A 288358-nucleotide genomic window follows, 5' to 3' on the forward strand; every position below is an offset into this window, starting at 1 on the left:
TTTAAACAAAAAGGATCAACTACAGTGGAACTCCAGGTAAAATGTTGATTCCAGCCCAACAAATTTTGATAATTTCAGAAGAACAGTAGTTGTTTACGTCAGCCAGGCAAAAAGGCTGGTGATTTGACTCCCAGGTAAGGCAGAGGGGTTTTTTTTAACCAACAGCACACAAACATGTACCTCAGTTGTAGGAAGCTTCTGGAGATAATTCGAGACCCAGCTGGATTAATGACAGCCTCACCAAAACAAAACCAAAAACATCCCACAAGCATAGTGGGGAAACTTATGCAACGGAGCAGACAGTGAGTGTGGGAACATGCTGCAAAGTTTGAAGTGTCACATCCAGCTACCCTCTAATCTGACTTAAAACAAAACAACCCCCCAAAACCACTGAAAGTGACAGGTTCATTCCAGATGAAGCCTATGTACTAAGTGAATACTTTGCCTCATTTTTCACTAGGTTAACTGTATTAGAAAAGGGGGGAAGGGTAAGGTGGCTAGTAGGAAAAAAAATCTGGAAATGGGAGATAGAAAAGTGTGGAAAATGGAAAAAAGGAAGTGGGAAAACGGAAGCTGTGTAAATCCTCACCTGTGAGAAAGCTAAATTCAAACACTGAGTGTTCTCACGGTGTGGAAGCACATGATCTCTGTTACAGCAGCCTGTAAAAACTGGCACATGAAACACATCATAGCAGGTATTTTCAGTACCTCTACTGAGCTGACAGAGAGAGGGAAGGCAATGTGTATTCAAAGTAATAATCTTTTAAACTCTACGAAATGGCAGAAAGAAGGATGGGAGAAGTTATCTGTTCACTCTAAAGCCTGCTACTATGATCTGGATAGTAGAAGGCTTCAGGAAAAAAAATTTCAAGACGAGAATGAAAATGGGAAATAGAATTAGATGCTGATGTGATGCAGATGTGCCCAAGACAGATCATACCACACTAAACTGATACCTCTTTTTGAAATAATACTTTGCTAGACAAAATATGCAGTAGATCTCACCTGCTCTGACTTCAGCAAAGCATTTCATACAGTAGCACATGTGAAATTGTTAGCTAAGCTGGAGAAGAAAATTGGGAGGAAAAATACGCTATTAACTATCAAAAGAGGAGGTGACAAGTTGGGCTGGTAGGGGATGTATAAGACTTCAGGGAGGAATTAGTGGAGTTTTTCAAGGATCTGACGTGGAACTAATCTTACCAAATGGCATTTATTATCAGATTTAAGAAAAATGTACATTTGTACAAGCAATTCTCAGAAGTCACTAAGGGTGAGGCTAAAGTAGCAGTTTTTTCCAGATCGATAGTGTTCCTTTGAAACAAATCTCCAAGTTGGCCTCGCGTACCACACTTCACTTGATGTCAAAGAGCAATCTCATAGCACACACTGGACTCCTTTCAGAAGAAAATAAATGGGGAGATGTCCTCCAGGAGCATATAACATGTTCCAGTTGCCAGTGGATGTTCAGTCCAACAGGCCCAGGTGGGAGCTAGTCAAGTAAACCCTCTGAAATGCAATCAGTATGGACAACAGGTCCTTGGCACCAAGCACAGACCTACTCCTGTTGGGCTGAACTGACTGCCCGTATAGCCTGAGTAGGTAAGTATTATCGATACAGAAGAGATCAGAAGGAAAACTGAATTCTCTTAATGGGCTGGAATGAAATGGAATTTAATACTAAAAGTGAAAAAACATGTAATTAGAGGCCAAAACAAATACAGTATTGCCTACAAAGTAGGAACTCATTCTCAGAACAAAAATGTCTAAGTGCTAAACCTGTTGCACAGTGAATCACAGGATAACTGAGCAACTAGTGTGATGAATTTCTTTAAAAATATTAAAAACAAACCCCCAGAAATATCAATATATTTACAATAGATATCAGGTTATTCCTGGTATATTTTTTTAATAGGAGAGCAGTTGGCTGTTGCAATGAAATTAAAGTGCTGATAAGAATTTCAAACCAACAAGGGAAATACATTTATTGGCAACTCATAATTAATCTGCAGTAGTTTGCAAAAACAGTATTAGTAACTGAAGGGCTTAGTGGGATTCAGAAATTGATTAGATGTTTCTGTGAATGTCATCCTGAATAATTACACTACCTGGAATAAAAACTGGTAAGGGACAACAATGGTTTTATGATTCTTCCTATGGACAACTCACAGTGATTGTAAATGACTCTCCTCTAAAGCATTATCTACCTGAACTAGAATCAAGACAACAGATTAGACATACTGCTTTTTGTTTAATACAGTGGGTTCTTATACTTCAATTTCAACAAACTATTCTAAAATAAAAGTATTGTAACTATCAGATTTCCATTCTTTACAAGACTCAGGATGTACTTCTGCCAACTGTCATTCAGACAAGTAATACTGTTAAAAACTGGGCTTTGCTGAATGCATAAAATACTCCAGTGAGGTTAATTTGAAATGCTGAGTCCTAAAATACAAAACAACTCAATATTGCCATACGTAGACTATTGATGAAAGAGTTAATAAATGTGACCTGAAAGTTAAACGTTGATAACTGTGATCAACGCAATTAATTTGCTCCTGAGTTTAATTTGAAAAGGTTTAAACAAAGGGCACGAACTTGCCCTTAGGTAGCTAAATCATACTAACTGAAGCACTCGTACATTATAACAGACCATTTATTCCATTTGCATTCTCATATATACATGCACAGTCTTGCTAAAAGATTTCTACTTGTTCATCATAATGCCACATTTGATCGGAAAATTAACAAAAAAAGAAGGTAGTGCTGGGAAGATAAGGGCAGAAGTTCCTAGAAAGGGTTAGAAAAAGACTCATAGAAAGAAAGAACTTAAGAGCACAAGACTAAAGCAATCCAGGAATTCTACAAGCTGCCTGAAAAGCTTTTCAGAGACAAAACTGCTGCTGTAGGTTAAAACTATTTCCCAAATTTCACTCAGCAGAAACTAAAGGACTAGTAATGCTGCATTTTAAGGGTAAAAGTAAAATCAGCTCTAGGTCTGTGAAAGGCACTCCGATACGGTTGCAAAAAGAATTATTTAGCTGTCTAATATATGAGGTGGGACAGATGCAGATGCCTACCTCCAAAACTGGCAGCCTCAAAAATTCTGCTCAGTTACAACATTAAATTTCACTTTCTTTCAAAACCAGACTGGTGGTGCCCCATCGCCTTTCCATCCTTTCCACAGCCCAAGCATTAGAGCAGCCACCAGGATGGTAACACCATGCCAAAGTCCTTTTGCTGCTGAGAAAACCCATGCCAACACCTTCCCATCTATTAAGCCATAGGCAATTGAGCAGCTGGAGCATTTGCCAGCCCCTCCTGCTGAAGGCTGCGCTGCTCTGTGTGGAAGGATTAGGTTCATTGGCTCACAGGGAGAGTAAACTGGGCTCCGCAGGTGAGTAGTTAAAATATCAACCTGGCAAGAATCCAGTCCCTCTTTCAAGGATTTTATCCAGCGACCATTTCCTGTAAAATATAGAAGCAATCCTGGAAGAGACAACGTAACCCAGCATTTCTGCTCTATCACTGTAGTCATGCCCTTTCTTTCCTGATGAAACTTGCCCAATAAATGAGCAGAATGAAACAGCTTTGCCCAGGAGGGAGGGATAGACCTTAACATCAGTCTAATCCCTAGGGAGTGATTAAGCTGCTTACCTGAGATGTAGCAAAGGGGTTTTTTTTAATAGTCTTAGGCAGAGGAAGGAGCAAACCCATTGCTTGCACGATCTAAATTATTTCTTTTTGGAGTTATTACATACAAAGGATGCAGTACCGTAACATTTCCGCTGGCTAGATGCAAGGTTTAGCTTCTTATTCCATAAAAAGGCTTGTGGTGCAGCTATACAATTATTTTCTCTGATGACAAAACTAGATTAAAACTTCCTGTCTTTGGCTTTTTTTTCACCCTGCAGTTGTACCAGAGCAACTCACTGTGGGGCTGCACAGAGCATCAATAATGGAAATGAAATTTAAAAAAAAAAAGTCTGTGAACTGAATCAGCAACAGATTGAATATGGTATTTATGCCCTAAAGATACAATTTAAGACATGCTCTTGTCTTCACCAGTTCCTGACTTGCCAACTGTACATGGCTCCCATTTTAGCCACTATAAGGTTCCTAACTCTTCCCATGTATTGCAAAGGGTTCAGACACCTTTGCCCTCCTGCAGTTTCTGATTTCTATGTATGAAGACCAGTGTTCAGGCCTTTTGACTGTCTGCAAGTTTTCCTGACTTGAGCTTGAGTTGGAACTACCAAAGGAATATGGAAGGATGAAAGGCCCTACATTACCCTCGAGGGAGGGGATCCTTTCCCTCTACATGGTGCTGGTGAGGCCACACCTGGAGTGCTGGGTCCGGTTCTGGGATCCTCAGTACAAGAGAGACGTGGACGTACTGGAGACAGTCCTGTGAAGGGCCACAAAGATGATGAAGGGACTGGAGCATCTCTCCTACAAGGAATGGCTACGAGAGCTGGGACTGTTTAGCCCAGAGAAGAAAAGGCTCAGGAGGATCTTATCAATGTGTATAAATACCTAAAGAAGGATGCAAAAAAGGGAGCCAGTCACTGGTGCCGAGTGACAGGACAAGAGGAAACAGGCACAAACAAGAAACACAGGAGGGTCCCCTAAACATCAGATAACAAACACTCTTTTACTGTGAGGGTGACCAAGCACTGGCACAGGTTGTCCAGGGAGGTTGTGGGGTCTCCCTCCTTGGGGTTATTCAGAAACTGTCTGGACACAGTCCTGGGCAACCAGCTTTAGGTGGCCCTGCCTGAGCAGGGGGGTTGGACAAGATGACCTCCAGAGGTCCCTTCCAACTTCAACCAACCTGTGATTATCCGAATGAAATATTCCATTTTTGAGTAATTTGGGAATATTTTTGTAGCTGGTCTGTCAACCACGTAGTTTCTTCGTAAGGTGCTATTTTGATTTCTTGCTTTAAGTGAGTAGCTTTACCTTGGTCTCCCAAGTGGGTAATTTTTTCTAAAGTGAGTACATTTTTCTGTACCAGGTATCTATGTAAAAATCAAAAGCTCGTACCCTGCTATACCAAAGGATCAATATTCCCACATATGATGGTACCCAAAAAACAGTCTTTTAAGCTATGATTTAATGTAGCTATTAAGGAAATAAAAGCCTACATAATTCATGTCTTTAATAGTATTTTCCATTTTTACAAAAATACTTACTGCCAAACTAAAAAGAACAGGATGTTCTTTTTATACAAAATTTCCTTATATCAAAACCACTTTGAATACATTTCACATTACATGGGAAAAAAAAATATTTAGCCTTTATATGTGTAGGGATGTCATTGAAATAAATGTCACAGCCAAATATCCAGTGGCAGGCTAATATATTAAGCACAATGTTATATACAATGTTATGATACCTAATTATACTTTGATATAGAAGATTTGAGATTATAGAGGAAAAACAGGTCTTACAACGGATATATATAGATAGACATTTTATTTTATTTCAAAAAATAGCAAATGTCTTAAGAACACAAACCAGAAAGTTATTAAAAGCTTCATAGCAAAATATTTAGCCAACTCTGTTACAATATATAGGCTTGAGGTTCTAACAGTTAACACTATGCCTCAATTCACTGAGCAAGTAATGCTCCCGATACATAAACATTGCGCAGTTGAAATATGGAGCCAAATATTAACAAAAAGAGAGGGTATTTTTATCTTTAATCTTTCATAATCAAAGTAATCGAAGAACAACAACATTTTAACAGGTTTGATTCTTTTTGGGAAAAGCCATTAAAAATAATTCCTGAGTATTTAGGTTAAGTGAATATATCAAAAATGACCAATTGATACCAACATCCTGTTAGGTAAGCCTTGCAGCTTGAAGTGGCATTCTCTAGCATGGCTGTCATGGCAGGATCATGGCCTAAATACCTTAATGAAATACATGAAAACCTTCTGGTATGCACATTCAAATTCTCATTTTCTTTAGCAATGGCCTACAACTGTCAACTGTGAAGCTTGCTTTGCTGAGAAAAACATTGTTTTAAATGTCACTTCCTTTTGCAAAATCTTGTAATGCAAATTGCCACAGCTAAGCCTCCAGTGAACCATCACAGCAATAATTATGTGAAATATATAAATCAAAATTTAGGTAAGGGGCTTTCATACTATGTTAGTATACATATTGAATTGTATGCTTTGTATCAGTATTTTGAGATCTACTTATTTTGCTTCCTGTTATTGTAATGAGAGGCAATATATGCATTTTCCACTACTCTCTTCAGATGCATGTCACAATATCATCTTATTATACAACATGTTTCTAAATTCCTGTTGGCATTCATCACATTCCTATGATTTTCATTGAATCTGTATATTTTGATTTTAAAACTGCTGCCAATCGAAGTGGTTTAGAGAACTAATCCCAGAAGAATTTTCAGATTTCTTACTTTAGATAAGTTTTCCCAGAATTACAGGATTAAATTACAATGGCTGTAGAAAGATTATTGTACAAAGCATAGTTAGTAATTCACAACACTGGTATTCAGCTTGACCAATTACAATGAATTCACAAAAATGGTCTTAATTATACCCACTCTTTTCTATCCACCCACCCCAATATGTAAACGAGTTTCTCACAATGACAATGGCAAGACTGCAGTTACCCAGATGTACTATATGTGAAAGACAACACCTAGGATAAAGGCCTGGATTTGACAATTCCAGTATGTGCTCCTGCTCACTTCCCATTCTAGACCGCAAGCACCATTTTTAGATTCTTGCAGTCATTAAATAAACAGAACTTACAGGTAAATGGAGCTTTTTTCCTAATGCAGGCTTCTGGAGTCAAACTGATAAAAAGTAACATGCTTATACAGAACAAAAGAAATAATAACTTGGGAAAAACTGGAATCAGTCGTACCAAAACTCTCTGAGCAATGATAATTTACAGTATTGCAGCTGCATGTTACTAAGACAAAAAACTCTTGGCATTACAAAAATGAAGATCTCTGTTCACACAAGCCAATTTTAATGGGCTATTAAGCATTTGGTTAAAAACAGGCTTGTACTAGTCTCACAGAAAAGGAAACACTTGTCAAAATGTTTTTTTTTAAAAAATACTGTATGACATCTTCTAAATTGCAATTTAAATATTAAAATCTTGTTTCAGAAGTTCCTCGCTTCAGGTTGTTACTCAAAAACTCATCATGTTCAAAACTCAAATTATTATGAGATCTTGATATCATAAGAAGCTTTTCCTTATTAGTAAAGTCTTTCTTGACTGCTGCTTGTGGCACAAGTAACCTATCCATCGGGTCCTCTTTGTTTTCTAGTTTCATATATCCTTTACTGTTGCTCCGATCCAGTCTGGGCCAGCTGGGGTGTTTCCTTTGTTCAGCTTGGACAGTGAGTGTAGATGGACCCCTGTCCAAGTCCAGGGACTTTGAGTGTGAAGACAGAAGATGCAAAGATGTGTTGGACCCAAACTGTTTCCTGGCAGAACCAGGGGATAAAAGCTTTCCTGTGCTTGGTCCAAGAGTCATAGAAGATTTGAACTGGTCAGATGGAGTGTCCACAAATGAATTGTGTCGTGGCAGCATGGTAGCGGCTGGTCTGTAGGATTCATTGGTATCAGTTAGTGGAATGGCCAGAGAATCCATCGACAGATTTCTAGATCGACTCCTAGTGATCTCCGAGTCCTCAGTTATGTTATCTATACTGGGCTCATCAATAACACAGTTATTCAGTTTAATCACTGGCAGTGTGAAAGCACTAATGGAAGATGATACAATGGATTTTGTTTCACACTTTATAGAGCTAGTGTTTTTGTCATCTGAAGCCTTACTGGAGTGAGGGTAAAGTCCAAAGACTGAACCAGATTGCTCAGTCAGCAGAGATGGCAGGAGGCTACCAGTGGTCCTATCTTCATTTAGGGTAATCTCATCTTCTTCAGCAGAACTATCCATTCTAAAATTACTCTTGAAGCCAGAGAAAGGCGCAACTGTGTTTGCAGCCAGCCGTGATGCACACGAGCTCCCGCTGTGCCTGAGTTCTCCTTCCCCCAACAAGCCAGTGAAGGCAGCACTCAGCTGCTTTTGTTCCTTGATCCTCAGGGTGTGGATGTCTATTACAGTGGAGTATATGTCTCTCATGTGTATGATTTTTGTTTCCTTGTCACGATTTTCATGCAGAATGGCATTTGCGCAAATAAAAATGAAGATTCCAATGCCCATAGTAAAAGGGCCCAGCATCTTCATCTTATCTGAGTGCATGTGCTGTTCAAAGAAACGAAGTAAAATGCTTCCTTGGCTTCTCAGGACCTGGGTTTCATTTACAGCTAGATTATCTTCAGATCCTAAAAGCTGTTCCTTTTGGGGCCAGTATCCAAGGATGGCCATTGCAATTCCCAAGAATGCGATAAGCACTCCCAAAACAAGGAAGAATCCTGATGGAGAATAGAGACGGATTTTGCCCCTGACAATTACTACATCTGCCCTGGGCCGGCGTCTAACTGGTTTCTTCTCCTCAGAAACTGGTGCTGTGGCAAGATTTACATGTTGCTGAGATCTGGCAGAGTCTTGCCTTTTTAAGGCAGCCAGTCCTGTTATGACTCCTCCGGTTGCTATCATAGTTCTATATCGTGCCCTGGGGGAAAAAAAGAAAAAGAAAAGCAGAAGTATTGAGGAAAGCAAAGGTTTTGTCTGCAAATATGAATAGCACTTTGTTAATCTGTAGATATTTCTTGATAATCAAAATATTCATGACTTTAAAAAAGCTACTATATCTTAATCCAGTTACAACATAGTAGCAGTTTTGAGATTCACATGGCATCTTAAAAAAAAATTTCAAAAGTCTTTTATCACTGTAAATATAAGTAATAAATCTTCCATCAGTGATACTGAGAGTAGCAGAAAGTTAGTGCCCTTAGTGGTGATACATCAGGATTAAAGATGAAAATATTCAGAAGTCTTAATAGATGATTTATCCCTGGACTGGTGTGCAGCAAAGTCAGTAATATGCTATTGCCTTGTATGGGTTTTAGATCATTTTAGCACTTTAGCTAGTAGTTCTTTCAAAAACTTCTATGACACACAATGACTATGAATACAGATCATTCTACGTATCCCCTTTAAGAGATCTTTCCTTCTAGATTTCAGCATATATTAATACATATTTATTCCATCATTTAAAGAAGCTTTTATTAAGCCTGTTCAGATCACCTGAGTCTCAACTGCAGAATAATTTTTGCTTTTCCTAATAAAGCTGATCCTCTTTTATGCATATCTAGATTTTTTCCTCCCCTTATTGGTTCCTTATGGACTACAAATCAAGTAGCTCAGTTCAGTTTACCAGATAATAAATCTTCATAAATTTCAAGTTCATAAATTCAAAGCTTCGTTTTATGAGGAATTTTTTTCATTTTAGACTTAACTTTCATACCTGGCTGTCTATTACATGAGAAACATTAACCAGCATGGGTTTAAAAAGAGAAAGCCATGCTTGGTAGTTTTTTATGAGTAACAAATGAAACAACACAGTTCAGAATAATTGTATTTTATTTTACAAGGCATCTTACAATCAGACTCAAAAATAGTTTCTGAGCTTAATTAATGAGTATTAGAATGAACACTAGATAATATTATAAAGAAAAATTAAGATACTGTAAGTCAGGTATGAAAAAATTATGTTCTCTTTGGTGGCTCAGAGATAAAGAAAGGCTGACAGCCTGTTGCAGAGGAAAAGGCTCTGTGTCAAAGCTGGGGATGGTTTAACAAGCAGACAAAGATAAAGTTGGACTGGGTGAATAATGTGAGAGACTGGAAAGCAGAGGCAAAGCAAAATGGTGACTGCTTGCAATTTACAGGCAGTAATTTTCATCAGATCTCTTAAAATATTTATGTTTTTTAAAAAATCTTAGCAGTGCACCCATGAAATAAAAAGATTAGACCTGTCATGGTATGAGAAACAAACAGACAGACTCTACATTTGGACGCTATCATAGATTTCCAATACTGCAAGCAGGTGTCACATAAGCATATCTACAAACAGAAATTGGTCCAACCCCCCAATTATGAACTTGATTATGAAAGTAATAGGGAATTTGAGATAGGTGGCCAGGTGGAAGGACTAATCCAGAAAAAAAATTTATCCAGTGTTCATTATTATCTGCTCAGCAGCAATTCAGATGACAAACAGAAAGAGTAGCAACCTGAACTCCATCATTATTAGAGGACAAAGCGCTGCTTCTCTCTCTGTGAGAAACCTTTTCTTTATGAAGGAAAGACCTGAAAAAAGGCCTAGGGTGCTAAGTATACAGCATTTTCTGAGTTTCTGAAAGAGAAATTCATAGCATTATTCCAAAAATCTCAGAAATTTCACTTGTAGTGTCAGATTTTATGTTCCTAATCTCGATGGAAATACTCACCCTTTGCAATTCACTTCCATTTTTATGCTATCTGGGCAATTTCAATAGTTCAATGCCAATTAATTTCTTGACTACTTCTTGAAAAGCCATTTTTTAAAATGTAACAATTTAAAAATCCCCCAAAGTAAGTTATTTGACATTGACAGTCTTTAAAAATTAAAACAAAACTTTCTCATATGCCTATGTGTTTAACGGTTTCTGCCAAAACAAAAGATCATTATTCTGTAAAATGTTTTGAATCTCTAGACAGAAATAAATAGGACTTATCTGTTATAAAAGCTGTTGTATTTTGTCATGACTCAATTTAATGTAATTAGTTTTCTCTGTGAAATAAATTAAGAGAATTATGGCATATCTTTACTAAAATGAATAATCATTTAGCTATAATCTAGTTTGTTCCATTATTCTTTTCCAGATCCCAGACCTTTGGGGGGGACAAGGAGTTTCCATATTCATGTAGCATTTTACAGGCACACATCAGCCCACTCTGTCCATTCTCAGGGCTGCCAAGGAACTGCACAGGTATGGCAAGTTAGTGCTAAATCCACACTCTACCTGTTGACAGGATTCGCTGTTTTGTGTACTGTACTGTGCTTATCACAGCTACCTGGATTGCACCCAAGGGTGAATGGAGTAAGCTCACATCTGCTTGCTAAATATTTTAAACATAACTTTAGCAAGAGCTCCTTTCTAATTCTGAAAAGTAGAGCCAATAAAAACATTTTTAAAAATTACATATTGGGGTGTTTTCCTATAGAAAGTTCTCATTTGCAAATTTTGCAAAAATTGCAGGAAAACCACATCTCAATTTCATTATTAATTGGTCTCCGGTGACTTGAAGGACAGACAAAAATTGAGATCTCTTAAAGTGAAAGTGAGAAAGCGAGATCTCTCAAGCTACATGGCTGGCTCCCTCCCAGCATTTCAGAGGAACATACTGTTCTTCCATTCACTTTACCTGCATCAGAACTTGGGTGCAGGCGAGAGAAAGTCTGGCTGCAACAAGATACAAACATATTTTATACATAGAAAGAGTCTCTTCCCTATTTCTTGAGTTCACATCGACATTATTAAATCTTCTTTCATGGAAAAAAAAACTCAACCAGGTTTCTAAATAATAATTTGTAATAAGACACAGTGTTGGTAAGGCTTATAAGCTACTTAACAGTTGAGTTTTGATCTCTTCTACATCTAATAAAATCAATGGTATTAACAGACATATTGGTATGAGATTATTTCACTTCATACTGACAGCTTTTCAGAAACCAATTACAATGAAATGATTATTAAAATTGAAATCTTTTTCAAAAAATATTATATTTAGAATAAAGTGACATTGTAGATACCTATGATTTATTCTGCAAGTCTGTTTAGTTCCACCACTTAACAGCCATAATGAGTGCCAGTGATAAATGCTGCTTCTGTTATTTAACTTAGTACAGTGGTTACATTTAGTTTTACCCTGAAGTCTGAATTCAAACTTCTGAACAAGCAAAGACTTGGAAGACTTTGACTCAGAGGTAAATAAAGATTATGCTAAGAGCTCAGACAGCATCTCTTTGGTGGCACTATGAATGACACAGGCTGGCTCTAAAACGAATCGAATAATGGTAAAATGGATGTGGAATACAGAACAAAAAGAAAGGGACAGGCCTATAACTCATTTTATAAAACACAACCATCTTGCTGATACAAAAGCACCACAGCTGCCAAGCTCCTTTTGAAGAACAAACGCTGAGCAACTCTCTAACCTTGCAGCTGTTCTATTTGTTTCATCTTCAATGAGAATGTTAGGTCCAAAGGCCTGGACAGCTTAGGGTTTTAGTCTTGAAAGAAGCAGTGGCCCAGATTTACCTCTACATTTAGCTTCGCTCTGCATTGTGCTGTTGTAACAGAGTGGCCCTCACACCAGCCCTGTCAGACACTCAAAGATCACCCAAGAAAAGCCTGGGTAGAGGTCCTGTAAAGCAGCTCCTGCTCGCTCTCGCTCTCACTCTCTCTCTGCATTGTTTGCACAGAGAAGAATGACTCAGGCTCTTGACACTTCAGTTCTAACCTCTTCGATGGCCATTAGCAAGATGTACTTCGCCTTTCATCCAGGCTGTAGGCTAAGCCCAGTCCTCTGCGTCTGGCATGCTTTCTAGGAGACGCCTTAAAAAAACCCAGCACCAAATGGAGTAACAGATTGTTATGTGCCCCCTTAGCATGAAGAAAGGACGGACCCCTCAGCAGATACTCCTGGTAGCTATCTCAGGTGACAGTAGACTTACTAGGGCCTGCAAGGAGCCATGTGGCAAGGACAGAGAAATGGAGACGAAGGGAATGATGTGGCTAACTATGGTGGGTTCACCCAAGCCACTCTATCACTCCCCCTCCTCAGCTGGACAGGGGAAAGAAAATACAATGAAAGACTCATGGGTCGAGCTAAGGACAGGGAGAGATCATTCACCAATTATCGTCACAGGCAAAACAGACTCGACTTGGGAAAAATTAATTTAATTTATTGCCAATCAAATCAGAGTAGGGTAATGAGAAATAAACCCAACTCTTAAAATACCTTCCCCCACCCCTCCCTTCTTCCCGGGCTTAACTTTACTCCCGAGTTCTCTACCTCCTCCCTGCCTCCAGCTGCGCAGGGGGACGGGGAATGGGGGTTATGGTCAGTTCATCACATTGTCTCTGCCGCTCCTTCCTCCTCAGGGAGAGGACTCCTCACACTCTTCCCCTGCTCTAGCATGGGGTCCCTCCCACAGGAGACAGTCCTCCAAAAACTTCTCCAGCATGAGTCCTTCCCACAGGCTACAGTTCTTCACAAACTGCTCCAGCGTGGGTCCTTTCCACGGGGTGCAGTCCTTCAGCAGCAGACTGCTCCAGCGTGGGTCCCCCACAGGGTCACAAGTCCTGCCAGCAAACCTACTCCAGCGTGGGCTCCTCTCTCCACAGGTCCTGCCAGTAGCCTGCAGGGTAAACCCCTGCTCCAGGGTTTACGACAGGGTCACAGCCTCCTTTGGGCATCCAACTGCTCCGGCGTGGGATCCTCCACAGGCTGCAGGTGGATGTATGCTCCATTGTGGACCTCCATGTGCTGCACAGGGACAGACTACCTCACCATGGTCTTCACCAGGGGCTGCAAGGGAGTATCTGCTCCAGTGCCTGGAGCACCTCCTCCCCCTCCTTTTTCACTGACCTTGGTGTCTGTAGAGTTGTTTCTCTCACATATTCTCACTCCTCTCTCTCCAGCTGCTGTTGCTGTTGCGCAGTAACTTTTCCCCTTTCTTCAATACGTTATCACAGAGGCGCTACCACCATTGCCAATTGGCTCAGCTTTGGCCAGCAGCAGATTTGTCTTGGAGCCGTCTGGCACTGGCTCTATTGGGCACAAGGGAAGCTTCTAGCAGCTTCTCACAGAAGCCACCCATGTACACCCCCCACCACCACCACCAAAACCTTGTCACGCAAACCCAGTAATACCTGCAAAAGTATGGGTGGGTAAGGAGCCATGAGAGGGGATGCAGCTCATCTAAGAAGAGAATACCAGAGCCAGAGGAATAAATTCATGCAGGAAAGGTTTGCAGATGTGATGCAAAATGGGTAATGATAAAAGAAGTGTCACCCTGGGAGGTGGAGTGACACCTGCTTTTTCCTTACATTACACTGGCTACCCAAGCCACAGCTGCCAGAGAGGCTGGAAGGGATTCTCTTTTATCACCGTTCCATATGGGGAAAGGTTGCTCAGATGCTCAAGGAAAGGCTGTCATAGAAGAAACTTAAGAAAGAGGTTAAAAACAGTTTTCACAAAACAGTTTGTTGTGAGCAACCACTAGACTTGCCTTCACCAAGCAAAGAATGAAATATTTTCCTAACCAAGTCAGGAGGTCAAACAACTCAAATCAGCAAAGAAACAGTAGATTCACTCTGTGATACAAAGGTAAGGCATAGGTAAATTATCATAGACAAACTGTGATTTAGCACAGGTGGACGAGGATCCCTCTTTTCTACCAGTACATCAGACTATCACTGATGATCAGACAGAAATATGGTGCATTTATGCTGCTAGCATTACCCATATCTGATTTTGCCAGCCTAGAGAAAGGAAGGCAGGCAGGAGGCAGGTGACTTGGGAATACAGCTGAAGAGCACAGAGCAACTTGAACAGCCTGGACACCTCCACAGGGAGGGATGGCAGATAAGAGGAGTGACTCAGAGTCCTTTTGAAGCTAGGAATTGTCTACACAAGTAATACCCAGTTATCCTTTGGAAGCTAAGCAAATGATAAAATGGGTGGGATAGGATTTCATGGGATTTGAGCCCAGTTGACTCACTGATTGATTATCCCAGATATAAGAGATGTGTCAACTGCAAGTACCTATTACAGACTGCACATTTCTGTTTCAACAGCAACTGAGGCAAGAGATGCTATTTAGACAATGGCTCTAATGCCAGGCAGCCTAGGAAAATCTGAAAGATGTGTGTGCAAGAGCACAGATTCAATGGAAGGAATTGACTTCATAGCATGTTCTAGTGGCTCCAACTAACTTCTCCTGGTTCCACAAACTATAAACTATTTATTTCTCTTTTTTACCTAAGAGGCCGCCACCTTAATACCCCTCTTTCCTCCCTAATGATTATCATCACCTTAACTGTACTGCTGTCAACTAACTTATTTTTAGAGATGCTCTATCAAAAATCTAATTAATCTCTCAGCAATTGTTCTCAACTTGTAGTAAGCTTTAAAGCTTGGGGCTTCTATTTTATATGCCTGAAAGCTTATCTAATTTTTTCAACTATTTTGGTACTATAAAAGTTATTACTTCTACCTGTAACTTAGTCTTTTGAATACATACCTAGTCATTTGAATACATACCTAGTCATTTGAATTATATTGAGATCTTACATTTAATTTTAAATGTATATGAGCAGCAAAGATGGGAAGCAAACTAAAGGGTACTAGAATTGTATTTCTTTAATATTATTTGCTTTATTCCAGATACATTTCAGTGCCCCTTACCACTTATAGTCCTTCTTGTTTGCATAAATATTTCTTTTTTTTCTCATTTACTTTTTGAAAAATGTTTGAAACTTAATTATGTGAAATTATCAGAACTGTACATGCTATTTCCCTGTAGTTTATCTTTATGTAAAACTTTCTGAAAAGTACAGTTCTCCTGTTTCAGCAAAGAATTAAACGTCACTCCAGTAAGAAGTAGTGTGTGACAGAACTTGATTTATATTACCATAGCATTTCCTATCTTACTATTTCAGCTGATTAGGAAATTTATTTCCCATTAGTACTTGATTTGTTATCATTTAAGTGACTCAATTTCAAATTCTAACAAGAGGACAAATGTTAACATCAAGGAAAGTTTCTTTTACCTTTGATAAACCTAGAGTCCTAGAAATGAAGGAAGTATGTGAGAGACTGTTTACTCATAAAATATTTCTCATAATCAAGAATGCAAATGATGAAGTAATAAGAGTAACTGGTAACATAACTGGGTAAACAAACCAATATTAAGCTGTATTTAACATATTTATAATTTTTTCCTGATGTACAATATATACATATAGATGTTATCTATGCATAAAGGTTGTCATCTGGTACAACCTGGTTTATTCCAAAGGTGAAAATATGCAACTTTATAGGCCCAAAGGGATTAATCATTCCGGTCGAGATAATACAGCAATAGCCAAACAGAAAGTAGTTCCACAAGAAGCAGAAAAAATAATCTAAAATTACATTTTTATTTAGCAGTTTAACAAGCAGCCCCCTCCGAGTGCCTAGCACACCAATGGGACTACCTTATGATGCATCACTCTCCTGATATCCATTCCTCAAAAAATGACCTGATTGAACAGATTAAAAAAGAAAAGCAAGCAGGCAAAAGACATCTTTTGTATTCATGATTATGGGGCATTTTAAGTGTAATTTAATTGACAATAGGCGAGAAGAAAGCACGTGAAATGTGGTATTAAAAATCTTCATAACCTCAGCTGGGATTTTAACGTCATGCTAGCAAAAGCCAAGGATAGGAAATTGCATGCCTATTTAAAAAATTAAAGCTTTGAAACTTCCAGCTGAAACAAACCCTTTGGGTTCAAATTCCCTTTAATGGTGCCTCTTTTAGGCTGTAAAGGGATAAGCTTAGGTACTAATCATGTCCTTTTAACCTCCTGGTTGCCAGTCAGATTATGGAAGCAGGCCAAATCATGCAAGCAGTTTCACAACATAAAAAGCAAAAGGCAAACTGCACATGGGTCAGGCAACACAAGAGCACCAGGGTGTCCAAATGGCAGCAGCAGGCAGAAGGTCCATTGCAGAGATTAAAAACTGAGGTTCCCTGGATATTAGTAGACCATGCAGCTGTATCAAATGGTCTGTATTGGCTTTACAATAATACCACGTTAACTAGTAAAATCTTTGCACTCATAAGTGGAAAGTAAAGACTTGGTATTAAGGACACATCAAAATCTGTTGGGAAATTTGAAGTCCGACAGTGATCCATTTATTTAAAAAATCTAGATCTGGCACTGGTTTTCAAATCTGTACTGTACTGGTCCAAGCAAGACCACAGGGGTCCAGCAGTTATCTCTGCAGAATCTGTGAAAGGTAACTAGGCATGGCACATCAGAAATTTCTTTAAAAAACTTAAAATTTTTACTGCTTTAAGGAATCCAGGGGGTCCACAAATTGTGAAGGACAGAAAACCACTGATTTGGAGTGGATCTAGATGGACTGAATACACATTGGGAACAAAAGAGAAGCAGCTCATTGTTCTACTATAAAGAGTTGGATACTGAAACAAACTAAGAAGGGAAAATGAATTTTAAAAAAACAAATCCAGACTTTAATGAGAGTTATGAGATCTCATTTTTATACACATTTCTATAACTATACGGTGTCACGCTGGTTTGAAACACATACAAAGAGGTACCTTTACATTGTACAAAGGGGCACAGTTCCCTTTTATCAAAGTGACTTTGATGCAACTTTCAGACGTGGCAAATAGTTGAAGGAGCCACACTGAATCCATACTGATTATATCAAACCTCCATTTGGACTCACATTCATCCTATTTCATCAGCAAGCCTGGGTCATGGCATTCGCTACCCTGACCTTTATGACTGTTAAAGCAGGACTCTCTCAGCTAGGAAAGTCCAAGTATGACTGTGAGTAACCCAACTTCCTAATCTAGGCTTCCTCGAGCTGTTACGCTAAGTGTCTGCATAATGACTCAGTGGAAAGCTTATAAAATTACCTCAATTCACAAAAATGACAATAAAAAAATCTTTAACCCTCTACTATTATTTGGAGGGGGGAAAAATAAAACCCCAATCAAAAAAAAAGCAAAACAAACCCCACCAAATTAGTCTTACAAAATTATACTTCATTACTATTAAATGAACCTTTCAACTGGACAAGGAACAGAACTTAGTTACAAAGATACAACTGATCAATACCCAGACTTTCACAGCTAATCAGTTTGTGTCCACAGTAACGCAAGCCTCTCCCTCCTTTAGAAAGCACATGGAAATGAGCTTGAAGAGCGTCATTTTATTTTTAAAACAAAATTTTGGGACATACTGTCTAAGACAGCTGACTCTGCAGGTCAGAGCCCTGGTTCATGTACACAATGTGGATACAGGATCATATGATCATTGGATAATCCAAGCTAAGCGGGAGCTCAGGAGATCTTTAGTCCAACCTCCTGCTCACAGCAGGGCCAGCTGCATGGTCAGACCAGGTTGCTCCGGGCTGTGTCCAGTCTGGTCTGGAAACATGCCCAGGACAGAGCCGGCACAAGCTCGCTGGGCAGTCTGCGCCACTGCCCCACGGGGAGAAAGTTCCTCCCTATATCCAGTCTGAACCTCTCCTGTTGCAACTTGTGTCTGTTGTCTCATGTCCTAATACCATGTGGCACTGTGAAGAGAGCCTGGCTCTGTCTTCTTGATCACCACCCTGTAGGTACTGGGGGACTGTTGCTAGGTCCTCCCAGAGCCACCTCTTCCCCAGGGCTGAACCAGCCCCACTTGCTCAGTCTGTTCACAGGGCAAGAGCTTCAGCCCCCAACCTCCCTGGGGGCCCCACACTGAACTTGCTCCAGTCTGCCAATGTCTTTCTTCACATTTTATTAACGTGAAATTCCGTTTTTGAAATCACCTGGGATTTTATTTGGCTCTAAACTAACTTGAAATAATCAACCAGTAACTACGAAATTTGAACTAAAAATTACAAACTCTGAAATACTGATAAATATAATTGTAAGCTAAGTGAGGATGCCTGTTACCCAGACTCGGGAATGCCATGACTGCATTCTTTAAATTACACCAATCAAAAATCCCTTTTGAATATCTTCATCACATACAGTATCTGCTATATACATCAATTATTTCAACTATTATGACAAGGTCAAAAGTAAGGTGAACACCCAGCAATACTGCACAAAGATGAATGCCTGAGCTGCTTATCCTCTTTGCTATTATTTCTTCTTCAGCCTGATCCTTTCAGTGGGTCATATATTGTAATTCTGTGCAAAATCAGCAACATTCAATGTTGGCAGCATTACACAGAGCTCGTTAGCTCACAAAGCACAGAGCACACATCAAAGAGAGAAAGAAGAAACCTGAGTTTCTATATTTTGCTTTCAAGACACTGCTCTATGACTTGGCCTAGATTTGGTCTACAAGCTTTTTTGCCTGGCCCAGTTGCACTCACTTTTAAATTTGTTCCGTTCTCCACTACATCTACTGGCACACTGCGGTAAATCAGGCATGAGTCTACAGAAGTTCATAGATTTTACCAACATAGAACTCGCATTAACGTGAGGTTGGCACCAGGTCTCTTATGTCTAGAACAGCTTCCCAGTCATCATACACTGAACCAAACATACTCTCAGGCCACAAAACACCTCTCTCATGCAGCGTAAACCCACCTGCCCCCACCACCATCATGTGTGATGTCCCGAATTCCCAGCTGTCCTGCTTTCTATAGCGGTGCCAGCTTAGCTCAGGTCCTAGATGACAGACTAAAGAAACACAAGCTCTCAGGCACTGGATGTATTTGTTTGCGGAATACCTACTGTAATCTCTGTAGTCACTGTATTAAATTCTCAATAAATTGAGAGCTGTAACTTGTTTTCAGAAGTGTGCACCAATAATTTCTTTACTCATGCACGTAAGTTTTCACTTCTTATGCACAGACACATCACATCCTCTTCCAAAATAAATTAAAGAAATACAACAAAAAGCAAGAAGGAGCTAAAAAAAGACTGGGGAAACAAAAATAGGAAGAAGCTTTATAAGATTTGAAGAAAATATGTTTAAAAGGTAATTGACTAATAAAGTTTTTTCATTTTTTTCCTAGAAAAAAAATAGAATACACACACAGGAAAATAAAAGCTTTACTTTCGCTTTTATTTGCTTGCATTCTCCAGTTTGTCTGAGTTTTTTCTACTAAAAAAGAGCTAGGGTTTTTTTAGCCTACATTGAGTAAGGTGATAACTGTCCTCCATGACTAAAGTGGCAAAATCTGTTTCTAAGCTATTTTAGCGCTTTAGTTTGTGTAAATTCATTTCCTAGTGAAAATCAGTACTACAAATGGAGGCAGATATTGGCTGTTTAGCCAAATATTCATAATTATTTTAGACACATTTGTCCATTCACATTATTAGTGGTCATATTCAGTAATTAGAAAAGATCCTGGGTTATCTATGTTTACAAGTGAAATAAGTAGACTATTTTAAATCTTTATGCCATGCATTCTATCTGCTTTCAGTATAAACAGAAAGTAAAGCTTTTTATTGAAAATAATCACCTTCTGAGCACAATCTAATTTAAAATGTGTAAAAGAAGCATGTGGATCTTTATGCATTTACTCTAGTTTGCTTTTTTTTTAGTTTTTATCTTTTAGACACTACAAAGAATAAAAAGAAGGAGCTTCTTTTAGAAGTAAGACAGTGAAAACTGTGAGATAATATTATAGCCCAGCAACCCTAGAACTGAAATCCAAAATGCACAGAACTAACAGGAATTCTGAAGCAAGCTCACACAATGCAGATCATTGATCAGCTATCAACCACAAGTCATGAAACAAATTTTACAAAGGTCTCTACATGTTTCTGAAAGACTGAATGTGTAAAAGCGGAGTAAAAGGTAGGTTCTCTGTCATCTGCTGCAAAGGAAAGGCATGACTAAACACTCCAGGGCTCAGTGTGCCAGATAAATTCAGTTTCCTAATAAAAACCAAACATAAAACAAGATCAAAAATGTGAGGAAATATCTTCATTTACAAGCACTAGGATTGCTGGTTCTTCAGTTCTCATGCACAAAAATTCAAATAAATCAGTGGCAGGCACTTGGTGTGGAGGTATGTAAGCACAAACAATGCTGGAGTGCTTTGGCTGCCGTTTACACTCACATCACCTAGCTTAACTAGCAGTCTGTTACTTGATTTACTCAGAGGCAAAATCTCCAGCCTAGACACACGCTTAATGTAGGCAGTGACCAGCTGTCATGAGACCAAACAAATGTCCTTATCTGTATTACATGCTCAGTTAATCATGTTAATTAGCAGGTTCTAACAACGGTAATTTCCCACTGTATACACATCCAATGATTGTAAGATCAAATAATACCAGGAACAAAATGAAGTAGGTATTTCAAAGAAGGCTTAAGTAATATACATGTTAGATATGAAATCAAATCTAGTTGGTCCACAACTAAGATGTCTGAGCAAAGCTTTCCCTCTGACCTAGAAAATACTCTTGTTCTATAAAACGTACAAGCTCAAAGGAGTAGGAGTTGGCATCCTCTGTTTACTGACAGAGACCTAGGACCAATTTTTCAAACACACTCAAATAATGCAAGAGCTTAACTCTGAAAAGTACTTAGGTATCTACACTGTGTAGCTGTATTTTAAAATCTCAGTGCATGACAGAGGTACAAAAAAGATGTTAAGTGCCCAACTTAGTAGAACTTAAGCACCTAGGACCAAAAAGTAACTGTGAGAGCCACAAACTTAACACTCCTATCTATCCATTAACCCTGGCAGCATAGTTTTAAATTAGTGGCCAAGACACTTGCCTGGAAAGTGGGGGGTCCTGGGTGCCAGGCCCCTCCACCAGCAGGAGACTTTTTTCCGTGTCATTAGAAAAGTCCACACAAGGGGTCTTTGGAAGAACAACTGGAATTTGGGTTCCCTCAGTGCCCCAGACACAAGATGAGAGTGTTTATATGGCCAACAGGAACAGCTGCTTCACCACAGCTGTGGTCCTATGCTAACATTATGCTCATTTAGTCTGCCATTGCCTTCTGAAATCTTCTTTGACGACTATGATCTAACGAACACTAAAAAAACATGGGTCAGCATTAGGATGCCTTTTACACTGAAGATCTTTGTGCGAGTTAACTTACCCTGCCAAGAAGCAAGAGAAATCAGCCCCTCCTAAGGTCTCTGTTGCCATAACTAGCAAGGTCACAGTATCTGAGCTGTCACATTTAAAGACAGTTCCAGCATCTCTACACTAACTTCCAGTGACTCAGGGGTGCAGATGGACTCTCAGATAGTTACAATATAATTATATTCATCCACACGGGCAGAAAAATCAGTGTATGAGGTTTAGGTTATTCTATGTTGGCAAACCAATTAGGCCATCGTTATATCATAGCTATTATTAGGACATTAATAACGGAATGAAAATTTTCTTGCATCTCAGGAATCCCACAAAAATAAGCAAACTCATTAGTGTGATGCTATTCCAAATACGTCAACAATAGTTTCAGATGTTAGATACAAAAAAGGGATAGTCAAGCACTATTTCATAGAGAATGGAAAGCATAGTTTAAAAATACTTTTGGTATCCCACGTAGTCAATCTTTTTTGTCCATGGATGTCACAGAAATTAATTACTATTAAATTAACAGTAAAACTCAACCATGTCTTCAGCTGCAGAGTAGAGTGATCTAGCCAGGCATCCACATGGGGGCATCAGTAGAACCTGTAAACATCCACACTGCTACTCAGCTTGTTGACTGGTAAACACAAGTTACAAAGTACACCTAAGAGCAGCAGTTTCAAGACACAAATTAATATTTCACATGTACAAAACAATAGAAATGTCACTATGAAGGCTTAAGATCATTCCCATTACATAAATTACCCTTCAAAAACAATTTCTTCTGTACTTTTAATCAACCCCATTATCACTTGTGTTATAATAACCACTCTCTTTGTGCTCTAACACCCCAAATTAAGGATACTGCAACAGGAAGAACCCACTATGAGTAGTGAGATGCTAAGAGAAAGACATGCTGAAATACTGTGGATCACATTTATGGAATTGTATCTTACGCTCTGGTAGCAGAATTCACATATACAGATACGTGATTTGCTTAGTAAATCTCTTTTTTCTTTTACCATGAACAATCTGTGAACAGCATTGTGGGTTAAAACCAAACAATTCCTTGGTAGTACAGAAAGTAAGGCCAGTTAAATAGAGCAGAAGAACTGCCACCTCCTTGCTTCTACGTGCTTCCAGAATGCCCAGGTGTTGTTCACACAGGGGACTTCACATCTACCACAAAATTTTCTTTCATGACCCTTAAAAGGTCTGCCTCCCTCACCTCAGACATCTACACTCCATCCTGTTGCCCTACATTTCAAATATACACAGCTTTTCCATGGGACCAAGGCCTCTGAAATACGGCAGAGTTGCTGTTACTTCCTTTTGGATCTATGAATCAGCATATGCCTGTCCTCTATTTTGCAGAAAACCAGCTCCATCCAGTTGTTCCAGTTAAGACTGAGTCCCTAAGAGAGAGTTTGTGGAACAGTAGGCTGCCAGGCCTGATAAAAATGAGAATATTCCTAATACATGAGGAATGATAAATGGTACTGCTAGCTAAAACATGGTGCCCTAGTTAAAGACCTTTTAATGGATGGATTGCCAATAGCATGCTAGCTTACCTAGTGTGTTGCGCAATTTCAATGCCCTCCATTCATAAAGTCTATACATCTGTGTTTTAACATACTTGAGCTACCCTGTGTAATTTGAAACATCTCAGCTGACCCATATGATCAGGACAGAAGTTCAACACTGACTGATACTAGGTAACATTTTAATTTTAGCAGGACATATCAACTTTTATCAGCAATTATTATAGGTTGCAATTTATTCACAAACGACTTGCAGTATTTATTTTTAGCTCCTCAAGGTCCTCAATTACATTGCTACTGCTACATCACCTTATGCTACTAATATTTTACTTACTTTTCTTTAGCCTGGATGTGGTCACTGTTAATTACAAAGATAAATATCAGTTTATTTTAATGAATATCCTCCTGACTTACACAAAGCCAGCACACTGTTCAGAATCAAGCACTTACAAGTAAGGCACTTTTAAACTAAAATGAATACATGACTGAAGTTATTTGAAGTACCGTGTTAAAAATTGTTGCTTGATCTGTGATGCAAATAACAGACAGCATAAAAAACTAAGATATTATTTCAATGAGGAGTTCAAAGTCAAGAAGACAGAAAATAGAGTCAAGTTTTTCCAGTTAGTGTAAAATTTATATTTATGTCATGTCTTTATAGTCTTCTCAGCTCATCACAGAGCATTTGTACGTATCAGTCAGTCTGGTATGTCTAAATCTTTAGCCCAATTTCTGAATGCATTGCTGAGGAGAAAAGAAACTAAAGGTCAGTAAAACTCAGCAGACTACCAAGTACCAACAGATACAGTATGGGTTACTTTTTTTCTTTTAAGAAACTACTGCAAAATTACCAGCTATGTGTAAGAAAAGCAGGATGAAGAAATGGGGAGAGAGAAATAAGTTGAAAATGTAGTTACAGGTTGAGTAGCAGGAAGCTGCCAGCAGTCCGCCATAAAGTTTTCAGTTCAGAGTGTAGGGGAAAGAGTGAAATACAATGTCATCAGTTAATTATTTTTTCAGTAGAAGGCTAGCAATGTGTTACCAAATTACTTGAAATAGATTTATTTAGACAGCTAAAGCAACAAGCAAAAACAAAATGAAAATTATCTACACATAATTGAAAGTATTCACTAAAATTCATAGAAAATGTACAGAATACTTGTTAACAAATGTTTATTTATGATTCCTCTTTTCTCACAGTTCTGTTTAAAGGTCACCGTTCAATGCTTGTTCTTCCCAGTGGAAAGACAGCAGCAATGCCAATGTAAGTATGGAGTAAGAGGCAACAGATATTAAAATAGAACAGACATTAGGGAACAGTTGGGACTATCCAGATTAATGCAGTTAACACCAACCAGAGCACGCCTGAAGTGTAACCAGTCTCTAGTTTTGCAAGATACTGTCCTAACAGGTCAATTCCGAAGATGGGTACTAAGTTAGCTCTTTCACTTCCTTGTGGAAGCCTTGAGGGCTCTGATTCTGCAGAAAAGGCACCTCCTAGAAAACCATGGGTAAAGTAAATGGGTTAGAGAGCTGGATTAGTATATATATACACAAGTGCAAGTTCATTATGGGACTAAAATGTGAATAAAGTAATTACCACTTGTTCAAGGCAATGAAAGTACTGCAGCAATGCAACAGTAAGGCAGATACATGAGAAAGTAAAAGGGCAACTGTTATTTTTTCTAAAAATGTGCCCAAGAATTAGCAGAGCAAATACTGGAAGGAAACAGTTCTGTACAACATGAACTGAGCTTGACATTTGAAATAGTGGCTGATAGAACTGCAAACATTGAGGACCACCCAGAGAGAATAAAGAAGTAGAGGAGCGTGCAGAGAGATGAACCAGATCATGCAACTATGTGCAAACAGCCTGGAATGTCAGAGATAGAATGTAATTTAACCAATGCAAATGCCAAAAAAATGAAGATAACAGATGAGAACACACAAGGAGGCAAGGAAAAATCAAATCAACAAAGAGACCTACGCAAGCAATGAAAAAACTTGACAGATGAGAATGAAACCAAAAGGGAAGGTAAAAGAAGCATCTGGTTATGAGAACTGTTCGATTTGTAGGAAATGTGTAGGGTCTGTGGGAGTTAACTAGTCAGATACACTTGCAACTGCTGGCAGATTTGGAAGCTGATCATGTCCTCCAGGTTCAGCTGGAGGATAAGATTTCACAGAACAAGAACCTCCTTTTCCTTTCATATCGCACTGTTGGTTTTCCTCTACAGAAAGGATTAACCTCACCTGCTCAGAGGCTGAAATGACCATTTCACAGGTGCTTTATTTAAGGCTTCTCATTTACTCTTCAGTTTTCCTTATCCTAGAGCATCACTAAGACACCAACAAGAAACAAGAAAACTTGCTATCCTCATAGAAGTCATGGACTGCCCTGTGCTGATTCAGTATAGCCACCATCAGAGAGAGAAGTACACAGTACCGTGAGCAGCTCATAAGCACCAAAGCCTCAGCCACTTATGCCAGCTGGCTCCCTTGGAAACATGCCTGAATTGCCCTGGTACATGCATGTGGCCTCTCACGCTGCCTTGACATCTCAGGGTGTGGTTCTAAGTGGCACATCCCAACTGAGAGCATTCCGAATTCCAGCCAACTCTGATGCCTCTGTCTTTCAAATAGCTGTGAATTTGAGAAAAGGTTTAACGCAAGCCTTCTGCAATTTTTCACAGCTGAGTTGCTGAGTGCGTGAAAGAATGGGACAGAACAGAGGGCACTCGCAACATCTCTGCTCTAGTCCTCACAAGCTAAATTCAGAAGAGAAAGATCCAAAGATAAGATGCCTACTACATAATTAGAAACATAATTTCTGTACTATCAGAAAATAGGATAGTTGGTATTTTTGTTGTTGTTCTTGTTGGCAAATTTCTTTTTGTTGTAATGTTTTATTCAGAATCTTTGAAGGACTTCTGCCCAGCTGCAGATTACAACCATGAATATCCCCAGCATTTCAGATTGGCTGAAAGCTGTGTTTTCACTTGGACAGTCCACCTCCATATAGTTCCAAGTCACATTTTCCAAGCCATGGAGAGATGCTTGTATAGTAGGCCTCTATTACTTGCTTACTGATAACACGTGGCAGCCTTTCTGTGCCACTTACACAGAAAGAGCCTCCCATATACCTAGGAATAGTCAGTGACAATACTGAACCGGATGGTTTCCCAAGGGCTGTTACTACATGCTTTTGCCATAACAGGAGCACAACAGTCAGCTCATCACTACCAGACATGCTGAAAGCAGGGACACAGCATTAGGATCTTAGCGCTCAGTATTTGTCTGCTTTATTTAAGCTGACTGAAATCTGCAAACAGAAACCCAGCTGTGCACTCTTTTCCTAACTTTTCAGTTCATAATCCATAAGTAGATCCACAAATCTAGCCTGAAAACTCCACATCTGAGAAGCAAAAATATGACCCATTTTACAGGAAGCTTGTGTGTGCACTATATGGAGCTAGGGCAGAATCTTAGCTGATTGTGAAACAAGGAAAACCCAGATGAGTCAGCCTGCTTTGGGACCAGTGGGACAGATTCCTAAATAATCCCTAAATTAGCCTGGCAGGAATTATCACTTCTCCAGCTCATAGGTCTTACCAAACAAGACTCCCTTGCATGCAGTCTACATGCAGAACCTTTCTTGATGAAATATTCTTGCTTATACTAAAATCATTACAGAAATATTAGTAAAGAGTGCAAGTGTTAATGACATCATCATCCCCTGGTGCCATAAATATCATCCCATGTGATCCTGCTCACAGAGGAGCAGCATAAGTAAGGAGATTCTAATTTTCTTTCCATCTGAGGTATGATATGCATCATGCCATTCCTAAAACAGGAACATGGTGTCACTTAAACTGCTTTCAGAAGGGCTGGGACATTCATGTCATTCTCAAAGCCTCAAGTCCTGCAAGCTCTGAGAGGCAGCCAAAAGTTGAGATACCAATGTGCCATCTTTTTCTAGCTTGGAAACTCACAATCCATGCATGATGCAGCACCCTACTCCTCCCCTATTCTGTCCTATTCTACTGTTATACTCATGAATAAGCATAGTGACACCTGTCCTTGGAAAGTGTCATACAGTCCTAACTGTATTACACCACCGTGTAGTACTTGTTCTGAAAAAGCATTACGGAAGAACAATGATGAAGTGCAGTACAGCCAACAGACTATTTCTATGAAACCTTAAATTTTCCAGCACTTCCTGATTATCTTCTGATTTGAGTTGTGTGACCCAGCTGAGCATTAACATTGATTTTTGAATTTAATTACAGACACTCTGGCTTGGAGAGCTGTGACATGCTGAAATTCAATTGTATTGGGCTTGTCCTGGCCTCCTCCTAATACACACTGTGCTGATAAATCCAATCCTGTTCTGATTTTCTGCAGTGCAGGCTACATTTATCCGTTCCCATTCCTTCACAATGAATGCTGTCCACCATTTGCATCCTGATTCAGGACTGATTAACCATATGCCCCACATCAGCTTCTTGTACTTCCCTGAAAGCATTATCACAGAAACCTATTGCTTTAAAAAGAACAGGGGCAGTAAGAACAAGACAAAGGAAGGGCAGATAGGAACTCAACATGTGGTTTGGGGAGGGATTTACAGATTTAGGTTTGTATCGTTTGCAATAGGCATATATTATTCATTACATCTTTATTCATCTACATCTTTATTCCTGTCCTGTCCTTTTGACAGCACATGTGGTTGTATTACAGCTCAGTTTTTAAGAACCTTTATTTCACTGATAACGTAAGTAGATTACATCCACCCAGTGCTAACTCTTGAGGACTGATGCTAGCCATGGGATAATGACAAATGCTTGTTTACTGGCTCATGGAAGGGGTAAGAGATGCTGTTTCAAGCTAAGAAGTCCTGATTCATGTTTCTTACCTATAAAATCATAAACAGATCCCAGCATACTGGAACGTACTCTTAGTCAATATCACAATAAAGTTATGTTCCAGGATGTTTGGAATATAGCTATAAAAATTATGTCATCAGGACATTATCACCAGTAGAATTTAAAACAGTTTAAAAAGTTTAATATCCATTTCCTCTTCATGGAGCAATGAATGCATAAGAAAGCTTATGGCAAAATTTTAAAGAGTGATCCAGAACCTCTTTTGTAAGTTACCTGGGAATCTTCATTCAAAATGGAAATTGAGTTCACAAATTACTTAAAAGTTTTTTACACTTGTACCCTTAGGGTCTGAACCTGCAATTATGGAAAGGTTTAGCTTTAAGCCATTTGAGCATTAGAGCTTCCCAGGTTCCATCTGTTAACTAGGCCATGGCTCTCTTGCTCTGACCCTACAACACCCTCTTCAAATTCCTATTTACTAAGCACCAAGTAATTAAGTTGGAACTGTTTCCCTTGATAGCTATTCCTTCCTCATTCCTGCCCTATTCTCCACATAGATCAACCTTGAATTGTGTTTTAAGACTTCAGGCAAGTTTCAGCTGATGAATTCACACCTTGCTGTCTGTAGAGCTTTAATGTCTAACGTCTCTGTTAATGGGAAAAGGAGGAAAACCATTTTAAACAAGAATACACAGACCATATTGTTTGCTTCCCTAATGTGTTTATGAGGTGATGCCTGTCATTATTTTGGGACGAAATCTTTGCATTTTTCACACCCTATTTCAGCAGTCCAGTCTGCTTGGGGTTTTGAATTGCACACAAAAAGAAGATTTAAAATACGTTAAGCAATGCCCAAATTCAGTAATTCCTCCTTTAAATTGTAGTAGGCTTTATATAGCAACAAAATATAGGATGTGTGTTTGTGTGTATAAAAAAACCCCTGTCAATTCAGAGGGCGTTAGCAAAATTACTATCAGAGATTTACCAGTCTTTTGCTGAAAGGACCTTTCTAATTACAGTTGTTCAATTTTTCTTCTTAAAAACATGCTTCCTTGTAGTGCACAGCCCACCTGTGAACTTCTGAAGAGTTCTCATGTAGAAAATTACAGGGGAGGGGGGAAAAGAGTAATATCATAAATGTACATGGAAAACATTATTTATTATAAAATATTACTATGACATATGGGCAGCAGCAATAGTTTCTTCAAAAGCTTTCTGTCAGTTGAGTATTTAACCTGGGGACTTAGCATGAACATTATTAACATGCTTAGTAACAAGAATGCTGAAATACATGTAAATTCAAAATTGTGCATCTTTCTATTGTTGTACGAATGATTACACAAGGGTTACATTACTGAATATACCACACATTCAAATCTGATTTGTTTACACAAACAGAAAATAAACATATTAACAGAATAAACAAATTATATAAGGCTTTGTTTATTTTTCCCTATAGGGGCTGCCTTGCTGAAACATTGAAACTGGCCCCTAGACACAGTCTTTGTAAGAATCACTTCACATTTTACATTTAATATTCAACTGCTCAGTCAACATTAATTGCGTTCTTTCTCCACACAAAATTAAAAAGAAACCCATGCTTTGTACCATGTCAACTAGAGCACTTTAACATTCAGAATAACTTCCACAAATACAACCTCTTGCCAATTAGGTGAAAATGTTTCCTTGAATATTTCTTAAACACTCTCTCTTCAATGCTGTCCTTAAAGCCAAACTAAAATCTAAGGAGAAACCAAACACTTTAGTCCCTTTACCAATGGCAAAGATACCACCAGATATGGTTTAAAAAATACAAGACTGGAAAAGATGTCTGGTTCATTACTTTACAATCAAAACCCATTATAATCTCTTTCAATAAATACACAGCCCCCATTTTAAAAGTGAAGTATTTGTTCCCACCCTCCCACTGGGATTGCTTCACCCCCATGTCTAGAAATATTCCTCTCACTTTCAGCTTCATTTTATTCCTCGATTAGGCTCATTTTATGCTTATTTGGTTTTGTGCCACATATTCTGAGACAGTTGAAGTCAACTACATTTTCGAGTTAAGCTGCATCTCTGCTGTTGAAACAACCCATTGTTATTTCTTTCTCTAATGAAAGAATTTGTTACAGTACCTTCAGAACTCCCAGCAGTATTAAGTAGGACATATTCATCACTTTTAACATTCTCAGAGCACTTGTTTGATCCACCAATACGTTTAAATGTATGCTAAACTTTAGGAATATGAATATTGCGGCTGACCTTGACAGCAGTACAAGTGTGCTTCACAGTTTTGAAGCTAAAATGCTCTATGCATTGATAGGTTGAAGCAATATGCCCCAAAAGTTGCAAACTGAGGCCAAGGGAGCAGAAGATCAGGATCTGACGTAGCCAATACAAAGAACAGGCACAAGAGCAGATGCAGTGAGGACAAGCTTGTGCATCAAGAAAGAATAACCTAGGGTAAAACATTTTGGGGGTTTGCTGTTCACTTTTAACATAGTAACTCCTGTTTCTTTAAGATCATACCAATTAAGACTACTTTAACAATCTATACCATATTCACATATGATACATTTGATGAATTAGAAATTAAAGAAGAAAAAAGTACTCTAGCTGACTGAGGGTTTCTTTTTGTAATGTACCTAAAATGTTTCAAATGAAGCTCTTTTTAAGCTTTAGTCTATTACAAGGAATAAATGTAAAAATATTTGTGAAACATCGTCATATATTACAGATTGAAAAATGCCCTATTCTACAGCGCAGACCCCAAGTATTACACTCTATTTGCGCACTCATGCAATACAAAGCAAATATCCAAGTATCGTGCTGTCTCTTCCTTCTCCCGCTTTCCCAGATTCTAAACCTAGGCTTCCCTCCTTCTGAAATAATCATAGTAATGGGAGCAAAAGGTGGTCTGTAGCCTTTGGTGCCATCAACCGCTGCGAAGAAACATGGAAACTGAACTGAAGTTCTGACAAATAAATGCAGGATCAAACACTCAGTGCTGCAAGGTGGTGGATGTTTCCCAGATGCACAAACTGGGGTTACGTCCTAACACCTTCCTGTTCCTGCAGTTTTTTTCTGAGCTGTAATCCCACTGAGGTCTTTATGTAAAAGATTCACACAGAGATGCTGAGGAGCTCACGTAAGTAAGTGCTGCTGGATCAGGGTGGTTCTTCCAGATGGGCTGTAGGCTTTAAGATTTCTACAGGTTCAGCATTGTTATTGTCTTTTGACTTACTAGCTTTTCAGAAGGATCTACAGTTGACTCTTTTACTGATAGGTGACTTTAATCCATATAAAGACATTTGGGCAAATCCCTGTTATTGATCCTGCAACATACAGTTGAAGAAGGGCTACATTTTTGATACTTTTTTCCCTTTGCTTGCTTCTCGGTTGTTTGAGGTTTTGATTATTCATTTTTTTCCCAAGCTGCTCTGTGTTTTCCTCATTGTCACCTCAATTGATTTTCTTGAATTATTCTGAACTAACATGTTTGACAACTGTGAAGAAAAAATGCAAAAAAAAAAAAAAATCGATTGTTTTTCCCAGATCCTGAAGACGTTGTTACCCAGCTAACGTAAGTTGGATGGAGAATATACTGATGTCTTCAGCGAACGCTGAAGTGCTTGCAGTCTTTGTCTAACCCTAAAAGGCCGATTCCTTAGTAACAGAGAATATGCAACATTTTATGTTCCAGACTAACAGTTGATAATAACGTGATGAAAACATATATATCCACTGTCTAAAAAGACTTTTAAAATCTGGCTTCAGAACTATTATCCAGTTATAATAGTGAAAGCAGGCAGTAGTAGCTACCCAACTTTATTACAATGCAGACAGAATCTTGATCATTTCCCTAAACTTTATTTGTAAAAAACATTCTGGTGAATCATGGCAGTGGAGCACCTAACCTGGTATCTTCCCTCTGTCTGGTAACACATGCAAGAAGCCCTGTGTTGCCAGTTGCAAGACATACCAACCACAGAAAACAAATTTCTCCCTCGTTACCTTCATTATAACAAAAAGATACTTTGTTTTAATTTTCATTATTATTGCCTAAAACACTGTCAGCAAATATTTATCTTTTGAAGCTTACAAAGCTTTTGATTTCAAATATGCAATGTGAAGTCTTGTTTCCTTTGATTAGTTTCTTTTATATGTTGAATGCAGTCTGGATCTCATGTAGATGAAGAGGAAACACCCCCATTCATTATACTCATTGATTTATACACCTTCACCTTGTCTTCCATCATATGTCCCTTACCCGAGGTCCAACACTTTCAGTCTAGTTTCTTCCCAGAATTTTGTCCTTTATGAGAACAGTTCTCCTACTGCCACTCTAAATCCCGCTTCTCATAGTCTTCTATAGTCTTCTCATAGTCTTCCACTCCCAGCTGCCATCCATCAGCATGAATGAAGAGTAGCTGAAGATGTACATGTTAGACTGTAAACTCTATGGGGCAGACACGCTGAATGTGATTCTTTGTTGTCTTCCAAGCTGTGCAGGAGTTCACACCTATGCACACCAGGTTGTGTACAACGCTACCACTCAAATGTGGCAGGGCATCCCTTCCCACTTTGCAATCCCTCAAGTCGATAGCAAAAACCTAAGTCAATTAAATTTTGAATCATTTTTAATTAACAGGTGATTTTTAACTGTTTTCTGTTGCTAGAAATATTTCAGAAATTAAAGCAAATGCTCAGAATGAAGTTTGCTTTGACAGTAATTAATGAAATCCTTTGAAAATATATAAAGCAAAACTTTCATTTCAGTTCTAGTCATTGGACAAAAGTGGCCTCTTTGGAACCATCCTGACAGACACTCACAAAATTGTGAGATCAGATTGTGTACTATACTCCTCAGGGGAACATTATCAAAACAAAGATAAACTTGCAGCCAGTGAGACTTAGATGGACTGTTTATACTAAGGATAAACACAGATGTTTTCTTCAGTCACTGCCTGAATCCAGGCACCCCAGATTAAAAAAAATTAAATTCTCCTATCATTGTAGACAAAATACAGATAAAGAACCTACTGTGTACTCTTGTAAACCAAATATCATACACTTAAGAGAATATCTGTTGCACAATAACAGTGAATTTAATTACTTTGTTTCAACAGTGAATTTAATTATTTTGTTTATCTGTGAACATTTATGCGAAGATATATATCTTCGCATTTGCATCTTGACATGACTAATGAAAGTTCAGCGTTTTGTCTGCAACTAATTCGTTTTCACTTAATACGGCAATGACTGATTAATTTCATTTTCTGGTGTGGAGGACATCCTGTAACGCAGTCAATGTTGCTTCAGAACCTTTGAACTTAATTATCTCCAAATAGAAGGCAGAGTAATAGATACAATTTTTCTCTCTCTTTTTGTCTTACTTTATCTCTGAAACTACCTGCTGTGTATCAGAAGATTTTTCAAAGATTTATGGTTAAGCAAATGCTACTCTTATTGGTGCCCAGTTCCCAACAGTAACTTTGCATTAGTAAGGCAAGTAAAATTTGATCTGGAAATGTCTGTTAGGATTATGCTTAGTATATTTTACTCAAACTAGGTTAGAAAAAAAAAAAAATCATCTACAATTAGAGGCCTGGTCCTACTTTTCTAAGTGCATATAAAATTATGATTGGCTTTTATGGAAGTTTTGAATGTGCAAGGAATACAAAATATCAAAGGATATTAAGTTGCTCCTCTAACACTAAACAGGATTATGAATACCAAATAACTACACTGTGGTCAAGAGACACTGGTGATGAGATCTCTTGAATTTTGAGAACACAGATTTACAAATGTGCCCACTCAATGTAGAACAAAGTTAGGTATTTTAGTTCCATTTCTAATTGTTTTAAACAGCTTTCAGAGTCTTCTCACATCATTGCCAAAGTGTTTTTCCATTCCACATTTGCAGAATGGAATCTTGAATTCTGAGACGTTATTGAACAATAATAAATCAGGTATGATGGCGGAGTCACAAGAATCAAGATGGCCATGACACTACTGGGTGAAATCCTAATTATTAACATCAGTTGCAAAATTTGCATTGACTTAAACAAAGATAGACCTTCACTTGTGAGTTAGTTTATTTTGTGGATATTCTGAAGCATTCTGTTCACACAATCATAATTTGGAAGCTACACAAATGTAGGCAACAGCACACAGGAAATGAAAAAATGTAGCATGCAAGAATGAAATTTTTCTAACAGTGCTAATTTTTCCAAAACAAAATATAATTATTTCTAGAGCATATTCAGTAACATATGTGCCAACCCAGCATTCTGAATTTTTAGTTGCCCAGATGCTGGGAAATCTTAGGCCCAGTACTCCTGCAGTGATCCTAAAAATGGAATGATATGGAAAATTGTTTGGACATGAACATAAATAGCTTTTAGCTTTCTTAGCAAAATCCTAACCAAGCAAAACTAGTTCTGGGTCAAACAACAGGTTTTTTTCTGTGTGTCATTACCAGTTTAAAAATAGTTCTTTCTAGGGTGAGCTTTGACTAAAAACATCCTTTTGAGAGGAATGAAGAGGTTTCACCTTCAAAACACTCAAAAAATATTTTGGCTGTTTCAACTTTTGTTTTCAATTGTTATTATTTTAAGCCAAAACCACCTGCTGAATGTAGTATGGATGCCCATACAGGGTTTGGTTTTTTTTAATCTAAACTGCATTTTTGGCAAACAGATTTAATTAGCAGAAACACTCTTCTGATATACATGTAGCGTATCCTCAATTTTAGCTCCATTGCATTTCAAAGTTTTGACAACGATTAAATAAAAAAGATGATGAAAAGAAACTTTACAGCAGCTCTTCTTTCATATTATTGTCAACACTGAGTTGGAGTGAAATGTTTCGCACGTAAAAGTGATTTTTTTAACCAAAATATTGCATGTACAGAATGAGTCATATTATAAATCACACAACTTCTGTCAAAAGAAAGAAACACTTCGCATAGAACTGACATTCATCTGGATAAAAAAAAAATTATCTGTTTTTATGAAATGTGATTTTGATCCTCGCAAATCATGCTGCTCGTAAGAAACTTTTATATAATACGCACACCATTTTCAGATTCATGTATTACCAGCTGTCACAGACTGCAGCCAGGCTTGCCCCCTGAGGTTTTCTAAATTTTTGTCTTTGCTATGGAACATCCTACAAGCTTGCCAAGAGCTGGAAAGTTGCTGCCCAAATACAGTAGATTTATTAGAAGAGCTGAAGAAGTTTATGGCAATGACCAGTTATCTTCCCTTAATGTATCCCATTGTTCTGTCACTGAAAGCTACTCTTGGTTGCCAAAATTTTTACATATTCCTGTTTGCTGGGTTTTATGAAGAATGGAGTTTTAAACAGTAGATGCAGAGCTACTTTAAATCAGGAAGCTCCACCAAATAGATATTCTCTAAGGGTGACTGACTTTCTGAACCTTATTTTCACTACAGTTTTTTGTCAGACAACATACTACTTATCCTAGATAGAAGCTCAGTCAGGAAAACTTCCTTGCAGGATATTAATCTCATTTGTGGCAGCCCTGTTGCATCTTCCTCTCTACCAGGCAAATGACTGCACGTATCCACAGAAGCTCCGATTGCTGCCTGGGGACTTCAGAGCAGCATTCATCAAACTTTCATTGAAGTGTCCCCATTATCCCCTTTTTTGGGCTCCCAGACTGGCATCATATGTGGGAAGATAAGCAAAGAAGTAGAACAGATGGTGGCAACAGATGCCATCTCTCAACACAGGTGAAAGGTCATGGTTAAATTCACAATCCCACAACTCCCATCTTTCCCTCAGCAACCCGCACCCTACATATTGTCACAAATACCATTTGGCACTGGCAGTAGTCCTCTGTACCCACTCCAGCTGTAACTGCTAACTTCCGTGCAGTCCCATTTCCCAACTTTGACACTGGTTATAATATTCAGCTTCATGATTACCTTCAACATTAAAATTACTTCTATTCAATTTGCATAAAATATCATGTGTGTAACTGCATATAGTTGGTATTGGATAAATATTAACACATAAAATACCATTTAGAATTGAGGTATTATTCACTGGTAAGGCCCCTATATGACCTCCAACTGAATGCCCTAGCAAAATTACTGTAATCTTTGGTGCAGGATCAGCCTATAAGTTGCCAGAAATCAATACTGCAAGGTATTGAGCACTCTGGCTCTAAGTGCTCTGAAATCAAATTTTAGCCTGAGACATATCATCAGGAGAGGAAGTTGGTTACACCACATCCTCAGACCTACGCAGGAATCTTCCAACTCAGAACAAGGCCAATGCCTTGATGAGGTCTTGAGTCCACACTTAAGATTTAAATACAGCTAATAAAAACAAACTTTAAATACTTTATACTGCTTGCTTTACTTGTTGCAGTAACAATTGAGATCAACTAGAAAAAGGACATGTTTTAGCTTTTCTTAATTTTGTGGATTTTGTGTATTTGCCAATATTTTTTGTATATCAAGTTTCTCTATTTCTCATGTGGTCATTTAGACTTTCCTTTGTAAGAGGTTTTTACATGGCAATATAGAAAACAGAAAATAAAAAGTGTTAATGTTTTCAGGAGCACTCAGAAGTCCAGCTTTTGAAACTTACATTAGGTACTGATTTCTAATGCATGTTGTCTCCTTTAATATTCTTTAATACACAGATAATACATATTTAAGCTAGAAGCACTTTAGAATTATTTGCACTGGTCCTAACACCCAGCCATAAAACTGGCAATGGAAAATAAAATCTGTATGTCTTCCAGGGAAAGACTTCAAGATAACTGCATGATGCCGTGAGCCAAAAGGCAAATACCAAATTCCAGTTTCCAGAGCCAAAAAGCCTAGGAAAGACTAAAAGCAAAGAAAAGGGCAAGCGTCAGCACCTGAAATTCAGCTAGCAAAACATTCATATTCTACGTCAGTGATTTTCAAACTTCTGATGTTTGTAGACTCCTAAAAAATTCCCATTGCAACTTCCTGTAGAATTAATATGTGTGGACTTTTTTCCCTCAGTCATCTTCCATAAGTGTTAGAAGTTGTTCACAGACCCATGCCCTTCCACTCTCCATGGAGTCCAAAGATCACATGCTGAAAGCCACAATTAAAAATTCAGCAGCCAAATGAACCGCCTTTTAAAAATAAAAATAGTTACAATTTTAGAACACAGGTTTGTGAGGAAAAATTACAGGGAAAAAACCTAAAACAAAACACAAACATAAAATTTCTTTTTTGTATGTCAGAAAGATTCCATAGAGGTGTCCGGATATTGTAGCAAACTTAACTTTCTAACTTCTCAAGGCCAAATCCTATTGTCCTCATCCCACAGTAAGTTCAGATCTCCAAATCTCTTAGGGCCTTAATGGACTGCCACTGAAAGTCAATGGCCAAGTCTCACGTCAACTAACTTCCTGATGGCAAACCTGGGCACTGATCAAATCTCTCTCCATGCCTTTTATGTCTCCACCAAGCAACTGCTTATATCTTCATGGCAAAGTGTTATTTTAACAGCCAGATGCCTTAAACAGGTACACTTCTGCTATGAAGCAGATCTTCCACGCAGACGGGTCTAGGTCCTCCATGCTGACTCTGACTGAATTGTGTGCTCCCTACACTCCCTGCAAGGAAACCCTTGGCAGTTTCCAAGACAGTTGATTTCCTTCAGCCAGAAGATGTTTCATACACATGTAAATGTGGGGAGTGCTCTGACAAATAAAGTAAGATCTCTGCAATATAAGTATACCTGATCAGAAGAAATGAAAAGAAGAAATTAGAAGAAACAAAAAGCCTAGTATGCAACTTTTACTCATAGGAAGAAAGCATCCATGCATTAGCCTTGGATTAGCCCTAAAAAATAGGAAAAAAAATATATAATGTCTGTCTCTAAAAAGATTAGTTTTCCTGTTGTTCATGGAACTTTTGAAACATATAAATATACAGTTACTTTTGCACAAATGTTCACAATGGTCACTTATTATTCAATTCATCTGTGTTAGTAATTAAGCCATCATAACTGATATATCATTTTCAAGTCTCAGAATTCAGCATTCCACTCCGCAAATGCAGAATGGAAAAACACTTAGGCAACAAAGTAAAAAGTCCCTGAATGCTGTTTTTCAAAGTAGTAACATCTGAAGATGAATTCAAATACAGAACATCTGCCGCCCTGTTGTCATAAAAATCCACAGCTGCATTACAGGCCACATACGTTCTCTCAGGATATCTGCTGAGATGGGGGGAAAAGAACCCTCACCCAACAGAGGAAGATGGGCTAAAAAACTTCCCCCTGTAATAAAGGTATTAATACAGATATGGCATCAACATAGAGCTGAAATTCGGCCATATTCTTGAACACAGGTTAGAGATTTACTGCCTATAGTTGCAGCCATTCTTGCCACAATCAGTACTTTGCTGGCTGGGGCTAGATTCTGTTGCTGTGACTCATCTGGTATGCCACAGGAGAAATCCTGCTGTGATCTACAGTCTGTTCAATATAGCAGTATTACAGTAGCTCACAGAAAATCACTCTGGGGCCCTTACAGATGCCAATTAGTATCTTACTTCTCCTATTACAAACAATTCAAGTGGAACTGACTGGTGCTATTCATTTGTGTAAGATTCTATTCACTGTTGGTACAGATGCAAGAGCTGGGCCTTTACATTTCTTAAGAAAAATGAATTTTCTAACATAGTATAATGCAGATTATACTTGCAGATTATAAAATCCTTGAGGAGGCTTAAGAACAGGTCATACAACTAGTACATTTCTAATGTCTCCTTTTAATGCCTTTTGGTGCTTCTGTAGATGAAGGCATCTCCTTACTCCACTTCCAGTCCTAAACTTTCCTCTGTGCCACCTTCTCATTAGGACCTGCCAACATCTCCCTCCTTCCTCAGGTAGGATCTGACTCCCTCTCACTCTCACCAACGATCCCCCAAATCATATCACCAGGCTTCCTTGCTCTCTCCTTGTGGGACAGCTAGGGCTCTACACACTTCCCCTTTTCCCATAACTCTCTCTGTACTTGGGTCTGTTCTAGTTCTCTCCATCCTATCTGCACTACTTAATTTCCTCATGTACTTTATTCAACCTTCCTCATTTTTTGCCTATTTAGGATATGAACCATTCAGGATGTCAATTTTACTGGAAGAACTATAAGATCTGAGATAGAGATCTGTCATGCCAGAAATGCTAGGAGCTGGCACCAACCAGCTCTTTGACCTACTGTAATGTTTCCCACACTCTGATTTGTGCACGATGGGCAAGTAGAGATCCAGAAAACAGAGCAAAAACATTTTAAAAACCCCAAATTTAAGAAGATAAAACTCTAATGAAGATTAAGAAACTCCTAGATAGGGTATGTTCACAACACTACTAGAGCAGTGACTGGAGCTCTTATCAACAAAGCTGGGCCAGCTTCAGCTCAGTGGGGTTGGGTGTTGCTACCAGGGGAGGTGCCCTGATGCATGAAGTCCAGCGGATTAAATGCTTTGCCCTGCTGCATCCAACCCCAGAACTTCTCAGCTCAGTCTTGCAGTGCCCTTCAGGGCCAAAGTTACTGCAAGTTGCAATGGAATATACGAACGCTCCGTTAATCTTCATTAGTGATTCATGCTAATATGCTAAAATATGAATTGTTCACAACTGAGGAGTTGTCATGTGTTCACACCTACTGCTTGGCAATGAAGGAGGCCTTTGATAAGCACGGGGATGGACAGTTGCAGGAGTAACATCTTAAACCACCACAACTAAACCTGCCCCTGAACTGGGGTCAGAGGTCAGAAGCACTGTCTAACTGGACAGATGCCTGCACAGCCTTTAGGTATGCTGAGTACAGGTTACCGAGCTCAAGTTGTCACCCTTACCAATGCAAAAGCCTGTTTGTGTAAGGGCATGTGGAAGATGAGAGTATCTGCTTTATTAACTTTTTCCAATCCAGGACCTTTTCAATACAAAAGGGGTTAATAACCAAAGAGAGAAGCGATAAACAAAAGCACACAGTCACAAACTGATAGACAAAGGATAAACATAGACAATGCCAAAGACCTCCAGTTACTAATTGATGGGCCATTAAGAAACTAACAAGGCATACATGGGCTGTGCCAATCCTCACTCAATCCTCAAGGTGAACTAGCCAGTGAGTAGCAGGTTCTAGGATCTGGCAGGGGTTCAGGTGGGCAGAGGGTTCAGGCTGGTATTTGGGGGGACCCATGAGTATGGGGTGCCTGTGGGACAAGTGTGTGAGTGCATATGTCTGTTTCCAGCAAGCACTGAGCTGGACCAGCTGGCGAGTGGGGGGCCCATGGGATGGGTAAGGGGGCCTGGGATCCGGGCAGGGGTGCTGGGCAAATAGAGAGGCCACACCGGTGCTTGAGGGATCCACGAAAGTGTGTGTGCTTTCACTAGTGAACATCAGTCCTCACCAGCCAAAGAGGAGGAAGGGGATTCGGCTGGTATGTCACTCCTGGAAGCATTACACGTGGCTGCTGTTGAAGGTAGTGCCTTGCCTACGGCAGTCTGTGTAGCCAGCTGTGCATACGTCCCTCTCTGTGTGTGCGTCTCTGGGGTACACGCTCAGCCTTGCTACTAGTTGAACCTGTAAATTGGAAAGCAGCAGCCATGTCCATCGGTCTGGGATGGAGACCTCTGGGTTTCAGGTCACCTCGGGCTGGGCTCCAGCAGCCGCATAGGAGGAATTGCCAGGCTCTGGAGCTGCTGGAGGCAGTGGCTGTTTATAACATCCCTTAACTGTTTGCTTAAAGCTGATGTATAGATGCCTTCAATCCTATAGTCATATCAACATTTCTTAAGCAACAGCAAGGTCTTCTTTACATGCCCTGTACTACAACCTCCCTTTGAAAAAAAAATTTAATCAATGCGATAGGTCTTAGCTCACTGTTCCTGGAAGAACATTGAGGATTTTGGAATAGAATACAAAAGCAATCCATCTTATCCATCCCAGCAGAAAGAGAGCAGTAAGTAAAGGTATTCCATAAAGATAAAGACAGGCCCACACTTTGTTTAGAAATCTAGTTATAGGACTGTTATATGCATTAATCTTTAGTTGAGAAAAAAGTTTAGTGAGGAGGAGGTATGGAAGCCAGCAAATTCTAGGGTTAACTTTCTTCTCCAGATTTTCTGTCTATCCTTCACCTATATTTCCCCATGCTCTGCATAATTTTCAAGTCATTTGTCTTATCAATTAGATATCTGAATGCCCACATATGTGCTTTGAAAGCGCGTAACAAGACAAAAAGTTAAATCTTAAGTTCAAGCAACAGGAGGTTGCCATCAGTTTAAACGGGATCAGAAATGTTATATGGGATTCAGAATTATTTTTTTTCTTCTCAGTAATTCTTGATGTGCGCCTTGCTGCCTTTTCAAAATAATTGCTACTATCATTTATTATTTATATGCTTAGGAGTCTTTAGAGGCTGTCCATCTCAAATCTTAAGAGATCAATCTTGTTATATGCTTCAGCATTAAACTAGCTTATTAAACAATATGATGATAATTACTGTGGAACTTAAAAACACTGATCTTTTCATAACCCTAAAAAGTAAAATACTCATTTTAATGTACTCACAGGAATTATGGGAAATTAAATTATTATTTCTATAGTGACAAAAGTATGCTTTATGTTTACAGATTTAGCACAAACTTCCAAAGAGAGCCTGATCTGTAAACATCTGCTTACATGCACTAACTTTCTTCTTCATTTTAAGGTCACAAAACTATTACAGTAAATTCTTCAGAGTTATTGCACCTTGTATGCAAAATAACATTATGATCTCACAAGTTGGACATGGAATTTGTTCAAGAAGAAAATGCCTTTAGCGCACCTCGGTCCTGGAATTCCCTCCATTAAAATCAGTGTGATTTTTTCATGTGACTAACGGCTGCTAGAACTGGCAAGAATTTGTAGAGCTGAGGCCAGAGTACTACAGCTTTTCATTTTGCTGTTTGGCAGTGTGGAAAAATTCTGCCATTCCACAGAAACTGGCAGATCTAATCATATGTGTAATTTCATATGGTTTTGCTTACCAACGAAACACAGAAGCTGTATGATTTTTCTAAGCTTGTATTTTAGTTTATTTGCAGGATTGACACTTTGACCAATCAGAATGAATCAACAAGAGACACATGGCCAAGAAGTTGAAAAACTATTTTTAAAAGTAGTCTGCTGCAAGTCCAAAACCTTCCATTTTTAACTTATGAAAACAGTTCAGCAGTTAAGTTGTTAGCAGCAGGTCATACACCGTAACAACAGCACCTATGAGCTTCTTCACCAACCACAACCTTTCAGCACCACACACTATAAAAATAAAATACAGTAGTCCATGTCTCAAAGATAAGTATTTGTTTCTTACAGCTTAAATGCATTAATTTTCCTCACCTCTTTATAGTTTTTGTTTTCCTAATAAGTTCAATTAAAAAAAAAAAATGATGTCCCCACTGCCTTTACCTCATCTAACCCTGGTGACTGCAGAGAACAAGCCTCTTCCCTCCTCAAGGCACATCTATGTACATGCTTCCACCAAATGTAATATCACTGTAGCTCCCCTGAACTCCCCCTAGATTTTCACTTTCTACTACAGCACATCAACTATCCTGAGAAGTTCTTCCTCATTTTAAAATTAGTTAAAAGGTGCATTTGGCAATATTTTTTCATGTTTAGCAAGCTGGCTGCAGTTAAATATGGTATGACCACAGAGAAGAATATTTTCTCTGAATATCTTTTTAATCTAGGCTTGTCATATGCTTCTGTACACTAAAAGCCTTACTTTGGCTTGCTCCCAGCCTTCTCTTGAAACAAAGCCTGGTCTCTCTTTGCTAGATTATTTGTTGGTATGTTAGCATGCATACACATTCAGATCCTAGAAACAGGGCTGGTTAGTTCCTTGCTTCTACAGAGGAACCAGGAAAACTCATGTGCGAGTTTTTATCAAAGTCACTCTAAAATGCTATTAGAATGATATTCTGACATTTCTAGGGAACACCTCCCATTGCCTCATCCTCTTTCAGAAACAATTTCTGTTTCTGAATGGCCATAAAGGCCCATCCAAAGCAACCTTAAGACAAGACAAACACTAAAGTCCACTACATGTGTGCAGTATAAAGTAGACCACATGAAAAAAAAAAAAATGACCAACTAAAAGGAGATTACATTAAAGGCAGTATAAGAACTTCATGAAAATACTAGCTCAGTTTGGATTCTTACTGTTCTCCTTAGCTCCCCTTGCTTCTCTTTGTCTTTTATTTCATGACTCACTCATTTGTCCCAAGACCTTAAGAATTCCACACAGCACAGCACTGGAGAGATTGGTTGGTAAAGATAATTCATAACCATTAGTACCTTTAAATTGTAAAGAAGCTATACTGAATTAATGTATGCAATAAGAAGGCAGAAATATAGCTTTTACAGAAGTGGAAATAAAATATATAGAAATCATAGAATAGAATCACAGAATCATTTAGTTTGGAAAAGACCTTTAAGATCACCAAGCCCAACTGTTAACCTAACACTGCTAAGTCCACCACTAAACCATGTCCCTAACCACCTCATCCACACCTCTTTTAAATACCTCGAGGGATGGTGACTCAACCACCTCCCTGGGCAGCCTGTTCCAATGTCTGACAACCCTTTCAGTGAAGAAATTTTTCCTAATATCTAATCTAAACCTCCCCTGGTGCAACTTGAGGCCATTTCTCCTTGTTCTGTTGCTAGTCACTTGGGAGAAGAGACCAACACCCACCTCTCTGCAACCTCCTTTCAGGTAACTGTAGAGAGCAATAAGGTCTCCCCTCAGCCTCCTCTTCTCCAGGCTGAACAACCCCAGTTCCCTCAGCCGCTCCTCATAAGACTTGTGCTCCAGACCCCCCACCAGCTTTTTTGCCCTTCTCTGGACACACTCCAGCACCTCAATGTCCTTCTTGTAGTGAGGGGCCCAAAACTGAACACAGCATTGGAGGTGCGGCCTCACCAGTGCCAAGTACAGGGGCACGACCACCTCCCTACTCCTGCTGGCTATACAGTTTCTGGTACAAGCCAGGATGCCTTTGGCCTTCTGGGCCACCTGGGCACACTGCTGGCTCATCTTCAGCCGGCTGTCAATCAACACCCCCAGGTCCTTTTCTGCGGGGGAGCTTTCCAGCCACTCGTCCCCAAGCCTGTAGCATTGCATGCGGTTGTTGTGGCCAAAGTGCAGGACCCGGCACTTGGCCTTGTTGAACCTCATACAATTGGTCTGGGCCCATGGATCCAGCCTGCCCAGATCCCTCTGCAGAGCCTTCCTACCCTCGAGCAGATCAATGCTCCTGCCCAAATTGGTGTCATCTGCAAACTTGCTGAGGGTGCACTTGATCCCCTCATGCAGATCATCAATAAAGATAATAAAGAAGACCAGCCCCAATACTGAGCCCTGGGGAACACCACTTGTGACAGGCTGCCACCTGGATTTAACTCCATTCACCACAACCCTTTGGTTGTGGCCATCCAGCCAGTTTTTTATCCAGCAAAGAGTGCGCCCATCCAAGCCATGAGCAGTCAGTTTCTCCAGAGGAATGCTCTAGGAAATGGTGTCAAAGGCTCTACTAAAATCTAGGTAGACTATATCCATACGCTTTCCCTCATCCACTAAGCGGGTCACTTTGTTATAGAAGGAGATCAGGTTAGTCAAGCAGGACCTGCCTTTCATAAACCCATGCTGACTGGGTCTGATCACCTGGTTGTCCTGTACATGCCACGTGATCGCACTCAAGATGATCTGGCACCAAGGTCAGGCTGACAGGCCTGTAGTTCCCCGGATCCTCCTTCTGGCCCTTCTTGAAGATGGGCGTCACATTTGCTAACCTCCACTCCACTGGGACCTCCCCGGTTAGCCAGGACTCTCCAGATGAAGAGCTTTTGCAGTTAAAGTCAAACTGAGCATAATGAAATCTCCCATAGTTCACTGAAAAAAAATGCATCCAGAGTATGACTCGCCTTCCTTTCCCTGAGCATTATAATGAAGAAACGGTTATGAAAGTATGTCATTCTTCAGAAATTGTCTTCTTCCTGCTGGTATTTTTCAAGATTGTCCACCAAAAATATCGTGCTTCCTCAGTATTTTTCTTGTACCTCACCCTGCACTGACACCTTTGCTTCACTGGAAAGATGAAATTTAGAACTAACTAGATAGCTGTAGATTTAAATTATTTTCAAGTATTGTGCTTTAAAAGATAATCTGAGCCTGCAATTTATAATGCTTAAAACTGCACCGGTCATTTAACTATGTGCTGGGTATGAGAATGAAACATGATGGCTTGACAGTATCTGGTCCAGCAGTTCCAGCTGATTCTGCCATGGACCACAAGAAATTATTAAATGACCATTCTCAGTGGCCCTTCCTGTTTGAATTTCTGTGACTCAAGATGATATTTTGCATCATTGCAAAGGAAATGGTTTCCTTTTCCAAAGTTCATTTAAAGTGCTCCCAGGTTAACCAGTTGCCTGGTTATTTTCTTTGTAAATTCTTACTTGTAATTTGGCCAGAAATTAATAGCTTAGAGCTTTTATGGAACAGGACAGTCCTGCATCCGATGCTTTTTATGAAAATTTCACCAAAACCCGGTTGCTTGACTTCTAGATGAGACTGGGGAGAAATACACAGCAATAGTTATATTAATATTCTTAACTGCTTATTTGAAAATCTGCAATTCCTTATATGCATATAAATTATATGCAGACTGTTGGTATAATATAACTGGGACATCAGTTCTGTGATAACAATTTTTGTTCAGACTCTGCAATAACATGAAAGAACAGGATACACACACAAAAGAAGAAGAATAATCTGTACTGCCCAAAATTGTAAAATACAATTTGAAGAAAAAAAAATAGATCACAAAACATTTCTTTATACAATACAGATTCTGCAGACAAACACATATGTTCTCCATTATTAACCAACCCACCTAAATAAGAATGGGGATAATTTTGAATATTTCACATAAAATTCTGTCAACCTCCCTCATACAAATGATTTTTCTTCTAACAAAAGGTGTGTCAGAAAAAGAACTGTTCAATTGTATTGAGTTATGAATCTGAACAATAACAAAGTTCGCTCATGTTAAATCATGAAAATCAGACTTCAGGCCCGACTGTATGCTCTTTGCAAATACAAAGATTTTGGTGAGAGTTTTGGTTAGCAAAGGGAATTTTAGAATGAACAAATCATTCATGCTATTTAATTATGCATATGAAATTCTGGTCTCACTGAAATTAACAGGGAAACTCTCAATTATTCTTTGAGAACCCCACATCATGTGTTGCTTTGTGCCATGAATGAATATGAAGTGAGAGATATTACCTACACTTTGGTCTAACCTTGCAAACATACAAGCAACACAGTAATTCTCCTTCTCAGTACTATCAGCAGGTACTAGCTGCAAACTTTTTCAACTGGTTCATTAACCCATAAACATGCCAAACCAGTTTCTTCACAAACACTGTGGCTTGTACTTTTTACATTCTTTGTTAAAATAGCCAAGGCATTATTTTGCTTATGAAAGTATGTATTTCTCCTTAAACTAAGTATTTATTTGAGATAGTATTTGCATGAGATACTAGAGAGATTAAGCATGTTTAAAAATAATACTTCATTCATCGTTATCCAGAACACGTTGTCATCTAATTTGTTTCTGTTTGGGAAAAACTGGCATGTCTAACCTTTCTTCTCCCAAGTCTACCAATGGGAGCAATCCAACACCTCACCAAGAACAAAACACAAATGTCATAATGCCGCCCTTCCAACAAAATGATCCGTTCTCATCAGTGCCTTGGACAGAATCTCCAAATACCACACCTGAGGCTCACCAGGAGACAAAGCTAACCACAGCTCAGCCAACAGAAGCTGCCTGTAAGAAGCAGAGGCAGGAGGAAAGGCAGTCTCTTATGGTAATGTTTCCTCCTTTTGGGTGCCCTACGAGGCACAGAGATATATCAAGGGTGCTAGCCAGCTCGGGGGGCGGGGCAATTTTCCAGGGAAGGAAAGAGCCTCCTCGCTGACTGGCCTGCATATGCCATTCTCCCCTCCAGAGCAAACTTCCCATCTAGCCCTATAGCTAGTGGACTTCATCTCCACAGTCAGTAAGGGTGTCTACAAATTCCTCCACAGCTGGAATGGTTCCAGCTATATATATCTGTCCAACTATGTGGCCCTGAAGTGCGCAGACTCATTCTTACACACATTCAAAGCAAAACCACTAATTCGTAAATCACAGAACTATAGAATAATTTAGGTTAGAAGATACCTCCACCACTAACTCCAAAGGTAGATCAGGTATGCAAATTCACATTTATTTTCCTATAAACAGCAAAGGAAGACAAAAGACAACTGTTATTTCAACTTAGAAACAGTTCAGAAAGTGCTGAAATGACCTAGTTGTGTGTGCCATATGAGACACATGATTCAAGTCTTTGTTCAAGCCATCAGGAATATTACCAAATTGCTTGTATGCAGTATTGTACTTTAAACCATGCTTCTGACAACTCGGAGCGTGACAACTGCTCCTGAACTCACAGGATTTGTGTAAACTACCTGGTCCTACATGGAGACATCTGGACCAGCTCATCTGGGGCACACATGTAATAGCCATCCCACGTCTGGTGCCCGTATTAGCTCAGGCATCACCACAGGGTGCTGAATTTTGTTAGGCAGGGTTACCAATACCAACCCTACTTTTGCCACACGCAAATAATGCATTAAAGGCCCAGTGTGTCTGCAGAATTTTACTCCTACTTAGACATGTTTTTTCCATTCACTACACTGAGCATGTGCAATCTAAATTTTATCCAAGGACTTGCATGCTGGAGAACCACATCCAATCTCTCCAACAACTATTTATCAATACAGCTGGAGAGAGTTGCTTAAAATAAACATCTAAGCCATTATGTTTGTCTAAATAACGAGCTTACATTATACATTTCAAACTAATAGCTTTGATGGAATTTAAATCCCTCTAGAGAAAAGCACTATTTAGCCACAAACATACAACTGTTCCACCAAAAAAATATATATATTCATGGATATTTTAGGCCAGAAAAGATCATTGTCATCTGCAAGCTGCATACATAACCAAGGAAATTCACCTCTGATTTCTGTATCAAGCCCATAACTTCTCCTTGAGTTAGATATTTCAGATAGTCTTGATTTTAAGAGAGACAACGCAGCTCTTGGAAGGTACTTTAAGAATTAATTCTTCTCACTGTCAGAAATGTTTGCAATTTCAATTGTTATTTTATTTTCAGTTTCAATATTTCGTATTTCCAATACATTTTGGTGCATTAAGATGCCTTCTACCATTAATGATTCTGCTTAGGCACCAACATTCACAGAGCTCTTTTCACTCAGGGTATATAATATTGATTTGATTTTGCATAGCACCTTTCATTGAAATATCTCAAAAAACCCTCATGAGTATTTATGAATGTTAAGTCTCCTATAGAAATACCCCCATTTTGCACATAGGCAAACCGAAGGAAAAAACACTAAAGATTATATACTCCAAAGGGATGAATATAACACAGGAACAATGTGCCTATGCATTTCTGGGAAGGCGGGCTCAGGCAAGCTCTCCAAAGTCACAGACTACCTCTGGCAAAGCCAAGAACAAAACCCTCATCGTCAGGTTCTTACACCTGTACTTCTATAGCAAGATCGTTACAATTTGAATATGTTATTTCTAGATACTGCTGCACTTAAAACAGCTCAGAAATGCACTACAAATTTAATATTGATGTTTCAATTACATTAGTGGTACAAACTGTCCAGCACGGGAATGCAACAGTTTTTACACTGCTTAAGCAACTGGCTGTTCTTACCCTATTTCATACAACGAAACACTTTAAGCCTAATGAATCGCAAACACCAATATTCACAGCAAGCCCAAATTCACCTTGGCAGCTGCTGATACTCTGACCTATGGCACAGACAATGAAGGCCTCAGCCTAGCGGTTTAGTCCCCAGTGACACTGTGTCAATGGAAGCGTGCACACTCAGTCGCTTCTTTTCACATCTGAACCTGGGAGGAAGGTCTTTTTCTGGATCAATGAACACTACTGAGTAGATGAAAGAACTTAATAGATTTTCTCCAAAATCTATCAGATTGTATAGCTATCAGAGTGTATTCTGAGAGTAGCCTTATTAGGCACAGACCTCTTACTCTCACAGCCTTATGTCATACGAAGCAGCAGGTCAGATCATAGTAAGGGGCAGAAAATTACAGTGTTTCCCATCCCAGCAGATGGAATTGCAGAACCAGAAGAAAGTAAATTCTCAGTGCATTTATACAACCTTTCCTACAACTCCAATCTTACTGCTCAAGCACACTGGGACATAAAGGTTACTGAGATTTTACTACTGTTTTTGAAGTGAGGCGTATGGGCTTCCATGAATGGCCAGCTTTTTGCAGAATGAACATCTGACCTCCGGAGATTTACTGGCCTCAAAGTCTTTTGTATCTGTGTTAAGGCATTTCTAAAAGTTCTTTAAAAAGTGTTTCTCCTGGACTGGAAGAAACATCTTCCCCATTATGTTTCCATTAAGAGTTTGAATACCACTAATAAGAAAACTGAATATCTATTCCATATCTTGATTAACTTAATTAACCTACCATATGCTTTCATAACATTCTATTATAATCAAAGAAATTAGATGGAAAAAATCTCTCCTACTTCCAAAGCTCACTCTACTCAGGCATGTTAGATATCATGTAGAAATTTAGAAGACAGACATTTTAAAATCCAGCCGATACAAGCATATGTTTAGGGATGTTAAAACAAAAACAAAAATACCACCTTAACATGACTTAGATAAACTAGAAAGCCTTCTTTGCAGAAAGTACATTTTGGAAGGCTTTGGGGATTTCCAGGATGGCAGCTTATTAGCTGAAACTGATTGTCATGGCTTTGAACTACAACCCTTCTAGCTCCTGAGAGCTGTTTTGGCTTGCTTGTGTAATAAAGGCATGATTCACAGAAAACATCTTTGACATTTTTGGGCCATGTAAGAACCAGCACTAGGTCCATGACTAGCTAACATACTGAATGTAATCCTAACCTTGTTGAAATACATAGGAATTCTGCCTTTGATTTCAAATGGTCAGGATCTCACCACACTACTGGTAGTGCAACAGTAAGCAAACAAGAGTAATTCAATCTTTTTACAGTGTTCTTGAGATCGCAGCAGGAAAAGACAATTGTTGACTTGCATCATCCAATTCTCAGTCTGTAATATCTATCCCTCCGCCAGTTTGTGACATACATTAAAACTTCCATTAAACTCAAGGATTTACATTGATGTAAAATGTGAGGAACGATAGCAGAGAATCCAAATTCTTATGCCTTTGCTGACCTGTGTAGTTTATACAACTCTAGAAATTAACTTTGCAGGAGTCATTCAGTGGTCGAGCATGCAATTCCTGGCTGTGTGCACCCTAGATAAAAGCAAGTCTAAATACCATTTGCTTCCCAAAGCATTTGCTGCTCCGATGTACAAAAAAAAGCAAAAAGGGAGACGTGAAGCAAAGGAGGAGAGGATGGATCTCCTACGATATAAATAAAGAGAGGAGAAAGCATTGCAGGGACACAGAAAACCTGAAGGATTTAAAGGACTATTTCAGAGAGGAACAGAGGAAGTCAGCTGTTACCAAACCTTTCACATAACATCACGTCGATGAGATTCTCACATGTTGTAATACACTCTGGTATCTTCTCTGTATCTATACAATACATGGGTGGCTTGGATTCACGTCATGAAGTAGGGCTATAGCATTAAGGTGCTACTACTGCTATTCTTTGAAGCACACAATAAAACTAAGGCCTACAAGCCTCCACATGAGGCAAATCCACTACCTGATTTTTTTTTTTTTTCCACAAAAAGAGCAGAAATAGTTCCATAAACTCCCCACTTGCCTCCCAAGATTATATATATACACACACACACACACATATATATATGGAAGAGACAGGTTTGCTTGAGAAAAACAGAAATTACTATCAGATCAGCCAGAAGAGACATAGTAGATTCAGATAAACATTCAAATAATGCAATACTGGCTTGGCTAGATAGCCATGCTTTGTTCATGCTCCCTCTTCATGAACTATCCAGACAGAATGGAGAGAGTTGCTGCGCTATAAATAAGCAGAGTCTGTCTCAGTAAAAACAAACAAAACCCATGCTGAGAATGAGCAATAAAAAAGTTTGACAATAAAGTATCCTGAAAACTAAAACACAAGCCAAATATAAAATTATTAACACAAGCCATTCATCAGCTTCAATGTTATCATTCTCCCAAAGCCATGGCATGAAGTCGTATAATCTTTTGGCTTTTGATGAACTCCAGAATGGTTTCTCTGGCTGTTTTTCAGATCTCTGCTGTGGCTCATATTTTCTGTTTTTACAGTTTGATTATTATGACTGGTAGTTCTTCTGAAAAATCTGTGTAAAGCAAGTTATACTCAGCAACAGTCATCCTCTAGCTTTTGCACAGAATGAACTCGTTTAATCACAGCCACACGGTTTTACACGTGATGTATGTGAAAGTGATTTTAAATGCTTTTGAAACCATTTCTATTGTTTTGACCAAATCTCAAATTCTGCTTTTTCCAGGAAAACCACACTGCGTCTAAACCAGTAAGAAATGTATAAAGTAGGATCTGTAGACATCTTCTGTCTCATTCATCTCATTGATGTTTCCAACTGAGAAGATAATTTCCTATCAAGATGGGATTTTAGGCACAGGAATTGTAGAAAACGGCCCAGCACCTTAACTTCAAGGTCTATGTGATTACATGCTCAAAATCTCAGCTTTTGAAAACAAACTGCCTCAAGATCTTGAAGAAAAATCTTGAAAATCTGAACTTAGCACTCATCTTAACAACCTTTGTGAATACGCCTTCCTCCTCTGTCTACCTTCCATATTGTGAACAAGTATATGTAGGCTGGAGCTTGTCTGGAACATACCCCCAGGACACACTATCCATAGCACATCACCAAGTACATCACAGTCTACAAGGCAGAAGTATGGTCAAAAGGTGGACAAGAAGCCATACAAACATGCATATGACCATGCTGAGGGCAATCTTTCAGTGCAATGCAGTTGTTGCTATAGCAGCTTTTAAGTTGAGTGTTTGCAAAGAGTTCAAAAGCCTCAAACTTCTGGAGAACAGTAGGCACAAAAGCAGATCAAACCCCTTTTCCAGGGCCCTTTTACTGCTCTGTGTCAAAGTCTCTGGTGTCACTGCCGAAGACCTAAGTGTTACCCCTACCATGACTTTTCTCTTCTAAATTGCTAACCATGGCAAATGCCAACACCTGGCCTCATCATTCCTTGTGGATTTACTGCAAGACAAGAAGGAAAACAGTGTTATGATATTAATAATTCACGTACTTCTAGTCACACTACATGATAAGACCCACTTCTCATACTTCCAGTTATTCAGATAAGAGTCTCCCTCCTACTTGCCTAAGACGTTGTTTGCAAAAATATAGTCTTGCCCTTATAGAATAATCAATGTCTGTGGTTGCTGCTATACTACTGACCTATCTTACTCTCTATCTACATTCTGCCTTCATAATATCATTATATTAAATCCCGCAGTTGTCAAGGAGTGAACTGTGTTTGCCCACAATTTTTTAAGAAAGTGTAATAAACTGTGTCAGAGTTTCTGTGAGTTTTCTGTACAGCACAGAGCTACTGAATGTGTGCAGCTGAATCAAATGCAGGCAGTTAGGCACAACACAACAGTAAGATTATTAATATAAAGCAATAGAAGAATCCACGCAATAAATATTACCCAGACCTTCAAGCACCAGGTCTAACCTAAGAAGCCCCAAGCCCCTACATACTAGAAGAGTTTCAGCCGCATGTTCTTGGGAATATGGGTATTCCCAGACACAGTCTCATTGTTGAAGGGCAACATCGTCAACTAATTCCAGAGCAAATGACTCATCAGAAAAAACTTCCAATCCAAATTTCCATAATATCAGCACCCTCTCCAAGGACCATCTCTGCTCCAGACTGGTTTAACCAGCCTCTCTCTCCCTCCCCATCTGACTTCATAGCTTGCTGTACTGGACCTTCCTTCTTTTCTTTTTCCTCCTCATTTTCCCCAGTAGATGTTTCTTCAACTGTAAAGTGAGAATAGCTAGATTAGGAAAGAAAGCTTGGAACTGAATTATGAAGTCCATCTCTTCAGCCACAAGGTTTAACAAAAGCATATTTAACCTGAGGGTGACTGGCTTCTCAAGGGGTATTAAGCAATGTGCTAGGCCTATTTCCAAAGCACCCAGTATTCTGGGTTGAAAATTACCTCCTAAGCTCAAACCTGAAAAGCATGGATGACAACCCTTATTCAAAATGAAACTGTGTCTAGTAACAATTAAAATACTCTGTAGAGAAAGATTTTTCTCTGAGAGTAGGTCTAAACTCTGGAAGGAAGGACTGCAGAAACTAAGGATCTCACAGACCATTTTCTGCTCCAGGTTCTCCCTTTGGACTTTGCCGTCCCTAACACAGGGTAAATACCTAGTAACATGCACACTGACAAAAATGGTCATAAAACCAAAGATTAAGTATTCTTAAAAATCTTTGGAGAAAGTAGGAAAAACAGTGAACTTCACATGTCATGAAGTCATGTCACAAAGCACAATAATAATGTTTTTGTATGCTATGAAGGTAGCACAAGAATACATTAGTAAAATTATCTAGAAAACATTAACAGAAAGCTATACTACTTCATCTGGGCCCAGCCTCTCATAGTCTAATTCTGACTCTGTGATAATCTTACCTCTTTTACAGGAATTATATAATGTATACAACGCCACCTAGTCATAATCTTCAAATTCCACAGCAAAAAACCCCCATCTAACTGAATGAAAAAATTCACAACATTAAGAACCACAGTCTCAGCTATAACCTATTTTCCATTACCATTTCAACTCTACAGCCAGTAGGACAATGAAAAATTATAAACTGGAGTTTTGCAAAACACGACATTGCTTGTCCTTAACCAGTAAATGCTTCTGTATGCAATTTCATTGGTATGCATATTGTTTGCAAGTTTGGACTGGAAAACAGTGACTTGTGTCTTTTTAATATAATATGGCCTATTGAATTATGTTCCAGCAACATATGTAGGACCTTGCAGATATTCCACCACAGGCACCAGTAAATGAGGCCATGTCCTACGAGAATAAAATTGAATTAGAAAAAGAATGGCAATAAATTCAGAATAGGCATCTGCAAAGTAATTTGAAAAGAAATTTCTTCCTGGTAAAACGCAAAGCAAATACTTTGTAGGGGTCATAAGAAGAGTTTGAGGAAAGCACTTTGGCACTGAATTAATGCAACGTGATTCTACTGCTCTAAAGTCTATAAACTGTATTAATAGCCAAGCCATTACTTCAGGAAGAATCTGTTAGGCCTCTGGATGTTTATTATTAATACTTGCTAGCCATTTTTGTACCAGGCTATTATTACCAGGCCAATAATTGTGGCATTAAGGAACCGTCAGCTAGAGATTTATTTTGTGTGCAAGTTTGTGCTTGTTTGGTAAATCTCTAGCAATCCATTTGGGAGTATGGTGTCCCATCCTGTTCCACCAGTTCCACATATTTTGTGTATCTGAACATAATGTTCCAAATTCCAGTTTCCATAATACCAAAGTTACTACTGTGATAGCAAACTGACATCAGATTTCTTTTAATGTAGCTAAAGCAGACAGTGGCCTCCAAAGATAACTTTTAATATCCTATTTCTATTTCAAATCTATGTATATTAGGATCATTGTAGTAAGATTGTTTGGGCTGAGATGGAAAAAGATTTTAACAAGTCATGGATCTAGTGTCCAGTACCGGCTCCTGTGCCCAGGCAGTGGGACTCCACCCTGTCTCCTTCATGCTACCAGAAGGATGCCGGCAGCATTTGTGGCCAAGGTCAGCTAGCACCCTCTCAGGCATTTAGCTATTTCAGTCCAGAAGCTCCTACGAACCAGGAAGTTTGCATGTGACCATTTCCAAGACAGTTTAATGCTTGCACATAGCCAGACCACTCCAGCCGGCCTCATGACCAGAGAACAGGCCTTTGCCTTATTAGTTTCCTAACACAAACATAGCAAAAACATATCAGAAGGAAAAATCTGTGTGAGTCTGGTGGCTAAGGATTCACTTGATAATTAAAATAGTGTTTATCCACCATTTTGAATGAAGGCCCCATTGTGCTCACTAGTTTTCTGTGAGACAATGACAGATTACACAGATTGCATGGTGGTAACTTTTGGGTTCAGAGTATTAGTCTGTTTGCAAATGGAAACAACAGTTCACCTAACTTGCAAATAGGTCAAAATGCAGTTTCTGTCTTTGTAAACAAACTATACTCCATAGCTCCCTTTCCTTTCACATGTCTGAACTGATTTGCTTACAGTGTATCTTCTATAAGAAGTGTTTAACATCCTTTTTGTAGAGCATCGTACTTTGATACACAAAGACAATAATTTAAAATGCATCTTAGGGAGACAAGAATTAATCTCTTCATTTTCTGGAGTCAAAAGATGGGAATGCTTCAAAAATGAAACACCACCATATCTTTTAGCCTTACTATTTTATTCATTATTTATTTCCATTTATAACACTGAATGTAGCATCATTTGTCTTTAAAAATGCAACTTACTATATCTCATCCTTTTTCTGCCTTCATTTTTTTTTTCTTTCTTCAATATTTCTCTTTTGTCATTTGCTCTTTTTTCCCCACGTTCCCTTCTCCCCTGCTTTCTTCCTTGTTCCTTTTTGCCTGTTATCTGTCATTTAACTTCTCTTTCCTACAGAAATATAGTCATACCACAAGTGAAACAAGCCAACTGTTAAATACACAGTAATTTATAGCAAGAAGTACACACCTGCCAAGTCTCAGACACTGTATTGGGTTTATTGCAGTTGACCTCCAACAACCCTACCATGACATCCACATCTCCAGACCAGCATAGTTGCACGGTGCATCCCTTTCTCTGGGTCCAGCGAGCTGCCTCTATCTTATATGCCAAGTGTGCCTAGCACAAGATCATGCAAGAGAGAAGCTACAGCAGCTAAGTTGTGTACACCTTGCATGCTCCAAGGAACACTTCCTTAGGAAAGCTTTTTTGCTGCAGCAAAATGCTGCCCCAAGACACAATGCTGCTCTCATCCCTCTTCATGAAGGAGTAAGTTAAATGTACATCTCATTACAGCGTCAGTACATGCCAAATTTCATATTTCAACAAGAGAAATAAATAGCATCCATGCAGAGAGAGGAGCATATCTAAAAATAATAGGTAATGGGATCAAGTTGATTGCTAGGCTAGAACATGCTTCCTTGACAATCCTGCCAACTTGTATGATGAACAGCAAGTGCTACCAATACAACGTAATCCTTGATTATGAGTTTTCCAGTACACAGGAAAATGGTTTAATATCCTAACAAGTCTGAGAGCTATTCATGTATCTGTAGTTTCCCCACACACTGAATCCTAACAAATCATAAGCAGGAGCTTTTCAGTAATGGCAAACAAAAACTGAATAACTGCAACTGGTTTTAATTACAACATACCTTTTCGTATATTTTAATATAAAGGAAATATGTGATATGCCTTTGTTACTTCAAATTACACAAAGGAGAAAGAAAACTCCAGTCTTTGAGCTGCAATTTTACACATGCAACTAGGTGGATGGACAAGTTATGGTACGAGTAATGGCACTTTTTTTAATTTAATACATAGCAAAATGTAAGTGATAAAATTAATTAGATACAAACTTGTTCTTCAACAATAGGCAACTGATTACAGATAAGCAAAGCCATTTATTCAGACTCATTCAGATGGAGAATGTGAAAAAAAAATGCAAATTCTATTACTGTTCCACTATCACAGCAAATTCAATAGAGTAAGTGAAGCTTTTCAACTGTCTCCTAATTAATCTGCTTTGATGGTAGTTTAAACTGACAAAAGTTAAAATTACTTTTGGAATTCCACCCTTTATTGGAAAAAAGTAGCGTGACTATCATTGGAAAGCTCTAGAAAGCTTGCTTTGATTTCATATCCACACTCTGAGCTAATGCTACAGATCCCAGGATAGGTCAGGCATCAAAGCACAAACGTCTACTACTTTCAAGTTAAAGAATTAAGTGCCAGTAACAAATTGCCAGGACTCATAGGCTGTTAGCACCCAACTGTATCAATGCTTCGTTGAAAATGTCCTTCCTGTTTTACATCCAGAGTGAATTATGGAAATATGCAGCTTCAACAGGCTTAAATTTTAGCACTTTTTATTGATGGGTTTTAAAACCATAGCATGGGATGCTTGGTCCAACTGCCTTTGTGAAACAGCAAAGAAAAAATGAATTCATATAAAAAGAGATTTTGCTCTTCCTCTCTAGTTCTTTGTCTTTAAACTAGTTGCTATGAAAAGCAACCTACACTGTATTTTACATCTCTTGTGATTTTTAAAGTCTGTTTGGTTAGCGTATGTATCTGAAGTTATTTTGTTGAAGCAACAAAATCCTAGTTTCTCTGATTCAGTAAGAGTTTCATCATCTAGCTCAGTGGGGTAGAACTGAAGAACAATGTAGACAAATATGTCCTTTGTTTTTACTTATTTTAATTGGAGGAAAATGGTCATGCTTCCAACGAAAGGAACAATTGACTAAAATTCCAGGGAGGATATAAATAATGAGAAGTTGATATAAATGGACACAAGAGAGTAAAGTGACAACTGTCTTACAGTCCTCATAAGACTTTTCAGAGACTTTACACACAAGAAGGTAGTTTATAGCTTCATCTTCAACAAGTCTTTTTTGGTACTACCTTTCCTGAAATCTCTGCTACATCATTACATCTCACTGACGATGTTCCTCAGATGTCCAGTTTTGGTTAGGTGGCCCTCCACCTCCCTGTTGCTCTTTTTTATGTACTGAAACACAGAGAAAAAAGAACAGTAACATTTCCCAACATGAAATACAGAAGAACAGAGGAGACAACTGAGGAAAATCATCCTTCTTTCTCAGGTCTTCTGGCCACTGAATTATTTTCAAAAAAAACCACCAAGTGCTCTTTGTAATATTTCTGTCACTAAAAGACCAAAATAAGAACACTGAGTGATACAAACATGCTCTGCTACCGCTGCAGATAAAAGGTTTCAAGTAGCTCTGTACTACAGAATATCCATTTCATTTGGCCAGCTGTGCAAAAAAAGAAAAGCTTGCTTTTTTAAGAAAAGGCACCTAGGCTAAATCATAAAGCTTAAAATCACTGATGCTGTAATAAAGTTCTGGAAGGAAAATGTCATTTCATTTATACTAAGATACCAGTATAAACTGAGTATTTCAGTACTAAGTTCAGTCATCAGGTCCACTTGAGCTGCTCCTGGCAAGATTCACCTATATGAAACGCAGTTACATATACACCCGGTACTGAATTGTGTTATGTGGAAATGGTTAATGGTGGAATAAAGTAACGACTTCTTGCTGTACAGTTAGACTGAAGTCCCAAAACGGAAGTTTAGAACAGTCCTTATTCTTACAAATTCCACAAAAGGTGAACACCCAGCAGCTAGTAAAACTAGCGGGGTAGGATAACAGCTGTGCAAAACATCTGTTCAGTAGCTTAATTCACTGATGATGTCAGCATTTCACCTTTCCATGCAATCGACAGTCCACTTAAGAACCTAATTACCCAGAGATTGTATGGGTGATGTGTAACCCAGTAAAGAAGAAAATCAGAAACTTTTCCTTACAGTATTTTTATGTTACAACTAAAGTACTAATTAAACCTAAAGCACTACCTCAAGCACTGACTGCAATTTCCTTTTATTTCTAGTGGGCTTGGAGAATGTACACAGCTCTCTGTTTTAAAATATGTATCAAACTTCTCTAAGAAGATTTCTGGTTCTTAAACTATTGATTAGTATTTTTGAGTAACTCAAAAGCAGTTACCAGTTAGCAGCACAGGAAGTAATACAAAGATTCTGCTGGTAAATGGGCATCGAGAATCGACCTCCCTAAATCCTGATAGTAAGGTCATATTTGGGATGTCTTCCCACACCCATCATACTGCAGCATCAGAAGTCTTAACGACAAGGTTTTCAGAGAACAGATTCAAGTCCTCTTAAAGGCTTTTATGTAGAACTGTAGTACAAACATTATCTAATAGGACATTCTACCTGGTCTTCAGCTGCCTTTCTAGAAGTGTTTGGGTTCTCCTTAGACACTATCTGCCAGCCTCCTACAGAGGTCTGAAACACCTTAGGATGTCTAAACTGGCACAAGATGCCTATGTTTTCACAAATTAATCCTAGTTTTAGTCTATAGTCTTGTACACGAGAAAACTATTCACAATTACCCCTTTGTTCCAGTATCATGAGATCAAACACATGTAGACTAAAAGTAATTGATCTGTTTATAAAGCATAATGGCACCAAATCAAATGCAGGCATCATCACTAGCTAGGATACCAAGTTTCTCTTATTTCCACTACATTCTTTACCACTATCATAGACAAGACTGACAGCATTCTTCTGTAAAAAAATAAATAGGAAACTATTCATGACAGCAACATTTAGGTTTCATATTTTTTATATCATAACTTTGTCTGGTTTCAGTAATTTTAGTGGGAGTTTTCACTGATTTTCAGCATTTCAGATTTTTGGCTCCTAAAATATACTGAAGAAGGCACAAGAAGTAGCAGTCTCTTCCTGCTGTTCCGTACATATATTTTACTCCTTAACCAACTTTCACTTTTCATTTCCCCCTTTTGCCCCCAGAGGTATGAGTCAATCAAGAACATACAACCTGTGAGATGTGGCCGATACAAGCCCTTGTGTATAGCACAGACATTCTATGTCATATGCCCAGCATTCAAGGAAATGGAAACGGAACACATTGAAAGAGGGCTTGGTCCAGGAAAGGTCCAGCAATGCAGTTAAGCCAGTGAACAGTCTCACTGAAGTTACTGGACCTATTACTATGTGCAATGAACTCGCACCATAGGTGGTCATTAGGGATGGAGGTTGGAATTACTTACCTGCCTGAGGGTCAGCATACATTTCAGTGCTTTGTTGGAGCAGGGCTTGCTCAGCCCATACTTCACAAGATTAAATTCAGACAGACCACCTTTTATAATCTGATTACAGAGCTTCCATAAAGATGAAGCTCTATTCCAAGTCCAGCGAGGTTGCATTGGACAAAACCATTTCTATACATGGAATAAAATAATTCTAGTATGCTGAACTCTTGCACCAATATTCCTTTTCCAACTTTCATTTGGATCATTGTTGAAGTCCAACAAAGGACCAACAAATAAAGTATGTTTCTATGCCAACAGAATATAAATTGTATATTATTTTCCAAATTACTATTACCACGTATCTTTTTCCATGAGGGAGTTATTCTGTGCTCAGGACAAAAATCTAAATGTAACTCCTGTTTCAAATTACTAAACATTGTCTTATAATTATCTTCTAACAAGTATTTTGCTAGAAGTACATTTACTGGCAACATGAGAAGTACATTGAAATGTTCCAAACTTTAAAGACCCTTTGGCTTCATTATCAAGTCATTTAAGTTACATTCAATGGCAATATAATTTTCTGTTTTAAATGGGCTTCCCCCCCCCCCCACTTTCTACAAAGCAGCACAGAAACAACTAAAGGAAAAATGCACTGTTTCCTTCTACCTGGACACTTACTTGGTTTCCATCGCATATATTGGAAGCACCATCTACTTACAGAAAAGTAACAGAATAGTTGCTAATGTATTGATCTAGAACCAGGGTAAGCCAGAGAAGACAAAACCTTTTCTGACACATTTTTATTGAACAATATAGTCCTCATGTTTTAAAAGCATTATGAAGTGCAAGTCCACTACATTGCTACAGGTTATTTTGTAGTCCATGTTACACAGAATGCTACGCTAAAGGAATACTTTTGTCTGAATACTTTTGCCTTTAAACAGTAAAACCCGTTTTATTTTTCCATAACCGTTGCATAAAATAGACTAGCGGTGGTTAATGACAATTAGTCTTAAGTGTCAAGTAGATAGAGCTATTGCAATTCCAGATCTGCAGAACAGCTGCACACGTATTGAATTCAAGCGCAAGCACTAAACAATGGTTATGTTAGTAAGATGTGAGGAGTATCTACCATGCACCCAAGCTGTTTGCAGTACTTTTGTTTCGAAATCTACCTCACTAGTAAGCTTATGTCTACCCGATGAGCGATTTATTTAGCAGTAAGTTACGTTGGCACGCAAGGGAATAGGGCAACCCCCCTGTAGTCCCCATCTGCCTCTCATCCTTCCAGATAACCAGCACACCACCATTTTTCCCCTCAAACAAAGCTTAAGGAAAACCCAACTTCTGTGAAAATAAAGGAAACTTGCCGAGGGCAGAGCGGCGAGGGGGGCGAAACCCGGGGGCAGCCGCTCGGCAGGGCAGGGCAAGGCTCCCGACCGGGGGGGCAGGCGATGGCAGCACGTAAAGTACTTCGGACCGACAGCAGACAAAAGAGGGTGTGTAAGCAGCTGCACGGAGCGCGGCAGCCGCCGGCACGCCAGCCCGCTCCGCTCGGGAGGCAGAAAGTCCATCTCTGGCAGGGGAAAATCCACCCACCCTTCCCCGCTCCCACCCTGCCCCTCGCCGCCGAGGGCAAGGGCGCGTTTCCCCGTCCCCCCCGCCGCCGCCGGCAGGAACGGCCACGGCTCGGCCCCGCCGCTCCCCGGGAGGGGTACCGGCTGCGGGCGGGCTGAAGTTTCGGGGCGAAGGGGAGACCCCCGCCCCACGCAGCCCCCCTGCCCCGCCGCTTACCTGTGGGGAGGTGCGGCGTGTCCGCCGCCCTCACGACGCAGCGAGCTGCGGGGCTGCGCGGCGCCCGGAGGACATGGGGCTTCTCCGGTGAGGCGGCGGCTGGCTCAGGGAGTGACAGGGCGGCGGCTCCCCTCGCCCTTCCCCGGCATCGTCCTCGGCGAGACGCGGGCGGGGGGAGGCATGGCGAGCAGGCAGGGAGCGGGGCCGGGGCGGTCACTGCCGGCCGGAGGAGGACGCCCGCCGACCGGGAGCTGCGCGCCCCCCCGCCACCGCACGGCCAGCCGGAGGCGGCCTCCCCCTGCTCGCCCCGCGGCGACGGGCGGGTGCCATAGCAGCGGGCTCCGCGGGCCGCCGGGAGCTGCGGAGGGGGAACGGCCGTCAGGCAGCCGCCGAGGGGGGCGTGGGCGGGCGGCGGCTCCGCGGCGCAAAACTTTCCCGGCTCCTCAGCGAGGTGGCGGGGGGCCGCTCGCCTCCAGCGCCGCCCCGGGGTGGACCCCCGCTCTCACGGCCGCCCCACCCGTTCCCCTTAGCGTCGCCGGGGCTCGGCGGCCCCGCGCGCGGCCCCCGCCGCCCGCCCGCGGCAAAGTTTCACTCCGAAACCTCCCGGCTGCGGCCCCGTCTCCATGGAAACGGCCCCCCCATTTCCCGCCGGTCCCCACGGGACGCGGCTGAGAGGAGGCGGCGGGCGTCAGCCGGACCCCTGAGGGGCCAGGCGGGCGCTAGGCAGGTCTAGCCGCCGGCGGCGGCCGGGACCGGGAGCCTCACGACGGGACGGCGGCCGCGGGAAGGAGCAGGCGGAGCCGCGGGACGGGGACGCGGCTCCTTCCCTGCCTCCCGCCAGCCGGGGAAGTTGCCCCTCTCCCCGGGGGAGAGCGCCGGGAGCCGCGTCCCCCCCACCAGGACCAGCCGCCCGGAGCTCCTCCTCCGCAGGACCTCCCCGCGCCGCTCTGCCGCCGGCCGCCCCGGAGCAGCGGATTTGTAGGGCGCCCGGTTCCGCCCCGGCGGGCTGAGGGGCCGCGGCCGCGAGGGAGGAGTCACCGGCGGGATGGCCGGGGGGAGTCGGCGAGGGAGGGGAGCGCGGGCCTGCCGGTGCCGGTGCCGGTGCCGGTGCCGGTGCCGGTGCCGGTGCCGTTGGGAGGACTCGCGGCCCAGGGGCGGCCTTTCCCCGCCCTCCCTTCCCCCGTGTGAAAGCCGGACGGGAGCCGTGGGAGCGCGGAGTGATTCACCGAAATGTGGGGGTTTTTTACCTCAGAGGCAATTACACTTTTATGATTCAGTTCTTCTTTTTTTCGCTTATTTTGGGGTTTTTTTTTGTGGCCGCCCGCCCACCCCTCGTGTCCAGCCAGGGACGGCGGAGTTGAGCTACCTGCTGCGTGCACCTTCCAGTCAGGCGAGGTAATCCAGCAGATGGGCTTGGGAGGGCGCGGAGACTCCAGCCTGCATGGGAGCTCGAACATGTCTTTCGGGGGAAAACAAAAATCTGCACTTGTTCTGAGTTGGTAGCTGGTTTTATTTCTTTTTCAAAAACTGTTCGTACTTCAACGTTGCCATTGCCTTTTATGTGACTTACCATAATTCTACCTAATACATCTCCCAAAAAGAGAGAAAAATGCTGAACTTGGCATAAGCATATCTAAATTTATCTCAGGTAGTGCTCTCCTCAAGACAGGTAGTGACTTAGGAGCTTCCATCCACCCTACAATAGGACTTCAAATCATAAGTGCGTACAGTTTCTTTGTGGTTGTAGAGTGTGTTGTCAGTTCTCAGTGTACACTTTATAATGATTATACTCCTGCCTGATGGCTGCAGTGGCTTCCACATTAAATATATCCTCCATTATCACCTTATTCTAGCAAGGAGACACACAAGCCAGCAACTCTGGACTAGCAAAGAGAAGAGGAGCAACATTCCTCAGAAGTTTGAAACATTGCATTTCCAGCTGTTCAGCCTGTTTTGATTTAAGGAGCGAAGAATCACTTTCAAGTGTCAGATTTCTGTCTGTTAATTCAGGTATTACTAGATCTGTAATTTGGTTTGTGCATGACATAACATATATTTGATGTCAGCTAGCGAGAAGACACGTCTGCAGGCAGTTGTGTACTTCAGAGACCTCAAATTCTGTAAGACCCAGCAGTGAATCACAGAGAGAATGAATAAAAGGATTATATATGCCCACCAAATCCCTTTTAGATGCAATGTCTCTACAAGTAAAAATTTAGAAATTTTCCCTAGAATTTATGGAAAATGTCACTGTGGAAGAGTTATGGAAACTTCACCCTCCTGTTCTGTCAGTAGATGATGAAGTGTGGACCAAGGGTGTGATGTGAACCAGCACTGGTTTCGGCTCCGCTCTTGTATTCTCTCTGGAAAGGCTGGGGCTTGTAAATCTACAAGGAAAATGATCTGTTCAGTTTTTGCTAGTGACCTCTGTTTTCCCTCCAACACTGGATAAGGTACAGTATCACCATATCTTTCTTCTCTATTCATATTTTCATGCCATAAGATGCTTCTCAGATACCTTTTGTCCTTTTGGAAGTGCTGGCATTTAAAATAAATGATAGAATCATAGAATGGTTTGGCTTGGAAGGGACCTTAAAGATCATCTAGTTCCAAGCCCCCTGCCATGGGCAGGGATACCTTCCACTAGACCAGGTTGCTCAAAGTCCCATCCCACTTGGCCTTGAACACTTCCAGGGTTGGGGCATCCACAACTTCTCTGGGCAACCTGTTCCAATCCAGTGCCTCACCACCCTCATAGTGAAGAATTGCTTCCTAAATTTAATCCAAATCTACCTTCTTTCAGTTTAAAGCCATTACCCCTTTTCCTATCTTCAGATGATTTATGCTCTCAAACAGCCCCCGCAAAAAAAAGTCCTAGGCAGGTGACACTGAGAGCCGGTGTGGTTTTGGGGACAGAGTGAATAGGTTGGAGGACTAATTCCAGTAGTGCTCCTGGGTGAGAAGCATCTCTGAAACAGACTTCCTGTTGGTTTTGCTTTATGTGCAAAACCCACACTGCCACTGAACCACAAGATTGTTGTTTTTACACACAGTCCATAAGTTATATGTAGGAAAATGTGACAATCAATTTAAATCATTGTGAGCATCATGTTTTGTGGGAAATTGCTGTAGATTATAGTACAAGAGCTGCCCACCCTAGTGGCAGACATTTGGGAGCTGTGTCTTGCAAGCAGATGATATTCGGCTTTGCTTCTTATGTTTGTTGCCTGGGTTCTTCTAAAATTCTATCAGTGCATTCTTAATGAGGGGTAGTGCCTGCTTCTTTTCCTACTTACAACAGTTTTATACTGATCTTAAGACCATTGGTTTAAGGAATTTACTCCTGATCTGCAATAGAAAAGAAAGAAGAGAATAGGACCCTGGGGCTCTTCAAATCTCAGTCATCTGCACATCTCTGGAGAGTCAGCCAATGTCAAGACCAATATTCCAGGCTTTAAAAGTCAACACTGATATTGTAATGGCCAGTAAAACAAACATTTTAATGCATTAATTATGAAGGTGGTTGCTTCTGAGATTATAGCAAGAATCAGTAATTAGCCACATGAGTGAGATCCTCCCTTTTAAGTGAGATCCTCCCTTTTAATTTATTTAAAGGCATGGAATACTTTTATTTGAAAGTTGGGGTGTTAGCAGTATTATACTAGTTTCCCTTCCAACCTACACCTTTCAGTTCATAGTATGAAAAGTCATTCATTTGCAGTAATAAGCAAGGCAGTGGGTGGATTAAACTCTAAGCATATCTTCTATAAATTTAATGCAATTAAAGAGAAGGCTGGCATTTTTTTTTCCTCACCTTTGGACAGGAACTTTTTCTAAGATCCAGACTCATTTCTATTTTGACTTTGGCTAGAATTTGGCTAGAATTTGTGACACTTAACTGTGCTGTGCAATAGGGAAATAAACGTGAAATACACTGATTTTGGAACATAAATGAAATTGAAGGTTGAAAGAATCCCCACTAGAGGTGAAAAGCTGTAGTCAGGTCAGGACCATTACAGTGAGAATAAACCACACCGTAAGTTTTTATTTTTGCTAAGACTTAATGTGAATAGTACTGTGAATCAGTTATCTTACATAGCTTACTTTCCACATTATATTAAACTAAAAAATTAGCCTAAAGCTGTTATCCCTTTAATTCATATTAAGACATAAAATAAATCTTCATCATTTGTTCATACTGATTTGTTCATACTCAATTTTTTTACAGTGTAATCAGTGAGCATTTGGTCTCTATAAGCAATGAATAAGGGTATCAAGAGTTCCTTGGTGATAATAAATGTGTTAGTCAATAAATAATAACCATATAACTGCAAAATATGTCTAGATCTCTGGCTTAATGGCTGATTTCTGCCCCTAAAAGTCCAAAATCTAAGATCTTTATTCTGTACATGAGAAAGTGCTTAAGCAAAGACCTAAATAGTGTCTAAATATTAAATCACAAGCCTGTTACATGTAATCAAGAGCTACAAGCTAGTAACCAAAATTCAGTCATAAAGGATCTGAATCATCCCAATGTTTTCCAGCAGGAAATGGAGTTAACAGTGTAGATATTTCTATAATATCCTTCTAGAGCACACAAAATGGCCTTGTATGCTTTACTCTATTTTCCCTTAAACTGAGACAGTGAAATTATTATTAGAGAGGAATGATGCCACAAAGGCTGTTGTTTTAACTTGTGACTCTATCACAGCCTCCCACTGTCTGTCTCTTCAAACAAAAGCAACCTTTCCTCACCATCAGAGGTCTAGAAGAGGTGTCTTTACCTCCTTTTCTTATACCATGCTATACTGATAGGTCAGCTCCTAGGCCTTTATGCCAGCACCCATTAGCCAACTGCCAAGATGTTTAACAAGCAAGCAATTCTTTTTTCTGTGGTGCCTTGCACACTAGTCCTACCAGAAGCTCATCGTAAGTATCAGCAGAGCTACTTCACTGGCCTTCTTATAACACCGGTGTGTAACTCCTTTCTATATTGCCTAGAAAAATCTTGAAGGTGGCTAGGCTACTGCAGTGCCAAAACCACTGACTCTCAGGCTGACGAGTTCAATTCCTCGTACTCGTCTGTTACACACTGTCTTTACTCAGCTGGAAGCTTTTCATGGCAGATAGCATCTTTTTGGTTTGCATCTGTACACCACTAAGAGAAATCAGTGGGATCCTGTTCAGCAGAATTATGGTGCAAATATTTGGTAACATCAACGTAAGCCAAGAAACACGGGGCCAAGAAAGTGTCAGAATTGTATAAAAGGATCCTGGCGTGTGTTACTATTTATCTTAACAATAGTTAAACAGCATGGAATACTATGTAATTTAACATTTACTGGCTTGAGCTTTACCTTGAACAGTTTCTGAAGCTAGTGAGAACACAGATAGAAATGTCTGCTTCCAAATCATGCGTGAGCTGTCAACAATACTTAAAATGGTGATTTAACTTGATCCTTTCATACTTTCCTACAGTCTAACTTTTTAAAAAAGAATAGACACTCAGCTCTCCAAGAATGATGAAAATGTATATATATTATAAATAAACCTTTGAAAATCATGTGTTGGTAGTTTCTGTAAACAGAAAGTCAACTTCTCTCTGCTCAGCATTGAGAGTATGTATGGCTTTTTGTATATAAAGAATTTGCTGGAATATCTATTATTTTGTTAACAGCAGAAGTATGAAACAAGTGTTTGAGTTTAGTAGGTTTTAATCTGTCTTGAAGTGGTTTAAGAAATCAGGCTTTCTTAAATGTGTTCCACTGGTGTAAGAAAATTTTATTATGACTTTATTTGAAATGTTTGTCTGAAGAAAGTGTTATTGTATATTATGAAGACCTGGATATGTTGGAATGTATAATGTTGATATCTAATAAAAACCACAGAAATCCTCACCTAGAAATAGAATCATTATCTATTATGCACATGTAGGTGAAGAGACTCTGAACAATACACTGAATAAAGGAAGTTAAACACATATGAACTGGAACTCTTGTTTAATGCATAGGATAGTGAAGAAAAAATTCTTCCAGAAGGGTGTAGGTTTTTCTTTTCAGTTTACTATTTAAGTCAGTGCAGTTTAAGAGCTTTCGCCTATGTCTGGGAGACTTTCTTGAGCTGTCATCTTTAAATAGCAGCTTCATCTTGAAAGGAAGATGGAGAGTAATATGTAGCTTTTATGTCCATTGTAGCAGAAGCCCTCAATAAATAAAGTACTAGTGCAATAATTTTTTAAAATTAACAAATATGTAGAAAATGTAATCTTTTCTCAGATTACTGAATTGTTTGCAGCAGATGCTTTTTCTTCTCTGGATGTAAGGTTTCCTGATACTCCATCACGAATCAAAAACCATAGCTCTTCTGTTTGGGCTGTTTCAAGACAGGTGGGCGGGATGCTGGAACTGCAGGTAGCATATTTCCTTGTCTGTATAAGGACTTGTCGCTCCATTTTAAATGCCAGCAGTAGTGCCAGCAAAAGAGACAATGGCTTATAGAACTGCCATCTTTTCATCATCTATTTCCAGGAAGATAACAAAAGCAACATACTGTGTGATTTAATGTGCTAGTTTCGTAACAAGCTTCCCATGCAAGTGCTGTCATGAGCAGCAGTCATACTATCTCTGTATAAAATTCCACTGGGGACTCACAGGAAATTAGGAGCAAGTGAAGCAGAACTATCTTTGAGAAAAGTATTGTTGCTCTTCTGAATGAAAATCTAAATAATGGAAAAAATATAATTTCTTCACAATTTTGAATGGTGTCACTGAAGTATATTATATGTCACATTGTAATTATCTGTGATCATTTCAGTTGTGGTGATAGCGAGTTCAGACTTCATGCCATTCCATGCCATCTCAAATTCTTCTCACTATCATTGTGGGAAAAAAACTACAAAGCACTAGATGACTTTCATTTGAATACTTATATCCCTACCGAAATGCATCATTAAGGAAAGTATCAATTATTCCTTCTTTTGCCTACTTACGTAGAAAAAAAGCCATGTCTATGTAATAAATTCAATCTTATTCATTATGTAAAACATGTAATTAATTACCTACAAGTGCTACCAATGAGCTTCCTAAATATTGTTTCTAGACAAAAAAGAAACTAGAACTGAACAATAGCTTGTTTCATTAAGAAAGCATAAGGGTGTTAAAAGCTTCCTGTGATGTGACCAGATATGCATGTTTTGCTAAAGCATGAATTTTACAAAGTGACAGGTGCCTCAAAGAAAGTGCACGTCTCCCATAGTCAGCATTTTATCCACCATAATCACATGCCATTACTGCCTATCCTTGATTACAGAGCTAGATCTTAATGCTGAAATTATAGGAAATACTTTGTAAAAAATTTGATGGGAAAATAGCTAAAACATCTTCAGCATAGAAAACTGGCACAAAATCATCTTTATAGATTCCCGTTATGCTTCAAGATTGTCAGGGTGGGTTTTTAGGATGCCACGTGATAGTGGAGCGCTGGAACATTTTCTAGAGGAAAAAAAATGCGTTTGCATTAAGTCTAGTCTGATGTTGTGAGGGTATTCCTGTGTGATGTGATTATGCAAGTCCCCCGAATAACCAAGTCCCGCTGAGAGTCTAGACAGAAGTTGGCTTTTATTCAAATAGTTTAAGAAGGTGCACAAAATCTTAAGCATCAGGTCTTCATGGAAATGTACTGTAAAATGTCAGTCATCATTTCTGAGCTTTATGAAAAATAGATTGTGATTTGTTCTGTTACTTTTTATGCCTGTTTCTGAAAGGCAAATGCTGAGTAATTCTGTAACAAAGACTACCAAATGTGGCAATTAAAGCAGACTAATTGATGACATCAGGAAATTAACATTTACTATGAGAATAATTATGAAAATGGTATTTATGCCTAATCCAACATTTTGGTTCCAACACAACACAAATCTATCGTCTGTGTTACCTGGTATTTCAAGGACTTAACCCTGTATAAAAGATTGGTCCCTGTAGATTTTGTCTCAGCAGTCCTCTTGTCATCCAGTTTTAGCCACCCAGTCTCTTTTTTTTTTTAATTCCAGTGAAGATTTAACAACGGACCGACAGTTTACTGCTTAAATCCTGAGGTAGATTTTTGGAGAAGAGGGATTACTCTGGTTTTGGGTTTTACATTTCAGTGGTGTTAGAAGCTAGAGTATGGAGTCAGAGAGCAATGTTTGATTCAAACTGAGGGAATAGGGTAAAACTAACAGTAAAGACGGTAGAATTAAGGGAATGATCCCGTTTCTGTTGAAATTGACAGCAATACTCCCTTTAAATTCAGTACCCCAAATATTTCTCTTACTGAAGTGTGGCTTGAGCCTCCTCAAGATGCAGAGTATTCTGCCACTATAAAGTAAAACATTTCAAGACATATTTAACTTTAAACATGAATAATGCAACTGAAAAACCCATATATTGCTGTTGGACAGTGTTCTCAGTGTTCTGCTAAACTGATTCAGTGACGATTATGGGGTCTTTGTGCTACAAAAATAATAAGATTGGAGTCTTAATTCATATTAGAGTTTTACTAAAATACGGGTATCAGATAAAAATAACCATTTTGCAATATTCAGAATTCAGTTTAGCTCAGCAGTGAGGTCTTCAGGTATTCTGCCTGTCCTCTTCAGGAGGTGCTCTGAACCCATGGAGAAATATCCTAAGCCCTGAGGGAAAGAAGACAGAGTGACTTCATGCCTTTTTCATTGGGATCTGCATGAGAAATATTTCTGTACTCGCATGCCCCATCAATAGGTGTATGGTAATATGTTGCAATAACTTACGTTTTCTTTCAAGCTTCTTAGAAAATGTTTTGCGTTTTTCTCTGATATGGAACTTCTACTTATAAATAGTGACTTTTTAATACATACATACATACATACATACACATGTATCTATAAATTATAAATACTGCTTGAAAAAAATGCATTATATCCAGGTTTCCCTCCTTCCACAGAAATCTTGCCGTTCTTAGGGATTTAAGTTTTCCCACGAGAACCAAGTAAGACATACTAGGAGATACATTACTTTTAGAGGACTGTATACGGAAGCAAATAAAACTGAAAGATATATTCTAGCTAAAAAATTTAAATGGAGAGAAACCCTTGAAATTTTTAGCCTTTTTTAAAAGTGCATTCTATTGCCTGTCATTTTTGTAGTCATGAGTGAGAAGCCTATAAACAACACTTTCATTTCTGAACCAGTAACCCATAACACAGCAGATTCTCAGCATAGTTTGTATGAGGAAATTGTCTCAGAAGGGACTGTGGAGGTAGCTACTATGCTAGAATGTAACAGGAAAAATGGAGGGATAGAGCAAACCTCTGTACAAAGATGCCGTTGAAGGATTTTACTTATATTTTTAATGGTCTCTGTTCTGCTTAAAGAATTCTAAATGCCTGTTAGGGATGATTTAGATACGAACATGTATTCTGTTGCCTATTTCCAGTAAATTATTGAGAAAAGATGCTTAAGAGGGCAATGCAGAAAAATAACAGTGGAGCCATTCATTAATGTTTAAAATTTCCATTATTAATAATTGTATAACAATCTTATCAATCTACCATTCAGTGTATTTTATCACAGTATTGTCTCAAATCTCATTTATGAATGGGTTATAATTGAATAGTTATTTATGAATATTAGATTTGCTTAAATGGTAATTAACATAGAAGCTTGATAAAGGGGAGTCTGCTATTCATTATTTCCATACATCTCCCAGGATTTATTATGTCAAAATCCTAAGTACAGGGGAATTATTTTCAGAGAAGTATTGATACCTTCACTGAAGTGCTAAAGATGGAAAGGGATCATGTCAAAACATATTAACCTGATGCTAGGAGAAAAATGCTTCAGAAGAACTGTTATTTTAAAGATATTTTTAAGCAATTTTCCAAACGTATTTAAGTTAAAGGAGATACTCTGGAACAAAATGCTCTGCAGAATGAGCTTGACTACCTTAGCATATTGCTAATTGCTTCATCACATCTGCCGACAAGCACACAGCAGGCTGGATGGAGCCTCCGTTGATGAAGTTTGCCAAAATATCAATTCATTCTTTGTGTTGAAATGAAGCACAAGGAACTTTGTCTGTATATGTTTGTTTATTTTACTGTCTCTTCTGAAAATATCTTTTTTCCTCACAGCTTGACCAAAGCTGGATAACATCTTCCTCAGGAGAGCAGTTCTGTTACAGTTATTTATACATAACCAGACAGTTTATTATGTACCCATCTGCACCGAAATTCTCATTGACTTTAGTGTGAATTTAGTGCACCGGATGGTAGAGGGAGGTACTGCCTAGTACTTACTTTCATTTTATCTGTCAATGAAAGCCATCATGTAAATGACGTTCTCCTTCTGGTATTTTTTCCACCCCAAGAAAACTACGAATGTTAACCTTGGTCTCCCAGTTACATTCCAGCATGAATATTTACTCTTTTTTTTCATTTAAATTCTGTCTGCAGTTTCCAATTGTCAACAGCACTCCTGTTCTCACCAATAGCTGTTAAATATCATGGCTGTACACTGCTCACTGAAACATGAGAGCCTCCATTTTTCATTTAGTCATCAGCCGTGTTTCAGGTCTACAGTTTATTTACCGTGGGATCTGAAGCATCTTACTACTCCCATAAAGCTTCTCCCATCGAGGGAAGCTTAAATCTGTATCTTTAGTGGAAAAATTGCTTCTGATTTGCAATAAATTTTAAAACCTGTTCTGTTACTAACTTTGCTGGTAACCAGTTTAATTCAACTAAAATCCTCTTAGCTGTATGTGATGTCTTTAAAAGCACTTGACAACGCTGAGATCAGTGCCAGGCGTGCTGACCAGGCACGATTCATATTGTTTCCTAATTTGGTGTATTTCCCTATAAGGTTAGACTGTGATCTTCTGGAGTCAAGGACTGTCATGGATGGAAGAACATGGTCGAGTATGATTTCATGAGTATGCTTTCATGTGCATTGCCACAGCCTCAGTCTCCCTACTTTTGGACTTGCAGTCTCATGACAGAGGAAGGAAAGGGTTCAAGCGTGCTGGCTCAGCCCAGACAGGAAGGGTATCGCCATGTTTTTAATGAGAAACCACTAAGAAGAGTTGTTGAGGCAGGAGACAGTGGGAATTTCTGCTCTGGGACATCTAGACTTCAGCCCATTATCAGGGGGAGAGCAGGAGAGGGGACTGGAGGAATCAGAGAAAGGCCACGGGTCTGAAGGACTGCACAGGAGTGACTCCATGTCCTGGGGCTGAACTGACCGTGTGAGAGGCTGAGACTAAGCATGTAGGCTCCAACAAGCAGGCTTTGTACCTGCAGTGTCCAGATATATTCACATGACTCCTGTGGAGCTGTTGTCCCATTTCTTTCCCTGCTGAGCTTAGTTTCCAGCTGTGGGTGAGGCCTCATCCAGAGGCAGTGACTGGCTTCGGGGGGACACAGGGTGAAGTGGGGGTTACAGTGACAAACAGCCCCAAGGCTGACCTTGCTCTAGAGTTAAGTCATGGCTGGCTAGCTGAGGGAGTGACTCTAAACTGAGTTGAGAAGTGGTCACACGGCAGACAGCACCTCTGGGACACTAGAACTGATGACAAGGATGACCTTTTTGCTCTGGTTTTGTAGGACACCCACCAGCAGCACAGAGGATCCTGCTCTGTGGCAGGAGCTCATGGGTGTAATATTGTTACTGGAAGTAAGCACTGATTTTACCTACTAGTAAAAGTGACAGGCAGCTTTGCCTGATGTATTCATGTGGCCATTTACTACCAGTTTGGAGAGTAATATCCCGTATCGGAATTCCTCAGGACCATGTAGAGTAATGAACTTTCATTATCAAGATATAGGAGTTTAGTAGTCCAAATGTAAGTTCTTCACACGTGCTATTAATTAGAGAGGTTTGGGTTGAAAATGAGCATTCTGGCGTAAAAGACAATGAAAAGGCAATGCTTAAAAATGCAGGTGCTAGACATAAAAATATTACAAAAGGAATGGCATCAGATGCAGCGGAGTGGTGTTTCTCCTCAGTTGTTCATAGTAGCCATTTGTTGCACAATAGGGAACAATGAGAGTTGTTAGAAGTTTGCTGGTATAGGATATATCCCAATTTTATGAAGTGCTTTCAAAGTGCATCAGAGTAAAAATTACTACGTAAATATAGGAACTCATTTAAGTAAGGGCAATGAGCCTCCCATGGCATTCTCAGTGCAAATTTTAGATAAGAAATGGCTGTGTGGTGCAGAAAAGGGATTCACGGGAGCACAAGCTCCACAGAAGAGTTGCTCAGCAGCCTGTACAGCATAATGCCACAAACAACAGACACTTGATGTGCCACGACCCTCAGTCTTACTGAGTCTCCAACACCAGTGCAAAATACTGCCATTCCAGTTGGAACCTGCTCTTACCACCAATGTTTCTGATAAAAAATTTTGGAAAAAATAGCAAAGCTATTCTTTACAGATGTCTTTTTCAGGCTCATGATGTGTTGAGAAGGGATGTTAGAAAAACTGGCAAACTACCTACCTTTAGTCCTGTAATGATGCATATGAACTCTACATATTTGTGAATTCTGGAAATAGGAAAGCCTTTTGATGAAAGACATTCTGGAAGACATTTAAAACAATGGACACCTTTAAACAGCTCTGATTTGTTCACCTGTGGAGAAATCTGAAGTCTTATCTCCATAAAATGAAAATAACACAGCCAGATCCAGTCTCAGGGCACATGTGCATAGAAAAGCTGTTGCGAAACAAGGTAGGGCATGAATTTAAATTTCATTTGCCATTTTACAGGCAGTCTCTACATAGATAAATGTCTTTGGATTTAGGACCTCCATAGCATTCAGTTTAATCCTCTTCTAAAGGACGGATATTCTGACTTCACTGTAGTGGGTCAACATGTAGCGCTACTGCAAAATATGTATTGATTACAGTGTCCCTTTTCAGTGGTGCCCAGTGACAGGACCAGAGGCAATGGGCACAAACTGAAATGCAGGAGGGTCCCTCTGAACATCAGGAAACACTTTTTTACTGTGAGCGTCATGGAGCACTTGCATGGCTTGCCCAGGGAGGTTGTGGAGTCTCCGTCCTTGGAGATACTCAAAAATATTGTCTTGGACAATGGCTCTAGGTGGCCCTTGCTTGAGCAGGGGGGTTGACCTCTGCAGGTCACTTCCAACCTCAGCCGTTCTATGATTCTACAGTTATGACTTTTAGAAAATTTTGGTTTACTCATTGCAGGACGATTTATCAGGTGGCAGCAGGGTAGAACTAAATTTTGTCCACATTACAGAGCAAGGCTGATGCTTTTTTTAACTTAGATATTAGCTAACGCTTTTCATCTCAAGTTAGCAAGCCAGAGTTTATCCTTTGCAAAAGCTAGGGAAAAGCATTGAAGGTAAACTGAACATAATTTTGATTTGTTTTCCTACAGGCTAGCTTACGCACATTTTTTATCAATTTAAGTTAATTGCAAATACTTAGAATGGGTGCACCAAGTTCCCTAAGTGATCACATTATATATCAATATATAATGTGTTTGTAACAATGCAGCTGCAGCCACCTTACTGGTACACCCATTTGACTTTCCATTGGTTTGTGAGCTTAAATATCATATTAATCATAATAAGATATTAAATATCTTCTGTTTTCTCTGCCCTTACTGTTTTCTCAGGTTCCTTCAGAACCTGTACACCACTTTCACTGTGTGATAGCTGGGCTTATTGCAGATGTGTGTATTTTTAAGAATGGTTATGAAATACTATCCAGCACTTTCCACACCACTGATGATTTTGCAGCAACTTCATCAGGAAAATTCTAACATTCCATTAAATATACTTTACAAACGTTTAAGTACAGCTTCCAAACGCAATGGCTTTGCATATAACAATACAGAACCTAACACATGATCAAGTACCTTTATTTCTACAAACAACTTCCTTGACTTCAGAAATATTACTTGAATTGTGTCACGTTGCCAGGATCACAACCCTACGTTTGAAGTACACGTCAAATATTAACATGTGTTTATACTGTTAAATGCCTCATTGATTTCCTACCCTGTCCACTCTTTTCTAAAGAAACACCTGGTAGTTTCCTCGTGAATGTTTGAATTAATTACTCTGTTTTTTCCTAATCTTTGGGATTTCTAAATTGCAGATTGATTGAAGTCAAACCTGTAATACTTTACCTATAACTGAATATCTCATAAAATCAAATCTCACTTCAAATACTCTTGTCCAGTGAATTGTTTTTCATTGGTCTCCAAATCATATAAGTAATTTAAACAGGGATTTGTCTTTGATTCACTTTTTGAGTTTGACTGCTTTCTACTGAAACTGAAATTCTCTTGTGTTTAACAGGAAAGCAGAATAATATATTCTCCTGCTCTCAATACTTATTAGCAGATTGTTCTTGGTTTTCAGTTTGTTTGTATTTTAAAGTTCAGCAATTGTACGTAGAATTATTTTTAAAACCTTCAGCTTATAGCCAAGGAAAGAAGGCAAAGAATGAAATAGCTTAATATTGTTATTTATGGCTATTGTGCAGTGGTAATCAATGATGTATATTTCAACTAATGGGATGATAAATGCGTAAAGGAGACAGGAAAGTTAATAGCAGAAAAATAAATTTATCATTTCCAAACAGATGTTTACTGAAAGAAAAATATCTGCTTTTCTTCAAATAGATGACATTTTGCAGAGCTGCACATTCAGAGCTTGAAAGCAGGTGTGAATGTGTTTAATGTTTCTTAATCCAAATTGTTTATACAGTTTTAGAGCTTTACCTTTTGGCAGGCCTTTTGCAAGGTGGATGGCGTGCAGTTACACTGCTTTCACAATAGCTGATAGAGGAATCTTCTCCCTTCTCCATGGCAAAAGACCTCACTATGGTTCCTATCTAGTTTTCAGTGCACTCGTGGTTTGGCTGCCTTGAAGCACACTTGGGTTTGACGCCTGGCGTGATAGGGAGTGGGCTGAGTGCACCACTAGCCCTGTCCTGATCCCTGTTACCCTTGCTGGAAAGGAAACGTCAGTTCCATGGCTAAAATACTGACGTCTCAGAATATCGGCTTGTGGTATACAGAAGGCAAGGCGGTGTCTAAGTCCTGATGACAGAGAAGAGACTCAAAGAAGCTAGAGAAACTTCATGCCAGCGCAGCAGCAAGACTTTCACGCACTTCAGTGAGAGTATCATCAAGGCTTGAAATTTTGATAGCTGATCCTCTAGTCCATGCTCAGGAAAAAATGTTGAAGATGATAGTATCAATTTTCCCCACAAAAACTGAATAGAACAAATGAATAGATGTTTATTTATCATGCACTGACATGTACAGTTTATCAAAATAAATACACGTATTTAGGTGTTATATTTTATCTTTGCTCTACTGGGCCTCAGAAATTATGATTCTAGTTAGTAGGCTGTGTTACACTTAATTTGAATTAAAGTTACTAGAGTTTCTCTGAATACAATATTTTCTGTTACTCCTATCCCCTGAAATACATACAAGCACTATAAAAATACAAAATCTGTTCCATTTCATTATAAACAGCAACATCTACAGCATATTGCACATAATTTCTGAGCCATAGGTCTTCTGCTTGCCAAAAATCTAAAAGCATGCGTCAATCCTGATTGAACACAACTGTAAATTTCATCAGGGGATGATGCTGAGATCCTAAACAGCAAGACCACAGCTCAAGCAGTTTGTGAATGGTAGCCAATCCCTGTGATTAAATACCAGGACTGGAATTTAGCTCAAGACTGTGTAGCTATCTGTCATCCACCACACTTGTTCCTTTCCTAGGGGAAAAAAGGTTGCCAAAGGCACAAGAAACAACCCTGAACTACACTGCAAAGTTACCTCAGAAAAAGTGGTAAGAAAAAACGCTCGACTTAGCAGGGCAGGGATTAGTCCTGAAGTTTGGAATATAAAGTAACTGATCTCGCAGTCATTAGTGAGGGGAAATTAGACAGACAAAGAAAAGGTTGCCTGACTAAATACTGCACGGCTGGGTTCCCGATGAGTTGGCAGCAGCGGTGTTGCAAACACACATTAAACTGAACTGGCTGAGAGCAGCATTGTAGAACAGAGATTATTGGATAATTACGTTGATTTGTACCAGGAAAGAGCTTGCTTACAGAACATTTTAGTAAATCATCATTATCCATTCTGAATTTATGAATGTCGATTGTAAGGTGTGTACAGAGGTGAGAAGGACCAATCAGTTCATCTTTGAAGTTGAGAAGACAATTATTTCAGTCCATTTACCAATGTATTTTCATACCCATTTTCCCTGCTGAGAAGGTTTTAACCTAGTTTTTCCTCTAAAGAGAAGAAAAAATAGCTGTCATTTACAGTAAAACCATGAAATCAGAGAGGATCTTGCAACCAGATAATATCCATTTTCAGTCTCATACCCAACCAGGTGACTTCAGCTACAAGTTCACAGCATCACCTAGCTTGGAAAATGGTCAGCCACAGAGGTAAGCTTCCTTCTCTGCTCACTTTGTTCTTCCGTTTGGCACCATGCTGTTTGCCCTCTACCCCGTTCTGGAGAGCCCAGGCAGTGATTATATTTCCTGAGGTACGATGTTGACTAAATTTCTCCCTTGGTTAGGGCCAACTCAGGTTACTTCTAATACCTTTTAACAGCTGAATATTACCTTTTTTTTTTTTTTAACCATTCTGAAGCTGCAATTCAGATTCCACCTGCTATAGGCTTGATTAAAAGCTACGGTGGAACCCTTTTTTAGGAATTTCATTTTTTCTGTTTTGTTCTGGATCTTTACCACACCATAATACATGTACATCATTTATCTCAGATACAGAGCACAGCCTTAAATTAATACATGTTCTGAAAGAATGTCATATTACAACAATTTTATTTTACTAATATTAGCTTTCTAATCTGTTCTTTTTCTATCTGTTTTCATACCCAGCTTGGCCAAAAAGTACCTAAAACATACATGGAATATGAGGTAGATTTTTCAGAAAATTACTAACTATGCTGCCACCTAGTGAATCTGTACTGTTTCTGATAATACTTTTGTTCATAAAGAGATTTAGCTCCTTTTTTTGAGGGCAGAAAAAGCTTTGTTTTAAGAACTGTTTCAATAAAATAAGAGGTTAGAAATATATAAAATGCATTACAATTTTCTTTTAAATTTCGTTTAAAATAGCCAGATACAACTATTGTAAAATGCTCGTGCTTTGAGCTTGGGGACTGTTGTTAATCATTAAATGTCCTTTTCTTGTAGGATCATCCTACAGAATTCCAAAAAATCATAATCCAGAAGTCTAAGGCCACTGTATATGTAAGCATCTGTTTTCAATCTTTGTGTTCTCTCTAATGGTTAAAACGTCACCGTTCTACTGACCGTCCTGTGTTTGTTCCTACACAACTAAAATCAATGCACTTGCCATTTACTTTAACTGAACTGGGTTCTTCTGTAGCTGCAAGATTTAATCCATATGTTTGCCAAACTGTTTTAATAGAAATCATCTGCCCAACAAGCATATCAGCCCCTGTTTGCAAACAATTTTTAAGGAAGAAGGACTGCTTGGATTTCGTCTGAGAAAATCACACATTCAGCAGGCTTGAAATTTGTTTTAATCTGCTGTGCATCTTAGTGCAGGAAAATGCTGAGTAAAATGATTATTACTGGGAAACAACAGCAGCTGATCCACAGTGAAATCAATTCTTGCTGACAGTAATTAGCATTCCATAAGGAAATCCACAGCATAACCCCTTGTCATCTAACATTTTAGTCTTTCCCAGATAAGTGAGTAATTGCATAGCAGCTGTGCAATCTTAATGCCCTCTTCAAATCCTAGAAATATGCCCTGAAACTCCTCATCCTATACACTTATTGTCCCTACACCATATCAAAATAAGCCTAGAAAAATAAAGACAATTGATTGGTCATAGGACGGTATAATATACATTTGTTTCAGGGCCAATTTTCTTGTTTCCAGCCTGCAGTTAGGGTTGCCTCTTGTTTGCTCTGTCTCCAGAAAATTGTGTTCCACTTTTGCAAAGGGGACTCTGCTCTGGACGCTGAAGCTGGAGCTGACGTGTTCTGGAAGAGTCTCACACCAGGCTGTTGCACAGTCTGGTAGTCCCACCACCCTCAGATTGAAGATGGTCTAAATCCAGGTCACCTGTTTCCTAGATGAGTCATTGCACAATGTCGATCTCTGTTTTTCATTTAATAAAGGACAATCAGAACGAACAAGGAATAGGCTGAGCGGGTCTAAAATGCTGGGAGGTTAATCCAAATCTGGATGTCATTGACCTCATAACCCTAGTAGAGTTCAGGTGTGTAGCTCCCCAGACCAAGTTTCATCAAAGCATACACCAGCACAGACATATCTGTGGCTCACAATAAAAGCATTTCATGTTGGGGTTACATATATAATCTGTAAGTATTGTAAGGCTGATTTTAAGCATGTCTACAGTAAGTTAGCACTCAGGAACAGGGGAGTGTAAGACAGCCTGAGATTTAACAGTCTGAAGCCTGCATAAGATTGGAGTTTATATGAAATTTTGATTGAGAGAAGCTGATCCAATACTTTTCAGCCCCTCTGTTTTATTTCCTAAGTAAGTAAATTATCACCGTACTAATGTAAGTGCTTCCATATAACTGGAGATGTTTGTTTAGTCTTAGGGCTGTGTTATACACAGGCAGCCCTACTGGACCCAACTCTGAGTGCTTAAAACTTTCCATTAGGGCCAGACTTTTAGGGAAGCAGACTATTTTGGGTGCTGAAGTTTCTGGAATATTTGTCTGGCAGCAGTGATAGCAGGAGTTAGGCTAAATGGTCAGCCTTGCTTTGGGTTGACCATAGCAGTGGTACAGCTCAGTGGCAAACGTCATCAGCTGCAAAAGCACATGTTCAGGGTTGCCAAATCCAGAAGCCCAACAGCAGTGAGGCTGCCGTGGCTCTGTGCCCCCAGGGCTGACCAGTAGCACATGTCCCCAACAGGCACTGGCATACATGTCCCCAGTAGGTGCATACACACACGAACACAACACATATATGCATAAATACACTGCCAGCCACACAGATCAACACAGAAACCACAGCACAAGCACCAACGGCCTTATCCTGTTGCCCTCTCTGGCTGATATGGATGTTGGTCTGCTAGTGGGAAATACATATGTATATATGCAGCTGGGATCCCTCTGGTAGCTGGGCTTAGGCACAGTCCACCCAGTACCTGGCCTTGGATCCCCAGTCTCCCCAGCGGCTGGCACCTGTGCATGGGACCCACTTACACACACCAGCACACAGGCACACACCCAGCACAGACACATGTTGTGGATGCCTCCAATAACTGAGCTTAGATGGTGAGTCACACACCCAGTCATGCACCCAAATCGTTGCTCTCCCTGTTTGTCTCAGGCACACGGACACAGACACCCACACCCCGCTCTGGCTCCCAAGCCACTTGCCCTGCTGGCACCCAGACACACGGCCCTGTGACCCACGGTCCCACTCCAGCTGCTGGCACTTAGACTCCCATATGCACACACACAGAGGAAAATAACTAGAAATGGAGGTGAATGAGAAGCCGCTTCAGGCTGCGTTGATGAGGTGCAGGGCATGGCCAGACAATGCACCTCTATCTCACTAAGCCTGAAGAGCATTTGATTTTCCGGATCAGATGTAAAATGGAGATCTTGAGCACTTGTAGCCTTTAAAGTACTTTGTAGTTATTTTTCATCTTATCTCTGTTACAAAAGTATCTGGTATTAAGAAATATTGAAGAAAGGCTCTTGTGAACAAAGGCTGCTCTTTTCTATTCAAGGTAGCTAAAAACAGGAATAGGAGAATGAGCAATTCTAATGTAGTTTGTCAAACATTTGGAAAACTTCAGTACATAATGTAAGCTCTTCTAGACCTACCTCTTTCCAATAGGCAATTATCTGCTTTTATTTCTGGTAAATCAGTACCAGAAGGCAGTTTGTAATCCTAAATGTAGGATTATATGACAACCTGTGAACCAAAGGCATGGTTTATAATAATCCCATACAGTATTACATTTATTTCCCACTTTAGAACTACTTTTGTACTTCAAAAAGCTATTAATTAGCAGCAATAGTCAAGCAGAAAGCCTAAGCTATGCCACATTCACTGATACCTCAGTTGACTATGAGTTACTTCAGAATGCATCCACAGTAATGTTATTTTATTAACAGTAATGTCTTACACAGATATTTTCCCTGAGATACAGTTCTGAAGATGCGTAACTCCTAAGGATAGTGCGCACTTGGCCACACTATCACTGTTTCCTTGAAATATATATAGTGATATATATAATGATCTTGCTCTAACAGTATCAAGCCACATTGCTGCATAAAGCTGGTGTCTTTTTTTTAATCTTCCAAAAATATGTTCAAATGGCATCTTAAAAATAAGAGCGCCTCCAGAATCAGGGGCAACATTTGGGCAACACTTGGCAGCCCAACAGCAGAAGCAGATGACTGCTGGAGGTACTGCAAAGTATAAAGTCCTGAAGGAAGATGAGTCTTGTCTGGGTGAGATGTTTGGATTGGCAGTGGTGGAGTTTCAGTGAGGACTGGATGGAGAATCTGGTACAGCAGAGCGATATGTTTGTCACCCTGAAGGTGCCAATCATATAATTACCTAATGAGGTAATTTAGGTCATGTTTGTGCTGGTTCCTTTAAAGGAATGAAAAGGGAGAATGGTCAGTCCTGTGAGATCACTTTCTCGGTCAGTCAGACCTCACAGAAGCCCTTCTATGCTGAAAATGCACAGAGGAGGCTGAAGGGCAGATAAACCAAGGCGGAAAGAAGGCTGCTCCTTCTCTGGTGAAAGCATGTAACTGAATCCAAGCCGTATTACTATTTCTAGAAAGTGTTGCCAGGGTCCCTAAAAGCAACTTTTGCCAGGCATGCCTGGTAATGTAGGTCCAGTGCTACTATTCTGAGAGAAAGAAGAGGGAGAAGGTCTGCGGGCCATACAGCTGAGGGACATACCATTGCAAGTTTTCGCCTGATTACACTTGAGAGATGGAAAGACATGGCAGAAATCAGCATTGGTATAGCGGCTCAGATGTGGCATCATCTAAGTGAAATTTCTGGGTAGGAGGATCTGTAGTTAGCAAAACTTACATGAGTAAGAGCTGTTCAGTGCCACATCAGATGGAGCCACAGAAGGCAGGGGATCGGTTTCAGAGGAAAAAATGGGGGAGCATTACATGTTTTCCAGAAGGTTCTCAGACTATTCACGCTTTTCACAAATCACATTTCTTCATTCCCTAACCGTGAACCTTTCTGCCCAGTCTCCTTGGACATTGCACACTTGGAGCAACATGGTCATGGTGCCTCTCTGCTCTTCTCCTCCTCAGCCTTAAGAATCCTCAGCCACTTCTGTGCTATCCAATCTTTTAGTAGCTCACCAAATTGTCCTCTTTTTACACTCCGCTCCTACCATTTGTCAGGTGCTGGATGCCTGATAAGGGTCATCACAAAGGACGTGCAGGGAGGTGGGAGGGAGAAGCATTTAGCAGCTACATTTTTATACCTCTGCGGGTAGTCCTTATGTCAGAAGAGATGTCACTGATGAAGAATCAGAACAAATGCCTATTTCGAAAGGCCTGAAGGGAGCACAGCAAGGTACACACTGACATCATTCACGAGCATGATCCCACCTGGCATCCTTTGGGTTGGAAAGGCCAGAGCTACCTACTCTGAAATGAAAAACATAACGACTCTCCTGATGCTGGAGCTACAACAGAGTACTTTTATGCACCCAGGTTGCATTTTGTACCCCCTGCAGACATGCACAAAGTTTGCAGTGACATGAATGGAGTTACAACAACTTTGGAAATTCTTAGAGGATGCGGTGACCTGAGCCTGTCACCTTACCAATGCCTTATTATTTGCGCATGCTTAGGCATTCAATAAGCAGAACACTGGAATTGATGAGTTTTGTATGAGACACCACTGCCCCCCACATACACACAAAGCCATGCAGCTGTCCTGCTGAAACGCTATGCTTTTGTGCTACGAAACCTTAAAGGCCTCTCACCATACTACTCCACAGAGCTTTACAATGTACTCTATAACTTTCTATGCAGTCTTTAAAGAGCATTGACCAAGTTTTGAGATAAATACAGTCATCATCATAATTCAAAGCCTGCACTGTACATGGGGCAGGCAGGAAGAAGAGGTCACTGTTGTTAGTACAAAACAACCATACATCTAGCTCCCCATAAGCAAGAATAAGTGTAGAACAAGGAAGAAATGGTTTCTGTCTGGTGACCTAGTTAAGTACAGAAGATCTTTAAATGCACAGGCAGGAATGATCCCTCCCTAACATAAGCAGTATTCTAGTTCTGAGTAAAAAAGACTCCATGTCTATCACAAAAAGTTGAACAAAATATTTATAATGAAAACCAAATCTGACCAGATTCCCATCCCCAAAAGAAGGAATCTCATCCAGAAATCTGGCAGACCAAGGAGTCTTGTCTGTAATCGTCTTGGAGAGCTTTGCATAACAAGGAGGCTCTGGTTTGTAAGTGACTGTTTCCAGACTCCATGCTGATCCTGGCATCCTCTCCATACTGCAGTATCTCAGTACCCTTTTGCAAACCACAGGCAGGCAGAAGTGTCTGGCAAATAAAGCCTAGTCCAGCCCCACATACTAATAAACAAACAGCAACTAGTGCTGGAGGGCCACTTTTTTTTTTCTTTTCTTTTTTCTTTTCTTTTTTTCTCTTCATTCTCTGTGCTGGATTTTTTCCTGTGGTCCCACGTTGCAGGGCAGACACGACTTTGCTAAGCAAACACTGCAGTGTCAGCTTTGGAAGGACCATTGCTATGAATTTTGTTCAAAAGAACAAATCATCCCCTCTTCCCAAAAGGCAAGGAGGCCAAAGGTGTATTGCTCTATATAAGCCACATTTTGAGGGTGATGTACCCCCAATTTTAGAGTGCTTTCAACTGCAGAGAAAGCTTTTCAGCAGGAGATGGTATCTAGTCAGTCCCAGGACAGCAGAAGCCACATGGGTAGAGTAACCAGCCAGTCATGTGAGGCTGCAAGGCTGGAATATTGCCAAAACAGCAGGCACTGCAAATGAGCATAGTGCATATGAATTTAATGTGCTGTGAAGTTGACATTCCTTCAGACAAAGGTCACAAAGGTCTGTGCTTCCTTACCAGACGCTCTGAAATGGGTCATACGAGCAGTGAGCAGAATTGGCGCTCAGTACAAGCAAGGACACTGTTCCAGATCTGTTTAAACTGGTCTAATCCCAGACTAGCGTGGTCCTCCCTTCCCTGCGTCACTGCTACCAGCAGGAGCAACGGGAACAAAAACATCCATGCATCGATCAGTATAGGCTACCATAGCTTGAACAGTCTCATGTGAATGTGTCCTGCAAAGAAAGTTGTGGGTTCTATTATTGATTTTTTTTTTCCTCCATAATTTATTAATTTGGACAGTTTTATTTTGTGCAAGTTGCTTGCAGCTATTGACCAATAATGGTACAGTGTACTTAAACAGGATTATGATCACTGCTGTTAGTCCTCATAAGTCGGTCAAGTTCAAGTTGGAAGAGGTGTCCTTAAACATCATCACCACACTTTAAAAGCCATTTAAGCTTAACAGTGCCACAGAATTAGAGGGTTCAAATTATCGAAAATATTTTTAAGGTCATACTGATCAGAAAGCTTGTAAGAACTAGATCCAGTATCTTGGGTTTTGTTTTTTAACAAAAAGATTTTATTCTTGATATGTGTTATGATTTTCACTGCTCCTCCTGTGATATCCAATTGTAAAGTGATCATACTCTATGAGATCAAAAGTCTACAGCACTAACTTCTGCTCTGCCCAGAAGAATTTAACTTCATGGGTTAAAGAACATTTAAACCATGAAAACTGATTAAAAAAAAATCAACGCCTTAGATTCTAATGATCTTTCCTCATCTATTTTGCTAAAAAATATGTTAATGCCAATATGTTAAATAGCAGAAATTGCTTCCAAGATGTGAGACTAGAGGATATCTTTCACTGGTTAATATTTTGTAACTGTTTTTGAGAGTTTGAACAAGAGTTTGGTAATAAATGCAGCAAAACCTGATAATAAAGCTTAGAAGAATGATAAATTGCCTATGAAACCAAGTGGTAAATTTAGAAACCTTTTTGTAATAAAATGTCTGTAAAAGTGGAATAGTTATGGTTGTCACCAGCAAAATAAAGTGTTTTACAACGACAAAGAAAAGAAGGTAGGTGCTTTTGGTTTAAGCACCTACCCTTCTAATATCTCCATACCAGCTGGGTTTGGCTTGAAAAAGTACACTATATGCAAGCTGAAACATCAAGGCTTAAAACAACTTACCATCTGAATATTTTTGCTTTAAATTTAGTAATGAATTTCTTAATATGCCTGTGTTGAGAGAACCAACACCAACATCAACTACACTACCAGCAGGGGAAAAAAAAGAAAAAAAAAAAAAAGCAGAGATTTCTAGGCAATTTATAACTTTGCCAGTGCAGGCATTTTGTTATTGAGACAGAAAAGGCACATCTCAAATATCAAGACTACAACCCTGTCAAATTTCAGATCATCTTCTTTTAATGTCTACTTCTTTGCAAGCACTTCAACAAGCGCCCCAGGGAAGCGGTCCTGTCCCCAAGCTTTCGGTGTCCAAGAAGCATTTGGACAACACTGTGAGATATATGGCTTAACTTTTAGGTTGCCCTGTGTGGAGTCAGGATTGGACTTGATGATCCTCGTGGGTCCCTCCCAACTCAGGATATTCTGTGATTCTATGATTCAAGTTTATTTTCTGAAGTAGCCATCAGGGGCTTACAAAGGATTTGGGGGGGGGGGGGGGTGCTTGAAATAAATTTAATCCCTCAGATGATTTTAACATAAGGAATATTTGGGGGTAGATATTATATGTGTACAATTTTTTCCAGATATAGAAGTACTGGAAAAGGTTTGTGAAATGTTACTTAAATATGCTATCCTTGGGCTGAAGGTGAATCACAATTTCTGATAAACTAGTAACTCAAAGCTGTAAAAACCCAGGAGCATTAGGAAGTCTGAGCTAGTAACGAATTGTTTTGACTGCAGTTGATGTCTTAGTATGCATATAAATAAATAAATGAATAATAGCAGCCCACTGAGACTATAGCAAAAACAGTTAATGCATAATTTTGCATGGAATTAGGAAAATGACAGTCATAGAAAGGGTAACTGGCAAGTGTCCTGCATTAGCAAGTTGACACATGGCTTAGTTATTTTCTTTTATCAGTCTACTGGACTAGTTCCCATGACCCCCATGTATGTTAAGAATAAGCGTAACTAAAACTATTGCTTTATGTATAGCTTTAACTATAGCTACTGATACAGCTATCAAACTAATCTCTGTTCTTTCAAGCAACATCTTACATTCCTTTTACTGGAGGAGCATAACTTAAAAGGAAGCTCTGCTCTGAGAATATTTAACACATCTGTATTTTAAAAGTTATGTCTTCTCTCTCTCTCTACTTACCCAGTGACATAATTATCAGGGCACCAGATACAGTTTATGCCACTGAAAGATTAGATTTGCTCTGATGCAGATTATTTTAGTGTGGGTTGAACTTTTCAAACAAAAGTAAGGGAGAAAATCTATCCCCACGGAAATGCTGTTATCAACTGCCATGATTTCACACCGAGGTGAACCAATTCACCTCCGCTTCAAGGTGTTACACACTTAATCCCTAGACAAATTATTGTGGCATGAAATGCCTAGTTCTGAGAGAGACATCCAGGTTCCCTATACAGTGAACATACCATGTTTGGTATCAAATGAGGGGATCTGCATAGACTGCTGTCAGCAAATTAAAACCAGCAGCTTCATACTGCTCCTGGCCAAACTGGGCTAGCCTGACCAGAACATCCCTTCAAGCAGTTTACCTGTTCCTGGCCCTGGGAACTGTCCCAGTCTGTCTTATAGCAGAGTCTTCCTTTCTCTTCTCTTCCTCCAGATCAATGGCATCTAAATGTACTTCTTTAGAAGTGTCTTGGGGTCCTAGGCAAGCGTCTGCAAGGCAGAAACCACCAATTTTGCATAGCAACTATCAGCAGCAGAGCCACAGACAAGATGCCTTGAGACCAAAGTTGCAAGTATAGGCAAGACTGATGCCATTTTATTCCTCATCAGCTACAATATGCAATCGCTACTGGCTCAGACCAAGCAGCTGAAACCAGCCTGGCCCTTTCTGAGCAGGCACTGAGCCTGCAGTCAGGCTGCAGGAGCCCATAGTCTAGGAATAGTGAGGAGCCAAACCAGAGTGACAGGAATACAAGCTGTTCCACACGGTGCATGAGACATGGACGTAGGGACAGTCTCAGGGTCTTGCTTAATACAGCAATGTGGACATAGTCTTACCTGTGCCATGGAGACTACATGGTTTTATTTCAGTGTTGCCACACTAGAGTCCAAAGTCTCAGCTGTAATCAAAAATAGCTCATGATAGTATTTTATGAAGTAAGAACCGCCGGCTACGCACAGTACAGGGGCTAGCACAACACTTCCAGTCCTTTGCTCCCTTCTCTAAGACAGTTTTGTCTGAAACTGGCATAGCAGAGCACAGCTTCATCGCTTGCTTCAACAAGACCTGAATGTGAAACATTTTTGCTACTCGACAGTGGCAATGACATGGGAAATTTCACCAGAGCAATTACACACTGTATTTTAAACAATATTTATAAAATAAGGCTGGCTTTCTGCCAGGAGAGGATCCAGCAGGCAGCTACAAGAAGGTAGCTTTTTTTCTTGCCTAGAAGTCCATGGAACCCAGCAGTTTATTCTTGCTGTTTCTTTCAAAAGACGTAAGCGTGCCCTTCAACCCTACAGTATCAGAGCTGGAGGAAAATAGCTGACAAGAATTCACTGTCAGTAAAAACTGCAGTAAACCCCCTGTTTTGTTACCACCTGCTTATGTTGAATAAGGCTGTTAGCTCCAACAGTGTTCTATGATACTTTGTATTATGCTGAAATTCTATAGAATTTGATCTCTATTTGGTCAAAACCGACAATACATGTAAGATATGCTTGGCACAAAGGAGCACTTTAACATTCTTGGCTATAAAGCAACTTTTAAAAACAGTTTGTTCTGCATTGTTCTCGTAGTTTTTGAACATTTGGAGTTGTTGCTTTTGTTCTTGTTGTCCCCAGCCACGAGCATTTCATTTGTGCTATTTCAGCCCATGTGCTAGGGTCAAATTTCACGTTCTCACTCACCCAAAACTTCCTTTGGCTTCAATTCTTCTACTTTATCCTTCCAAACAGGGAACAATAGCCAGTTATTTCCAAAACCTCCTACTGTAAATAAGATTGTATAGCAACATTACATACACACACACAAACACAGGCGGCTGGAGGGACTTTCAGGGGTCTCTTTTCTGAAATTTGCTGTCTGTGCAGCAAAGAAGGTTGAGGTGGTTTTGAAACAGTTTATAGCTCAGTGTTTTAAAGTAATGCAGAATTAGCTGTGGCTTGCTTTCATAATTCACTACCCTAGCAGGGACATGCATTATAGAAATACTGATGAAAAGCTGTTAATCAATTTGGAGCAGTTTGGTGTAATTCTTTAATGTCAAGAGATGATACTAAGAGTCAAAACTGGGAATGTAGCTAATTTTTTCTTCTCAGTATAACTGGATTTGCAGACAGCTTTGCAAAACATAGTTGATCATATACCTTGCATCTTTACAAACATTTATAAAAACAACAGAATAAGTGTGATGGAATTATTGCTGTATGGTAGCATTTGAAACTTCATTTAGCAGTCCCTGTGCTACCTTTTGATGGCTTTCATTACATTTTTAATTACAGAAGTAATAACAGTCAGCATTGATTATTTTTAGCCCTTTAAGACATGGCTGAGTTTTAGATACTTCATAAACTTTAAGGCTGTAAAGATACATTCAACCATCTAATCTTAACATCTGTATATCATTGGCAATTAAGAACATGGACAACTCTTAGCTGATGTAGGACAAGGCAATGTGAAGGGCAAAGCAACCCTGAGGTTGTCAGATTTTTCAATTTAAAAAAAAAGAGGATACAAATAATTGTCAGGACCCATGTTTGAGGGTGCTTGTGGAGCTTTGCTTTCCCTACCATCTCCCCTCTCTGCACCAGGCAGCAGGAAGAAAGCGCTGCTGAGTTCTCTCCAAGTACACCCAGGACCCCAGAGCACAGGCTGGAGGGCGTACCATGGCACTTGTGGGTTGTACCAAATGAAGAGCAACCCACCTCCATCTTCTGCAGAGACGCATACACGCTTTTTACAGCCATGGAGAACCTGTCCTGTGCTATGCTGTGCTCTAGACACAGCCTCGCACGGTGCTGGACCGGCATGAGCTATGACAGAACATCTGAGCTCCAGCACTACAGCACCCCAGACCTCATGCTGTAGCAGGAGGAGGACTCAAGATTTTGAGGGTGTTATTAAAGAACCTAAACTCCCAACTATACTTAGGCAAGAAGATATGAAAAAAGGAACATCTGTCTGCACTTATAAGGAATACAGGATTTGCAAGTGTAATGTGAGAAATTCCAAATACCAGCAGTCTGAAATAATTCAAGTTGCCTAGTAATGCTGATTTCCCCCGTCACCCCTCATCTATTGCTAAAGATTATCTCATCCACATCAAAATGGTAATGAAACCTGTCTGCCCACTGGAGTCCAACAACTTAAGTAAGCTAACAAAGAGGATTTAAGCCCTGACTTTATATTAAAGTGGCCATGAATGCATTCTCTTCCAATTGACTGTTTGAGACTGGGAAATAATGAGCTGTCAAGCAGCAGTAAGACACCACCAAAGCACTGACTTCCTAAGTGACTGCCCCAGCCATTTCTGCCGCAAACATGTAAATGGAGCCCCACGGACTCACGTCAAGCTTAAAGACTGAATCTGTTCAACACTGAATTTGGATCTGATGAACACTCAGTTTTCAGAAGACTGAGCCTGAGCAAACAGCAGCAGCAATATCACCCTCAAAAAAATGGAGAAACCACGATACCAGCCATTGCCCAGGACTCCAGGAGCAATAAGGCATGGATGAGATGAAATGTCTGGAGGATCCCAGAAGCAAGCCATCCCCTAATCTGCAGGAAGTCCTGCTTTCCTTCATTCTCCCCTTAGCAGACATTCCTACCAGTATGATTTGTAAGAACTGCTGCAAATATGGAGATCAGTGTGACTCTAAAGATGATTCTCCCACTTGGATTCTCCCACTTGGCATCTAAAGTTTTGGTCAGAGTCATTGTGAAAAACGGCTGTGGTAATCTAAGGTATCATGCCTACCGTGCCGGTGATTACCTACTGCATAGCTAAACTGGCATCTAGGAGTACCCAAACAGCTTGGTTTTAACAGCTTTCCAGGTGAGGCTTCACATCAGGGCAGCTCTTTCCAAAATGACTGTTTGTCTACATCCTTATTTAAATCAGGCACTAGTTCAATGGATATTTTAAGCCAACACTGTTACCAAAATAACAAAGTCTTCCCCCATAAACCCCTGGTAGCCCATTGCCATCTTTGCACCACCACCTCCCTTTCATCAGCACAAGTATTCGTACGACTGTACAATGAACTGGACAGGGGACCAGATACGACAGAGAGCTAACCAACTTCTCAGTTTTCTCTGGTGTTGGTCCCCTTATCTGGCTTATATGGCCACAGAGCATTTGTGCTGGCAGGAGGGATGGGGGCAGTGTGGGCAGGAAAATAAGGAGGTAGAAGAGGGGACAGGGACAGCTTCTTTCAGTGTCAGTGGCTTGTTTCTCAACAGCACCCCCAATGCTTACATCAACTGAGCAACAGAGCACCCAGAAGGGAGCTGCCAGGCAAAGGGACTGCATAGGTCTTTTTCTTCAATACAACAATAAGAAAAAGGAAGAAGAGAATTTTATTTTTTTAATGACATGAATTAGCATGAAGTTTTGGACCAAAAACCATATTCATCTCTGACAGTTTTTTTGATTCTATACTACGCATGATTTCCACATCACAGTTTATCTCATAAATGCCCAGTTTTAAGTAGTCACCTAGGCTGTATGACAGCTACATTATTAACATCTTACAATATATCCCTGAATAGTAATATACCTAGTAATAGATATGGTGAAACATAAGAGTAACAAATCCCAAGCAGTTTACTTACATAAAGTTAACACAGTATTTTTAATTAGATCTTGGGTGTTCAGGGAAATGGTTATTATGGTCTTCCATTCAAAAAGGAAAACAAAGTAATTGTAATAGGTTTTCTTGCATTCTGATCACAATGCTATGATTTTATGGTGTCCATAAATACTTATTTGAGTATGTATGCCTATCCTTGTACTACTGCATCCATAAAAGCTTACTAATAAATCTCTGTGAGAGTAAGCTGTCTGTGCTCTCTTTTGGTATGATCCCAAGGATGATGCAAATGAGAAAACAGTGACTGGGAATAGCAATACAACAATATTGTTATGTATTTATGGAAAGAAAAATTATTTCAAATTGGAATTTTCCTGGTATTTGTCAGAGAAAGATGAAATGCAGAATATGGCAACATTGACCGTCTGTCACAGAAGTATCCCTGTGCCATTTGCTGGGTAGAAAAGTGCCTTCATGCCTGGTTTTGTTAAAGCCAGCCAATGTGACTTTGGGGGGGGGGGGGGGGAAGATCTTGGCATAATGCTTATCCTTGAATGCTGAACCATGTATACCAAAGTATGTTTTATTTTATTTGGCCAGTGTGTATAACTAAATGCATATAACTTGCAATGTGTGTAGCTGTTTGGAATATGCATTTGCTTAAAATTATTAGCATTTTAACAGTGAAATGATGTTTTGACATTAGCACTCTACTTGAGACACATGCAGAAGAATTTCACACCTCTTTTGGTGTCATATTGCTTCAGTCTGACTGTCTGCAATGCAAACAAGACCTACAGTCAGAAAAGATTTATTTATAAAATGCGTAGGTTTAGGAGTCACAGAATGAGTGAACAAAGCTAAATCAGTGAACCCTTACATTTTCCCATATACACTATAACCGCCTGAGACTGACTCACAAAGCTGATTACTTTTACCTGTTTTGGAAAACAAGTTTGACTTTATTAATTCAACATACAAGCATAACACGAACATTATGTGGCTGTTTTGAATGCACTATATCTACCTGTCTTCTGCCTGGAGTGAGGTGTTTACTTTCCCTTGAGATCCTCATCCCTGGCCCCTCTCCTGAGGAAGGCATTTAAGATGAGGTCAGGGCTTTTATGACACCCCCTCCCCTCCAAACGACTATCCCACCCCAGACTGTAATGGTTGACAGCTTGAAGGTGTAAAGCATATTCCCAAATCCCTGCTCAGCCTAATCCGAAGCAGGGATTTAAGAGTAGTTTTCATGTATCCTATGTGCTAACCCAGAGGCTTTAGGGCAACTCAAAGTGACCCTCTCAAACTGAAAAGTTCCTTTTTACATAAATCATTCAGAAGTCCTGAAAAGTGTAGATGACAGCAATCAACTGGCATGTGAGCTCACTGATTGATAGACTGTCTAAGGATACAGTCTCAATCTACTCTTAGACTGGGAAATTTACACCATTGTCACTAGAACAAATGGTTATACATACATAGGTCCTTATGTGCTTGGGGTTTGTTTGATTTTTTTCAAGGCATCATAAATTAGCATAGCTGAAAAACAGGCAAAAAGCAGGGTGAAGTCCTCTGAAGTGGGCTTGTGAATTCTTTTACTTATGTCATGGTTACACTATCATAACAAAAACAGCAATGAGAGTTTACAGACGTTCAAAATCCCTACTTGCCTATTTCCATCTTGCAGGTAGAGATTATTGATTATCTTTCCATGGGTGGTTTCACCTCAAATTCTTGTATCATCAGATGTGTTTACATGACTTCTTCAACTGGATGTGATAAGGAGACAGTAACTCACAGGCAGTGGGCAGTAATGACCACTTTGGTATGGTGATATTCTTAACTGTAAGGCTGAAAAAATGGGCAATGTATGCCCTAATCATCAATTAAGTAAAGAAATGCAATCAATCACATCTATTTTGGATCAGTAATGCATTACTTAGTTCATCCTTTTGAACACGCTGTACATAAAGAGTTTGAGCCAAATTAGTTAAACTGCTGCTTCTAGTGTATAAAATAGGCCTGTGAGACAGGCTGGGGTTTTTTTTTGCCATCTAGCTCAATCATACCCACCTCACCTGGCTTCATATGCCAACACAATTCCTTAAAACAAAAATCTGTGACTGACTGGATCCATCATTATGAATTAATAGTACAAAACAAAAAATGTGCATCATGAAATGTGTTAAAACTTAATTATTCATCATCGTCTCCATACTCGTGTGATGGATAAACTGGAGGAGGAGTGCTGTCAGCAGTTAGTAACTATATAGTTCAGCAATCCTCAGTCATGCTAAAATAGCAATCCAGAAGTGCTAGGTGGTGATGTGCGTTGCTTAGCAGCGGTACTCCGCTCTTTGACTCGGTGACTCCTAAAAGAAATTGGTATCTCTTATCAGGGAGGTGCATGACTCCTCCTGCCCAGGGGTGTCCTGCCCAGCTTGCTGGGGGAGGAAGGAAGGGCTAGTGCAGGAGACATGACCTGCACCCCCAGCCACCCCACAGCTGTCTGTCTTCAGCATAAGCCAAACAAAAACCAGAGATGTCTATGCCTGAGCTAGTCACAGAATCACAGAATCACAGAATCAGTACGATTGGAAAAGACCTGTAAGATCATCGAGTCCAACCTGGAAAAAAACAAAACAAAACAAAACAAAAAAACCACAAAACCCACGCCACACAACAACAACAAGCCACAACCCACCCAACACCACACAGCACCATGTCCATCAAGCTACATCCCACAATGCCACATCCACACGCTCCTTGAATACCTCCAGGGAGGGTGACTCTACCACCTCCCTGGGCAGCCTATTCCAATGTTTCACTAGTCAGACCTGGGTCCTATGCTTTAAACACATTCAGTTGCTTTACTCTTTCGAAATACCAAAGGCTGTCTGAGGCATGTGGCTGTGCCTGATGACAGCACCTTTCACAGAGTCTAGCAAAGACCCTTCTCAGCGAGAGGTCAAATCCTGACTTTGGGCATGATTGAGTCACTGTTTGAAAAAATCTTGTGTTGATGTAAGACTTGTTTAAAAGAGATGCCTAATTGTTTGTTGCCCTCCCTGTGAATCTGGAAGGACAGTGCAAGTAGGAAGTAGGAAGGACAGTTCTGAGGGCCAAATCCTACACATTTTTTTCCACTTTAAAATGTATACCAACTGTACGGGTGTGTTGCTTCACTATTTAAACATGGCTGAAAAGATCTTGCTTTGAGTGCAGAGCGTAATACAGAATAAGAACAATTAAAGCATGTAAACAAAATTCAAGTGATATATTTTATAGCATCTCTTGTGTATTGAATGTGTAAGTGCTGTGTAGATCACTTACTTGCTGGGAAAACCATGTAAATGCCATGTATCACATGGTTCCGCATGGGAACCTCAACTTATGTCATAGATCAGCTACACAGACTCACTTAAGGATATGCATCACTTTCTAGATGTTACTCAGGCTAAAAAGTTTCTGTATCCATCCCTCAGGAACAACAGAGAGCAGCTTTGTCAAACATTAGCACCTTTGAGGATATGCCAACTGAACCACTTATAAATCCCCAACAACCCTTTTTCATGAGAATAGACTTGGTAAGCCCTTATTTTCAGCTACCCTTAACCATTTTTTGTAAGGTCACTTTGGCTGTCTGCTGGTTCAGTTCTCTTAACTGATTTATCATTCTAAATCAAGAGTGGAGCAAGCAAATAATAGAACTTTGCACCCATCCTTCTCAGTAATTAATGGATTAGCCTCATTATTATGCTTATTCTACATCTTATTATCATGAGTCACCAGGAAAGCTTGAATGGGCTTTGAATGGGAGGAAGAGTAACCTTGCAAGAAGCAGAGCCAGTATAAGTCAAGTAAAATGATTTGAGGGAAAGGAGATGGGTTCATTTCTCCCTTTTTTTTTTTTAAGTGGAATAGTTGCTACTCACAGTTTGGATTTCTGGGTTAACTTTACAAATCAATGCTCCATTAAGATAGAAATCTTCATAGTTATAATGCATTGTTTATCTCTACACTTGCTAGATGAATCTAGGGATACAGTTCCACCACCTACTTTCACCCAATTGGCCAGGGAGTTGGTTAAAGGCACCGATCCATCAAAACCCTACCCATACCAAAAAAAATGTGTTTTCAGCTTAGCCTGAACTGCTGAATGCATGATCACATGTACGGCTGCAAAGAAGAGGGCGGGATTATGTCTGCTGGGATTTAGGCTACTGTGGAATTGCACTGCAGGGCTTAAGAGCTAGAGGTCTTTGCACTGCTCAGTGACAGGAGCTGGAGTCCTTTGCTAAGCCAACAGTGACACGAGGTGTCATGAGAGGTGGGCCCGTGCCTCATGAAGTTCTACAAGGCCAAGTGCAAGGTCCTGCACGTGGGTCGGGGCAATCCCAAGCACAAATAGAGGCTGGGCAGAGAATGGATTGAGAGCAGCCCTCAGGAAAAGGACTTGGGAGTACTGGTCCATGATAAGCTCAACATGAGCCGGCAATGTGCACTTGCAGCCCAGAAAGCCATCCGTATCCTGGGCTGCATCAAAAGAAACGTGACCAGCAGGTTGAGGGAGGTGGTGATTCTCCCTTTCTACTCTGCTCTTGTGAGATTCTGCCTGGAAAACTGCATTCAGCTCTGTGGTCTCCAACATAAGAAGAACATGGACCTGTTGGAGCGAGTCCAGAGGAGGGTCATGAAGATGATCAGAGGGCTGGAGCACCTCTCCTATGAGGACAGGCTGAGGGAGTTGGGGTTGTTCAGCCTGGAGAAGAGAAGGCTCCAGGGAGACCTTACAGCAGCCTTCCAGTACCTGAAGGGGGCCTACAAGAAAGCTGGAGAGGGACTTATTACAAGGGCATGTAGTGATAGGATAAGGGGTAATGGATTTAAGATGAAAGAGGGTAGATTTAGATTAGCTATTAGGAAGAAATTCTTCATCACGAAGGTGGTGAGGCAATGGAACAGGTTGCCCAGAGAAGTTGTGTATGCCCCACTCCTGAAAGTGTTCAAGGCCAGGTTGGATGGGGCGTTGAGCAACCTGGTCTAGTGGAAGGTGTCCCTGCCCATGGCATGGGGGGTTGGATCTAGATGATCTTTGAGGTCCCTTCCAACCCAAACCATTCTATGATTCTATGGTTCTATGATCAAAAGTACTGATGGTCTTGGTAAGAAATTTGTACTTCTGTTCTGGGAAAAAAAAGAAAAGTCAGTGTGATATCATTTACAGGAAGAAATTATTACTTTTTTTTCTTAGTTTTCTGAAGCAGTCCCTGTGTTGCACTGAAGACCTTCAGGCCGATTGCTTTCCTTGTGGTTTATGAGATTTCAGTACTGTGATTCATGAATTTTTAACCTTTACTTGATCTTTTTTTCCTGTTCTCAATATCCAGTAACCTTGTATTTTTAATTTGACACAGTTTTCTTAAAGTTGAATATAAAAAGGTTTGATTTTACAGGGGCTTAATTTCCAGAAGTTGTGTTCTTAAAAAATAAAGCAATTTTTTTGTATAGCTAAATGTGTTATTTCATGGCTTGTGCACTGTTGCCAGTTATAGCAAGGACAGAGTCTCATCTGTATAAGTATTAAATCACCTTAAAACACAGTCAAATTAACTTTCTTTTATTCCTTTCAAATTACCAAATAACTTGTACAGCTGTAACAGAGCGGAGAACTTGGTACTTGGGTTGAATCTTGTTGCTGAAGTGGGACAGCTCATTTTTCCAGTAGGACTGTAGATAGTACGGATGAAAATATTTTTAAGGTTCATATAGTAAAAACCTGGATACTGGAAACTGCATATTTAATCATAAGCAAATGTATTAAGGAAAGAATTTATTTTTTATAATATTTCTCAGAGTTAATTCCTGCAGCAGAGGAATTTGTCTGCTTGATAAACCCAATAGATGGACATGTTCCTCTTGATATTCCCCTTAACTCTGATCAAAGATAAGAAGAACTGTCAGGCTTGTTCCTCTTCATCTACAGCTGAGTAATGGTTGTGCATGTTTTCTTCCTAAATCTTCTTAGATAGCCTTACTCTTAGGTGATACGGGTTTTCTCTTGCACCTGCTGTATATTTGTATGTCTCCTGATCTTGCAGCTGCATATGCCTTACTCTACAATAGCATGGAAATGAGTACTAAAAAGTGTACTTTGAGATTTGCTCCTACATCAGTATTTGAATTTTCTTTCCCTCCCCTCACGTTGCTTCATTTGGCCATTTCTGTGAGCGTCCAGTTCAATGCTTCATGCTAGCGTGTGCCTGATAAATGTCAGCAATAAGTTGTTGGCATTTTCTTGGGGAAGGGAGGCAGAGGTGCTCTCTTGGAGTATTTCCCTATAAATTATTGAAAAGGTTTGTGGGCAACTGATGCTCTTTTCATGATAACTCAGCACTGGATCCAAGATGACATATTGTGCCTTCTATAAAGTTGCTTGAATATATTTTCAATTATTTTAAAAATAGGTTGGTAGTAAGTGGAAAGAAAAAAATAAAGTCTCTGTAATGCATACAAAGTTAAAAACAAAATATGATAGCATCAAAAAAATGCACACAGGATACTTTGCTTGTATCTTTGGTATGCATCAATTCCTACTCATCACACTTGCAACTTTGAGACCTGGCCCTATACAAAATGCACCACATAGCTGTGATGTATAGATGTACATGCATCACATTCCTCACTCTTACACTAAAATGTACTAAAATTAACCTCAATTCTGACCCCAGTGACATCCACGTAGAGGTCTGTTAAAGGCTGATGTCTTTGCAGTCTGTGATACCATGGACTCTGGCTCACAAGTCAACGTGTAAAGTAGGTATAATAACTCACTTTTCCTGTCTGAAATGTTTTGACATATAGGTTTATTCATTTAGAAGTGTCATTTCAAGTTGATCATAGCTCATTATACCATCTCACAAAACAAGCTGCATGGTAAACTAGTGCACGTGCAATATGGATCTTCTGCCAGCACAGGTGTGCTGGTCAGGAACCTCATCTCTCGCTATTGTTTAACCAACTACATCGACAGAAATCTGTACCATAGATAGGTCTCTAGCTTGATCTGATTAAAACCCAAGATTTTCATCCTTTGGTCTTGAAGGATTTTACAGTACAAGCAAGTGCTGTCCTGATTCATCGTAAGGAAAACTAATTTTCATTAATTTCATGACTTAATTTCGTTAACCAGGGCTGCTTAAGTCCTACTGATAGACATTCACCCTGGGTGTTTGAAGATATGGGTCCTAGTGATTTGCTTTATTAGCAAACAGGGATCACTCACACTTTGAACTGTCTGAACTTGACTTGAAGTTATTCTGTAAATGGCTAAAATACTGTCTATCTTTAAAATGTTGCCACTGTTGGTTTTTTGTTGTTCTGACTTTTAAGAGTTTATTGAAGAATATAAATATACACGTGTTTTACCACACTGAGTAGGGGGAACCCTTCACTGGATAGTCTTTTGATGCTGCTGTAATAAATAGAATTATTAATGAAGACAAATATCAGCATCCTTGCTCAGTCTTTCTCGTTGCCTCCACAATGATGCTAGAAGACTAGTGTGCTCTTTTCCTATCTGTCTCCTTTATCTATAGTAAATGCAAGTAAGTGAAATCACTTTTGTGAAGCATTTCAAAGTATTTTTGTGTGGTGACCCTTAATACAGATAATCTGATTTTTTTAGACCAGCCTCTAAACTGTCATCACTTCCTTCCCCCTGAAGTGTACAGCCTGCATTTCCATGTGCAAAAGGGCGTTTTGCTGTAGAGTCAGCCACACAGGGCTAAATGTGCGCGTTGTTGTGCAGGGCTGTGGTTCGTTTGACACTTTTTGAAACGTTGGTATCTGCATGTCTGTGTTAGCAGGACTGTTCTAGGATGCTAGTCTTCTTATAGGATGAAGCAGTGACCTTTCCACCATTTTAATGTATCTCTCTACTTTTACAGTGCTTGGTTGATACGGCAAGTATCTTTCTGCTTTGCATTTGGTTTTTATCTTTCAAGTTTTTGGAGCCTTTTTTTTTGCCGTACTCTTTGCAAGGAAGTAAGAAGTGTGACAGGAAGGTGTGATTTTTAATTTACACCAGAGTTCTCAACAAATAATGACTTTTCACACCCTGTTATTGCTGCTTAGCCTGGGGGAGGAGTTGTATGGCTACTGTTGTCATATCAAATTAAATCCACTCATGTAATTCAGAAAGACATTCTTCTTAAACTTAACCCTTTTAAGCTGTTGAAGTCTACTGGCACAAGAGCATAAGCTGAAGTGCATCTATTTTGGGGGTCTCTGTTGTTGGAAGGATGAAAATGGAAATGTTTTTATTCAAGGATGGTGCGTAGTTTTTTGTAATGCAGTGGACCAGATTCTGATGACGTTTGTGTGGATGAATCCTCATTTCAGCCTGGAGTTCACTGCAGGCTCAGGGTATGTGCGTGGATGTATTTTAAGCAAGGAAACGTTTGGCCAACGACGCCAGACACTTGCATTCTCACCTGAAAAATGTGCTTGAGTAATATCCTCTAATGCTGTTTGCTGTGGATTGCAAGCGTAGTCACGGAGTACTTAGTGCTCCTTTATGTAGTAGAGCTAAAACACACTAATAAGAAAATCACCCTTGGAGAGAGTTTTCAGTTGTCGAGGCGTTGGCAGAGCAGGACAAGCTTTGTCTTCACAAGGAATCTTCTCTTGAGGAGGTTGCTGTTGGTTTCGGTATGCGATGTACCCCCCTCGCGATTCAAGCCAGCCCTTCAGGGAAGGAGCACATGCTACGTGCTGGATTGATTCACCGGGGGGTTGGGGTCGGGGTCCGCACCCCACCGGCTCCTGGGGAGCGCTCCCCGCGCTCCTCCTTCCCAGGGAGGGCTGGAGCCTGAAGGATGGGACTAGCCAGCAACAGGGGGAGTAGTCCCCTCCCCTCCGTTTTCCAGGAGCTTTATTGCCCCTAATTGTTGGTAACTGAGGCTTAAGTGTTTGCTTGAGTACCTGCGTGGTGGTGCAGAGAGGGTTAAGGTGCTTGATTTACTATAAACATGTATGTGACAGACTCTTATCTGATGGTGGGGTTTTTTTTCTTTCTGTAAAATGTCAGCTATTTCCCGATGAGCGTGGTGGTGGCGAATTTCACACCTTTTTTCTTCTCTGTGTGGAAACCTGGGTGTTAATGGTACTGGAGCAGGTCGTGTTTTATAAGGAATGAGGCTGTCTCTTAGAGCAGAGAGAAAGCAGGGAAGGGAGAGGAGGTGAAGGAAGGGATCCAAGGAAACTGCCACTTGCAACAGGCATTAGTTGAATTATTTTGCACTATTTTTATTCATAGTATGTAAATGTAACATTGTTTGCTCAGTCCATTTTTCTCCTATGAAATGTTGGAGTTTGGTTTAGAGTTCAGCATAAAAATAATCCTCTCTTCTTGTTTCACAGTGAAATTTAGCATTGCACCACCTGAAGATGGAAAATTGGTCGGTTGATCAAGTCTGCAACTGGTTGAGACAAAGAAATTTAGGAGAACTAGTTCCTAAGTTTCGTGGTAAGCATTTTTGTTGTTTGTGGGGGGTTTATTTAGTATTTCTTTCTATGCCTTTAATTGGCACTACCTCCCTTGTTTTGGGGCATGTACATATATGCTAACTTCAGACTTTTATAGAAATTTATTAGGGTGAGAACTGACATAGATCTGATAAATCAAATAAGTGTGCAGCTTTATTAGGAATTCTTTGAGAAATGCTTGGGGATGAGATTAAGCCTGTATATAAATAGATACACCTTCTCAAATCAGAGCTGGCAGTTTAAAAGGCTTGACAGGGCCTATTTTATATTGTATAAATCTTTTGAAATAATGCAACTGTAGTGTGTAAGTGTTTTCTATCTGAGTATATAAACACTCTACAAAAGAGTGCATGAGAAACTGTTATGTGAACAGGCTATTTGTGTGCTCTCTTAAAAAGCTTGCTTACCTTCATTAATGGAGTAACAGCCTGGTGCGGTCTAAGCAAGGCCTGATTTAAAGCATTAAAATAGTCAGCTCTCTGCTTCTGTATGTTTCAGACTTGGCTTTTTGTGAGAGGAAGGTATCTGGCCAGTGACTAGGACTCCTGGCACTGCTTAGGAAAGGACAGTAGCTAAAACATCATCTTTTTAGCAGTTGAAGAAGACTGTCAGCAGTAGAAAGCATCCTTGCCTTTGAGCTGTCCTCCATCATCGTGTTTTTAGGTATATAGAATGTAACTGTAAATATAAAGTTATTTTGCAGTAATTCTTTAATCCCCTTCAATCTGCAGAAGAAGAAGTAAGTGGAGCAGCTCTTCTGGCTCTTAATGATCGTATGGTGCAGCAGCTGGTGAAGAAGATTGGGCACCAGGCAGTGCTGATGGACCTGATTAATAAATACCAGCAACAAAAAAACGGGCTAGAATCCCTTACCTACTGTTGTGAAAAAGCTTCTCCAAAATTCCCAGAAGTAGCCAGTGGGTGAGTTTGTACATGGCACAGAAAATGTCAGTCTGGGTATAGCTGTATTCTTTTCATAGAGTTTTAAAACTGGCATTTACTAGCTCTACAGCTGTAAGTTGTAACAGGTTTTTATACTCCGGATATCTGAAATGCACAATAAGGTTATTACCTTGTGGTTTTAAACAGGGCATCAACCTTCCTGAACAAGATCATTAATTAATTTAAACTGCTCTTTTAGGACCTAGTTTTCATTTGGATGAAGCATCGTCAAACTTTCACTATAGCTAAAATTTTCTGTATTTGTGATATTAAGCTTTTGAAGCACTTACTTTTAAATGTTTGCAAGCCTTGGAGTAAAATCATGATTTAGCCAGAGATAGTGTTTGTGTCACAGGTGTGTTTAAATTCAGTCTCTCAAAGGAAGCTCTGAATTTGATCTAGGTGTAAGCATTTAATAATCCCGCTGTGTGGAACTGGATAGACTTTTAGAAGACAAATCCCACAGAGGTTGTCTTCACTGAGCACGTTCTGGCTCTTGGTTGAGAAGTGTTTCTTTTTTTGTTTGTGGTTTCTTTTGAGGGGGCAGAGGTAGGTTGTTTGTAGTTTTTTGGGTTGGGTGTTTTGATGTGGATTGGTTGGGGGTTTTTGGGTTGGTTGGTTGGTTCTCCCCCACCCCTCCCCTCCATTCTGATCTATGGTAAGTCTTGCAGGATTATTTTTTCTGGGTGTCTTAGCTGAGGAGAGACATCCTGGGCTCTCAGAGTGGTCTCTTCTAAGCCCAAGAATTCTGATAGTAGAGAATGGCTTGCCATGGATGCAAAATGCTCTTTTTTGAAGGAAAGGACTCTAGCACTAAGCCTGCATTAGTACACAGAAGTAACCCAGTAGGAGTAGATCTGTAGAGCATTCTCTGTAGCATTTGCCTTCATCCGAAAGGAGTTCAGGTTGTGCACTCTGAGATGACTCCACAGTGCAAACCAAAGCATGGTAAACGGTGATGATTGGGTTATTTCCAACCAAATTGCACTCATGAACAGAACTAAATGGCTCATGTAGATACATCCTCTTGTCCTTGTGGAAGTATTTATGAAACCCCTTGGGTAAATGGTCCTGCATCATTGGAGGGAAGGGGGGGTGCAGGAAGAAAACAATGTCACCACATGTATGATTTATCACAGACCTCAAGTATGAAATGACAGCCAGTTTTGGTTCTCTGCACCAGGGTCCTGCCTCACTTGATTTATAGGAAGGTCCCTCTTTGGAGGTAGAGCAGGTGTCTGCTGTGAAGAAGACTACTGTATGTTGGCCCTGTACTTCATCCAAAGTTCCCTGTGTACTTCTCAAGTCCTGCAAGTCAGGCCTTGCTGTTTCACAAAGAACGTGCAGTTGCAGTAGTGCGAGGGCACAGCTTTTCTGTGAAGTTAGGCAGACTCCAAAAAAAAAATCAAATGCTCGAAATCCCAAGTATTAGTGAATATAATTTACCTTAACCTTTCCCTACGTAGTCTTCTTGCCTGGAAAATAAGATGCTGGTATTCGTCTTTTTACAGGGAAGTTAGGTAAATAAGCTGCTGTTTCTGAAACACTTCCTGTGTCGGAGTCAAGAACCACAGAATAAAACTCAAGCACATTTAAGAAATGCATTCAGTCATGTGTTTTAGGATGAGTAAAAAAACAAGATATTCTATGCAGTTTGGGGTATAGAATGATGAAAAGCTTCTGCAGTAAAAAGTTTTTTATTGTAAAACTAAAAGCTGTATCCTCATATGCAGATTGCTGTAACTGTCACTTCTTAAATCTGAAGAGCTTGTCTTAGTGATGTAATTTGAAAATATTTTGTCAGTTTGGTACATCTTGAAGAAAGTCCTCTAACAATAATTTCTGTTGACCTAATTCGGAGACTCATGAGTAGAATAAAGTGTATGAGACTCTTCTGAAGTAATGTAATAAAATTATTTTCTTTGTAAGCTACTTTGACACAGAGGAACAGAATATGTGACAAAACCAAAAATTTGTAGATCCACAATATATGTGAAGTGAACTCATGTTTCCTCTGTTGCTCAGTGATGTTAGGCTGAATTGCAGTCTTGGTTGCATGAGAAAGTCACTGCTCTAAGGTTCACTGTTAGTAGCATCCGTAGCTGTGTGGTCCTACAGTGGCACGGGACAAACTGAGTCTGTGTGTTTCTAGCCATTCTCCTGTGGTGCTTGAGCCCAGGTGAAAACCAACCAACTTTTCTGTTTTGCAGAATTATTTCTCAGCGAGGCCAGTTCCCAGAACTAACTCAGCCTGCCAGTACCAGGGCTAGGGCGGAGATAGCTTTACTCAGGGCAGGGGAGAAAGCAGCACCATAGCCATCTCCTGGGTCAGCTGAAACTGCCGTGGCACTTCCAAGAGTTGTCAGCAGTATTTCCGTGTTGTATTTCTCGCATGAATGCTCTCCCCAGTGCTTGTTGATGCACACCTGGCTGGCCATCTCTTTATCCTGGTGTCCTTAGCACATCTTTTAACTGTGTGTGAATTGTACTCAGCTCACCTCTCTGCTCAGTACAGAAATAAAGTAATTGGTTGGACATGGAGTTTTGAGTGTGGTAGGTGAGCACTTTCCGTGTGGAAGTAATGGACTTGTGAAAGGACACCAAATGTGACTTACATCTCCAGCAGTTTGGATTAGGACACAGAAATAGCATCCTGTGTCTGTCACTGGCAAGGTGGAAGCGTCAGGGTCATGCAGTAGAAACAGTGTTTATGTGCATATGAGGAGCTCACACAGATGTTACCAGGTAAATATCAAGATGCTTTCCAATTCCAAGATCGATTGTTTCCAGGAGCCACATAGACAACATACTGGATTTTTCTGGTTTTAACTGGATAGCTGAAAAAGAGATTTATTGATTCATGAAAAGGTGAAACTCCCCTTATAAACTTGACAAACAGTAATGTCACTTCCAATAATAGCTTTTTATGTGTGAGTGCAGCTGAGGCTGGAACAGTTTATAAAGTATCTTTGGAGTTTGGTGGTTCTGAAGAGATAAGGTACAGAACGGAAGCTATGCTCCCCTCCCCCCCGCCCCCCCAAAAAATGGTTGGTGGCTGCTGTGAATTCTTGGCATTGTAATAGTAGCCCCTATCTTAGCCCTGCCTTTCCCCAGTGCAGGGTAAAACTGTTGATGTTGGCTTCTACCAACAAAAGGAGAAGAAATAACAGGAAAATGAGGAGGGAGAGAGGTAGACGTAAAGGTTAAATGGAAAGCAGTGGTTTGGACTGGCACATAGCAAAGTGGGTATCTGGAGTTTTTGATGCTAGTGACAGGCCAGAATTGGAGCAAATAACCAGGAACAGCGGGATGCAGGAGGAGGTGACATGCGGTGAACTTCTAGAGTGGTTGAAGTAATGCAAAGCTGACTTGAAGGTTCAAGATAGACAACCTCCAGAAAAACACAAATGTTCAAGTTTCTAGTTGAGTAGCAACTGCCTTACAATACTGTGTAAATCTCTCTTTCCCCCCACCCCTTGCATATTTTAATGTTAGTTATTCCCAGAGATTAGGAGATGCCAGGCTATGGAGATGGCAGTTATCCTGCCACCCCGAGAAGGTTTATTTTCTTGGGTTTTGTAACTGTGTAGTAATTAGAATATCACTAGGCAGTATTATTTACAGTTTTCCTTTTAACTTGTCAGAGTTTGATAATTGAACTGAGAGATTGATTAAGAGACATAAGAATCACATAAAAACATGACTATTCAATCTGTTAATTCTTCTCCTTTTCTATTTCTGCCACTGGTATTTCAGAACCCTAAAATACCTATTTTCTATAAACTGCACAAAACTTGACAGTGGAAAATACTTTTTTCCGCCCCCCCCCCCCCCCCCCCTTTTTTTTTTTCTTTCAGGGCTACTGACAGACAAATGTTACATTCTTCTGGTCCTGTGGAGCAGAAAAAATATCTGTGCTCAACTGAAAATGAAGAAGGACTAATTGATCACAGAGTGCTAAAGCAAAAGTGAGTTTATAATGCATTAACTAATTTTTCCTTACCTTTTGAAAATGACATAAACACTTCTTTTTGCTTCATTAAGACTAAACAGATACTTTATAAAAAGTGATCTTAATTATTGGAGGCCAGGTTCAGGTATATCCAGTTATATTTAGAAAACAGCAGGAGCAGAAATGTATTAGGATTTGACTGAATGAAATAGTCTAATGGTGGTTTTTTTTCTACCCTCCATCCTTGGTCCTTGCTCACTATCTCATGTTGCCTCATACAGAGGCCAAGGTACAGGTTTGTCTGTTTGTCTAGTTTTTAAAAATCCTTGTTTACAGATGTGTTTTCAACAGCAATCTATCTGACAAATTAATCATTACAGAGTGGAATATGGCTATAAAAAATGGTGTGCTTGAGGCACCTTAAATATAGCACTTGGGAAGGTAGGCATGCTGGTTCCATTTGCATGCTCATTTTCCTTGGGTATCGAAATGAGTCGTCTTAAAAACTGCAGGCTAGGAGAGGAGGTTTTGTTGAGGTTCCTTTTTCTTCTTTTTTTCCTACACTTGCCTTTCCCCTTTGAGATGGGCAGTTAGTGTTGAAAGAGTGCCGTTCCTCTTTCAAGGCAGTTGTTTTCTTGTTTGCAAAGCTTTCTCTGCTGGTCATTACCCCCCTTTATTCCTGCCTGCTATAATTTCTCCCCCATAGATGTGACTGACAGCTTCACCATCAGTCTGATGTTCTGAGATAAGGGGATGTCTTTCGGTAAAAATGTCTATTTTATCAATTTAAAAAAAGTAACAAGGAGTTAGCGACAAGGCTGTCTGGGAACAGAGGAGAGGGCTTAGTGAATCACATAGTTAACGCTTTTAAAATAGAGTCCTGCTACGAGCTTCAAAAGAACAAAACAAAAACCCCAAACCCAAAGATTCTGTCAGCATCGTTGCCAATGAAACAAACCCAAATAACTTAAAACCCTCGGAATAACCCATTAAAATGATCTTGCAATGATGGTTTTTAGCCTGTACTTCTAAAGGATTCTTATTTTTAATTAATGATGAGTAATTTGCCTTGTGGTGTATAAAGAGTTTTAAATGCGTTGTGTGAATGAGCGTAACCCAGAATAGACTGGCTTTAGGAAATGTTCTCAGCAAATGCTGTCAGTAGTAGCTTTCAAAGGCCCATAATGGCCTGTTAAGGGAAAGGCACCACAAAAGAGCAGTGCCAATTCACCCTGGGGCAAAGGAGCAGAAGAGGAGGGAAGACTGCTGCTGTAAATGGAAGTGCCCCTTCTGGGTGAAGTAGTAGATGCACTAGAAGTCAGTGGAGCTGTGATGATTTGTCGTCTTGAAGACCTGAGTAAATTTTATGAGGGCTTCTCTTTAAAGGTCAGATGAGAAGCTGGCAAACGTCTTCATAACAGCTGATTTAGCTGACTGAATATGGAACTGAACAGCCCTTGCACCCATTAACTGCTGCGCTAGGTTCATCCCTAACTAAATACTATTTTTGGAGGTGGATGCTGTTTAGATATGTCTATGACTTGACCCACACTGATGAATGTGATATTATATAGTTTAGGTTTGATCTTTTTGGGTTTTTTTTCTATCTTCCTGCCTTCCTTTCCCTACACTTACTGCATTTTCAACAACCAATGGAAAATTGTCATGTTTTATATGCTTGAGGGGATTATGCCAGCTATAAGCAGGTTGTGAAGAGTTGAACAAGATGTTTGTTTTGGAAATTTGATTATGGAAACAGAAAAAGTTGCTTTGACTATAATGCAATGATGGATTCTTAGCCTAGAGTATAAAAGTAACCGCCCCTGTCGATTCTGCTAATGTACTTACTCTGAAAGCTGGGTTGGTTGGTTTGTTTGTTTTTCACTCAAGTTCCAGCCTATAGATTTATGTGCCATGGTGAAAAGTGGGTTTTCACATCAAATTAATGGTGGCTATTTTTTGTGTTTTGGTATAATGTTCATCTGACATTTCTGTTAGATCAAGTAGTGGATTTTTTCTATTGCTTTAAATCTGGAATGTTTAAAGTCTGTGCATGGGTTTCCTCCCCCCCCGTCTCTTATCTTAACTAATGGGGAAAGGGAAGCTGTAGTAATACAGGGAGGTGGTTCTGCAAATAAAATGCTCTGGACTGTCTTATTCTGAATAAGAAAGAAGGTAGGTACCCATTTCTCACCAGCCAGGCCAGATTTGGAAAAGCAGCTAAGAACAGTGACAGCTTTCCATTCTTTAGCGGGGGTTCCCACCTCACCCATTTATTTGGTAGCAGAGCAATTCATATAAGCACTTATAGAGCCAATTCTGCCGGGGGTTAGTTTAATTCAGTGGGGTTGGTTTATATGTGCAGTTCAAATGGTTGATATTTGGCCAGAGTTACATTTGTAGCCTCTTGTCTCCTCATTTATCCCAACTGAAAAAGATTTTTTTTTTTGTGGTGTTTGTTGGGGGTTTGGGGGGGGTTTTTTGTTTGTTTGTTTGTTTTTCAAAAAGACCCATGCAACTACAGCTTCAATAACAGGCATGGTTTTGCTTGAAATTAATTCGTGGGTGCTTTTATAGATTATTAGTGCTGGTGAATTGCCTCAAAGTTTCTCTGTATCTTTCCTCTGTAGATAGTCCTAAAAACTGTGTTAAATACACTCTTCTGTATTACTAAATATTCCAAAAATATCAAAGAAGATTGTTTAAACACAAAAATAAAGAGTAAGTGGATGCAGCAATTGTATAATTTTATTTTTCATGTATTGAAATTTTGCATTAGTATAACCAGATGAGGTTTGCAGCTTATCTCAGTGGAATAACTTTTTTTTGCTAGCAACTACTGAAGTAAAAACAGCCAGTCTTTTTGTTAATCTCCCAAGCAGATTAATCTTGAAGCAGTGCTCTTCTGTGAAGACAGTAAGACAGCTACAGAGGATGATGCAATAAATACATTTCCCCTATACCTGCTTTTCTGTATCGGAGTACCGGCAGTTCGGTGACTCCTGGCAGCCCGCTGTTTATCTTGTTGCTAAGACAGAGGCTGTCATTACTTGTAAATACCTGACACTGCTTTTATTGGTTGGTTTATATGTCCTGTCTGCCTTTCCTCAAGGTGTTTGTTTATCAGATGACATCCCTAACGTATCCCTTTCTCACTCTTTCCAATATGACGGACCAGCTGTTTTCCTTCAGGAGTGATGTCCTGGTACAGGTTTATTTGTACATCTATTTTTTTCTACAAAAACGCGTTCTGTAGCTCTTGAGCGTTCTGTAATAGATTTACTGTCTGAACACTTTGAAGTAATTTGCTCAGAGCAGGCTTATGTGCGCAAACAGGATAACCGATCTTCTGGCCAGCCTTGACAGCCTTGAACTTCTCTATTTGCTGTGAATTTGGAAGACGTGGTCAGTGTTCAACTAAACCTGGGCCTGCTAAGTGTTCATATACCAACAAGGCCATTGCCAGCATTGACAGTATATTGGTGCTGGTGCCCACATAAATTTGGGCTGATACCAAGGACAATGCATCGGAATTTTTTTTTTTTTTAAATAAACTTGGCTCCCGTCTCCAAGATGGCTGTGCTGGCCTGCATGGTTGCAAACCACCGTTCATCTGTTCGCTCAGTGAAGCCAGCTTGCCTGCTGCAAGCCCTCTCGAGGTCAGGCACACGCCAGCATGCACTAGTGCAACGTTTGAACTAGTAACACCCTGCTGATAGGGACTGAAGGCGAGCAGAGCGCAGAGCCACGTCAACAATGCTGCACATCTCCTTAGCTAGGGTAGTCTTGCGTGTAGTTCGGTTGGACTGCAGGCAACTGCACTGACTACTGGGTAGCTGCACCTGAGGTGTGTTTTAGTTTTGACATGTCATTCTGCTCATGATCTCTATAGAGCTCCTTCCTTTGCTTCCCCAATACTCACACATCAACGCTGTTGGTCTGTGTTTAATGTGTTTTGTCAGAAACACACTTATGCTTGTACTTTAAAAAGAAGAAAAGGGGGGGGGGGGAAGAGAAGCTAGCCTGAAAAATTGTCACTTAGTCAATTATTTCAGACGATTTTGCTCCCTGTACGCAAGAAAGCAAATATTACTTTTATATGTATACATATATACACATATGCAGCTACAGTCCTACAAAGAAAATCTCAGCTGGACTGTGCCCTTTATATATAGCTTAAAAGTTTCTTAGTTTCTATGCAGAAACCTTATTGTTGATATCATCAGAATTATTTCTAGTAGATGTGATGATCTTTTCTTCAGTTAGTTCATATGGACATGAAAAGCGGCCATAAAAAACATGTGAAGTCTTTGACAATGGTCAGTAGTAGAAGAAAAGAAGTGCTGTCTTACTGCTTTGTTCAGAAGTACAGACATCAGAAGTTTCCTTTGATTATACCTTTACAATAACTAATGTTTAGGGATTCCAAAACCGTAAGTTGCATCTAGCCCATTAATTTTTACAGTGATTAATTGAATCTTTCTTCTATAAATTTGTCTCAATACTTCTGAAGCTATTTATTGTTTCGATAGTAGATTCCCCTTTTGAATGATGTATCATAATAGAAAAATAATTCCTTCTTTTTTGTTTTAATGACTCCTGATAATTTCCACTTCAATTGTTATTCCATCTTGATAAAAACTGTTACATCTGTGGGTGTTGGTTTGTTTTGTGTAGGGTCTGAGGGAGATTCTTTAAACTTAGGTTTTCAATTTATGTGGTTGTGATAATTTCTGCCACTTTTTAAGTCAGCATTTCATGTCTCTGTCATTGCAGCAGGAAGCTTAAGAATTAAAAAAAAATAGATGACTCTCTGTGCTTGTTGCCTCAATGTTTTGGAAGTCAAAGCAACTGAACTCATGCTTTTGGAGTGCTTGAGGTCAGCAGAGCTGAATTTACTGATATGGTGCTGTGAGTCTTCCACAAAAGTTTGGAGGAAAAAGAAATGTTAAATCTCCTTTCTTCCATACCAGAAATAAGCCAAGTCTTACAAATTACTTGCAGGAGCTACTAACTGCACTGCCTTGTTAAGATCTAGCAAAGTCATAAAAACAATGACCACAAAAAAACCCAAATACATAAAATTCTTTGGATACAGTGTAACACATCTTTCATGGGTGAATGCAAATAAATGCTGTTTCATTAAAATGGCCTGATTTAGCTGGCAGTTCTGTCAGTCAGATTCCCCAAGGAGCATTTTCTCTCGCCCTGTCTGTAACCTACAGCTGCTGCCTCGCGTGAGATGGAAGTGCAGAGCCTTCACTTACGTGATGCGACTCTTCAGAATGGCAACTGTTGAAAAATCTTGAATCCCTCTAGAAGAAGATTGTGTTTGCATCTCAACCTTTCTTTAAAGCTGATTTAATTTTTTCTGTAACTTTGTGCTCATATTGAATGTGATGATTTCTATAGCAAGGGTACTACAGGAAAAGCTGAAACTGGAGCTGCTCTGGGAAATGGGCAGCTACGGTGTGTTTGTCAGCTCCCGTGTCCTAGCGTTACTGAAGCTAACACTGCTGCGGGCAACTTCTTGTTCAGTCTAAAGGATACATGCCCCTACGTTTAGTGGGAACTGAAAAAATAAGACATCATCAAGCAATAGGTAGACTGCAAATCCCAGGCTTTAGGGAATAACTGGGAAACTCTGCATTTGATCGGGCACAGATCTCAGAAATGCGAATAGAAGAGAGAGCCCTATTTTATCCTACTATTGGGAGGGGAAAAAGAGTTTCTTCTGATATTTCATCATCTGTCATCATTTCTTCCTTTTGATGGAAATAACCTTTACAAACTTAAATATTGTCATAAAGTTGAAAGCATATAATACATGTGTTAGTGAAATGGAACATTTTCTACAGCTGCAGACTTTTTCTTTCCTTCACATCTGCAAGCTCCAGGTTTTTTCTTTTCTGTTTCTTCCTTGGCTTTGTAGTCATGGACTCTTTTTCCAGCCTACAAATCTTCAGACTGGAGTCTCTTGCTGGTGTTTGGTGTAGACATGGGAAAGGCTAGGCCTTCACCTGTGAAAAATGGGCATCTATTGCGGCTCCACCCATGTGCTGAGTTTTATCTGGATGTGCCAAATATGGGAACCTACTGATGTCAGCAAGTTTCTACTCACCTGAGATGTCCTCTGTGTTACTGAGGCCTAAGCTGATACAAGATGTAGCAATGGGTGCCATAGACTCATGGACTTCAGTAAAGTAGACATACAATGAGAAAAGCATGTAGCACACAGTCTATTTATGCCTGTGCTCAGTTGTCCTTTAAGTCACCTTTTTTTTTTTTTAAATGAACTAAATAGATGCAGGAAACTGATCCTTCTTAACAGTATGCTCAGAAGCTTAAAAATGACAAAATCATAGGATCTAGTGTTTGAACCTGTTTCTAGGTCTCTACTGCACTTTGCACAGCTATCTTGATTGAGCTGTCTATATTGATGCCAAGATTATTTTTACTGACTTGTTACAGCTAATTCAGGCAGTTTTGTGTCTCTGCATGAGGTTGTACAGGACGCTGAGCTTGGAGACCATGATCTAAAACCTTCATCAAATGATCTGGTTGATGCTGCAAGTGTGTAAAATCTTTGCCTTGTTAGCAGTAAAACAAGATATTCCCTGGGATTAGGGATCCCAGGGGTTATATAATTCAAATAGGTGGGGGGGTTGGGGTTTGGTTTTTTGCTTTGTTTTGGGGTTTTTTTGTTTTTTTGCCAGCTGAAGGAGACAAGCAGTTCCTCCCAAAATTATGTTGTTTTATAGTTTCATGTGTCAGTAAACATGCTGTGCGTGAGCAGTGTATGGTTGGAATGGAGCCAAAGAAAGAAATAGCTGTGTGAAAGAGTGCTGTGACTTAGTACAGTAAGTAAAGTGGTCATTTGCAAAAGCTGAGTGGTCAAAAGCTCTGTGATTAGTTGTGTCCTTGCTGAGGAGATGCTTCTTAGGATGCAGTTCCATATTGCAGCTAAACATAGAGACCAGCTTGCTTCCTCTGTGCTGGTATTTGTCTCACCTCAGGGGGAACTATTTTGGGGACCTAAACAGTGAGAAAACTAAACCAAGAAGAAAAATGAAGAATTTAATCACTGTAGCTTCTTGAAGTAACTTGCTGCACAGTTAGAAGCTTGCCAGTACCAGTAAGAAAGGGGTAGAGACATGTGACAGCGGGGGAAGAGGGGGACTGACATTTGGCCGCAGCTAGCCGTCAGATTGATTTAGCTGCAGCATCAAATGTCTCAAGAACTGAGAGGAGAGAAAAGAAAAGATGTAGTAATTTGCATTTTGGGATCTTGATCTTATCCCTGTCTCAGGCTAGCTAGAAGACCAGAGGGGAATTGTTAGAAACAGGCTGCGTATATTTGTACCTAAATCTGTAGCTGTAATACTGTTCTCCACAATCAAGGAAGGTCTTGGCTGTATGCATAAATCACAGTGCACGTACAGTTTAACTGAACTGTTCTTGTAGTTAAACAAGCTGGCATGCGAGCATTTCTGGGGATAAAGTTTAGTGAGGAGTTGTGTCTCTTTTCAAACAAACTTGTATTTCACTCTAAAATATTACTGCACATTTAACATGATTGCCCAACAGCGATGATTTCAGCAAAAGCTAGTAAAATACTTAATGTCTTGCACTGTGGAGACTAAAGGAATTTTTGGATCTTGTTTGGACAGCAAGGAAGTACTTTCTGTGTTGGGTAAGGCTGAAGAGAAATGGAATTTGGAGTATTTTTGTTTAACTGGTAAATGTGAAGGGACTGGTGGAGGGGAGGATTACCATGCCTCCCTGGCTATTATCCATCCCAACTCCAAGAAAATTTCATTTTCTTCAAGTAACTGAGTACAGTTCAGTTTGCCTGAATGGAACCTGCTAAACTGTTCTGCTTTTTGAAATAGCAATTCAGCTTCAATGGTATTATCAACAACAGAATTTCATTGCTGTTCAGCTACAAATTACTGCACGTTTTAAACTTCTGTAAATTTTTGAGCTAGTTTAAAGATAGTGTGTTAAAAATAGTATGTAGTAACTTGCAGCCTGTCTGCTACATCGCTTTCATCAGTAAAGCTAGTGGAAGTACAGGATTCAAAGTCATAGGCTGCAGAGCTCCTCACTGGTGCTACATTGAACATCTGCACTTTATTTGCATAGGAGGGATTTCCAAGTGATTTCAGAATTTGGGTTCGCTTTTATTTTCCCATTTGTGTATTAATTTATCACCAAAAAAGGACATGAATGTGTCTGTGTGGATATGTTTGTTACTTCTCATGCAGTTTTTCCTTCTTCTGAGACTGTAAAGTACTATTAGAAGTTCACTACAGTTTGCATCTACTGTTAACCATCTGTGTCCCATAAAATCTGGCAAGCTTGGAGAGACAGCAGCCTTGGCCATTTTGTACCTGTTTTGCATGGGGGAACGGTAGTGCTGTGAGTACTGCTACTACTGTTAATATGAGGATCAGATTGATACCAAAGTCTTAAACAATTTAGTTAGCATACAAAGAACAGACCCTTTTGTGCAAACTTTGTACAGATAAGTTAAGAAGATAACTGCGTCACATAAGCTGAAATATGCGTTAGTTTTCCTGGAAACGGGCTGGCTGTGGTGACTGGCTGTATTGGGTTATGTTGATGTTGTTTACCTGGAGATAAACAGTATAATGAGATACAGCACCTTGGAGGAGCTTCTGGGTCACCTGATAATGACTGATATACAACCTTGAGACTTGGTATTGTTTACACACCAAACAGCAAAGTCAGTAAAATGCCCCAAATGGGTGTCCTAAGGCTGAACCTACCTCATTATATTGTTAAAAACCACACTAGAAAAGCCCCCAACCCAAAGAAGCCCCCAACCCAAAGAAGCCCTCTACTCTCTGGGCATGCGTAGTGAATTAAGAGAACTGTATCTTTAAGATGAAGTAAGAAAAATACTAACCAGTAGTTAGCTATGGGGTGGGACAAGTAGGTTTAACTAACTTTGTCATGATTTCAACCGGGTGTGCATGCTAGGAGGAAAAGTCCCCCATGCACCCAGCGCTGCGATAAACCAATGTCAGCTTTCTAAACTATCATTTGTTTTGGAGAGTTTTCTTGGTTACGATTTTCGTTAACAAGATGACAGTACCCAAATTATTATTATTTTTTTTCAGCACTGCATCGCAGTTTGCGGTAGTGCTGGGGCTGGTAAAGTTATATCATGGCTGTAGAGCTCTTACCAGCCTGCAAGCTACCAACCTACATTAAAAGATACCAAGATGGTGTGGCAGTATAACCAGGTTAACAAGGCTGAGAGTTACAGGATAATCTACTCAAGAAGTTATTGAGGCTATAACTATGGCTATAGGGGCCCAAAGTAATCTGCTTCCCAGATATGTGGTAAACTTTCAAAGTGGTGTAAAGTAACCTACTGCAAAGGCTCATCCATTGGTATCACAGTTGATTTTGCCAGCCTAAAGATACTGGCTACCATGGGTTGGTTTGTTGGTTTTTTTTTAACATCGTTATCTGAAAGAGGCTGGATAGCAAAACCTCCCAGTGAAGACCTTACTAAAACTCTTCACAATTCTTATTTATATACCTAGCTCTTGTTTATAGGCTACCCTAGAGACCTTTAGGAGTGAAAATTTCTGTATGTTGGCTGAAGTCTAGCAGTGTTTCCTTCCATAACTTTCATAGACTCAAAATCTAGAGCAGCTTGGGAGGGACACCAGAACATGCCTAGTCCAGCCACACGTTTTTGTGTGGGAGCTTTCACCTACCAAGTGGAGGGCTCCTAACTTGGGACATATACACTGAGATTTCAACACCCATGGTAATTATCTTAATTTCCTTCATAAGTAGTGGAGAGAAATAGATGAGAGAGAACATCTGGTCTGATTTAGATGTCGTCTTCTTGTTCTGTCGTCCTTCAGTGGTATTTATCTCTCCTTAGTGAATATAAAGGGAGTGCAGATGATTAATTCAGATATAGATATCTATATATTTATACCATGTAAGCATCTACATTTGTCATCTATAATGACAGCATTTTATTTTAAAAATTCTTTTAAAAGTCTGCTAGCTGTTTCCAGATTGCTCCCTGCAATTTAAATTAAAGCAAACATAAATTGCAGTGATACCACATATATAACAGGACTCTTTAGTTGTCTTTGGCACCTCTCATTTGAAATTTCGTTATTGGGTCTGGACTACTATAACTGGGAGCTGTCTAGGGCTGCCAGAACCACTCCACCTTTTAGGTGGCTCTTGATTGACTTCCAGCTCAATTTATCTCTACTTTTCTCTGTGTTCCTTTAGAGTTAGGGTTTGGCAGGTTCTCTGGAGGCAGGAAGCACTGGGGTAGCCAGTGGTGATACCCTGCCTCAGGCTCACCCCAGCTGGGGTGTGACATCTGTAAATAGTGCTGATGGTCTTCTTGGGGCTGGAGCTGTGGGTACTTATGGGCTGTGTCTGCTTTGTTTCCAGCCATTGTGCTGATGATAACTGCCTTCATCCCATTGCTGCTTTCCCCTTGGGAGGACTGTCTTAGCTAATGTCATGTATAGTATTTTATTCAATTAAGCTGTTCAGCTTACTTTGATGAGTAAGTTAGCAGAACTGATAGGAAACACATTATAAATGATGACAGATAAAAGTTATTTCGCAACAGTAGCAAGTCCCCAGTGACTTCCTCTGCTCTGCCTTCTGCTTTCAGTTAGTGACCACCTTCTAGCGTCCGCTGATTAAAACATTTCACAATTGACATCTGTTTTTAACCCCATATGTTTTGATTGCAGCTTTTGTGGGTATTCTTTGTGTAGAAACCGAGAGCAAGCCTCGAATTTCTGTAGCAATAACTTTCCTTTGTGTTGAATTTTTGCTTGTATTTTTCTTTCCTTCTTGCTTGCATTCCCATAGAAGGAGGACGTTTTCATGACAACATAATCTTTTCTTTTACAGAAAAAATCTGAAATCATTTTTTGCAAGATACAAGACGTTGCAGTGGACAAGTTCTTATGCTTTGCCAGACTTCCCTTACGATGTCAAGTGCATATTGGCAGAAAAAAAATGCCCTGATCACAGTATGAGAATAAGGATTATTGAATTTTTACAAGCAGACATGACAAAATACCTAGAAGGATCACTGTGAGTAAACATTGTTAGATTTATTTGGGGGCATTACCAACTGGCTGCAGAAGTAAATTTTCAAATAAATGTAAAGCCATTCTCTTTAAGATGCTTGCTTAAATAGAGGAGGTTAAGGGCCTGAAACCTGTTGAAGCCAACAGGAAGACTTCATGCAAACCTTAAAGCTCTTCCCTTTGTTATGTGGAGGGAAATCGATAGTCTTGGAAATAGTCAGTTTAATGTATATCAGCATAGACTTCAGACAGTGTCTAATACTGTCTAGAATACCAAGTATTTCTTTTACATCTCCATCTTGTTTGCACAGGTATCCGAACAGTCAGCAATATAACATTGTTGTCAATGCTCTGCTGCAGGCATACCCGTTCCTTGATGAAGATGGGAATGGCTTTGTAAGTACTGTAAAGAGTACTCTGTCTTGAAAAATACAGTTGGTTGGGATTTTTTTTTCTTCACGTAATCAATCACAAGAAAATAACCTAGTTCAGAGGAAATCAATATTGATTTCTTACATACTGGCTGTATTCAGAGCTGTAAGCTTCACTTTGATATGTTTGGCAAATCACATTCTTATTTCATTAATTAAAGATTAATCCAGTTGTAGCCATTCCTCAAATCCACTGTGAGATCATGCAGACTTGTACATGACGTCCCTGGTTACTTGTTGGGTACAGTTTCCTTCTGAATTGATTTCTCCCAAAGAATAAATTTAAGTAAATGTGACTTATGTTTTTAAAAACAAAGAAGCCAAGCCTTTAGAAAATTGTCTGTATGAGGACTACCATATGATTGATGGTCTTGCAATGCACTATTATCACTTGTGTGTTAGATGTCTAGCTACAGCATGCAGTAATACTACTGCTTTAAGTATGTTGGGAATCTAGGCCTAATTAAAAAAAAATATTTAAAAACACTGGTTGGGATCTCAGTGAGGACGTAACAAAAAGCAGTGGAATGAGATGACTTAAATTTGAACTACAGTTTTTCACTCTTGTGACCCAGAATACGTATCTGTGGTCTCAGAGGACAGTGTTCACCTTTTGACTTCACATTATTGCTTTGCCATGTGATACTTTTATAGCATCTTGTAAAAGCTTGTGAGACTCAGTGGGAATAGTTAGCTTATATAAATATATATCTCGTGTGCAGTTACTGCAGAAAGCAACAAAATTTTGAGAATAAAAACAAAAGTGAGGATTAAGGGGTGGCTATTCTAGTTCTCCCCTGAGCCCAGGCATTGTAGGAGGGAAGGGACTAAAGAAAACAAACACATCTCAGAGAGGAGAGAGGGAGCAGAAGGATCAGAGAGCAGCAACCCACCCTTCTTTTCAACCAGGATACCCCTCTGAATACCCCGGTGGGGGTCTCCAGACGGGGTCCAGGATAATGCTACAGCTTCATCTGACTCCCTTTGTGAAGGGGAGCTGGAATGACATTCCGGTCGGGTCTGAAGACCTTTTTACAGCCTTTAACTTTTAAAAACTGTTTTTAAATGGAGATTCTTAAGCTAGATTTTCAAAGCACTTTAATTGCAGCAGGACCATAGACTGGGTAAAACTGTTTATAGCTCCATTTTTTGTGAAAATGGCTCATCGCTTCCCAGATCGACCCCAGAACTGGTGCTGGCAAAAGTTACATGATGGGGCAGAGACTTCAGAGTTGTTCTTTATCTTTTGATATTTCTCTCGTGCTTACTAGAAAGCATATCTGGAAGAAACCATGATAAGTAAGCACGGAAGCGGGAATTAGCAGTTTGAGCAGTTTGCAATATTGCTAGTCTAACGCTTCTGAGCCAGCCCCTCTCCATTGCCTGGGTTGAGGCAGGAAAAAATACACTAAAGGTGTATGTCTGTATACTTAAGTTTGGAGGAAGGGGTGAGAATGAATTGCTATTTTTATTGGCCCTACTGTTAGACATTCTGTTCTTCCTTCACCATCATAAAGGCTATAAATACCTCTTTTTTTTTCTTGATCTGAGATAGTTGTGTGTTACAACAGCAACGGCTTAAAACAAACCCTACAACATATGCACAGCTACTTAGCATGAGACTTCCAGTAAAACTGAATTCATATACCTTTAAGAAACAAATGAACAACAAAGATTGGCTAACCACCATTCTGTCATCTTTTCTCAGAAAAAGTGTCTTCAGCAGCTCAAAAAATGGAAGTTTTTGTAGGCTTTTCTTTTAAAATCGCCGCAGGTTAGCACGGGACTATAAGAGCTGCTGCTTGCTGTTCCTGATAACAGTATTGAATCACAGGTCTTGTAAGATGTAAAATATTACTTACTGAGAGGTTTTTAATACCTTAAACTTATTTATCTATAACAATTAGACAGTTATGATTACAAATTTTGAATAGTACATTGAAAATATTTAAGAAAACTACCATCAATAAAATAATTCAGAGATGAAGCAGAAAGCTCTTTATTTGGGGACCAATAGCTAAACGTAGAAAAGGAAAACTGTAACATGAGAGTAATATTTTAAGCAAAAATGCTAGTTACATTAGTTACTAAATAACATATATATAAAAACTTCTGGAGATGCAGTTCATATAATGTATTTCTGGTGTCTACATTGGGAAGAGAAGAATAGCACTATGGAAGTTCTTGTTTCTTTCTGTGGACTCCAAAGGGAGCCTCAGGTAACCAGCTGTGCACGGATATCTGTGTCTGATAGATAACCCCCTTCTTTCGGTGTGTTGTAAGGCTGGAGAAGGGCACACACCGAAAATGGCAATTCAGCCGGGCAGGCCTCTGAGAATAATGGTTTCCAGGACTGGTAGATTAATAAAGTTATCTGAGTTTGTTTAGAATACCAACAAACGTGTTTTCAAATATTGGGACTTCTAATTTCTCGTCAAAGTTCAAACTGAACTAACACATACAACATTTTAAAGAAAATTAATCTCCATTTAATCATGAAATAGATTGTTAGATTTCTGATGTATAATGTAATGAATGCAACATTTGTAAGTAGTTACAGACAAATAGGTTATAGGGAAAAAGCCAAGGCCAGAGTCACAGCAGTCAAAAGAAACTTGGCATGACGCTGTTTCTTGACCACTCGCAAGATACTACTCTATTTGTATTTATTCCTTTTACAAGGGTTGCAGCCAACCATTTAGAAAGAGTCACTGCCCTTATTTCATTTCATTTCTGCTAACATGTTGAAAATTGTATGGTTTCAAGAAAACCTTACATGAGGAAAGAAGAGAGGGCTCTCTCATCCGCACTGCTTGCCAGTGGGCTTTGCGTAAGCAACTCCCTTAAGCTCAGGGCTGCCGAGCAGTGCTGTGATGCCGGTGAAACCCGGGATCCCAGTGCTGACATGCCTGACTTATGTAACTGCTGCACACAAAATGATTATTTGCTAGTAAATTACTGCTTTTAATCTGTGTGTAATCCTTTCCCTCCTATGACAGATAGACACAGACTAATCCTTCTGCTCCCTTACAAGCATTGTAAACCTTCCTGGGGTGGTTTGGGCTTTTTTTTTGGGGGGGTGGGGTGGGGTGGTGGAATTAATAGAAAATAAAGTTATCAGCTCAAAAATGGTAATGAAAGCATCCTTTTTAGAAGATGCATTACCTGCTAGGGAAACTACATAAATGTATGTGCTCACAGTCTCATTCATGAAATAGTTATGTGAGAAGGGACTTGGCTAAGCTTATGAGAATCCTATTACAGAAATAGATTTAGTTAAAACTCTTAATGTGTCTGAGGACAGGAGGATGAAACAGCTGAATGTTTTGAACTTTGAGGGATATTTAAAGCTCTCTATAAGTGTCAGCATATTCTTTCATGTGAAAGATTAAGTGAAAATGTCTTCTAGCCAAACAAAGGTTTTCAAAAGAAAGAAACGGCGCAAATCTCAACTAAGGGGATATTTAAATTGTCAGCTGCTAATATATTCTGCAATGATCATGTTTTAAAATATTTTAACATCTGTTGAACACTTCAGAGAAGCATTAAGCTAAGGTTTTTATTTGCTTGTTTCTTAACAGCCTTAAAATAACAATGTTCCAAATAAATTTTGCTAGGCATATAACGTCGGGGTATTTGCATCAAAATATAAATGCATAGGGCCAGAACTTAGATGTGTTTAGGAACCTTAATGGTTCGGGCAGATAGCAAGCGGGATTTTCAAGGCATGTAGTCACCTTACTGCTTTTGAAAACAGTGCTGGGGTGTAACACTTAAATTGAGGCTGTAAATACGCCTTGTGAGAAGATTGCGGGAGCAGTTGTGCTCTATTTCTAATTGTTATGTTTAGGTTGGTGATGACATGACTCCTGTTCTGGCAGAGTCCTAAGTCTGAAGTTTACATACTAGAAATGCAGATGGGTTTGTTTTCTTTCCAGTTCTCGGACGTTCAAGTGTGACTGGCAGTGAGAGGATACTTCTGTAAGGGCTTGTAGATGGGTGGCAGAAAGTGTCTCCCCAGGAAGGACACACCTGCCCTGGCTGGCCCAGGTCTGCTCAGAAGAGCTGAGGTTGACACCACAGGGGTGGTATTCTCGTAGCTCTTCCACTGTTCTTTTTCACCTTTACTGGAGGTCTTGCTTTTAGGATTGAGGGCCTGTAAATCAGCTAGTTCCCTAGGGAGGTGGGAGCAGTATTTTCAGCAGGAGAAAGGCTAGGTCACAGTGCCTTCACCACCACCTCTTGAGACCCTCCGATCTGTATCTCTAGGTGAGAAAGGCAGGCATGTCAGACTCTCTGCAAAGAAAGATACTGTACTACTCAGTCTACTTTTACTGAATTCTGGTTTACACCAAAGTTAACCCTTAAAGCCATATGACCTTCACTAATAAAGGACACCATTTTGGTAAGAAATTTGGGGTAATCATTCTTCTGTTTATATCGTGGTTCAGTATGTCAGTGAGTACAGGCTTGAGTATAGTATTAAGTGACTATAGTATTGGAGTAAATTTTAGAAAATGAGGTAACAGCTAGTTGAATCTCTCGTGCCACGTCCTGTCATTTACAGTCACTTTTCTGACCAATTTTTGTTCCCTCTGACTGTTGAAAAACCCTCAATAACTGGAATAAGCAGTTGCTTTTGAGGGTCTGACAAAACATTTTCAATATTCACAGCTGCAGGTTTTGTCTGCAGACATGTTTAACAGCCTTTGCTTAGTAATTGCTTCCCCACGTGCCGATAGTTAGCATGGCTGGGTCCCGCCCCAGGACGCCCAGCCGGGAACTGCAGGTAAACAGCCGTCTGTCTGTAAGGATGCATGAGGAAGTTGCTGTCCATCCAATTTTCAGAAGTGATTTTTCAGTACCCAAGTAAAAAAAGACACAAGTGTGATTAGAAGCAGTGGGGCCACATAAACTCCGTCTTTGGCTGCCAAGAGTGATGAATGGTTCCATTAAAGAGGGACTGCATCCACTTGCAGTGCAGAACTGCCTTTAAGTTGCAATTTACATGCCTTGAGGAGTCTTACAAACACTAGGACCTACTTAAATGATCCTTTTAATTCAACAGTTGTGAGTTCAGTTTAATAATACACTCGATCCAGTGCAACTGTAGGCTCCCCGCAAAAGGGAGCGCATCCCACTGTGTCTTTCCCTCTCCCTTGTGTTAGATACAACAATTGTGCAACTGCACAACCAGTCAGATGCTGTCAGAGGCAGAGGAAAAATAATCCACTGAAAAAAATGCCATTAGTTTTCTGTGGCATCAGTGAGCTGATCTGATTCACTGTGTAGTTTCATGACTTGATGTCATGAATGGAGCATCCCAAAGTAAGAGCTGAGAAAAGGAAAGCAAACTGTGGTTTCACTGACAGCCCTGTTTATACTGGATAAATCTAACCCTTAGGTTCAATTACTGTCATCCTTAACGAACCACGGCAGTGCCAGTAGCCTCGCTGTTTAGTTGCCATATACCACAGGTGCTTGTGTTTCCTTCAGTCGTGAAGCCACCAGTATGCTGATGCCACCCTATGAGTCTTTTTCTGCTTAGTGGCAAACACTTTTTTATAAAGTAGAGTTAGATAAAACAAAGTGATCTGCTTTAGGAATGGGGCAAATTCTTGAAAGGTACTGGTGATGACGGATTTTTTTTTCCCCTGTACAGTTGCTATGGAAACGGGCCCTTAAAGATCGTTTCAAATACGTGCGGAGACCCATTGAAGATGATGAGCAAGTCCTGAGGAACAAATGCAAGTTTGGCCACAGGCGAGGACAGAGCAGGAAATCTTCATTTGCTGAAAACAAACCTGATGATGTCCAGGTGCAGGTAGAGGTAAGATTTTTGGTGCTTAACTGAGTTCCATGTCTTTCAGCTCCTCTGCTGATGGTAAGGCCACCAGCCAGTAAAGGGGAGAATGAAGTGATCTCATCCTATTTAAACTCATTTTGTATCGAGTTTGTCCTATAGGCAGACCCTTGCCTTTTTTTCATTTCTGGAGAACTAAGTATCAACAGTGGAGCTAAACCCGATACTGGATGCTTTGCACATTTGTTGTCATTTAGAGTTGTTGCCAGTTGGATAGAAAATTCTGTCTTTTTTAAAAAATGCAATATTCCTATTCTGCTTTAGGTTGTACACCTCCAGTTAGAGTGAAAAACAATAGAGGCTTATGTCTAAGAGCTGAAACCTCTGTACAAATAAGAATGCAAAGAGACATTTGAGCTGGTAGCAAATGGCCGTATCCTACTGTTGCATTGCACTTTGTTATATAAAAGCTGTTTGTGTTGATGTGCGATATACATAAGGATGCTTATGAATGTATGCATACAGTTGCTTTAGTTGCTATCCCTTTAGTTAGAGAATTCAGAGAGCTATCACTGTCCAGTAGGTGTTTGAAGCATGCTAATTAATTTATACACTTTCATAAATACACTAAGGTTCCAGTTATGCTTTGCCAATGCTCCTCGCCCTTCCTTGTGCTGCAATTAAAATGTGGTAAAATTTAAACAATTGTAAGAATGTGATAAAGAAGATATCTAAGCAGGTATTTGACTTTGGTAAACAGCAGGATGAACATGTGTAAACTAGACATATGTATTTAGGGGAGCAAGAGTGGTTTGCTGGATGCATTTCTGTATACATTGCCCTTGTATTAGAAGGTAGGTGTAGTTTTCTATCCAAAATGCAGATATATGTTTGGGGTTTTTAGTGTGTTTTTTTTTTTTTTTTTAGAAGCTTCAGTAATTTCTGTTTATCCCCTTTTGATTAATGTATGCAGGAATAAACAATTCCCTCTTTTTGCCTGCTTTAGTTGAAAGGTTTGCAGAATGTGTGAAGTAAGAAACCTTTACTTTGGGTGCAAAATAATAAACAGTCTTGCATGCACTAAAGGAAAAGTGATAGGCTCTTGGTTTTGTGCATGCATTAAGAGTTAGCCATCCTTTATCCACTAATGCTTGGAAAGGGCAAATGTGGGTCTCTTTTATCACATCAGCTAGTTGAGAAGGGCTTTGCAGTGATCCTGTCGGGACTGCATGCTCAACTTCATTTTTGTATAGAGAAGGTGTAACTGCATTGTGCTGTGTATCTGTAAACTAGGAATCACCACTCTCTTTAACTGCATTGCCCAAAGCCATCACTGGTCATCCCTTGTTTGCTTTAGAAATTGAAGAAGAAAGTATGTTCCATCTCTTCTAAAGTCCTAGGCTTTCTGCTAGTCTTAATGTTGTAAGCAAATAAGGGTTAAACTGGAAGGAGGCAAGAGGATGCTATGTATCCCTAAAGAACTTTTCCTTTCTTTCTCTCATTTTTCCTGTATCCTGAACATATATATATAAAAATAAAATAAAAATGCAAGAATTAACACTTGTGGAGCCTATTAAGGATTAAGAACGAGTCCCACAAAATTGAGGGAATCATAACTTTCATAGTTTTAAATGTGTTTCTATATTGAAAGCAGGTATGTCTGGCTCTGAGATCCTAAATTATGTCACTACAAACGTGCACAGAGGAACAAGAGGTTTGTTTAATATTCTTTTAAAGAAATGCAATGTGAGGTTTTTCATTCTATATATTTAGGAACACACATAAAGGCACCTTTCTGCCAACCCTTGGCACTAACTACTTTGTGATATATTTAAAATGCTAAACAAAGAGCCTCAAAAAATACATACTTGGTCTAGAAGCCAATATGACAGACAAAACCAAATTATATTCAAATTATCGTTAGCCAGATCCCCTTGCCTTCATCCCTTTTCCAAGTCTGGAAGAACAGATCAGCCTTGCATGGACTAGAAGCCAACACATCAGCATTATTTAAGGTAAAAAGGTGGGAAATTAATTCCAGGTTAAGGACACCTTTGGACAATAACCAGTGAAGGATTCCTAGCCCCTTTGTGTCACCACACTGCCCCTTAGATAGGCAGAGTAGGACATTATAGGTCAGAGTAGGGCATTATAGGTCAAAATCAACTGGCAAACAGTGCAGATGGAAGAGCACATCTGTTCCCAACAGATGACCTACTTAGCAGCCACACAGCTGACTTCTGTATTGAGCTTTAGTTTCTGAACAGTTGCAAGATGTAACTCTGTCAAATGTGCTTTGTGTCAGTGTAATCTTGGCTTGTTAATGGTATGAAACTGATAAAAAGATTATTTACTAATAGGAAATGCCTCACTGGCATACCTGGCGTTCGTTTTTATATAAAAAGAGTAATAAAGCTATTACTGCTAAGAAAATCCCTAACCACTCTTTCTATTTCATCATGTGGAAAAAACAGTTGCTTGCCAAGACAAGCTTCCTGTGATGTTTTGGGATGTGCTCAGAGCCACAGATGATGTCTGCCCTTTGGTCTGTCCAAGCCCCATTACTTGCCAGCATGCATTCCTCCTCCAAACACAGCACGAGCATTACTTGGCCTCCCACGCAGGGCATTGCTTCCAGATGCAGCATCTGGCTTTCTCCTCCAGTTTCTTTAAAACATTTGCTGATGTGTTCCTCATTACAGAGCATTATATTCAAGCAAGATTGAAGAGTATACTCATTTTAGAGTGGCTACCATCACAGGAAGTTGGACATCTGCTGATATGATTCCTGTACAGGGAAGATAAGCAGGAACGTTGAAAGTGGTGAATGTGCAAATTCTCTGCCAAGAGGACCAGATAAAAATCAGAGAAGACCTCTGTGCCAAGAGGACTAGATGAAAATCAGAGAAGACCTCTGGCCCAGGAGGTGTTCAGGTCGAAGCTGGGCACCATATCTGCTTGCTTTGGTGGTATCATGTAGTACGAGAGCAGTGAAGCTGTTGAGAACATTCTTGCCGTAAGGCCGAGGCTTCCCCTTAACTAATGAGGCTCGGAGAGAGAGCTTGTCTCAGTGAGAATGGATGGGCCTCCTGGTTTTAAACAGGAGGAGAGTTGTTGAAAAGTTGTGTGATGGGCTTCCTGAGCTTGGCCAAAATCTATATTAGGATCACCTTGGGTGCCCAGAGCCAGTTTAATGATGAGGCCTGAAAGACTTAACCTGCATAAAGTACATGGTTCAGGGCAGATGTAGAAAACAGTCCCAGAACCAGCCAGCACGAGGGAACTGATTGTTGAAGGAAGCCAGCCATTTAATGGGGTGAAGCAGATGATCTATGCTGTCTTTCGCCTTTACCCTTCCTCAGCCTGCGCAACCTTTTGCCAAAGTTGTACTGATACCGAAGCTGGGAGTCTGCCTGAGCCTCTGGGGGTGGTCTTAGGGCTAATTTTGAGGAGAAAAATGGTGATGGAGAAGTTCCTGCTTTTGGGTGCTTCACAGGAGTTTACCCCATTGGCTTTATGCTTATCATGATCTGTAAATTGTCTTTTCTGATGACAGAAGGAATCAGGATTGAGTGATGTCCAGCTTGTGAGCTAGAGTTTCTTTTACCTTGAATTAGGTAAGTTAGGCAAGTTAGACATTTCCTAGGGATGTGCTTTTCTTTGAGGTGGTAACTAACATCATGTTTGCCAATGAGGTTATGCCACAGCAGGAGTTAGAAACTTGAAACAAGGTTTCAAGGCGTGTGGAGAGAGTAGGATTTTGGAGGGGATGGCTGGAGAAAAAAGAAGGAATGAGGAGAAAAAAAAGGCATCAGCAAGGGAAAAAGGAAACCAAATTAATCAAATGTTCATCCTTCGAGAGTTTTGCAGACAACTTGTGCGTGAGATGCAGAAACTCTCTTGGCTAAGTCTTGTGGTTGAGGGGCACTATTGGCAGGTACAGCATTAGGTGCCATCTATACTGTGAATGCTGTATACAGATGAAGCAGGGGTGATAGCCTTTTTTCCTCTAAGATTAAAAGTCTCCAAGTCAAGTGCTTGAATGTCTGCACAGCCAGAATGTGACTGCGCATATACAAATGATCGTTCAGTGGCTGTACTGTTGTAATGTGATTTTTCCACTAAAACTTTGATGTGCATACACAGTGTGTGGTGTTGCTCAGCTAATATTTTAAAATGCTTTTAGAGTCAAAGCAAAAGCTTTAAACACAAATTCCTGGTGTACATCTTCTGCTTCACCTTCTTATTTATGTCATTCAGTATCTCCATTGTTCTGTGAGTTAACATAGTGTGAAATACGGGTTGTCCCTTGGTAGAGGAAAACAGATTTCACCCATTTTGCTTATGCTTTGTGTTTAGCAGCTTACGAATCAGAAAGCAGTTGTGGTTAGAAATAAACTGACTTATGTAGCTTTGAAAGTTTGCAGTTAGCATTGGCATGTAAGTCTAGCTCTGAAAGTGTCTGCCTGGCTCAAAAGGGTAATTATGTGTAATTAAAGCAGAGCCTGCTTTAATTAAACTTCTCATTTGAGTACAAGTCAGCGTGGATCCTGCCCGCAGTAGGTTACATGCTCATTTTGCATGAAAGCAGTCTGTCCATGCTGTTTCACCTGTCTTTGTGTTTAGTGTTTGGACATGAGAGGTGGCGCAATTGCGATGCCTTCTCAGTTCTCTCCCACCCTCTGGGGCAAGAAGATGGGCCCTGAGTGGTGTCCAGTTTACTGTCTGCTTTTCAGATTCAGACTTGTTCCAGATCAGTCTGGGCTGTTTTGGGTTTTTCTGAAGAAATTTTCACTTTCTAATGATCATAACCCGGTTTGAGCATTCCTCCTGATATAAAATGTCCCTGTGTTCAGCATACTGAATGTCATTATGATGAACCTGAAAGTCACCACAGAAAAAGGGCTGTCCCTTACAGCAGTGGTATTAAAAACTGTTCTGTACATTGCGTTTTTATGATGCCTTGTGTCTGTAGATATTCCAGACAAAATAGAAAGACCCACTTTTCGGTATTCAAAAATCAAGGCACAAGATTCAGATTATGCTCACTTAACTACCTGTGAAAGCTGTTTCTCATCCTCAAGAAGTTACAAAATCCAATTAATGGAAACGATTATCCCAAGCAAGGGCCCCACCATACTCCCAGTGTGAGTATGCAAGCATCATATTCTTCGTTTAGGCAGAGAGAAGACACTGAAACTGCTACTGTCAGGCTTTCTTGTGTAAGTACCTTGAGCATTGATGCTAACTCTGATACAGGTAGACTCAGCAAACAAGAGGTGTTAGTGCATCAACGCTCTAAGCAATAACATGACTTGGAGTATGCATTGGCATCTAGCAAGGAAAATTTGAAATATTTTTATCAAAGGCAATATTATTAGCTGCTGCTGGGAGCTGACAAGATACTGAAAGAAGCAATAATGAAAGGCAATGCAACAGCTGTACCAACACTGCTACTCATCAGCAACCCAGTCCCAAAGTACGGTGTAAAACAAGCTCCTACTCAGTGCTGGCACCCGCGAACCTTTCTATGTGGCACTGCTGTTCCAGAAGATGATTCTCATTATTGCATGGTTTCTACCCTTTCCAGCAAGCAGATTAGTCTCCATCCAAAAGAATTCCCTTAAAGGAATATTCCCAAAGCATCCCAGGTGAGGCACCCGATTCTATGGTTGGCAGTGAAAAGACCAGCAGGATGCAGTGCAGTGTCCCCATATCTATCCCTTTAACACTACTGGTCCTATTTGAATTCACTCTCTCAAACTGAGGAGTAAGTAGGTCCTGTTGGCATTCTTCAAAAAAGAGATCTTGATCTCTGTCGTTAGCAAAAGCTAGGCTGTATTTACCATTCAGGAGCTGGTGTAAACCCTTGTAAAGAGCAAGAGGTGCCTGCTGTCCTCATCAGAGGAGCTTTCATCACTCCGTGATTAGGCAGATGTGTTACTTTGGCGTTGACATTAATGACTTTTAAGATTTATGATGCTGGCTTTCAACAGTAACTGTAAGCTTAGCCCTTGGTGATACACATCATGCATAAGAATTGCTCCCTTCTTCCCCACAAAGAGATGTAGCAGCTTTACTTCCTTGGCTGTGGCACTGACTAATAAAAGTGCCCCACTAGCTGAGGCTTTTTACAAGAATATGATAATATAATCTCTAGCTGCATCTTAGGAAAAATCAAGGTCCATCAAAAGGACATTAAGGAATTCGGCCTTTATTTAAAAGCCTGTCTCCGACCAAATGACTCTTGCTTCAGGAAATGGGAGACATGAGGGATTTGGAGTCTAGTTGTTTTATGTATGCATGTTTTCTTGCTTTAATGTGAGCATCTTAATACAATGTACTTGTATATGGTTCCAAGTAGAACTGTGAATATTAACTGGAGGTCGCTGTCAAAAGACATCTGGAGCATGAGCAAAGAGCCTTACAACCTGCGTGGCTCCTAGATCTAATGGCTTTAGTCACAGATATCTGAGATGCCAAGAAGTTAAGGGTGGTTGGGGCATGGGTAGTCAGGGATGGGCCCCCTACTGCTGTCACCCTTTGCATGTGAATCCAACAGAAGGTCTAAGAGCCTTGGCAGGACCATCCCTCAGGCAAGGTCTAGGTTACACTGACATACAGGTGCTGGATATCCTCTGCTTACCTTATTAACTTCCTTTCTGCATCCTTTTGACCTTTTTCTCTATTCTGCAGTACTTCTTAGGAGTTTGTGACATAAAGGCAGCTTGTTTTTAAAAGGCATTGAGGTAAATTCTCATTTGTTCCAGAAAGACTATTTTTTTTTAAATCAAACTTTTTATTATTTAAAAAGAAATTCTTTACATTATAAATTATGTACGTTGCCAAGTAAGACAAAATTCTATATTAAAAAATAATTAAAGATCACCAGTTAACATTCTCCTTATTACTGCAAGGGAAATGGGTGTTACTGGTGACACAATTGAAAATCTGGCCAGAGGAGTTTGGATGACCTCAGGAATGAAGGATTCCTCATTTAAAAGCGTTATTTTTTAGTTCTCTCCTGCACATATGCTAACCTGTTACCTTTGGCTTCTTTTCTTCAGATATTGAGATAGGAGATCCTTGCTTCGTTCTAGATAGGATTGCTTTTCTGCAGTGTATTGAAATAATTGAGGTTTAACCTTTTTGTCGCAATTCTACTGCAATATTGCTGTGCTGTCACTAGCTTTCTTGCTTTGGTAGTTAAAGCAGAGGGGATCTAGAGTCCTCCCTAAATTAGCATGCGATAGACTGATAGACTGGTTGAGTAACCAGCTTTCCAAACCCAGATTCTTCCTGTTCACACCAGCAATGTTGAAGTTAACTACAAAAGATTTTAAATCACACTTGAACTCATTCTCCAATAAAATTTAAAATACACTGCAAAATGGTCTCCCACTGAGGTAACTTCTTTCCCTCAAAAGAAAGCTACCTCTCAGTTACCTTTCTACTTACCTTAAAAATCAACCTGTTCACAAACTAAAAACGAAAAGGAGAAAATGAAAACATTCTAAGTGAATCCTGCATTTAGGTGTGACTGAGTTAATACACATTCATTGGACTTTACTAGAAAAAAAGCAAATTTGCAAAATAGGAAGAAGAGCTGAAGATAATGGAAATTAAGTTATAAAGCAAGTTACACCCCGAACATATTCTGCTACAAGCATGGTATTTTGTAATTTTTTAATAAAAGCAAAAACTTCTTTTGATGTTAGAATCTAATAAATCCTGAGGTCAGAAATCATTTGTGTAAAATTCAAGTGTTGCCAAACTTCCCTGTTCTATTGAGGATCTTCACATTTTATTTGAATGAATCTATGCTTAGAAATAATGAATAACATAAATCAGAATGCTTTTGACCTTTAGATTTTCAGCTAGGTTGACTGAAAACAGCTACTCATCCACAAACATCTAAATTCACTATTCTCGAATTCCACACTGGTTCTACTAAAGATTGGCACTGCCATTTGACTTAATGTACCAGTGAGGTCTCATTGCTCTGTTCTATTCTTGATCGATAAACACGCACCACTTGCATGAAATCAGTTGGAATTAGAAATATGCAATGATGCAGTAAATCTATCCTCCCAGTTACCAGCTAATCTGTATTTATATAGCACTATATACCATAGTATATTGTTTGTATTCCCTAGTAGGAATGAAACTGTCCAGAGACAAAATGAAATGAAGTGATTAGATATAAAAGGCGCAGACCTGCCAGTGTATTAAAGCCACTGTATATAGACAAGGAGTCCCCAAAAACATAGCAACTTTGGTCACTAATGCCAACCCTAGAACTCAGGCTTCGTTTGTTCTTTCACAGAATCACTAAGGTTGGAAAAGGCCTTTGAGATCAAGTCCAACCATAAACCCAACACCACCATGCCCACTAAACCATGTCCCGAAGTGCCAGTCTACACATTTTTTGAACACCTCCAGCGATGGTGACTTCACCACCTCCCTGGGCAGCCCATTCCAATGTTTGACCACTCTCTCAGTAAAGAAATTTTTCCTAATATCCAGTCTGAACCTCCCCTGGCGCAACTTGAGGCCATTTCCTCTCGTTCTATCTATTTCATTGCAAGCAGCATAGTTTAACAACAGCCCGAGTGTTTTACATCATACTTACCATTGCCCGTCCTCAAGATACTTTATTTGTTGTGTTTCCGCTGCACTTTAATAAATGAGAAGTAAACTCCAAAACAGCAGGGACTACTAAGGCCAGTAGAAACTGTTGTTAATTGGTATCCGAACAGTGCTACAATAGACTTGGTACATTTCTGAAGCTCTGTTATTTGTCTGAAGTTTTAAGATGTGTTTTATGGCTGGGTATGTATATCTGTTACATAGACTACTAGTTTAAACAAGCTATGTTAAAGAGCTTAAAGTTCAGAACTACCGCTACCTTTCTTCAGCCCGAAAGTGCAGCTTAAAAAGGTGAAAAGCCTAGAGACAGTGATTGCTCTAAGCAGGCTGAACACTGCAAGAAAAACAATTCTAACATTAACTTTTGCTTCTGTTACTTATATGTAATGGATGATTTACACAATGAAGTTTGGCCTTCCATCACTTTTTTTTTCCTAACAGGTAAGTATGACAGCAATTCTTCCTTCTACCACTGCCCTATTCCTATTGGTAGCTTGCCATTGATGCTTACAAAAATGTCAAATGGTCTCATTTAGCTAATTAATAATGTCATTAGCTAAACCAGCTCTCAAGGACAGAGCTGACTACATGAAAAGTCCATCCACTCCAGCGGTGTTTGCCGTGACAAGGGGGATGGAGATAAGCTGGAGTAAAGGTCACAACTTGTTCTCCTTGGTGTTTGTTTCTAAGCAACCCAGTCAGTCTGTGGTTACAGCACACTGGGCTGAGTTTGTTTTGCTTTCCTGCCTCTGCAAGTAAGGCACTGAAGGTGACAGCCCCTCTGGAAATGAGCTGCTGTGCTCCACATCAGGTGGCTGAAGAAGCTCCTGCTCTACAGGCAGGAGGCTTGGAAGCAGACCCACAGGAGAAGCCAGTAATAACAGCTGTTTGGAGTCAGAGACTTCAAACTAGCTCTTGCTCAGAGTGAAAAACAGAAACGTAATTAAAAAACGCCAAACAACAGTCCAAGTTTGTGTGTGTGTGAGAAAGCAAGAGCATCTTGAGGCTACCAAGAATGGACCAGTACCTGTTCTTGTGCAGTGGTCATGCTGAAGCAAGAGACAGTCCGTCCAGTTTAGTGCAAGTTAGCAACTTAAGAAACAGCTGAACAGCTCACTTGGGGATATGTGAATACTAGAATGGTATTCACAGTCAGTAACCAATATACATTAGATACCAGAAAATACCAAACACTGATTCAGGGAGCTTGCAGAGATGACATGCCAGCAGTGAAATAGGACTCTGATGGCTGTGAGCAATCCGCTGGAGATTTACACAGAATTGGGTTTGTGGTTTTCTGCCTTTTCTGCACTGGTTATAAGGGCTTTATCAGAGAGATGAGAAGCAGGAAGCCTGATGCTGCTAAGGGACAGGAGTGCTCAGGGTGCACTCTCCCGGTGCAGGAGCACTCACAGAATATAAAGCCATAGCAGAAAAACCAGACAGAGTTTGCAAGGCTTCTCAGAGGAGGAGTTCAGGCAATCATGTTACTGGGACCATTCTTCATAGGCAATGTCAGGGCATCTGTCTCAGATCTGTGCATCAGTAAAGAGGTTACAGAGTAATACGCTAAAGCGAGCAGTAACACATTCCCAGGACCAGATGATATTTGTGCAAAATTTTCAGATGTGTCCAAGGATGAAATAGGTAATTTTCTAATTGTGATGTGCAACTTCTCTCATGAAACATGTTACTAGAAAATTGGAGGTAGCTAATTCAATGCCAGTTTCTAGAGTTTCAGGAGAGAGCTAGGGAACATACTGATCAAGAAACCTGCTGTCTTTCCTGGCCAAATTGGCAAAAACTGTAAGGCAGACCCAAGAGATGAACACATTGGGAAGGAATCAATGAAGTTTCTGTAAACAAAAGTTAATTCTTCATAAATTCATTAGTTCTTTGAAGTATTCAACAATGCTGAGGACATGGGAAATCCAGCTGATATAGTTTACTTTAAGTTCAGAAGAGATTTCACCACGTGTCTTTCAAAGGCTCTTAGAGGATATAATCTGAGGGGATAAGCAGGAAGGTCCTTGCATAGATAAAGAGTTAAAAGATAGAACAATGAAGGCTAGGCAGAAATAGTTGGGTTTTACAGTGGAAAAGATTATTAATGCTTAGTTTATGCAGTTCAATATATTTCTAAATTATGTGGGAAAAAGGAAAATAGTTGGCTGACCACATTTGGTGATGTGGTGATGTTTAGTACCAAGGGTACTAAAGACTAAGATTGACTAAGAATTGCAGAAGGACCCCATGCTTCTGAGTGACAGGGCAAAAAAACAGCAGATAAAATTCAGTAGCGATCAATGTAAAATAAGGCACAGGAGAAAACCCAGTCCTAACGACATTTACAGTGATAGGCTCTGAGCTTATTATTACCATTCACAAACAATATTTTTATATTATGTCAAAGAAAATTTGGCACAATGCTAAGCAGCAATCAAAAAAAGTATATTGAATGCTTAGAATTATTTAAGAAAGGAACGAAAGGGAGCACATTATTCCACTGTATGCACCTGTGGTGTCCCAGCATCTCAACTAGTATTTGAAGTTTTACTGTCCCCATTTCATAAAGGCTGGAGTGAAATTAGAAAATATGCTAAGACAAAACCAAGGATAACTGAGAGTATGGACCAGTTTTTATATGTGGAATGATTAAATAGCTTAGGTCCGTCTCGGCTGGAAAAGAGGTGGCTGAGGACAGAATATGGCATACCTATAAAACTACAGTGGCAAAGAGATAGTCAATAGGTATTGAATCCAGTACAATAATTAGAAGGCAGAAGCAGCAGGAGAAAACAAGCAAAAGAAGGCATTTCTTCTGACAGCGCATAGCTGAACTTAATGCAGGACGTTGTGGAAGGTACGCCTTTATGAGAGTTGGGAAAGTGACTGGGAGAAGTAATGGAAGAAAAAAGCCAAACTACTGAAGCCTATTATTATTATAGACATAACCCCAGTTCAGTCAAGTCTTGACAGGACTCAGGGGAAGTACCACTACACAGTTGTGCCTACTTTATACTTTTTCCCAGCACCCCTCTCAGCCAGGTAGAGGATCTGATCCACCTCCTCTGTTCCTGTGCAGTGAGGAAGAGGACAGGAATGCCTTCTCAAGCTGGTCACAAACAAACATTACTGCTGTAATGCAATTACGACTAAAATCCTCTATTAGAAAGAGTGCAGACTGTGCTGATACAGCATCCTAGCAAGGGCCGGGGGACTACGTGCGGGGGTCACAGTAGGTAACTGTCCTGCATGCAGGGCTGGTTTTCTTCCGTGATCCCAACGGCTATTGACATCCGTGGATACATACTAGAAGGCAGACGGTTTAATTGTGCAACCATTCTTGGAATACCACATGCACAATTTAAAAAAGGAAAGTTCAATTGCACATACGGAGCACTGCAAAGCAGTTTTGGATGTTGCATGTTTTGCAGCTCTGTGTCTTAAATGTTCTGGGAAACAGAACGAAGTGTCTCAACTCCCTCTGGTGTTGACCCACAGGCCGCCACTGACATAGACGACAGCGGCATCAGTGACAATACTTAGGGGAAAAAACAGTGTAAATGCAGCCTGAGAGTGGTAATTGTACTAATAATGCATCAGTATGTCTTCTCAGCTTGTTTCAGTGGATAAATTCACTGTATCCTCTGATAGAAACTAAACAGCCCCAGGCTACTGCCACAGATGTACTGCTTTGGATAGTCACTCCTCCTCTTAGTAATTACTGGTTTTCGAATTTCAGTAGGGACAATAATAACAATTTTGAGGAAGATTGTTAATTATATCTTCAAGTACAAAGTAACTCTTTGAAAACACTAACAGTCAAACTACTCAAATAATGCTTTCCATTAAGTTTTCTTAGTTCAGCTGGTCTCCTGGGGGTAAACACTTCAGTTGCATAAATGTGAAAGTTAGTTATCCTGCTTTTAGGACCTGTATGAGTAAGAAAAAAATACTATTATTTCTCTTGGCAATACAGAGCTAGTATTGTTAAACACTGAGTCATCATTAGAACTGCCTACTGATTTCCAATAAACCACAATTAGGCAAACCAGACACAGGCATAGGAATTTCATGAATATCCTCAAATATGTAATTTGAGCTTGGGAGACTTGGCTGATAGCTATAGTATTATATGAAAACAGAGCCTAATATAACTATTAGAATATGAGGGTGAGTTCACAGAGCTGGTACTGAAATCACACTACAGGTACTTTCTGCTGACCTTGACTACACTTTGACTACACTCAAATCACACAAACCACATCAGCTATCAAAAAGGATAGTTGATTTGTAACAATTCTGTCCTTCATGTCTTCATAGGAAGAACCTGTTCATCTTGAAGGCAGTGCAATGGATGTACACATTAAGTGGCTTAAGCAAGAATATATGAAAACTCAGAGGAACTGGAAAGAAGTGGATAACAGAATGAATGTGACAATAGAAATACGGAGGAAGATGATCAGTGATAAGGCACCTCTAAAAGACATTCTTAGACTATTTCCTTTCTTAAGATGCCCTTATCAGGTAATAGAGCTATTTTTAATAATAACATTGAATTCTATGTTATAGATGTGATACAACTGTAGGCATGTATTTTCCTGGATGTTTCCAGTGAAATACCCATCAACACTATTCTCTTTAATCTAACTCATGTTTTTGCTGCTAACCCCACTTCAAAAGATTCACCAGTCCTGTGTTAAATATGCCACACACAACGCCAGTGGGTTATCTGAAGTATTTTGGTGTTACTTGATGTATTTCTTCTCTGCTTTGAAAAGAAATGAAACCATCCCCTTCAGTTTATAATCTTATTTTCCTGAGCTAGTCTTACCCTGTCTTCAAAGCATGCACCTCATGTGTTGTTTTCAGTTTTGGTTTTGACGATCGCAATAATACCAAATTTTTGTTTTTCTTTTAGATTTTTAGGGAGTTCCAGCTTCTCACACACATGGACATTTATAAGAAAACAGTTGAGATTTTGGAGATTTATTCAGAAAACATATTATCTTTGTATGTGGTGAGGAATAATCCAATTAACATTATGCTGCAAGAAAATCTGAAGCGGCACACAGAGGAAGATATTCTGAAATGTCAGTACAAACCTTCTATGCTCTGAATATAAGAGTTATGTTGTAGCTAATTGTTCTTACTTATGTAACTAAACTAGCTCTAATTTTATTGCAAAAACATTTTAAAATGTCACAGTTGCTTGAAAAATATATAGTGAAGGGGAAGCATTAAGAATAAAAGCTAAAAAATTACTAGGAAAATTAAGTCAGTCAGGTATTGAAACTTTTTTTTCTATTGAATAAAGTCAGTAACTGCCTTAAAATAAGATGAGCACAATTATGTATTTCTGGATATGTAAAAGAGGGCTTATTATTTTCTAAAAACACATGCAGAAAACAAATCTTGTGGTTTAGAAATAGTCCCATAAAAAGAGATGATTTCCCTTAGAAAGAGCGGTACTGTTTCTATGGTTGAAGTCTTTATCCCAGTGAAATAATGGAAGAAGTAGTCACCACTACCTGTGTTTCAAGCACCTCGTCTCTGCAGAGACACATTGCAGGAATGAGTGCACAAACTGGTACCTCTGGCGAGCAGGTACGACAGTCATGCGAAGAGGTCCAGGTACCACAACACGTTTGGCTCAATGGCTGCGAGGGACCAAGCACCTGCTGCCCCTCAACTCCTTTCAGTCTGAAAAGTCTGGGAGTGCGGTTCTGCAGGGACAAAACATTGAAGGAGTTACTCATAATCTTTATTCTTCCCAAACGGCAGCCGTAGGTGCCTGTGCCTGAGCTTAGCTCTGTGAGAAGTGCTCCTTTGACTGTCATTTTCTATCCAACAGGCATAATGCCAGGATGCCAAATCAAAAGCAACACAGTACAAACACGTGCGTTTCCTATAGTAGTTTCACTCCTTTTATTACCGGGTCGTTTCTTACAGAAGTAAGCAGAGTAGGTTAAAATACTGGGATTTTCTTCCTTTAAGCTTACAAACATGAGTACTCAATAGCTCATGATAGATTAAAAAGTGTCAACGAACAGCCTAATCCAGAAAGCCTTTATGGACTTTCTACTCATACCTTTGGCCTTACAAAGCTATGGATGTTGTAAGTGATTTCCTCTTTTCTTATACAATATGCCCACAAAGATTTTAACTGATAAAGTCCCAAGGCCTTTACTTTCCTATTTTTTCTTACAAACAACTTGACCTGGCACCTAGATAATAAATGCCTGACAAGATAGGTTCAGTAAAACATACAACACCAGAAGCCCGACATGCAAAAAAGGTGTTACAGTCATTAATAGCTGAAACAGAGGGGTAGCAGGTACCACGGCCCAGGAGGTCCTGCAGCACCAGCTTGTACCCCAGCCTTCGAAGTGGAATCGTCTGGCAACAGGGCTCCCCAGAGACATTTGATTTACTGGGGAGAGAGGAGCTTGGGTTACTCAGCTGACAAACTCCACTAGAAGCAACCCAAAGGCCTACTTAGTTATTGTGAGAGAAATTTAATCATATTGAGTAGCAGAGTGTCACAAATTACTTGAATACTACTGCCCATTGCCAGCTGAGGCACCTAAACCTTCACTGTGGTACAAACTGCTCTTCAAAACAGACTGAACAACAGTTCCACTGCTGAGCTGTTAACTATTTCTTAGGCTGCAATCTGCTTTTCCAGGATGATACTGCAGTGCTGGAACATTTTCATTTGTAATTTAGTAGAAATCATTGCCTTTGACAGATATGAAAATGACTGCTGCATGTCTACTCCTGCCAGATGTCTTTGGAGACGATTCCAGTCTGTTTGCTGCAGTGAACGAGGAGGTAGGAGACAGAGCACCAGCAGTCTTGGTCTCTCTTCCTCCTATGAGCTGCCTGGGCACGTCACTTCTGGTGGCTCAGCTTAGTTCCTGGAAAAGGATGACACTAGCCTCCCTTTTGGGTAGAAGGCAAATGTTTACAGAAATACTAGCTAAATTCAAAGCAATGTTATTACGCTTACTTACTTCTCTGACCTGTTCACCCAAGTGATGCTGTGACATCATTTGAAATATCCTTTTCTTTAATTTAGGTGAAGGTGGTGACACCAGTGTTGGAAGTAAAAAATCCGTTCAATGTGAATGCATGTGAATTTGCGCTGTACGTGGAAAGAGAAGAGCTAGCCCAGCTCGATGACTGCACCATGGCCCTGGCTGCACTGGTGGCTGCATTTCACGTGTTTGATATCCCGTGCCCAAAGAGAATCCACAGGACGCTGAACTTCCTGGAGTCCCTGGTCTTTGAGGTGAGGAGCCCAGCATCCCTGCTCACCCAGGTAAAGAGAGGGCTGGAGGTACTAGAGTATCCCAGTATCTGATAGTGTATGAAGCATAACTCTTGGGAGCATTTGACATTTTGTCAAAATAAATCCCTTTGTTGTGAAGATAAATCAGTGCCATTCTTTCTGGTGAAAGTGTATCTACATTTATAACTCCATGATGTTTAATAATGCCTGTTTTTTTACTGTACTGGCTACTTTTTTTAAAATTTAAAACCCAAGCATTTTCATTATTTTAAATGGAAATTCTAGAGCAGTCTAGAAGCATTAGAGAGAATAAAATTTTCTAGATTACTGCATGTGTCGTGTATTATTTTTCCATATGGAGCATTTAAAAAATTTGGATAGTCTTTTGACTGTCAGAATTTTAAAAACACACTTGTGAGTTAATGTGAGCACTTCACTGCTTCAGATGCTAATACATTTAATGTTTTGAAGTGGCACAAATTAAAGATTTACTTGTTACCATCATTTCATTATATGATGATCACTGAAAGCCTACTGTAATAATTTTTGTGTTTTAAAATGGTGGACCTGATTTATAATTTGCAGGATGATGAGTTTTCACTGTTTTCCCCATGCATGAAACGCTCTTTTCTTTTTCTTTTTTTTAAACATTAATCCTGAATTTGCTAAATAGGGATTCTGAGATGAGCTCTCCAAGTAGCAAGAATGACTTATTTGGGATGCTGCCATGTGCGTTTGTAACCACAGCTTTGGTGCTGGGGAGAGAATGCCTCATTTTCTTTCTGAATTTGTTCCCCAGAACAAATCAGCCTTCTCCACATGGTGACTCTGCTATCTGCCCACACAGAGCAGAGGCCCTCTCCTCTCTTCTTCCACAGCCTCCAGTTCTCCCTAACACACTCCTCTTAACTCCTGCATGTCTGGAAATCCCAGGGGTTATCGCCTGACAGTGCACAGCTTCGGACAAGCACCTAGTGACGGACAGTAGCAGCAGCCAGCAAACACGACCCACTGCATTAATTAGAAATTAAAATGGCTTTTTATTAAAACACTGCATTCTACTAAAGAGATCAAGCTCCCACCAGTTCTAAAAATGTCTGTGTAGGCAAAGCAGCATTTGTGGTCACCATGATTCTTTAAACACTCAAACACACAGCTTGGAAGACCACAGACGTTCTGTTAAAGCCTGGCTGTGCAGGGGTGACTCCAGTGCAGTGGTAGACCCTGCAGTATGAGGGGAGATCGCTGCATTTAATGGCCGGACTCTCTTGCTAAAGTCTTAGGATTTTTCATGTGGCTCCCATGGAAATCAGGGGACAACCTTTACCTGCGTGACGGCAGACCTCCAACACAACAAACAAAACAATACCAACTGCCGTTTTAAAGATTCAGTAGGTCTCCTGAGTGTTTTTAGTTTTCGAGTGAATTTGTTGAGTGTAGTTTTTGTAACAGAGGTGGCTGTACCCTGCTACCTCATCACATGGGATACAAAAGTAAGGATTATGCACGTCCTCACTGTTGTAAGTGATAGCTGTATGAATAAAAAGTTGGGCTCTGTATCATTGAAGTGAGGTTTATTCTAAATCTTGTAAACAGTATTAATTCAAACCCATTTCTTAAACCACAGTACGTTGTAAGTAGGCATATAAAAATTCAGGGAGCTGCTAATATCCCCAAGTAATCCCTGCTGAGCAGCAAATCTCTTCACTGGGTCTCACTGCAGGCTACAAAGCTGGCACATGAGGGAGACACAGAGAGCGAGGGAAAATAAACTACATGGAAGGATAGAAGGAAAGAAAACAGAAGAATTTGGCATTTTACTGATCTGCATAGGCAACTTCAGCTGCTGCCAGTGACAAAATCCAGGTCCATAAATGGGATTCTGATTGTGACAGCAACTGGCCTGTAAGCCTTAGGAGTAAGTGTTTAGGGAGAGGGCAGACAGCAGTAGCCAAGTTGCTCTTTTAAACTCATGGCCACATTGAGCTACGGTGAGGAATTACTCCACACCACCCCCGGGAAAAGCTGGGTTCAAATCCTGGGCACACACAAATGTAACAGACGGCTCCAGTTCAGGTTTTATTTGTATTGTAGTACATTAAGAGTGCAATTTGAATGTACAAATATTGAACAAAATGTAAAAATACCATTTATGCAATGCTATGGAAGGAAACTAACAGAGCAATGCAACTTACTTCATACTGACCCTGTTTCACCTCATATTATGGCACGTACCAGTCACCTACATGATCTGGAAGGGGCACAGAGAGTTCTTCAAATCTTAAGGAACTCCAGCCTAAGAACAGCCTAGTAAAATCTGTGGGAAGATGTAAAATTCTCCCAGCTCTGTGCAACAGAAATGCTCTGTTTGTTCTCAGCTCTGAAGGCTGAGCAACTGCCCACTGCAGCGCTAAGAAGAGGGCTGCCAAAAATCTTGATCCAACTCTTCTCTCTCCTCTTGCAAAAGTTACATTCTGGAACAGTCCTCAGTATACAGGTAGCTAGGCTTTCTCCCATTTAAAGTGCATCTGGTTTACATCTTATGTATATATACCAAGTGCAATGACTTTCCCTGACAAATCGTTATAATTATCCTCCAAGAAAGAAGGCTGCCTCACCTAAGTACCTGCTGGTGGCATATGCAGCCTGCTAATGACCCAGTGAAACTCATGCATTTTACACCTAGGATGTGCCGATGCACCATATGTGTTTAAGTGTCTTTTTCCTCTGTGCTTTGTCTTTCCCCCTATGCCTTATTCATTTATACATCAGACTTTAAAACTAGGAAGTGGTGGGTGAAATAATTCTGCCACCACTGGGAAAACAAACCTATGTGGAATATGAAACCAGAGTAGCAGCCCTAGCTTTAGCACACTGTTTTTTCTCCACTGTTGTGCTAACTATACTGGCATATGCAGACATGAATGAAAATATTTTCTTTTTTGCTAATATCCTTACCTCAAAATACACGTATTTTCCTTCATGTGCTGAAGGACTGTAGCAGGCTCCCATGTAAAAGGCTGGGACTCTCTTGTGCAGCATAAACAAAAAGTCTTCTATGAAGTCAAACTTTATTTTTCAGTTGCAGCCTTCTCTATACTGATCTTTTGGTAAAATACATTAAAGATGCTGGTGGAAAAACTCACATAACATTTTGTAATCGTGCAAAAGTAAAAACATTCAGTTATCAAAAAAGCATTGTAATTTCAACCCCAACAAGGTTTGGTTTGTTTTGTTACAAGCAAACAGAGAGTTTTATAATCTGTAAAGTTATATGCTGTAGCATAAAGTGTCATGTATGTAACATTAAGTGTTTCATTTTTAAACTATGGCACAAATACGTATTAGCCATAACAGTCTCATCTGGCTACGTGTAGCCTAATTTTTGGCTAATCAGTTTTTATTTTGATAGTATGAAGTAGAAGCTTCTGAAAAAGTAAAATGGGTACATGAAGCAGAATTCAAGAATTCTTAGAAAATATTAACATTCCCTTATATAATACAGCATAAATAATTAACAAAGGTTTTCTTGATGTCCAGAGCAAGTTAGGGATCCTAACCATCCATGGAGAATTAACGCCATTAGTTTGGTAAATAAGACTAGCTGACTCAGTTGTTACATAGTACCTTCTCAAAAGCCTGAACACTTCCCAGAAGGATTCAGATGCGTACTGGCTCTAGGAGAATATAAATAGTCCACCAGTGCTGAAGGTAGTTTCTTCCTTTCTGAGAGTCCTTATTCAACAGTTCTAACGAGTCTTTGTGCTTTGAATAAAACATGAGCTCCAGTGGAGAAAGCTGGCTTGTACACATTTTCCATTATCTTCAAAGTTCGTTGTGTGAGTTTTTCTCTGCAGCTTTGAACATCAGAATGGAATTAAAGATTTTTAGGGCTGGTCCCAGTTTAATGCTCATTATTTTGACTATGTCTGATTGGGTCATTAGCAGAAATGCTTCTCCATCAATTTGCTTTAAAAGAAAAAACACACAGAGCTATTAATAGGTCTGACAGTGCAGCAGTATAGATGTTTCAGAAAACACGAAAAGAAAATTCGCAGCAATTTCAGACAGTATAAAGGAACGGCTGAATACAAACACTTTTAAATGCTTTCAGGATAGCTTTAATTTCAACCTTTTGGACAGATTAGCTAGTCCAAAAGAACAGGATGATGATCGTCCTTCTGCTTGACAACAACTGTCTGTCGTATTTTCATACTGACAGTATAAAGTAAAAGCTATTGAAAAGTAAAATGGGTAAATGAAGTAGAATTCAAGTGTACTGCAGCACAGTAATGCTTTTTTAACATCTTAGTTACTCCTTTTATGCAAGCCTCCATAAGAAAGCTTCTGGATTTCATGCCCAACTACAGAACTGGAATCCCCATCAGGCCACCTCTTTCTGTTCATTAAATAGCAAAATTAAAATTAATTTGGTCCCAGATGTAAACAGGCGCCAGGCTACATAAAACTGCCTCTGACACAAACACAGCTTTTCAAAACACCGAGTATTTTTTCTGCCAGCTATGTAGTGTTGCCATTTTAATAAATGTTACAAGTGAATATTCTCCTGTAAGGAAATCGCTGTCAGCAGGAGCGCTAAATTCAAACATGAAAAGAAAGCTCACTTCCAAGGGCTTCAATGGGACCAATACTTCTTGTGTGAACTTCAGGTCACTTAGGTATCCATAGTAAGTTCTCAATCTAACATAAGCAGGATAGCTAGGCCTAAAAGCCAACTGTGGTTAAATCAGGAGCACTGCTTTGGCTTAAAGATACTAATTTGAGATAAAAACAGGGTAATTAAGATTCTGTAGGACTAGAAGACAAGCCTTCTGAATCAGACACACTGCAAAGGAAGCCTGCAAGGCACACCCCGGCACTGTAAGTCAAGGAACACTGCAGGGAGAATAGCATCAGCAAGTGACCACAATTACTTTCTACTCATGTCGTGCACAAAGCCAGACTGGGTGGGCTCAGAACCAGAAGTGTGCGAACGTGGGGGTGCCCGGCTTTTTGCGGCATCTTAACATCAGCAGGATGAGGGTTCATTTCCACAGCAGAAGTTTGAACCAACACCACCTGCATACCAAAAGACCTACTGACGCCAGCCAGTCCATGCCGGCTGGCCTCACTGGAAGAGGTTTAATTTACTACTCACAGACAAAGCCTAAGAGGCTGAATCCTAAAGAGGGGAAGTATTTTCTTACACCTCTGAGAATGAAAGTGTTTAGGATTCAACCATCTCTGTCGCACTTCCCACCTGCTGACTTGATTAACAATATGCCAGCTTTCATTTATCTTAAATTCATTGGTGAGGCACCCTAAGTGACACAGGGGATGATCTAGGCCTGAATACCTGCTGCAACTGTAAAATGCCTAACATCTAAGCAAGTGCAAAATGCCCAGAGATGGATGCAGCCTGTCAGTCCTTTGATATGCAACTGGAATAGTCATTACAATCTACAGCACAGCCTGAAAACTTTTGTAGCAGGAGATTAGCAGGGCCATCTGTATGCATTTTGCTCAGGAGCTGCCTTCTCAAGTCTATGTAGCACAATTATTCTTCACTTGAAAGGCTGGCTGACTTGGGATATTACAGTATCAGACTCCACCCATTCAGGGAGTCTGGCTGGGATAAGCACCTGAACTATTCACTCTGGCAATGTGTGATCACAGCCTTCTTGAAATTAAGCATTAACAGGAGTAACAAACCTCTGAGCCGAAAAGAAAAAGCCAACCTAGCTTATAAAGGCCTATTGTACCTAAATGCCCTTTCACTTCCTAATGATGATTTTGGCAGAACAATCTTCTCAAATACCAGAAATGCATGCCTGGTGTGCTCACAAAGTTAGTACACGCTCCTTTGAACCTCATCAGAAGCCTTCAGATCTTCTCACTTCCCGCTCACTCAAATCACACTCGTAAACTGGCTACATCAGGAGAAAGAGCATCAAGAGCTAAGTGCAATCAGACAAGATGCAAAGAGTTTTAAGAGGTGGTTCTCTTGAACCACTGCTCTATTTTACTTATTAACATCCTGCAGAACTAAAATAACATACATGCTTATAGATTTCCTCAAACCAGATTAAGAGAGAACAGTAGTAAATCACAAAGTTCCTCCTCTTCTACCATTAGTTCTATGTAATTTCAGTCGCAGTAACAAAGCTAGAGAAGCACGATAGACCTTAGCTAGTTTTATCTTCTTTACTTCCTTCCCACTCCATGACCTGCAAACCAACCTAATCTTCCATAGATTTGCATCTGACTATTATTATTCATCCTACTACTTCATGTGTATTTTTAGTGATGACATAAAATTAACCTTTCCACCAAGCTTTTTACTCTGTGTCTTTTTGAAGTAAAATCCACTCACCTCATCTTTAAACACCTTGCCATGTTCTTCACATCCTGGTAAACTCCGTATAAATTCAGAAACCTGACACAAAAAAAGATTTAGTAAGACTGTGTTTTGTCAAAATAGTCTTAAAGGTTGACAATCATTAAAATAAACTGTTTAGCTATTGTTTTTACAGCCTCATATTAAGTGTTCCACCTTCTTCTATAAGCACGTGGAGTCATGCAGCTAGGTGTTTAAGGACAGGATTCACAAAATCTGCAAACTAAAAGAGCACGTGCCACTCTTGTCCACAGGACATCTAAGAATGGGATATGGCTATGCCCTCAAAACTACTCCAGTTACTCTATTCATGCAGATCCAGAACTGTGAATCTTCTCTTGGTGAATCACTTACACAAACCAAAATGGTTGCTGTTTTCCTCTTCCTTATTTTTTACAGCACAGAGATTAGCAAACCCTTTTTCAAACCTCATGCTTCTTTCTTCTCTGACTAGAGGAGATCCGACTGTCCCACCTGCAGTAAACTGCCTTAGTCATAGGTACTTCTGAAAGTAAAGCTGGGACTAGACCCTGTCTGTCCAAGCATTATTACATACTTGAACAGCGACAGGGGTCTAATCTTGAAATCAGCTGTCATGGCCTGACCATATCCATACCGTTCCTCTCTGCGCTATAATTTCACCCTCCAAAACAGTGTGCCACATCCGAACTATGTACCAGGAATAGCTCCTTGGTCCATGCTGACCCCTAAACCATTCCTCCAGAATGTTTGTGCAGAGGCTAGATGTTATTAGTGTAGACCTTGAGCATCTGATCTGCTGGGCCACACACTTAGCACTTTTCTTTTCTTTTTTAACTCCAGTGAATACATATATACACATACATGTTTATCTATATCTATACCTATCTATACACATACGAATTAATACTTACAGCTTCCAGGGCTGGATGGCAGCTGAACGGGCATTTAGGGGATCTGTTACATTAGGTCTGGCTAACCCTAATGCTCTGAGTACTAATGCGTTATTGTTAATCTGTGGGGCTAATCTAAAGCTCTGAATCAACCAAGACTTTGAGGGCAGTGGCAGCGAGATAGAAAATACAGGGGGAAACCTACCTCATCTGTACTCCACTTAGAAACTTTACTGGCTGGGATCCCAGCTACACTTGGAAGGAGCTTGCTCTGCTGTTCCCAGCGCAAGGGTAGGCCAGGGATTTGCAACTTGGAAGACACAATAACTGGTTGAGAAAGAAGCCTCTGTGTGTTGGGCTCTTCAACATCTTCAACAACAGGAAGCAACAAACAAGCATTAAATCCCTCAGTCAGTGATGAGATCAGTCACAGTAAAAGCATGTTCATTTCTATTGATATATTTGGGCCTCCCCATACAAGCTGTACAGTTTTACTTACACCAGAATTAGAGGAGTACCATGACTGTCCTTCCACTAGTATGACTGTGATTATATTAGCTCTATATAAATGTAACTACTCTTACATGGAAAAAGCCTCTTCCAACACAACACAACTGTTGGCATACCACACCATAAGTCACATAATTTTAAATATTTTGATACAATAAATCACACCCACATTTAATAGTTGTACAGTAGTACAGGAACTAACTTAATTCCAGGGTTGAGCTGTTATAACTTCATCAAAAGCAGCACTACACTGCTACAAAATCCCAAGTGAATCAGTTGTACAGTTCCAGCCCACACAACATTTATGCCTCATCCACAACAAAATGTTTTTCAGTCCTTCTGAGGAAAAACCACAAATGTCTGCAAATTCCCTGCTCCCACTTTAACTTAATGTTTTATTCAGAAAATAACATTTAACTCCTCCATGATGCTATGGGGTTTTTTACAAGGTCATTTCCCTTTTTAATCTCACTTATCCATAATGGAAGGAATAAGCTCCTATGCCACCAGCCTCAAACGTAATGTACTGGTGGGAGGGTGGCTTCAGCCACATGCTGCTGTTGCTGCTGCTGTCTGGAGAGCAGCAGCAGTTGCAGATGTGTGTAGGAGGAAAGAGTGAAGAGGCATGCCTCGAATGATGTCAAACTACGTAAGACATCTATGTTCACTTAGATCCACTGCTAAATGCAAAAGCAACATGCCTGCTATGAACTCAGGCCTGAATGCTTCCCAATTGCCAAGTAAAATTGTGGAAAACCTCTGGAATTCATTTCTGAACAGAATAGTCAGCAAAGAACCTATGCCTAATATTCCTTACTAACATGGCTTCATGCAATCACTCACAAATCCCTGTGCTATTTTTGTTTGGATCGCACACTTCTATTACAGCTCCATTCTACTTCCATTTTTGGAAAGTTGCTATTATTCACAGTTCTCCCTATCCTTACTGTTCTGGTTTTCATACATTTGTGCCCAACAACTAGGGCACAAATTCCTATTATAGATTTTTGCTAGCACAGTGGGACTGGTCTAGAATATATAATGTGGCCAATATACAATGTGATTACATTTGCTTGTGTTGTTCTGCTCCTCTAACTTAAGTTTTTGTTACTTTCAAGACTTAGTCTCATTTTATATCAACGTCAATTATTCATAAGTTAAGCCATTTAGTCAGTATTCTCAGCCCACTGATTACATTTTTAAACAGACTCCTTAATTTTTTCTTAGTATCTAACTCTTGGAAGTGAGTTCCCTAAATGTCTGTTTACACTTCACTGTTGTTCTTCACATGTTCCTTAGAGCTTCTACTACTACTAAAAATCTCAGTGAGAAAGGAAAGAGTCTTGTAAGGCAGCAAGCATGCTGAATGTAAAGCCTGTTTTACCAAACAGTATCTTTCTCATTGTTCCCTTGAATCCTCTCCCCATCCTTATCCCCTGATTTTTTCTTTCTAAAAAAGGTCTCTTAAGAGAGTTGAAAATGTAAGTATTTAGATATATTTTTTGTTTTCCATTTGCAAAACATGTAATACATTGATACTGTAATATAAATAGCAGACAGCAATACTGTGTGAAGAAAACTTTAAGCAAATTGCACTCCATTTTTGCACATGTTTAAACATATGTATATGTAAGAGAATATAGGTACATGCATAGTGTGTAGCAGCATTGACAGCTAAGGTTACCTATCTATCCCATGTCTCTATTTTCAATAGTTTGCAGCTGTGTCAAATCCTAACAGTTCCAGATGAAAAATCTATGCTGGACACCTGTCCATGCTGTGGGTTTTTTTGGAAAACATCAAGCAAACACAGGTCAGCTGGTTATGAATGACCTTAGCAGAAAATAAGTTCACTAACACGACACTGCATAATGCTAAACCTTGTACTCCATCTATTCACTTTCAAGAGCTCTATTTACTGACATGGAAATGAATGCAGTGCCTAATGCCTTTGAGGATGTGGGCAAAAATGCCTCTGCTTCTCAGCCTGTGTCCTATCTGCCTCATAGGTAAGATGAGCAGCAGGAAAGGAGTGTGTAAAGTGCCAATTTACCCAACTGGATGGAGGAAAAGAAAAGACAAGACCAGTCCCCAACCCTGCAGCAGGTATAACCACATCCCTGAGAAAAGGAAGTTTAAGTTTAGTGTGGGTAACTTCTTGCAAAAGACAGTGCAAAGCACAGTATTTTGGCTACAATCATTGTCTGTAAAACCAGACATCTAAAAGTTCTCCCTACCCTCATGCTCTGGTACTCCTCGCTCTGCAAGCCCTGCTTCCCTGTTTGTGGGCCAGAGAAAATATGTGATGTACTGCAATTTACGTCTCAATTTGGACATTTAGGAGAACAGTAACTTGAGGTGCACCATGGGTTAGTCAGTTTCATCACAGAGCCACAAAGAGCTCCTTGAACCACATAAGTGAAGAAACAAAATCTGCTTGCCAGCTCCACATGAGATAGCAGAGCCAGATGCAGTAACTTCACACTTTGAACCCTGACCACTGTTCTCCTCCGCTGACATTTTGCTTCAGCATCAGCCCACCTGCCCCTACACTCTTCTTCATACTTGTTATCCTTCTCCCTGAACCATATCTTCCTTAATTCATCTCTATCTTCTTAGGGAGTTACCTTCCAACAAAATATAACCTAATGTTTCAAAGAAGCTGAATGGCAAACACTTTCTGGCATTAATGAGAGATCATTAACACTGTTAATTCCCTCCTGCATGTTCTAGCTCCTATCACATACCAGGTTTTTAAGCACAGGATTTGTGTCCGTAAAAAAAGCTACTATGAAGGGGCCATGATTTCAGTGGAGTTCTTTAGCTCCAAATAAATCTTTCTTAAAAAAAGGGAAGATGGCAGTACACGTTGTGTACTGACAGTAGAGAACTGGTCAAGTAAGTATGGAAAAAGTAGGCTGAAGAATAATAATGTAAGTGACATGCAGAAAAAATAGGGCAACAAGCACGCGTACCAGCAGTCACAATTCACAAAAGTCTGCACAACTGCAATTATTTTAGCTTGAGCCTTCCATGACTATGATAGCAAGAACTCAATGATCCATTTTCATCCTACGGATTAAGTATTATGGCACATTTAAACAAATAATGGCACAAAATCATGTGTATAAAAAGGAGGTAAAAAGGATAACTTTGTTACACAATAATGTAAGAAAGTGTTATAGTTTTATAAATCTAATTATGCAAGACCCTATACAGAAGTGTATCCTAGTAAACAGAGCTTGTTGGCGAAACTTCATCCAAATAGTCAATTCTGCCAAACTCAAGATGCTTCACAAAATCAGGACAGTTTTTTTAGAGTAAAAAAAGAATTGCAGACAATTTAAAATGCTCCAAACGATTTAATTTTAAATTTTTTGTATAGTGTTATATAATGCAAAGTCAACATCAAAACAGTATGTTTCCATTCTGCTGAAATAAAATACTTCAAATGACCAAAACCTCCCTTTCTTTCATCTGCTTTAGAGAGATTCTTCTTTTAATGCTTAATGTTGTCCAGAATTCTGAACTACATCATGTTTCAAAACACTGTAACAACCTGGATTTTTTACACCTTTTGCACAGTTCTTGTAATAGAGGGAATCTTTCATACTTCACACGCTCTTCAGATTGCCTCTTAGATCTATCTGAAAAGCGCTGGCAGACAAATGTTGTTTTAAGATAAAATAAATGTAGAGGTTAATAATTGAAAACAAAACACTACCATAATTTTATCTTTACGCAATGCTCTACTAGTCTCAAAGGATTTCCTGGCTTTTACAAGAATAAGCTCATTTAAAATGTAAGAAATGTAGCCCTTAAAGAACCACAGTTACTCAAGTCTCAAGATTTTTGATGAAAGCCTTACTAATTTTGTGTTGCACAACGAATTGCTGAAGAAAAAAACCTAAAAATTTAAGAAATTATGAAATCAAGACATTTAGTTTCTCATTCAACTTGCATGAGTTAATAAAATTATTGCAGCAAAAGCTGCACCGAAACAATGCACCGACTCAGTCTAATAACTAGCCTGACAGACTAAGTTTCACACACGCAAAATAATTATCAACTGTGAGACTGTGATGTTCTGGATTTGTGCTGTATTCTTTCTAAACAATGAGGATAAAAATGAATACAGAACAGCTACTTCAATCTGTTCAACTGGATCAGCGAACAGCCAAGAGTTTTGACACAGCAGTACACATAACCACATAATCACTGAAGCAAAGAAAAGTCCATGCTGGAAGGGACCTTTGGAGACCGTACGATGCAACCTTCTGTTAAGAGCACAGCATGAGGCTAAGTTATCCAGGGCCCTGTCAAGCCAAGTCCTAAATACTTCCAGCAAGAGAGATTCCACCTCTTTTCTGGGCAGCCTATTCCAATTGTTCTCATGGTGAGAAGTTTCTTCCTTCTATTCAGACAGAATTTCCTCCTTTTTTCCCCACCACTGTGCATCCTGGAGGAGAGGGTACCTCCGTCTTCCCTACAACCACCTTTTAGTCACTGGAGGACTGTGACTAGATTCCTCCAAGCCTTCCTTTCCCAAATTCCATCAACCTTTCTTCGTATGTCAAGTCCTTCAACCACCTAATCATCTTGTTGGTCCTCCACTGGAGTGTCTCCAGTTTTTCAGTGAAATAAAACTTTTAGCCATCCCTCTGTAACACTCATGAAAAAGAAAGGGCCCATTCTGCATATGGGCTGCTGGAAAGTATCAGACTGCACAGCAGACTGAGGTTGGGTTGAGTAAGTCACCTTCAACTTTGCATTATGCCTGTAATGTGTAAATGCTTTAACTTTCTTTCAATACACTTATGAAGCAGTAAGTGAACATTATACCTGTACAACTCAAACTGGTTTAATTACCTATTTTTAAAAGTCAGTGGAAAAATATTCTTGAAATGAAACTTTTTATACCAGTATTCATTTTGCACTCATCTTTACAGCTGCAATAAAGTTCTTGCCAAAGCCTTTGACAATTACAAGATAAAGAAACACAGTGTTGTAAGTGCTGCTGTCAAGAAATTTTTGGACACAAATAGTGAATGTGGAAAAGAAGTTGTAATGCAGTTTCATGAAGAATTTCACGGAACATCACACTTCTTCAGTTCTGCAGATTTTAATATGAAACAAATGAAGTACTGCCAATTTACCTTTAATTTCATTTGAAATGAGCAGCTTATTTTCTATCTCCTCCTCTTCACACTCTTTGTTCTTTATCGAGTCCTTTGTTTGTAGTACTCCACTGAGGAAAATAAGATGTTCATTTTTTATTAATACATCATAAAAAATCACTAAGCATGATGACATCTCTTGCTAACAATGCTATTAACATAGCAGGATTCCCACAAAAAGGATGTTGTAGCATCATAAAGCAAAAAAAAAGAGAGTATCTAATTTCTGAGTTATACAAATGGCATGACTACTGACATGAATTTTGTAATGAAGGTTCAAGAGTAGTGTAAACTAAGAATACGTAAATCCTATCAACGCACTTGACTTCATAACTCAAACTGGAAAAGATACAAATGAAGGCAGCAAGTGTGTCCACAGCAAAAGATGGGATGAGTGAAGAACACATATATAGCTGCATCTCCTACAAAGCCTTACTGGTTATCCGGGCCATTTTCAGGAGCTGTCTGAAACATCATCTACTCCTTTTTCTCTGCCCAACCTTCATCCCCACCCCAACTCCTGTACTATACTGACATACTGTTGTGCAGCCGTTGATGATCACGCTGAAAATATCTGGTATTCTTTTGTTACTATGTTTGCATTATTTTTTATCCAGCCAAAAGAGCCACTCTTTGCCTGCTGCCTGTGGCTGCTCCCTCAGCCTTGCCATTCCAAACATTTACAAAGAGGAAACACCTTTCCCCTATTGAGAAAAATGGGGCAAGAGAGGTGGAAATAAGAGAACCTCAAAGCGGGGTGGGTGTACTTGCATCTTAAAGTCAGCCCCTGGGAAACTCTGCAAACTCTGCCATCAGAAGGTATTTCCAGTCTGTTTTTTTACAGAAATGAAGCTTATATGAACTTGCTGACATTATGCGTGCATTTATTTCCTTCTGCTTTTAAGAACCTGAGAACACTTTGGCCAATTTTTACTAAAGCATCACAGAGGCAGAGCTCTCAGAGATACTAAGTATGTAATGAACGTTTTCTAAAAACAGGCACCAGATAGAATGATCTTAAAGTCAAGACTACAAAGCCCACTACAAGAAAGCCCACTACAAGAAAGCCTACTACAAGAAAGCCCACTACAAGAAAGCCCACTACAAGAAAGCCCACTACATGAACTCACACTTTACTATCTACCAGAGAAACAGTCAATAACAACCCCTTTACAATTGTCTTAAACACAGATAAAAAGCCAAACTAGAGCTAACACCTTGTTAGACATCAATATTAGCTAACCTCAAAACACAAATCCACAGAAGAAACAGACCTGTTTAATTCCATTATTTACATTTATACTATTAAATATAATTTATATATCATTTATACTATTAAATACAAGTAAGCATTTCAGAATAAATCAGCTAGGAGCTGCAAGCTCACTGACATCAACAGAAATATATTTAACACATTATTAATGGTGCAAAATGAATATAACAAATCTGAAAAATCCAGCCTTTGTAGTATAGTAGGACACAAATAATAATGGTATGAGAAGCAATGCCAGTGGAATGCATATAGCCGGCATGCCTTCTTGTGCCACAAAGGACTTCTCCACAGTATCTTCCTCAGAAATATCACCTGCATTTATTTACTTAAAAATTATTTTCCTAACCTCCACAAACACAGAAAACTTCTAGAGTAAGATGCTACAAAGTAGTGCAATTAATTCCAAAGCCAAAGTAAATTATTACTGTAATTCAACATAAGGAAGAGTGATCACCAAAACTTGTGAGGAAACATCTACCTTCCTATTTTCTCAAGCACAATTTTCATAGCAACATACATCCAGAAATTTTATCTCACTAGTTAAACACAAGATAGTATCATGAACTGAAGGTTTTGGGGAAGACATTGGAAGATAAATTGAATTTTCTTTTAAGAGGTAGAACCATTTGATTCCCAAGCCTGAGAACCTTCCTTCATTGTAAATATTTCCAGAGTGGAATTCCTATTACAGTGAAATTCTTTTGCTACTCTGAAGATAGTTTAAAGATACTTTCAAATTAATATTGCATATGCTGTCTGCATGTAATTTTTATCTTGAATTTTAATCTCAGGAACATTTCAGAGGGACAGACCGCAGTTTTTACACACGTATTTTTGCAAACCAGAATTTTCTAGCATAATTGTTTGTACACACATATACCTCTTACTAGTTAAAAAAATAGGAAAGAAAAGGAGTAAGTGGAACTCGAGATTAGCTAAGTACCACTTAGATTTAAGAGAACAGAATAAATCTCATGGTTGACCGTATGTGGTTGGTTCCTCAATCAAGGACTTCCACGAAACAAATGATCACCTAGAATATGAAGGTATACACAACTGTACTGAAGTCAAACATAATTAAATCCACACTATGAGCTCAGCAGCTAAAAAGCACACAAGTATACGTATCTATGTCTTCAATTATGCATGTGTACTTCCAATACACATCTGAAAAATCCACTGGGTATTGCAATAACCAGATGCTCAATATTTTATAACTCTAGCAGTTCGTATATACCTAATGCTGTGAACACTATTTTTCATGCCTTTTTCAAAGGAAGTTTATTCAACTAAAAGTCGTCTCTGACTATGCTGGATACATAAAGAATGTGGAAAGCTAGACGATAAAATCCAGATAATCATCAGTGTATTCAAACAGTTCAAACAGAAACTGCAAAGCCTCTGGGTAGTTCAAAGTTGGCACAAGGCTGTTATTCTCTTAATGAAAATTACTCAATACAGTGAACAGATAGCACGTGTATTGGTTATTTTAGGTCTTCATAAAGATAACACCACCTAAAAAATGAAAGACAAAAAAATTGTTCTTCAATTAATTAAGAGATAGTCTGTAAAGCCAATGTTTATGTCTAGAAAAAGATGAATTTACTACAACTATGGCTAATGTGATGAATGACACCTATTATTTAACACAGGTTATTTCAAAACTACACATGAAACTGTTTTCTGTCTTTTTTTGCTGTGTAAATTCACTTGAGTATGACTGGTGTATGCTGTTTATTTGTAGTATGGAAATTATATCAACACTGCTTGATGCTCCTACTAGATCTTTTTCAGTATAACTTGAACAATATCACCTGATTGAAACAATATGAAAGAATGTTCTAAAGAAAAGCTGACCAATTTTAAAAGGTGCAAAAAGCTACACATTAAATTTTATTTTATTTTTTATTTTGCATAGGTTTTTGGAATAAAGGAAACAACTAATAATAGTTCAGAAAAGAAAAAAAATCTAGTGGAAAAAGGAAGGGAAATCATAATACACTGACAGATCTGGTTAACCCAATTTGAAAAAAAAAGAAGTTTTAAAAAAAAATCTTGCAGAGGAGTTTCAGAGGATTTAATTGATTCTTAATAAAGCAGTTAAGTTTCAATCATCAGCTTTACTGTGAGGTATTTACCATATAATACGAACTCTCCAAAGCCTCTCAAGACACTACTATTGCTAACACTTACAGTTCATATATTATGAACACATGATAATGTAGCTGACATAAATACATAACAAATGACACTTCTTGTTCCAGAGTGTCTTCTACTTCTGTATGAAAATAGCCAATAAAATAATGCACTGATTTTGTAACTAATTAAAAATGTATGGAACCCTATTGCCTCACATAAAAACCCCATGAAAACACTGAACTCTATCTTTTTAGTTTCAAAGATAGCCTTCTTATACCATAAATACTATTTTCCAGTGCAAGCTTCGAAACGATCTCATGTCACCGCTTCCAAGAGTTCCACGGACAAATCACTGTACTGCATTGCCTGGTAAGTTGTATTTTAAACTGACTGACTCCAAACAATCCATACTTTGAAAGGAACTGATAGTTACCCAGGTGCTGCCTTTTCCTTCACATCACATAACAGGGGCTTCTTGCAAGGAGATTTACTTTCTGCATCTTCCTGCTTAGTTGTTTCTGGTACAGTTTTCCCAGACGACTGATTGTGAGCTGAAGATTTCATACCTACGTGACCAGGGCTGGGGCATTTTCTGTCACTGTTTAAAACAAATTAACAAAATGTTTAAAACTGAAAGCAGCCAAGTTGTTCAACTTATTTTCTCCATGGGTAAAGTCATTAATGTAATTGAAGATGTACGAGGTTTTTGTTTAAGAAATACACATAAGTTTTTTACTTGCAACCAACAAAATTGTATACCTGGGATTTTCAGAAATCACAATACAGAACTCTCTTCCCTAAGAAATCAAAGGTAAAACGTTTAGGTAATTCAACAGGAATAGAATTTGCCTAATGTTATTTTTGAAAATAAGCTATCGACTACAAATATTTGTAACACAAGAAAACTTTGAAGTATCCTTTTCCTCCTATCCCTTCTCTCCCTTCCACGATATACTGCTGTGCAGCCAGGACCCTTTAAAAATGTTATGCAGTCTCTTAATTGGGACAATGAAAAAAGTAGCACTTGACACAGTCCCTGACACAGAAAACACTGCTCAAACTGTTACTGGCTTCACTGGGATGGTACCCAGCCTACCTGTCAGAGGGTAATTAATTCACTTCAGATTTCCAGAACACTACATTTATAAGAACAATCAAACCAGGCAGTGCTCTTTGACAGCTGAATATTTTGGTTTTTAAAGCATGAAGCTGAAACTGTCTCCGAGAATGTAATTGAAAAACATGTGGTCCTTTACAGTGGGAACTGGAAATCTTCACTACGAACAGTCACATTTTCACATTTACAGTAATGTAGCCCTTGAAAAGAATGGAAAGCCTCTCCTCTTTTCCTTTCCTTCTTAAATTCTCTATGTATCCCCACAGCACAAAATATGCACAGGAGTCGGTGTCCACCATTTCTGATAGAAAATCATAATCTGAAAACCATCATCTTGGTATCACATCCCTTTGGTTTTTCCCAGTGCTCTTGCTAGAAGCTTCAGCTACACACTTCAGCATTGTTCTTGCAAAACTCACTCTCAGTAATTTGATTCCCCACTTCCATAATAATGACAGAATTTATAGTAGCTATTCTTCAAAAAGCAACATTAATTTACAGTCACATCAATAAGGTCATCCCAGCAAACAAAAGAAACACAAATAAATCATTTTCTTAAGTGAAACCAATGGGCAAATCCATTTTAAATTCCAATTAACCACTTAGTAGTCTAGTTACACTGAAGATGAAACCGAACTCTTATTAAATCACACACAGTAAAATCAGTATCAGTGTTTGACAGCTCGGTGACCTTTTCGATAAGCACTAATGAAACCATTTCTTCCCTGTAAATGTAGATAAATAGGCTGGCCTTTCTGAAACCATTCAGCCATTACACAACTACAAATTACGTTGCAGAACACCAAAATAAAGTACTGCTGTTAGTCACGGACATCACTTCAATCGTAATTACTTGATTACAGGAGAGGTGGATCTTTCAGTTGCTTCCACTTTTCTGTTTCTGGGGACAGGACTGGCTGCAGGCATCTCCCCACTCAACCGGTCAGGTAAAAGGCTTTCTTTGTTCAAGTTCAGCTCTGAATAGGGGCAGCTGACTGCACTAGAAGTTGAAGAAGAAAAATGCCTCCTTATTCTCAGACACTTTACTGACTTCACTCAATTCAAATGAAATGACATCAGAGACCAGTTTTCTAGAAGCAGATGCAATCAATTAATACAAAGATTAGAAAAAATGCAGTAAGTAATCATACTTTAAAATGTTAATAAATCTACCAATTAAAAACCTCAACCTGAATGTTTTTCGCATTCCCTTTTGACAGCGACCTATGTAACAAAAATTGTATTAATTTATATTACAGCATACATTCTGCAAAATTGCTTGATGAACGCTTAGCATGCTCTTTCATACCTATAATGGTATTTTATACATAAAATACAGGGTGCCTTTGACTATACCCACCTCTCTCCAAATAAAGTCATATTCCCATGGCCATTTTTTCTGTGAAGGAGGTTATTTCTGTTACGTAATGTCCACACAGAGCTGCATTGCAAGGGCACAGTATGAGGAATGGTGCACATCCTCTTGCTGCAGTGAATGCCCCATCTTTGCAAATGCAATTTTGTGATTATCCATTAAAAGATAGTCATATTTTCACAGTCTTTCCTATCATTCGTGGTGAATGGAGTCAAATCCAGTTGGTGGCCGGTCACAAGCGGAGTCCCCCAGGGCTCAGTTTTGGGACCAGTCTTGTTTAATATCTTTATCGATGATCTGGATGAGGGGATTGAGTGCACCCTCAGCAAGTTTGCAGATGACACCAAGTTGGGAGGGAGTGTTGATCTGCTCGAGGGTCGGAAGGCTCTGCAGAGGGATCTGGGCAGGCTGGATCGATGGGCCGAGGCCAATTGTATGAGGTTCAACAAGGCCAAGTGCCGGGTCCTGCACTTTGGCCACAACAACCCCAGGCAACGCTACAGGCTTGGGGACGAGTGGCTGGAAAGCTGCCCTGCAGAAAAGGACCTGGGGGTGTTGATTGACAGCCGGCTGAAGATGAGCCAGCAGTGTGCCCAGGTGGCCAAGAAGGCCAACGGCATCCTGGCCTGTATCAGAAATAGTGTGGCCAGCAGGAGTAGGGAGGTGATCGTGCCTCTGTACTCGGCGCTGATGAGGCCGCACCTCAAATACTGTGTTCAGTTTTGGGCCCCTCACTACAAGAAAGACATTGAGGTGCTGGAGCGTGTCCAGAGAAGGGCGACGAAGCTGGTGAGGGGTCTGGAGCACAAGTCTTATGAGGAGCGGCTGAGGGAACTGGGGTTGTTCAGCCTGGAGAAGAGGAGGCTGAGGGGAGACCTCATCGCTCTCTACAACTACCTGAAAGGGGGTTGCAGAGAGGTGGGTGTTAGCCTCTTCTCCCAAGTGAAGAGTGACAGGACAAGAGGAAACGGCCTCCAGTTGCACCAGGGGTGGTTCAGGCTGGATATTAGGAAAAATTTCTTTACTGAGAGAGTGGTGAAGCGTTGGAACAGGCTGCCCAGGGAAGTAGTGGAGTCACCCTCCCTGGAGGTGTTCAAGGAATGTGTGGACGTGGCGTTGTGGGACATGGTTTAATGGGCATGGTGGTGTTAGTTGATGGTTGGACTTGATGATCTTACAGGTCTTTTCCAACCTTAGTGATTCTGTGATTCAACACTCCCTATTTCACTGCACTCCAGCTAGGAAAAGACAGAATTTGACACTGTGCATTGATAAAACAACTTGTAAATATTACTCTGACAAATGTGAATGTCGTACCGCCCAAAGTCAGAAAACCTGTGTTTGCACAAGAGGTAGGAAAGGGAAGAACAACAACACAAAACACATGGGACTGAACTAGGATTTTGTCTTTAGAAGAATACTCTGCAGTGTTCAACTGATTAGTCAGGCTACATACTCACACTTCAAAGATAATATCCTAAACTCTGAAAGGTATCTATATGCCACAACAGTGAATAACAACATGCTCAAGTTTTCAGATCTCTATTTAGATGCTCTATTTGTGGCTTATGAGCTATGACACTAACTATAATCTGAAATTATGCTTTTCTACTCACCTGTATTATCACAAGGATCTCCAACAGTAAAATGTAAAAAACCCACGTCCTGCGATTTCGCTTATTTTCTTTTCAACAGTGTAACTACCTGCCTTTCCATAAACCACTGCAATGTTTTATTTGTTTCACTGATTGTTACATGCATGATTTCCAAACAGAACTGTCTGATATAAACAAGTCTACCTTGCCAGCCATCTGCCCTGCCACCTCCAAATTACAAAAAATAAATAGAAAACCAACAGCTTTCATTACCATGTTCATTTTACAAAGCACACCATAAAAAAAGGCCTTTTATTCAAAATATGCTGTCGATTCTCCTTTTCCTTTACCAATGAAACTTTGGATTCAGAGTGAGTATGAATCAACTCTTATCACGAGGTTGGACCATTACTGGTGATCTAATTTTTGGTCTCACTAATGTAAACAAAGAGTTGGTGGAAATTTACATTTCTCTCAGCACTAGCATAGAAGGAGAAAATTCCTTAAGGCTACACAGGCCAAGTCAGTCAGTCCTTGCTGAGGTTATCAAGACAGGAGTCCAACAGCATGTCTGATTTTTTAAGTTGGTTCATTTGAAAACAAGACAGTATCAACCTTTTTTTTTTTAGTCCTTGTATAGCTGTGCTGAATTTGAATTATGGAGGAAAAAACATGCCAGTAGAATACAATTTTTTTTGATTCTCTAAGCAAAATGAGATCCCTGTTTAAGGACACTCCAAGCACATGTTGTTCCACAACAGCCTGTACAGTGTTTTCAAGGGACATACAGGCATATCCCCAGGGGACCTAATGAAGCACAGAACAGTCATCTTTGCCTTCTTCTGAGGAACTGGGTCGTAGTCCCAGCACCTCCTCTGAGATACAGGCACTGAAGTTTTTTGCCAAGAGAACCTTCATACCAAGAGTTCATGCAACTGAATAAGATATAGCCAAATGGGTGGCTGGACTCTAAAGCACTACACTTGAAATAGGGTACTTTTTTGTTAATGAAATTGTTTTAAAGTCATGGAACATAATATACAAATAAAAAATTAACTTGGAGCATTTAGTTTTTATTTCTAATTTCTCATAATCAGAATTTGGCATTTTATTTTAGATTTATTTATATACCTCTACTTACATTTATTTTTCAACCTACTGGTTTTGTCTGTCTCAGGACTAGCCTCTGCCAGATGTCTTAATAGAACAAAAAAACATTAGGTGAAATATGGGGAAGAAAACAGGAACACTAGGAAACAGGGGAAGTTGTTTTATATTCTCAATTCTTTATACTGCTGCATCTATCACAATGATGTCTTTTTTTCCTTTCAAATGAACTACAAGATGAAAGATAACAGGCTTCTATTGAGAAAAAGGTTTTAAGGAGCCAAGGCTAGTGGGATTTCGTTCTTGCTGTGACAAACTCATACCACCGTGATGAAATGCAGTTATCAGAAACTCAGGAATATATTGGTTAATCTCAGTTCTGCCCTTACTATAAGGCAAAGCATGTAATCTTCTTGTGGCTTCCTATGCTCACAGCGGCACTTTGAGGCTTAGTGTTTTTAAGCAGTTAGAGGGTTGTCTCAAGGAAACGCTAAACACTACCAATTGATATTTAACTTCAGTTGTGTATTATTAAGCAAGCCTTACACCACAATGAAATCTGACAATACAATTTCATCTCCAGCAGGTCTTCCGTTTATCAACACCACTAATATGTTTTAAATTAAAAAAACAAGAAAAAGCCTCAAAATTCAGTCCTTCATTAGAACTTGCCTGTATATACTGCCTTTTCCTTCAGCATTTTCTGGAAAAGCAGAAGTGGAATGACAATTTCAGTCAACAACAGTTAAAATATTAATGATGTTAGAACACTAGATTCAGATGAGTTTTTATTTGTAATTAATCATTTGAGTTGCTGTATCATTTTTTGAAAACTCGATAGTCCTTTATTGTTACTACTAGTTGGGGCAACAAAAAGAACCCTCATGGTTTCCACTATTAGCTTTGTTTCAACAAAACACGGCATGAATGAACCTGTGTATGAGTTACATGGCTTCGGATCAATCAGTAAATCCTCCTGAACCTCAATGCCTCCAGCCTTCAGTTCAGTTTAACTTTACTACAAAGAATGAAAAATTAATCTTGTTATTCCTACATATTACAAGTATTTGATTTATACAGGATTGTAAGTTTTAAAGACAACTCATCTCAAGGGCTTAGAAGTCTTGATGTTTAGGTTATTTAATATTAAATTAGGATTTTTAACTTTTCTGTCAACTTAAACCTGTATTTCTGCTCCAGCTTGCAGTTTGCCTTAGCACACACACTATTTTGAAAACAGCAAAAGGTCAGAAGGCAGTTTCCAAAATGATCAAATGTCCTTGACTTGGGGGTACCAAGGTCTGCCAGAGGCACATGGAGAATTGCAAGAAGCAGAACCAGCAGCAGGTACTCAATCTGAAACCTCTGCTATACATCTGACAGGGCTGTACACCCTCCAGCACTGCTTCACAGCTTTGACACCAGTCCAACACAAAGATACTCAATTATCATCTGAGCTGCTCCAGTAGGCTTCAGTAAACAAATATTCACATTAATACCACCTGACCCCCTCCCCCACAGGAGAGTGATCAGCCATCTCTAAATGTTGAAGGATCAACATAGCACAGCAATTAGCTATCTGCGGTACACTTTGCATCCTACTGAAATGGCAGCAGAGTGGCTGGCAATACACATGTCCATAACACAGGCTTCTGAGGAAAGGGAGCCACTGTTTCTAGAGTCCTCAGCATAGGCTGAGTAAAAACTGAGCATTAAAATACACTTCTGTTCTTATCCAGTCAGGAAAGATCAACAAAGGAAAAACCCAATGCACCTATTACTTGTAAACCATGGTGAAGAATTCCTGGGATCACAGGCCTGGGATTTTCAAGTCAACAGAGATTTTACATCGTCAGCCCTTTCCAGTACTGTCTGATGGAACAGAAGTGTTGAGGTAGCATATCCCATTTGTGGTTATTTTGCAACTGCTCTTCTATCACTCTCAAGATCTGTCTCTAGGTAGGGTTACATACATATCTTTTTTCTCTAAAGTTCAAGGGTAGTAGGATAAAACTGGGCTACTGATGGGTGGGCATGGACCTTAATCTTCTCCAGACATCTGGAGATGCTCCTATCTTCTAGTAGTATGCAAAGTTTGTGAGGCACAGAGTCCAACTGGATTACTCAGCCTCAGCTACACCTAACATCAGAAGAGAAGATAAGCCAGGATTCTCTCCTAACCTGAAGAACAGGAATAAGGTGGTACTCTGTTTGGTAAAAGAATGTTAATACTATAGTATTTTTTAATATAGATTATTAGTCTTTATGACTGCTTGGAATATTTTGCAAACCTGTGTGAAACCACAGACAGGTCTCCTGGTTTAGCTGTGCTGGTTGGAAATGTTACCAACTCCGGCTTCTCATTACCTTTCAGGTGCAGGTTATTGCCAAGCACTGCCAAGGGATGAGGTTGTATGGCAGCTCCAGGAAAATTCACCCAGATTTGCTCAAACTATCTTCCCTGATGGGTTAAACAAATAGATTGGACTAACTGACAGATTAGACTTTATCTAGAGTAGCCTATGTCCAGATGACTGCACCTGCTGGTAGTGATATGTGATTAGCAAGAAACCTCCATCAAAAAGGTCCTGACAACATCTGAGGGATGTATTCTTTTTTTTCTGCTGGATTTTTGTGAAGTGATGTCTTGCCTTCAGTTGACTTTATGAAAACATTTTTAACTAGTCTGGAAACAAGTGATACAAATGTTCTCTTTCACAATTTCCAACACATGTTGTAGTGGGTTTGCATGTCAAGGTTTTGGTAGCGGGGGGGCTACAGGGGTGGCTTCTGTGAGAAGCTGCTAGAAGCTTCCCCTGTGTCTGACAGAGCCAAGGCCAGACGGCTCCAAGACGGACCTGCCGCTGGCCAAGGCTGAGTCAACCAGCGATGGTGGTAGCACCTTGGCGATAACATATTTAAGAAGGGGGAAAAACAACTGTGCAATGGCAGCTGGAGAAGAGAGGAGAGAGAGTGTGTGAGAGAAATAACTTTACAGACACTAAGGTCAGTGAAGAAGGAGGGGGAAAAGGTGCTCCAGGCACTGGAACAGATACTCCCTTGCAGCCCGTGGTGAAGACCATGGTGAGGCAGGCTGTCCCCCTGCAGCCCATGGAGGTCCACGGTGGAGCAGATATCCACCTGCAGCCCATGGAGGACCCCACGCCAGAGCAGGTGGATGCCTGAAGGAGGCTGTGACCCCATAGGAAGCCCATGCTGGAGCAGGCTCCTGGCAGGACCTGTGGACCCGTGGAAAGAGGAGCCCACGCTGGAGCAGCTTTGCTGGCAGGACTTGTGACCCCGTGGGGTCCCACTCTGGAGCAGTCTGTTCCTGAAGGACTGCACCCCGTGGAAAGGACCCACGCTGGAGCAGTTCGTGAAGAACTGTAGCCCATGGGAAGGACCCATGTTGGAGAAGTTTGTGGAGGACTGTCCCCTGTGGGAGGGACCCCACGCTGGAGCAGGGGAAGAGTGTGAGGAGGAAGGAGCGGCAGAAACGTGTGATGAACTGACCGCAACCCCCATTCCCTGTCCCCCTGTGCCACTCAGGGGGAGGAGGTAGAGGAAATGGGGAGTGAAGTTGAGCCTGGGAAAAAGGGAGGGGTGGGGGGAAGGTGTTTTTGAGATTTGGTGTTATTTGTCATTATTCTACTCTGATTTTGATTGGTAATAAATTAAACTAATTTCCCCAAGTTGAATCTGTTTTGCCTGTGACGGTATTGGTGAGTGATCTCCCTGTCCTTATCTCAACCCATGAGCCTTTTGTTGTACTTTCTTTCCCCTGTCCAGCTGAGAAAGGGGAGTGATAGAGCTGCTTTGGTGGGCACCAGGCATCTAGCCAGGGTCAACCCACCACACATGTTTATCATCAAAGCATTCTTTTTTAGGAGAAAGCTGCTTCAACAGTCTAAACCTGACTCAAGAGTAGCTTATAACGGATTTGGCTGGGGCCAATGACCTTACATAAAAGGTAAAATGAAACTTGAGACTGGCATCAAAATCAGACAAGAATTACTTCAACAGACACTGAATGAATAGATGTAACATCCTGCTAAGCTGAGGTTTCCCGTGTTTCTGCACTGCGGTTCTCTTACAGCACAGCCTCCACCACGGCACATTCAGTTCACTTCAACTTACACATAACGCATGTAAAGTTTCTGGTAAAAATCTTTATTCATGGAGAGTTGACCCAAATCACTAATGACCTGTTTACAACTGACCACTTCGTATTACTGCTTGAACTTGAAAATTACTGCATGCATTAAACATCAGAGAGCATACAATACACAACCATAAATATGCAGGTGATCTGCATAATGCTACCAACCTGCACATCAGTCTCAGTTTCAACTGCACAGCACAAAACCCTAGATCAACTGGTGATAGATACCAAGTCTTTATTAACATCAACTTTTCAAAAAATTAAATGCTTTAACCCCACTACATAATTAATCACCAAGGCTTTAATCTGGTTCCTAAGGAACAAGCTCTCAAAATTATTTCAGAACTACTTAGCATTTTAGATTATCATAATTTCTTCATGCAGGCATTTATGCTGTAGATAGACGTACCTCATAATGGAAAAAAAACCAAAAAAGATAAGCATGGTTAAATACATTTCAGGGTTGCTAAGTTAAAAGAGCCATGGGACTGCTACCTGCTACCAAGGGACTGCTACATGGATAATTATACCAATTTCAAAATGTCTTTGTTAATTCAGGAAAAAAGTGATGGTACAACGTCAGAATTTTTGGGATGACCTGGATCCTCAAGTCTGTAGATTCCAGATAAATAACAAATCTCATTATTTTCCTCAGAAATGCTCAAGAAAAAAAACCACAATATCAGCACAGAGGGCAAACTAATATAGTTAGTGAATAAGATACTTAATGGTGTTAATTTATTTGCTATGAAACAACAAATACCTGTCTTATGATCAACAAAATCTCTTTGGTTATATTTTTATCCCATAGAACTATCAGTTAATGGGCAAATAACAGGATTGCTAAGACCATAGTAAATATAAAACACAATAGATTGCCGTGACTTTATGTCTTTTCTTAATATTCAGGACGAGTAAGTATAACAACTTTAAATACCATGGAAAATCTTGTTATAAAAGCAAAGGCTACGTGAACTAACTAGACATATAGCTCTTACTCATCCCCTCCCTGTGGAACATTAGATGTTTTAGTGCCAACGTTTATTCAGAAAGATCATAAATTAAAAACTTTTCTGACACATTCACTTACAGGGTTCCCCCCCCTCTCCCCCCAAAGTTTCAGCCTTGGGCGAAGAATGTGTATGTACACCTGATTCTAAGTAATTGAGACAGCACATGGTAAGGAATTGGAATTTATTGCCTTACAGATCAGGTGCATTAATAAATCATACAAGACTCAATCTACTGGAATATGAAATAAAATGGGTTTCAGCTAAGCAGCCAGGAAGCTTTTTAGGCAAGTCTAGTTTACTTCGCATTTGCAGGGGACTAAGAACATGAATGCAGTAGGTTGCCATATGCTACCTGAAGGATGGTAACCCCTTAAGTACTAACTTGGCTGTTTAAGGAGTTAACCTACTGATTGAGTGCAACAAAGCTTCTCAAAAGGGAAGGTAGAAAAAGTGGAAAAAAAAAAAGCCAAAGATAAAGAACATGTACAGAATAAGACAAAAGGAAAAGGGTGAGAATAATCTGAAAGACAGCAATGCAGCATACTGTGTAATGACAACACCACAACAGTTCATACTGCAACAGGTTTTGTCACTGGAGCTAACCTAGCCACATCTCTTCCTGGAGATAAAACTTGTACTAGCATCAGGAGTTCTTCTGCAGAGTGCACAAACACAATGCCTCTGCTGTAGACAGGAAAGAACTTCTTGCAGCAAAAGATGCCTTTTGCACACTAAGCATGTAACAACACAATGAGTTTTGCTGGCAGGTATCTTTGTTAGGGATGAGTCAGGACTTCTACCAGTGCTGATATGCCATCAAAACCTTGTAGCATAATTCTAGTCAGCAGAACATAATTCTCTCACCAAAAACATGAAAAAATTGCAGAGCTAACTCTTGGATCATGGTAGTTTAACAATATACTTAAAAAACATGAATAGACAAATAATCAAAGATCAATCCTCTAATCATATGAGAGCAGAAAGCACAAAGCGATTTGCCATTCAAGGACGGTATGACTGCGTAACAGAAAAATTCCAAGAAAACTCCTGGAAGCTCTAAATTGCAAAAACGTAATAGGATGATATTTATGATACTTAATTCGCAACTTAACATGTTACATTAACTATATAGCCCTTACTGAAATATTCAGGATTCACCTCAAACTGTAAATATTTTAAAAATAATAAAATTTTGACTTAGTAAATGTTTCCCATTTACTCTATCATTGTCTCTCTGTTCTCCATTCCATTCTTCCATGCTACTGCTCTCCCTATGTCAACTCTCTTCTAGGACAGCTTCGGATGTCCACATTTCTGTATTATATTTCAGAAGGTGTTCAACAAAAACATCTTTAGAAACACTACGTGCAAGCAGCAAGTTTTTCAGGCTGTCATTTGGGAATATGTCAATCAGAATTTCCTTTTTAGCATTTTTGCAAGCCAACAAGCAAATCCTCACCCCTACCAACCAAGCAGAACAAAATCATCCAAGCCATAATAAAATTAGTGGCCTCATATTTCAAAAAGTTCAAAAGTTATTGCTTTATACATATCTGTCTGTAACATTTTGCAATTTGAACAGCAAGCCGAGGAATCCTCATAAGAACAAAATACAGAGTAACTGAATCTATGAACTGTGACAAAAAACTATGTTCGACAAATCTTATCTCGGCACAGGCTGGTGAAATGAAGTTACAGATTGCTAATGTTTATTGCAGCATGCTCACCATGGTAACTGAAATCATTGCATATTTAGGTTTACAAGATTTCCTATTTTTTTCCAGCTTGGATCTGTTTTCTTGTGAACAACAATTAAAAAAAACCATGTGCACATACCACTCAATTGAAAGAATAAAATTCCAGTTTCATAGCACATACCTATGATGGCCGATATGTCTTGCTCTTTTAATGTGCCCAACTCCTTTACATCCTGCTGTGGGACACCCTCCATGCTCTAAAGCTTCCACCAATTCCAAGGGACCTGCATGTCAGGGGAAATTACATGAGAAATTTAAAAAAGTATCTAATCTTTAAAAGTTATATAAATATGCAGGAATACCAGACTATCATAGTAAACGTGAAGAAGAAATAAGTCAACAAAACCTAATTTTAAAGTACTTTAAAAATGCATTCTGCAGAAGCACGATGGAGATTCAAACAACCTAGTCTACCACAGAAATAATTTTATTCTGTGTAAGTAAATCTCTACAGGAGTGCTACATCTATACAAAGAATGCAAATCTCGGAGGAACTGTATGACTTCAAATTTCTCTCCTATTAATTACATGTAGTTGGAAACTGGTTGTTTTGCAAGAGCATAGACAAAGTAAGTTACCCTGCTGTTCCTGAAGACAGGCATCTGTTCGTAATGGGTACTGACCTTCTGCATTTTTAGCTCAAGTTTTCCAGTGAACAAGATGTGAAAACAAAGGCTGAAAATACTACTAAAAAGAACAAGCCATCAGGTGATTTTTGACATTTTTACTTATCTGAATTTATGCGTCTATCTGATTTTCATGAACCTGTAACAATGACTCCTGCAGAGACATTAAAGCATGTAGCTGTCAAGACTAGCTTTGACACTCAGGCAAACATAGTATATAACCCATAGTTTCTTAGCAAGTGAGACAGACTTACTCCAGTATATGAAACTCAGAACACCTGCTGCACATTTGCAAACATGCACTGTCTCTCTAGTACCTGTTTTACTTGAAAAGTACATGAACTTGAACGTCCCCTCAGAGATAACAATAAAAAGGTCTACTTAAATAAATTTTCCTAGACGAAAGATAGATTCTTGCTCACAGATGGATAATGGAAAACGGAGAATTATTATACATAATTAGGACAGTCGAAAAGCATTTTTTAACAAATGTTCCAACTATGCTAATGTTACAACACTATGAGTACACTGAAGTCCAAAGACTTTTAAAGGCTTTAAAATGCTGTAATGGATGAGAGACTAGAGAATTTTATCTTTTCTACCTTTATGCAAAATTGATGCCTATAACGTAAAAAGTTAGTGGACTCAGAGGAAGAGTTAACTTAATAGGGATGCTTTTGTAAAGGGAAGTCCTACCTCCCTGATGCTCTGGTTTTGCAAAAACTAGCTCCCTACAAATGTTCTCTCTTAAGTTAAAAAATTGAAGCTCTCTAAAAACGTAATTTAAGAGAGCTGCAACTGGCTGTCCATATTTATGGAAGAAGCTGCTGCTTGCATCATTGTGAAACGATATTAAAATCAACACCAATACATGGCTCTTAATTCCCTAACTGCTATCAAAAAGGTCATAATCCATCATGACGAGTTCAATACGTCTTAAGAGAAAACATCATGAATACATAAATACTGGGAGCATAAGACCATTATGACGACTGCTCTAGGCTAATATTGCTGACATCGCACAGCGTTCACACAAAGCTTCTAGTATTAAAGACAGGAATCTGGACCACATCATTAAAAGGACTGTCTTACTGACTGAGAAAAAAATATTGTGTCTCGCAGTATTTTCTTCCCTCCTTCTGAAACCCTTTCACAAAACTTGAAATGCGCTTTAACTTACTTGGAAACAATATGAATATTTTCATAATATTCTATATTCTATACCATATTCTATGGTAATAATACAAAGTAATATTGTTGGAAGAATATATTATTCAATAATCATCCTATTTTAATAGTATTTGTGCAGTTATTTATTCTTTTTCTATTTAATGGAAGGTCACTTTCCCTCCTGTCACATTGTCCATCTTCGTTTTTGTAGCTTAACTAGTATCAAAAAGTCACTTCCACCAGTCACATCCTAAAAGAGATGAACAGTGCCTCCTACGCCACCACCTAGAGGAGATGATGTATTGTATGTGATGGGCATCTGTATTCTGTTTTTTTAATGTCTGCAAGAAAATGAACTTACATATTTTATACTCCCACCGAGGCTAAGATTTTTTTTTTCAATCTTAGGTAATGGAAATGTCGCAACCTTATTCAGCTCTTTTGCAATATGATACAATTTTTATTTATGTGGCCACAGACTACTTTTTCCCACTGGACTATTCCTTCATTCAGTACACAGGGTGCACACCTCAGATTAAGAAGCAGATATGCGGCATCCTATCTTCTCCTCATCATTCACTTTGTGCTTTGGTACTTACAGCACTCTATTCAGACTCTGCTTTGAAGGCAAATTGATTAACTCCCTAACAGGCAGTCATCACTGTACCACTGGAGTGCTCAGAAAACTAATGAATATACTCTGATCACGCTTTTGATAGGAAACTTTTCTTCTTGACATTTTAGAGACGCTGAATTGAGGTACTGAGATTTTCAGGTAACACGTTCACACAATCTGCGTGTCCTTATCCCAGTTATTTTACATTTAATTTTTTTCAGAGTACTTGGCATTGCTCAGCATTTCTTATTTTCCAAGCACAGCTCTTTCTGATCTCAGTTACAGCTCTGAACACTCAGCACTTGTGCAAACCATATGTCAGAGTCATAATATAAAACAATCCCAGAGAAGAGCACTCAATTAAAAATCATCTGTTCAAATTTTGGCTAAAGTGATTTCACTACATTATCCAGAAACACAATGGCATGGACAGGGATATCTTTACCACAGAAGTGTCTTCTCCCTGCAACCTTCAGTCTCATTTGTGACAGACCTCCCACTTCTTCAACAAGTAAAACAAAATCCCAGAGAGGGCAAGTTGGTAAATACAGTATTATTATTGGTACCATGGTTATGTTAGATTTATCTTCAGTGTGGGCACCATTAACCCCTCTTTGCTCAGCTGAAGAAGAAAAGGAAGTTAGCTGGTTTTGAGGATTTGCCTCAGCATTTGAAAGGAGTGAGCTAAAAAAGCACACTAACCTTCAAGAGGATGTGGACAGAAGGTTTTAAGAGTGATACCCTGTCCCTACTGAGTGCCACAGCAGTTTCATCACCGGCTTTGAGAGGGCCAGGGTTTTACACAACAGATCTTTACCGTTACTTCAGGTTTTGACTGTGGTTTTTATGCATACAGAGAAACACTGTATTTCCATTACAGTAAGGTCAATAAAGCTATCTACTAAAAAGTGATTAATTACTGACTGTTGATTTTGCACTAAATATCACATTTACATTATTTTGCATATCCTAGTTGCTACTCTTCCTTGGACAGCACTGGCAGGAAAAAAGATAGCACAGTACACATGCCTTTTAACACCGTTACATTACAATGATATTTCTCTTACTAAGTGGGGGCTGAAGAGGGTGTCCGGTTTTTGTACACCAGCCTGCAGGATGGATATCAGGGCTATCTACATCAGTCCAATAATCATAAATACTATCCCAGCCATCAAAATGGACCTAAAATCAAAAAGGAGAACAATACATTTTAGATCAGAAAAACTCTCTATAAAATCAGTTTCCCTAAGTAATCTTCAAAAATGACATGTCCATTAGAGAAGTCACTTTAAGAGAACTATTGATGTTACACAGAAAATACATGTACGTTAGATTCTGGACCCAGGCATACTCTCACTGAAGTAGAAAGAGAGATATGTCTTGCATCATCAGGCTCAAATCCCAGGAATAAAGCAGGACAAGTTCAGTTCTCACATTAATATTTAAATTAAACATGAATTTCTGCCTTTTTTCTCTCTCAAAAAACCCCAAAAATTCAAACACTTTTTAATCTCCTGTTTGAACAGGATTTAACAATAGCAGAGCAGTAAGCAAAGGACTAAAAAAATGGCATGTATCTATTAAAAACAAACAAACCCCCCCAACATACAAGTAACGATTTTACTAAAACCAGACTATAAAGGATAAGGAGTTGAAACTGAAAAGAAAATCAAGTATGTGACTTCCCAGAAAACCACCAGTATGGGCTATACATGCGTTTTTTTCAAGCGAAAGATAAGTATCTTAAAATCTTAGTTGATCTCTGTACTCAGATCTCTCGTGTGCCTGTGTGGATGCACATACACGCAGACACATACAAACAGTACAAACAGAGCTCTTTGAACATATGCTAGAGTCAAATTACCACCCTGGAAGTTACAAATCCTGTCATTTTAATAAATTAGACTGGAGAGGGGTTTTTTGTTTTGTTTTTTTGGTGGTGGTTTTTTTTTTTTTTTTGCATGACCAACTTAAAGTTTAGATAGAAAATGTGTAGGTGTGAAGATGATAGTTGTGATGACTCCCTACCACCAGTTAATTCAGATTCAAAATGAAATGTCAGCTGCATTTCCTGCTTGAAATACCAGGTATGCCTAATAAATCTGTACCAAATGTGCAAACACAAATATCCTTTACATCCCTCCTAACAGTTAAGGGCTTCAGAGCGTAAACTGGTTTTGTATGACAAAAGAAAAATAATTGAAGTATACAACTTCTGGAAAACTGCAATTTCTTAAAAATACATTATCTGAGTTTAATCCAGTCTAAAGTCCATAATTAATATAAACTTCAGAATTGCATAAGTCGCTGACGAGGCACTAGAGATCAGGGTTATTTTTTCATATCTCACTTATCTCTCTCTCTCCTCTCCCCGGAAGTTTATAGAGACAGATTCAGTTAACCCAGTCCAAATATTTTATGGGCCCTAATACAAATATCATAGCAGCCCTTTGACACTTGATATTAAATCATCACATTTCTTGATAGAATAGACAACTGTCTTGTATCAACTATTCCCAAAGCAATTTTCCAACTTACTCAATTCTGCTCTCTAATTACCTATGTCAGCAAATGTAACTAAGAGGATAATAAAACAACCCCTTCCAAAGAAATTATACACATATTAATCAGTGAAAAGGATGAGCAAAAGCTTAGCAGGACACAGCAATGTGACTCGTTTCTTCCTGTGCTTAATTTTACAACTACAGGATTTTGGTTTTACAAAATGCTCATCAGTCACTCAAGGAGGATAGTACAATAAGAAAGAGAAACTTACTTTTATTCTATAGTCATCAGTATCTACAATGGTTGCTACTCTGATAAATACTGGATTTCTCTTGTCGACCACTTCAAGTTTCATGTTTTTCTGAAAGCCATGAGAAGGTTTCTAGAAAAAAAGAACAATATCAAGTGAAACAGAAGAAAAACTCAAAAAAATCTCACACAATTGTAAAGTATATAAAATCCACAGAAAACTTTCTGCTTTGATTATCTCAAATCTGCCCTCCCCTTCCAACAAATCCAAGCACAAACACATCATTCAAACCAGTGTTGTTAAACTAGAGAAATAAAGTAACTACTTTGGGATTCCAGGTTCTCCTGGAATGGATTGGATGCAAGCCATACAAGCAAGTGGGAATCTTTATTTTAAATCAGTTGGGTTTTTTCCTAAACTCTCTTGAAAAGTTTTCCCAGAGATTTTGGCCAACAGTTCCAATGCAGTATTGAATAAAGTATTACATACCAGCAGCCTGAAATGTCTATGAAATTGTCTAGAGAAAACATATTTGTGTTTTTTAGTATGTGTTTTCACTTCATGAATCAAACTCTCTCTTTTCAGTCTCCTACTGAAAACATAACTAATCCACAGTATAACAGTAAATACTCGCTCAGAACAAACAGGACCAAATACCTGTTTTGTAATACTATTTTGGCAAAAAAGGTGTCTTTGTTAGGAGTATCAGATTTTATCTTTGCCATCTACAGTATGAAATCTAAAGCAAAAATTATTCCCATTTAAAAGGAACACATGCACAAGACGTTACGTTTTTTACTCTAGATTTCTAGGAAAATAACATATCTGTCCCTCTAAGACTTTCCAGAACATTGGTGCTTTTTCCTCAGCTGCAGCTTAAGAACTCTATTTTCTCCCATAATACAGTGTAAAATACCGTGACCGTCTCAGGAAGACTTCACCCAAACTGCAACACAATCAGCACTTTATTCCCATTAAATCTGCTTTCTTATTGTTTATCACAATTAGCATTAATATGGTTACCGTTATATTAGTACAGAAAGCAGGAAGGTGATTTTCTCTGGCTGTGAAACCAAAAGACAGAGCACAGCTGACCCCCATGCAGTCAAGCCCTCCTTCCCCTCCACCCTCAAAGCCAGATGGCCTTGTCTAAGCTACCTTTTGGGACCTACACCATCCCCAGCCACCCTCTGCTAATACGGTTTCTGGAGCAGTGTTGAGCCAGGCCAGCTAGCACTCTCCCTATTTCCTGTGGTCAATGTCTGCACACTTGTGGCATGTCCTGTTCGCTTTCCTGGTGCAGACACAGCCAAATGGACCTTGCTGCCCGGAGGATGCTGTGGGCCACTGGTGGGGCATTCCCACTGCTGAGCCCTGCGGGGTGGCTGTTCCCTGAACCCCAGGGGATTCAAACATGGATGCTCTGAGAGAAGAAGAAAACGTTTGCTTTTAGCTTGATGTAGTGAAGGTCGCAGCCCTCCACTGTTTTGACAAGGACTACACCTCTCAGATACCTTCCTAATCCTTGCTCTGAGTACTTGAGAACGTAAGACTGAGACATGTTATTAAGCCAGACGCATTTTGGGGTGATAAACTACAGGTCAGTAATAAACTCTGGCGATCTACTGACACCAGGAACTGCTAGAAGCACCACATTTCTGCCTTTGTTAATCCAGCTCTTAGCAAAGAGTTATTCAGAATTAGTGACCCTAATCTGAAAAGCTGAGGCAAACCAGCTTCAGCATGCTGTGAGACAAGGGGCTGGGAGCTACCAGCCATCTGACGCTGGCTCCTAACAGCAATCCTTTTTGCATTACTGACCAGTCCACTTTCCTCACTGAAATCCTAAGAAAGATCAGTGTCACTAAAAGAAACTAGCAAGTACAAAGCTAAGAGAAAAGGATGCTGCCCACAAACACCGTAGTTAAGCTGGGGAGCTGCCTCTGGTTGCTGCCCATGTGCCCTAGTCACATGCTCACAGAAGAAGTCTACTGAAGGATATTAAATACAAACTCTAGCTTGGCTACTGTCAGAGAAAATGGAATAGATGGGCAACCAGACTGACCGCATACAATCATTTTTACATTCTCAGTGTAATTATTGCACCATTTAAAATGTACAAATAGAAATACATATGTTCAAAATATGTTATGATGACTCAGTAGCTATCTCGTTATTTCTAATAACTAGGCAGTAATTCTCCATAGCAAATTACATTCATTAGTAATATTTTGTAGCATTTAATCTCATTTATAACAATTAAAATAAAGTAATAGTGATTTATAATAATAATTATCTGATTTCTAACAGTGAACTGCAAACTTGCATAAAAATAAACCACCTATTATGCAACTAATTAACGGGAAACATAGGAACACCATATATGTATTCTCTTCCTAAACTAATTAATTATATGCACTTAAAAGCATGAAAAAAATATAAGCATTTTCTCACCACTTTAAAAGCCCTTGCAGGTGCAGGTAATGAACTGGTTTCTTCCAAATACTTCTCCCAAGAAAAATGCTTAGCATGTGGATAATCTGGCACAGAAGAAATATGGTCAAAATTAAACACTGCAGTGCAAAAACCAAAACTGATGTCTAATTTACAGAATGCCGAACACTTTTATAACATTGTTCTGATTTATGCTTCAGATTTATAAAATAATTACAAGAAAGGCTATTCTAAATTGCCTCTGACACGTTCACCATGCAGGTTAAAAACCCCAACAATCTTCTCATACACAATACTGAGTAGCTAGCAGAAAAAGTCACAATTGCTTTGGATATGAGAATATAAATAATGTGGACTGAAAAAATCTGTCCACTTAATTCAAGAATTTCATTCAAGTATTATAAGCCTAATCCTGTATTTTATAAACAGTAATTTACTGGCAAACACAATCTAACCAGTGACAGCTTTGTACCACAGTAGAGCACACTTGACTACTTGCTATACTTCTAGTGAATTTGGTTTTACAAAATTTCTAAAAAAAATAGCCCAGACATTTACTATAAGAATAATTTACAGACAAAGATGCTGCTGCCTTTCTGAGAAAGTGTCATGTTTACAAACACTTTATGTAAAAACCACAAAGACAGCTTTGCTCTTAAAGAAAAGGCAGTGCCTGTCCTTCGCCTTTAATTTGCACTGGAAGTTTAACTAGAAGTTTAAACACTATAATTCATAATCTAGAACAGAACAAAACCTATTTTGATTTGTTTTAAAAGGGATTTCACTGAAAAATAGGCTGTAATTAACCTCCTGACAGACAGATTGCTTACGACTCTTCAAGATTGCTGGCTATTAGTATTCCTGTCAAAGTTGGTTTTAACCAATTAAAATTTTCCATATTCTCAGACCACAGATGGCAGTTTCTACAACAGGGCATATACATCATCCAGCTATACACAACAGCCCAGAAAAACAGTGGTCATCCTATATTCCATACTAATGAATACACTTTCATTCTTCTGTATCATGTCTCTCATTGTGTTCTCCTCCTTTCCAAAAAGCCCTTACAAGTTTGATTCCTTGATCACATAAGGCAATCTTCTCATCAACCCATTATCTTGCATACTTAGTTCACATGAAGATGTTTTTCTTATGCAACAATCTCACACACCTGGAATCTGTTTTATCAGCATTTTCACAATGGGAGTCTTAGAATAAGTGAATGCATTCAGCCAAAAATACAAACTTGTTCAGATTCCAAGGGGTATCATGGATAGATGTCTCTTTACTAAAGCAGCATACACGTGCATACTTAACACCTAATGTCTATTGTACTTCTACTTTGAATATGTTATGTCCTGTAAAAAAATTTAGAACTCCCCAAATACCAATTCTTAATAACAGAAAGAAAAATTCAGGCGAGGTGACAATAAGCTTATTGCAAGTTTTAATGCTGCTAGCTAACTATAACCTCCTTAAATCTTTCAGATGTGTAGTAAGATACAAACCTGGTGGGGTGATGAGAGTTCTTTTATGTTCTTTACACCATCCAACAGGATGGATATGTGGGCTAGCTGCCTCACACCTGGAGGAGAAGGATTAAAAAGGGGATTGATAATGCAGTTCTTCAGACATCCTATTATGCTTAGAAAACAAGACATACAAAAAAGTTTTAACAAATTCCAAATCACCTGTGACATCTTCAACTTGCTCTTAAACTGCAAACATGACTTTAAGATATGAATGCATTTAACACAGACTTGCTACCACCTACAGAAGCATAAGGCTCTATTTACAATTTCACGGGAAGATCAAAAAAATCAAGTCCTTTAAGTCAGTGGTAGATCTCCACTGAGAAGCTATAATGCTGGACCTGAAAAATTCACATGTAGAGACTCTTGGTAGAAACATGTTGGCTGGTTGCAAGAACACAGTAATCCCATCAAAGATAGATGGGGTTTTGCAGTGTCAAGACCAAAACTTTAAACCAAAAGCTTAAAGACCCTGATTAATGATCCAGGTTGCACCTGGAGGCAGATTAGAAAATCATGCATAACTGCAATGCACTGTCAATAACAAGTACAAATTCAAAACCGGATTCTGAGTAGTTTGAATAGAGCTATAAACACGTTATTATAACTCAGCAGCACATAATCAAAGTACATCTGAGAAAAACTGTCAGCAAAAAAAGAATAAAATAGCATTTTAGGCCCCAAACTGCCTGAAAGAACCCAGAGCTAATCAGTGATCCAAGACTGCAAATTGCTTTAAAAAAGCTGATCAAATTATTTTACTCAAGAGACTAACAACTTCCCATATTTTCTGTCATGTGCATCGAATTTTGCACTAGTGCTGTGGCCTGTGGTGCACCACAAGAACCACAGAAGGCTAACACAGGCAGGGTGAGCTACACTTGACATGGGCTAGCATCTGTCTGAAGCAAGGAGAGATCCCTCTCACTCTGCTCACTGGTTTGGTTACATTGTGCTTAGAAGAAAGCAGCAGTGGGTCCTGGCTATCAAGTTCTATTAGCATCACAAAAAAAGTGACACACGCTGCAAAAATGTAGTTGATATAAAAGCAGATGAGAGAAAAACGGTTTAAACATTCAGTATTATTAAATTATTATATATAGAACTATATAAATTTACCACATATTGGTATATTATTTCCTAACATAATACATTATGTACAATATAACATATCGTGTATATAATATATAATGTATATACCATAATTATTATATTATTACTCAATATTATTAGGAAAGGCAAAAAGTAAGACTGACCTACAGGAAAAGTAAAAAGCCATCAGACTCTGCTGTGAAACATGCACCATCCCTATGTCTGCCTCAATACTTAATGACTGTTTTTGAGTTGGCTGAACAATTAACAGTTTTTTAAAGAAGTAGATAGCACTTATGTAGTCAGGGTGACTAAGGAACATCATGCTGACACAAAAAGCTAGCATTATTCTGCACAGCACTGCACTATGCCGTACGAACATACTGTTTGCCTCTATTCAGCTGGAAACTCACATATAACCATGTAATCCCCATGTAGATCTGTCCTTAGGGACCTTGCTTCTCTTAGGAGCCTGTCCCACCTAATTTATTCTTTAGTTAGATAAATTCAATATTACAGTGCACTATCTCTCTCTCTCACACTATATTTCCAAACCCGAAAGGTGCTTCAGTAACCGATGTTAGATTTTCCCAGCTACGCGCCCTCTCTCTTCTGGACAACCCCATTAGCATTTCCATCTGTCCAGTGGCCACAAGTCCAGTGCCTCACTCAAATGACCCACCAGGGCCAACAAACTGCAGCCTGAGTAAGTTGAAGTAGCTAAGGCTTTCATTCCCCGGTCCCCAGGGAGGGATCAAGAAACCAAGCTTGAGTAGCCAAGCAGTAATCTAGATAGAAACACCGTCTCTCCCTCCTGCTGAAGGAATGCTGCTTTCCAAATACTTCTCAAATATTTAATGAGAAAAGAAGTCAAGCAGAGAGCATCCATGCATGAAGACATGTACTTCATGTACAATAATCACTGTATAAAATACTGAAACACTCATTGTGATTCAGTTTCTGTTTAAGTGATTCAGTTTCTGTTTCTGTAAATTAGCAGACACCCTAATGTCTTAAGGCTCAGATGAAAATGCTAGATCTGCAGATCTCGAACATAAACATGTTTTCAGGATTGCAAAAGGAAATACAGCACAGAAAAGACTGTAGACTGAACCCTGGGCTACTACCACATTGCAATTTTGAACCTGTGCTGCACAGAAGAAAAATGAAGGAGCACATCATATTTGGAATACACAGAATAACACTAATTTTTTTTTTTTTTAAATCTGAAAAGTAATTTTACATGATGTCTAAAATTCAGTATGGATGCACTTCAATAACAGAAACGCAGGCTGGGTGTCTCAGAAGCACTGGCTCACAACAAGCACTCCTCTAGCCTTCTACCTAAAAAGAGTCAAGCACTAATGATGAAAAATAGTGGCCAACCTACTATAATTATCTTGTGGCTTTATGTATGAAACAGCTCTGCTAGTATTTCTTTGTAATGATGCCAAACAGATCAATTTCTAGCAGATAAAACCTCCCTTTGATAGACTCTGTAATGGTTCTGACAATAGCCAAGGATTCAACTTGCTTCAAGAATACTAATCTTTTGTCCTACTACAATACATAAAGCTATACTGTATGTACTTAGTCTTTATAGTATCATACCAGGTACTCTCTAAATCACTGAAGTTGCCAGTAATAAAAGGAAGCAAAAGGACTTCTGTGATAATTTTTCATTGTTAAAACTCAGCATCTGACTCCTAGAAATGCTCTTCTCCAAACAAATCAGAGAAAAGGTGAGTGCTTCATGCTCCCTTTGTCCTCTTCCTTTCTCTTTACAGTAACTGTGAAGAGAACCTAACAAGGAAGGGGGGCAGCACTTCTCTTTCCTATCCCTCTCAAGTTGGAGTTTTACATGGAAGAATTTTACATGGATGAGGTATCCTTCCGCACTGGAAGGACATATCCTCTTAATTCCCGAAAGGTTTTGGAGTAAAGTCCACAGATTATTTTTCAAAAGTCTCCAGAGTTAAATTTGGGAACACGTCCCATGCTCATGAGTCACTATGGTATTATCAGTATTATACTTAAAATAATGAGGTAGATGTGTAAAAACACTTATCAGGACAAACCTTCTAAATGCATTTGTTCTGTTTTGCTTTTTCAAGCATAGTTGGAACACACATTTTTATAAAATTCTGAAAAATAAATGCTACTGAACACACTTCTTGCCTTGAAGATTCAAGAAGCAGCAAGTGACCAAGGTATGTTTCAATGAAAGATGCACTCCTGGAAGATGCTCTGACATTATGGCAATGGGAGTGAACATAGAACACATAGCAACGAGTGCTACACACCACAGCACTGAAAAATAGCGCCATAAAACATCCACAACATTTTGATTTGCTTTAAAAGAAAAAGAAAATATTTGCTTTAATAGAAAACCCCAGTCATTACAGATAAGTCTATAAGAAACTTCTGTAACCATGGTGGCCTCAGGAAAAAACAACATCCCTGTTTCAGCAAAACCAGGTCATACAGTCCATCTTTACCTACTGATTTCACACAGCCTTTTAGCTTCTGACAGTTACACAGTTTCTTGACTGTGAGATGTCAGTCATCTAACTGTGCATAAAAAAAGAAGAAAAAAAAAAGAACGAAAAACATAGAAACCATCCTGCAGCCCCATCTAGTGCGTAAGTGAGAATACTTCATCATTGACAAGTGTAAAGGAGGTATTATTTTAGGTCAGGACTTCCCAAAACATGGCCCTGTGCACATGCACTATGACTCATGGTTCTTTAAGATTCTTTTATCTTCTTTTTGACATAATATAACCCATTCAAAAAGACTGTTCCTTTCAAAGAAAGAGTGGAGCAAAGTTAATTATCTCAAAAATGAAACAAGCAGAGCGCAACTTTCAAGGACTTGGCTGTTAGCAAAGTAGCAGATGCTGGTGGAGAGCAGAACTGGCCTCTTACTTAGTCTCACACCAAAGTCCAGCCTGTTCCAAAACTCGTAGAGATCAGAAAATGGTTCAGAAAATGAAAAACTGACTTCTCTTCACGAGGTACTTTAGAAATCTTTTTTTCTATGCAAGATGGACAGGAACAAACAGTGAGTGAAGTGTGGGACATTGTACTTTCTCACACTCCTAGTAAGCTGATCCCAAAAGCTGACTGTAGCACCTTCTCTGCAGGGGAAGTTCAGACCAAGCCAAGGAAGAGGGCAGTCAGAGCCCTCCGACCCAGCGAGTTTGGGCTGCAGCATGTCCAGCATGGCCATCACTACATCTCTCCCGTGGGCAAGCAGCAACAAGCTAGCACAGCTTTACCTCCTGTGCAAGCTCTGACTGTGTTTGAGTTTGGTCACAAAAAAATTAGGAAGCTGAGGCAACGTAAATCTGTGTGTAAGCAGAACAGATGCAAGAGAATGGAGAATTGAAAGTTAGCATGGACCTGTAGTTAAATCACAGTTCAGACATACCCAAAGATTCCCAAATGCTATTTCCAGATTCAGACAACCATAAGAAAATTTGGAAATTCCACTCAGAGGGAATGTCTTTGGCTCTCAAAAAAGTATTATTTGTTTCATAAAAAAAGATGGGACAGACGGAAAGGACCTGATGGCTTGTGTCATATAGGTCAAAATTCTCCTTCCTGAAGGAGAGCTTTAAATTTGTTAATTTTGTTCACTTCTCTTCCCTCTAAAAGCCACTGCCAAAGAACAATTTAATAGGATTTAGAATGCACTGAAAGTATCACCACCATGCATTAAAGAGCTGCAGTAACGACTAATTCTAGCCAGGGTACTTATTTTCAACCATTAATGTATTTTGTAATACTCAGGAGAAAGTCAGGAAGAGTATCTTCAGGCTGAAAGCTTAGGCGATGGTAATAGATTTCTGTTGCCTGAACTCCAATAAAATCAGTCAACTATCTTTTAGTTATCCAAGATGAGGAAAGGCCTTTTAACCTCTATGAAAAAGTTCAATCTACTCAAACAAACTAAATCACAAAAGGTATACAGAAAAAAAAGGTACTTGTTTGAAAATAATCAACTACATACACTAAAGACATCATTTTTCCTTCATTATAATTCTGAGATTGAAACTTATATGCAGGCACAGGGAAACTGTGAGGCTCCATTCTGGGTAATTCCAAAAGAACTTTCAATTTTTAGTTACAGACACCAGTCAGTAGATGTGAAGCTTATGCACCTAAGATATTTTAAGGCCCTTACAAACCTGGTATCTAAAATTAGAAGTGTAAGTGGGATGCATTCAGGATGCATTTTCAGGCTCTCTTTTGGTCGGACCTTCCACTGCTGCTTTCATTTGATGTTCTTTTCTCCCATTTTCTTTCCTTCCTCCTCTATTCACTCGTGTTCTCAATCACAGCAATGCAGAGAGGTAGGCCATGCCACTCAGAATTTAATTTCCATGCACAGTATTTCCAGCAGTATCTTCTACTCCTTCCAGAAAGCTATTTTATGATTTCACCAAAAGAACAAATCTTCACCTTGGCTTCAGTATAAATACAGCTCCAGTGATTTCTCAAACACATATATATTTTCCACTTAAATTTTCCCTTATCCTTTAAGAAGGTATTATTTCATATGTATTTCATATGTATTCTACATATTAAATTCAGAAAACCCACTTCAGAGTATAATGTAAAGCCTGGTTATGTACTTAAAAACTGCTTTTCCCTCTTCTGAGAAGATTGGTGGACAAAATTCCGGTTGACAGGGGAATATTAACAAGCCTGAAATTCAGTGTATGTCCACTATACACAGTGCTATGTTTTAGAGAGATACCTATCGTGCTGGTTTTGGCTGGGATAGAGTTAATTTTCTTCATAGTAGCTAGTATAGGGTTGTGTTTTGGATTTGTGCTGAAAACAGTGTTGATAAAGCAGGGATGTTTTAGATACTGCTGAGCAGGGCTCGCACAGAGCCAAGGCCTTTTCTGCTTCTCACACCGCCCCACCAGCGAGTGGGCTGGGGGTGCACAAGAAGTTGAGAGGAGACACAGCCGGGACAGCTGACCCCAACTGACCAAAGGGATATTCCATACCATATGATGTCATGCTCAGTATATAAACTAGGGGAAAAGCTGGCCCGGGGACTGCTGCTTGGGCTGGGCATCAATTGGAGGGTGGTGAGCAATTGTTTTCATTTGCATCACTTGCCTTTCTTGTTTGTTGTTGTTGTTGTTATTTTCCTTTTCATTACAATTTTTATTATTATCATTATTATTTTATTTCATTTCACTTATTAAACTGTTCTTATCTCAACACACGAGCTTTCTTGCTTTTACTTTTCCTATCCTCTCCCGCATCCCACCTGGGGGGAGTGAGCAGCTGTGTGGTGCTTAGTTGCCAGCTGGTATAAACCACAACACCTATGCTACCTCTGAACAAACTACAGGTCATATTGCACTATGTTTGCCCTAAAAGCTTTGCCTAACTGCTGTTTTCATTATTAATTAATGGCACAACTATTATTAGTGAGCATTTAAATATCAGGAAATTCAGAATACCTTTTCCCAGTCCCCAGTCTCCTGCTGCTTTGTAGAGGAAATGTATGTTCTGTGTTACTTCTTCATGGAAATAATCACTAATCTTTCTGGTCTTTGACTCATATGGCCTATTATCTTGATATTCAGTTTTTGACTTCACTGAAATGAACTGCTGTTTCAATAGGTTAGTTCTCCTACAGCTTATTTGTCATGTAGCCCATACAATTATTATTTCAAGAGATGAACTCACAAAATTTTGAAGTTACATAATAGTTTCATGTTATTCTCATTGAGGTAGTGCCTAAGCAGTCATCAATGCTCTACCTGTTCTGCAGTAACTTACTCTTCCAAGAATGTAAGGTATATTACTTTGCTCCAAATGATCTGCCAAAAGAAGATGCAAATGCAAACACAAACCTGCACTGTGACAGCCAAAGCCTGAATTTCATTCAATATCTTTACACTCATAGTATGTCCTGCTCCATCCACTGACTTTTCTATATAGATACACAAAGCTCCTCCACCATACAACATGCAGAAAGATCATCTCTAACACAGGTCAGCATAGCAGGATCCCAATTTTCAGAGGAATGTAGAACACAAAAGACTAAACCCAGGTTTTGTGACTATCCTGATGCCTTACAGAAGATGGCTAAGGATTCGTCTGAACAACGTAAGTGGATCAAGAACCTTATGAAAAAATGCAGTCTTTCTTTCAATTTACAACTATACGTAAACCTAATTCCAAGTACAATTAGTCACATTATCATGGTACACATTCCTCATTAAAGATATCAACCGCAGAGATACTATGTAACTGAAATGAGAAATTAATCCACAACTCCAGATGTAGCAGCACACATGAACACTCATTTAACACAATCTAAACATTTTTTATGTGCAATCTGACATGGGAAATTGGATTCCTCCAGTCTGCCACTGAGACATACTTTGGTGACCATGATTACAACTCTAGCAAAAGTTGGTATGGGAACTCTATCAACAGTTTGGAAAGTATCACAGAAAATTGTGCTTAAAACTAAACACATTTCTGATATGTCTCACTAGAATACAAAACAAGAACATCATACCAGTAGTCGTAACTCTCATCCCAGTTGTCAAAATGAACCAGAAAACGATTGTCCACCATGTCTGTTACCGTAGCAACACAAATGAAAGTCGGGTTCTTCTTGTCTACGGCTTCTAGCTTCATCCCCACTCGAAATCCCGAAGGAATCACTGTCTATATAGAAAAAAAAATTTAATGGAAGATAAATACTATAAATTCAGAAATCTCCCCAGTGTCCACAATCAATATATTCATGTCATTTCTAAGTTTCCCAATTAGCTGCCCCACCAGAGTGGCAGCAGCCTAATTAATTGACATGAGAGACGCTCAAACACAGAGAATTGTGTTTCTTGAAATAAAAAAGCCCTAAACATGCTGCTAAAATTAAATGTGTTGGTTTTAACACTGTCTTAGATAGGCTCTCTGAAAGACCATGCCTGTTCCACAACATTATGGTGCAAGACACAGTACTAATAACAAGTCTTAAATTTCATTTAATACACCATTTCTGAATGTGCCAGATGAAACATTCAAAAAGATTAGTAAAAAATTCATTAATCAGAATTGCCGAGGTGAAACTGAAGTGGAGATTGTTACTGAATTTGTTGTAAACATTTTTATCTTAAATTTCAGGTCTCAAGTCTGCCATCGCTGAAATGTGCTGTGAGTCTCTACCACGCACATGAGCATACTAGCAACTTTCCACACCATTAGTAACAAGTGAGTACTTACTGCATTCTGGTTTTCAAACAGTGATTTAGGAGCAGCTTGAGCCTTGCATGCCTTTAGATATGAGGGCCAGCTGAATTCTTCTTCCTTGTATCCTAAATGAGGATCATAAAAGAAGGGCAAGAAGTGATAGGCATGAGACAAGGTGCATGCAGGTGATTTGATCATAGTTGATGAAATTATTTTTTCCATCCAGTTCTGAACTGTTTCTTACAAATTCAACTGAAAAGATTATGCACTGTTAACTATTCATTCTAATTTTATATAAACTACACTGGGAAAATTTACTTTAAAAACTACCTATTAATTCTGCCCCAATATGAACTCAGTGAGTCTCTGAGGGAGCACTGGTTTGGATTATTAGAAATTTTAGCAGGACTCACTTTAGAGGAGCTTATAGAGTTCAAAAGAAAGTTGATGAAGCTTTTCTATTTTTATTTGGGCATCTGGTATTACAAAGAGGAATCACATTCATTATTTAGGGCTGGCTGAGCTTCCTTACCAAAATGTCGAGCTTTCTTTACACTAACTGAGCAAAATACTCTGTTTTCTTGAGCTGCACATTATTAGTTTCTTATAGCTGGCTACAACTGACATTTGAACTGTTCCTAATCTTCATCTGGGAGGAAGAATAGTCATATAAATAAAGCACTAGACAAGAACTCAGGGGATTTCAGCTCAGTTTCAATTTCACCTTCAAAACAAGCTGGGGAACATTTCTTACAAAATCACTGCTCTATCTTGTGATGTCGGACCTTGCAGCCCAGGCCATCAAGGGAACTGAAGGTCCTCAAGGGGCAGAATGTCTAGGGGGAGCCTAGAAACTAAAATCCATACTTCTACCATGTATCAAAAAATCAGTCTCAGGAAGATATCAGTTTTACACTATGATCTCCCTCCCTTTGAACAAATCTCTCCAAGTGGCACAGGCTACAAGACACGTCTCTGTCTCTACCCAAGAAAACTGCACCTCACCACCTCTATGCCTCGTGGGTACCAACTAACCTCCTTTTGGTGGTCTGACTGACACATACACAACCAACAAGCTCCAGGCAAGTGTTCTCCAGCTGCTTTCCAGTCTGTTGCTTCTACTTCAGAAATGGCAAAGGGCCTAGAGGCCCCAAAGCTCTTCCCACTATGCCAGTCAGTCTAATAAAAAAAATTCCCTCCTCCACCAAGAGGACATCCTCAGGCTACCACTAATACAGCATAGCCACTACTAGCTTTAAAATTAACTCCCTATGTTATATCAAAACAGTTGTTTACACCATGCCCAGGACCCCTTATACATTTACAGTGTAAACTGTCCCCTGCATGGACTTTCTGCATTTTTTTATTGTATGCGTACAGCACTTGGAAAGAAATCTAAATTTCTGTTGATATTTTGCCTTTTCCAGTTTCTTAGAGGAAAAAAAAATAATTTGTAATATATTGAACTGCATAAAGTAATTCACAAGTATCTGTTTGCACTTCTAGTCTATAAAACAGTGCTAAGATTCATAAGCAAATAATCTTTTTCCTTTATTCACCTGTTAAATAATAGTTACAGGAACATCTATTTTAGTTCATACGTTACAATCCAGTAAAACAAGACCAAACCCACCACCAATTTCAGTGAGTGATTGCCTGAACTACTGAAATGTGTCATCTCTTGACTATTTGCAGTGTTATTCAAATATGCCATAGACAACAGCTCTGTTTAACTTTCTGAGAATCTCATACTTTCCAAGGAACCACAAGTAAAGAATCCTTTAACTTCACCTTCTCCACATCTTCCTTTCTCAGTCTTCATTTTAAATATCAGCTAACATAAATTAACATCCAAGCCCAAACAATGATACTTTTCTTTATACTCGAATTGCCTCTTGTCTTGATACACTATAGCTGTAGACCAGTTGAAATAATTTTTAAAGGTATGTGGTATCGAGGCTTTAATTTTCCCTTTGCAATTCTAGAGGATATTCAAACCTAGCTCAAAGCTCACACTCAGCAACACAGAACAGCCACCTACTGCATGTGTGATGGCATCAGGTACTGGTACTGGGACAAAGTCCATGGAAAAAAATTTGGTTTCAGTAGATTGTGAAACAGTTTCTACACAGTGTGGGTCTTCCAGTCACCAAGTGAGAAAGGAAGATCTCTAGCTCCTACATCATCTCTCAAAAAAGGACCAAAGGTGAATTTGATTTAGTCATTGTAGATATAGGCCAGTATTCATGAACTAAAACTATGGTTTTTATTAATTTCCAGTCAATTTACAAACACATAATACGAAGGCTAACTGGAATAATGTAACTCGTTAAGTAGAACAGAACAGACTATTTCAGTTGGAAGGGACCTACAACGATCCAACTGCCTGACCAATTCAGGGCTGACCAAAAGTTAAAGCATGTTGTTAAGGGCATTGTCCAAATGCCTCTTAAACACTGACAGGCTTGGGGCATCGACCGCCTCTCTAGGAAGCCTGTTCCAGTGTTTGACCACCCTCTCGGTAAAGAAGTGCTTCCTAATATCCAGTCTAAACCTTGCCTGGTGCAGCTCTGAACCATTCCCACACATCCTGTCACTGGATCCCAAGAAGAAGAGATCAGCACCTCCCTCTCCACTTCCCCTCCTTGGGAAGCTGTAGAGTGCAATGAGGTCGCACCTGAGCCTCCTTTTCTCCAAACTAGACAAGCCCAAAGTCCTCAGCCGTTCCTCACAGGACATTCCTTCCAGCCCTTTCACCAGCTTTGTTGTCCTCTTCTGGATGCATTCAAGGACCTTCACATCCTTCTTAAATTGTGGGGCCCAGAACTGCACACAGTACTGAAGGTGAGGCCACACCAGCTCTGAATACAGCAGGATAATCACCTCCTCTGACCGGCTGGTTACACTGTGTTTGATGCACCCCAGGATGCGGTTTGCCCTCTCGGGCTGCCAGGGCACACTGCTGCCTCATATTGAGCCTGCTGCTGACCAGGGCTGCTCTCCACATAAGAGTAGATAAGAGTCATAATACAGCAATACATTTTCATCTCCTGTGAATCTGAATAGTCTGCTCACTTTGACCTATCTTTCTTCTTAATGACTTGTTAGTGAAATTTTATTTTCAAGAATTTGTGAAACTACACCATTATTAGGACCATATGGGCTCCTGAAGCAGAACTTCAACGTGCAGTTCATGCCTCACATTTTTCACTAATGCCTGTTTTTGATGGTGATAGGATCATAAGCCTTGGTTTTAAAATTCATTTTTAGCTTGTTTACATGCTTTCGTTTATGTTGATTTGCTAACACTTGTTTTTGTTTAAAAAGAAACACTACAGAGCTGTATTATTCTTCCCAAAAAAAGTCAATGCAATTTTTACTTTGGGACCTTCAGTGACAGACAGTTTTCAAGGCTCTCCCCTTTTCTGCTGACTGCAGAGATCGCCTCTGAAGTTGTTTCAGAAGACCAGGTGGCCTCTGCTGCACCAACTTCTCCCTTTGGTATCCAAGTGATTCTTGGCTTAATCCAGGCAGAAACCCAGCAGTATTACCACAGTGGAGCCCACTCTGCAGGTTTCACCTCCGCGAGACAGAAAAGCGACCTCCTTCGCCCACAGAATGAACAGCATCCTGAAACACCATCTTTTTTCTTCCCGCAAAACCCAGTTTGGTTTTGCAGCTCCGCTCCCCTGTGTCTGCTGGAAGCCCAGCGGCAGCTGCCTGTTGCCTCTGCTGCCATGGGGATGGGAGACACCCTGCTGTGAGGCCTGTCCTGCCCGCTGGCACTGAGAATTACCTGCCCTTTCCATTTTAATAAACAAGGATACAAACACGCATCGGAAAACATCTCTAACAATATTCTTCCCTTCTCATGTGCCTCACACCCCCTCCAAGTCCCCTCCCATCACAATAAATAGCCTCCCATCCCTCACAAGGGAAGATCAACTTAGACCTGTTTGGAAAGTTACCCACTTTCAACCCTCTTAGAAAACAAGGAGTTGGTTACCGGGCCCCAAAATCCCCCTGGAGCACACCCTCCTTACAACCCCCTCCTATGAAGCAGGACACTTCCGCCCAAGCTTGCAGGAACGATTAACCGGGGCTGCACTACACAGAAAGACGGCAGGACTGTCTGCTCCTTTCTCAGGCCACCAGGTCCCAAATAGTTTATGGTTTACACCGTAAGTTTGCATTGTATCTGGAAAGCGAATGGCTACTAATGCAACCTTTGAGTTCTTCTGTGAGGTGGTATTTTATATAAGATACTGTGCCCTATGTCATTAGTGGTATCAACTTTAGTGTCCGTATGATTTGTAATGGGCACGAAAAAGAAATCATTATAAAAATGTCATACCACAGCAAAACATAAGCAATCTGTCTAACCCAAGAAAAAAAAAGCACAAAAAGCCCCAACAACCTAAGACTGGCATCTTCTCCCTCCCCTCAGAATAACAGAACTCCACAAATATCAGTAAAACATAAGCAGTGAAAGCCCTTCTGCTGAAAAGCTAGAAAAAATATGTTTAACTGATGAATGGCTGTTTGCCCCAGCCTCCTTCCAATGCACGACTCTACCATACTGCTTGTTCTTTCCAGTTCCTCTTCCACCCCACATGCAAGCTAGGCTTGCACTGGGACAACGGAGAAGTCCCACAAGTACAAGAGCAGGTTTCAGCCATCACACCGTACCTCATCAATGATGAAATGGTTTACCGCTGAGGTGAAGTGGCAGAGCCAAGCCATGCATGGATAAAAATACCAGAGAACAACCTTGCTACTCAAAATCAAGAATACGTCTTGGGGATGGTAGGAGTACACAGCTGTGCAGGATGACAACCAGAACCCTGATAATTACCATCATATATCTTCCTAACTTGTCTCCCTCGACACCTCTGATAGGCTCCATGACTTTCCTAAGTAAAAAACCTACCCGCTGCTTCGGTATGGTGAAAAAAAATAAACACAGAAGAACAACATTCCCAGCAACTTAAAACTAGAAGAGAAACTGAAAAAACTTTTCACTAAAGTGACTCAGAGACAGACAGTAACTTTCTTCCAGCAGCAATAATTCATTGTTAACAAAAGCTTAAGCCTTCTAAACCAGGCATTTAAGATGGAAAAGATGACAAACCTTCATCACAGATGTAAAACTTACTAAGCATGCTGTAATGACATCAACAACTCTGTAACTGGGGACTACTTATTTGCTACATGTAACTTATTACTTCAGTGGAGGCCAACCTTCTGAGAAATTCTTATTTATGTTCAAGAAGTTGCTATTTCTGCACAGCCAGTTATCCAGAACTATGTCCAATGAAAACTCTGGTACTGGAGCGGGAGCACAGAGCACTCCTGCCTGTAGCCAGAGGGGAGCTCGCAGAGTGTTCAGAATAGCAACACACGCTCCTTCATACTCCTCCACGACTCAGGTGCAGAAACGCCACCCTCTCCCACGCTGGCAGGCCCTCTGCCTATACACCTTCAGTGGCTTTACTCTCACTTTCCACACCCCAGCAGTTACATCAACAGTTTTATAATTCTCCATAATGCACCCTCTTGACTCTGTACACTCATCATTTTGCAGCCTTGTGAAACCACATTATCCTACCCTCACTCTGTACGTCGAAACACCACATTCATTTATTTCTCACTCTCCTGTCTTCAGAACTTGCTCCCTTCATCCCCACATATTCCCTTCCTACCCCAAAACAGTGCCCATTTATTCCTTTTTTTTATGGTACAGTTCAGTGCAGATGTACTCCATTTGCCAAAATAAAGGAGTTACATAATCTGAAACAGAATAAGCAAAGCAAATTAAGTAAGCAAGCAAATTACACCTATTTCAATATATGTATACCATTTACATAAGCTATGTACAAATTATGCTTTCAGGCTTGTGATCTTACCCTTTTTTCTCCCTCCTTATCTGTTCATTCCTCTTCTGTCTCAACTTCAAGCTTACTCTTTGCGGCAACAGCACAATCTTTATTAGACTGCGCCAACAATGTACTACAATGGTGATCAATATCTAGTAATGAAAATATCCTAACACCTTCCACTAAAGGATTCTCAGCTGCCCGTAAGACCAAAGTTTAAGCATACATTTCACCAGTATGCTGCCATTTTACTTGCAATAAGCATTCACCTGGGGTCTAGGTTTGTTGCTTAACTTTCTTTCCTAACGCCTTATGAATTACTCTTACGGTTCATTTTGTTTTCTTGTTTTCTCTGAATTTCCACTGAATAAAAAGGTAGCATTTCAACCTCAAGATTTCAGAAAGACTTCAAGTGGAGTTTAGTTAGCCATGTTCAAATATTCTGACTAAATGAACAAAAAAGTTTCTGCCAAAAAAAAAAAAAAATTACAGCATTACACAGATAGTCTCAATCTCAGAGCTATGGAAAACGCACACATTTCAAATGAAAAAATACCTTTAGGTGGATGAAGCTTGTGACCTGTTTTCTCACACCATCCAACAGGATGAATGTCTGAAGAATCAGCGTTCACCCAGAAATCATAACAATCTGGGTATCCATCAAAATGGAGTCGTATTCTGTAGCCACAAACCTAAAAGGAAGAATGTACAACACACAACACTATGTTTTAAGATGTTTGCCCTACACATAACAGCTTCTGTTCAGTATTATGTATAATAACAGTGCGTTTTCAGTCAGCCTTTTACTTCTGCTCAAGCCAACACTGGATGAATACATTAATTTGATAAAAAAGAAAGAATAAAAAAGCAAAGCTATTCTCAATCTGAGTGCCTCCTCTTCTGGTGATAAAAGCTAGATATTGACCTTAGTGTTCAAAAACTAGAAAACTGTTCAACCCAACATCAGAATAAAACAGAAACCCTACAGAAGGGCATGAATACATCTGATACCACCATGGACGAAGCGCAGATAATGATGCTGTCAAGCTATCCCGATTAATCAATATGCAAGAGAGCACTCAACAATAACTATGTGCAACAGGCTCTCCAAAGAAGTACTGAGAACTATTATTAAAGATGAGAAGTCAGTGGCGCTATCCCCCAGAACTTCATTACTCCATGATGTTAACGACCAAGAGGAAGAGAAAAACAGGACACAATCCCTCTCTCTGTACAGAAGTTCTCCACATCTTCCCAAGCGCCAAATGCCGTAACTCTCCTGCAGTCATCAGTGAAAATCTCTTTACATCAATGTCACCCTATTTTATATTTAATTTATACTTTTACATAACTTTCATTTTGCTGTCTCAGAATTCTGTGGAATTCAAGTCATCCTGCAGTAAACCATGACCCATCACTTAGTGCTGAGCACAAGGTGCACAGGAAATACTCAACCACTGACACACCATCTGCAAGAAAATGGAAGAGATAGCCATATCCCATTTCTGTGGGTATGGGCCATGAAGAGATCCAGAAATGGGAACACAAAAGCCTAGGCTATTAAAATATAAACTGCAAAATTACAGCTGCCTAGAATACCAGTGATACAAAGCAGAGTACCTACCTATTCCTGTTTCCCCATTTAAATTCACAAAACTCAACCAAAAAAGGATCACTGGTAAAAATACGTAAAAACTAATGTAAGGTATGATGAAAGACATACAAAATGTAACTAAGAAACGGGTTCTCGTTCATACTATTAAAAGCAAAGAAGTTACTCATCAGAAAAATGATTTCATAAACTACAGCAAAAAGACAAACTGAGTTTATATTGTACACTAACTTGTAGAAGTTGTCAATACAGGCAATTTCTGAGGCCATCAGCCTGAAAAAAACTGTAGCACAACTGCAACACAAAAAAGTGTTAGGTATTTGTATCAGTGAATGGAGCAACTGTAAATACTATCAAACTTCTATAAAACTGCTATATATCAGTTGTCATACTTATGTTTTTTCTACCTATTTTCTCTTTTAAATATAAACTACAGGATTACAGAGAAAACACACATCACCCAGCTAGTGTAATACTGTTTTCTCTAGCTGAATATGTTAAATATATGTAAATAGCCACGGCTGCATGGCACTGGATATAGTCTTTACATGTCTGTCAGGTAGATTTAATACAGCATTATTAATTTAAAAGCCATCTTCCTACATACAGTTTCTGTCTGCTTGTTAGGGAAGAGCGAGCACTTTCAGCTGCTGCTGTTTTGGTTCAGTCTCTCCTGTAATCCCGCACCATGGCTGCTCGCGGCCTCTACTTACCTCAGCCACTGTGAGGACACAGTATATTGACTGGTGCTCAGGATCCACTCCCTCCAGCTTCATCCCTACTTTGAATCCGTTTTTGTTGTATGGGAAAGACTGATACTGCAATGGAAAACAACAGTTTCAATACTTCTGAAAGTATACCAGAGAAAGACAGAATATCTTTTTAAGGAAAAGAACAATGATTATTTATTATTCATGTTTCTGAAAGAACAAAAATCACTATAAAATAAGTATCACATTTTTAAAAACATACAGCGGAAAAAAGAAATTGATGATTGTTTGAAAAACATGTTGATACTAGAATGACTTAAAACTTAAGAGTATGTAAGAAAATTACAAAGAATTAGCAAAGAAGTTAATCAAGGGAAAGAAGATGACATGATTTGCCCTCAACTTTTTTCACTAATTGTCAATAAAACTTTTTAACAATGTAATTATTTATTTTTCAGCCTGTACAGTGACACTTTGACATCTTCCTGGTGGTCATCATTCCTATAATAATCACAACAATGATGCTCTATTTTGCCTTTTCATTTCCACACCTCAGGCCATCAAAGATGAACTGTAAGGCAGAAATATGAAACATTGTTTGTATATAGGGATGGCCTCTTCGATGTCATTTTCTCCTTTATATGCTGAGTCCAGATTAGCTCATTGTCCAGGAATACTTTTGCATCACAGAACACGATTACCCTCATATCACATTACAACGAACCCAGAAGAATATCTTTCAAAAAACAGAAAGTGAAAACAAGGTTAAGCAGAACGGATGTTTTCAATCAGAAGGCATCAGCGTCCCAGGTATCATGCTCCCTGCCCTCTGTTAAAGAAGGAAGGAAGCTAGCAGATATTAAGGTTAAATTGGAGGGAATGTCAGAAAAATTACTGACTAAAACTGATGAGGGTTTTCCATGGGTTAACAAATTCACAGCCAGACAGATTTTATGTCCCAAATGGTTACAGACAAAACACAGGAGAAGGATCTTATATGTTCACCCTTTCTCTGTTCCTGTCTAAAAGCTACACATGCTCCCTAGCCATATGCAGTACCTCTGCAGTCAATGGAAAGAGAAGGGAAAAGAGAAGGGAGTTACTCAGAGAGGTCTCACCTACTTGGAAGGAAGGGAATCCTCTCTGTGGTGGCTTTGGCTGCAACTGATATAACTGAATAATAAACCCAGGAGAAAAAAAACAGAGTGTATGGCACAATGAAATATGCAGTCAAGGGAAGGGAAATGGAGAACCAGACCAGTTTAAATCAGCCTGAAGTGGCCAGCTAACAGATGTCTAACAGTTCTAAGTCGCTCTCTAAAAATAGCTTAGATCATTTTGTAGACCTCAGTTAAGGGATCAGAGTATATGACTGCAGTATATGCATTCGAAAAACTATTTCATCCTAAGATCCCCACACTTAACATTTTTATTATCAATGAAACTTTAATGAAGTTACACTATGCATAATTCTACATACTTCCTCAAGAGGAATGTAAAAGCATTTTTTTTTAAATCAATAAACTGAAATTTTTAAAGTTCATCTTGGTGCACAGACTTGCAGTTAATGCCATCTATATCATAAATACCTTACAGATAAAAATCCTCAGTGGAAAACTGAAATGCTAGAAATAGTGACACATTGAGGAACAGGGGTCGAAAATGTAACTGAGATTTTGCAGAAGCAAGCACAAATAAAATTACAAAGAAAGGAAACAATTGAAAAGTCACAGATCTGTTTATTCTTTCATTCTTATAATAAACATCACTGTAAAAACAGTACAAAATTCTACAAATAATACACTAAAAATTAAGCAATTGTCACACAGGTATTTCCTGAAATTTAAGACATGAATTATTCACTATTCTTCCCATTATCAAATCTAAAACTTCTAAGGCAACACAATTTTTGGTTTGTTACAGCAAAATAACAGGCAACTTTTAGAAGACTAATACCTTTAATACTATTTAACATTTAAATTTTGTGTGTTATTCTCAATACAACACCCAAAGTAAAGCTTTGACAAACTTGGGCATCACACATTATCTTTACAACAAACATTTAAAGATACTTTGTTAAGGAAAGATACAAGAACAGCGTAAGAGTAAAGGTAAAAGGAGTCAGCAAATGAGCAGATGGCAGACTGAGGATCAGAAATATTTATGTATTGTGCAAGAACATACACAAAACCCAAGAGACTACATCAGGGGAGTTGGAGATTGAAAAAAACAAAATTCAGGGGTCAATAATTTTGTTTTACTGGAGCAATAACAGCTTGTCAGTCACAGCCTAGAAATTCCTCTAAGATTTAAGTACCAGGAAGTAAGTGGCAAGGATTCTCCATTATCCTGACTATTCCTAACTAAGGGTATGAAAAAACACCGTGAAAAGTACTGCTTCTGAACTGGAAAAATAGAGATAAAAAAGAGTAATTCTCACAATCCAAACAGAAATCAAGGATTCAAAATCGGTGATGATGTTTGGGTTTTTTTTTTTTAACCTTACTGTTCCTGTGGCTTGCTTGTTCATCTGTAAAATGGAGAAATATTACCTGGCCACTACAGAGTGTTATCAAGAATTCTCTCTCTGCTACAGGCTTTAAATACTGCACACTAAATAAAACCCTAGAGTTACCCAGGGGCTAAAGACTTTAAAAGAAAGTATTTAATAAGATGCACTGAATGAAAAAGGTACATTGTGGAGAAAAATAAAGGAAACCGTACGTCATCATGTAACTCCAGACTTTACAACCATATGGAGTGCCCAGAAAGGCTGGTATATATATGCCTGTGCGCTGCAAGAGCTTTTCATGGAACTTCACACAGGCAGAGCAATGCTTTGTAAATCTACCTTCCAGACAGAGACACTACTCGTCCAGATTTCTTTCTTGTTAATTTTTCAACCAGCATATAGCACAGGGGATATAACGAAGGATGGTCAGGTGACTGTTGTTCTTGCACCTACAAATCTACGGATTCTGTACATTGCAATCCTAGTTCTTTACTTTTGTACCTCAGTCACATCTAAAAGTACCAATTAAAGGTCAGCATCACACAGACATGTAAGCTGAAAAGCTAATCCCTGCACAAAAGATTTAATAATTGAAGTATAAAGCAAAAAAAAAAAAAAAAAAAAAAAAAAAGGATGCAAGAAACAGACTACAAGTAAGGATAGAACTATCAAAAAAAAAAATACCGGATATACACAGCAGAAGTACAGCAGCTGAGACATGTTTGCATGTTTTGCCAGGTTTTGCAAGAGCAGAGAACAGCATGGAAGCTTTGTGGATTTGAATACAGAGCTCTCTTCCAAGCAAGAGAGACAGAGCTAGAGAAAGCACTGAAATGACAAATGACAAAGACTACCATACCAGGCAAAGGACAAGCAAGAGGTGATGATGTGACATCCAATCAGATGACAGGCAAAATGGGAACAAGCTAAACTAGTATCTGATGTAGTAACAAAATATAATGTCAGCAGGAGCTGCAAAAAGACAGGTAATATAATCAAAGCAACAAGCCAAAAGATGACTTTTGTAACACCTTTCTAAACATATTTAAAGAGAATGATATGGCATGAAAAAGTGAGGGTATGTATCAGATTTTTAGCTTCAGATTAGAAGGAAAGGCTAGAACTTGCAGATTTTGGAAAAGCATCTGCTTTCTGTAGTCTCAGTTGACAGCAATCACCTACAACTACAGAATTCTCTGAAAAAGCAGAGAAAGATAACTAATTTCACACGTTCCAAATATCTTGATGACTGCTGATGGACACCACTATTTTAATCATGTAGGTTTTCTCCCAGAGAAGTGTAAAATCTTGAAATTTTTTTTTTTTTAATTGATTTACTAGAAATTTCATGATCTTAGGTGGTTGACTGATTTAAACTTCAGAAGGTCATACCTCTTTAAAAAGCTTAGTAGGTACTGCAACGGCCTTTTCTTCCTCCAGATAGGATGCCCAACACCATGCTTGCCTTCCTTTAGAGGGTACAGCTGTAAAGAAGCACAAAATAGCAAAAGAATTCTGTAACTGTTAACTTCTCAAATAAAAAGAACAAAACAACACTTTGAAGTTTATAATATACCTATCTCAAATCTACATTTTATTAAATGCATTCATGGTGTTTCTCAGGACTTATTTTAGGAAAAGTAGCAGCTCTGTAGGCTTAATGGCACCAGGAACATGAAGGCTCCTGGTTTGTACAGATAGGTTTCCAGCAGTTCAAATCTTGATTACTAACAAGAAAAAACTCTTCAGGTGACAAGAACAACTTACAAAGTCTTTGTAAGCCCCCTGTCCCTTTTCCCTTAGTGCTTATAAGAAGCATTAAGATATACAATTTGCAAATGTGTAAAAAGATCAGTTCAAATCACAAAGTAGCTCAATATTCCTCCCCCCCCCCGCCGATAATTTCTTTTTCTGGAAAGCATTTTCAATGGGATAGCACTCATGACATGTTTTTTTAATCACAGTTGAAATACTTTAACAGTATTCAGAAGGTTTCTAACCTACTCTATCACTTTGTAGTTTGATGGTTTTGGGTGGAGAGGCAGTGATTTAACAGTAATTTCTCTGAGTCAACAAAACTGTCACCACTGCTTTTTTCACCATGTCATTAGCATATGACAGAAACCTCCAGTTTCATGTTTGCTTAAATATCATGAACACTTGCATACACTTGCATAGTAATTGTAATATTGGCTACAGTCACATCAGTGAGTAACAGTTTTTAGGCCTTGAAAATAAGGCACTAACTGCACTAGCAAAAGCCAGGAACTTCAAAAACAGATGGTTTGTGAGGCTGGTCATGTATGTATCTACTTTCATACACCTCCACTCTGCTCTACTGATCTTCACCTAAAATGCCTCCTCTGCACATGCAGCCTAGTGTTTCACACCATAAGCTCATGCTGCCAGGAGGATTCTTCAGGGTCCACAGCATGATTCTGGCCTGATCCTGACCATGGGCTACTCACAAGAGAAATAAGCCCCTTAAGTAACAGCCTGGCTAAGCATTTTTATGACTAAAACATGAACCATAACAACAGTGACGCCAAACTCTCCTGAAGAAAGCTGATAACGTAACCAAAGATAAATTTCAGAACGACAGCGATCGCTCAACTCTATTAAAGAACATTCACTTTATTTGTGATTTACTCAGTTTTTATCTATTCCATTTAAGAGATGTGTTGCTCAGCACAATAATACACAGTAATGTGCTTGGTTCTGAATATAAATTGAGTCTCTTATACCAAATCTCTTGTGCTGAAATTACATTTTCGCAAATAAAAAACCCAGAAGAAATCTGTACAGATCATTCTGTCAGTGGACAACAGTGATTTCCATAGAGCATCAGCTTTATGCTTGTATCTCACACACTTCTTGTCACCTCAGCTTTGGAAACAACTGTAGAAATAATATTTAAATTTCAGAAGTAATCCTATCTCAGGAGAGGGATCTTCCATAACTTTTATGTGTTGCATTTTCAATCATTATTTCATCTGCCTAGTGTGCAGCAGAGCTACTTGGAGCACTGTGCTGATTAGTGGCCCGGCAACTTCTGGTAATGGCTCCAAGTCTACCGTAAGAAATACTTTGGAAGACAAGATGTAGGTTTGTGCTTGGTGTACCACTGAGGTGTAATAGCTGCTGATTCTTCAATTCTTCCTAAAAGTATCTATCATCAAATAGCTTGAAAAAACAACACTCCTTTAAAATGTTTTATTATGCCACTTGATGCAGTGTATGTCCCTTTGGACTGATTATAGCAATTATTCCTAAACAGTTCCATAAATGCGTCTATTTCCAGCACATACTATAGATACAAAATTGATCCCCAAGGAAAAAAAAAGTAAACTTTCACTTCTGCTTAATACATGTCTTTCAACATCTGGGAACTCAATGGGCCTGATTCCCTTTAATATTGGCACTCTTTAGAGGGATGAATAAAAACCCTAAAATGTGCATCAATTACATCATTTACACTCACTACATCCTCCTCCACACTGCCAGAGGTATATAAACTGGATCTCTGTAAAAGGTAATCCATCTTCAAGTGATAGGTTTTTTTCCCAGTTTTCACTTGGCTCTCTCAGTTCTTTAATCCTTAAAACTTAATTGCTATAAATAACACTAGCACTCTTTTTTTACAGAATTGAAAAAAAAATATGTATTCAACAGGGAATACAAATTCAGTGAAACAATGCTGGCAATTCACAATAAGAGACGGATATTACCTAAAGAATTGGTAGCTGAGATTTTTGTTTCATGATCTAACTTACTTTGTTTCAAAACTGTTATTTCCCCTTTTCTTTTTCTCCTGGCTCTCTGTGAGACTCTCAAGATCCTTCCTTCAGGTTTGTCCTCCTAAATTAAAAAAAGAGTACAGTAACCTCATGAGTTCAGCAGTCTAGTACAGTAAAAATGGAGACACCCTAAGGTTTAACTGTGACTTCATTTAAATGACTGCTGACATAGCTCTCTGCTATCTCAAACAAACCTGCAGATGTCTAATAACAACAAAGTGAGCCATCAGTGACAAATCACAGCAAACAGGGTGAAAATGACAGACAGAAGGACTCTGAACAGCTGGCACTCAGCCAGCCAGCCTTGTCTAAGCCAGGGACAGATCATGAAGCCTTCAGCAGGCCTCACTGAGCTGGAGATAAATAGCAGTATCTTTGATAGATTCATATCAAATTCATGTCTGGAGCACAAGTCTTACGAGGAGCGGCTGAGGGAACTGGGGTTGTTTAGTCTGCAGAACAGGAGGCTGAGGGGAGACCTTATTGCTCTCTACAATTACCTGAAAGGGGGTTGCAGAGAGGTGGGTGTTGGTCTCTTCTCCCAAGTGACTAGTGACAGGACAAGAGGAAATGGCCTCAAGTTGCGCCAGGGGAGGTTTAGGCTGGATATTAGGAAAAATTTCTTTACTGAGAGAGTGGTGAGACACTGGAACAGGCTGCCCAGGCAAGTGGTGGAGTCACCATCACTGGAGGCATTCAAGGAACGTGTGGACGAGGTATTGTGGGACATGGTTTAGTGGGCATGGTGGTGTTAGTTGATGGTTGGACCTGATGATCTTACAGGTCTTTTCCAACCTTAGTGATTCTGTGATACTTCCAAAATAATTTAAAGGAAAACCTCACAGCCTTATTTGGCTTTTTTCAAATGTACAATTGCTTTACTAAACATAAAATGGCACTGATCTTTTTTATTTATTTCATTGTTTGTGTATTAACAGTTTTCTTAGCATCTGAATAGATGAACAGAGTAAGTACTCATTTGGGAGGGCAGATGTATGGAGGAAAAGAAGGTGTCCCCTGACTTTTGCCTAAGATACTGCTATACAGAGAGCTACAAATTGCCTTCTGACAACTCTAGTGTCTTCAGCCTTTTGACAATTCAGCAGCTGCAGTGCTCTCCCCTTCTCCCTCAAAACTGTGCTCCTCCCAGCAGTGTCACAGCTATTGGGAAGAAAACAAATATTACAAGAAAACAAACATTATGGGAAGGGACTGTGCTAAGTTTATTCTAAAATGAAGAATAAATCCAAAAGGAAAAAAAACAAAAGGTGCCCCAAAGCACATTACACTACAACACAAAACAATATGTACTCCTATTTTTCAGTGCTGAAGACATAGCAAACCTAGGTTAGTATAATTTCTCCTTTAAATTCTTTTTGTTCTGTTCTTAAAAAAGGTGGGAAAAGAGATTAAAAAAACAGCTCTTATCAGTTCATTGTCAATATTTACAATTTACTGATGAGGCATAATTAAATCGGTAAGTGAACCAATTACTTATTGTGGCTCTGATAGAATGATGCCATCACTTCTCTTTGTAGACTGATGAAGTTACTGATGTTGCCATATAAGGCAAAACTCCCACTGAAATACTTGCAGGAATGGGTTTATGATGCATACTAACAGTTTCATCAGGATTCTCTTTCTTCTCCCCATTATCCCTGGACTCTTCTTTGAGAGGCAACTTTGTCTTTCTTTTCCGAATGCCTTTGGAATCATCTTCCCCATTGCATTCCATGCTGGGCTTTTCCTCCTTTGGTTCTCTATTACAAGAGTAATACAATGACACAAAGCCAATATTATTTCACTTCTCATATTCACAAAACAAGTAAAAAACAAGTAAATCTGAAGGTCTAGTGTTTGTAGGTCCCAGGGTGTTATACCAAATATATTCTTAGAAATAGTACTGAAAATTACATCTGTCAAAAGAATTAATCTGAAAGACACAGAAGAGCAACTGGAAAAGGAAAGCTGTCAGCTTACGCTGAACAAGTTCTGCATGTTTTAAACAGTGTGTCTTTTCCCATGTACCATCAAGTCTCATGGAGAAGCAAACTGTGAAATGTTTAGGACTCAGGGCAGTTTACCGAAAGGAAAGCAAAGGTAATTGTTAAGACTGACAAATCCAATCAGAGAAAGCTGGTATGTGACTGTACAAATTGCTAAACAAGCAATCAGAAGAGAAAACTTTGAAGCAATTAACTAAAAATGAAGGAAAATGCACAAAATCATAGATGTTAAAAACTGCCATAATGCAGTATTGAGCAAAACAGAATGGACGTACTAACACAAACCTTCTTTTCTGATGAGATGAACTGCACTAGCTGAAAGAAAAGGAACTGAGAAACTACAGTATGCTCATGTTTTCACCCACTGTCATCTATAAACACAGCTCTTGCACTTAATTACAATTAACTTACCACACCAACCATCTCATTACTGATTATCTTAATTCCAATGATTATGAAACAGGGTGGGAATCTGACACTGATTCACGCATCCCATAGACTGTTTTACCGCTTGCATCTTACAGCGGAACACAGCACACAGGGAGCAAAATAGACTGCCTTCAACATCAGTGTTAGACAAAACCAAACATTGTTAATGCATTTACATGAAAAACAGTGAAAGAACATTATAAACCAACGAAGGCTCACCAAAACATGGCTGCTAAATATATCCCTTTGCCCCACCATCAACGTTTTATCCCACCACTTTCATCTCATGCTGCGTTTACGTAAAATTCTTTGTTTCTATGCTTTATAATAGCACCTACTTGTTTTTTACTTGCTGGGCACATTTCTGGCTGCAAAATTTCCCTTCCGGAACAAATTCTTCTATGGTACCATAGCGGTAACAGTTTTCACAGAAAACAAGTCCATCCATTTTTGCAGTTTCCTTCAACCTTGTGGGGATCCCTGTCTTTTCTGAAAAGGCTGCACAATGAAAAAAGTAACTTCACTTAGGTAGAGGCAATACATTTCCAACCAACCTCAGGAGGCCTTGCCAAGCAAACAGAAAAACAGAAGTCACACCACTCTTGTTAGAGTGAGTGTCAGGGAGTTAGCGTCTGCATGGGGTCCATATTCCTGAGAAGCAAGTTGGGTTTTCATATTGCAACATAAGAGAGAGGAATCCACCGATCTCGTGCTTCTGTTATCAGTGGCACATCGACACTGCTGCTTGTGGCTACTCATGGAAGGAGTGAATTTTGTGACAGGCACCATGCTGACTGCCCACAGAGTCATTACTGCACGGAGTCCATCACCTCATCTCCTGCTGACGTGCCTCATTTTTGACCTATATATAGTGTCATTTGGGAAAAAGGTTTGGGGGGGTTGTGTGTCATCTTTCAATAGCTGAACTTATTTCTGGAAGGAGATCACTGGCTACATTCTACAGTCTATCACAGCAGTAGCTGTTGCTCAACCTGTCTGAGGTCTACCAGAAGTAAAAAACTCACTCATTTGTAACAAAAGAAATTTTCAAATACTAAGTTACTCACTCAACCTAAGCTACAATTTCTCCACAAGAGGCATGTAGCCTAGGAGAGGATGCTGTTTCTTTCACTTACACACAAGTACGAAGCTCTGTCAAGTTCTCCAGCTTCTACAGGTCGTTGACTTTGCACACACACCCCCCAAAAGGCAAATTTAAAGTCACCAACTATGTCTTTAGCTGAGTGCTGTACTGTCTTTGAAAGCACAGTCAAATGAACTTGTGTATGCAGATTATCTCCACTAGAAGAATATATAATTTATGGCTATATTTACACTCCAGCATCATTAGTGGTTGAAAACAACCATCTCCTCTCACAATGGAAAAATTTAGCAACATTTTTATCTTCAGGGAACATTAAAATAATCAAGGACAGTGTAAGGTAGTAGTAGGATGCTTACTTCGTATGTTTATGTGTCCATAAGCACACTTCAATTCAGTAGCAACATTATTTTTTTTTACGTTTACCAGACCGTAGGGAATGAAGTTGTATGCTTTACTGTAGATAACTGATCCTTCAGGGTAAAGAGAGAACCTGTTGTGCTACTGCGCTATCACACTGTTGCCGCTCTCATCACAGATTTGAATCTTGAATATCTGTTATTGCCTTGGAGACAGACCTACAGAACAGAGTAGTTGTAGTCTGAAGCTTCAGACCTCACAGCTGAGGCCCAAACCACTTTACCACTGGTGTAAATGTTTCACCTATTCCCAAAAGTCACGTGACAATTAAGACTTAATGGTGGGGGAGTAGCAAAGGAAAACTTCCATTGACTTTGCTTATTGGGCTTATACTGGTTATTATTAAACCAGAATTTTGAAGTCTGCTTTTCAAAGGTTTTACAGAATGCATATTTTAAAAGAAAATTGATAAAATATAACATCAACAAGGAAAAAAATCTACGTAGTTGCAAGTAATCGCAAAACCAGTTGTAATAGTCTCTTTCATGCTACTTCGTCGTCGCTGGAGCCAGCCTATCAAAGTTTTCAGAATTTATGACCATGTAAACCAACTTTCCTAGAACAAAAAAGATGTTTCCTTACATCAGTATTTTAAATCCAGGAAACATCTTATTTGGTAGACAGATACTACAACTATTAGAATTGTATCATTCAAGATAAACATAAATGGTTACTACGCATTAATTTTAATACTGCGAAAAAGCATAGTCAGCAACAGCAAGGCAAGCAGCCAGTATCATGTGAAGGCAGTTTATAGTGTGAGGTACTTCAGTCACAAATGAACTGTAGGCAGTTAGTAAAGTCTGCGGGCAGTCTGGAGAACCAGCTCAACAAAAATAACATCTAAAAAATTCTCAATAATTTAAACTAAGAAACTGACTACTTCGCAAATTAAATCGAGGGAAAATACTGATTCTAAACTTAGAAAAAATTACTGTTAGAAAAAATTGTGGATGTAATTGAACTTCAGGTGTTTAACAGTGGAATTATTTCCTTTTAACTTAACATGCATATATTTTCACACTTATTCACACCCCAAGAAACAGGTAACATTAGAGATACTCTCTGCATTAAAGCAAATAAGTTTTTTTTTACCTTGGGGGACAATATTTAAGAAAAACTGATATATTAAACAAAATACAGTCTACTGCAGAAAACGTTTACTGCCTCTTAACTGACCTTCTTGAGCAGTTGGAACCATCCAGGTTGTGGTAGCAGTTGCCTTTTTAACACTTTCCATCTCAGTTTCATCTGTAATCACTTCCAGGGCCCCAAATTCATTCACTCTGAACTGTAAGACAAAAGAAATGGCACAGAGTATAGTAAAAATTTACTAATACTCTCTTACGGCGTCTTCTTCCATTCACCAAGGTAGTTTTTACATGGTGTCCTCACCATATTACCCAATTTCTATGTGTTTCTGCTTATCCCCAAGTAATTGGAAACAAGCCTTTCTTGTTTCTATCAAGCAAAATGCAAACTCATTTTTTTATCTAAAAATTAATTTGCAATAGATACTGATACAGATGCCTCCACATGCAGATTGGTATCTAACTTACACACAAGAATCAAAAAATCAGTAACAGAACTTCATGGGAAAATCTCCTAACCATATGCTTTTCATTGCCAGCGAAATAACGTGCTCCAGTCTCCGAGCATTTTTGTCGAGGAAAAGGGAACTGAACTCTGCTTCACAGAGTACAGAAATTTCAGCATCCTCCAAAAACACGGTACTTCTCTGCTGTAAAGTGCACATAAACAAACCTCTCAAGGCAGTTTATGAGCTGTTTAATTACACGCTGAACGTGATATTACTGTCAGCCAGAAGCAAAGTTCAACAATACCCACATGCTGTGCTTACACAGGAGCACTGGGAGTTATATCCATCTTGCTGCCAGCAGAAAAGCATCTTCCAAATGCCGTAATGATTACAGCGCTACCAGATAAAAATAAACTTCAGCTTCCCAGTCAGTACGTGGTTTCCAGGCCCAGCTGGTTACATGGGTTGAACTCAAGGCAGCGTTTTGTCCCTCATCATCTGTTCTGAACAGCAATGGGGTGTAACTCTCTGAGCTTTGACACAGAGGACAGGTCTCTAGCACTGAGATGCTCTCACCAATGAAGATCAACAAGAAGAATTAAGCATGAGAGTGTCTTTCAAAGCTCGCCAGCACCCACCTGTGAGAATATTCCTTCAGGGTAGTAGCATGAAGCCTGTTTCTGTTTCTCTGGTCAGGCAACTTTACCTTGGGATAATGAGAAGGGGGACAATTGCCTGGCACTACATTGATCTTCTCTGCCTCCAGAGGCTGCAGGATGAATCACTCCCACTCACTTTGGACCCTGCTATGGTACAGTACCGAAAATAAGCCATTCTGACTGAAAGCAAAGGTAAGCCCCATGACAAACATACCACAACAGTCCTTCCAGCCTCAGCATTTGCAAAGAGCCACCAGGTCCTAAGGAATGCGAGCAGCTCAGAAATAATAAGCTGAGGGGAGGGAGAGGAAGAAGAGGACCTCACACAGTCGTATGACTTCCGGAGCCAAGATTTTTACTTGCGATCAGCTACACTCACAACAGATATGCAAGTGTGGACAAATGGTTGATATACCCATCTGGACTGAAAGACCAGGAGTTCAGCTTTGAAAGGCAACCAAATGCAGTAACACCATGTGCTCATACTCCAGTTTGTGACAGACATTCATGCTGTTCCACCCGAAGAAAAGCAGTGGCATTACCATTCAGAAGAGGATCCTTGTGTCTTATGGCTGACTTACGCATCCAGCCTAGTTCCTATTTTGGTTAAACTAATTTTTGCCATTGGTGCTTTGCTGCCTCTGCAATAGGTGGATGCCAGACAGAAAACCTTCCCTGCTTCCAAGAGCTCTAACCCTGCAACAGCTGGCTCATCAAGCATGCTGCAAGCGCAGACTAAAACACAGTGCTGCAGCCCACCAACCAACAGGTCACAGGGAGGTTACTAACCGACTTCTGGAAACACTCTCCTGCACCTTCATACAACGTCAACCAGAACATACACACACTAAAGGTATTTCTGAACAGTCCAATTAATACCTGGGATATTTCTGCATGATCTGATTCATGTTCAGCCCTGACACTACACATATGTTCCTCCTCCACCAGGTCCTCCCATGGTACTCAAGGAGGTCACCCTAGCTGGTGCAGTGACCCACCAACCCTTCTGGCTTCAGACGGCTGACTGACAGGCATCAAATGATGAAAGACAGACAACTGCAGGGAAGGCTGCTCCCAGCTACCCTTTCACTGGAGGCTCTTCAAGCCAGCAAGAGCCGAACCGTTAAGGAAGCAGCTCTTCAATAGTCAGGCCACCGTGTTACAGCTGGCTCAGTGATGGAGAGTAACCACTTGCTACTGCCTTAGCAGGCAGGAGGGCGTGACAACACACCTGGGGCATCTGCCTTGTCTGACCTCTGTATCTTCTGGTTTTGCCCACAGCCTCGCCTCTATCAATGTCAGAGGTCTCCAGCTCCTGTTTGGCCGCAAACCTGAAGCGGGTATGTCTGCTTTCACTCACTGCTTCCCCAGCTACAGCTTCAGCATTACTGTGCACGCTGAGCTCTCTGTAGCTGCCCAGAAAAATGCCTCAGACCTGGGAAGTCGTACTCTGGATTTAGCTGGGGAGGAAAAGCAACAAAAAACTTGTGACAGAGGTTAATTGCGTAAAAACGGGATAAATAGATGTACAGAGCAGCATGCTGCACAAAGCTGTCACAGGATAAGAGCTGCCAGAGCAACATGCCAACTAATGTCTACTGTTGGAAGCATGACATAAAAGGAGCCTGATTAATGGTGGTTTATGTGTCCATGAAAAAATTCAACACTTTCGTAAGCCTCTTCTCCTCAGAAAGTAGGTGACAAAAACCTAAAGGTAAAGGTTCTGTCATAGTATTTCCTCTATTTTTGGTCATCAGCAAGTCGTCCCATATACTTCACTAAGTGTCTTGACAGTCTGGAAGTTCGCAGCAGGTGATAGTGAGGGAAGGAAACAAGTGCCATTGAGCTAACTGTTCAATTAGTTAGCTAATTGAAAATGGATCCACAGATTTCTGAGAAGTAAAAAATTGGGTTTAAGTCACAAAACTCCTTAAGTAAATATATAAATTTGCATTGGATTATGGGATTTTCCTTAAACCTGTCTTCATTAAAGCAAACAGTAAAATTCCCGTTGATAGAAACAACGTCAGGCCATTATCAAGTACTTATAAAATAATCTCACAAAGAAGCCCGATTTTTGTCAGTTCAATGTTTAGAAGACAATAAATTACAAAGCTTGTTGGATATGAATTTAATCCACTTGACTTTTGTCAAACGCCTGTTTGCAAATTTTAAGTAACCTCTTAAGAAGGTAATTCTCTATTCCACCCAATAGAGCCAATGGTCTCCACTGGGTGAAGAAGAAGAGAAAGAAACCTCAACAATTTTCATCAGTAATCCACAGTAAGATAAACAGAAATAAATATAACATTCGGATATAAAATTTAACTTTCAAAGTTTCATGTACAGGTGAGCAACAAGGGCAAAAATACACATTTTCAAGTTACTGCAGTTCTTTTAACACAAGTATATCATAAACTGGGTCGGCAGGATGAGTCCAACTGTTAGTGGGTGAATATACAACACAGAACTTACTTAGCTGCCTTATTTAGCAGTTTCCACAAGGATCAAAAGAGAATTAAACAACAGCTTCCATCTAAGCATCATTAGAGATTCCTTACCCTCGGAGCTGAGATACATTTTCACATTCTCGGGAAACAATGCCCTGATATACCAGAACTTCATCTTATATGACTGTTAATTTAATCCCCAGGAACATTTTAATATTCATTCAACAAATAAAAAACACATTGAGGAAAAATCAAGGCTTAAATAGATAATAATCAAACATTATAAAGACTTTCTGAACCATTTCTGCCTGTCCACATGCTAAGTTCTACAGGGATCAAAATTACTATCAATAAACATATTTTAAAAAATTAAAATTGCATTAAAATTTCCACAGAACTGGAACAAGTATCGTAAATGACTGAGACGAAGCCTTTGTTTATTGCAGGCAAAAGTATCACACAAAGTATTTCATGTTTCAGCTGCAATGGAGAAACGGCCAGATGTTCTGTTACCAGTGCCTCTATTGAAAGTCCATTCCTGAACTTCTTTCTCAAAAAAACTTCTTTGAACTTTTAATTTAGAACTATTCATAGCCAGTTTATACCCATTTGTTCTTAACCCAATATTACCCTATGGATTATATAGCTCTAGTACCCTAGCACTTACTCTCTGGGTATACGTTTGAAGCAAGGAATTATGTATCCCCAGACTTAATTTTATCAGCCTAAGCACAAGCTCCTTCTGTTCCTGTGAAAATGGTGCTCCACTTTCTTGATCAGCCTGTCATTCTTTGTCCACCATGTGCTGGGCTCAAAACATGGAAATTCACTTTTTCTCAGTGAACGTGGCTAAGCCTAATACCGCAGATGGACTTCTGCTGTCCCTCCTCCAGTGGCTTTAGGACCTTTCCATTTCTAATGGAAGTTCTTTACCTTATCATGCAGGCTAGAACACGCTCTGTAGTTTTATGTAGGGGGAATTATACGTTAAAAGGGCTTTCAGTTATCTTTCTCCACATTTCATAAAAATACTCTGTGTATTTGTCACTACATGGGATAAATATGCCAACAATGCGAAATGCCTACCATATTGCAGATTAATTCTTTGAAACACAAATCTATTGGGAAGAAATATATACGATCTAGTTTCAAATTAAGTCCCTGCTGTTGCATGTGTCTAATTCAGAGCAACAAAGATCAGACTAGCTCCGTTTGCTGTTACTTGTGCCCTTTTGAGAGAGCACTAGATCTATACCCACAGAGATCAAATCAGAATAAAGGCTACTATTGTTTTCTACAAGGTAAAAATATTATTTGGGAGAACAGGCAGAGATAAAAAGGAAGAAAAAGGACGAACAACTGAAGTGCAAAGGACAAAAAAGAAGAAAAACCCCACACATCTTAATGCACAGCTTTAAAATAAATGAGAAAAAACAGCCAACACTACCATCTACTGGGCAAGATAAGGACAAAGTTCACTGCAATAAAGACAACTGCTGCTGCATTCTGACAGTAACTTCAGAAATAAAACTCATCTTGAACCCACACGATGTGATTGTGGACTAGCTCAGAAGAAGCCTGCAAAATTTATATTATCCAAAACAAAACTAAATTGAGTAAACACTGTTTATGCCTACAAAGTAGCTAAACTTAAAGTAGCAGAGTTATACAGCAGTCTGACAAGAGGATCGACACCTGGGACTCCAGGGACACAAGCCAAAGAACTACACTCAGATCTCTGGTTAGCAAAAACAGTTATCATCATCCTTGATTTTAATTACCGTTTAATCACAGTGATTTCAGTGGGACTGCTCAGATAAATCGCAGCCTTTCTGGCATCTTACAGCTCCTCCTCTCTTTAAAGCAAAGGAATTGCTTATAGACTTTGTATTGTCTGACCACATCCTGCTACATGCCATATTATTTTTTACATATTATTTAAGTTGAGTAAGTTAGTAAATGCCAGAACTTGTCCATTCAACCATTCTCCTCTTCTGTGTGTGTGAGATACAGTCTTTACATGCACGATCACATACTATTTTTTCCACAGAACCTCTGCCCCAGGCAAGGGCTGGATAGCATTCAGAACATGAGGCAGCTTTTGGGTATTTTTATACTCTTTCTTCAAGCAGTAAAGCCAGTCTTATTTACTCTACAAGGCTTGAAAGAAGAATGACTGTTTATTTTCTTCAAAAAAAACCCCACTGAAATAACAAAGAGCACGTATCTAAAAAAGCTTTAGGCACTCTAGCAATTACTGTTACAATGCAGTGCAAAGTAATTCCTGAAACAAAACCTCTGTTCTCAGCCACTTACAAAAGAAAACAGAAATATCTCTTCCAAGCTCTTCATCGTTTGAGTACTCTGCTCCCAGCTTATTTCAAAGCACTCAGTAAAGCACGTGACCCCTGATGCTTGCCTGGTCACAAAATTTTGACTCTTTCAGGGATGCAGAAGGTTAGATGAACGTGTCCCCTATTCCCTTTCTTTAATGATGAGAAGGGATCCTGCCTGCACGCTCCTGTTCTGTCAAGTACAGCAAAAGACAAACAACTTATGTAGGATCCCAGGCTATTTAGGGCTCCCTAAATCATAATCAGCAGAGATTAAATTCAACACCATGACCAAAGGGCAGGGCCAGACTCCCTCTTACTGGAATGATGCTGTCAGCAAGAAAGTCAAGCACTTCAAGCAATCTTCAATTGATTTTAAGATGCTTCAGTAACACTGCAATAGGCTAATCCTGAAGTAAGGAAGAAGAGAGAACAATTTGCATCCAAAAGGAAAGGTTTCTTCCTATCTGGGCAGGCACAAGCCAGAAAGGATTACTATCAGATTACAATCTTCCAGCAAAAATTAGTAATGGGAACATTCTCTCGTCACTTCTGAACTGAAAGCTTAGGTACCACTAATACCTCAGTCTTGTCTGCAGTAATGTTTATCTACTTTATGCTTAGACACGCCTCAGGCTCTTCCAATCCCTCCCCTCTGCCCCGAGTGCTCAAGAATTATCTTAGTACCAGAGGGCTTCTCAATGATTTCTCTCCACTGCAAACTCAGTCTGCCTTATTACCTCCACTTGAGTAGGAAACTGCAGCTAAACAGGCTTTCTTAAGATAAGACATAAATCAGCGACAGAGCCAGAAGTCAAGGCCTGCCAAGGTGACGCTTATTGATCCAGAAGCTGACCTACAAAGCAACCCTGGCTTCGAATTATTTCGGACAGAATGTTTCTAAATACCAAACGCTAGTATCTCACGGGGAACCCAAGCAAGTGACAAATAAAAAATGAATGGCTACCTGCCAAAGTTTTGGTTCCAGTGAGTTGTTCAGCACCGCACAGGAAGGCTGTGGTAGAAGCAAGTGCAGCGCTAAGCTTTCCTGTGTGGGATTTACCTGTATTAATCACAAAGCTATTCTTTTTCCTTCCTGAAATCCTCTGCCCAGTCATTTGCAAGTCTAACCGCACCTACAGCAAATGATGCAGTAGATTTTGTTGTAAAATAGCATGTGATCACATAAGAGAAGACTCTACCATGACTACACATGAGGAAGCCCAACTAAAGATCCAAAGGCAAACCTAATTCCAGCATTTCTTGGCTCTGGAGTTCTAGCAATTTTAATAATTTTCCTTTTTGGTCTTTCTTTTTTTAAATAAGGTAAAATCATCTAAGACAATGCAAAATTTTAACCAGAAATCTATGGCAATGAAGCACAGCATGAGCTAATTAATTACATTAGATTGCAACAAGAGAAAGTTATCTCCATGTGGAAAAGACCAGGCCACTAAGTACATCTGCTGGGGCTCACTCGTGGTCAGGGAAAGTCTACTCTGCCTTGCTTTCTCCTCTCTGCGCTACCCCTTACCAGCCTCCCTGAAGGGAACCCAGCTTCTCTCTAGAGTAACACCTTCCCAGTGGAGGCAGTGATTTAACCGGTTCCTGGTAGTTGATGTTTCCCATGGACACTACTGGGGACTCTCCCCTGAGAGAGAAATGGCATCCCACATTCAGTGCTGCACATGCCACTGCATGAGGGCAGAACTAGCTTTGCACTAAAAAAGCACTGTAGTTAGTTATTGCCTGAGATGCTACCAGTATTTCTGCTGTATAATGTATAATCAAGTGAGAAAAAAGTTAAGTTGTTTTCAAAATGTTAATTATCTCAAGCAAACTTGAATGAAATTTCAGAATGGACAGGTGAAAGAATGCACTTTATTGCCTTGAGCCGTTGCACCTACACATCCAGAAACACAGCACTCTGAAACACCATTACCTTCTTCACAGCACAGCTGGAAATACCAAGCACTGCTGACCATTATTCCACCATTCATGTTCCACTATTATATTTGGTTTCCTACGGTATTAGCTGCCCAACTTTATTTACAAGTTATTTCCTTCATCATCAAATTTATTGATTTTTTTTTTCCCATTTAAGCACAATTTGCAAGCTGGAAATACTGACCAAAATTCTGTCCATGCAGTATGTAACAGCTCACTTTCCAAACACAAGCACTAGAAAACTGATTATGAAGTACTCCATAAACTTCTGTCACTGCAGTAGGAAGTGACTGTAAATTATTACAGCTTTTCCAATTTAATGAGTACATTTAAATCTTGAAGTGATGGTGTTACTGCCTGCACTCGGCAGAGATTTTAAAAAAAAAAAAAGAGAAAAAAAGAGGAGTATTTCACATTTACATTCACACCATGCAGAGTAACTGGTATGCACTGATGTTTTTCAGATGAGCATACATTACTTAGCCTGCCACATGAAGGCATTCTGTAATTTGTAAACTATTTTAAACTCTACTGGAATTCGACTTTTCTGTTTTATTTAAACATCTTGAAAGAACTAATATACAATGCTAAAATTTTTGTTCTTGGTCTTTGGTGCATCATACTGTACAACTTTTAATTCTCCCTATCCCCTGTATAATTTAAAATGCTAGCATTTTCCACAACCACTCACTATTTATTTGTCACACAGCATGCTCAACGCAGTGTTGAAGAACTATTTTATGACTATTTTTGCTGAAGAGTTTTAACAAAATCTGTATGAGAATGTATTTCCACAGCCTTCCCCAACTACAGGTGACAAAACTCTAACAATTAACACTGCACAAAATCATAGGAAAAGAACATTTTCAGCATTCTACTGATGTGGAAACAGATGTAGACATAAGAGACCATGGCATGGCTGCGAACAGAGGCTTGGTATCTGACTCGGCTCCCTTGTTTTGATGAGACTGGGAAGTGAGTGCCTCCTGGTGCAGCCTATCTCAGTAAAGTCTGGTAGGCATGAAACTGCCCATAGCACTTCGTAACAAAAAGAAATAATGCAATTTCCTATTTCTGATTTAGTTGTTCTTCTATATCGTAAGAAAAGTTAAATTTCAGCAATGATAAGACAATAAGGAGAAAAGTTATTTGTAAATGTTTCAAGCATTTTACACTACTCACAGTAGCTTTTTAACAGCTTTTATTCATAGAGGAACTTATATTCACAAAAATGAAGTGGTTCTTTAAAAGAATGGTTGCTCAGATATACTTGCCCGATAATCTGAGGGGGCTGGATATTAATAGAGCACACAAGAAAAGAGATTTCTTTGAAAGTGCACATGTAAAAATAAGCATGAAAATTCATCATGCAAGCAGTAAAGACCAGCAAATGCCTTATGACTTACATGACCAAAGAATAAGGACTTCAAGTAAGTATATGTTTAACTTAAAATATGTTCATACAATACAGTTTACCAAATCTGAGTGTTCAAAGACAATTTTCCCCAACATTTTATGAAGAGAAAAAACTAAATGTGAGAAGGCAAGCAATACGTTGTCTGCAATTAATACTTCAACTATTGCTTATTATTTATTATAAAAAACCCAGGGACTCTAATCTATTACCAAGCTGTAAAAATAGAATCTTTGGATTTGTGCATCTTGCTACCACAGTGTTTTGACCAGATTTTTCAATAACATTTCAATGTAAATACATGGCAATGCTTTGATATCTTTAGTGCAAGAAGTCTATTATAATTTTTGAAAGATACGTGCAAGCTTACGAGAAGTAACTGTTCTGTAACGCCATCTTTAGGTTCAGGACACAGTATTAAAATACTCTGTTATCAGGACAGTTCAGGTAAACCATCCACATTAACCCTATTCTGAGAATTCCACAAAGAGCATAACGCATTTCCACGATCACATTTACAGTTTGAAGGGATTAGTCACCCTTTTAACTATCAGTATTTAGAAGCAGCCCAGAAAAATGAGTTGTTAAGTCAAAAGCTTAAAAATCCTTACCATTCTAACAGCTTAAATTGTTTTGGTGTCTACATAAACGCCTAGTCTTTCACTGAGTCTTGATGCTCCCTGGTCCAGTGAGCTACTCAGGCTAATTCTACACTGTTAGAAAATACTCTTCGTTCAGTCAGTGTTAGAATGGCTCCATTTCAATTTCATCCAGTAACCCCTTGCTTTTGTATTTAAAAAACCAGAATGAGCTGCCTGGCCAATTCTCTCTGTAACTTTCATCATTCTGGGCACATTACCGTCGCACCTCTGACTGTCTTCCCTAATGCCTTGACCAAAGAAAAGATTCTCTGTCTAAAAATCAAATTATCTCTTTGTTTCCAAACAAAAATCAAAAATCCCCAGAAGACCAACCTTAAAACGAAGCTCATGCTTTCCTGAACAGGACACAGTTAAGAATCTTCTTATATGATTTCTTGAAGTTACCCTCAGCTACATCTCCCAGTCCTTTCCTTCACTTTGCATGGAATCTTTCCCATTCCTCTACCAATTAATGACCCCACCTTTGCTTCAGTTTTGTGTCTCTTGACATAGGGTAACCAGAACTGAACTAAGCACGTACCAGTGATTTCTATGAGATTATTATATTTTCCTGCATTGTTCCCTCTTGTATTCCTCAAACATTTCAATCTTATGCTTGCCTTTCACAATTGCTTATTAAAATATAAAGGAATTTTAAAAGCCTGGACTTTTTAAAAAAATACAGAACTGGTCAAGGATGTGGAGGCTGATGACAGCCTTGGCAGCAGCGACCATGAGATGGTGAAGTCTGAAGTCCTGAAAGAAGTGAGCAAAACAAATACTGAAATAGCAGCACTGGACTTCAGGAGAGGCAGACTTTGGCTTGTTCAGAGATCTGCTTGGCAGGATCATACAACAGACTGCTTTAAAGGGTAAATGGGCCCAGAAGATCTGGATATCTCTCCAGGGACCTCACACCAGGAGAACGATGCATGCCAGTGTGCAAGAAGTTAAGCAAATGTGGGTGAAGGCCAACATGAATGAACTAGGGCCTCCTGACTTAGTTCAAATGGAAAAAGAAGTAAGCAGAAGGTGAAACTGGGGAAATACTATATAGAGAAGATATAAAGTGATATTGCTGTAGTGTACAATGATGGAATTGGGAAACCCAAAGCCCAGCTGGAGAAGCAACTAGCAAAGGCAACAAGAAAGGCTTCTAGATGCGTACAGGCAGCAAAAGCAAATTACCAAATTGGAGTTGCTATTCAGAAAGACCTCGACATGCTGAAGAAATGGGCTAACAAGATCTCATGAAGGTCTACAAAAGCACGTGCAAGGCCCTGCACCTGGGATGGAACAACTGCGTGTACCAGCACAGCCCGGGGACTGACTATTTGAAAACAGCTTTTCAGAAGAAGACCTGAGTTGAACATGAGTCAGCAATGTGCCCTGGCAGCAAAGGTGGCCACAAGCATCCAGGGCTGCTTTAGCAAGAGAGTAGCCAGCAGGTCGAGGGAACTGATTATTCCCTTCTATACAATACTGATGAGACCCTATGCGGCCTACTATGTCCAGTACAAGAAAGACACTGACATACTGGAGCAAGTCGAGCTGATGTCCACCAAAACAAGTAGGGACTGTAGCAGATGACATGCAAGCAGAAGCTGAGTGAACTTGTTTGCTCAGTCTTAAGACGAGAAGGAGAAATTTTACTGCTGTCTTCCAGTACTTAATAGGAAGATATACAGGGGATGGAGCCAGGTTCTTCTCATATATGCACAGTAAAAGGAGAAGAGGCAACAGGCACAAGCTGCAAAAGGGGAAATTCCAGCAAAGTATTGATAAAAGGAAAAAATCACTGTGAGGGTGGTCAAATGCTGGAAGAGGTTGCCAAGAGACACTGCGTTATCTCCAACCCTGGAGATCATAGAATCATAGAATTGCTTAGGTTGGAAAAGACCTTTAAGATCAAGTCCAAGTGTAAACCTAACCCTGCTAAGTCCACCACCAAATGATGTCCCTACGTGCCTCATCCACATGTCCTTTAAATACCTCCAGGGATGGTGACTCAACCACCTCCCTGGGCAGCCTGTTCCAATGTCTGACAACTCTTTCAGTGAAGAAATTTTTCCTAATATCCAGTCTAAACCTCCCCTGGATTCTTAGTGATACGGTAATACAATGCTCTAAGTGGAGTGAATTTTCACACTTAACTTTTGAGATTTCTTTTGGATTTTGTGCACTTGATTACTTCTGTCTATATAGTAAGGCAGTGCTAATTTATGCCTTCCTACGGGGATGACGGCTGTCTGTGCCAGCACCAGAAACTGCATCAAGAAACTCCAGAGCTAAAAGCTAACAGGCTACAGTCTCTTAATTCAGGGCTGCAGATTCATGTTTTATTCATAAAAGCAGATACCTACACACCAGCTTGTGAAATGCATTCTTTTGGCATTTAACATTTTTTTCACTTGTTAAAAAAATTACATATCTTACCTTTAGGTCACTTCCCGGCAAAGTCCCTATGCCGTCCTTCCAGTCCATAGCACTAAATACATCAAACTCTTGACCATTTCCACTAGAGGCAGATTCATTCATGATGCATGTACTAAAAAAAAAAATAAAAAAAATAAAAATATTTTTATCTGAAAATGCTATAAGTGTTTAACGGTTATATCACCGGACATTTCTTCAAATGTACTTTATAGATTAGTATCAAATGCTTCCCTCAGCACACTGGCAACGTGGACAACTGATGACTAGGCTGACAATACACACTAATGTAATAAAAACAAGGGGAAATCTTTTGAAAACCTTAAAAAATTAAACCTGTTTTATACACTAGGAGACTATTAATGAGGCTGTATCAGAGAGAAATGAAAAATTTCAAACTGCAAATAAATTGACATGGGGAAAACATACCTCAAGTACACCTAAGAAAAACATTTGTTCTGGGAAAGGCAAGACATGAGTGCACGCCTATAATAAATACATGATTAATAGAACTGCTTTTCCTTAATATTGGATAACATGCTGATGTGAATGCTCCATCCAAGTTCAAATTAAAATTTCAAAATTAATTTGAAACTGTCTTTCATTTTCACCATCTGCTCAGGACACCCAAATAGTCCTTGTCTGTTTCCATACAGCTTCACTAAATTTTGATTTGCATTTGTAAAATGTATTTACATGTAGAGCAGCACATATACACTGGAGAAAACTACCACTTTGCAAGACTTGGTATTACTGGATCCCTCTGTTTCAGGACAGCGAAAGGAGAGGAGAGAATATTTATCTTCAGAAATAGTGGATTTGAACGTCCTCTTTGTGGTAAGAGGTTATCCCAAATAATTTGCACAAGCAACAGAAGTATATAACACTTGCCGCTGACCCCACTGCTTGTCACTGCCACAAAGACGGCATCAGTTGTGCTGAACTGCAAATGTTTCTAGCAGCCAGTTGTGACTACCACCAAGTTCTTCCTTTTCACTTCTTACAAACATAGCAATCTTTAAACCTGTGGCCTGGCATCTAATTTACTATTTGTTCAATGTGAAATCTGACTCATTAAATTTTCTTTCTGAAGAACTTCTGTGCTATGCCTAGCAGCTGAAACCACTTGCGGCAAAATTAGCTCTGTCTTCGGTTTGTGAACTATTAGCAAAACCTCATCCCTTTTCAAATTTACACTTTCTGAGCTTTTTAACAAACACTTTCTAAGCCTCATACTCCATCCACAGACTGTAAACTTTTGCTGCAAGTATCAGTATTTGAAATCAAATAGGTAGAGAGCTTCCTCAGTGCTTTACCTTGTTTTCTAACATCTAATTTCTAACTTAGGTCCCACTCCCAAAATCTGCAAATATCTATTAATACTCTCTGGAAATCTGGCATTTCCACAAAAAAGACTGGGTGATACTTGTTCACTCACAGATAACAGAAAGAGATGCAAACCAAGCGGAAGTAAACTCAGGTCATCTAGAAGCGTTTTACTGAAAGTTTGAGGAAAAAAAAAATGCTTAGCCAGTTAACTCTGTTGCGTGAAAAATAATGGAAATTACATTTTTTTCATCAGAAAAATTGTACCAATCACTGCAACACCACCACTACAGACAGATACTAGTCTAGTTTTGGGTCTGCGATGTATTTCTCCTTGGTTTCCTCCTCATTTCTAGCAGAATTCTTTAAAACCCTGAGCAACACCTTATGCCATGAGTACTTTCATTACACTACAGCCACTACACAATATCAACAGGATGACAGGAGCTGGACCTCAGTCAGTAACTACTGCTTAGGGTGAAAGCTTCTGCATTCCCCTTCATTTCATATGACGGGTAGAGTTCACAGTAGGCTCTTTGAGAAAACTTCACATATTTCACACGACAAGTTTAAAGTAAGAAGAACCACATGATTCAACGTGTCTTCTCCATCTGTAAGTTCAGTAATCCTCTATGAGTACTGAAAACCATACCATCAATGCACAATAATTCATTTTAAAACACGTCAATAAATCCAAACAAATTCAGTGCAAACTGAGAAATTCCCCAAAGGCATAGACCTTATCTTTTAAAATTACCCCCAGGCAAAATCCACCACCCTACCTTAGGGCAGCTCCTGCAATACGACTTGGACAATCTCTGTACCGAGAGCACCGTACACCGCAGAGCTCAAGCCCACCAAGCAACCAGCCTTCCACACCGCAGCAGACCAACTCAAGCAGGCTTCCACCGAACCGAACTGCAGCACGATGGCAGAGGCGCAGGCCTTCTCTCGCTCAAGAACACAAGACCCAAGCTGCTAAGGAGCAGCTGAAAAAATTGAATCTATCCAGAAACCCGTGAAATTTTAAGGACATGAAACATGCTGGTTTAAGCACATTTGTGTAATGAGCTCCTCGCGATTAGCCTGGCTAAGCAAACACAAAGCTGTGTTCTGTATTAACTGAAGTTTCTAACTAATCTTAAATTACCACCCTATTTAGAGGGCACTTCACTCAACCCTCCTGTGGTTTATTTCTTACAGAAAACATATTCCAATGGTTTCTGCAGAAGGCATAACAGAAGATGGGAAGAGACCTGGGAGGCTGTGGGGAAATGACCCACGGAGTGAGGAGCAGAGGACAGCCGCTCCATCAGATGCTGGCGTCTCTGATAGTGCCACTCTCATTATACCCACGCTTTGTAACAGAAACAGTTGGAAAAAAATGACATGGGGAAAAAAATCTTAGAGCCTAGCCTACTTAGGCAGGATGTAAACTGTGAAAGTAAAAAAACAAATTGGTAACAGAAACGTTCAGGGCACATTTCTCTCAAGAAAACATACAAATTTTAACTTAATTACACCTAACAAAGTTTCCTCACGTAACAATCAGCAGTAAGATATATTCTATTGTTTGATAAGGTACTTATTATTGTTTTCCTTTTAAAATTAACTCAACATCAAAGGCACAATCTGTACTTTCACATTCTGCAGCCTTCAGAAATGTTCTTGGTGGGGATGAAAAGGTCACAGGGCAATGCAGATAGAAATGAATTTACCAAAAGGAATTACATTTAACAAAATATCTGTTTCCAGCTTTGCTGAGTTTGAACAGATGAAAGATAGGGCTATATCCCTCTACTAATGGTAATAAGGATGGAGATAGAAGCCAATTAAATTGTTACAGCAATGAGGTACTAAAAAAGGATGAAATCATCGCAATATATACATCTAAATCACAGAACAAAGAAAACTACAGAGCATCTTATCTACTCATTTTCATTTTTAAAGCTCTGATGTAGTTCTTTGAACTAGTATAACTCCTTCCATAATGATTTAATTTGCTATTATGTCTGTCACTACACTTCCCAAATAGGAGTAAAAATACTAGACAAATAAGGGGCAAAGTAACTACAGTACTATCCCTATGCCTGTCACTGAATGCCATCTGATGTGAAGGAAAGGACATAACAGTAAGAACTTGGAACAGTCATCTTCAAAAAGCATCTCCAAAATACACTATTAGGGATGTACCTGTATCTCAGTCTTCACAGCCCTAAGCTATAACATTTATAGAGGAGCGTGCTGCTTGTTAATATTTCAACATTAACTTTTAGACATACGTAATAAATTCATTAAAATAAGCAAGCATATTAAATAAGATTAGACACATCCTTTAGAAAAACCTTCATTTTTACTAACTGGTTCAACAATAAATGAGTACCTCACAGAGGAGATACTTAATGGGAATAATAGCACTAAAAATGAGGTATTTTCATCTGGTGAAAGACTCTCTAAAGACATAAAGCAAAGAAACAGCAGAGAATATGCCAATTAAATGTACAAGCAGTTTTTGAAATAATGGTAGAGTTATGTACTGAATACATCAAAAAGTAATAATAGAAGGATTCTTTCTTTCAGTCAATGCTTTAAAAAACTACCTGACACCTACCCAAATTTTGAAAATCTAAGATGCCACCTGTGAAATGTCCATATGATTTCTAACCAGCTAGGCCAACTCAATACTGGGCCACTGGGTGCGATAACATGTCTTTTCTTTTTATGCATCCCTGTGTATTTTTACTTTTAAGGACTTCTGTAGCCACCGTGACAGGACAGCTTAGCAGATCTGCCCTGTGCTGGTCCTCTCCCCAGCCCACAGCTCCTGTGAGGAGAAGTAAAACTGGGCATGTGGACCCAGAGGAGGTGTCAGCAAACGGCACAAAGGGTGAGGTCAAAGGGACAAACAGAGAGGTCCCAAGGGAGGCAATGTCCTTATGGAGCCATGCCATGGTCCCTCTTCCCCACAGGGCTGGGTGACACCAGCGCTGACGGATGTTCGGAAACAAAGGCAACACGTGAGGTTTTTGTCCTAATATCGCAGGTTGTTATTTTGGGCATCTCCAAAGAGGAGGCTGCTTGACGTAGCACCCATGGGCTAAAGGGACACATTTTCCCTATACAATGAATCAGGAAAACGAAGTGGATCAGAAGGGGACAACTCAGTGTACCAGAGCTGCAAATACACTAACTTCTACACACCAGGGGACAAGTGGATACTCAGCTTCAGCTTTATTCAACATGTAAAAATGTGAATACCATCAGGGCTGACTTGTTACACCGCCGAAGCCACATGAAGCAGAATTACCCCTCGCAATGTAAGCTCCCTCTATTCCAGAACGACTTTGTATTAAGCTAGCTTCATAACGATAGCACAAGCAAAGCCAACTGACTGCAAACCCACCGGGGTGAGCCCTGCTTTTGTCCTTGCAATCCTCTCTTTGAGCTGGGTGCACCCCACGCTTGTCTCTTTCTCACCCTTCATCTTTTTGCACCTGATTCTTCACTTAAAGAAAAACAACCACAACAGGAACAGTGCAGGAAATGGTAAAAAGCTTTGAGGCTATCCACCACATTTTAATGTGTGTTTTGTTTTGTACCTGTTTAATAGCTGAATTATTTTAGTATTTCATGAAAAGAAGTATCTGCAGATCGCACATTTCTTTCAAAATCTCATTTTTTGTTGTTTAGGAACTACTTTACTAGTTCTGCCATGTTTCTATTCTGTGTGTTGAAGAGCTGTTTGAGTGAATTTCACTATTTTGCCTGTTGCTCATGCAGTGTATTACAAGTAAGTTATTCTAAAGATGAAATGTATAGCTTATATATGTATTCACAATACCACAGGGATCACAGCTTAAAATTCTTTGCCATTCTTAACACTTGTAACAGAAAATGGACCAGATTTCCTATTGACGATGTCCCTTTAGCATTATTTCCTCTTATTTTATACATTGCTACTCTTCTGCCTCCTAGATTCTCCAGCAGTACTGTGTATGTTTGTTCCTGTTTACCAATACTTCAGCTTAAAACTTTTTTCCTCACAGAGAGACTTTGGCCACAGATGCGCTACAAAATGCTGCGATGCCTGAGTCTGCACCAGTGCTAAAGGACGTTCATGCTGTTCTCACCTGAGTTTGGTCTCTGTCAGCAAGCTAACGCAGGTATTCCCATACCATTGCTAGAAACTGGGTAACACTGTTACACACAGCCTTCATCTACTACCTCATTTTCAAGTATGCACAGAGCAATATAATAACAGTAGTTACCCAATACCAAAGCTATCCCATCATCTAATGAAACTCACCACTGACAACTTGTATCTTGTTTATAAAGAACCTGTACCTCACACTGAAAAAGTATTTCCTCTGCAATGCTTTCATGACTCCTTTTTTTCTGTTACTGTCTGTGCAGTCCTGAGTGGAAGTTAATCTACTCAGATAGTAAGATGAGTACAACAACTCTGAAATCCTATGTCTTAATTTCTCTTAATTCCTTGAACCAGGCACAGAAAGTTACAGAAAACTTCTGCCATTGTTTACCTGTGCCTCCTTCCCTCCCCTGTGCATACACCTCCTTGAGAAGAATTGTGATGCACCAAATCTTCACATTGAGTATCACCTGACCTATTTCAAATTGTTATTTCTTACCCCAAGTTAATTCAGTATACATCTGAACACTGCTTTTGTCTGACTCGTGCCCTCCTCTTCCTCTTCTGCCAGTTCTCAGCAGCTTCCATGAGCTCTGCTGTCCTTAAACAATTAATTCACCCTTTTCTAGCTCCTAAATACACTCAGCAGGTTACTGCATTTACAGACTTTCCCTTGTCTCCAATTCATAAAGAGCGTGTATCTCCCATTGTGATGAGCGGTCCCACTACTGGAGCACTAATAAGCTACAACTATACACACGCTACCACTTTCTTCAGTAAGCCCCATGCCAGGTAATCACTGGTTCCTCACACCCATCACTCACAATCTATCATCCTAGTTACCAGAAGTATTAAAAACCCCAAAGAGTAAATGGAATAGCCCACAAAAAGTCAACCACCTCTCTCCACAGAATAGGTGATGCCCAATAAAACCGAACAAGTCAGAGGAAAAGGACTCATCACATAATCGTTTTCTTAAGTTACAAGAACTTTCAAAAGCAACACTCTAGAAAAACTCATTAAACTGAAGGTGAAACATACACCACAACAACAAACGAACTAGAGTTCACTGCAATTGCCCAACTGACAACAAAAAGCATCTAAGAAGATGATTGCTTCAGCCACCTTCATTAGAGCACAGTTCATGAGAAGACCAACTGGAGCACAGTCAAAGCCGCTGAAGTCACACCAGGAAAAAAAAAAAACACCAGTACCCGGCACCACCCGGATTTAAGTGGAGTGCTTTACTGCCTTCAGCCGCTAGTTTCAGGGAGCTTCTCTCTTACGGATGTTCATCCTATAAACTTCTGGGAACGTGATAACTTCCTTGGTAAAAAGCACCGGTTTCTTAAACAGCTTTTAAATTTGCATTAAGAAAACTGTGTTACGATCCTGAACACAGACTATTTCCCAAAACGACACACGCTGGAGTTTTTGTATCTCGAGTTTTATCTGCGCTCACTACCTGATTTTTAGCACCCACGACTGAGCGTCCATTCATGAGCAGAAACAAACAGCAAAAGCGGTCAGTCCAACACCACTCAACTGTACACGGGAAATTAAGAAGAAAAATAAAATAGAACAAAACTGCAAATATCACTCATGCTACCTTCCACTGTAAAGCTTGCACACACCATGCTGTTAAGCACAGGTAATTAACAGAAATGGAAGAGGCTGTGACCCTCACCACCCGCGGAGGCTGCCGCATCTCCAGGGGCCTCCTTTCCAAGAAGCGTTACTCATCGGGGCGCAAACCGCGCTCTCGAGTGGGACAAGTGACACGGCCACGGGGCGCGCCCCCAGCCGCTCCCCTCGCAGGCCGTGGGCCGGGCGCACCCGCGGCGGCGCGGCTGGGAGCCGGCGGGCCCCGGCAGCGGCCGCCCCGGAGCCGGCCGGCCCTCCCGCCCGCACGGCGCGGCGCGGCGCGGCGGAGCGGCGCGGCAGCCGGAACGCGGCGGCGAGGCCCGGCGGGCGCGGCCGCCGCTCCCCGGCGCCGGCAGCCCGCGGCCTACCACCAGAGGTCCCTCCTTGGCCAGTTTTGCGGCGTGTTTTTGCTGCACTTGAAACTTTCTGGAGAAAACCCGGGCTCAGGTCCGCGTCTTCCCCAGGCTCGGGCAGACCCAGCGAGACAAAAGCGCCCGCCCGCCCGCCCGTCCGTCCGGGCCGGCTCCTCGGGCGGAGCGCTCGGGGGAAGCGGTTCTCAAGTTGCTCCGCTTCTCTCCCGAATTTGCCTTTTTTCCTTTCCCCCCGCCCCGGGCAATTAAATCGAGCGGGGGAAGAGTGCCCCCCTGCCCCGGCGCGGGGGCGAGCGCGGTGCGGGCGGGGGTGGGAGAGGAACTGGGTGTTAAGTGTTCCTGAGGAAGTTGCACAACGAGAGAGGGACTCTGCTTGTTTACCGGGTGCTTTGCTTTTTTTTTTCCTCCCACCCCCCGAGACCGGGATCCGGGAAAGGGAGGCTGTCTCCGAGTGGAAAGAAAAAAAAAATATAAAATGTTACCTTCTCCTCCCTCCTCCCCTCCCCCAGCGCGGCGGAGGCGGAGGAGGAGGAGGAGGAGGAGGGGGGCGAGCTCTCTTTTTTCCTAGGGACTGCGCGGGTTTGCTCCCCGGCCGCTCGCCGCCGATCTCCGGGCATCCCTCGGCGGCGAAGTCACCCCTTCCCGCGGGAGGGGCCGGCACACGCCGCCTCCCCGGAGGGCTCGCCCCCGCCCGACGCCGCAGCCTCCAGCTCCCGGCCCCGCGCTGCAACTTTTTCTCTCACGCTCTCGTGTGCGCCCGCTCCGACGGGGAGGGGGGGGGAAACATGGGGGTGGGGAGCGGGCTCCGCTGCGGCCCCGGCGCGGCGCCCCCCGCCCCGGGCGCTGCCGGCCCGGCGGCCTCTCCCCAGCCCCGGCCGGGGGCGGGCGGCCGCTCCGCGGGAGCGCCTTCCCGTCGTCCGCCGCTCCCCCTCCAAAAAATCGCTTTCCCCCTCCCCCCGCCGAAAAAACACCGCCTCACACACGTTAGCGAGAACAAGTGTGCCTATATCCTGTTGTTATATGCACCGGCTGCGGAGACGGGGAGGGAGAGACGGGCGTGTGCGCGGGGGCCGCGCCCCCACCCCGGCCGCACTTCAGACGAGAGCGCGCAACTTAGCAGAAAAGCCTGTTCCCTGCCCCCCCCATCCTCAGCAAAATACGCACTCACGTGTATGTGCGCTCACATACACCGCCGGCACCCCGGGGCCATCCTCCGGGAGCCCCCCCCGGCCAGCCCGCGGATCTGGCGGCGGTGACAGGCGCCGGCCCCCGCCGCCGCACGCAGCCCGGAGCGGGCAGGGGCCGTTCCCCCGCCGCCTCACATGTCTGCCGCAGCGAGCGCGGCGCACGCACCGCACAGAGGCAGGAACTGAGCACTGGAGCAAAAGACTTTTTTTTTTTCGCCTCTTTAAAAAAAAAAAATTGCTAGGAGCTTTTTTTTTTTTTTTGGTATGTGTATGTGTGTGCAAACTTTCCCCAAAATGGCGGAAATTGGGAGATGATTATATTTTAAATATCTCTCGCACACAATCACACAAAGTGCAGGAGCGACGGAAAATACAAACTCTCTCCGCTGCGCGCTGAAGAGGCCTTCGCACACGGGCACCCACGGCACATTCAACCGGTATATCCCGGCAGCCGCCACCTCTCGCCGCTTCCGACCAAAAAACCCGGGGCTTTTTCACACCCCTCTCCGCTGCGCATTGCCCCCCTCGCAGCCCGCACTTCTCCCCGTCCTTCAGCCTGTGTGAACAAAGAGCCGGGGCTGGGGAGGGGGGGGTCGGGTGGCAGCGAGCCCCCTCCCTCCCCTCCGCTCCCCCCCCTCCCCGCCCGGCGCTCACACGCACACCCGTGCACCCCCCCGCCCCCCCGCCGCTGCACCCGCATCACATTGTTCCCAACAGCGCGGCGGTGCCCCGTAAGTGTCATTAAATGGAGCCAACTGACAAGCTCATTGGTGGGGCAAGTCTGCAAAATGTCTCTCCCCTTCCCTTCCCCCTCCCTTCGGAACCCCCTCCCCCCCCCAAAAAAGGCCCCCCCAAACACATTTCCACAGCTCCCTCCCCCGTATATATATATATATGTACATACACATACGTGCGTGCGTGCCTGTGTATGTATATAAATACATAGCGCATATATATATACATGTACTCCCTTCATGTGTTTGGGAAGAGAAAAAGAAATACCAGGCACCTCTCTCTTTCTTTTGTTCCTCTTTCACACTCGTACACTTATGATTTAGTGAGGTCCCCGGTGCCCCAGCCGCTCCCCAGCCACTTGCGAGTCACTTGCCCACTTTCCCCGGCATTAACTTCCATCCTTTCTGCTCGAGGTGGTGGGGGAGAAGCCCCCCTCCCCTTCCCCAGATACGTTTCGTAAGGGAGGGAGAGGAGGTGCGTCTCTCCCTTTATCTCTCGCGCTCTCTCTAACTTTCATCCTCACCTAGGGGGAAAATTAAAACCCATCACCAGCCTTTGCCGTTGCAGCTCCCTGAACGGCTTGCGGATTAGATCGGAACCCGCCGCTCCTTACCCCCCCAAATTCTCTCTCTTTCTCCGTCTCTCGAGTAGTCCTGACAAATATGGTCCAGGGCTGCGGGCACAAGTGAGCATGCGCCCGCGGAGCCAGGGCTGGGGAAAGGGGAAACTGCCGCCGCCGCCGCCGCCGCCGCCGCCGCGGCTCTTCCTCCTCGCCTGCGCTGCCGCTGCGCCCCAGCCGCCGGCGACCGGCAACCGGCGGCAATCAGCGCCCTTACCAAAAATGCAGCCGCCAACAACGGCCCCGGCGGAGGTGCATCATCTCCCCCGATTTACTGCCGACGCTGGAGGAATAATAAGGAGACTTGTGCAGCAGCCGCGCGCTATTTTGGGCGCTTTCAAAAATAACGCCCTGCACTTTTCGGGGCGGGGGGGCGGGTCTGGTCCTCGGCGGTCCCGCCAGGTGCGGGTGAGGCCGGGTGGTGGGCGCCGGGAGGCCGGGGAGAGCCTCTCCGCGGCTCTTGGCCCCCGTCCCCTGCGTAGAAGAGACCTGAGGCAGCGGTGGGACGGCCACGCGCCGCTAACGGACGTGCGGGTCCCGCAGGCTGCGGGAGCGGGGCAGCCCCCCGCAGCGCCCGGCGGGGGGGCGCCCGGGGGAAGGCCTGAGGCCGGGCAGCGCGCAGCCGGGCTCCTCCTGCCCTCCAGAAGTCGGGGGTTCATTCAGCACGGAAATGCTCCTTACAATGGGCCTCGTCTCATGTAAAACCCAGCCAGCTTACAAATTAAAAGTAGTTTCAAATGTGCCACCTGCCTGAATTCTCTCCGTCTGTATTCCCAAAGAAAAATACTGCCTTCAGCAGTCATTTTCTGTCACTTGTTGTCGTTCAGAAAACAGTAGGAACTGAAGGCCCTTGCTATTTTCTGGGGTTGGCCAGGGCGGACTTCCTTCACCTACAAGGAGGTCTGTTGTGCGAAAGAACATGAAGCAAAACGGACCTACACCGGGCCTAACTGGGCTGGGGAGGAGGGAGGGTGGAAGATCACAGCCGGTTGTATACAGGATACTTCAAAAAAGCGCGTGTGTATGTAGTTTCAGGCAAAGTATAAAACAACACAGAACATAATTACACCAATCCTAAATATTTTTTCAGACCACAGAATATCTCCCTAAGGTGACTTCGTCCTTAAGGCAAAAAAAGTGAATTTTGAATTTTTAGTAGTTTCGCATATTATTATACATCTTTTATAATAACTCTCAAATCTTGATATATCTTTCGATAATCACAGTAATGATCAACGTCCAAACTTTCTCTTGATTTTATATATGCTCCTTTCTACAATTGCAGTGACAACTTTGGCCCAAATTACTAGAACAGAGATACTGATAAATACTAATAAATATCCAGGAATAAATATTAGCATTAAATATCAATAGAAATAAATACATGGCAAAAATGTTCACCTACAAAGTCAGAATAACTAATGAAATGGTTTATACAAGACCAAATACAACTTTTTTGCTGTTATGGATATATATTGTATTACAGTAGTATCCCCACGACGGGGACAGCATTGCACTGGACACAGGGGTCCTTCTCTGACAGGACTTCCCAGTCTCAGCTTTCTGTTCAGTAGAGTATTTACTTTAGAATGTGTATTAAAATATTTAAGAATCAAACTTGACAACTCTCCTCCCTTAAACTATGCCCATGCTCAAACAATTTAGTCGTGACTTTACTTAGACTTTTACCACGCTGTCTTGAGAGTTTCTATTTATTTAAATTAATTTTTCTCACAGCAGTAAAATGGGGCTTACGCCTAAGCGTTTGCAGGATTGGTGCCTAAGCGCAATACATGATAGTTATTTTATGATGAACATTTCTCACGCCCCTTCAGCTCTGCATATAGGCTGCAGTTTTCATCAATGAACATATGTTCATTAGAAACTAATTACAGAAAACAGTATTAACCTAATTGTAATAATCAGTGATAACATACATTTAAACTCTTCTAAAACACAGATGCAAAAAATAGTAAAAGACAAGAAAATTCCTACTTTCCACCACTGAACTCTTAGTTGAGGAAATTTATGGGTTAGAAACAAAGAATAAACTGTAACTGAAGTCATTCAGTGCTTTTCTGAAAATCATTTCCCAATGCTATTGAAATGTTTTTATGCAGATAGTTGCCAAATAACTAGATTATTCTATTGTAGCATTAAATTAACTGGGCTCTGCAGAAGACACTTGAAGAATGATACAATTTGGTGCTATTTAAAGCTCTTCAGGACGCTCAACCTGTACTGATTATTTCTCCAGATGCCATTGAGGTTTTGGGGGAGGGTGTAGCATACCCTGTTATGAAGATGCATTTCTAAGAATATAGATGATGACTTACCTGCAGTTATTTTATTTATGCTTGAAACACTTTGTCCCTTTTTCTTTGAAGACCTTAAAGGGAAACACAGAACTTGTAAAACCCTGTTATATTCTAATCCATCTAATCTACTTGCAGAAGTCATGGGAGTGTAGCCCCTTACAGAAAATGACAGCACAGGTGGAAAAATTCCTTGAAGGATATATATTGGAAGTTGGAACTGAAACCAAGTATTTGAACCAGAGCATAGCTGCTTTATTGGATCAGTAGTTTCAAGTGGATATCTCTTTGATTAAAGTAAAAGGACCTGAGAAATTAATAAAGGTACCTTCTGTTCTCTGTCTCTTCTTTGATCCTTGCCCTAGTCATATTGTGGCAGCTCATGTGGTATAATAGATCCATTATTTTGTCAATAAGAAATTATTGAGTAAAAATAGATTAAACATTATTCAAATATGCTCTTTAAACATTAGTTCTGTTGCCATTTTATTTAACACTAGACTTCCATCTGTATTCTGAAGACAGAGCATTTTGAACACTTGTTTTCTATATGTAAGTATGGGGTTTAATATGATTTTGGCAGTATGTTTAATGACAGATTTTGGAGTAGCTAAATTTGGTCTCTGAGTATTCTTGTAACTCGTTGAATAGGTGTTTGTGCTGTAGCCAAATACTGATTATTTTTCTAAGAGCATGCGCATGAACATCCATATACATGGCTTCCAAATTCCAAATCCTGAATACCATTTAAGGTGGTGAGAGGAAACAAATGCATATTACCGATTCAGTTTGCATATTGGGTTTATACCATCATGTGATCTAATGGCTCCTCAGCAAATATCTAAAAATAAACTGAGAAAAAGAGAATCAGTCTTTACATTTAACCAAAATACTTATCACTTCTGGGGTCTTGGTTTCTGAAATACAGGCTAAGATACCTTAAAGATGTCCTTATTTCTAAAAAATAGCCTGCACATGACATTCTATCACCCTTCTTCTAGCAACCTGTGCAGCTCATTGTGTGACCTTCCTCACGAGTAACAGTCACCAGTCTGCCGCGTGATTCTTCCCCAAGCCAAACCAGGAGGACAGGAAGGAGGGTTTGAGGGCAATCATTGGCAAAAAACAATGTTGTGTATGATACTACTTAAAACTCTAAGCCAGGAAAATAGAAGTGTAAAAGCTTTAAGAAATTGGGGATGAGGGGAGATGGTGTATGTGCCTGTCTAGCAAGAAAGACAGGCAAATTGCAGTCCGCGGTGATTCCAGTTCCCCTCAACAGTGCTCTCTCCCTCTCCAGGGAACTTCATGTCCCCACAGAGGTGAAGAAATGATGACTGACCCATTATCAATAGAATCTTCCCTGTGGAAGTTACAAGGGCAATTGACTGGTTTTTTGCTACAAATCCCAGAATAATTATCAAAGTTGATACAGATGCCATGCTAAACTGGAGAACCTGTAATACTTCCTAGCTTTCAAATCTGACCGTGTGTCCTGGCCACAACCCAACCCCGTACCAGAGTGAGACTTGGGCATGCAACAGTCTTTTTTTCTGGGAGGGAAACTTGAGCGTGAATGCTTGAAAGAAACTGCAGTGTTTTCCAGCCAGGTTTCAGCTCAATACGCACCTGGATGCACTCTAGGTGCAGCCTTGGAAAGCTTGTTTCTAGAGACTAGGAGTTTTGAGACATTGTAAAGAATGTGTTTCAAAGATTTCATCAAAGTTGCAAGACTGCAAAGATTTCCAGAAACGGTCTTCAGCCTGAAGACATTCAAAGCCAGATATGGAAGTTATGGGATTGTCAGTGCAGAAGTGAATCCAGGGCAGTATTGTCTATGAAAAGTTTGGGAAGTATTGGACCAGATTAATGAGATGTAAAAGCAGAAAAAGTAATTTGTAAGAGTGGATCAAATGCAAATTAGGGCCTCTAATGGGAATATTGATGAGGACTCTTGAGCCAGGAGAAGACTGAAGTTAGAAGCTTGGACACTCGGCTTGGGCCTTAGGGAAGGGCTTGGAGCACTGGCAAAAGCTTGAATCAGTTGAAAGAAGCAGGAGAGGGCACCATCTCGAGTGGTAGGGAGGAGGGGTACAAAGGTACGGCAGAGATTGTGCAATCTGGAATGGATGATAGGCCAAAAGAAATCACTAAGAATAAAGGTCCTGTGGGAGAGGAAGGGTGGGGAGCAGTAAAAGAGAGACTTGCCACAGAGGAGGACAAGTGATGTGAGAAGGGGCAAACAGAGTGTGAGGGGGCAAGGAAGGAAAGGGGGAAGAAGGGGGAAACTTGTGTCAGGCAAAATTAGGACAGCAGGAGATTTGGGTCTTTAAAAATGGCGTTTACTAAAAGAAGTTTGAAGGGGTAGTAATGAGCAATGTCTTGCTTACAGGTGGTGAAAAGGGCAACCACCACAGGGCTTTTTTTGACACAGAGCTCTATTCCTGCATGCTCTTCTCTAAGGTGTGTGGGCACATGCTGCATAAAAGGGCCACTATCATTTCCCTTAGCAAAGGGCTTTGGCTCCAACCGTGCATAAGGTTACAACAGCCTTGCAGCAGAGCATTAGATTGGAAAGCCTGTTCAAGCTGGATACTCCAGACCTGTCATCCAAAAGCTAGTAGTCACTCTGAGAGCTAAGGCTGTATTTTTAAGTATGCACAAAGAAGACAAGTTGATGAGGCAGCACAGGAACAAACATCACCCTCAGGAACAGAAGCTGAATGAGAAAGGGTTGCAGCCTGCGCTCCTTACGTGGAAAACAATTCCATTGAAATAGGCAACAAATGAAAGGGTTATTTTAATAATTGTTGGCACAATTTCTAGATCTATAACTGTTGCTGAAGAATATCTGGAAGTGGATAAATAGCTCATCCTGTGGGTCTGATTGGAGGGCAAAGCTTGGCAGCACGGTGAAAGGAGGAGGAAGTCCCATCCGAGGTCCTTAAGACACAATGGCAGGGGGAGAACTTGCTCTAACTTGCTCTCCCTGGAGAGCAATAGAACAGTTTTTAGAGCAACATGTCAGACTTAGTGACTCACAACCACATGTGGACGTTCCTAGTAAAATATAAATTGGTCCAGCAGTAGATGAAGAGGAAAGAATCCCAAACATTGCTTGTACTAGACATAAGATCAGATGACTCAAAGCATGCATGCCCACTCTTCTTTCTTTATTTTCAGTCCTTTTTATCTAACAGTGTGTTCCAACAAGTAAATAAAACTCTTTGTTTTAAAAAGGTATGGATGATGTAAGACAGATTGCATATAACGGGCAATACATGCTTCATGTATGCGGAATAACGCACAGGTTTGCTCTGAGCAAACATTTCTCTTGAAGTGGCTAATGCAAAAGCCTGACACCAATTGTTAAAGCAGTAGAAGGAAAACAGAAATGCAGCTAGGCTGTAGCAAACATTGAATGAAGCTTTTTTGGACATTGGTAAGAGTTTTTGCTTACCTAAGAATTCAGAATTAGGATTGCAGCAGAACAGGTATCCGCTAGGCTTACCAAATATGACTGCAATTAAAGCAATAGACAAAGCATCTCCTGTTTGCTGTTAGGCCCAACATCCCTCATAGAACAACAAGAAGTGCGTCCTCTATAACATTTTTCCAGGGACGTCATGTCACGTGGACACACAGCAATAGCATTCCCCTCTTTGACAAGCAACAGAGAATATTAGTGGGGCCTGTTTCTGAGACCAGCAACGAATGGATTATTCAGAATCAGAGAAATTTATATTCCATCGTCACCGATCTTGAGCCATCAGGCTTTGTGGAGTCAACTCTTAAAGTTCCTGGGCTGGAATAGTGGGCATTGTGGATATATACCTGCTATTATGGATTGATATATGCAAATGTAAATGTAAATACTGGCTTCAGTAAGTAAAAGGGAGTTTTCATTCTAGACTTTTAAGCTATGTGCTAACCCCTCATGCTAGGAAATCAATCTGCCAAAATCTCATTTATTATCTAGAAAATAATGATGACTGTAAATTAGTATTCTTAGAAAAATAATTACGCACAATAGTAAGAGGTGGGAGTACCTGCTTGCTATAGATTTTGAAGTTTGACAAACACATTTCAATGGAGAACTCAGTCTCCTGGCTACCACAACAAAGCAGGCAGGATATTCTTTTTGCTTTGAGTACAGAACAGTATATGTTAGTAGTCTGTGCAGGCTGATGCCTGTTTGTGGAAGAATCTACTCATGTTGGTTTACATTTACAGTTTCCCACAACATAATTTGATTTCAGTATCCAGTGATAACAGAACTGATGCATGCTCTTAGGCATTCAAGAGGAACTGAGCTTCAGAAAAGATACTTTTGCTGAAACTAGTTCATTTTCACACGTTCTAAGGCAAGCTTCCCGTAACACTTTACATCAAGTCCTCCTAGCTTCTTACCCTCCACAGGGAATTCTTTGCAAACCGAAAATCCTCTATGGCTTAAATTTTAGAAAGAAGATGATGTGACATGGGAACATGAACCATATAATAATTATAATCATTGTAGTACTGTACTGGGAAGCATGTCTACCCTATTTTACCTAACCTCCAAATACTTAAACTGGAAAAATTAAGTTAAAACTGAAGGACTTTTAGCTTTACAGTGCACAAATACTGCATTCGGGGATGTTGGCAAGTTGCCAGGGAACATTTAAAACTTGTAAGCATCCAAGAAAGCACAGAAGAACTTCAAGATTGTTGGCTAAAAAATGACGATAGACTTTTCTGGCTCCAGAGAGAAAGTGTCTTCCCCTCTCACCACTCATCTGGGCAAGCATGGATGTAACTAGTAATTTCATAAATATTTGATCAACCTGAAAGCACCATGCATATTCTTCACTTTACTCACAGAAGTAATCACAGTGATGATGAAGTGCAAGGGTACTGTTAGTGCACAGACCTCACCTAGGGGCTATTCTTAATGGCTAGCTTCTGGTATCTCTCTTACGTGCTGAGTTTGGAGCTAAGGCTTTCTATAAAGTCAATGGAGTGAAGAATGTTCCTTAGAGTGGGATAGAAACATATGTATTAAGAGTTCATTGCTTTTAATTAACTATATGGTGAATTTAGATACACACCTAACATTATAGACTATGTAAATATCTGAATTGCAATTCTCAGTCCAGAAACTTTCGTCAAAAACTGTCTCCTACATGATGATGATGATCTCTTTCCATTCATAATATTTCTGACTTCACCTGTCTTGGATGAGATAGCTCTGAGCATCAATCCAATGAAAAAGAGGTATTACCTAAATTTATCTGAATGAGCAAGAAAAGTATATACTGTATATATTTATTTACATTAAAATACTTAATCTTTTGGCAAGTAACAGGGTTGCTCTTCTCTATGGAATGTAAGGCAAGTTTCAGCTGGGAACAAATAACTGAGTTATATAAGCACACATAAAAATAGACTGACCCACATCTATAACAACAGGATCACATTATAATAAAATGGTATTTGTTGTATAATTTCCTGAAGGCAAAAAGTACCTATATAAATGGACTTATATAAAGAAAGCCATGTCATATTTAGACTATATTAGGCATCCACGGAGCTCTGTAATATGATGGTTTACATGCATGTGAGCCAAAACCTGAACAGTTTGTCTTCCTGTTGCAATGCCATTCTGCAGGGAAGATGGGTATCCAGTTCTGAGTATCATGACCTGCATTTGTATCAGAAGATTGATGTAAGATGACATGGTCTGAGAAGAAGCAGCTGTATGCAAAAATATTAAGTAAAATTAAGATTTTTTGTTTTCTGGAATAGGCCACAGGAACAGTTTTGTTTATGTTACTACAACCGATCAGAATAGGGCTCCAGCGAGCACAGTTCTGCACACATCAGGGAATCTGCAGCTGCAGATTTGAATAGGATAGGAAACATTGTATAAACTTACTGCACATGCTGCTTCTCCTGCTGTAATAGCTAATATGTCAAGACATGCTTATAGAAACAGACACATGCATATGCGCATCTCAGGCAAGGTACGTGCTCAGATGGAATTCAAACCAATGTGTATGTACAACTACTGTCACCACCCCTCTCTTGCACAGCTTGCAAATTCGCAAGCTGCCACAGTATATTCCAAATAATTTAAGTTGTAGTTCTCTTCAAAGCTAAAACTGGAAGTATAACATGGTAATTGTGAATATTTTATACTTCACAATACTCACAGACTAGTTTTACCAAGTAATATCTGTTCCTAAACCAACAGACTATGGGCATAAGAACTTTAACTATAGCTACCACTACTGGTGCTGAAAGCCAACTTATGAATCCTTAAAGCTTAGTTAACTCAGAATTAGTTTTCTTCACAGTAAGAGCATGAATTACTCCGAAGTAATGACTATTTCCATGCCAATTTCTATTTTAAATTCTTAATTTTATTGTCTCTAACATTATTTTTTTTTTAATGTGGCAAGAATTCTTTCATAACAGAGACTTTTTCTCCATAGTATTCTAATAGGTGAAAAATAAGTGTTGGTAGAAGGTAAGCATGGAAAATTTCAGCCTAAAATATTTAAGTAATGAATGACTAAAAATAGGGCATTAGAACGAAACCCATTGTTGCATTTGCCTCCTTTTAGTTCTAATGTAGAGTTTATAATACATGGAGGGGTGTTTCTGCAGCATAGATCTGGTTGTTTAACCAGTAAGCTATAAATCTAATCGATCAAGCACAGCTTAGAAAGAGCAAAAAATGGTTCGTTTTTTTTTTTCACTGGTTAGCCTCTCTGCCTTAACACAGATGTGAAAGTAGCCACCTGAAGTCAACTTAGGCTCCGGTTGCCCCCTGAGCTTAGCTGAAAGATAGCTTCATTTCATCATGCATTGACTCAAACGTATCTCAGCTGACTCTGTCAATAAGAGCAAAAGCTAAGTGTTCTCCATGATATAGAGCCCAGTTCTCTGAAAACTAATCAAGACTACAAGGTGATCTTGCACTGGTTATTGAAGAACCATCAAAATAATTTTTTCTTGCTTCTATTCCAATGTGGACTGAATTAAAAAAGAAATCTACAACAGAAATTTGCAGTAGATCAAGATCAGTAGAATATGCAGTATATCAAATCTGCATAATAACTGATGATTTCTCCAGCTAGCACATATGATCAGCTAGTCCCTATATCCCAGGAAATCATGCCGATATTTCAGGTGCTTAGTGGGTAAAATAGCAACGCTGATGTTTTGAAATAAGGGCAACACTATGGGCAAGACAGCACCAATCCCTCAAACAATGTAACTGCCTTATTCTCTATGTATCTGTGTGAGATTGCAACAGTTACTATATATGTTTTTGAAATGAGGCAAAATCAAAAATTAGAAGACAAAATGTACTTCTAAACCCGCTTAGTGACTGGTCAGCCAAAAGCCCACAGAAATCAAGAGGACTTTAATTCCCAGTGAGAACTGGGCTCAAAAACCTTTGGACCATTTTGAAAATTTTGCCCATGTCTAAAAACAATCTAATATTTCTGAGGCCAAAACGTCATGGGTTTAGTAGATATTGTGTTTATACATTGGAACTTCAGGGTGTGAAAATACCTCTAATATTATAAACATTCAGAAAAAAAAAAATCATTGTCTTTTACATATGCTTGGCATCAAGGAAGACTGATCTATATGAGCTAAAGTAAGCTATGTAAATTAAAGCAACTAAACAAAGTGACAGTAGTAAGTATATCAAACTGTTGAGTGTAGCCCTCTCTACGGACTGCAGTGAGCAGTACAGATTCATCTGATCATATATACATCTTTCCTATTGGACTCAATGGCTTTGTGAAGTCTTAACTTACAACTTTTTAAAAGGAAATATTTCAAAAACTGACTTGTAAGCAAAGTAAGAATTCCGTTGACAGATTCAGCTTACCAGGGTATACCATTCACTGCACTGATTTGAAATTTACCTGCAATTAATCCCATACCTGGCAACTGGAAAGCATAGGAAACTTTGTTTTAAAGCATAGTTTTAAAATTTCAGAAGAGAGGAATTCAATTGCTCAAACCTAATCAAAGTCTCAGATAGGTGTTTGCAAAGGTTTTTTTTGTAAGGATGGCCATTTAACACCAGCAGTATTAAGTTGCAGATCACATAACAAAAATTTAATTTCCTTGGCCATATCTGTTCTCAGCTTCCAAATGTTCTGGGACTCCATATCAGCTCAAGTGTCCCTTTGCTTGTCATCCCTAAAAGCACATCCGGTGTGATAGAGCACTATGCCAACCCAGGGAACTGAACTTGCAGTGACTGCACAACTATGCAGCATGTGAGAGCAGCTGAGATTCATGCAGTCCGGAATGTACATCTGGGAGATTTCCCCAGCTCCAGCAACCACTCCTGTCCGCAGTCACCCACCACAGTCACTCCAACCCCAACATAACTGAAGACAACCTGTAGACTTAGATGGCAAATTTAAGATGTCTCTGTCATCCATGTATAGAAGCCTGTGTGGGCCACAAATAGCACACTGGGGATGGGGAAATAAGTAACCCGTTCAAAGATTTCCCTTTTTGACTGCTGAACCTAGCTTTTGCATTGCAGTTCGTCTGCTAAGTAATTATTCCCAGCAAGCAGAGTCACAAAGAAGAAAGTAGTTTTTGATGACCCAGTTGACAAGAATCACTGCTTTTTGACAAAACCGACCACGTCCCATGTGCCTCTGGCAATCCAAACTCATGCTGCATTGACTGTGAGGATATGAATCACTTGGTCTTTTACCAGCAAGAAAAAAAGAGTAAAGTCTTAATGTCCACAGATCCAAGGTACAGGAAGTCTGGGTGCTCTTGGATGCAGCGGAGCCTGAGCAGTCAGCTTTTCCTGGTGAGCCTCCAGCCAGTGCTACCATAGGAAAAGGTGTCAAAGGAGTCACATAGGACATTTTGCAATAAAGTCCACTGGATGTGGGAGTCATTAGCTTCTTTGAAAACTTGGATTATATTGATCAGGTATCTTGAGTTAAAAAGTCAAGTAGCTTAAAAATGGGCAGTTCTGATCTTCAAGGTGAGAAAACATTCCACTTTTTCAATATGATAATTTTTCACTCCTATGTATAGAAGCTGAACTGAAAAAAACCCTCAAGTTTGACCTGTCTGAATTGAGTAACTACTAAGGAACCTGGAGTTAGGTGAGTGAGGAGCAGTCTAAATTAAAACAGATAAGAGTACAACGATATAATTATTATGCATATAAGTATTATGTATATAAGAATATATAACTTAGTTTTCCTATATACCATATACACCCTGATTTTGGAGACTGTTGGAAAGGTGGGCCTTAGGCTTAAGTAATTCTGAGAGGATACTAATATGTATTTGGAAGAACATTCTTTATGCATACATTTTTGTTTGAATATTCTTCATTTTTAGAAATACAAAGCTTGAAGTTGCTTCGAGGTTTGGCACCTTGGAAGTTACTCCACTGGAGACAATTAATAGACAGTGTTTGTAACTGTATATATTATGATTGGATCTGATAGCACAATCTGTAGTGAAGATGTCCCAACATTTCTCACTTCAAGACACCTCTTTTAGTTACCTACAACTTTGCCAAATGCGTTTTGGATTGAAAAATTTCTTACCAGATGCTTTTCCTTAGCCTGATTTATTTTCTTGTTTGTTTCTCATTTTACAGATAAAATAATGTAAGCCTTTATGAGAACAGGGCTAGACAAAAAGTGTGTTATGTTGCCCATGTTGAAAATGTTGTGGGTTTTTACCTTAAAAGTTTTACTCCATCCAGTTGTTGGAGTAAAAATATTAAATTTGACAGGAAAGGAGGGGCTTTATGCTAGGGAAATATTCCCACTGTTCTTCTGAAAATGTATCCACATTTGACAAATTCCATTTTGCAAGTGTCCAGAAAAGACTTGCTAGAGATTTAGATGAAAAATCTGAAGAGTCCATCTGCTGTGGACCTACTCAGGGCTGTACAGACATAATTCTTCCTGTGATTACAGCCAAGCACCACAAAATATGTATCTTTCAGGGACCTTTCTGTTGACAGAGTGCAGAGAAGAAAACAAATTATTTTGAATGCAGTGTAGGCAAAAGTGGAATTTAGGAGTTAGTGATTATATACATGGAGAAAGAAATGGAAGGAGTATGATGAGTGAGAGGATGGGACCATGAATTGCCATACATATATGCAGGAGATGGGGACTGGAAGCTTGCGTGGAAGATGAGGTTTAGAGGATAACAAACAACCAAGGTGGAGAAAGGAAGAGAATTAAGGTAAGCTGAGCAAAGGGACCAGGACAAATATGTGAAGAGAATTAGATGAGGATTTCAGGGAATGGGGTCGAAAATGAACACCAGCTAGACCAGGGATTAGGTAGTGCAAGAGGGCTAACTGGTAGTTTGGGAACTGGTCAGTGGTTAGGCTGAATTATTTGGGTAGGTAAGAAGACAGGAATGTAAAAGGCATAAAGAAGGCTGTGAATAAGAGTCAAACAAAATATTAAAACAACATTTTAAAGGTGCAATGCAAGGTTAAATGCAAGCTTTTAACACATAGGAAATGCCAACATTGATACTGTTTTTGAAACTTTAATTTGAACCCTTGGGCACAAACATGACGATACACTATTATGGCATGATGATGATAGACTTATTTCTTCTACGGAAACCCAGCCTTACTCAGGGAACCCCATTATAAGAAATCTCCTCTGGGTTTCCACAAGGTTATAAATTGAAGGTTACAAAACTCCTGCTTCATTGGCTCTGGCAGTCAGAAGGTGTCAAAGGCATTAAGCAACGGACTGTTAGAAGGAAAGCTACCTGCATGGAGATGCTGAAAATTAGATTCCTTCTTTGCCTCTGACAGTTCTCATATGATACTAAACAAGTAATTTCAATCTAACTTTTCCAGCTGGTCACTAATTACACATTTTCAGAGAGCCACCAAGAGATCTGAGATCTAGTTTGAAATAGCGTTTGCTAGTCATCACTGAATTCTGCTGGAACGACACTTCAGACATAAGGACTTGAAAAGTCAGGTCCTTGGTACCTTGGACACTGAATATTACGAAACAGTTTTGACTTTTAAGTTCTCGCTTTCCCATTCTATGGTAGTTAATGCTTCTCACCTCAAACTGTTCCTTGGGTCCAGATGTCCCTCCAAACAGAGAAACGTAATTTAATTTGGTTATTCCACAATTGATTTCAAATTGAATACCTCAATAAACAACTCTCATTTATGCAAAACTACATGGATTTGTTTGTTTCAACTTGAACATTTAGTTTAATCCTATAGGGCTTTTGGCACTTTTTTGGTTAGCTTGTGATTCATCTCATGCAAGGGGTCAACTAGGTTCTTCAATTAAATACATAAGGAGAAAAAACCAATAGTTCTGGAATGAGAAAACCATTGTAACTTGCATTTACGGAATAAAAACCTATGTGGTTAAGCTTTGTAACTAAAATAGAACCTCCACTTTTGGACAGAAACCAGAGAACAGTTTGGAGTTACCGTAAAATATCATGTAGACAAATTAATTTCAGTGGAACAATAGTCTGAAGTGTTGCATTCATTTTATTTTCAAACGCAGGAAACCCAGACTGTGATTCTTTCATACCCAAGTAGAGTTTATTAAGCGACAGCGAATGTAGGAAGATACAGAGCCAAAAACCTGGGGTAGAAAAGGAACACTTTTTGTAGTAGTGTGGGAGGATGAAGCTCCAAAGAGTGTTTTATATCTTTTAGTGACTCGGGTATTACGTACTCATCTGAGTGCCTAACAGCAGAACAACTTGCCATGTAACTTCTCAGGCTAGAGGACTGAAAGCGAAGGGTTGCATGAGGGAAAACATAAGCGTGCTTGGTTCAGCTGAAATCAAACTTGGGACACTCCTCATCCTGGGTTGATGTTTACAGCTCATGATCGTAATTAGGAAAAAAAAACCAAATTCACTAACATCAGAATTGGAGATAGCACAGAAAAATTTAAACGTGTTTTTTCTCAGAGTGAATGGTGAAAACTTAAACTAGAACTTGTCATTTACTAAGTATGTGCTAATTTTTTTTTCTTTTTTTTTTTTTTTTGAGTGTCATATGCACTGTGGCACCTTAACAGGTCTAATATCACCTTCCCCTGAATGAAACATGCAAATAACTTTATAGTGGAGGAAATATTACTCTTCCACAGAACTGTAGACCACTGGCAGATGCACAGGAAGGCTCAGGCCTCCTAACCTCCACAGAGAAAGTCTATGGGAGAAACAAGCAAACTCATGAGACCCTGTTCAGTTTCTTAACATAACTTCTAACACAACAGAGACAATCCTTTCCCTTCTAAAAAGGTCACTCAAAAATAAGGAATGTTTTTTGCTATTTTAAACATGTATGAGGATGTATGCACACTTTCTCAAAAAAAAGTTCCTTTTTCATAGGAGAAGTTAACAAACCGTTACAGAAAAATGACTTCAGCCTTCTAGGCTGTGAGAGTGTTACTGCATTTGGATTACGGATCTAAAATGTTGCAGGAGTTTTCTCTAAGCAATTTTCCTTTGAGCGAGACAACGTCTTGTATTGAAAACAAGTTCATAAGATTATAATCCGAGACACTATATACTTTTTAAACATTCATTTAATTTTATTTAAAAGAGTCCCTTGAAGCCATAAAAGAGATGAGTTAATGTTAGAACTGGATTCCCTTACCTTCTATGTGAAAGAAAAGCCTATGAAGGGGCTAAATTTTCAAGAGCAGTTCATTTTGCAAGGAAAAAGTCATAACTGTATATTCAGGTCAACGGTCCAGCATTTTGGCCAAAAAATCTGAAAACGGTGGTTTTGGCATTGCAATAAGGTGACCTTGCAAGTTTCAGCAGGCGTGATTTTTTTGTTTCCACAGCCTACAGCCAGAAGGAGCCATTAGACCCCCTGTAGTCTTACCTCCTATGTAATACAAACGATTAGGTTTCAGCCAGATCTGTTACTGTATTACATTCAAAATTAAGCTATTAAATTAGATGAATAAGACTTCAATGCCCAGAAGAGTAAAAGATTCGTTAGCCGCAGTCAGAAAAGAGGACACATAAGGTGACACCCGTGCCCAAGGTCATGGCAAGAGCTGAAGGCCCAATATGTGATATGATCTCAGAAGACGAACCACACTTCACACTACGGAGGAAGGAAAAGTCCTCTCAAGTACTTGACAAATCTAATGTGGAGGCTCTTCCTTTCCGCCACCAAATCTGGTAATGAGTGAAAATCTGAATATAAGAGAAGGACACATCAAGCAGGGCTGTAAAAGCAAAGATCCTCGGCACAGCCCTAAAGCATGAATTCCCTCTGTGTGAGGTCCCAAATCCAGGTGTGGTTGATCTCTGGTACTTCAGAGGAATATCAAAAAACTTGGGATAACTTGCTTACATGTTGCTAATTGTTCATGAGGCAGAAAAATGCCATACTGATTCTTGCTGGTGGATAACTAATGGCCCTATGCATGAGATCCAATTGTAATGATTGCGTTACTGCACAGCTGTAATTTAACAAGCATGCTGAGGCCTGTGAAGGATGGAGATATCCCTGAGGCCTCTGAAGGATGGAGGTAAACATCACTTCACTAGACACAGACTTAGTAAAACCAGAGGGAACTGCACACCTATTCAGTCAGTCCAGTGGACCTACTACACTTTTTCTCAGGAACTGGATTAAAGCAAATCTTTTTAGAGTGAGTCTTGCTTGAGATTCTGACATGTGTCTTAAACCCTCTGCATATTTTTCAATACTGTCAATTTGCAACACCAATAGAAATTAAATCAGCATCAGAACCCCGATTTTATTTCTGATAGCATAGCACCAGTAAGCTAAACTAGAGTGAAAAATAAACCCCAAGTCAGAATTGCCAGCCTATTTCCTTAAGAAAATGACAGGACAAATGCTGATCCTTTGCCTTTAAGAACTGTTAAAGCTCAAACAAGCTAATTCACAAAATAACGTGGGTGAAAACTCAGATTTCAAACAGAAACTAATCAAAGATGGATACCAACATCAGTTAATGGCACAGCAAAGACATAACATTTTTATGTATATTTATATATATATACACATCGGCTTATATAAGTAAAATACAACAATCAAGATAGTTTTTGTCTAACTCCTGCTTTTAAAAGGGATCTCTGTTTCTGATCGGTGGTGTCAGATCAATGCACAATAGAAAAGTATACTATCAGATGTAAGGCCTATGCCAATTGTTTTTAACACAGGGTCATACAGTATTTTCTTGCATTACGATAGCAACAGTAAAGTGGCACTGGTGTGAAACTGATAAAAACAAGATCTTGAGTAGGTTAATGTGTTTTTGTAAGTGACCACAAATAGCACTTTTGAATGGAAATGTGCAGCATCTCCTTAGAAAAGCCATCCATTATTGCAATATTATGAGGGGAGAGGAAAGGATAACATCATAAGAGGTCCTGACTCTAGCTGAGGCTCTGTGTGAACTGATGGATGCAAAACTCTCTAAATCGGAGATCTGTGGCACTTGAAGGATCAGGCACTGTAAAATGTGAGCATTTACATGGGTCCTGTACAACCAGGCACATATAAAAGGGGATTTTGATTTTCAAGTCCCTTTTGTCTCTGTCAGCATGTGCCACTCTCTACCTCTTAAGTACCATGGAACATACCTGGTACCTAAAATTGAACGATGGGCCTGAACTCTTGCATTTTTGCTGTGTGATGTGAAGTTAAAAGGTTTAGTATAACAGACTTGATTTAGACAAGCAAACAGAAACAAATATGGTATTTACTTACTGTAGGCGCTCTCAGTACCTAAGGTTAAAGAGCCATCTGTTTCTCTGGTATAATTCCAGTGGTTTCAACGGAATCAGGGCAGGATAAATTTGATGCAATACGTTCACCTGGTCACCTAGCACACAGCAGAGACGTTCCCTTTGTGTGGAAGTCTGCATACAATTAGTTTGCCATCTAGTGGCAACTATTTTGAACACAGAAAGTAATTTAAAACAGTAGATGTTATTTTAAATACCGGGGTGTATTAAATCACCTGAGGTGTATGAAAACACACATTATCAGGTAAAAATTATTTTGGCATCTCAAAGGGTAACTGCATGTATACCCAGCATTGTACATTCAGACAGGAAAAATTTCCTGACTCAAGCTGACTATCTAACACCAAAACATTTCCAATTGCGCTAATACTTTCTGTAATAGTGTGGCTGGATGTATATCACCTGTAGCATTTTACATGAAAGAAGATGGAACAAAACACTGATGATTAGACACCTTCTAATTCACCCATCTCCCCCTTCTGCCGGTCTCTCTGGGATTAAAGGAAATGCTATTACTGAAAATTTTTGCATAGCCAAACTGTGGCCCTACCTGAGGAGTCTCAGTGACTGGAATGGCAGGTGCTCATCTGGGAAAAGCAAAGACATGGCCAAGCCAGATTGTTTGTATTAAGGTTATGAGTTACTAATAGAAAGACTAGTCACAGCTAGCGACCACATGCCATACCTCCTAACCCAAGGCAGCTACCAGAATCTGCTCAGGAAATGCAAAAAAGATGTACTTTTTAGTGGTGGATGGCCTGGTAGCACTTATGCACTTACGTAAGTGGTTTATTTTCCCTACTTTTAATGCTAATTTGGCTATTCTTAAGAGTAACTGGACATTTATGTGCTTGTAGCATTTAAATGATCTTTGTCACTCTACTGTTCCTTGCTTTACTATTATTACCATATGTATCGTGACACAGGAAATGTATCTGACATAGGGAAATGCTGTTACCTTATTATACAGATAAATGTCTCATTGCTTCAGACTCCAAGTGGTAAAGACTTCTGCTCTTCTGCATAAGTAATTCCTTAAATTCCATAAGAAGCTTAAAAAACATTAAAACCAGTATCAGAATACAGTGTCCCTAGACCCAGTTTTAAAATAATAAAAAGATCCAAGTCCTGCATGTCTAAATCCTACTGGGAGCCAATTCCATAATCATGGAGATGAAATACTTGAGAGAAAACTGATGTCAGTCAGTCTAGAAGACATGCCAAATAGCTAGTAGTAGCTGACCTCGGTGAATGGCAGAACCCAAAGGGTGGCAAAAGGTCAGAGACAAAAACAGCTCCTTCCATTTTAGAGTATTCTGAATTGACAGAGGAATCCCCCAAACACTGAAAACTTGAGCAATGTGATGTGAAAAATTTGATTTCAAGAAGATTTAGGCTGCTGAAACTCGTATTAGGATGTCATTAGCTATTATCCTGCAGAAAACCATTTAATAATGAATTCTATTAAACTGGAGCTAGCTGTACTAAAGAGCATTTTGGAGATATCATAATACAATTTTTTTTGTTTGTTTTCTGACAAATATCAGCTGGATCTAATGTCAGAGGAGCAGTAAAATTGAGTAAAAATTCTTTAGATGAGAGAATTTATCAAGTTTCTGAGCTTAATGATATATCTGCTTACACTGTAGTAGTCAAAAATATAATTATGCATAGATGTTTCATTGCGTTACTGAATGCATCTGTATTCAACCTCCTATTCAGTGATCACAGACAAATGTTCAATTCATTAAAAATATACTGTAGCCCCAATTGCCAACCTAGCTGCGATAAAGTGATGCATTCTGTTCTGGGCCATGAATCATGGTCACAAGAGTTAATTAAAGTTCTAATGGCAGGGTCAACCAGGTCAAGTGAATGAGTTTGTCTATATGTAATTAGGGCAGAACGGAAGATAATGGAGTTCAACAGGTGTAACTGAGAGCAGAAGCTGTCTCTTGTATTAGAGTGCTTGACTTGAAGATTCAAAAGTGCTTTTGGAGTGAAAAGTTGGGAAAAATATCTTTTTACTTGTCAAGGGAAGAAATTTTTCTCTAGAAATGACAGGTCTGAAAATAGACAACATCCTAGCGCCGTCTTTACTCTCGTTTTCAAACCTGCTGAACTCAAGAATGTGAATAATGCAATTGTTTCAACAGCACACATTTTTAATTTCTAGGCAAATGTGGTGTATCTATGACTGCAGAAAAATAAAGATAAATGAGAAAATTTTGTAGACGGAAATTCATCCTGGATGTGGTTTATTCTACATCAGTTCAGTTTTAGAATTTCTGTATTTTCTTATGTTAAAGCAATGAGTTCAAACTAAAGATGGCAAGTAACAAAAATAATAATTTGTGGCATTTTTTTAATCTAATAAGAAAATGCATACTTTATGCTGACTCCTCTATACAGACATCTCTTGCTCACAAGGTTGCTGTTTTTAAAACAATCACTTTCCTCAAATACCGATAAACAGCAAAAGCGTACTCCAAGAACAGGACAAAATGCATGCAAATTGATTTACTGCACAAGCCTAAGAACCCAGTGTAAAAGCACTGAGGCAGGTTTATTTAAATGCCCTCTTTGGAGAGCAAAGGGAGACGTGTGAACGTATAAGTGTCCCAATAGTCCTTCCCCAGCAGTCCCCCAGCTTTATATTAACACATTTAGGATAGCTGCCGGCAGTGTAAATTTCTTTCTACTACCTTGCCAGTGCTCGAATCAGTCCTTCAACCAGAAGGCACACTTCTGCAAGTGAAAAAGGAGTTCAGTTCCCATGTCCAATCAATCCTGGTATCTCTCCTCAGAGCTCCAGAAAGGGATGGTTAATTAGTGCCATGTGTTACTGCGCTGGGGACACCTGCCTGCAATGAACAAAAACGAGACCGTTAGGTCATTTCACAGAGACTCTACAGTTACATCTATCCCACTAGATTAAAACAGCGACTGGGAACGTTCAATGGGATTGCACATTGAATTAAATGTTGACGGAAAAGTTCTTGCCCACGCCAGCTAGCGCAAGTGGGGAGGCTGGCACAGGCCTGGGTCATGCCTCCCAGGCAGCCTGTGGGCAGCCACCCTGTCTGGTAGAGTACACACCGGTCATGTCACGCCACGCAGCCCAGGAGCCTTCCCGGCACTTTTATGGCACTAGCATACACATAGTGAATTGTTGCTTGTTAAGCTTTCCCGTAACGGGAAAAGACCATCGGTCCATCTCCACAAGCCCACAGGAGCACGGGCACACAGTGGCAGGTGGGACCCCAAGTTACAGCCTCCTGAGGAGCAAACACCATGTCCGCTCTCCTTCCAGTTTTTTACCAGGAGACCGTCAGCCTCATTGCCCGGGTGTGAAACCCATCAAGATGAGCCACTGGGAGCAGCCCTCTGGATCACCTTTCAGGCTAAGGATGTGGGACACATTATGGGATGCAGGGGAAGAGCATCTTTGGGATTGCCCAAGATTTATTATGGGATGTTTAGGGGAGGAACCAAAGGCTGGAAAAGGAGGGATTTAGGTGATTTGGGGAAGAAAAAGTGCGGAAAAGTGCATTTGTGTGTGAGACTCTGGACCAGCAACTGACGTGGGGCTGCAGCCTTAGGGGCTTCTATGTCCAGGTCCCAGCAACTGGGGAGACTGGGATCCAGCAGCCAGCTACTGGGCAGACTGAGTGTCTGACCCAGCTACTGGAAGGCTCTAACGTGTACGTGTGTACAAATCTATCTTCTCACTAGTGGGCCTCCCACCTACTACGGTAGGAGCAGGATGAGACCATTGGTATTGTCTGTGTTCGTGTGAGTACTCCGTGTGCCTGTCTGTGATCTGTGTGGCATACATATATGTATGCATATGTATGCATATATGTGATGTATATGTATGCTCTGTGTATGTGTGCTTACTGGGAATACATTTCAGACTTGCTACTGTTTGGACCTGGGGGCATGGAGCTGCAGCAGCCTTGCCTCTCTCAGACTGTTTGATCCAGCACGATATATTTTCCTCTAACAGTAGCAGCAATTTTGCAGCCCACTCCCCAGTTTTTGTGGGCCCAGTCCTAAAGAGATTTTTTTTCAGTGCTTCACTGTACTCATCAAAAATTCCCACTAACACTAGTGGAGATGCCAGAATATCTTCAAAATGTAGGCTTGTGGTAATCAGGACATTAAGCGTCTCAGCAGAAAGGCCAAATATTGATTTTTTTTTAAATACAGACAATTAAACTTGGTTCTTAGACATACAGTGGGGCCAGGGTGGAAAGTTTACATTGCTGCAATTGTGTTATAGCCTCTCTCTGAATAAACAGAAGACTTCATTTTCAGTTCTATCAATCCCACACCATTCACAAACAATAAAATTAATTTCTGGTTTGAATAAATAAAGCCTACTAAATTGGTTTCTTTGCCAATACTTTCAAGCTTTATATTGAACTTGTTCACAAAGCCAACAGTGTCAGTTAACAAAACAAAAGAAGTTGTTTACTATTTTTGATATTAATTAAGCCAATTCCTCAGATACAAGCAGCTCATTGGGGTTAATTATCTCTAAAAGAATCCAGTTCATTTGTGGTTTGCAAATCAGAAAGAACTATACCAATTTTTTGAGTAAAATTCTTTTAGTACTATGAACATTTTAGAGTTTGCGAGCTTTTACACTGAAATTCAAGAAGACAACTTTTCAGGAGCTGAAAGTTCCTAAAACTCACCTCTTATTTAGTCAATTATATTGAAAGCTCTTTTACATGGTATTATCAGGAATGAGGGCATTGTTAAAAGTAATTCAACAAATTTTGGAACTAATAATAGACTGATACATTCAAAGCACATCCTGCTTCCACTTAATTCTTAGATTTCCCATCCCTCAAAATTTATCCATCTGCAATTGAGGTTAAAGAATCTAATTGCTTTAATACTCATGGATGTAGAGCCTAGACCTCATACAATTCTAATTCCTTCCATATGGGAGCCAGGCTATCATATTAAGGTTGTATAATGCATATGCGATCAACACCAAACTGTATGGGCTGTCTTTTATAGGATACAATTAAGCTATATTTGCTAAAGTTGTAACACATTGTAAATCAATATATTTTAGTGATTTTTCTTTTAAAAATGCATTTTCATCAAGTTCCTTTCACTGCACTGACAGTCTTCCAGTCACTGCAGTAAAGAACAAAAATAGTGGCCACTATTTATTTTTCCAAGCTCTTCTATCCTCATACACAGTAAGTATAGTTCCTCCCTATCAGCAGATGGAGACAGAGTACACATGTTTTGATGTCATCATCCTTCAGTTAAGAATTTCTCACCACACAACCTAGACAGCATCCATTTGGTTGATCTTTGTATTTTCTTAAAGATTCCAGGATAACGAATCAACATACCTTAGGGCTTAGTCATTTCCCTGATTTTAAGACTTTTTTCGGGTTTTGGAATTACCTAAGAAATGTGATTCTGGGTCTAGCTCTACTTCTTAATGCACAGTGTGCTGCAGAGCAAACAGCGTAACAGCAACACAAATCACCTGTTAACTTCCATGATCGATATTCATGTAATATTGCTCTACGATATAATTCAAATTGTTGTTAAGCATTTTTGCAATGTTATTCGACAGCATCATAAATTGTGGGCTTAAATGGGAACATTCTAAAAAACCACCGTAAGTAATAAGTATAGGCAGCAAACTTTGCAGGAAGCTTTTATAAAAAATTTCTCACTGTTCCTTACTACAAATTGACTTTTTGGTTTGGCCCAGGTAGCAGATAGGAACAAGGCATTGCCTGGGTTACTTATTAAGTATTAAGTGCCATTATCAGTTTCTTAAAAAAGATACTGCCCTATAGAAGCATCCTTAATTTCACTTTCAAAAGGTGTCTCATTCTTCTCCAGTCTACAATTGGCTGCGCTTATGCTTTTGTCACTGTCTCTTAAATCTTGTCCATTACATATCATTACAAAGAAAGTACATGGGTACAGCCAAATGCTAAATAACAGTATTTATTAATTATTCTCAAACACGTGAGGGTACGGTATTGATATCCTACCAAAATAACTATTGCTTGGGTGTTTCCATAAGGCAAACCAGCACAAACTCCAGGGGTTCAAAAGTAATGGAGTGCTATTTTTCCTCATTGCCTTAATAAAAATCTGTAGCATAATGTTTCAGAATATAGCTTGTATTTAAAAGTAGGGCTTGTTGAAACCAAAATCGATCATTCATTTTAACCTCTATTAAAACTTGTCTTCTGTCTCCCTCTGCTGAATAGGAGTTTTCATATTTCCTATAACTGACCCAGTAAAAAAGAATTTGAAGAACATAAGAAATACAAAAAGTTGTTATTCCATTATCTTGGCATTTTGCTAACAGCAACAAAACATCTCTTCCATTAATATTCACTATTGAGTGACTTAGTATTTTGGGTCACACACAGTTTCTGTCACTCCCAATTTTGATTTGCTCCTATTCACTGGGTTGTCACAATTTGGGTGCTTCCAATCTTGAAGCAAGGATGCAACAGAAATATTATCCTTTCTCTTAGAGTATTTAAAGTTTTCAAATATGCAATAGGAATGGGAGGAACCTCTTAGTCTTCTGAACAAATCCATGCCTACAGCTTCCATTACGTTTCAGTCAAACTTGGTGACTTTGGTTCTATCTTCAATCTGTGTCTGGTTAAACTGACTCTTTGTGAAGAAGTCAGTCAGTGAATGTAAAACCTTGTTATGTTTAATAATGATCTTAGAGTAATGCAATCCATTACTTTTTCAATTATCTTGCTACTTAGAGTTACTGCAAAAGTTTATGCAAATTAATTTTAGGTCATGGCTGTTTTCAGCTGATACTTTGAGGTAGATAGGGTGCTCTTTGAATGAAACCTTTTGTTCCTTTTCAAATACTTTTTAATTACTAAAGCCAATATTTCTTCATTAATTTGCTACTTGTGACTATTGCAACTGCTTAAGTAAATTAATTTTTTTTTAATTTTGTTTCAGACTATTCCTTTGACATGACTTCAGCCCTCAAAATAGAACTTAACGGGTGTACAGATTTTTGTGCTAGCATTTTGCACAGGAAGGAATTTCACACAATGCTACCAGTAATTTCCCTGACAGTATTCACAATCTGGAGCTACTGAACCCATGAGCAAAAGCTCTTGTTTGCTGAGTGCAGACTATACTTTAAAGCAGATAACATTTATTTTGTGTGATTAAAAAGGCATAAAAAAACCCTAATGAAACTTGCACATATTATGTTAGTGCTAGCAAAAAAGAAAAAGAGTTCATTCTTTGTTCAATTTCAGAAGTGTTCCCTTATATGATCTCCTTTTTCCAAAGAACACAGCATACTGAATCATAATGTGTCTGTAAAAAGTCAAATCCAAATCCATTAAGGAACTGCTCAGTAGAAGTTGGATCTGCTCTGAAGCACACTAAATTTCTTTCTGCTGAAGAAACAAAACATTGTTCAGGAAAAGGAGAAGAGTCATAACATAAGTCTGGCATTTCTTAACCTAATTATACCTAATTTAATGTGAATTATACTTGAGGTAATCAAGTAATAGTCAAAAGAAAAATGTTAGCAAAGAACATTGTGAAGAATGTACCACTCCACATCTATAGTCAATAGAATTAATGTTAGAAATTGTAAAACTTATTAAAAGTAGGAAGATATAATAACCCCAAGGAACTGTGATCAAGTGAATGCTGAAAAAAGCAAATAGAAGGTAGGAAAAAATATTAATAATGTTGTCTCTAAATAGCCAAGTTATATCATAGATACGCTTTGGCTGACTGTAGCTGCGGAAGTACGAACATTAAATGAGCTAGTAGGATTTTCTCTTTGCTCTTCAGTGGCTTACAGTTAGCTCACAGATGGCTTCTGTCTCAATTCAGTTTAATCCAATCAACTCGCCTCACTCCGACCTATACTCACCTTTAAGAATGTTTTTTGGGTGAAAACCAGCTGCTTCTTCCTGCTGCTGTTGGCATACGGAATATAGCAACAGCACTTCCTTTCGCTCATCATGTGTCCATGGCGCTCAAGGTCAAAACTGCTGAAACCAAGGTAAAGGGAATTGAGTTTGTTTAGTGTTGTATGTCACTGGATAGTATTTAGAGAATTACACAGCTACTGCTTGAAAGAGCTGTTGCTTTCATTCTTACAGAGTGTTCTCCAATGTTCTCTTCCTAAACAAAAACTTGAAAGGACACTTTATACTATACTGCTGGTAGTAAGTACTGCAAAATGCATCTTATAAAAAGGATTTCAAAATATCTGATACATACAAAATATGACAACAGTGATTTCCTAAGATTCTTTCTTGAAGTTGTTTTAACATATAATAAATGACCTTGTAGTTTTTAACTTGTGGTTTTTTGCTTTGAAATACCTGAGGATTTAGAAAGGGAACAAATAGTTTGGAAATAAAAAGTATTCTGAGATTTTAAAAAATTATGTTTAAATTTCAGTGGGAAGGTCAAATAAAAAAAATGAAGTAGAATGTGATACACCTGGAAAATTTTCATGTTACATGCATTTCCTTAGCTTACTCGACTGAGCAAAGCATGCTATACCTAATACATCACTACGTCCCTAAGACAGGGACTAAGAACATTCTGGGTACAGAGAGAAAAATCCTGGGCCTTTGACGCCAAAGAAATTTGTCGCTGACTTCAAGAGAGGCTAGGAATTCACCTACTGTAATTAGAGGTCAACGGGTCATTGGCTCACAGCCATCCTTCAGCTCTGTGATTTTCACTTCAGTCCTGTCTCACCTCTTTTATTACAGTACAAATCTACCTCCAGAGCAGATAAGGCATCAAGGAGGCAGTTGATAGAGGAGGGGCACCAGATAAAGGAGAATTAGAGGAAATGTGCATCTGCTCAGAGCAACGCAATGAAAAGTATTCCCACCAAAAATGTGCCAAAGATTAAACTTCCAGTGCTAAAGATACTTTGAGGGGGGTAGGAGGTAGCATGGATGCCAAACTTGCATGTGATGTTGTAGTCAATTAACATTACAGTGACCGTGGTGTACACCATGGAAAAGAATGACTCAAATGGTTTATTTGGCCAATTTTCATTTAGAATAAGACTAAAGGCAGTGGAAATGGGAAAGCTCTATTTAGCCCTCAGACAAACCTGGCTGAAGAGATTAGTTGTTCTTAGTTTTTGCTTGGCTTTGTTTTGACGTAGGGAAAGAAGAAAAGAGTAAGACTGTCCTCGACATTTACTTATTGATAAATATTGGTTTGTACAGGCATAATGGATTTCTTTCCTATTGCATTAGAAACTAAAGCTCCTTGATCTCTCTCCTTGAGGGTGATAGATGCACTATTCAGTATTTAGGACTTTACAATACTTAGCAATATAAAAATAAACAGTTTGCTAAATTCACAGTATCCACGCCTGACAATGTCAGATGGCTCCATAAGTACATTATCTACCACACAACCCTTCAAAGAACTAAGGCCAGAAGTGAACATTAGAGATGTTGGAGTGAAGCTTCATCCAGAGAGGCATCTGGTTTTGCTTTGAAGGATCTATAATTTCCAAAGGCAGTTTGTTCCATTGGCTAATTACCTTTACAGTTAAAAATGTCCTTCATGCATCTTTCAAATTTGTCTAGCTATAACTTGCAGCTGTTTACTTCTTGTGGCTTTTCTGATAGATTAAAGAGCCCTTAAGTACCTGGTATTTTCTGCCTGTGAAGGTACTTATCCATCATAATCAAATCAGCCCTTAGAACTAAACAGATTGACCTCTTTAGGGCTGTGGTCCTAATGAAAAAAAAAAAAAATTCTTTAGCCATCGGCTCCCTTTTGTGGCTTTTCTCTGCACCTTCTTAATTTCTTAACATACTTTAAAAATTGCTGACACTAAATTGGATGCCACTTTGTTTACCCAGTGCTGTGTTTAGAGGTAATACTTCTTCCTTATTTCTGTTCATATTCTCCCACCTTAAAACCCAAAGCCTTAAGGGCTTGTTTTGTGTCTCACTATTGCAAGAGAAGCTCATAAAAATGAGCTAGTATGAGCTAATAATGCTCATCTACAGCCCTTCTCAGAGTCATTGCCTCCTTGAATAAAGGCTGCTTTTACCAGCATAGAACAAACTAAATCAAAATGGAAATTACACTTTAGAGCTGCCTTATGTTGTACATTTGTCACTGCAGTGTCACCTGCCAACTGAGATTTATTTAAAAATGGGGACTTAAAAATATTCTATACCTTTTCTTCTTTTCTTTATTAATTTTGAATCACTTGTCAAGAACATTATCCAACTTTATCCTCAAAATACACAAAAATGATAAGGGCACTCAATAACCAGTTTTGATAAAAATTCTTGAGTAAAAGCAAATACATAAAAAGAGCAAGTCTCTTTCAAACTTTGCAAAATGGAAATGATTTTTGAAAATTTGCAGTATCTTATACATTTGGTTTTTGGTTTCATTCCTGTAGTTTTAGTTGTTTTCCAAATAATTCCTCTTCCTTTCTAGTTATGAATATGCAATTATTATTTCCCCTACCTCAGTCCCTGTAATCAACCTACACACATGTGATTCCTTTAACCTTTCTTCAGAAATGAGTCCTATTCCTCTGTTAGTTGTTACCTAGTTTTTCTAAAATTCATCCCATTGTAAATATGGTGTCACCATTCAAAGAGATAAACTCTCGCTTCTTTTGCATTGATATAATGCTTCACTATATGCAGTCCATACTGACTGCTTGCCATTCTGATACACTGAAAAATTTCATCCAGTCCTCTATATTTTGCTACTTCATTTATGCAGGGCCACTTTCCGTGGATTTACTTCTAAATGAGTATCTGTATTTGGAATATTTCATCATCTTAGTCTTCATTTTTCCATTTTAAGTTTATTTTTGATCAGCAAGAAGTCCCATAAAACATCAAAACTTTCAAACTCACTTGCTGTCAGCTCAATTCCGTTGATCTCAGGGGAAATGGATGGACCCCTCGGTAGATAAGGAATTGTCTGGATGGCCACACTCAAAGAGTTACAGTCAACGACTCGATGTCCAAGTGGAGATCAGTGATGAGTGGCATTTCTCAGGGGCTGGTATTGGGACTGGTGCTGTTTAACATCTTTGTTGGTGACATGGACAGTGGGATTGAGCGCACCCTCAGCAAATTTGCCGACAATACCAAGCTGTGTGGTGTGATTGACATGCTGGAGGGAAGGGATGCCATCCAGAGGGATCTTGACAGGCTTGAAAGGTAGGCCTGTGCAAACCTCATGAAGTTCAAGAAGGCCAATTGCAAGGTCCTGCCCGTGGGTCGGGGCAATCCCAAGCACAAATACAGGCTGGGTGAAGAATGGATTGAGAACAGCCCTCGGGAGAAGGAAGGAGGTGATTCTCCCCCTCTAGACTGCTCTCATGAGACCCCACCTGCAGTCCTGCATTCAGCTCTGGGGCCCCCAACATAAGAAGGACACGGACTTGTTGGAGCGAGTCCAGAGGAGGGTCATGAAGATGATCAGAGGGCTGGAGCACCTCTCCTATGAGGACAGGCTGAGGGAGTTGGGGTTATTCAGCCTGGAGAAGAGAAGGCTCCAGGGAGACCTTACAGCAGCCTTCCAGTACCTGAAGGGGGTTTACAAGAAAGCTGGAGAGGGACTTAATACAAGGGCATGTAGTGATAGGACAAAGGGTAACGGCTTTAAACTGAAAGAGGGTAGATTTAGATTAGATATTAGGAAGAAATTCTTCATCATGAGGGTGGTGAGGCACTGGAACAGGCTGCCCAGAGAAGCTGTGGATGCCCCAACCCTGGAAGTGTTCAAGGCCAGGATGGATGGGGCTTTGAGCAACCTGGTCCAGTGGAAGGTGTCCCTGCCCATGGCAGGGGGGTTGGATCTAGATAATCTTTAAGGTCCCTTCCAACCCAAACCATTCTATGATTCTATGTTTCTATGAAATTCTGGATGGGATTTTGCAGGGCACACAAAAATGTGCAGGCTTAGGGCGCACATTTACATGTCCAAGTGTATTTAGTTAATAATGGAATCACTATAGTACTGATGTTACCCTTAGATCATTATTGCATAATGGATCATGATTTGGAGATCTGTGGAGGTCTTACCGGAGGAGTCAGATAAACACGCATTGCTAGTTTCAAAACTGGAGGAAGGGCAAGAAAACTCTTAACTCATTATGTGTGTTGTACCTGAGCTAAGAATTTATACAATAGTCTACTCCTAAAATGGAAACTGAAACCGGAATGCTTTAATATCAAAAAGCAAAATGTAGCCACACATCCTTCCATTGTAAAGCATCATGTAGCACAATATTAAAGATGGACAATATGAAACTGGTAGCAATTCTCTCTAAAGTTGCTGTCTTTCTCATGACTACTTTCTATCTACTTCTTTTGGAGGAAAGTAAAGAGTAGAAGATGGAGGATGGAGGGGACAGGCAGAGAAAAAAATGGAACAATAAAGAAAGAGTCATGAGTTTAAAAAAATGGCCAATGAAAGAGGAAAGATACAAAGAAGTTGAGAAAGAGGAAAGGAGAAATATGACATGATAAAGCACTAGCTTGGGTGAGAAAATAGAAGACAATCTGGAGTCTATAGAGAAGAACAACTGGTTTTACTGATCACTCTACCAGACTGTAGTAAACATCTTCAGTTTCATGTTCTTAAGCAAGCACACAATACTGTCAAAGCAGTTGCTCAGGTTTGATGCATAGACGTCCCTAGTCCTGATGTCCCATGTTTTTCTTTCAAAAAATAAAAACCCAGATAAGCATCTGGAATGTCATTGTATCATCACAAAAAAACAGAAAATAAAGTGTTCTGCATTAGCAAGACTCTATTATTATTACCAAAATACATTAACCTTCAAAACATAATTTTACATTATACCTGTAGGAATTAATACAAGTCCTAGGGTCTGCATAATTCAGGAAGCCAACTTAGATGATTAGAGATATGTGAATTATGCTTCACCTGAAAGGATCTCAAGGCATTTTATGAACTTTATTAGGTGAAGGCTCACAGGTTTTTCTCTGGCTGCATTGCTTTTGAAACTTCAGTGTAGAAATGAAAACACTGAAGTGGAATGAAAGAAATAATGATGACAAGGTATCTTAGGAAATATAAATTCTTTGTATCATTCTCAAGTTGGTGTTTCTCTGTTTTTTTAAAGGCACAGTATTTGATCACAAGATAGTGGTTGCTTTATGAAACTTGTATTTTTAGGGGTATTTTTTTCAATTTGGAGTTGGAATGTATTTAGAATTAATTCACAAAAATTGAACTTTGAAAAATATGTAACAGATATCCCTTGTTACTCATTTACGTTGTCTACATCCTTACCTTTCGAAGTAAGCACTAGGGTGACGTTTTCTAGAGGCTGGGAAACTTAACAGTTACTGCTTTACAATTGTCTACATTTTTATTTGTATACAGTTTCAACATACTTACAAGGATGGCATTTCTTTTAAGTTAAAAACTAGGATTAGTTAAGCATCTGGATGATTTTAAACTCTCAAGGCCTCCTGTGTAATAATTACCAAGAAATGTGCTTCTTGGTCTCTGAACACTTATAAATTCAATAAGCAGTTGGTATACAATAAAATACAATAAAAACAAAGAACTGTACATTGTAACTGCACATTAGGAGCTGAAATGTATCAAAGAGCTTTTTACAACTTCTGTGTAATTGGCAACAGCAAAAATTCTGTCTAAATATTTTATTTTCTAAATGTGGGGTTTTTTCCACATTATGATTGATAGAAGTCTGGAATTATTTTCTGACAATTATGTACCTAACATAAACATGGCATTAGGTTTTACCGTCTTTTTCCTTTTTGCAGGTTGTTCTGGTGAATCTGTTGATATGCATGGTAGTTTTCTACACTGTGTACTATGTGGTCCTATCTGTGTGTTTCGCAATATTCAAGTAAGATTTCCTTGTCTTTAGTCTAATATGATGGCATATGACAACTGGATATAATGGGTAGAGCTATGACTCTGTAGAGGAGGCATCCAGACTGGAGGCATCCAGTCCCAGTCATTGTGTGAACACGTTTTTTAAATTCAGTTGAGTTGTTGTACCTGAACCTTTGTTCAAGTGCACAAATTGGCAAATGGAGACTCAAAACTAATATACAATGCTGGTTCTAATCCACTTCTTTGCACTTGCACCATGTAAATAAACGAACATAAGAGAAAAGATGACAAGAAAAAAGCAAAAGAAAGATTTTACAGTCAAAAAAAAAGATAGGACGTTATTGATGAGCATGTATAGTGCCAGACATGTCTTAAATACAAGTGGAGATCATGGACACTGTGTGCAAGGGCAAGACCCAACATCAAGTGGAACACAGAGAGTTTGTAAAAACCCAGAGTACTCCATCTGAAATTGTATTTAAAAGCACCCATAATATGTCATATAATCACTAAGGCTTTATTGAAGATCTGTGGTTATATTTGTTCATTCTATTTCCACAGGATTAAAATGTTGGATGGTTTGGCACCTTTTGATTTTAAGACAAATCCCTCATGGATTAACCCACATTATTTAGGTAACTGAAGTTTGCTTCTCTTTTTTCCCTGCCAAGAAAATAGGTTGTATCTGGATGTAAACTTGTGTTCCTTATGGACAGTATTTTAAAGCTGTTTTAGTAATACTAATGATTTCTGTATTTTAAATACACTGCATTTAAATGCTTATTCATCTTCGCCACACTTTTAATTTCTGTATTTCCACTCATCACTCAAGTGATTGTTAGGCTTTTCCTTGAGTTGTTCTTCTGATCTTGCATCATCTGGAGAAAACGTGCTGCTTTGGCAGGATGCTTCATTTTCATTGCAGAACAGTTACCTCTTCTCTGTAAAGTTCCTCCACAAAGTTGTTAAATTTAATTTTCATACTGCAGTGAATTTCTTATCAACCATATTGGATCTGAATAACAGGTCACACTCAACTAATGAAAATCTTGCTTTGATAATGCCTGAATACAGTGGGCATTAAAATCTCAGGGTTTGATTGTAGCTCAGTCCCTAAACGTATCTTTATATATCCTAAAACAAACTTCTGCATTTCTGTCTGAAGCTTTCAAAATATATTCTCTTTTCCAAACTGTCACTCCTAAAAAATTACATGCATACATTAATTTTACCTGATTTGTAATCCATTTTACAAAGGCAAACCACATAATCTGTCAGTAGAGTAAGTAAAGCTCAAAAGTAAATTGTTTAGTTCATCAGGTTAAAAAGAGTAATTAAAATGCATGGATATTTGTACAGTGTCAATACTGATTTCAGATGAAAAAAGAGCATTTCAGTTGTAGCAATGGAAAAGAAAATTAAATCATATTCCATTAGAATTACTTTTCAGGGCCCTAATGTAATTACTGTATCTCAATATGATTTTTTTTCCCAAAAAAATTTATCAGCTAGTTTGATGCAGCATGTTTATATGCCAAAGAGAGAACTATGTCATGCAACCGGTTAGTATTCCATCCTCCTTTCTGTCCACAGGATGAACATGGATGGAATAGCAAAACATAACAGGATCTTTTTAAAGTCTATGGGCACAGAGACAGAATGAAGCTCTCTGAATGATGTTGCAAATGAGAATTAGTTTACACAAGGGTCTCACTCATGCCCATTAAAAACAGAATTACATCTTTAAAAGATAACCTCAAAATAAAAATGGAAGTCAGCTCAGAACTGAGGTATCATTACTGGCCCAGTTTTGTAAAAAAGGTTTACAGAGCATCTGTCTACATTAAGCATACTTTCTAAATTATAAAATTATTGACAAAATTTAAAGGGATACTATCGTGATCTATAATAAACTAAAAAACCTAAAATGCATTGTCAGACATTAAATTTTTTGAAGTGTTATTGCCTACTTTCGTAACTACATGTTGTTTTCCAGTTATCTTCCTATTATTTTTTACATGTTTTAAACTGGTGGGTGAAAGATCCATATTAGAGTAGGAACTAATTGACCCTATAAAGAAAAAAAATAAAATTGAAAGGCACAAAATGCTGCCAAATGTATACATTAAATACAGTGAAAAAATAATGATGGTCTCTCTGCTCTCAGCTACAGTATTCTTAGGTATTACGTTACTGCAATAGTAAAAAAAAAAATAATGCCTTAAAAATGTGACTTTTGTATGCCTGTGTACTTAAAAAGAAGAACAAAATGAATTTAGATGGAACATTATATGAATTACAATTGCACAGTTATGCCTGTTGTATGGGAATTCAGAGACGTCACGCGTTTTCCATTCAGCCCCCTGCTACCCCAGGTAGCCACCGAGCATAAAGTCAAACTTCACCCTAAAGGTTATTCTTTTTGATACCATTACACATCGTCGCAAGTAAACAAGCTGAAAGCTAAGCACCACTCCGTTGCTGTGTCGAAGAATACAGCTCACCAAATACCAGATGAGGTTTCTCAGCGTAGCTGCTCCCTGCCTTCCAGACCGTTTTCCTGCCACGGGAAGGCACGGCTTGCCCATGCCATTGCCTTTCCAGAACTGTGCCCCACGTCACAGGAGGTGGTCATCGCAGGCTAGTGGCGCAGCATGGCTTGGCACGCTCCAGAGAAAGCGCCAGGGGACAGAAATGCACCATTTCATCACCAAGAGAAGGAATTTTCTTGATCAGATAACTTTAATAGTCTCTTTTGGCAGCATAGTTCAGTATCTATCACTTTGCTGGTAATTCCCATTCATGGTTTAATACAACACAGAGCTAGCTGCTGAATGTCAGGCACGGTAAGTGCATGGTGGCTGTGTCAGCGTTGCTATCAGCGCTGACAAAAGCCAGGCTCCTGGTTGTATGTACCATGAGACCCATACGGCTGGATGGCCTCTGCTCACCTTGTAGGCTCTCTGCTCTATCTCCCCTTGCATGTCTTGTCTTTAAATTGTTCTGAGAGATATACATACACATACTGGTATATATCATATGTGTATATGATGCAATGAAGTCGACGCAGAGAAAACTAGGAAGTTTCTTACCAAACATAACCCCTTAACCACACAATTCTGTTTTGGATGAGAAGAAATTTATCTATGTCAGTATCAACCAAATCTGTTTGGTGCCATATGCAAACAGTGTGGATGGTCCCTAAGTAAAATTTCCACCCCATTTCTCCTTTAGGGTGTATAAACTGGTCATAGTCCTGTAAATCCTCATGCTTTGCAAAATTAGAACTGAACTTTATAATTAAAACATTAATGTAATATTCAATCCTGTAAAAAATAATTTGCATAGCTATCTCAGACATTTTCACTTCCTATTGCTATCACTTTGAATATGAGAAAAAGCCTTTCAAAACTGTGCTTGAAATATCTTATTTTCATTTACAGTTCTTGTGATATCGTTGGAAATAACTTTCTTCATTTGTGGTCTGCTGTTTGCCCTGGTTGTGGAAGAATGGGTTTGGGATTATGCTGTAACAGTTACTATTATTCATATCATCATAACTTCAGTCGGTAAGTAGGTTTACTGCTAAATATATGCATAGTATCACAAATTGAAGGACCAATCAACTATGATTCATCTACTGCATTACTGGACTAACTAAATAATTTTTCCTTAGAGCTAAATAAATATATATCTCCATTTTCCATCCATTTGACTCATCCATGTATTTAAAGCCTGCCATTTAAAACTCAATTCTGGTTTTGTTGCAGAATTTTAAAACACTATTTTCTTATAAAAAATTCAGAGTTTTAGTTTGCAATCTAACAGTTCATATCACATATCCAGCCTGGATACAATTTCAGCATCTGGGAGGTGTGTTTTTCTGTAAATCAAGAAATTAATAGCTGTCCATGTCCTGACACTTTAAGATCTACTCATCAACACTTCAGCTCTAGTTCAGAGTGAAAATAAGGCTTGTTTCAGCAAAGCCAATTCGAAGTTTTTAAGTTAGATCATTTGAACTAAATCTCATTGAGGAAAATAAATAATTTCACCATCAAAGCATCTTTTTTTTCCTGAAACTCTTCCCCTCAAAGGAAAGAAAAGAGTTGGTTGCTGTAAATGACTCATCATCAGTTTTTGCCAGTCCCTGGTAACCTGCTCCCTCTTTTCATGTTGTTTAGCAGAATGCTGCTATGGCTGATTAGGAAATATATTTTAATGCCATCCTTGCCAGAGCCCATTTGGGGATTCTTTCATCCTGTAACAATGAGCTTAGTATTTTTATTCTAGAACTTAGAAATAGGAAAAATATCCCTGACAAATTAGGACTCCCTCCCTACTACAGAATAATTCATCTTCCATTTGCCAATGCTTTGTCCATTGTCTTTTAGCACTTTATACAGATGGGGATTCCCCAGTTCCGATGACAAGTTAAGCCAGAGACCAACAGAGACTTCATCTTAAAAGATGAAGCATAATTTCTGATCTATTGAATTTGATTTCCTGGAATTTAAACTACTGCTATTCCTTCTGAATAACTTTTCTATTTAAATCAAGGAATTTACAAAAACTACAACAAAAACTGCTTTGTATGTAATTTATACAGGAAGGTATCTTCTATCATTATATTAGACAATGCTTTTTGATGTCCAAGCAACTCCAGATTTGTTATTGTTTCTTTCAGATGGCCAGCCAATGCTCTGCTGGCTGACTCTGAGCTGCCGGTTTGTGCAGTGTGCCTCCCCGCTCACTTTACTAACTCTACAGCCCTGTCAGCTTTTTTTGGGGGAGCAATATTGAGTCATATAATGGCCCCGTCGTTGATCATACAGCGGGGATGTGGGTCAGCTTGCACGAGGCAAGGGCAAGTGCCTGACACAGGAGAAAGCATGCTGTGCAATAGTGCTACCTTGCAGTCTGCAGACCCAGCCTTTCTTTCACGCACTGCCATCAGCCATTAAACTGAAAATGTCAGGCAGCTTAATTTATTTGGATTGCAGCAATATGTAGGCACTCTACCAGGGGATCGGTGTCTCCATTGTGCTAAACCGTGTACAGGTAAGTAATAAAAAGGGCATTTCTTCTGCAGAGAGTCTAAGAGCTCCATTTAGCACGCACTTAGTAGGTTTAAGACTTGCCTTCCAGTGGGACTGCTCACCGACTAAGCTTAATGGTGGCCAAGTATCTGAATGATCAGGACCTAAATAGCGTTTGCAATTTCAATAAATGTAAAGTATATGATTTACAAAACATAACTAAGCAGACCTTTGACAACATAATGTAATGTTTGCATGTCCCCATCCTTATTGTTTAAAAATTTACATTTCTCCTTTTCTTCTCCTTGCAGTGATGGCTGAATTCCCCCTGATGTTACACTGGTGGCTGGCATTAGGTATAATTACATTCTTTAAAGTTTAAATTGTTAGACTCTGCGTAGAAAATTAGTATTTACAGTATGAATTGTTTCTATTAAATGTCTGTTGCCTCACTAATTTGAGGATTGTCAACATTTAAAGAAGAAATATATACTTTCCATTTATACTTCTTTTAATGACACAGGCAAGTAACACTGGGCTAACACTTGCCTTGCCTTAAAAAATCTTCTGTTTTAAGACCAGAATGTACTCAGCTTATGTTAATCTCGCTAACAAACAGCAGGTACACTCACATTCTTGAAATAAACCAAGATTAAGACTAATCAAACTATCTCACTTAATTCAGGTGTCAAAAAGACACTTGTCCAAACTAGTCTTTCTTGGTACCCTTTATAATCAATGGAAAGAAACAGGCACCTTCAGAGCCAATTTTTATAAACACCATGCACAGGTTCTTATCATAGATGAGATAAATCCCAGTCATCACATTTCCTTAGAGTGAATGGCAAACTTACATTTCTGAATGTTTAATTTCCTGTAAAATTAAAAGCATAGCTTTGTACTAGAATACATTATCTTGAAAAATAGTTAAGGGAAAAGGACTGGCTTCTGTTCTTCTTTCTTGTATGATGGATAACAAGGATTGACAGCTGCAGTAAATTCCTAAATGATGGGGACAGGCAAATAAATTCCCTGTCCTGCAACTGGTTTTGCATCAGCAGCTGCTGAGGCTGATACCTTTGTAGGTGGTTAAAGCCTTGGGCATAATGTTTAAGTAGACAGGCCATTTAAAAAAAAATTAAGATAAAAAGAATGTCTGTTTAAAGTTTTATGGTAACATTTATATTCCACTGTAACAATTAATATAAAACAGTTATTATATTTTCTTTCAGGATCTGGAGTAATTTCAATGATTTGTGGAGGACAGATTTTGGCATACTGCTTGTTCAAAGACAACTTCATTTACCCAATTCTAGATGATTTTTGAAAAGGAAAATTAAAACTTGCCTTCATATTTATATATATTCTATGGTTTCATTAACAACATAATTGAAATGAAGTTAGCAACTGTCTAATTGTGAGGCTAATACTTAGCTTACCAGACCTCTTGTATCTTACATTTGTTTGCAATGTCAATGTCATCGCTTTTAGCTGCTGTATGCAATCACTTTTAGCTTTTGTATGTACATTTCCATTAGGCAAATAATTAGATACACTGTCTCTTTTTTAAAAACAAATAAACCATAAGGAGGATAACAGCAATGATGCAGCACTCTTACAAAATCCTAAAAGGAAAAGGAAAAAACAGATTTTAATTTCATGTTTTCAGGGTGCTTGTTATCTATTGTATTTTATGAAATGCTGACTCTAATTTAGGCTGGAGTCTGGCCTCTCAGAAGTGCTGCAAAACTTTAAAGTCACCCTATCATCTGGCGTAAATCGCTGTAGGTTTAAAGCAGTCTTTACTGGCAAACCCCTGGCAAGGAAGAATCCGTGAACAGCACATAGCTCTGCATCTCTTTCCATCTTAAAGCTCTCACCTAGAAGCTGCCCAAGACAACAGCAGGCAGACATACAATCCCCAATGTTTGGTTGACCCCCGTGCTTTCAGGTATGCTACAGACAAATGTTCTCCACTATAGCTTCAGGCTGTTCTGTCTTTCCCTAATGATCCATTTATGGTCTGCCTGTGCTGGAACGAGGAAAGGCAAATGCTACAGACAGCTACTTTTCTACCTATCCCTTTCCCTCTCCCCCAGCTGCAAGGGGGCCAATAACAAAGTGTGAGTTTATGGGTAGTGGTAATTAAAAACAACGAACAAACCACAGTAGTGGCTTCAAGCAACTCTTTATCTCTTTAACCGTAACAAAGTTGTAACAGGAAAATTGCTAGAAGGCAACTTCATCTTAAACGCGATACTAGTGATTGGATTTCAACTGCAGTTTGCTTAGAAGAGCAAGACTGGATTGCTGTTTGCACAGGAGTGCTAAATGTTGCATTTGCCTTAATCTTACTCAACAGATAACGCCTCTGAAGAACCTGTCCCATGTTGATCTAATCAAACATCTTAAAATTTACTGCAAGTTTTACAGTTTTCAATTAAGGTTCAATACTGAAAGTACATATACAGTGAGAAGCACAATTCAGAAGGCTCCCAAAAGAATGAGTTTGTCTTTCATGAATGATAGATATGTAAGTCATTTTAGAGACAAACCAGGTATGTAAATCCATAACATTGAAAAGACTTAGACTTTACATGTTGTTCAGCATAATACATTGCATACTGAAGTCAGTAGAGATAATTCCGGAGGGTGAATTAACTCACCCGCAGTGATCACTGGTCTGAACCATGGACCATTTTTAGTTCGATGGATTTGTATCTCCATAAACATTAGTGTGCAGATAACCAACTGGTATTATGTGTTTGAAAGATATTTGCACATTTCTTCCAGATTTGTTTCAGTTCAGAACTATAAAAATGGAAGGATGTGCCGTCTAATGTAAATTCATACCTCTGTCCTCATCAGTACGCAGTTTGTGTGTGTAGGTAGTGTGCCATGTGGCACAACATGAGTGGATTAGATATAAAGTTAATCCACGGGTGGAACAAGTTTCTATTTTTAACCTGACAGGATTTTCCTCTACGCATGTCAGCCCAGGAGCAGCTTGTAGTAGCTCTGTTGCCCAGTCTTGACATTTTTAATTTTTGTTTTCTATTTAAAATCTTAAATCGCCAGCAAGAGATACCTTCAGATTAATACGAAGAGTGCTTTAGCCCCAGGATTTGTCCAAAGCACGTACGACTAGGCCAGTGCTAGAAAAACAATCACAGCAAGAACTCTACCAAGGATTAAAAGCCTTAGCCCAGCTATTAAAGAGTCATTAACTTTTTGCATTACTTTCAGATTTGGAATGATGAGACAATTTCAGCATTATTTATTTAATATTTTCCGTTACTTTTATGTTGAGCACCCATGATAAATATTACACATCATGTTTAAAGTGTAGTCGAAGTTCATATTATACAAATAAACTTTCATCATGTAAGCAATATGAGCTATATCTGTGTGGGCATTACCTGGTTAGAAACCTTCAGAGATTATACCTAATACTATGTGATTTCTGTTTGATACACCAAACCAGTACCTTTGAATATGAGAAACCTGGCTATTTCTGGAAAAATAAAAAAGTGATCCGCCTGAGCAATTTGCATGTGACTAATGGATAACAGTCAAGACAGGTGGGAAAGAAGAGCTGCTGGAGGGAAAGAAGGGTGTTGTGTATGTTTGACAACAGATCTGCCAAAGACTGCAAGAAAAGACCACTACAGAAAGTAGAAGGAAACCAGGGAAAACAGCAACTGGGACGTGGGTTTGGAAAAAGGCAAAATGAAAGCAAGAAATGAGAAAACAAAACAGTGAAAGAAGAAAAAATCTGCAGGCAGAACTTGTAGCACTAGAGTCTCACAACATGAGACTTGTATGCCATTTGTATGCCACAATCTATTTTTCTGCTCATGTATACATTACTGTAGGAAAGGTGGTCCCCGCATCCATAGTTCTGACTATAATCTGTGATGTTATGCCTGTGGCTCCTGCCCCAGGGTTTTCAGAATTCTTTGCTCTCTGACTCAGCCAGGCACAGAAATACTGTCTAATTTAGTTGGTGTGAGCTTGGCGTTAAGTTATTTAACCCCTTGTGATACGGTTTAGTAGTCATGAGTTTGCACAGGTATCAGTGGGGGTGTAGACAGTCTAGAAAACACTACAAGCAGGTGGGGGGGACTTTATCCATTTCCAAGCAGAGTTTGCAGGGAAGAAGGTTAGAAGTTGCAAACATTAGGTATGGAATTCAATGGAACAGTACACAAATGACATACCTTAATAATACCATACTTAGAGTAATTTTGAGATTTTTTTCCAGAGGCAAGAAACGCCTTTTCATCATGTCCAACCACCTATTGAGAGAGATTATAGTTCTCAATTCAGCCCTCTTTCTAAATGGCTCTGCATTCATTCTTGTTCCAAATGGGGAAGTGTCTTACTTGTAACAAAGAACGCTGAGTGAAATGCATTTCTTTGGAGACTCTAAGCATATATTCCGAAGCTAACAGCACCGCCTTCAATGTAATGTCAAAGCGTAAACCAATTCAAAAAGTTGTTCTGGGACCAACAAACTAACTCAAATGTGTAAAAACAGCCAAATATCAAACTATGGAGTAGTTTGATACACGGACAACATAATGATTTTTAGTTGGCATTTTCATAAACATATAGATTTACATACTTATAATGTTCTAGTGAAGTAAAGAGCTAGTTATTTAAACTAAGCCTGTCATTTTTCCACCTCTGTAAATTGCTTGATCAACATTTCCAGCTCTTTTGTATCCAAACTTAAAAAAGCAAGCAAAACAAACCCCTACAGTACTCATTATGTCTGTATTCCTAAAAATATCAACCACTGCTGCACCAATAAATACAGAAAACACAGTGTGAATAATTCTAGATCACCAGCAATGGGTAGATGAGTCACCTGACTGCAGTCTCCTATGCTGGATATTCATGCTCAGGATTCCTGTGGCCCATAGTCTCTTGACTAGAAATACCCACTGTGACCACGTGAGGTTTGTTAAACAGAGAAAAGATGCGAAAGCCTTACACATTCTTCATTCCATCATCTGGTATGTGTGTTGTCACACCATAAAGTTAGATCCTTGTTAATCTCCACAGGTATTTAAAGCTTTATTTAAATATTTTGTGTCTTCCAAATGTGACTTACTGAGAATATTTATTTCTTGGCTTAAGATCCTGTGTAATGATCCATCTGCTCAGTAATGGCTAATACTCTAATCTCTCCTTTTTGTGAGCTAATCACAGCCCCAGACAGCATGCATTCTCCCATTAGATGTCAGAGAGGATAAAGGTCTTAGGAATGGTTATAAAATTTGATGATGTAATTAAACACTTTTATTATTGGCTTTAAACCTTTTAGTGCGAGGCTATGATTTTAAGACGCAGACCTGTGTCCCATCCTCTCCTTTGCTCAGGCGGAATGAAATGGATCCCTTTAGAGCGGTGAATCCCTCTTCAGACACACCGGGATAATTATGCCTGTGTTGTAGGGCAGGCATGGTCCATGATGGACTTACATCCTACTCCATTCATTCTCCATTTCAGGGGACCAAATTAATTAATACCTTGCAGCGATCTCTCAGTTCATACACTCAGGTTTCCTCCACAAATAACGGTAAAAGAAGGGAAAGATGTGTGCTTGGATGTCATCCTGACATGCAGTTGTAGCATGGCACTGGCTTGGACTGGGGATCTGGGAAGTGACACTACAACAGCAAGTATGGACAACCAAAATCTGAGGAAAAGCCTTGGCCCCAATATTTTAAGGTTACCTACCCCTAGAAAACAGTCGCAATTGAATACAAGGATGGTGGTTGAAACCAGAGCCTGTAAGATGCAAAGATACTCTCATTCTCCGGCTGTCATTATCCTAAATCAAGGATAGTCACAGCCTGGCCATTACTGTTCTGTATTTTCCAATGAAAACAAATCCTAATATGAGATTATTTGCTGTGGATTTGCAGAGTGATTTGTAAACAAAGGGTCCACTCCTGCTTCCAACGGCAAAGATACCATTATCTCTATTGGAGCAATACTCTATCACAGGACCACTTATATGTACCCAGACCCTCTCTCAGAGCGATTTCGTCACCTGATTTTCAGCAGCAATAGAAGAAGTGTTTAAATAAAACATGGGTGATGGCAAAATGCTCATATACATTAAGAACTACCAATTTCCTAGCAGTCTTCAGACACCTTTGCACTGAAATTACATCTACATCAGTAGCTTTCAAAATACACTGATAAAGTGCTTTGATTCACTTCATAAACCTTGATGGGGGTCCACACAAAGACGTACCTTTAAAAAAGACAAAAAGATCAGTATCGTTCATATCTTGTATAGTATTAACTGCAAAAAATTGTAGATATTAGTCTAATTACATGGGCAAATTCAACAGTAAATCACATGTATACAAATTTGAATTTAGCATTTAAAATTAAGCTGAATTCTAAGGAATTCTTTCAACACTACTTCACTGGAAAATTACAGTGAATCCTACAAAAGTGGGGAATATTCCTTAGTAGAGTCCCAGGAGAGAGAAGGGCAGGCAGCAAGTGGCAAAAGCAGAGAGAAGAGTGTGTTTCAAGAATGTAGCTGCTTCAGTACCCAGGAAGAACAAAAGAGAATTTGTAGGATATGAACCAACTTCCCTAGCTGGGAGCAATCTTCCTCTCTAATGGGAGACAAGCTGGTAACTAGGTCCTGATATTTTTTCAGTACATCATTTATACACAAAAAATCATTTTAAGAAAGCCAAAACCATCTGTGAACACAGTTAATTGAGTTTTGCTTGAAAAAGACAAAAGGTGAAGAGTGTCAATGCCTGTTCATTTCAGTCCCATTAGATCTCAGTTGTTCAGGTTAGACACACAAGGGTAGCAACAAGACGAGAACAAGAGGGCTGCAACGAATGTGGATACATTCAGATCCAAAGCAGTAAACTCTCTAGATCAAATTCTTTGGTTAGTTATTTGGTGTGCCATATTTTCCAGCAGCTTTTTAAGCATGAAAGCCTTGCTTTAGAAATAAATTTTATTTCCTGAACATTTGCCTTTGAAACATTTGAAGAAAAATGCAAGTTGTAATTGAAAAGCAACTACTGTTTTCCATTGTCAGGAAATGAAAAATCGGGTCTTAGGGTTTTGAGCAAATAAAATCAGTTTTGATTAAAACCAAAGGTGCACTAAAATGAAATTTTCTCACAAAAATCTGCTTAGACCAGAAGGTATTTTTATTGAAAAAAATAGTTTTTCCCAAATGATAATGTTTCATACCTTATTTGTTGTATGTATTTTTAGAATGTGTTATGTATCGCTAGATAACATTTGCAGACTGTTCCAGTTGCCGAGGTAACTATGTTATTTTAATGATCAGCGGAGAGGATCATTATGTAAAACATTATGTTAATTTCCAATGCAGAAAATTGATGTCTTGCTGTTACCTTGAAGGTGCATGGTTTTTTTTCCCCCCGCAAAGTGCCTTTTTCCATGAAAATTAATGGTATGGCTAAGTGCTCAGGCATCCTTTTCCTACCGATTCTGGTTGGCTTTGGAGGCAAATAAGGCAAAAATGACACCTGACAACCAACTAATGACAGACAAATAAATTTCAAAACACCATAGTTTGTACAGGAATAGTATAGGAAAAATTGTTCCACATATTTTTAGCTAATACACATGGACAGCTGGTGGGAACTTTAGGAAGGCACGTATCTTACGGTAATTTCATTTTAAAATATGAAATATATTATTGTTTAGTTAACGAAAGCAAATTACAAACCACATGTATTGTTTATGATTAAATATGCGTAGGTATTGTCCATGATACAGATCAAGTGGTGAAGACATTAAAAACATGACATTTAACTTTTGCTACTTTTACTAGATTATATATCTACCAGATCACACAAGCAGTACAAATGCCGTGCATTTATGATTTTATTGCAATCATAACTGCTCTTTCTGAGGCTGCAGTGAGAACTTTGCTGATGTTATTAGTTCGTGACATGTTTCTGTTCTCAAACCTGCTTTCTCCATCAAAAAAAAAAATCTATATATTTCAAAATTGTCAAAACTAAGTCTCACACAAATTCTAGGGCTCATAATGGCAACAGCTGCTATAGAGCGTGAGTGTCAAAAATGCAGATTGTCTCAGGCTACCAAATACAACTCAGTTTTGTCACCAGAATCTTCTTTTGCCTCTTCTCTGGAGTTCTGCCTACAGATTGTGTTAAATTATGAACGCTTAATTCTCTATGTGGAACTGGATGCTTTTATGTGTTAGAACATAATATGCTCAAGACACCTGATAGCTCCTATATTCTCCTGACACTTCATCGTAATCGCCTGATCCATTTTCGAGGCAGTGAACTCTTCCGACAATACTCAAAGTGCATTTTGATGGAGACTATGCTTATACAAACGGTACCTCTTCACTCCGTGGAGCTATTCGAATCCTTTCCCAAGGATTTCCTCTGCAGGCAAAGCTGACTTCAAAAGGCGGTAGCTATCTCTCAAATTCTTTATCAATAATTACACCTATTGCACTGGTTGTCTTCTATTTCAGCTACACTACCCTGACTTTACTGACATGCTGAGGTTTGCTGATTTGTATACATCCCAATGAGGATTGCAAGCCAAAAATGTAAGAATGTGAAAAAATAGAATCATATTAAATCAATTACATACTGTAAAAAGAACATATGATGATACAGCTGGGAATAAACCATCTATTAACTAACAGGATTAGGAATTAATTTCCCCTTTCCAACAGCTTATGCCTCACTTGTCCACTATGTGCAACCAAATACCTTATCCTGAAAAGCTTTGCTTTCACCCTTACCATGGTGAAAATAGTGGGCTAAATTTTCAGTCCTTGGAATGATTTAAAACTTTCTGATGGGTAGCTTTCTGCTAGAAAATGCTGATTACACAAAATACAAAAGTTTCAAGGAAAAATACTCTTTTCGTAGAAATTTGTTGACAGAATATAATCAAAACATGTATGTTATCCTGTTGATTACTGAATTAGACCAGAACATAATGTAAAAAAAAATAAAGTCAAACAATGGAATAAAGCGAAGCATACTGAAACTAAACTCCTAAAGTGTATGTTGTATTTCAGAGATTTTGATAGGTCCTTTTAGAAATTGTAAAACAGAGTTTTCAGAATTTTTGTTTCATGGAAAGTTTAAATAAGAATTTAAAAACGAAAAAAATTTGAATATGTCAGATCAATCTTTAGTAAGATGATTCAGATATTTTTGGGAACAAACACTTTGAATTATAACAGAATTGTTAGATCACAGCTACTTCAGATTTTTTATTCTTTTTGCGAACAAACATGTTATATGAATAAATACGAGTATAGAATTAGCAAGTAAAGATTAGTTAAGGAATGCTAGTGAGAAATTACAAATTTTAAGAACAAATATGAAAAGGGGGATCACCAAGTACAAAAAAGAAGCCAGCCGTGTTAAACCTGCTAGAGGTCAAACACTTCACCTCTGCTCCACTGATGGAGCAGAGCTGTAAAGGGCGTAGAGAGAAACATGAAGCATGAGAACAAGTTAGCAAGTGAAGGGCACTGATTTTGGAGCTCTAATTGACATGAGCTGATAAATACAGGAAGTATAGAAAGAATTTTAAAGAGAATAAAATAGTGACGTTAATGAAAACAACAAGCTTGAGGATATGGGTTATAAAGCCATATGTAGAATGGGCAAAAAGTATTCTATATAGCAGTATTAACCACTAAAAAAAAAAAAAAATCTGCTTTAAGTATCTGTATCAACTTCTGTATGTTTACAGAATCTCTGTATTCTGTCCAATTCATCACCAATAACTAAACACACTTTTCTCACAAGCCTGATGCTGTCAGGAACATACAGACAGAAGGGATTAGAGACTACAGCGAACCACAAGCCGAGCTAAAATTGTTACTGTCCATGGGGATTTCGAATGAATTCTTCCTAGAAAAACTGAAATACAATTTACAGTAGCCAACTTATTTCAAAAGGGTACAGTGACTGAATAGTAACTTGCAGGTGCAACCTTCTAATTTGTATCAAATATTTAAGCTTTGTCACACTCCTTACTTCCAAGCTATCCACAGTCCCCAAATACTTCCTGGTCAACCGGAAACATTTAATGTACTGTGACTTCTCTTTGTTTCTAAGTTTCAGTAATTTGAATGTTATCAACACAATGAAATGCTTCATTAGAGTAAGTCATCATTACAAATCAAGCATTCTAAGTCAGAAAATACGGAACACATTTTTGTTTGCAACCTTCCCTCATACAAGTTAATGTGTGCATTATGATTGTCTTTGAATTACATTTAGTGCATACTATTTTTAAGAGTCTTGCCTGCTTCAGTGCCCAGGATGAATGCACAAGAAGGGAAGAATAAGGGTGAAGGGATAGTCTCAATTTGGAGTGCACCAGAAACTAAGTAATTAATATTCATAGGCTTGAAAACCTGGAGTTACTGTTCTGATCATCTGCTCTGTGATCATCTAGACTGATCTCCACAGTAACAAAGACCAGAGAATTTTCTCCATAACCCTAATCAAACAGACGTAGAGATTATTTATATGTGGTTTATATGAGGAAGTCATCCATTGTAGCGCTAAAATTTCAAGAGATCTAAGATCCAGTAGTACTTTCAGTGTTTTGGTACCCCTACGGTAACACAAAAGGTGTTTCATTGTTCCCAGCCTGAATTTGGCTAACTTCTGCTTCAGTCCTTTGGTTCTTCTTACGTCTTTGGTAGATTAAAGAGCTCTCTGCTATGACAAATCCTCCTGCGTAGGCACTCAGCATGCCATAATCAAATCACCTCTGCTTCCCCCATCCGCTGCTGAGCCGAATGGGGTGAAGACGTCAGTCTCATACGGCAAGACAGGTTGCCCAGACCTGCAACCATTCCCCTTGCTCCTCATTGAACTCTTCCCCACTGAGCAGCCTTTGAAAGCACAGGGGCACCGTGCATATCTCAGCCGTGGCATTCGCAGGGACGGGACAGTCTTCCTACTCCCGTGGAGCGTGTCCACCCTCGCACCTCCCGGCCTGTGCTCTCCCATGCCGCACGGGGTGCCTGCGCTGCTGGCCCATGTACCCACCTATCCCAAGCGCTAACCCGTCCCAGGGTGCTTGCAGTCCTCCCCGCCACCCCCGGCCGGGGCGCTTGGCATCCGTCTCCAGCTCTCAGGGGAGAGATGCGTCCACCTCAGCAGACAGCCGAGACCCCGCCGGCCTCCCAGGGCCTCCGCCTCGTCCCGAGGCGCGGTCGTGGCGGGAAGGCCGCCCCAGGGCACCCCCGCCAAAGCCGGGCCCCTCAGGGAGGCCGCAGGGCCCGACCGCAGCCCTATCCCGTGCGGGCTCGCCGTCCCGCCGCCCGGCGTGTCATTGTGGCCCCGCCGCAGGCCAGAGCTGAGCGGAGACGAGGGAAACGGGCGGGCGGGGGTAGCCCCGAGGGCGCCAGGCGGAGCAGGGCCCGGGCGCCCGCGGCGGGAGGCCCCGCGCTGTCCTCCTCACGAAGATGCGGCGGGAACGCGTCCGAGCCACCCTCGGCCCCGCAGTGACTCAGCAGCCGCCCCGCCGCCCGACTCCGCGCCCCGCGCGGTGGGGGCGCCGAGCGCCGCTGACCCTCCGCAGCGGGCGGCGGGGGGGGGCCGCAGTCGGGCGGCCCCGCGGGAGGGCGCCGGCCCCGCCCTCTGCCCGGGCGGGCCTGTCCGCGGCGGGGCTGGGCGCCGGCGGTGTGCCCGCGGCGGCGGTCGGCGCGGGCAGGTGAGCGGCCGAGAGGCGAAGACGCTGCCGCCCCGAGGGGACTACGGACAGTGAAGCAGCAGGGAAGGAGCCGCTGAGCGAGGAGCCCCCGGGCAGCGCCGCCCTCTCGCCGTGTGTCCCTCCTGCCCCCGAGGCAGCGGCGGGGAAGGTGACCCGGGAAGATGGTGACCGTGGTGACGAAGCTGGTGCACTACCTGCACCTGAGGTAAGGGCGGGCGAGCGCGGCGACCGCTCTGCTCCTCCCGCCGGGCGCTGCTGCGGGGTCCACGCTGCCCGCCCACGCCTGCGCCGCGCCGCTGGCGCCGCCGCCTCCGCAGCCGCCCGCGCCGGGCTGCGCCGAAACCGCCGGGAGCGATCGGGAGGGAAACGGCGGCGGCTGCCGCCTGGTGCGTTGCGGTGTGGTAGGGCAACGAGTGACAGCCGGGGGGGCTGGCGCCGCGGGTGGGAGCGTGTCCGCCCCCGCAGTCGGCACCTGGCCCAGCCGGCCGCTTCCCGGTGCGCTCCCGGCGGCTCCAGGCTTCTTCCAGCCGGTCGCTGAAGTGCGTCTTGCAGCACAGCAGCACGAGGCGCTTCGTGGAAAATACCGGTTGTTATTTCATAGTCTGAAAAGCTGATGTCCCTACAGCACTTGTGTAGCATAATTAGAGCAGCAGGGATTAGACAGATCACATACTTCTTCTTTTTTATACGGCTTCTAGCAGGATACATTACTAAGCCATTTTTCCTGGCATCATTTATTCTAATTAGAATTTAGCAGGAAAATACGAATATTTTTTGCACTGAGTGGAGAGAAAGCAAAAAAATGTGCAGTCCTGGTGATGTTCCACTTGTGTTTCGTTGAGTCACCATTTTTCTCCTGTATATGAACACTTAATGTGCATCAAAAGACTTGGCTGAAAACATAAAGAGAATGTATCAAGAAGGAGCATACATTGAGCCAGAAATGTAATTTGTGAAAGCAGTGATATTTTTATGCAGCATTTTCACAGAAGGTGCGCCAACTCTGGGAACTGATTTCATTAGCTAAATATTTCCAAGTTAGCCATAGGAATGAGTGGAAAAAAGGGCAATCGATTGTACTGTAACTTTTTATTGGTATGATTTAAGACTTGATTCCTAGGATATTGGCAGTCTGTAGATATTTTTTAAACAATTATTAAATAATAATACTTTGGCATGAATTACATGAGAGAAGCATGTCATGTCACCAATTTTTAACCTATTTTTTCCAAAAGGATGTTTTAACTGCTAAAATTGTTTAACCTATTCTGCAAGCCTAACCAAAATCACAGCTCTAATTTTATAAATTTGTGTGGTTTTATGCTGCCATTCCTTTGCTGGGCAAATAGAGAAGGAAGTCAAGAAGGAAAAATCCCTGCCAATTTCTTATGCCTACCTCTCTTCTGTCGTCCTCCTCTGAACAGTGGTTATTTGTTTAGCAGCATATTACTGCTGGTTTTGAATCAGAGCTTCATGGCTCTATTTTCTTTATAAGCATCAGACAAAAAAAAATCTCAGCCTCAAAGACTTTATAATACAAAGGGAATTAGGAAACAGCGAATAATACAGACAGATGGGGAAATGCAGCAAAGCTATAAAGTTATGTCTTTAATCCAACAGTAGCCTGATCACTGTCAAGTGTTTTGTAGGTATCATGAAAAAGGATGCGAAGAGGTAACAAGTGTACAAAACTTAAAGGAAGTTCTTCTCATGCTGGATGAGCATCAAGGTATCAAGAAAGTGTGATAAGCATATCTGAAAATGTAATAAAAACGTGGCCAGTGGCCTGGCTGAGGGCAGAATCCGATTATTTTAGCACTGAGTGAAAGAAGTCAATAAAATTGGGGAAGATGTTAAAAAGTTCAGCAATTTGCCTTTATAGGAGAGGTAGAGCAACTGGAGACTTGGCTGCAAAGGGACTCAGTAAATGCAACACGCGAAGAAACTGAATGTTATAGTCCTGAATGAACATAAGTTAGGAAAAGTTTCTGTTTGTCAAGTGAAATAAGAGGACAGATACTTCACTGAGTATTGCTGGAGTGGTAAATAGTGGCAGTACCTGACAGGACATAAATGAGCAAGAGTTATTTCCCTGAAACCAGCACACATCAGCAAGATAGAGCATATTTGCACGCAGAATGGATCAGGGAAGGGTACTCGGTCATCTATTGAGTCTGCAGGCTTAAAGTGCAGCCTGATTTTAGCAAAACCACGTAATACTTTTGTCCATCTGCATCACAAAAGCATGACAGATAGGTGATGGATGTTTCCATCCATGCCAGTCAGGCATGAACAGCTACTATTAGGCATTACAGTGTGCTTATTCTGTGCCTCCATTAGCAAGTGACCAGCAATCTAACAATGAACCCAGAAAACAGTAAAGTAGAAAAGAGAGTGTATAAATATGAAATTGTCTGACATATTGGCGAAATACTATAATTTATGAGCTTTGGTTCAACCATTTTAGTAGGCTTCTGGCTAGCCATGCAATAGTATTTTTTCCTATATTTGAGCATGGAAATAGTTAAAAACCACTTAACAGCAAGGAAACCAAACAACAAGCTGTTTGACTGAGTTAAGAATAGTTAGGCAGCTGGTGTGCTGAGAGAAATGCTTATCATCAGCATTGTCCCTTTTTCTCCCCTGAGTGCAGCATATACAGAAATGCTAAGGGTCAGCTGTCCACTTTGTATTCCATGTAAATTCTTAACCAGTGAGGCCTGGTCCATGAACCGGATTTTAAGGTTCTGCCACAGTTAAGTGAATACATATTATGCTAATATGTCATAAGAAAAAGATATTTGAACATGAGAGACTGTACTTAAGAAGTTTACAAGAATACATTTCATTGAAAGATTAGACTATGCCAATAAAATAGTACACCGGGCAGCCCAAACAATTACTATAATCAGATCCTTAGAGAATCATACTTATGCCCTTAATTCAGTACTTACTGAGAAACAGATAATTAATTCAAATCACTGTAGGACTTGCACAGTTAGCAGAAGTGTGGACATCATAGGAATCTGTCTTACCTTTGAATTTGACACCTTGCAAAACAGAGGATCCCGAAGCTACAGGCATAATATTACAACCTTGGGCACTATACAGCTGTTCTAAAAAATGCCCTTTCTGAAAATCAGAGGTAAATACATTGAAACACAGTGCTTATACTTGCTAGATGAAATCATGTAGCAGTACTTGGTCTCTTACACTTACCTCAACTAATTAGCCCTTACACAGGATGATTCTGTACCCATGTAAGCCAACAGTAAAGGTCCCATTCAGCTCAGTCATAAACTTCTGATTAGTTTCAGTCAGACAAAAGCAGGCTCACTGAATGGGAAGGGATCAGCCAGGAAAGTTATTGTAAAAATAATAAATTACATTCTCAGCAAGGTGAGATGTTTTCATAAAAATATACTTTATGTAATTATCTCTATGTAAATAAAGAATGCGCACCAAGTGAAAGCAGAGCAGTATACAAAAAATGAGATGAGCAGTGATTCTTGAGAACAACAGACAAAGGAGACGGCGGCAGATAGAGCAGCTCCCAAGGACAACAGTAGGCAACACAAGCAAACTGAAGAGAAAGACGTAGACTTACGAATGTAAGACATTAACAAGGGGAGTGAACATTCAATGTGACCAAGGAGATTTCCACAGTAAATTATATTGCAGAAATTTGAACTGAAGCATGGCTGTGGTAGGTACAATTCCTCATTTTAGGAAATGAAAATGATTAAGCTACACAGGTGGAAAAGTGCAGACTCAGGCTTGAAGTGCTTCTTTGGAAGTTCAACATTGGTTATGAATTAATTATCCATTTTTATAACCTGCCTTTGGAAGTGGTCACATGAAATGCAACAAGACTGTGGACTGAAGCAGCAACTAGTAAGACTTTTTTTGGGGTGGTCATGAGATCCCTGCTTTTATACGTGCAATTTTTATATCTTTAAAAAGTTGGCCAGCAAATAAAAAACTTCTGCTAATACTGTCAGTCACATCTTCCTTCATCCCTCTGATTCCAACATCTTTGCATTCACCAAGAGGTCTCACTTAGGTTGTGCAGGGCTTTGGTATGAGCATGGATTTAAGGATATGCTTAAAAATCCATGATCTGTGTCTGGGTGGTTCCAGATGTGGCTGATGGACTGAATCCTGCCTGAGGAATGTTTCTAGCTGGCCTGGCACATTTTTCTCAAAGGAGCCTGGGACCAAGAAGTTTGTACAGGATGCTGTACTGCTACTCCAACACCTCAGCATGTGGCTGTGCATGGTTAGCTTGAGGAAGGAGCAGAGAGGAGAGAGAGGATGAGGAAGCAGAGGAAGGAGCATGACTCTTCCTCCTGCTTAGAGGTCCAGCAGAGGTTGAAGCTGCTGATATTGCTGTTACAAAAGCACACAGTCTGGACCTCTTGGTTCAGCATCCCTGGCTACCATACTTGGACAAAGTGTTTCCCTGTGAAACTTTTCAGAAGTTTTATGTCCCTCTTAGAGCACCCCAGGGAACTATCATAATTCCTGAGTCCAACTGGGTGTCCAAGACTGTTTTGGGGTCTTGGTACCATCCTGGACATCTCCGATGGACAAGTAAAGCATACAGGGTTCTGCTGAGCACTGCAGGTGAGGTTATACAGCACAGGTATCATTTTACATCTCCTTATGCTCTTGCACTAACTCACAAATAGTCTGTGTGGACCACTGCCTGATTCTTAAAAATTTCATTCTTTGATTCTTAAAAAAAAAAAAAAAAAAGGTATGATACCTGTACATAATTTTGTTTTATTTGTGGAATTATAAATGAACACAATTAACAAACACATTGGGACACATAGACCTGAAGTTCCATTGTTGACTTCTGAAGTTCTTGAGTTACTTTTCTTTTACAAGCTTAATGTATCTTTAACATAATAATTTTTTTTATACTTAATGTAGCTGCTCTCTGTTGTTCTTCCACACTAGTGTAGGAACATAGCACAGGAGGATGCCAGGTTAGAAAGAACTTTGTAGCTCACCGAATGCTACCTTGTGACTTATAAAAAAGCTATCATCTCTAATCCATTTCATAAACATACTGAGCTTTTTTAAAGATTAGGTTGTTTGCCCTTCTTGATGAGTGTGCTGGAACCTTGCTCTTCTTGATATTTAGAAACGGATTTCTAATTTTCAACCTACAGTTGCCAATGGAAAGTTTCTACACATTTCTTTTGTATTGACATTGTCCATTAACTTAAATGGATCTTCCCACCCAAGATACCTATGATTATGAGTACTTGCAAACAGCAATTTTATCGTTGCTTCTTAGTTGCCCATGCTGAGTAGATGCTGCTCTTTCCCATGTGATCGTCCATGTTTGAATACGTCTTTCTTGATTATGAGTGATCAGAAGTGACACTATAATTTTAAGTAATATCTGATCAATGTCTGTGATGATATTAATACTCTGCTATCTAGCCTGATACATTGTAGGACTCCATATGCCTTTTTTATTGCTGTACTACACTGTGTCTCATGGTTGTCTTATGACCAATTTCAAACTGATGAGTCCCCTGGCTTAGATCATAAAATCTAGTTATTAAATCTATTAAATACATGCACTTGTGTCTCATTTTTATTTTTCCCATCCTTTTATTCATCCATTTTTCCTGTATAATATCCTGGACTTTCTCTAAATTGATATCCCTAATTTCATACTAACAGTAAATTTCACATTTTTCTTTCTGTGCCAAAGTTATGAATGAAAATATTATTAATAAATATTAATAATATTAATGATTATTTAATAAATAACTTTAATGAATATTAATAAAATTAATAATGGATAGGAATGCAAATAATTATTAAAACATAAGATCATTAGTAAGAGGGAACCTTGAGAAATTTTAATAGGAAGACTCCCTTTCCCCCAGTTAATCAATTAGCTCTTCAGCATAATGTATTGCTATCTCTTTTCAGCTAAGTCTTTTCCCAGTTTACAAACTTGTACTGTTCCAAATCTGCTTGTGTAACTGTGTATGTAGTTATGTTCCTTTTGTGGTACAGTATCAAATGCAATACTGAAGGCCATATAGGTTAGATCTGCTGCAGCCCCCCATCTTTAATACAACAAGTTATTTTATTACCAAAATCTGTATTTACCCTGTTAAAGTTATGTTGTGTTTTATCCCAGGTTTCCATTTACCTCTGTGTCTGAAAATACCCTTTCCTTTGAAGTTCTTAAAAAGACTTGTGTGCTATCGAGCTCAGAGTAACAGGCGTAAAGTTGCCAGTTTTTCTGTTTTTCTCTTTCTGAATTGTATTTGTTATGTTGACATCCTCTGGTGGCATCACTCGAGCTGGTAGATTTTTTTAATTACTTACTATTGAATTCATAGGTGAAGTGTTTCAATATTTGAGGCAGGAGATTATCTATTCTGCCTGGCTTCAGGATACTGAACATACAAGAAGCCCATGGTGAGGCTGTAGAACAGAGAACTCAAGGTCTTAGACTTGGGGATCATTTTTGTGTAAGCCTGAACTCTTACTTTTGTTTAAAAGTGCCATAGGATGAAAAAAAGGCATGCACTCTGCAAAATGCGGTTAGTAAAGACACTATTTAAAGCAGTTAATTCAGCTCATTTTGATGAAAAAGGATTACTGAATGATTATGTATCAGCTCTGCAAAGATGTCAGCCTCTTCCGTCAGCACATTTGGCTCCAAAAGAGGATATATGTTCATCACTGCTTTGAAGCAGCTTAAACCACTTTCTGACCAATCTATGATAAATGACAAAAAAATTCTTGAAGTGAATTAAGAATGCCCATCCAGCAGCTTTCACTCAATTAAACTTGACTAGCTCTTTGACTAAAGGCGGCTATCACCCATCTTTTGTTAGCATTTCATTTCTCACCATTCAGCTCCATGCAGCACTTCCCAGAACCTACACAAAGGCGGGAGGATTGTCAAAGCCCAGGAGACATGAGATGGGACACTCACCATTTTAGCTTTTCACCAGGTTTGCCAGGTGCAATAGAAAGGAAGAGAGATGCTCTTACTGTTTGGAGGTGGAGGGTGACCCTTGCCACCAAGGAGAAGGCCAGCTGTCAGACGTTTTTCAGACTGTGTCCTCTCTTTTTGATACTACCTGTCAAGCCAGACACAGCCCCGGCTGGGTGGTCGATGTGGTGGCTTTTCTGACGTGGGAAAGGAGACGGCTGCAATAGCTGCGTAATCATTTCCCTCATTCTGTTAGGAAATACAACAACAATAACTCTGTGGCATACACATACACCTTCATTCCCTCACTCTTCGTGCTCATTTGCTTATTTCCTCCAGTCCTTCCTGACATATCCTCTCAGCCGGAGCCTCTCATCAGCAAAACCAACGGCAATGGGTAATTGAAAAGACTAATATTCCCGTTTATTTTTTTGGTGCAACAGTGTTCAATAGAATCATTGGATACTTGATTCCTATCATGTAATAAGTATAAATTTTTATCAGCCTCATTCCTCCTTTGTACTTTCACATCCACCTTCATAATCTCTGGCCAAAAAAAGAAGCCAGCATGCCCATCATAGTCCATCAGCTTGGAGGGAAGGGTTGCATCACTTTAATAATTTTTCTCTCTGCAGCACAAAGATTGAAATGAGAAACAGTGCTGCATAAAGTAAGCTTTGAGAGATCAGAGATTTAAAACAGGAGCTTGAAGTACAGTGAAAATTATTAGAAAATCCACTCAAGAAAATAATACAGGCAAGCACATTTTACTCACTAGAAGCCAGCAACCCAGAACAGCTATTAGCTACTGTGTGTCCCACTGAGCTGTGGGAATTTGAATAATTATCAGATGGAGTAATTAGAGACTGAGTCATTTTGTGGAATTACTGATATGTGAGTCAAGCAATGTTATGGCAAGAAGTTGGTGACTTTGTAAAAAAACAGTATATAGTTTCATTTGTAAAAGTATTCTTCCCAGTAAGCATAGTAACAAGTATTGAGGGAAAAGAAATGCACTCTACTTAAAAATGTCCACCCAGGCCTAGAATACATAGAATACAACAGGTGGCAAGAATGGCATTTGGAGGCAAGCTCAACACAAAGATGTCCAGCAAAAATGAGGTACTTATAGGCATTCAATAAATTTAGCAGTTTTAAGAAAGGAAGCCCTTATGCTCCATGTCCTTCCAAAAATAAGCTTAAAGTCAAGGCAAATTTTATTTATGGAGTTAAAAACTCTGTTTCTTCCTTATGGCCAGTCTAGCCAGGAGAAAGATATTTTTTCTTCTTTTGTTTGCTTCTGGTTTGTTTAATACTGTTTTCAAAGTTGGGGTATCTGTAGGTGGTGGAGTGGCAGATCTTCTCACACTCTGGGCAGCGGCATGTACTGACATCACAGACTTTACCATAATTCCCGAGGCAAAACCAAAGGGCTTACAGATTTACATAAAGTAATGAGACCCAGATGTACTTACCTTTGCTTACACGTATCTTTTCCGTCCTTCCCTTTCTGCAGAATTTAAGTTGCCTCTAGCAGAAACAAGAGGACAGTCCCTCCCCCTTTTCACAACTGCAAACCAACCCCTATAGTCCGTTCTATAATGCTATCTAATTATTTAATTTTTCTCCAAAATGCAGATTTCTGGAGATGGCTTGTATGTGATTGAATCTGAGTGTCAGAACCTGCAAGTAAACATTGAAGAAGCCGGGGACATAGCTGCAACATTGTCTGTGTGTAATTTGCATTGCGGCTGTACAGAGCAACTCAGTGAAGGAGATGGATACTGTAATGCTGAGTCCAAGAACCGTGGCAATATCCTGGTGGATGGCACTGCATCAGATACTTAACTTGTAAAGGCAGGAGCCCAAAAACCTCAGAAATTTCAATAAAAGCTTAATTTTATCACGTAAGCAAGGAATATGTAAATAAAAATATTGTTCCTTTATCTCTCAAGTTGAGTGGTCAGATAGATTTTACTTTGATGCTAAGAAGTGGTAGTTATATTCAACTTTAAACAAATACTAATTGCTAAAAATACAGCCTAGCTGTATGAATGTGGCAAAAGAAGCATTTGTGGAAAAATGTCAATTTCTGTGAAGGAACTCAGATTACTAGAACAATGGTTTTTTGGCACAGGAATTATGAATGCCAGAAATCAACAATCAACTGTGTGTATGAGAGAGTTAAATATGAAGTTAAACCCCCCCAGTCTGTACTCACTATTAAATCAAGCAGAAAACAGTAATTTCATTAAGTGGTACAACTGCCAGAGGAACTGCAGAATCAGAACTCTGATTCCTGCCAAATATTGTGCCGGATAAAATTAGTAGGAAGAGTGGTTTTATAGTCCTTGGTTATCAGAAAACCACCATTTTCTAATGCATTTATAGGAAGTTATTGATATTCTTATTGTTTGAAATAAAACTATGAAACTCCTATGTACAATTTATTATGATGGACTTAACATGAAAAAAGCGTCAAGTACCTATGGGAAGTTGTGCTAAGTGGATTCATTAGATCCAGTTAAAATTTGTAATAAGGGACAGTCTTAGCATCCTGGAAGGTGAAGAAGTGGTTCAGTTCATGCTTTGCAAAAGTGTCACCTTGAACTAGTTAAATGGCTGGGGCGATCGCTTATCAGAAAGGGAATTGCTTCAGTTGAGAACTGGGATCCTTGCTGGAAGTTTATGCTCATTCAAATAATGACAAGAAAAGGCGACGCTTGACCATCAGCAGAGTGTAGCACTTTGCCACTTCAGTAATACTCTATCATGCTTTTGTTTGGACACAAAATTGAACAAAGATTGGAGATACCAATAGTATTCAGTGGAAAGAAGGCTAGACCACTTCTAAAGAAGAATTATAAACCAAATTAAGGCTATTACAGCAGTATATTGTATGTCCTCTTTGTCTTGGACCTGGTGGATCAATTTTTATTCTACATGTTGTTATGTGATACACATTTAACAGCAGTTAAGGAATAATAGAAGTCCAGCAGTCTTTAGTGTTTCTGATTGCTGTGAATAGGAAATTAACTGCCTAAAGAGCAAATTATGTGCATTATTTTGTACTTCCTGGTCCTTACTGTTTCCTCTGTGAGGAAAGGACTCTGTTCGAGCCTCTCACTTACAGAAGGGCCATTGACTCCTTGGTGCGGGCATCCACTGCAAGTCTGGGTTGCTCAGATGCACAGATAAACATGCATGCACAGAAAGGCAATTACAGTTGTGATAACATCTGACAACTAGAAAAGAAATGTCCTGTAGAACCAGTTCCAGTCCGTCTCAGATGATTAAATCGAGTATTTGCCACAGAGGTGAGCTGTGGGACCTTCACCCCTGCACGTTACTGGTGTGGGATCACTACAGCGAAGGGTGGGTGCCAGAGGAGAACTGGTCTCCCATGTATTTTTCCTGAAGGAAATTTTAATTCTGCTAAGACAATGTTGCTCCTCTCTGCTCTTCACAGGAGAGAAGCATATGGTCCCACATTTGGTGGCCAGCACTAGCAACAGATTAACATCTTAGATAAATGCTACATTGTGCTATTATGACAGCAAATGCAATTAGACCTGGGCATAATGAGAGAAAAGATTCCATCGGCAGAGAAAAGCACATGTTCTCTGTGAATTAGAGACCTGGTATTGATTTGTAATTACATATATGAGATAGAATGGTTTATATCTCCAATAATCTTTAAAGACTGCCATCTGCCTCTGGACAAACTTAAGAAGGAAACTTAATTTGGATAAAAACCTGCTGTGGATAGTTAATTCAGTTAAGGGATCAATTTCTAATAAAACTTAAGTATTGGTCTATGTGATAATTCTTTGAACTACCTGAAGCAGCAAATTTGTCCTTAGCTTTTATTCTCCACAGTGTCACAGGGGCACTCCACTTTCTGGTAAGTAATATGCCCAATATGGTCAAAAAAAGTGACTGAAACAAAATTGAAAGAATATAAAGATGACTGCAGTCATAATAGTAATAATAACAGTAAAACTGATCAAAATGAAATAATGATAAAAGTGCATTAAAATATTTCTTTGTTAAATATAGTAGTGATACGAGGTACATAGACGTTTTTAAGATGAATTTAAAAATATGGATTATGAGTGTATGAACATGTACATACACTTGCTACAAATGGGATCAGCAAAGACCTTCAGTGTTACAGGATAAGACAGACATGAAATGAGAGCAGAACAGAAGTGTTTGAGTAAATGTCAGTTTGGAGTGTCTTTCTTCTCAGTCTTTCAGGACTGCATTTCTGCTCCTAAGCAAGAGCAGTTTGCATGCAATGAACTCCCTGGTATATGCTGACTCCTCCTGCACTCTGTGTCCTTAGCAATTTCCTTTGAACTCTCTCACTCGGCAGAGTATAAGGTCCATTTCAATTTGAAATCATGATGACCTGTATATAATAGGTTTAAGTGCAGTACAGGGTGTTATGTTTTCTTTCAAAATGTCTTTAAAGCCAGTGCAGAGATACCATTTTGATGTTTTGGGCTTCATGTTGCTATCCATTTAAGGGTTTACATCAGATTTATAAATCCTTCATGACATTTTTGTTAAAGGAAACATTACTTCATCTGTTACACTGCTAACAACAGAATATAGTTTTCTTAGGTATGTCAGAAGTTCAGGCCAGTGTCACAGGTTAGCTACATTAGTCATTCGTGATGAAAGAAAAGCCTCTATTAATGCTTATGCACTAGGATTAAGATGACTTGAATGCTGTAATCCTTCCTCTTCAACTGTTGGCATCATGTTGCCATCTGACAACAGCTGTTTCCTCCCTAATCTAATGGGAAGAATTCTGGTAGATTGTTGCTTGCACCATTACAAGCTCAGTTGTTCCAATTTATGTTTGATTAAATATGCATATTTATCTCAATAAACCCCTCTTAAACGTATACCTGTATTACATGTAGTATAGTCTTGTTTATTTTTGGCATCTGCTTTAGTATGTACCCAAAGAACCAACCAACGTTGTTCTGCACTAGTGCTTTCTTTTTAGTTCTGTAGTTAGGAGTATGACATGTGGGACAGCAGGATCCAAAACTTGTCATGAGAAAACAATAGGCATTTGGGGCACATCAGAAATGAGTAAGCATTGGATGTCATGACACTTTGTAATTGCCACTTTCGGCAGAAGGCCAAGCATGAAGTTCGTAGAGTCTTGAAGCTACAGGAGCTGCAGGATCCTGCCTTGGAACTGGACATCAGGCTCACATCTCTGTATTTCCTGCTAGCTGCTACTTTCAGGACACACGTTTGCCTCAAGTATTCCCGGAGCTTCAAATTTGGGGTACTTAAGCAAAGCTTGGAGTTCCTAAACTCATCCATGAGAATCTGATTTGGACAGAGTTGGATCATGATCCTGTCATAGGTGCTGGTTTGACTGACAGCTACCGGTATGTTCACATATATTGAATACATTTGGTATTGGAGATAAAATAAAGGCTTGCTAAATGACAAAGTATTCCTTGAAAGCAGAAGACAGAACATTTGTTTTTCTTTAAAAAAATCTGCTTTTGAGTTGGTGATGCACAGAAGAGTGACTGCTGTTGGTTGTGAAGTGGGAGAATTTAGCCTGAAGATCCTGTC

General features: G+C 39.7%; 4 protein-coding genes across 4 annotated transcripts; 2 read left to right on the plus strand and 2 right to left on the minus strand.

Annotated features, from left to right (window-relative positions):
* Positions 1–6956: 6956 nt before the first annotated feature.
* TMEM200A (transmembrane protein 200A) lies at positions 6957–8635 on the minus strand. The gene has a single exon (XM_009810127.2). The coding sequence runs from the start codon at positions 8618–8620 to the stop codon at positions 7145–7147; it is 1476 nt and encodes a 491-aa protein (XP_009808429.1). The 5' UTR covers positions 8621–8635; the 3' UTR covers positions 6957–7144.
* A 93109-nt stretch (positions 8636–101744) lies between these two features.
* Positions 101745–140106, plus strand: SAMD3 (sterile alpha motif domain containing 3). The gene is made up of 10 exons (XM_009807471.2): positions 101745–101823; positions 102575–102764; positions 106643–106753; positions 117673–117858; positions 118166–118250; positions 123948–124115; positions 137064–137267; positions 137662–137833; positions 139492–139574; positions 139822–140106. Exons 1-10 carry the CDS (start codon positions 101745–101747, stop codon positions 140104–140106), a joined length of 1563 nt encoding a protein of 520 aa, XP_009805773.1.
* A 2580-nt stretch (positions 140107–142686) lies between these two features.
* L3MBTL3 (L3MBTL histone methyl-lysine binding protein 3) lies at positions 142687–227944 on the minus strand. Its single transcript, XM_059827835.1, has 22 exons — positions 227916–227944; positions 217893–218004; positions 205652–205763; positions 203289–203448; positions 202137–202275; positions 200492–200576; positions 198111–198202; positions 194210–194314; positions 192441–192576; positions 186042–186133; positions 185332–185483; positions 177658–177734; positions 176150–176235; positions 173717–173827; positions 172008–172122; positions 168650–168752; positions 158373–158519; positions 156836–157000; positions 152970–153061; positions 147509–147672; positions 146408–146470; positions 142687–144003 (listed from the first exon to the last, which is right to left on the minus strand). Exons 2-22 carry the CDS (start codon positions 217992–217994, stop codon positions 143860–143862), a joined length of 2442 nt encoding a protein of 813 aa, XP_059683818.1. The 5' UTR covers positions 217995–218004; positions 227916–227944; the 3' UTR covers positions 142687–143859.
* A 25135-nt stretch (positions 227945–253079) lies between these two features.
* TMEM244 (transmembrane protein 244) lies at positions 253080–265333 on the plus strand. Its single transcript, XM_009817123.2, has 6 exons — positions 253080–253112; positions 258892–258977; positions 259529–259602; positions 262411–262536; positions 264318–264362; positions 265239–265333. Exons 1-6 carry the CDS (start codon positions 253080–253082, stop codon positions 265331–265333), a joined length of 459 nt encoding a protein of 152 aa, XP_009815425.2.
* Positions 265334–288358: the final 23025 nt, after the last annotated feature.

Source organism: Gavia stellata, chromosome 2 (genome assembly GCF_030936135.1).
Source record: "Gavia stellata isolate bGavSte3 chromosome 2, bGavSte3.hap2, whole genome shotgun sequence".
Taxonomy (NCBI): domain Eukaryota; kingdom Metazoa; phylum Chordata; class Aves; order Gaviiformes; family Gaviidae; genus Gavia; species Gavia stellata.

Excerpts from the sequence above, each read along its gene's own strand:
- TMEM200A (XM_009810127.2), bottom strand. The coding sequence starts at position 8,620 with ATGATAGCAACCGGAGGAGTCATAACAGGACTGGCTGCCTTAAAAAGG.
- L3MBTL3 (XM_059827835.1), bottom strand. The coding sequence starts at position 217,994 with ATGAATGAATCTGCCTCTAGTGGAAATGGTCAAGAGTTTGATGTATTT. Across the intron at positions 185,484-186,041 it reads TGTTTGAAAACCAGAATGCA|ACAGTGATTCCTTCGGGATT; the intron begins GTAAGTACTCAC and ends TTTTCTATATAG. Across the intron at positions 146,471-147,508 it reads CTAAGTGGAGTACAGATGAG|GTTTCTGAATTTATACGGAG; the intron begins GTAGGTTTCCCC and ends TTTTTGTGTCAG.
- TMEM244 (XM_009817123.2), top strand. The coding sequence starts at position 253,080 with ATGGCGCTCAAGGTCAAAACTGCTGAAACCAAG. Across the intron at positions 259,603-262,410 it reads GATTAACCCACATTATTTAG|TTCTTGTGATATCGTTGGAA; the intron begins GTAACTGAAGTT and ends TTTCATTTACAG. Across the intron at positions 262,537-264,317 it reads TATCATCATAACTTCAGTCG|TGATGGCTGAATTCCCCCTG; the intron begins GTAAGTAGGTTT and ends TTCTCCTTGCAG.
- SAMD3 (XM_009807471.2), top strand. The coding sequence starts at position 101,745 with ATGGAAAATTGGTCGGTTGATCAAGTCTGCAACTGGTTGAGACAAAGA. Across the intron at positions 106,754-117,672 it reads CACAGAGTGCTAAAGCAAAA|AAAAAATCTGAAATCATTTT; the intron begins GTGAGTTTATAA and ends TTTCTTTTACAG. Across the intron at positions 137,834-139,491 it reads AGAGGAAGATATTCTGAAAT|ATATGAAAATGACTGCTGCA; the intron begins GTCAGTACAAAC and ends TGCCTTTGACAG.